This window comes from Hyperolius riggenbachi, chromosome 2, assembly GCF_040937935.1.
Source record: "Hyperolius riggenbachi isolate aHypRig1 chromosome 2, aHypRig1.pri, whole genome shotgun sequence".
Classification (NCBI taxonomy): Eukaryota; Metazoa; Chordata; class Amphibia; order Anura; family Hyperoliidae; genus Hyperolius; species Hyperolius riggenbachi.
Window position 1 is genome coordinate 36,137,263 of NC_090647.1, and position 288,358 is coordinate 36,425,620.

The 288,358-nt window shown below is 46.2% G+C and overlaps 4 protein-coding genes across 8 annotated transcripts in view; 1 reads left to right on the top strand and 3 right to left on the bottom strand.

Moving 5' to 3' along the window:
• Positions 1–240: 240 nt before the first annotated feature.
• Positions 241–106,002, bottom strand: LOC137545433 (piwi-like protein 1). 3 transcript variants are annotated; one of them, XM_068266646.1, is made up of 21 exons: positions 105,929–106,002; positions 86,635–86,697; positions 83,375–84,128; positions 80,649–80,768; positions 61,910–62,124; positions 61,707–61,828; positions 59,960–60,040; positions 56,827–57,027; positions 54,512–54,623; positions 52,802–52,922; positions 44,847–44,964; positions 42,770–42,887; positions 41,269–41,456; positions 33,591–33,660; positions 32,174–32,374; positions 28,606–28,709; positions 25,063–25,133; positions 22,226–22,394; positions 11,846–11,977; positions 7,445–7,592; positions 241–4,039 (listed from the first exon to the last, which is right to left on the bottom strand). In XM_068266646.1, the coding sequence occupies exons 2-21, from the start codon at positions 86,686–86,688 to the stop codon at positions 3,926–3,928; spliced, it is 3,213 nt and encodes a 1,070-aa protein (XP_068122747.1). In that variant the 5' UTR covers positions 86,689–86,697; positions 105,929–106,002; the 3' UTR covers positions 241–3,925. The 3 variants fall into 3 exon arrangements, with proteins under 3 accessions (XP_068122747.1, XP_068122749.1, XP_068122748.1); XM_068266648.1 differs by lacking the exon at positions 105,929–106,002 and adding an exon at positions 105,777–105,911; XM_068266647.1 differs by lacking the exon at positions 105,929–106,002 and adding an exon at positions 105,698–105,782.
• A 269-nt stretch (positions 106,003–106,271) lies between these two features.
• Positions 106,272–143,886, top strand: WDR73 (WD repeat domain 73). The gene is made up of 8 exons (XM_068266630.1): positions 106,272–106,358; positions 113,274–113,341; positions 118,231–118,319; positions 124,441–124,532; positions 129,251–129,318; positions 137,971–138,132; positions 139,372–139,737; positions 141,201–143,886. The coding sequence occupies exons 1-8, from the start codon at positions 106,297–106,299 to the stop codon at positions 141,437–141,439; spliced, it is 1,146 nt and encodes a 381-aa protein (XP_068122731.1). The 5' UTR covers positions 106,272–106,296; the 3' UTR covers positions 141,440–143,886.
• A 19,143-nt stretch (positions 143,887–163,029) lies between these two features.
• LOC137545429 (sialidase-3-like) lies at positions 163,030–183,893 on the bottom strand. The gene is made up of 3 exons (XM_068266631.1): positions 183,750–183,893; positions 165,927–166,134; positions 163,030–164,600 (listed from the first exon to the last, which is right to left on the bottom strand). Exons 2-3 carry the CDS (start codon positions 166,116–166,118, stop codon positions 163,644–163,646), a joined length of 1,149 nt encoding a protein of 382 aa, XP_068122732.1. The 5' UTR covers positions 166,119–166,134; positions 183,750–183,893; the 3' UTR covers positions 163,030–163,643.
• A 22,275-nt stretch (positions 183,894–206,168) lies between these two features.
• Positions 206,169–288,358, bottom strand: part of ARHGEF17 (Rho guanine nucleotide exchange factor 17) — a 371,957-nt gene continuing 289,767 nt past the window's right edge. For 2 of the 3 annotated variants that reach the window (XM_068266632.1, XM_068266633.1), the window contains 18 exons: positions 286,503–286,619; positions 280,360–280,452; positions 258,090–258,266; positions 256,102–256,152; positions 255,155–255,264; positions 252,373–252,458; positions 246,372–246,490; positions 240,992–241,205; positions 237,040–237,113; positions 235,629–235,822; positions 229,907–230,157; positions 217,623–217,869; positions 215,821–215,907; positions 215,624–215,691; positions 212,837–212,985; positions 208,811–208,985; positions 207,395–207,652; positions 206,169–206,703 (listed from right to left, as the gene is read on the bottom strand). In XM_068266632.1, coding sequence (XP_068122733.1) covers positions 206,528–206,703; positions 207,395–207,652; positions 208,811–208,985; positions 212,837–212,985; positions 215,624–215,691; positions 215,821–215,907; positions 217,623–217,869; positions 229,907–230,157; positions 235,629–235,822; positions 237,040–237,113; positions 240,992–241,205; positions 246,372–246,490; positions 252,373–252,458; positions 255,155–255,264; positions 256,102–256,152; positions 258,090–258,266; positions 280,360–280,452; positions 286,503–286,619 — 2,646 coding nt within the window. In that variant the 3' untranslated portion in view covers positions 206,169–206,527. The remainder of the gene's footprint in view (positions 206,704–207,394; positions 207,653–208,810; positions 208,986–212,836; positions 212,986–215,623; positions 215,692–215,820; positions 215,908–217,622; positions 217,870–229,906; positions 230,158–235,628; positions 235,823–237,039; positions 237,114–240,991; positions 241,206–246,371; positions 246,491–252,372; positions 252,459–255,154; positions 255,265–256,101; positions 256,153–258,089; positions 258,267–280,359; positions 280,453–286,502; positions 286,620–288,358) is intronic. The other variant, XM_068266634.1, reaches the window with a different exon arrangement.

Here is a 288,358-nt window from a genome sequence, read left to right on the forward strand (position 1 = left end):
TCCCGCTAGTGCAGGAACATTAACACATACATTTTTACGCGTTAGTGGTGAAACGCGTACATTTTTGTTCCTGCAGTAGCTGGAATGCGTAAAAATGTATGCAATGTGGCCCTGACCTCCGAGGTCAGAAAGCTGCCAGCGGGGGACTGGAGCAGCAGTGAGTGACTACAAGGGCACAGGATGGCTACATGGGGCTGGTAGAAGCCCCAGGTAAGTGAATCTCATTTTTTTTTTTTGCTTGAACCTTCCCTTTAAGGTGCTTGTAAGGCCACATAAAATGGTGTGAGGTGCCAGATTGGGATTGCGGGCCTTGTGTGTGACACCTGTGCTATAGAGATTCCCCACACTATGCTCCACTTCCCCATGACTGAGCACGAACCCCTCCTCATGGGGGCTTCTCAGCATCTCCTTTAAGGTGGCCACACACCATACAATTTTTTAAAATATCTGTTCAATTCAAGAATAGCAATCAATTTTTCTGATGGATTGTAACTTTTCAAAAATATGGCCGATGTACCACACGTTTAATTTTTCCTCAATTATGATAAAAATGATTGGAAACTCAGAAGATTGCTTGAGTGTGTATATATATATATTAATAAATTGACACTACCACACACACACACACACACACCTTTCAATTTTCATAAAAATTGATCAGAAAAATCCACCACTCGCTATCAACTTTTATAGAATAAAAATTGGAAATCTACCTTACCTTGCTGAAAAGTTCCCCCCTCGGCTTATATGCGAGTCAGTGGAGCAGAACAGATGATGGAGCAGGTTTGGTTACTGGCAGAGGAGCGTTAGGATTGTGCAATAGTGATCCTGCTCTTGTCAGCTGGCTTTCTGCTGTTTCTGTGCCCCCCATCCCCTCCACCATGGTGTGCAGAGTGCGCCGCTGAAGACTACCTGTGTCCCCGGCTTGTGGAGCGGAGCGTGCAAGCAATGCGTCAACGGTGCAATGATCGGGGATTCCTTCTGTATGGCAATTGCTGTGTCTCATATCTATGACGCCATCTAGTGGCGTCTTGAGACACAGTTGGCTATGGGGAGGGGGCTGACGTACTGGAGGCACATCTAGCTACTGTGGATGGGGGCTATACTGGGGAGAGGGGTTATTCTTGAGTCACTTTCCTGGTTTCTGAGGGAAAGGTGGGTACCTCAGCTTATACCCAGGACTGCTTATATGCGAGTATATACGGTAATCAGAGTTCTTGCTTGAATAAAGAAAAAAAGCTTTCAGTTTTGCAGGAAATCCAATTTTTATTGGATTGCTGTAAAATCGGATCATTTTATTGTATCGTGTGTGGCCACCTTTATGCTTTACAAAAGCATTACCTGGAAAGGATCTAGACTATGATTGAGGGCCTGTCTACTGGACTGATTCCAGTTGCTGTTCCAGTTGCTGTTCAATAATAGCTTTTGAAAATGAAGATAACCCTCTGAATCCCCCCATGAGGAGATGGACTTGTCCAAAACCTAGTGAGATCTGTCAGATTTCACCAGCCTACTGTAAGCGACAGCAACATAGGAGAAAAGTGATCTACAGTACATTTTACTCTGGTAGACACGTACTTGTACACACGTATTTTACATTTTTCCCAATAGGCGTCCTTTAAACCCCCTCCCCGGTGGTATGATTCTTTCCGGATTTTTTTCAGCCTTATTTCTTCTATCCTATAAGTTCCTATATCTGCTCTAATGTGGTCTGTCTTACTGCAGCCTTTCCTAGTTGCAAAGTGGCTGTGTTATCTCCGTTATATAATCTAATCTCCTTTCCTCTGACGGCTTTGTCGGGCTCAGGCAGGAATGTGCGGTCTGCTGTTATAGGCGGAAGCTATACACACCCTCTCCACACACCCTCCAGGCTCTTTGTGAGTCACAGACTGAGCTCCTCTCAGCCTATCACATTCTGGTTAGCAGCTACGTCTTGTTTGTAAACACTGCCTAAAACTGGCAATTACAAGCCAGGATTGCAGCAGAGAGTGGCAGAAACAGCACAGAGGGGCCCAGGAGAACATAATGAATAGAACGGTATGCTTTTTATTGAAAGAATTTTAGAGTCCAGATTCTCTTTAAAGTCTAAAAGCGGTGCAAATATTTTGCAGACTTTTAGACCCTAAAAACATCACGCTACTAGAGAGCCAGCAGTAGTCCCTGTACTGACTCACCTCCCTGGGATCAAGGGCTGCAGTTCTCTCTCCATTCTCCAGGTGGCGCTGTAACTCTGTAGTGAGATCGCCATCTGTCATGACAAACTAAGATCTCACCCGACGGGTGAAGAGACTCCAAGGACAAGAAGGAGAATGGCTGTCGGTGTCTGGATCTCAGGGGAGGTGAGTTACAAACGCCAGCTGCGCTCTGCACAAGGCTCACGGCGGCTACCACGAGTCACGCTCGGGGTTACCTCTCCTGACTTATTTTTTTCCACCCCGACTAGAGGAGGGTAATAACTATTGTAAAGGAAAGCTGGCTTGAGGATGAGGTCTTTGTAAAGCCTTATGGCATTGATAGACTTCTATAGATGTGCGACAGGCTGTTACCTATGGCCATTCAGCAGCTCTGGTCATCACAATGGGAATAGCTAGCAGAACCTAACTCCATTATACTTGCAACTTATAAAGCAGGTGGGGCTTATTAGCACAGATACAGTTTGGGCCTGTACACACTAAAAATCCCCAGTGCAATCGCAATGCAATTTTATAAATCGTATATATGGTGCGATGTTATGATCGCATGTTTGTTATTTCAATGTGTTTGCATTCTTCTTGTGATTAGTGATTGACTAAAAGTCCTTCAAGCAGAGTCTCCTGGGATTTGATCTCTAAAAAAACAAAACAAACAAAAAAAAAAGCAATGCAATCGCATCGCATTTTTCTATGCGATTTTTCAAATTCAGCACTCAAAAAGCTCTGCACTCACTGCGATTGCTATTTTTTCTAATATCGCATTGCATCATTGTGTACAGTTCATCACGATTGTCATAACAGGCTTTGCGATTGTAATGACATTCGAATTATAATCGCATCCCCAGAGACAGTCGTGATTGGCGGTCTCTGGGGAAGCAGGGGTGCCACGACGTGGCTGCCAGGCCGTCGCCCTATGCTGCTTGTGTTAGTTCGTGCTGGTGATGGTTGTTCGATGAATTACTCCTGAGCGTAGTGGAAGGTGCCTCAACTACTGTTCTTGTAACGGATTGGACTTTATACTTAAAACGAGTGCACCCCACGGGAGTTGGAACAGTCACACTTAGGTCCTACAGAGCGCTTGGTGCCGACTGTCTTCGATATCATATAATATTGCATTTGATTATAAAAATGCAGCGCAATCCAACCAGTGTTTTAAAGGCCCTGGTAGGGATAACCGGCCCCAAATAGGGCGTAGATTTCAATTTTTCTAACCTCCGAAAGCAGTTAAATTACATTGCGTTCAACAGCTTGTAGAAAGTGTACCTGTATTGGAAACAAAAGTTACCTAATGGCTAGTTACCTAGGAGGAGGAATCCCCCCAAAGGCTTCCACCATTCCTCTCCACCTGCCGGTCCAGTGCCAGGACCTTCCAAAGACTATCAACTGGCTTTTTTAGCTGAGCCAGAACGCCAGCTCCTTGCTACCACATAGGCACAAGCTGTCCTGCGCAGTGCGGCAGCGCTCATCCTCGCACAGGAGGATGTCTCAAGTGTCTCAGCGCTGGAACAACAAGGTGGAGGGAGACGGGAAAGCCTCTTGAGGACCAACAGATTTTCCTCTACCCAGGTAAGTATCTGATTTTCTCCATTTTTTTTCTCCAAAAATCTCACAGATTTGCTTTAAATGAAAGGTCTTGCTGTAATGGTATAAAAAAAAAAAAACCAATATATATCTATATTACTTCCTCAAGTACAAAGAAAAAAAACTGTTGAAAAAACCCCAAGCCTGCCCAGCTACAGGTAATAAAGGTAATTATTCAGTCTGTATGGTTCTTCATGGACGCTTTGCCCAATCAGGAAGGCCAGTTTGTGGGCATACTGACATGGAGCAGGCACTCTGATCACTCCCTGCAAAAAGAAAAACAGGAGGGTTTAAGAATGAAAGGCTTAAAGGGAACCTAAGATGGGAGACTTTAAAGAGACTCCGTAACAAAAATTGCATCCTGTTTTTTATTATCCTACAAGTTCCAAAAGCTATTCTAATGTGTTCTGGCTTACTGCAGCACGTTCTACTATCACCATTTCTGTAATAAATCAACTTATCTCTCTCTTGTCAGACTTGTCAGGCCTGTGTCTGGAAGGCTGCCAAGTTCTTCAGTGTTGTGGTTCTGCTATGAGCTCCCCCATCCAGGCCCCTCTCTGCACACTGCCTGTGTGATATTTAGATTAGTGCAGCTTCTCTCTGCTCTATTTTTTACAAGCTGGATAAATCCTCCTCTGAGCTGGCTGGGCTTTCACATACTGAAGAATTACATACAGGCACAGCTGTCTGCACTCTGCAGGAAGAAACAGCCTGACACTTCAGTGGAAGATAGCTGCAGGGGGAAAGAAACACACAAATGATCTCTTGAGATTCAAAAGGAAGGGTGTATACAGCCTGCTTGTGTATGGATGTATTTTCTATGTGTGGACATACTGTACATCAACCTACTTCCTGTTTTGGTGGCCATTTTGTTTGTTTATAAACAAACTTTTTAAAACTGTTTTTAACCACTTTTAATGCGGCGAGGAGCGGCGAAATTGTGACAGAGGGTAATAGGAGATGTCCCCTAACGCACTAGTATGTTTACTTTTGTGCGATTTTAACAATACAGATTCTCTTTAAACAAAATATACATATCTGGGGCTTCCTCCAGCCCACTTCGACCAGATCCCTCCTTCGCCGCCCTCTTCCGATTACCGGTTTGTCCGCAAATGGTCCAGGGGCAAACTGCCCAATGTGCTGCCTGGCCAGGTGCGCTCTCCCGCCGTGTTTGCATCACCTGGAGCATAATGCGCCTGTAGAATACTACTGCACAGGCACCGAGACGGGGGAGCATGCCTTGCCGGACTGCGCCGAATGGCCCGGACTGGAGGATTTCCCGGGGCCGGTTGCGGCCGAAGGAGAAGACGACAGAGGTTGGCGAGGGAATGACCAGGCCGGAGGGGGCTGGAAGAAGCTCCAGGTATGCATACATTTTTAAAGGGGCTCCCACTTCAGGTACAGTAAGCATAGCTCCCAACCGTCCTCTTGAGAGGGACAGTCCCCTCTTTGGGAACCAAATCCCACCCCTTCCCCCCCCCCCGTCTCTCCTTCATGGTGTCCCCCTTTCAGGAATGATGTACAGATTATGTAAATATATATTTTTCTACAAAAAAAAAATTTTTTTTCTTATGAAACCTTAATGGTATGGGTGACTAGGGGTGTGACGGGGAGGGGTGGGGGCATGGCTAGGGGTGTGGCAGAGGCATGGCTTAAGTGTCCCTTTTTCTCATCTCAAAAAGCTGGGAGGTTTGTGTAAGGCCTCGTTCACATCTGCTGCGCTGATAAACGTGTGAAAGGGCGTGGTAAAAAAACGCATGCGCTTGTGCGTGCTTTAGTGTGCGTTTCTGTGCGTTGCACTTTAACCATTTCAGCCCGAGGGGATTTTTCACCTTATGCATCAGAGCAATTTTCACCTCCCATTCATTCACTAATAACTTTATCACTACTTAACACAATTTATTGATCCATATCTTGTTTTTTCCAATACTAATTAGGCTTTCTTTGGGGGGTACATTTTGCTAAGAATTATTTTTTTATAAGTGCATTTTAACAGGATTAATAAGAAAAAAATTGAAAAAATTCATTATTTCTCAGTTTTCGTCCATGATGGCTTTAAAATAATCCACGCTACCATTATTAAAACCTATTTTATTTGCCCGTTTGTCTTGGTTATGACACCATTTAAATTTTGTCCCTATCACAATGTATGGCGCCAATATTTTATTTGGAAATAAAGGTGCATTTTTTTCGTTTTGCATCCATCACTATTTACAAGCTTATAATTTAAAAAATGTTCGCAGTATACCCCCTTCAAATGCATATTTAAAAAGTTCAGAGCCTTAGGTAACTACTTATGTCTTTTTTATTGTAATTTTTTTTTCCATAAATTTTTTTTATTTGGGCAATACTTTGGTGGGGGAAATAAACAGTTAATTTTTAATGTTATTATGTGTAAATTGTAATGTAAAAAATATGTAGATGTAGTTTTACCATTTGGCCACAAGATAGCCACCTTGAGTTTATTTTATTTCTCCTTGTGCTTCTTGATCACCGGAAGCACAAGGAGCACGGGGAAACTTTTTTTGCAGAAAGAATGAAGCCTCTAGTTAGAGTGCTCCGGTTTTTCTGCTGGGGACACGGATCGGTGATCGGGAACCATGTTCCCGTTCACTGATCCCAGGGCTACCGGGGGACAGCACGGGGGCAGGCCGAAGCGCGGCACCGCAGCAGAGCAGCCGCCTGACGGCAGAAATGGTTAAAGCACGTTTTGCTTAAAGCGGACCCAAACCAAACAGTTTTTTTTATTCAAAATATTTAGTTGCACCACTCTGACACAAAGATAAATAAACACTCCTTCAAGCCTATGAGCATTTCAGTGCATGCTTTTCACCCGTCTCTTTTCATAACTAGAGATATACAGGTGGCTGCCAATTCCTCCTTTGCCGGACACCTCCTACTCCACCAGTCTGCCAGATTCTGTCCAGGCAATATGAAAGGAAGGGAGGGGTTCCTCCAATAAATGTAAAATATTTTGGAGCTTTGTCATCCTGCAGCTGAAAAAAGGCTGCTATTTATTATTGTAATTTAGAAAACAGGATTTTATATCTGAAATCTTGTATTTTTAATTTGGGTCCACTTTAATGTAGCAGTAGCAGTTGTCAATAAAGCTTTGTTTTTATATGTAAATGTATTTTTGTCCCAATTGGGGTAAAAAACGCATGCGCTTCTATGCGCTAAAAAAGCGCACCCATTCACTTGCATTGATGTGCGCTTTACAGCTCAACGCACAGAAATGCATGCAACGCTTGCTTGTTTTGTAACGCTGCTCAGCGCAGCGCATAGATGTGAACCAGGCACATTTATTCACATGGAAGAATCAATACCTTGCTGACCGCACAAGGCAATGCGCTGTGAAAAGCGCACAGAAACGGCCCTGATGTGAACGAGGCCTAAGTCTTTATACATCTGCAGAATCAATTAACCTGTTTGTTACCAGGAACAACAGATGTGGACGCTGGACAGAAGCCAACAACCTTTTCTCAGGGGATGCAGGGCCGTTCAACCTTTTTGTCACTTCAGGCAAGAAGTCACCCTCTGCATCCACAGAATGGCCAAAATGATCAACAAATGCCCAGGCAGGTACAAATGATCGGCATGCACATTTTAGCTGCGTGTTCAGCCACGTGGCTCGAACGCAATCCCTTGTAATGATGTGGTGAAATACTTACAGGCCAGTTGTAGTACATGTGGCACAGCCTATACGTCAGCTGGTGCATGTGATTTGGCTTCAGGCCGATGCTGTCGTAAATGACATTGTAATGTGTTGGGGACACAGTGCCCTGCCTCACAGACTGGCTGATGATGAAGAAATCATACCTGAAAGAAGACAAATCAGCTTTGTTGGGGAGAGAAGGGGGGGGGGGAAAGAAAAAAAAAAAAGTTTTGCTCTCTGTAGACTCAAAAATCGGGATGCTCATTCGGATTCCGCGGAAATGCAATTTCCGAAATTCCGATCGGAAATTGCATTTCCGCATCGGAATGCGGAAATCGGTAATACAAATGCGTTATGCGGATTTTCGCCGGAAATCGTGGAAATTTCCCCCGACTGTAACATCGATTTTCTCAAAAACTATAAGGTCTTTTTCAAAACTTTTTTTGCATCTTGTTCACAAGATTCTGTTTAATGAACCCTGAAACGTTGGTGTTTCTATGACTTATGGTGGCTTTGCTATTAGCCGCTAAAGTCGGCAGATTTTTACTGTAATGTAAAATGCAGAGATTCTGCATTATCAGATATAAGGTAATTTTAAGCCAATCATAAGACTCGGAATGAATAAACCAATCAGAGAATGGGGATTTAGGCGGAAATTTCCGCATTCTCTGATTGGCTTATTCATTCTACATCTTCTGATTGGCTTAAAATGACCGCATATCGGATAATGAAGATTTTCTGCATTTTACATTACAGTAAAAATCTGCCGACTTTAGCGGTTAATAGCAAAGCCCCCGTAAGTCCTAGACACACCAAAGTTTCAGGGTTCATTAAACAGAATCTTGTGAACAAGATGCAAAAAAAGTTTTGAAAAAGACCTTATAGTTTTTGAGAAAATCAATGTTAAAGTCGGGGGAAATTCCTGCGATTTCCAGCAGAAATCCACATCGGAATGAGGAAATTGGTAGCGGAAAGCGGAATCGGTAGCAGTAGTGGTAATTGGCAATGGCGGATTGCGGATTTACCGCGGAATCGGAAATTAGCATTTCCGACCATCCCTACTCAAAAGTCCAAGGACTGCTTCCCTCTCCACCTTTTCCAACTTCCTGTGTAGTCGAGCGAACAAGCCCCTGCCTTTCCCAAAATAGCCAATTTAGTTGTAACCTCACTGGCCAGAATCCAACACTGGCCAGCCAATCTGCAAATTGGCTTTCTTGCCACTTCACTATGCCTGGTGTCATGCCACTTTCGTGGACATGACCGAATCTGGTGAGGTGGTAAGGTTAGATTTAGGCAAAGGAGAGGGGAGGGGAGGGTAGAGTTAGGCAGAAGAGGGGGAGAAGAGGTTAGGTAAAGGAGAGGTTAATTTTACAGGGGACTTGAACTCAGAACTCCGTTCTAAAAGATAAGCAACAGCATTTTAACCTTTAAAAAGGAAAATATTTTTGCAACAGCTTACAGAACTCGTGCAATAAATCTGCAGTGTCTACTTCCTACTTTCATGGAAGCAGACAAAGTGTTAACGTCTTGTGTTTGAGCTCTCATCTGTGTCAGGTCAGGAATTCAGCAGTTACAGCTAATAGGTAAATTACACTTGTGATTACTTGATGAGGGGGAATTATACAGCTTCTTCTCTCTAAAAACACACAGGATGCAGGGTGTTCCTTGTGCCCTGTGCAAGAGTTCAGGTCCACATAAGCAGAGGAGGGGGAGATTAGTGGTAAGGTGGACACACACACACACGAATAAAATGATCCGATTTTACGGCAAGTCGATAAATATGATCTGATCTCTCAGAAAAATCGAAAGCTTTTTTTTCATTCGACTGAAAAATCTGATTGATTTCCCTTTTTTTCCGAATTTTTATCAATCCGGAATGCTGGAAATTTTTCTTCAATTTTTCTAAAGAGATTGTATGATGTGTGATAGATTGTCAATGTATTAATATACACACCCTAGCAATTTTCTCAGCCTTTCCCATCATTTTTATCATAATTGGGGAAAAACTGAAGCCTCGCAAGCCTGTGAGGTTTGTCGTCATTGGTTGGGAGTGAAGCGCAAGCGGAGGATTGCTGAGATTGCAAGAGCTGCCGTTTTATACTAGGACCTTAAAATTTACGGAGACTTGAGTCGCTCGTTCCAAGCATTCAGCACATAACCACGCTGGAACGCATAGCAGGAGGAAACCGGAGTCACATGATCGGGGCACTGTGGAAGCTGAGCAGAGATCCGCTGCAGTTTCTGGATGTCGGGATTACATCGAGCACACAGCACATTTCATCACTACAGAATGCGGTTTGAGCATTTGGTCATCTATTAAAGTTGCTGGATAAAGTACTGTATTGCTGGATCTGCCATATCATCCATGGGCAGGAGTTGCCTGGGAGATAACTGATTGTCCGTCCTGCACTGAGGTAACTTGTGCATTTTTGTTTACCCTTTTGGCTTGGAGTCAGCCCCACCTTATAGCTGCATCTACCCTGTTGTGTTGTGCCACTCTAAAGGGGCCCATACACTCAGCCGATTTTCTGGCCGACCGATCGATCCAAATCAATCGATCGATTGCAAATCGGTTGGCCAATCGACCGATCGATGGCCGATTTCGATCGATTTCGATGGTTTTCCATCAAACTGGCAGGGTGGAAAATTTAGGTCGATCTGATGAGATTGCTTATCAGTTTGCATTGGCCTTAATGGAGATCTGATGGCAAAAAAATGCCATCAGATCGAATTTCAATAGATTTCAAACTGAAATCTATTGGAATTCTATCCTGGTAAAAAATGTTCTAAAAACGCATCAGATAGATCATCAGATGCATTTCTTATCTATCTGCTGCCAATCTGACGAGTGTATGGGCACCTTAACTTGATTCTCTATACGTGTGTGGTACATTGGTCATATTTTTGAAATGTTACAATCAGTCAGAACAATGTATTTCAATTCTTGAATTGAACAGCTATTTTAAAAATTGTATGGTGTGTGGCCACCTTTAGGCACTAGAGGTGAAGGGTGTTACTAATTGTTCTACTAATGCTGTAAAGTGCAACTTTTTTGTTGTTTGCAGCACTTGTATTTTTGTGTTTATATACAGTAGGATGCGAAAGTTTGGGCAACCTTGTTCATCTTCATGATTTTCCTGTATAAAACGTTGGTTGTTATGATAAAAAGTCAGTTAAATGTATCATATGAAGACAAAGATTGTTCACCATCATGGTTTAGGGGGAAGGATACAGAAAGTTGTCTCAGCGATTTCAGCTGTCTGTTTCCACAGTTAGGAACATATTGAGGAAATGGAAGACCACAGGCTCAGTTAAAGTTAAGGCTCGAAGTGGCAGACCAAGAAAAATATCGGATTGACTGAAGCGACGAATGGTGAGAACAGTCAGTCAACCCACAGCACCAAAGACCTACAACATCATCTTGCTGCAGTTTGAGTCACTGTGCATCGTTCAACCATTCAGCGCACTTTACACAAGGAGATGCTGTATGCGAGAGTGATGCAAAGGAAGCCTTTTCTCCACCCACAGGACAAACAGACGCTTTAGGTTTGCTAAAGCACATTTGCACAAGCCAGCTTCATTTTGGAATAAGCTGCTGTTCACTGATGAAACAAAGATTGAGTTATTTGGGCATAACAGGGGGCATTATGCATGGAGGGAAAACAACACAGCATTCCAAGAAAAACACCGGCTACCTACAATAAAATATGGTGGTGGTTCCATCATGCTGTGGGGCTGTGTGACCAGTGCAGGGAGTGGGAATCTTGTCAAAGTTGAGGGACGCATGGATTCCACTCAGTATCAGCAGATTCTGAAGACCAATGTCCAGGAATCCGTGACAAAGCTGAAGCTGCACTGGGGCTGGATCTTTCAACAAGACAACGACCCTAAACACTGCTCAAAATACACTAAGGCATTCATGCAGAGGAACAAGTACAACGTTCTGGAATGGCCATCTCAATCCCCAGACATGAATATAATTGAAAATCTGTGGTGTGAGTTAAAGAGAGCTGTCTGTGCTCGGAAGCCATCAAACCTGAATGAACTGAAGATGTTTTGTAAAGAGGAATGGTTCAAAATACCTGCAACCAGAATCCAGACTCATTGGAACCTACAGGAAGCGTTTAGAGGCTGTAATTTCTGCAAAAGGAGGATCTACAAAATATTGATTTCATTTCTTTTTTTGTGGTGACTAAATGAATGCACCTCCCTAATTTTGTTTAATAATTTATTGCACACTTTCTGTAAATCCAATAAACCTAATTTCACTTCTCATATATCACTGTGTGTCTCCTATATGATATATTTAACTGACATTTTTTATCGTCACAACCAACGATTTATACAGGAAATCATGACGATTAACAAGCTTGCCCAAACTTTCGCATCCCACTGTTTCACACATATACACGCTTACCATTCAGGTCGGGTGACTTCTTTATCAATCACTGTTCCGGGTGGAGGATTCTGGCACTGTCCGCCAGCCAGAGAGAAGAATCTGGCATTTATACGCTTTTTCACCACCACAACTGTCACCTTTATCTTTTTGCTGTGTAAAACAAAAAAAAATAAAAAAAAAGTTTAACTGACTCCTAATCCAGCTCATGAGTTCAGCTACTTTGACGCTGACACATTGGGCTCTATTCATAAAACATTTGCGGGGAAGAAAATCTTGGAGGGAAAACACTGCATCGGTATTTTAGACTTGTGTGCCAATTCATAAAAATGTTTAAACTTGCGATAATAGGTCGGGGAATTCCCGCACTAAACTGGCGGTACTGGCCAAGTTGTTACATTTGCTGGCTGAGTTGATACATTTTCTCCGTGCAGAGACAGTTACTATAAAGGTGGCCACTAACGGTATAATTTCTAGCGAAAAATCATTCGAGCGATCAGAAATTCTGATCGGACGAAAAATCGTTCACTACACCATCAACTAACCCAATCATGGCTTCCTATCTATCACGACCAGAAAGAAAATTCAATTGGACGATTGTTTTTATAATCGTTCATTATCGATTGTGCCCATCAACTGAGATTATTTACAACCAATCCGATCAGAATTTCTGATCGCTCAAACGATTTTTCGCTAGAAATTGGACCGTTAGTGGCCAGCTTAAAGGAATACTATTAGATATAGCAGAACACTTAGATCAATATTTTTCCTCCAATGATGTAAATAACATCTCCCCAGTATCCCTCTGGATGGCCCATAAAGCTGTCATTAAGGGGTTCATGATTAACTGCCTGTAAAATTAAGAAACGCGCGCATGAAGAACTTGATAACCTTCGTTACAAGCTTCTCCGCCTTCAAAATATCCACCAGCGGGACCCCTCCCTCTTCATACTTAAACAAATCAGAGACACCAGGGCCCAGTTAAATGTTCTTTTAGCTAAGTCAGCAGAGAAAGCTCTAAGATTCACTAAGGCAAGCTATTATAGATATATCAATAAGCCTGATTCCTGGCTTGCCAGGAAACTCCGAAATCAACAGAGGATCAATACTATATATAAGATTAGATCCCCCTCTGGCAAAATCACTAGCAATCCGGACGCAATCTACGAAGCTTTTCATAAATACTACACCAATCTCTATAGCAAAAAAACTGCAGCCCCGCTAGGTGACGTTCAGGACTTTCTATCCTCCTTAAATCTACCCACCCTCACCTCGGACGCCTCCAAATCCCTAAACAAAGCTTTCACTGAGGAGGAAACCGAGATTGTCATCAAAAAACTTAAACTCCACAAATCTCCAGGTCCAGATGGCCTTAGCGCTATATACTATAAAAAAATTTCAGCCATCTTAATCCCCTACTTAACAAAATGCCTTAATACCCTGAGAACTAAACCACTTAGCTTTCCTGAATTTCTTGATGCCCACATCTCCATAATCCCTAAGGAAGGCCGGGACCCCTTAAATACCAAAAACTACAGGCCCATAGCCCTTCTTAATCAAGACTATAAAATTCTGACAAGTCTCTTAGCTGCCCGACTTAACATACTCCTGCCAGCTCTGATTCAACGAGATCAGGTTGGCTTCATTCCATTCAGGCAAGCATCAGACAACATACGTAAAACCCTTAATATACTCCACCACGCATCTCAATCGGGTCAGCAAATGGTCACTCTTGCCTTGGATATTGAAAAGGCCTTCGACACAATATCATGGTCCTTTATGTCAAATGTTCTTGCCAAGGCAGGTATATCTGGGCCTTTTGCTCACTTGATCAGACAGCTATACTCCTCACCCCATGCCCGTCTCAAGCTCCCCAGCACCTCATCTACTCCAATATCTATCCAGAGAGGCACACGTCAAGGCTGCCCCTTGTCACCAGCCATATTCGCTATGGTAATGGAGCCTCTGGCAGCAGCAATACGCCAAAATCCTGATATACAGGGCTATAAAATTGGAAAAGCGGAATACAAATTAAGCTTATTTGCAGATGACGTGCTCCTAACCCTTACTAACCCAGCCATTTCCATACCAAATCTATTAAAACTCCTTAAGCAGTTTGAGACATTATCAGGCCTCAAACTAAATTATGATAAATCCGAGGCAATGTTTAGCAACTTCCCCCGGGGAATGGGTAGTTACATATGCAGCATTTTCAAATTTAAACACCAACCCCACTACATCAAATACCTAGGGGTAAATATCCCGCACGAAACATCGCAAATCTACAAGTGGAACTATACTCCTATACTTAAATCCCTTCATAATCTCCTACTTTCCTGGACCAACCATAACATCTCATGGGCAGGCAGGATTACCGCAGTGAAGATGACCCTTTTACCCAAATTATGTATTATTTCCGCACTCTCCCTATTAATGTATCCAAGAAATCCCTGGCCCCTATTCAGTCTCAGATTTTTAAATTTATTTGGGCCAACAAGAGGCCTAGAATTAAGCGAAACATGATGATGCTCCATAAAAAAGACGGTGGACTTTCTGTACCAAACCTATATAAGTATTACCTTGCAGCACAACTGGCAATACTTCCCTCACTCTATGCAGGAGTTCATGCACCTCGCTGGGTAGACTTAGAAAATTGGTTACTATATCCTCTGAGCTGGAGGGGAGTTCTGTGGTCATGCACTATGGGCCCCAATTTAGGCAGCTCGGTTTCCCCCTTCACTTACCATTCCCTGAGGGTCAGGTTCAAATATACCCTTCAGTCGAGCCCCTCCCGGCTGGTGGAGTTCCTGGGCAACCCAGACTTCCCAGCTGGGCAGGACCGAGTATCATTCGAATGGTGGGCCAAGAGAAATCTGACTTGTCTCCATAAAATACTTATGAAAGGCATATTTCCCGCAAAACGAGTGCTCTGTGAGAGACACAATGTACCTGTAGCTGAGTTCTTTAGGCTCCATCAGCTATACCACTTTGTTTCATCACTAGCTAAACCTGGGCAGGAAATTAAGGCAACCTCCTTTGAACTCATGTCTCACCGACCCACTACGTAAGGGCATCCTGTCTCTATTATACACTATCCTTAATGCTAATCCCCTCAATTCCAAATTTTGCTTCCAAGCTGATTGGGAAAAGGACTTTAATTTTGCTCTCTCAGAAGCTCAATGGGTCCAATGTTTCGACACTATCAAAAGGTAGCATGTGTGTTACAGATATGGAGGTTGCCTTAAGAGTACTGCACAGGTCATACCTTGTGCCTAAGAGAATGCATATGATCAATCCAGATCAATCAGACCTGTGCTTTAGAGGTTGTGCAAACACAGGCTCATATTATCATATATGGTGGTCCTGCCCCACAGTGGCTAAGCTATGGAGGAAAGTGATCTGCAAAATTAACTCAATTCTTACACTCCACCTAAGAGTGGATCCAGCTATTTGCCTTCTAGGTCTCAAACCTGAAAAGCTACCTCACTCTCAACACAAACTTATTCAGTTTATTATGAATGCTACTAAAACCTACATCGCTTCACAGTGGCTTAAGCAGAATCTCTCTTTTCACTGTGTACTCACTCGTATTCATACCACCATGTTAAACGAAAAGATCAAAGCCAACTTGTGGGACAGGACCCTCCATTTTGAAAAAATATGGTATCCATGGATCCAATTAGCCTCACTCCCTGGGGTCCAAAGAGCACTTCAAGCGTTCTAACCGCACTAACTATTGAGCAGTATTACTCCACCAAAAAACCATACGAGTCCCCACATGAGCAGTTTAATCTTTAATTTTTTATTTATTTTTAATTTTTCTTGGTTAAGTTTACCGGCTGTACTCCCTATTTGCTTATATATCCTATAGCCATAGTTATTGTCTCCAGACCTCCGAACTCTATGGACTAAGACTATGCTTGGCTAAGTCCAACACCAAGAGCCAACATTAGTCCTCAAGATTACACTTTCTGCTGAAATCAATAGCATGTCACTGTAATGTGCTAAACCTTGTATGTTCTCAGAATATTCTAGCCTGTATCTTTTTTATATAAACCTGATTTTTGGGTCTGGAACTGGATATCCTTGCTTTGGCAAACTTCACCTATGTATAACCTGTACTTATCAAAATTTTTTACATGTACTTATATGTTTTCACATGTTTTTGTTGCTACTCAATAAAAAAGTCTTTGAAACTAAAGGAATACTATTGATACCCAAGTGTTCTAAAATGACAGTGTGCAAATAATGTCTAAGTAGCTGTGTAAATATTTTCCTACTTTTCATGTTAAATATCAGAGGCAAAAGCTGTAATTTATTGAGGGTAGGATTTAGCTATATTGGGACAAATCAATTGCAGAAGGGGTGTCTGCTTCAATGCACAGCCAGAGTTGCATATCAGACTACAGAAAGCAAATATCGAACATATCAAACTCTGAAAGCAAAAACAGTATGAAAAAGCTGTGACAATTAGTTACATTTCCTCTGCTCTCTTCAGACAGTCAGTCAGAAACACAGGACACAGAAGCTGCAGCTGTTGGGAGCTCTCTCTCTGTGTCACACACAGAGCTACACTGATCAAGTGTGAGGGGAATTTCCCTCATGTCAGTTTTGGTGTCAGTAAAGATTGAATGTATTTTGCTAACAGTAAACAATGACGTTTCTACTAAAATGTATACACCAGTACTTAGCAGCACTTCCCAAACAATTCCTGTGTCAATTGAAAAAAATATGTGAATCAATAGTATTCCTTTAAAGCGGAATATAACCCTGCATTTCAACTTTGCTCTAAAACATTATTTACAGTATATTATATGCAACCAGCATTTTTTTTTTACTAGACCAGCATTGGAAGGGTTACACAGGGCTTTAAAGTCCCTGGAGATTTTTGCAGACGCATCCGAAGTTGAGTTAGATACATTTGTGTAAACAAAAAGTATCTAAGTGTTTATTGTGACTCATCTCTCTGACTGAGAAGGAGCTTGGAGGACAGCCAAAGAGTGTGTAACATTTCTAAATATATACATATAACTAAATAGAATGTAACTATCTGAACGTCTGCTCGGAACTTAAAACCTCTGTGTTTAACCCTTCCAATGCTGGTCTAGTTAAAAAAAATGCTTTTTGCATAGAATATGTTGTAAATAATGTTTTAGAGCAAAGTTGAAATGCAGGGTTATATTCCGCTTTAAGGAGGTAGCCCCAGCATCCCTTTTACATGTGCATTCTTTTTAAAACTGCCTCTGTTTGCCCTGAATCTTCTCTGAATCTGCCTATTAGTCTTTCTAAACAGTCTATTTAATTGCCACAGCTTAGAAGAACTTCAAAAAAGGTTACACATGCAGGCTTTCTGATGTGAAATGTATCTGAAAACAGGTACCCAAGGGGTTAAAAAAACACAGCCTTGGTATTCTGGGATGCCGTTTTTGTTCTCTCACTGCAGCTGCCTGGGAGGTCTGTCTCTCAATTAGCTTGCCTGTTATCCCTGGCTTATCGCCTTATCTAAACAGCCGGGTTTCTCTGCTCTCATTCTGCCTGCTCTAATCTTTATGAATTAACCTTCAGTGACATGTGTTGATAATCTCTACACAAGGTGGTAATTTCCCGGCACTGCACAGGAATGTCAGATTTTCATGCGGAAACAGCCTTTATGAATGCCTACTTTGCTAAATGGTCAGGAAAGTCAGCTGTTTTGAGCGGTAAAGCTTTATGAATAGAGGCCATTGGCCTCGATTCATAAAGCATTACCTCATGCGGTAATGCTGAAAACAGCAGACTTTACCGACCACTTAGCAAAATGTCAATTCATAAAGGCTGTTACCGCATGAAAAGCTGACATTACCGACCAGGGAGCTAAATTACCGACTTGGCTGCAGTTACCGACAACACATGTCAGTAAATTGTCAGCAAATGTCAATTCATAAAGCCTTCAACATGCGGTAAGCCTGGCGGTAGTTACCGACACCTCTGGTGAGGTCTTAACAAGTTACCGACAGCTCTGACCGCTCTGATTAATGCAAAGTGCAGAGATCCGAAAGTCTGTTTGATTCATCTGTGGAGAGAGCCAGAAAGCCCTCTGTGTGAATCATTTCAGCAGGCAGGGAAAGACTGTGTGACTCATCTGTCTGAGTCATCAGTGGTAAGAGCCGGCTGTGTGAGTAATTTCTGCAGGCAGGGAAAGACTGTGTGACTCATCTGTCTGAGTCATCAGTGGGAGAGCCAGAGAGAGCCGTCTCTGATTCATTTCTGCAGAGCAAAGAGGGAATCGGGACACTGCTCTACTCTACCGCTCAATGGGCTGCGGTAATTTACCGACCTCCAAGGGCAGCTGGGGAAATCTTTATGAATTAGCACACAGACCGGGAAAATACCGAGTGCGGTATTTTCCCGACAAGATTTTTGTTATCGCACTGCTGTTTATGAATCGAGGCCATTGTGTTGAAAAATATTGTCGCTTAGAAAACGCGATGCAATCATTGTGCAATAGTACAGTCACAGTGCAAGGGCTGCTGCGCACGACAGGTGAACATCAGCAGCGTCCCAGCCGAGTGTTTGCCTACCTGGTGTAAGAGATACACGAGGTGACATGTCACATGATGACAGGCACTCAATATGACTGGCTGTCTGTAAATTTAATTGGTCTGAGGAAGCGGGCTTGGACCCATGAAACGCGTTGCCCGTGCATAATAAACTCGTATTCTCTTTACTGACTGTCCTCATTGAGGTAAGCCACCTCACTCTTGTTTCATTGGATCCTGTTTTTAATTATTAACTCCTGGGCGCCTCTTTACCCTTCTAATGTGACATGATGAGATAGACATGTATACAGTGTCAAGCACACAAATAACCATGCTGTGTTTTGTTTTTTTTTTATTCCTCTGTCTCGTTTCTCTGCCTGAAAGTGTTATAAATCAGGTATTCAGTGACAGTTTCTATCTGGGTCAGAGATCAAAGGCCTCCGACGAAGCGGTTAATACCCACGAAACTGCTGTAAGACTGCTCCTCCCACCCTCGCTTTAATAGATGCATCTTAATTAAGGAATAAAAGTGCTGAAGCATTAACCCGTTGGTGCTGCTTCTACTTCTTATTTGTGGAAATTGCTATTGAGGAGAGCACACCAGAGCTTCTGCATTCCTTGTTGGTTTGTACCAGTCCACACAGAGCCAGCCACCCCTTCTACTCCTGGTTACATAATGAACTGTGGAGATTGTGTGGTGTAGCAAGAAAGATCCAATAACGTCTTAAAAGCACTAGAAGGATCCGATGAGTCCCACACCAATGTGTGGTGGTGGGATCTCACATACAAGTTGGATATATTTACTATTTGGGCTTGTGCATTGCCACGGGGGGACGGCTGGTGACACTGCGTTCACCTGGGTGCAGCATTTGCTCCTCTCCATGCATAATTTATGAAAACTTAATTCACTGCAATAGTACGGAAATGCAGTACCTTGAAGATCACTCAATACTATTGGCTACTACTACTTTTTATTGGCCTAAGGAAGCAGGTTTGCACCTGCGAAACGCACTTCCTGTGCATAATCTGGTTTATGGCATAGGACTGTTCTTGTGGTAAACCACCCAATTTATTTACATTTTATTGGTTTTAAACCTAATGTTGTTCTATCTGGGCACCTCTTCTTACCTGTGTGTTTGATAACCTCCCACCTCTGTTGAGTGGAGGGGCTACCTCTGATTACACATGGTTGACACCATTGACACCATTGCGATGCTCTCTTGATCCAAAAAAAAAAAAAAAAATCCAGTCCACTGGGACACCCTGAGTGGAGTCGGGTTTATTGTCTCCACCTGCCTCAAGTCGTTGGGTGCCCCCATTGCAACCCACATTCGTGAGTAATTTTTATTTATTCTCAATAACCTATTTGTTTAAATCTTCTTATTGTGGCACATATACAACACATCAGTCATACACATTAAAGCGGAATATAACCCTGCATTTCAACTTTGCTCTAAAACATTTAAAGCATATTATATGCAAAAAGCATTTTTTTTTACTAGACCAGCATTGGAAGGGTTAAACACAGAGGTTTAAAGTTCCGTGGAGAGATATGCAGAAGTTCAGATTGTTACATTCTATTTAGTTAAATGTTAGTTAAATGTATCAATTGAGAAATGTTACACACTCTTTGGCTGTCCTCCAGCTCCTTCTCAGTCAGAGAGAGTGAGTCACATGCCACACTTAGATACATTTATGTAAACAAAATGTATCTATGTCAGCTTCAGATGCGTCTGCAGAAATCTCCAGGAACTTTAAAGCTCTGTGTAACCCTTCCAATGCTGGTCTAGTAAAAAAAAATGCTGGTTGCATATAATATACTGTAATTAATGTTTTAGAGCAAAGTTGAAATGCAGGGTTATATTTCGCTTTAAGACCAATATATTACAGGCCACAATTTACAATTAAAAGAAAATAAATAGCACGTCATAGACAGATTTATGTTATCAGCGGATTTTACCAGTTTGTGACAATGTCAACATATATGTATCTCAATACTCAATATAGAAGTGTATAGTGCTACAGCAAATATAGATCTAAACTTGAGCATTAAACTGGTGAAAATAAAAAGATCTAGAAAAAAAATAATAAAAAAACTTGAGTAGTAAATAATAAAATGAAATATAAACAGAGAAAATATAGAACACCTCATTCCACCCGTGCCAAAATAATTACCCAACAAACTCATTGCGATTTCAAAATTGAGCTACAAACATGCTACACTATCTGGGCTCCCATTGTCTCTTTTCTCTCTCTCTAATAAGTTTGGATCTGCACCATCTAAAAAGGTAATTATAGTTCATTAAAATCCAGGAAAAGCATTAAAAAAGTGTTCCGGGTCACCATATCAGACCCGGCACACACTTTTTATGCTTTTCCTGGATTTTAATGAGCTATAATAAAATACCTTTTTAGACGGTGCGGATCCTGACAACTTATTTGCTACTATTCCCTGTGCGCTCCAGGGTTGATCACTGCACGTCTTAACCCATTGGTGCAATCACAATTGAAAATTGAACGGTCTTTTCTCTCTATGGGCTTGATTCACAGAGCGGTGCTAACTGTTTAGCACGGGTGTGCTAAACAGTTAGCATGTGAAGTGCCGCGATTCGCGCAATCGCGGACTTTTGCAGTGATTCGCGCGAATTGTGGCAAATTGCGCGCGCAAAAGTCCGCGAACGGCACTCCACATGCTAACTGTTTAGCACACCCGTGCTAAACAGTTAGCACCGCTTTGTGAATCAAGCCCTAAGGCAGCGTTCCCCAACCCCGTCCTCAAGGCCCACCAACAGTGCATGTTTTGTGGAAATCCGCACAGGTAGTTAATTAGCTCTGCTGAGACACTAATTACCTCACCTGTGAATGATTGTGGTTTTCTGCAAAGCATGCACTGTTGGTGGGCCTAAAGGACAGGGTTGGGGAACTGTGCTCTAAGGCATACATGTCCAACTCCAGCCCGTGGGCCAAATCTGGCCTCAGATTTGTCCCTCTGGTGGTTTTCCCTGCTTTGCATTAAGTTTGGTCCACTTAGGACCACCAGAGAGCCTATATTAGAGGGTAAGCCCAGAGCCGGGACAAGGTCCTCCAGCACCCAAGGCTGAGACACCAAAGTGCGCCCCTCCATCCCTCCCACCCCAGCCGTCACACACTGATTGCTATTAGACTAAGAGGCGCCACAGGGCCCCCAACACCTTAATCTCTAGGTATCTGGCTTGCAGTCACTGCCATGTTTCCCCTTTTTTATTTCTCTCTGCTTCAAACACAATAGGGGAATACTAGCTGAGTGAGTTGTGTGCCCCCTCCTACACTGCGCTCTGAAGCTGGAGCCTCTCTCGCCTCTGCCTCGGCCCTGGGTAAGCACTAGATCACCAGGGAAGCCATATGGGGAGGGGGAAAGCACTAGGTACCAGGAAATTGTGTAAGAGAGGGAGTGGGACCACAAGGGAACTGTATAGGGGAAGGAGGGGGGCTCTAGACACAAGGGACATTTAGAGGGGGAGGGGGCTATTCAACACCAGGAAACTTTATAAGGGAGAGAGGTGGCCACTAGACATTGAGGTTGGCCCATGACTTGGCCCCAGAGCTCAGTTTCAGCCCACTTTATATTTGAGTTTGACAACCCTGCTATAAGGTATTCGGACATCACACACACACACACACACACACACACACACACACACACACACACACACACACACACACACACACACACACACACACACACACACACACACACACACGATAGAACGTTTATTTTGGACTTGAGCTCAGAATCTTCTAACATTTATAACAGTTATAGGGTTGGGCTCCTTGTTTCAAAATGTTCTGCTTTGTAATACCCAACCATGCATATCTCCATTTTACCTACTTTGCTGTTACTTACGGTTCAGTACCACTACCAGCACTAGGACATTGGTTCTCAATGTATCTAGTCATTTGAGGCAGTTCATATTCTACAAGGGCCTTAAGTTGGCCATCGCCCACTCCATCACGGTAAATAATTATTTTAGCGGGAAAGAAGCCGGTGTTCTGTCTAAAGTTCTCCATAGCCGCTAAAGGAAAAAAAAAAAAAAAAGAAGTAGATCATTCTCACAAATGTTGTATTTGACACAGCCTTTAGGAGAAATTCCCTGTGAAGAAGTTAGTTACATAACCCATGGATCTGGGCGCTAGTCTACTTTAGGGGACCCGGCAGGAAACCTCATAGGGACATTTTGCTAACACAATTGGGTGGACAGCACCCTCATGAATGGCTAGGTTTCACATAGGTTTTAGTAAACTACGCCCACCGCACTATTCAGCCAATCACAACGCTTCGTGGGGTAGAGAGTGCTGTGATTGGAGAACTGTTCCCTATGAGGTTTCCTGCTGTCCCACTGCAACTTCTTTCCCAAAAGATACTTAGTTCCTCCATCAAGGACAAAGACTACAAGGAGATTATTATTTGCCATTTATATGGCACCAACATCTTCCGCAGCGATGTACAGAGTATATTTGTGACTTAGAGAGGCTCACAATCTAATCCCTACCAGAGTCATATGTCTATGTATGTATTGTGTAGTATGTAGTAACCTAGGGCCAATTTAGGGGGAACCCAAGTAACTTCTCTGTATGTTTTGGGGATGTAGAAGGAAACCGGAGTGCCCAGAGGAAACCCACACAGACATGAGGAGAATATACAAACTCCTTGCAGATAGTGCCCTGGCTGGGATGTGAACTTGGCACCCAGCGCTACAAGGCAAGTGTGCTGACCACTACGCCACCGTGCTGCCCAAAAGGAGATTTAGCAGCCACCTGATCCAGCTGCACATAGTACAAGTAAGGTGGACTCCAATCATCAGAATAATGGTAAACGGGAGGAAGATTTAAGGTGCGTACACACATCAAATTTGGATTGGACAATTTTACCACTTGTAGTATGAGAAGTCATTTACACAATGTATTTAGTATTCACAAATCTGTTGGCTTTCATACTACATGGAGGTGGTAAAATTGACCAATCATTGGCAAATTTTAAAATTGGAGGTGTGCATGCACCCAGTTTCATCATTCTCTTAAAGTCCCTCTTACTGTACAAACACTTTTTTTACATCATTTATTTTTCCAAAATAGTTTTTCATACAAAAGGATTCACATAATGACATAATTCAATAACAAACCTTTACATATTGCAACAGATACAATTCTACCTTCCTCAGAAAGAAGCAACTTGCGTATTCGCCTCATTGTCATGCCTGGGGTATAAGTTAGCCCCATTCCAATCTCCTCTCATAACTCAAGGGCAACCCAGGCATTGCCTCGGCTCTTCAATTTAGTTCTATTGAAGTCTAAATCTGCTGCAGTATTACTTCCTCTAAACTAGAGCTCCCTCTTCACCTCAGGGAACTCCAAGGTTCTAATCTCCAATACCACCACAGTCACTCATCACTATGTATATATACACACATGTATACATATACTGTATATACTCGCATATAATCCTAATTTTTCAGCACAAAACATGAGCTGGAAAGTTACCCCCTCGGCTTATATGCGAGTCAGTGGGGCAGAACAGATGGTGGAGCAGGTTTTGTTACTGGCAGAGAGGCGTAGGGATTGTGCATTCAAAATTCTGCTCTTGCCAACTGGCTCCCTGCTGTATCTGTGCCCCACATCCCCTGCAACATGGTGTGCAGAGTGCGCTGCTCAAGACTTCCTGTGTAGCAGAGTGTGCAAGCAATGTGTCAGCAGTGCAATAATTGAGAATTCTTCCTGTGTGGCATTCGCTGCCTCATATCTATGACCCCATCTAGTGGCATCTTGAGACACAACTATTGTCCTTGTGGCACATCTGGCTATGGGGAGGGGGGCTAACTTGTACTGGAGGCACATCTGGCTACCGTGGAGGGCTATATTGGGAAGGGGGCGTATATGCGAGTCAATCACTTTTTCCTGTTTTCTGGGAGGAAAGTGGGTACCTCAGCTTATACGCGAGTATATACAGTATACCAACTCCCAGCCAACCACCACCATCATTTATCTTCCTATCCCATACAAGCCCCCCCCCCCTCCCCCCCAAAAAAAAAGCCCCTCTCCCCACCCCCCTCCTGGAGGATCCTGAAACAAACCCAAGAGGACGACGGTTTTAAGTTCTGTGTCGACCAAAATATCCAGGGGGACTTATCCAGCAAGGGCTTATACATACTATTCCGTATTATTAAATACTATCCATTGGGCCCACGTTTTCCGAAACTTCTCTGACTGACCATGTACCATGAGGGAGAGATCCTCCATTATCAAGATTTCCTCTATTTTCCAGTCACCAGTAACCAGTCACCTATTTTCTTTTTTTTTTTTCGGGGGGGGGGGGGGGTCAACTGTCTTCCACCTCCTGGTAGTTAATATCTTGATTGCATTGAGCAAGTGCCTCTGAAGCATATTTTTATACTTCTTAATACTCCATGGGTTACTATTCATCAGATAGAAAGCAGGGTCATCAGGGAGGTGTTTTCTCACTATCCTACTCATGTAACCCATGAGTCTCCTCCAGAAGTCCCTTAACCCCTCGCACTCCCAGAATATATGGAGAATTGTCCGATTTGCCCGATTGCACCGCCAGCACATAGGTGAGACCTTTGGCGAGACTGTACAAATACTTTAATCGGGATTCTACTGTAGGAACCGATAAAACCAAATAGAAGCAATTAAGCTAATAATGTCGTAATCAGCTTGAGTACTTACACAGCATGCAGTGTTTAAGACTGTCAACAATCTCTTGCTTTTGGCTCTGAACAATGCACCGAGAATACCAGCTGGAATAAACAAAAGAAAGAAAAATTATAGTGGAGGAAGATGTAGAAGTAAAACTGCATAATATCAGCTGGCGCAGTCTAGTTTTTTTCCTTGTCTGCCAGTAGTAAAGATGACCTGCTACAGGCTCATTGTGGATCATGAACGAACTACATAGCCAATAGCAAGCCTCCCAGTTTACAATGTGTTGATTTATCTGCCCCCCTATTTTATTGCACGCCTGATCAACAAAGTTGGCCCGAGATTTCTCAGCATGCTCGATCAATACAGATTTCAGGCCGAAAACTGTTGAATCGTTGATCGGCATGCTTGTGGCACAGATTTAATCAAATTATGGTATCTGTTGACCTGGTCTCAAAAATAAAAAAATAAAAAAAATTGTCACACAGAGCTTAAAAAAATGACGGGTTGCAATCAATAAAAATTATTGAACAAAAAAAAAAAAAAAAAAAAAAAAAAGGCAATCTGATAAAACCCTTATCAGTTTTGCAAGGAATTACCCATCATAGCCGTGGATGCCCTTCAATGCAAGGAAAGCATCCGAACCTCTAAAAATGCAGATATAGTTTGCTATAACTACTTCCTGAGGTAAGAAATTCCAGATTGTACCACTTTTAACCACTTGAGGACCACAGTGGTAAACCCCCCTAAAGACCAGGCCCTTTTTTTCATAATTGGCCACTGCAGCTTTAAGGCCAAGCTGCAGGGCCGCACAACACAGCACACAAGTGATTTCCCCCCCCCCCCCCTTTTTTTCCCCCACCAACAGAGCTCTCTGTTGTGTTTATTTTTTTTAATAATTACATTTTTTAATAAATCTTTTTGTTCATATTTTCGTGAATTATTTTTTTTTACATTTATTTTTTTTTTCTTTTTAGAAATTCCCTCCCTCCCCCCCAGCAGGCCAATCACGCGATCGGCTGTCATAGGCTTCTGCCTATGAGAGCCGATCGATCTCTTGTCCCCCAGGGGGACAGCCGTGTCACACGGCTGTCCCCAGTACAGCACTGCTGCTGATCGCAGCGCTGCACTATGTAAATAGACGGCGATCACGCCGCCTAACGGCCCCCCAGGGAAGGCTTGGTGGTGTAAAGGTGGCTGGGGGGTGTAATGGTTAAGGGCTCTGCCTCTGACACAGGAGACCAGGGTTCGAATCTCGGCTCTGCCTGTTCAGTAAGCCAGCACCTATTCAGTAGGAGATCTTTGGACAGTCTCCCTAACACTGCTACTGCCTATAGAGCGCGCCCTAGTGGCTGCTGCTCTGGCGCTTTGAGTCCGCCAGGAGAAAAGCGCGATATAAATGTTATTTGTCTTGTCTGTCTTGTCAATAGCCGCTCGGAGATTGAAGAGGGAGCGGAGCTCCGCCCCCCCGAGAAGGAGATGCGTGCGCACCCTGTGCGCGATCTTCAGTAGCCGGCTCTAGGACCTGACACCAATTGGCGTTAGGCGGTCCTGGGGCTGCCATGGCCACGCCCATCGGTGTGGAGCGGTCATCAGGTAGTTAATATAAAGAACCCCTTTCTAAGTAGATGGCAAAAACGTTTTCCCCTCAATACGTAGATAGTCCCATTGTCCTTAGTACAAGCATGGGGAGAAAAAGTTCATCTGCCCAGCTTTTGTATTGCCCTCTGATGTACAGTATATATAGCCTTACGTTGGCTATACACCTATATACGGCCATCAGATCGACCATTAAATGGATCCCTTTCCGATCAAATCCGATCAGAGGGAGATCTATTACCTGTAAACACTAAACAGATTTTCTATTGAATTTAGCATGAAATAGATTGAAAATCTGCAGAGCCTGTCTTACCACCCAGGTCACCCCCCAGCCATCAGCAGAGCTCTCACCAGTACCCCTGACGTGTGTCCACCTGTGCCATGGGTTTCCTCCTCTCTGTGACCATTTCCTGGTCATGTGACACGAGCTGACGTTCAAACACTAGAGGTACAGCAGCATATACACCTTCGATCAAGTAAAATTTGATCCTGCACGATTCACTAAAATCGATCGATTTTGGATGGAAGTTTGCATTAGTGATTTCTAGCAGATTTGACCAGTAATTAAATCTGCCATATATGGACAGTTAAAAATTGTCTAACGTATGGCCAGCTTTAGCTATCTGCAGATTGTGAGCCCCTCCGATACATGTCAGTATCTCAGTCTATTTCCAAGCTAAATAAGCCCAGCTTGTCCATCTTTTCTTGTTGAGACCTTTCATCCCTCCGATTCATTTAGTAGCCCGTGTTTGCACCTGTTCTAGTATGTCAATGTCCTTCCTATACTGTAGTACCTAAAACTGTATCCTGTACTCCAGATGTGGCTTCACAAGTGATTTATACAGAGGGAATGATATACTAGCATTTCTCATTTTACGTATGACAGAATTTTATTTGCTTTAGCCGCTGCTGCTTGGCGTTGTATCCGGTTACTTGTTATCAACCAGTACTCCTAAATGCTTCTCCAACTTTGCAGGTCGTAGCAATAGGGGTTGCAGAGGTAGCGACCGCATCGGGGCCCCGAAGGCCCCTCTTTAACTGCAGTATTAGCTCTCCATTGGTCCTGTGCTCATAATAATCACTTCTATAGATACTTTGAATAGTGGTAATCATTAACAAACTGTTCCCCATCCCCTTCTTGCACCTCTGACACTGTAGTTGCCATTGGCAGATTTTGGTGCGCCGTATCAATTGCCATGTATAGAATGCTTGGGGCGCCTCATTGTAAAACTTGCATCGGGGCCCACAGCTCCTAAGCTACGCCACTGCAAGTCTGATGTTCCCAGCTATCTGCCATTCTGGCCCATCCAAGGTGCAGGACCTTACATTTAACCACGTGTCACCTGACTTGCATCAGTTCAGGTGACACTGACTTGCATGCATAGATGCAGGTAGCCACTAGGAGCCCGCTCAGTGCTGCAGAGAGGCCGCTAGATGTGGCTGGAGGTTCAATAAGTATTTTAAAAGCCTTAAAGTGAAGGAGAGACTAAGCACCCTTATGTATTTTACCATATATATCAGTGGGAACATTAGAGAAAACACCTACCCTGCTCTCTGTTTCATTCTGCACTGCTCAGCTTGCTTATCAACAGTCCTGATAAAATCCCAGACTGAGCATTGTCTGGCTTTGCTCAGGAATCCTTATAGCAGAGTGTCTTCTCTGATGTCTTTTCAAGCCCAAGCCTGTGGCTCTGCTGTAATGCTGTGGGGGATTTTATCAGAGCTGATTAGAAGCAGGCTGAGCAGTGAAGAATGAAACCGAGAGCAGGGTAGGTGATATACAGTATACGGTAATACATGAGGGTGCTTCGTCTCTGGTTCACTTTAAAGCCTGTCGAAAGCAAAGCCCCCATTATCCCTCAAACGTGCCATTAATTGAGACTTCCCATTGCCTGACGTCCCGATAACTGGCACTTTGCTGTATTTCTCCAAAATAAAGGGGGCAGGTGGGGGGGAGCAATGATGACAACTTACCGAGTGGCACCTACGTTTGCACTAGCGACAAAGCCGGCAACGGAACTTCCACGCGATACTGTATCATGGTAGATATCAATTCCAACCAGCATACAATCTGTAAACTATGGGGGAAAAAAAATTCAGTGCTTTAGTACAACATTTCATTTTTATACTTTGACCCTTAGATTAATAACTTTGGATAAGCATGGCTCTTAAAAAGGAAACCAGGAGTGAGATAATTGCTGCCATATTCATTTCCTTCAATACCTGCTGCCGGGCAGTCCTGCTAATATCTTTGGCTGTAACACACACCTAAAACAAGCATGACGCTAACAATATAAAGTGAACATGAGGTGTGAGCGATATGGAGGCGGCCATATTTATTTCCTTTCAAGCAATACCAGTTGCCTGGCTGTCCTGTTGATCCTCTGCCACTAATACTTTTAGCCATAGACCCTGAACAAGCATGCAGCAGATCACGTGTTTCTGACATTGTCAGATCTGACAAGATGAGCTGCATGCTTGTTTCTGGTGTTATTCAGGCACTACTGCAGCCAAACAGACCAAAAGGGCTGCCAGGCAACTAGTATTGTTAAATTACTTTTTTTAATTACTATTAAGTATTTATATAGCGCCGACATATTACACAGTGCTGTGGAATATGGAATATTGCAATGTGGGAGGAAACCAGAGTGCCCGGAGGAAACCCACGCAGACACGGAGAGAACATACAAACTCTTTGCAGATAGTGCCCTGGCCGGGATTCGAACCAGGGACCCAGCGCTGCAAGGCAAGAGAGCTAACAACTACGCCACTGTGCAATATGGCAGCCTTCATGTCACTCACCTCAGGTTCACTTTAAAGTAAATGTAAAACATGGTGGGCTACAGTATTATTGATTTCTATAGAGCTAGCATCTTCCGCAGCGCTGTACAATAGAACAGGCTATAACAATACAAAGCATACAATACAGTACCCACTACTGACCATCCTCCTGCTGCTAGTTGTCTTCAAGGTCCCTCTCACTCGAAAATCATTTCCCCCACAGCCTCCAGGATGTTTGCCAGATGGTGAACAAGAGATTCTGAACTGGGCGTGTGCAAGTTCCAAACTGCACATTTGTCTTTCATGCAGGAGAACTTTCTTCACGAGGCTTGCGCTGTTTGGAACTCATATGCCCAGTTCAAAAAAAAGAGTTCATGCATGACCTCTGGGCAGGGTCGGATTTACCATAAGGCACGTGCCTACAGGTGCCTGATGCCAGATAAAGGCAGCTCACTCCTCTCCCTGAGCCCCTCCCACCTTTCCTATGCAGAGCCCAGAGCAGAGTGCAAATGAGGGATTACTCAGCCTGCTTTAGGCATCCCACTGATGAGATCTCCCTTTAGTCAGGGGCACCTCTAGTTACTTAAAGTGCTGTTGCAGGTCTTTGCACGGAGATAGGCGAAAATAGCCGATCTCTGTCGGGTCCGCTCTACTGCAGTACAGCGGCCTGACAGCGATCGGCTATTTCCACCTAGAGCCGATACTGCGTCTGCGCTGGAGCCGAGAAGGTAAATATTTACATCCTCGCTGTTCGGGAGCTTTATCGCCACCGCCGTGGGACTGAACAAGCATGTAGATCAGATGTTTTTTGACTGAAGTCTGACTGCATGCTTGTTCAGGTATGTGATGCAGACAACGGATGCCAGAATGATCAGCAGGACAGCCAGGAAACTGGTATTGTTTAAAAGGAAACAAACATGTCAGCCTCCATATTCTCACTCACTGCATGTTCCCTTTAAGGGGCACTCCTACGCAAGAATGGAGAGGACCTTAAAGGGATACTGTAGGGGGGGGTCGGGTGGAAATGAGCTGAACTTACCCGGGGCTTCTAATGGTCCCCCGTAGACATCCTGTGCCCGTGCAGCCGCTCACCGATGCTCCGGCCCCGCCTCCGGTTCACTTCTGGAATTTCTGACTTTAAAGTCAGAAAACCACTGCGCCTGCACGCCCGTGTCCTCGATCCCGCTGAGGTCATCAAGAGCGCACAGCGCAGGCCCAGTATGGTCTGTGTCTGCGCAGTACACTCCTGGTGACATCAGCGGGAACGAGGACACAGCAACGCAGGCGCAGTGGTTTTCTGACTTTAAAGTCAGAAATTCCAGAAGTGAACCGGAGGCGGGGCCGGAGCATTGGGGAGTGGCTGCGCCAACACAGGATGTCTGCGGGGGACCATTAGAAGCCCCGGGTAAGTTCAGCTCATTTTCCCCCGACCCCCCTACAGTATCCCTTTAAGGCCTTGTGAGGTGCACCCATTTGAGACATATTGATGAGGAGAGGTGGTAGTAGTAGTAAATAAATAATCCTGAATAGAATAGGGCGTTACATTTTTGTTTAAAACCTAAGAATACATTGAGCTTAAAAATATATCTTACAGTTTTATATCCTTTCCACTGAGATTTCTTAAAAAAGTGCACTTTTAATGAATATTTTGAAAATATAGTTAAGCTTGTAAAATTAAATAAACTGTTCCCATAATGTAACAAATACATTCGACATGGAAAACAAAAAACAGCAAGTGTGTCAGACTGTCATAATAGCAGTGAGGCTATGACACTTGTCGCTTTTGTCTGTATAGCACTTTTGAGCACTCTAGCACTTTGTTATAATAACCCTGACGAAGACCTTATTTACCAGGTGAAACATGTTGGCTTGTATGGTGGGGTGAGGTGTTTAGTTAAGATGCAGTCTGGGAAAGAAGGGTTAACAGTCTGAGGATTTATATAGCCTCAATCGCAGGGCTCTGAATTTTTCCCCTCTCCCAGTTACGTTATGGAACAGTTTAATTTTACAGGCTTCATTTTAAAACAATTAATAGTTCAGTTTTAACACATCTCTGTGGAAAGGGTATAAAAAAGGGCCTGTTTCCACTACACGCAGATTGGATGCAGAATGGATGCAGAAAAACTGACTCCAATGAATGCCGATGGGAAATTCTGCATCAGAAAAATAGCTTTTAATGGAACCAGGCCCATAGACATTCACTGGAGTCAGTTTTTCTGTATCCAATCTGCGCGTAGTGGAAACAGGCCCATACTGAATCAGTAGTGTTTTTTTCTTTAAAGGGATACTGTAGGGGGGGGTCGGGGGAAAATGAGTTGAACTTACCTGGGGCTTCTAATGGTCCCCTGCAGACTTCCTTTGCCCATGCAGACATTCACCGATGCTCCGGCCCCGCCTCCGATTCACTTCTGGAATTTCAGACTTTAAAGTCTGAAAACCACTGCGCCTGCGTCGCCGTGTCCTCGCTCCCGCTGATGGCACTAGGAGGGTACTGCGCAGGCCCAGTATGGTCTGTGCCTGCGCAGTATGCTCCTGGTGACATCAGCGGGAGTGAAGACACGGCAACGCAGGCGCAGTGGTTTTCCCAACTTTAAAGTCTGAAATTCCAGAAGTGAACCGGAGGCGGGGCCCGAGCACAAATAAGTGGCTGCGCGGGCACAGGATGCCTGCGGGGGATAATTAGAAGCCCTAGGTAAGTTCAACTCATTTTCCCCCGACACCAATACAGTATTCCTTTAAAATCTCTTATACGTTGACTTACTGGCATATCAAAGCTCCAGAGCTCTCCTCCCATCTTGCAGTTCATTTGCAGGGCGATCTTGGTGCAGACAGACATGAGTGTCTGAGGCTTGCTCAGGGTCCTGGTAATCACACACTGACTGGGGACGGGCCTATCTATGCACAGGTGTTTCTTAAATACATCGTACTTTGCTTTGTTTTGTGCGGTCAGGATAAAAACCACCTGGGGAGAAAGGGTACAAGAGTGAAAAAAAAAATCATTGTGTTCTTAAAGGAATACTGCAGGGGGGTAGGGGGGAAAAGGGTTGAACTTACCTGGGGCTTCTAATGGTCCCCCGCAGACATCCTGTGCCTGCACAGCCACTCACCGATGCTCCGGCCCCGCCTCCAGTTCATGTCTGGAATTTCCGACTTTAAAGTCGGAAAACCACTGCGCCTGCGCAGCCATGTCCTCGCTCCCTCTGACGTCACCAGGAGGGTACTGCCCAGACGCAGACTGCACTGGGCCTGCACAATACATTCCTGGTGACGTCAGCTGGAGCGAGGGCGTGGCCAAGCAGGTGCGGTGGTTTTCAGACTTCGAGAATTCCGAAGTAGAAAATTCTAGAAGTGAACTGGAGGTGGGGACCGGAGCATCGATGAGTGGCTGGGCGGAGGCACAGGATGTCTGCGGGGGACGATTAGAAGCACCAGGTAAGTTCAACTTTTTTTTTCCCCCTACAGTACTCTAAGACCACTACATCTTCACCACATCTATAGACGGCAGCCCCAATCACCACATCTATAAATAGACAGCAGCCCCAATCACCACATCTATAAATAGACGGCAGCCCCAATCACCACATCTATAGACTTCAACTTCAATCGCCACATTTATAGATATTTGCCCTTTATTAATGGTTACAAGTATGAACCATTAGCCTTGGGCAGGTAGCAAAAGTACAAATCATTTTGTTGGCAATACAGCCAGTATCTGATACACCTGTGCTCTTCTACTAGGATTTTTTTTTTTTTCCATTTAGGTCCTGGACACTTGGCCTTTAAAACCAATGATATATTTCTCTCCAAGGTCTTTTGTTTCAATGTTACCTGCTAGGAGTCGCTTCCCCCTTTTTTGCATTAAGATATTTGATGGATTGCGCACTATCAATATTTTTTTAGGGGATCCCCTACATTTTTCCATCTGGCCTAGACATGGTGGCCCACCTGTGTGTTCTGGTCAATTTTAAATAGATTTACATATATGTGTGTTTGTATTTTGGTCATTAATAAAATGTGTACTTTTATATATAATTTATTTCCTCCTGCTTCCTTAGTCTTACATTGATCATATTGAGAAGTCTCAGACTTGTGGAGGATTATCTGTGATAGGAATTTTTAGGACCCATTTGTCTAAATCATTTTGTTGATCATTACAAAAAGTATTATAATACACATACCATCTTTGTATTTTCATCAATGCTCTTGAAGGCATTTAGATAGTCCGTTATTGAATCTTCTACTTCCACCCTTAAGAGAAACAAAATGATGTCTACAGTATCTCACAAAAGTGGGTACACCTCTCAGTTTTGTAAATCTATCTTTTCATGGGACAACATGGAAAATGACACTTTGATACAAAGTGAAATAGGCATTGCATAACAGCGTACATTAACTGCCAATCAAAATAACACAATACACAGCTGTTCATGTTGCTGGCAATACAGGTACAACTTGAAAATTAGAATATTGTGCAATATTCCATTTATTTCAGTGATTCAACTTCAAAGGGGATACGGATATAAGAAATAGACTCATCACATGCAAAGCGAGATTTGGCAAGCATTTGTTTGTTATAATTTTAAAGGATTATGACTTGACTTACAGCTTATGAGAACCCCAAAATCAAAATCTCAGCCCATTAGAATATTGTGGAAATGTTCAATATTGTCAGCTCAAAGTGTCAGACTCTAATCAGCTAATTACCCCAAAACACCTGCAAAGGGTTCCTATTTCATATATTAGTTTCACCTTTTAATTTCTTAATGACCGCGCCACGCCGATGGGCGTGAATGCGGCGGCAGCCCCAGGAACGCCTAATGCCAATTGGTGTCAAGTCCTGGGGCGGGGTTTTGCAGGAGATTGTCCACTGCATCTCCGCTTGAATCCCCCGCCATCTATTTACACTGTACAGCGCTGCGGTCTAAGACAGAGCTGTGTCACACGGCTGTCCCCTCTGAAGGCACAGAGAGCGATCGGCTCTCATAGGCTGATGTCTACGAGAGCCGATCGCTGTCATTGGCTGGCGGGGGGAGGGAGATGAAAGTAAAAAAAAAAAAGGGGGTACATTTAAAAAAAAAAAAGAGCCCACCAACAGAAAGCTGGAGGGAGGAATAACTTGTGTGCCGAGTTGTACGGCCCCGCAGCGAGCCCTTAAAGCTGCAGTGGCCTAAGTTGTAAAAAATAGCCTGGTCACTAGGGGAGTGTAAGTGTACGGTCCTCAAGTGGTTAAAGGGACTTAGCCCGCGAGGTCCCCCAGCGTCCCCCTGGCTCATCTTCTGATCCCACTGGCAGCTCCGTTAATCAGTGACTTCGTCCGGGGTGACCTCGTGGGCAAGGGGGGCTGGAGGAAGCCTCAGGCAAGTCCAAATTCCATTTTTAATCAGCACTCAGGGTCCCTTTAAATTGAATTACTGAAATAAATGGACATTTACAAGTGAAACTCGAAAAATTAGAATATGGTGCAAACATGAGAATACCCCTAAGTGAAGAATGCCTAAATTCTGCCCAATAAGACATTTCCCTCCCCAGGGGCAGGTTACTCGTTAGCTTTACAAGGTCTCAAGTGTGACGCAGGTGTGTACATGATTTCCATTTTCCCCTAGATATGTTTTAAAACGTACGCCCCTCATCCAGACATAATTTACTATTCTATACCCCATTTTGAAATGTTATTTCTACAATGTGTCATTCATGATTGTTCTCTAATTTGGTTATTGCTGTACAAATATTTTCTCTCAACCTCTATACTCGGGTAAAATTTGTTTTGTCTGTCTTGTTGAAAAAAACTTCAATAAACATAATTGAAATAAAAAAAAAAAAAAAAAAAAGACAAATTTGGGTGGATCCTATAGATAACCGTAGATCCTTCGATATGGCCAATTATCAGTTCATCTCCGTTACAAAAATGCGAGATGCTTGTGTGTAATGTGAAGTAGTAGTGTAGTAGTATAAAACGGTTAGCCAGCAATATACAGGAATAGAGACTGAAAGACTTATTTTTAAACGGAAGGTCCAAGGAAAAAAAAAGTTTAATAAATGTACTTACCCGGAGCTTTGTCCAACTCCTGGCAGCCGCCCTCGCCGCAGCTCCACTTCCAGACAGTACGGTCCGGGGTCACCTCCGTTGCAGATGCCGACCTGGCCAGGCCTTCTGCGCCTGCACAAGCGCCACTCGCGCTGATGTGGTCTGGAGTGTTCTGTGCAGGCGCAGTACTTCTGCGCAGAACATTCCAGACCACGGGATCATGAGTGGCGCTCACGCAGTAGTTGCCAGTTAGTATCTGTAACGGTGAGGACCCCGGGAAACCAACTGGAAGCGGAGCTGCGGTGAGGGCACAGGATGGCTGCCAGGGGCTGGAGGAAGCCCCGGGTAAGTAGATTTAAAAAAAAATAATAATAATAACAAACAACTCCTCACATCTGTCCTTTAACCACTTCCCATCTGAGGGGTTTTACCCCCTGACCACCAGAGCAATTTTCACCTTTCAGCGCTCCTTCCATTCATTCGCCTATAACTTTATCATTACTTATCGCAATGAAATGAACTATATCTTGTTTTTTTCGCCACCAATTAGGCTTTCTTTAGGTGGGACATTATGCCAAGAATAATTTTATTCTAAATGTGTTTTAATGGGAAAATAGGAAAAAATGTGGGAAATTTCTTTTATTATTTTTCAGTTTTCGGCCTTTATAGTTTTTAAATATTGCATGCTACTGTAATTAAAACCCATTAAATGTATATGCCTATTTATCCCGGTTATAAAACTGTTTAAATTATGTCCCTATCACAATGTTTGCCGCCAATATTTTAGTTGGAAATAAAGGTGCATTTTTTTCAGTTTTGCGTCTATCCCTAATTACAAGCCCATAGTTTATAAAGTAACAGTGTTATACCCTCTTGACATAAATATTTAAAAAGTTCAGTCCCTAAGGTAACTATTTATGTATTTTTTTTAAATTGTAAATTTTTTATTTTTTTTTAATTACAAAAAAAAAAAAATTGGGGAGTGTGGGAGGTAAGGAGTTAATTTTTTGTGTAAAACAAGTTTATTTGTGTGTAAAAAATGGTTAGGGTGTAGTTTTACTATTTGGCCACAAGATGGCAACATTACCAATTTGTTTCATGCAACCTGGACGCTTGCAGGAAGTAGAAAGAGGCTGGGACTTTGTTACTTTTTCACAATGATCGCGCTGCTCAGCCGAGCGGCAGCAGATCATTGCGGGGCTTAGATCAACGAACGGGAATGGATTTTCCCGTTCGTTGATCTCTGGGCGAGCGGGCGGCGGCGTGTTTACTAGCGGCGGGCGGCGTGTTTACGAGCGGGAGCGCGGGCAGCGGCGGGAGTGCGCAAAGTACGGATTTCTCCGTCCCTGGGGGTGAAAGGATGGAAAAAGGGGCGGAGAAATCCGTACGCGCGGGGGTAAAGTGGTTAAGCTAGCCACTAAATATCATCCTGATTCAAAACTTCTTGTGAAATGTGAATAGAACCTTAAAGCGGACCTGAACTTAGAACTTCCTCTCTGCAACAGCATAATAACCTTAACCACTTGAGGACCGCAGTGTTAAACCCCCCCCCCTTCCCCCTAAAGACCAGGGGCTTGATTCACTAAACCGTGAAAACTAATTTCGCGGACGTTTTTGTGTGCATTTTTGCGTTTGCCCACGATTGCAAATTTGCACGCGCAAACACGAAAATTCACGCGAAAACGGCCGTGATAGGAGTTATCCCGGTTTAGTGAATCAAGCCCTAGGCCAGTGATGGCTAACCCTGGCACTCCAGGTGTGGTGGAACTACAAGTCCCATGAGGCATTGCAATACTCTGACAGCTCTAAGCATAGCTCGGGGAGGCAGAAGCATGATGGGATTTGTAGTTTTGTCACAGCTGGAGTGCCAAGGTTAGCCATCACTGCCCTAGGCCATTTTTTGTTAAATTGGCCACTGCAGCTTTAAGGCCAAGCTGCAGGGCCGTACAACTTAGCACACTAGTGATTCCCCCGCCTTTTCTCCCCACAGAGCTTTCTGTTGGTAGGGTCTGATCCCTGCCAGGAGGTTTTATTCTTTTTTTATATAAATATTTATTCTATTTTTTTTTAAAATAAATTTCCTTATTTATTTTTCTGCAAAACCCTCCCTCCCCCGCCTGCCAATCCACGTGACCAGCTGTCAGTCGATCACTCCTGTGGGTCCAGAGGGGACAGCCGTGTCACGCAGATCGCATCGCTGTACCTTGTTAAAAGACGCCGTCTGTCTCCTAGCGGCCGCTGTGAGACTGAAGGCGGAGCAGAGCTCAGTCATTGAAGCGGGGATGCAGACGCATCAGCGTGCGACCCCCTGCAAACTCCGCCCCCAAGATTGCACGCCAATTGCCGTTAGGCGGTCCTGGTGCTGCCTCCACGTCCACGCCAATTGGCGTGCAGTGGTCTTCAAGTAGTTAAGGGCTCATTCACACCATGTGCTGCGCTGTCAGTTTTGATGCACCGCACAGTGTAGGATCCACGTTAACTTACAGGTCACGATTCTCACTACAGCTGTGCGCTCCCATGCGTTACGATGTAGCGCATCTGGGAAAACTTTATTGCACGACGCCCACATTTCCTGATGGGTACTGCCCACGTCTGTGCTTTAGCACACCACTACATGCATTTCGTGCAATAGCAATGCGCGTACCATATTGCGTTAGTGCATCATTCTGTAGTGTGAATGAGCCCTTAAAGGGGAACTGTAGTAAGAGGTATATGGAGGCTGCCATGTTTATTTCCTTTTAAGCAATACCAGTTGCCTGGCAGCCCTGCTGATCCTCTGCCTCTAATACTATTAGCCATAGCCCCTGAACAAGCATGCAGCAGATCAGGTGTTTCAGACTTCAAAGTCTAATCTGACAAGACTAGCTGCATGCTTGTTTCTGGTGTTATTCAGATACTACTGCAGAGAAATAGACCAGCAGGGCTGCCAGGCAACTGGTATTGATTACAAGGAAATAAATATGGCAGCCTCCGTATACCTCTTACTTCAGTTCCCCTTTAAAGAAAAACATTTCTTTGTTACAGCCGATACAAATCCTGCAATAAATCTGCAGTGTGTCTACATCTGGCTTTCATGGAAGCAGACATTGTTAGCATCCTATGTTTACCGATTAGCTCTCTGCCATGGCAGCCAGCTGATACAGCAGAGGGATCAAATTCCAACGTGCGATTAGTCACAGATGAAGGGGAATTAGACAGGCTTAACTCTAAATACATTCAGATTGTATTTCTCTCTCTTTTCCTTCTGTCCTGTACAAGAGTTCAAGTCCACTTTAATCAGTTTTATAGTTTGGCTTCTTTAGGTATGGCTGATTGGCGCCACCTACTGGCCATTCTTGTACATTGCTATCAGCTTTTATTCAGCTTGTTACTAGTGGCACTTCTTTTTGAGAGGTTCAGCTGACATGAAGTATGCATCTTTCTAACATTTTCAGAAGAATTAAAGGAGAACTGTAGTGAGAGGTATATGGAGGCTGCCATATTGATTTTTTAAGCAATACCAGTTGCCTGGCAGCCCTGCTGATCCTCCGCCTCTAATACTTCTAGCCATAGACCCTGAACAAGCATGCAGCAGATCAGGTGTTTCCAACATGAATGTTGGATCTGACAAGACTAACTGCATGCTCATTTCTGGTGTTATTCAGACACTACTGCACCCAAATAGATCAGCAGTGCAGCCAGGCAACTGGTATTGCTTAATGGGGAGTATATATGGCAGCCTCTATGTACCTCTACAGTTGTCCTTTAAACAATATCAGTTGCCTGGCAGTTCTGCTGATCAATTTGGCTGCAGTAGTGTCAGAATTACGCCAGAAACAAGCATGCAGCTACTCTTGTTAGATGTGACAGTAATGTCAGGAACATAATCTGCTGCAGGCTTGTTCAGGGGCTATGGCTAAAAGTATTATGCCTAATACGCACAATGAGCTTTCCCTGCATATTTCTTGCCAGATCAATTTTCAGCATGTCTGATCAAATTTCGATCGATTTTCTGATATATTGTCCGTTCAACTCTATGGAAAATCGATCTGAAATCAGATCAGACATGCTGGAAATAATCGATCTGGCAAAAAAATCTGCAGGAAAATCTCATTGTTTGTATTAGGCATAAGAGGCAGAGATCAGCAGGACAGCCAGGGAAGTAGTATTTCTTACAAGGAAATAAATATGGAGACTCTACAGTCCTCTCTTTACAGTTTTTTTTTTTTATTGTGGAACTAAAAACTCAGATTTCCTCTCTGCTCTAAACGATTAGCCACAGCATGATAACCTTCAGGGTCCGTTTCCACTAGAGCCAATCTCCATGCGTTTTCTGCATGCAGATTCACATAGCCAATAATAGTCAATGGGCCGGTTTCCACTTGTCAGGAAATCTGTGCGGTGGACTGTGCAGAAATCTGCACAGCAGAGCTATCAGAATTCGCACACCGCAAGGCTAGTGTGCGATTCACCTGTAATGTATTTGCGTTTTGGCTATGCGAATTTTCCATGCGAATTCAAATACGTTTTCATGTAAAATCAATGTACAGTGTACATGCACACAGGCAGTGACATGGTTAAAATCACATACTTACAAAAATACACGAAAACGCATGCGAATTCGCATGAAAATTTGCATACAAATTTCAATTCCACATGCGAATTCATTTATGAGTTTTCCACAAAGAAATCGCATTGCACTCGTGGAAACGGGCCCTAATGGACAAAAAAAAAAACCTTAACTACAATATATGCACATTGCCGGGCTGTCCTGCTGATCCTCTAAGGCAGTGATGGCTAACCTTGGCACTCCAGCTGTGACAAAACTACAAATCCCATCATGCCTCTGCCTCCCCGAGTTATGCTTAGAGTTGTCAAAGTATTGCAATGCCTCATGGAAGTTGTAGTTCTACCACAGCTGGAGTGCCAAGGTTATCCATCACTGCTCTAAGGGCTCGTTTCCACTGCGAGACGCTCTTCTGGGTCTGCGGGGAAAGCAGACGAATCCCATCAGCTGTTCAATGCACAGCTATGGGATCCGCAGCCTCCCGCGCCGATTCGGATGGAAAAGCCAGTCAAATCGCTAGCGGTAGCGATTCGGCCGGCGTTACCATTGCACCCTATGACAAAGTTTCCCCGCGCTATTCGCCTGCGGGGAAACTTTGCAGATTCGCGGCGGTTTCCGCTCAAGTGGAAACACGCCCTAACACGTAGAACCTGAACAAGCATGCAAATCAGATGTAGGACAGAATTTGCCACATGCTTGTTTCATGCCATGATTCACACACTACTGATATATGAAAGTCCAGCAGGACTGTCGGGCAACTGGTATTGTTTAAAAAGTAAAATGGCAGCCTCCATATCCCACTCATGGTTCTTAAAACAGACCTTTTGAGCTCAGAACTTCCTCTCTGCTCTAAGATAAAAGCATAATAACCTTTAAAGAAAAACATTTCTTTGCTACAGCTTATACAAATCCTGCAATAAATCTGGTTTGTCCACTTCCTGCTTTCATGGAAGCAAACATTGTTAACATCCTGTATTTACCAATCAGCTCTCTGCCGTGGCAGGCAGTTGACATAGCTGTGGGATCAATTTACAACTTGTGATTAGTCACAGATGAGGGGGAATTAGACAGGCTAAACTCTCTAAATACATACAGGGTGCATTTCTTTATGTATTCCTTTTGTCCTGTGAAACAATTCAGGTCCACTTTAACAGAAAAGAATGTCAATGTCACCTTTTATATAGCTCACACTAACTGATCTGATAAGGCAGGTTGAAATGTAGGCTGCTTCATTCAGTCATATTTCAGCACAAGATCATGTTAGCCCAAGTAGCTTTTTACTTACATCCTTGCTCTGTCCATTCTCATCCCGAACTGCTGGGTGACTTTGCACAGATTCTGGAAAAGGGCGTTGGCCGAATCGTAAGCCCTCCGGGGGTAAATGATCATCCAGTTATTCAGTTCTTTGGCGCTGATCAGGCATGGACCTCGCAGCTCTCTGGACCAGTCTGCAAACTGTGGATTGTATTCCATCTACAAGGAGCCAAAGAGAACACCCCTCATCAGTCACCGCAGCAGAGACACCTTCACCAACCCCACCGATCGTCACCCAGCTGAGGCCTACTTACAGGTCTCCCAACCCCACCCGAGCATCCACCAGCTGAGGCCTACTTACAGGTCTCCCAACCCCACCAGACCATCAATCCATCCACCGGCTGAGGCCTACTTGCAGGTCTCCCAACCCCACCCGACCATCCATCCACCCACCAGCTGAGGCCTACTTACAGGTCTCCCAACCCCACCCAACCATCCATCCACCAGCTGAGGCCTACTTGCAGGTCTTCCGACCCCACCTGACCATCCATCCATCCACCAGCTGAGGCCTACTTACAGGTCTCCCAACCCCACAGACCGTCCACCAGCTGAGGCCTACTTGCAGGTCTCCCAACCTCACCCGACCATCCACCAGCTGAGGCCCAATTACAGGTCTTCCAACCCCACCGACCATCCACCAGCTGAGGCATCATCCACCAGCTGAGGCCTACTTACAAGTCTCCCAACCCCACCCGACCATCCACCAGCTGAGGCCCAATTACAGGTCTCCCAACCCCACCGACCATCCACCAGCTGAGGCATCATCCACTAGCTGAGGCCTACTTACAAGTCTCCCAACCCCACCCGACCATCCACCAGCTGAGGCCCAATTACAGGTCTCCCAACCTCACTAACCATCCACCAGCTCATGCACCATCCACCAGCTGAGGCCTACTTACAAGTCTCCCAACCCCACCTGACCATCCACCAGCTCAGACCTACTTAACCCTCCTGGCGGTCTATTAAAAACTGCCAAGGGGCAGCAGAGAAGTTTTTTTTAATTTTAATTTTTTTTTTTAAATCATGTAGCGAGCCCAGGGCTCGCTACATGATAGCCGCTGTGCAGCGGCATCCCCCCACCCTCTTCGATCGCCTCTGGCGATCTCCGATCAGGAAATCCCGTTCAATGAATGGGATTTCCTGCAGGGCTTCCCCCGTCGCCATGGCGACGGGGGACATGACGTCACCGACGTCATTGGGAGTCCCGATCTACCCCTCAGCGCTGCCTGGCACTGATTGGCCAGGCAGCGCACGGGGTGGGGGGGGGGGGGGCCCTCGGCGAGCAGCGGGTGCACACGCAGCTAAGTGCTAGCTGCGTGTTGCAAAAAAAATAATAAAATTATGCAAATCGGCCCAGCAGGGCCTGAGAAATCCTCCTGCCCGGCATAGCCCGAGCTCAGCTCGGGCTTACCGCCAGGAAGGTTAAAGGTCTCCCAACCCCACCGGCCATCTAGCAGCTGAGGCCTACTTACAGGTCTTCCACCGGCCTGACGGATCCTCTCTGCAGGCAACACTCTGCCAGTGAAGCTCAGAAGTTTATCCTCAAAGTTCAGGCCCCAGTCCTTCAGCTCCTTCTGGACACCTTCATCACTGAGGATCAGAGAAACATTCAGGCAGCAAATTACTTTAAAGTGACATGTAACATGAGGAGATAAACATATTCACATAAGATACTACTAAGAAATTAGGTCAAGCCCCTTTTTTCCAGTATAGGAAGAGTTAAAATGGAGTTATCTATGCAAGAGTCTTTTTGAGCTAGTCAACTAGCTTGATCAAAGTCAGTGGAAGTCCGTCCCATTTTCTGAACAGCTTAAAGTGGAACTGAGCCAATGCAAAGACTTGAAGCAGGAAAAAAACAAAAAAAGCTAGTGCCCCTTGAGCAGTTTAATATCTACCTGCTCCAGTGCCGCTTCTAGTCTCCTCTGATCCTGACAGCCACACCGCTCTATGCAGCACAGCTCTGGCTCCTGAGGCATGTCACGTGATCAGGGGAGGTATGGAAGCACAGAGCATGCGACTGCCAGGAAGAACAGAAGAGACACCATCACCAGAGCAGACAAGCATTACACTGCTCCCCTGCGCTACTGTTATGTGGAGAGATGGGGGTGGGAGGGAAGGTGTGAAGTATAACTGTGTAGGATTTACCACTTAGGTTCTCAACGTGGGGTACGCATACCCCAGGGGGTACTTCTGATGGTTCCAGGGGGTACTCAGGCTTGATATACTTAACCAAGAACAGCAAATTTACTGTTTTAGAAAATGATAAATCTTAAACAGCCACATTCGTATTTTAGCTAATTAAAAGCAATAGTTAATGCTTGGAAATGGTTTAGAACCAATCATGTACTACGATTAAATATATATTTGTCAAGGGGTACTTGTGATAATGTTTACTATGCCAGGGGGGTACTTGGTGAGTACAGGGTTATACACGGGGTACATACCAATAAAATGTTGGGAACCACTGATTTACCATTTACCAAGGGGGGTGGCTTAGCTCCAACGAGGGAACCCCATGTTAATTTCCATGGCGGGGGGTCCTGTGAGTTCTTGCTGCACCCCGGCTCAAACTGAATGTTTTAGTCAGAAACACGGTTACCGATATGTTCCTCTGTTGGGGAAGGCAGTGTGCGGTCTTTATTTTGCTTCTTACAATGATGGACATTGGAAGCTCTCAAGGGGCACATAAAATGGCAAGGAGGGCCACATTTGGCCTCCAACCTTTGAGTTTGACACCTGTGCTCTACACAGTGCTCCCCAACCAGGTCTTCAAGGCCCACTAACAGTGCATGTTTTGTAGAAATCCACAGAGACGCTAATTGCCTCACCTGTGAAGGTTTGTGGTTTCCTGCAAAACATGTATTGTTGGTGGGCCTTGAGGACAGGGTTGCTGAACAGGGTCATTTTGAGACCTCCATTGCCAATTAGTTTCCATTTAGCAGATTGTGGTCTTAAAGTGGACCCAAACCAAACATTTTTTTTAATTCAAAATATTTAGTTGCACCACTCTGAGACATACAAAGATCAATAAACACTCCTTTCAGCCTATGAGCATTTCAGTGCATGCTTTTCACCCTTGTCTTTTCCTAGCTAGGGTTATACTGGGGGCAGCCATTAGCAATTCCTCCTTTGCTGGACACCACCTACTCCACCAGTCAGCCGGGTTCTGTCCCGGCAATATGAAAGAAAGGGAGGGGTTCCTCCAATACATGTAAAATATTTTATATTTGTCATCATGCAGCTGAAAATGGCTGCTATTTATTATTATAATTTAGAAAATAGGTTTTATTTCTGAAATCTTGTATTTTTAATTTTAGTCCACTTTAAAATTTCTCACCCCCTTTTTCTGTGAAGTACATGTCTGCATGATCATGGAGAACCTCATTCTAATAAGTATTATGCACTCACGCCAACAGCTTAAAGGGAGGCATAAAAGATCACATCTCCAAACATACAATAGAAATACATGGTGTGATGGCGCTAGTGTGTAAGAGGTGGTGCCAGTGCTGTATTCAGAACTTAAATTAAAAAAAAAAAATCACAGCTTACTGGTTAATGTAATCGAGGAATCGGGCGACTTGCTGCTTCCTCTGTTCTGGCGGTAAGCGCGTGTGGACGGCAAGGTCCTGCATGACACGAAAATCCTTCCTCATTTTGTCAGTTAAACCTTATAATAAAAAAAAAAAAAAGAAAAAGAAATAGGTTTTCTAGGTAGAGGCACTTTAGCTGACAAATTGGTAAGTATTAATCTTTTAAATAATGTACATGTACACAGTTTTGTACAAAACGAAGTTCTATTTTTCAATTGTGTAAAAAGCCTGGAATGGTTTGTGCGCAGTTCACGTGGCACCCCTTCCTCCATTTTAATGGCTAGTTGCTAGGATCCCTTCTGGCAGGATGACCTCATCACGGTGGAAGGATCTAGTACAAAAACCTATGCATGCACATTATTTTGGAAGCAAACATCCTCAATTAGGTATTTAGTATCTTTCTCGGCTGCAACGAGTGCAACTGCCTTTAAGGGCCTGTTTCCACTACACGCAGATTCTGCATGCAGAAAACTGACTCCAATGAATGCCTATGGGCCTGTTTCCACTGAACGCAATTTTTCTGATGCAGATTTCCCATAGGCATTCATTGTAGTCAGTTTTCTGCATGCAGAATCTGCGTGTAGTGGAAACAGGCCCTAAGAGGCCTTGCAACTCTATGCAGCTATTGTCAGTCAGGTGCAGCTTAGTTTAGATGTGCTGCCATTCTACTGTGTACAAATATTTTAAATAGTTAATGAAATGCAGCTCCTTTCAAGATTATGAAAATATATGCAGCTTTAAAAACAGGGGTGGGAAATGAGATACAGCAGCAATTGAATTTTTATTTAGTTTTTTTACAGGAAAATTGCAGTGTAGTCATGTGCGCAGGGGCCGCGCATGCACAGAAGAGCAGACTGGCACGACTGAGCCAAATTACCGGGACGGATTGTGGCTAAACGGAGGAGGATGGTGGGGGGACACATCAGTGATCATGGTGCTGGAGAAAGCCCTGGGCAAGTATCAAATCTTTTAGTAAGCCCATTAATGTGGTGCATCTGCAGCATGCCAGCGTTTGATGTCCGTGGCGACGGAAGCAATTCAAGACAATGGCGATGCAGATTTTTTTTTTTTCAAATCTTGGCAGTGTCTGTGTGGTGCCACTATGGGCTTGATTCACAAAGCGGTGCTAACTGTTAGCACGCCTGTGAAAACCCCCTTCGCATGTCTAAACGAGCTTTTCGCGCGCAAAACTTTACGCATGTAAAACTTTACGCGCGTACTGCACAGAGCGCTCCACGCAAAGTGCCCATTGAAGCCTATGGGACTTAGCGCGCGCATAGGACTTAGCGCACTCAAAACTTTGCGCACGGTACCTCGCGCGCGATCTGATTGAGAAAATTGGTGCTAACCTACTTCGCACCCTGGTTAGCACGCCTAAAGACTTTAGACATGCTAAGTAGGTTAGCACCGCTTTGTGAATCAAGCCCTATATGGCAACCAAGCCCTGCGACAGAACAACGTGCTCTCGCTATTAATTCCAACCACAGGGAGTGGGCAGAACAGAGCTGTTTTTAAAGGCTTGTTTGCCACCAATTTCCTTAATGATGTAGGCAGGGCTGGCATTAGGTTTCACAGCGCCCTGAGCGTAAGCAGATTTTGGTGCCCCCCCATTCATCCTCTTTGCGCCCGCGTGCATGCACACACACACACACACACACGTGCAAGATCCCCTTCAGTGTATATAGGCAGATCTCCTTTTAAGTGTATATAAGCTGATCCCCTCCCCCTTCAGTGTATATAAGCTGATCCCCCTCCCCCTTCAGTGTATATAAGCTGATCCCCCTCCCCCTTCAGTGTATATAAGATGATCCCCCTCCCCCTTCAGTGTATATAAGCTGATCCCCCTCCCCCTTCAGTTTATATAAGCTGATCCCCTCCCAGTTGGGGAATCTTCAGGGGCGTAGCAATAGGGGGTGCAGAGGTTGCGACCACATCGGGGCCCTTGAGCCAGAGGGGCTCTTCCTCAACTGCAGTATTAGCTCTCTATTGGTCCTGTCACTCCTGTGCTCATAATAATCACTTCTATAGAGATGCTTTGAATAGTGGTTATCATTAACAAACTGCTCCCCATCCCCTTCTTGCACCTCTGACCCTGGATTTGCCATTGGCAGGTTTTGGTGCACCGTATCAAATGTTATGTATAGAGTGCATGGGGGGCCCCATTGTAAAACTTGCATCAGGGCCCACAGCTCCTTAGCTACACCACTGGGAATCTTACTTTTCTGCTTGTAGCTGGGGACAGAAGCTGGCCAGGAGTCAGGAGTGACAAGCAGGTCTCTCTGATTATCACCTGTGAGCAAGGGGTGGGGTTACTGGCCCGCATGGCTCACACAGACTCAGAAAGAGTCAGCAGCAGGTTCCTGGAGTCTTCAACCCAATCGACCCCAGGGGACAGAGCTACCACCCGCAGCAGCTACAGATGGACCCGGAGCCCGCAGCCAGCAGGTAGAAATGTGGCCAGGTCCAGTTGAATGCACATCACGTGCGCCCCCTGGAAGCCGGCACCGTGAGCGACCGCTCCAGTCACTCAGGTCAAACGCCGGGCCATGAATGTAGGTTAACGCAGGTGCTTAGAAGTGACAAAATTTGCGGTGTGGCAGGAGCAGAAAACTTTTTAAAAAGTGCTTAAAGAGAACCAGAGATGAAGCACCCTCTTGTATTTTACCTTATAAATCAGTGGGAACATGACAGTAAACACCTAATCTGCCCTTTGTTTCATTGTTCTCTGTGTAATCTGACTGTTATCACGTCTGATAAGAATCCCCGACTGAGAAGTCAGGCTGCTCCGTCTAGCTTTGCTACAGAAAGATTATAGCTAAGTCTGTATTCTGTGGTGTTATTTCAAGCCCAAGCCTGCCCCCTTGTGGCTTTGCTATAATGACTCAGCTATAATCATTCCCAGCAAAGCCAGATTTAATTGCTCAGTCTGGGATTCTTGTGACTGCTGTTAACAGACACTTTTAGCAGTGAGGATGAAACAGAGAGCATGGTAAGTGTTTTCTCTAATGTTCTTACTGATATACATGGTAAAATACACAAGGGTGCTTCGTCTCTGGTTCCCTTTAAAGGAAACGCGAGGTGAAAATGTACTGATGAGATAAACTATTGTATCTAGCCTCCTAAAAAGGACTTTTAGATATCCCACAGTAAAAACTTTTCCTCGTCTCTGCTCAATGACATTCATTTACATACGCCAGAGCTAAAATCTATGAACTATGGGCCCTTTTTATCTCTTTCCTGCTCTCAAAACCCATTTTCTGCCAAGAAAGTGTTTTATGGCTGTGATTACTTATCAGTAAGGGTTATGCTATAGTCTGACCCGGTCCCAACCTGGACAGAAACTGTCACTTGCTTCCCTGAACTCTTTCAAGCAGTGAGGAAAAAAAAGGAACATAGCCAAGTTTTGTGTGCTTGGCACTGTAGATACTAGGGCTGTGGAGGTGGAGTCGAGGAGTCGGAGTCATAGCAATTTAGGGTACTCGAGTCGGAATCGGAGTAGGTGATTTTATAAACTGAGGAGTCTGGAGTCGGATTATTTTTGTACAAAATCCACAGCCCTGGTAAGTATTAGACTAAGGAATTGGAGTCGAGGAGTCGTAGTCATTTTGGGTACCCAGAGTCGGAGTTTTCATAAACTGAGGAGTCGGAAGATTTTTGTACTGACTCCACAGCATAACTTTCACTCCAGACCTCCTTATCTATATATATAAAATCGGATGTATGTGTGTGTGTGTGTGTGTGTGTGTGTGTGTGTGTGTATATGTGTGTATGTGTGTGTGTGTGTAGTGTATGTGTGTGTGTGTGTAGTGTATGTGTGTGTGTGTGTAGTGTATGTGTGTGTGTGTGTAGTGTATGTGTGTGTGTGTGTAGTGTATGTGTGTGTGTGTGTAGTGTGTGTGTGTAGTGTGTGTGGTGTGTGTGTGTAGTGTGTGTGTGTAGTGTGTGTGTGTGTGTAGTGTGTGTGTGTGTGTAGTGTGTGTAGTGTGTGTGTGTAGTGTGTAGTGTGTGTAGTGTGTGTGTGTGTGTAGTGTGTGTGTGTATAGTGTGTGTGTGTAGTGTGTAGTGTGTGTAGTGTGTGTGTGTGTGTGTGTGTGTGTGTGTAGTGTGTGTGTGTGTGTGTGTGTGTGTGTGTGTGTGTGTGTGTGTGTGTGTGTGTGTGTGTGTGTGTGTGTGTGTGTGTGTGTGTGTGTGTGTGTGTGTGTGTGTGTGTGTGTGTGTGTGTGTGTGTGTGTGTGTGTAGTGTGTGTAGTGTGTGTGTGTGTGTGTGTGTGTGTGTGTGTGTGTGTGTGTGTGTGTGTGTGTGTGTGTGTGTGTGTGTGTGTGTGTGTGTGTGTGTGTGTGTGTGTGTGTGTGTGTGTGTGTGTGTGTGTGTGTGTGTGTGTGTGTGTGTGTGTGTGTGTGTGTGTGTGTGTGTCGCGATCACGCGAAAACGGCTTGACCGATTTGAACGAAACTTGGTACACAGATCCCTTACTACCTGGGATGATATGTTCTGGGGGTCTCGCGGCCCCCCTGCACACCTGGGCGGAGCTACAAACAGCAAATCAGATTCCACCCATTCAAGTCAATGGAAAAAATGTAAAAGGCTGCCATTCTCACAGTAATCAAGCCAGAGTCCCCACACAGGGCACAGTTGGTCACTTGGTGACCGAGGTTACAAATCCAGGAAAAGTGGGTGGATCATAAAACAGCCAATCAAATTTCAGCCGTTCATTTTAAATGGGAAAATGTAAACTGCAGCCATTCTTAGACGGTTAATCACAGAGTTCTCAAACTTGCCACAGTTGGTCACTGGGTGAATGCGATTACGATTCAAGAAAGTGGGTGGAGCCTACAACAGCCAATCAAAATTCACCTATTGATTTTCAAGGGGAATATTTAAACTGCTGCTATTCTTACACTTTTAATTGCAGAGGCTTCAAACTTGCTACAGCCGGTCATTGGGTGACTGGGGTCCAAATTCACTAAAGGGGCGGGGCCACATACAGCCAATCAGATTTCCTTGGTGGATAAACTGCTTCCATTCACACATTTTTGATGCCAGGAACCTGACAGCTCACACACTGAGTCATTGAGTGACTGTGTGTCAAGGTTACAAAAAGTGGGCGGAGCCAAAACAACTTTTACTGGGAAAATATAAACTGCAGCCATTCTTACACCGTTAATGGCAGGGTTCTCAAACTTTGCACAGTTGGTCATTGGGTGACAGATTAAGATTTTGGAAGGTGGGTGGAGCCTACAACAGCCAATAAAAATTCCCCATTTGATTTTCAAAGGGAATATTTCATCTGCTACCATTCTCTTATACTGGTAAAAGCAGATGCCTCAAACCTGGTACAGTTGGTCACTGGGTGACTGGGGCCCAAATTCAGGAAGGGGGCAGAGCCACAAACAGCCAGATTTGTTTATTTTTCAATGGGAATATACAAAGTATTGATACCAAGGAACCCAAAGCTGATAAACTTGATAATTGAGTGACTGTATGTCAAGGTTAGAAAAAGTGGGCGGTGCCAACAACTTCATTTTTTACATTGCAGGGTTCTCATACTTTACACAATTGGCCACTGGGTGACTGGGATGAACATTCAGAAATGTGGGTGGAGCCTACAACAGCCAATCAAAATGTACCTATTGATTTTCAAGGGGAATATTCACATTGCTACCATTCTTACACTGTTAGTGGCAGAGGCCTCAAACCTGATACAGTCAGTCATTGGGTGACTGGGGTCCAAATGCACTAAAGGGGTGGAGCCACAAACAGCCAATCAGATTTGTTAGATTGATTTCAGCCATTCTGTTATTGGCAGGGTTCTCAAACGTGACACAGTTGGCCACTGGGTGGCTGGGACTAATGTTCAGAAAAGTGGGTGGAGCCTACAGCAGCCAATCAAAATTCACCTTTTGATTTTCAAGGGGAATATTTACATTGCTGCCATTCATACACTCTTAATAGCAGAGGCCTAACATTTGCTACAGTCAGTCACTGAGAGACTGGGATTTAAATTCTGAAGGGAGCGGGCCAAAAACAGCCAATCAGATTTGTTTAATTTCAAAGGTAAAATGCAACTTATTGATGCCAAAGACCCCAAAGCTCATAAACTTGGTCATTAAGTGACTGTATGTCAAGATTAGAAGTAGTGGGCGGAGCCAAAAACAATTAACTTTTTACATGGGAAAATGTAAACTGCAGCTTTTCTTACACTGTTAATGGCCGGGTCCTCAAACTTCACACACTTGGTCACTGTGTGACTTGGATTAATATTCGGAAAAGTAGGTGGAGCCTACAAGAGCCAATCAAAATTCACCTATTGATTTTCAAGGGGAATATTGAAACTGCAGCCATTCTCACACTGTTAATAGCAGAGGCCTCAAACCTGCTACAGTCGGTTGTTAAGTGTTTGGGGTTCAAATTCAGTAAAGGGGCGGAGCCAAAAAGAAACAGATTTCTTTGCTGGATAAACTGCTTCCATTAGCACAATTTTCATGCCAGGAACCCAAAAGCTCACAAACTTGGTCATTGAGTAGTGACTGTGTCAAGGTTATAAAAAGTGGGTGGAGTTAAAAACAGATTTTTCTGGGAAATTGTAAACTGCAGCCCTTCTTCACTGTTAATGGCAGGGTTCTCAAACTTAGCATAGCTGGTTACTGGGTGACTGGGATTAATATTCAGAAAAGTGGGTGGAGCCTAAAAATGCCAATCAAAAATCACATGTCACTTTTCAAGGAGAATATTAAAATTGCTGCAATTCTTGCACTGTTAATGGCACAAGCCTAAAACCTGGTACAGTTGGTCATTGGGTCACTGAGGTTCAAATTCAAAAAAGGGGACAGAGCCACAAACAGTGAATCAGATTTGTTTCATTTCATGGGAAAGTACAAATTATCGATGCCAAGGACCCCAAAGCTCACAAAATTGGTCATTGAGTGACTGTGTGTCTAGGTTACAAATAGTGGGCGGAACCAAAACCAAATTTCACTGGGAAAATATAAACTGCAGCCATTCTTACACTGTTAATGGCAGGGTTCTCAAACTTTGCCCAGATGGTCACTGGGTGACTGAGATTAATATTCAGGGAAGTGGGTGGAGCCTATAGTAGCCAATCAAAATTCACCTGTTGATTTTCAAGTGGAATATTTAAATTGCTGCCATTTTTACACTGTTAATAGCAGATGCCTCAAACCTGCTACAGTTGGTCATTGGGTGACTGGGGTTTGAATGCTGGAGAGGGGCGGAGCCACAAACAGCCTATCTGATTTGTTTCATTTCTATGGGAATATGCAACTTATTGATGACAAGGACCCCAAAGCTCACAAACTTGGTCATTGAGTGTTTGTGCATTAGGGTTAGAAAGTGGCCGGAGCCAACACCAGTCAAATACATTCCCGGGCAACGCCGGATCATCAGTGGGTGGAGACAAATACACATTTCACTGGGAAAATGTAAACTGCAGCCATTCTTACACTGTTAATGCCAGGGTTTTTAAACTTTGCACAGTTGGTTACTGGGATTAATATTCAGAAAAGTGGGTGGAGCCTACAAAAGTGAATCAAACTTCATCTGTTGCTTTTCAAGGGGAATATTTAATTGCTACCATTCTTGAACTGTTAATGGCACAGGCCTTAAACCTGGTACAGTTGGTTATTGTGTGACTGGGGTTCAAATTCAGAAAAGGGGTGGAGCCACACACAGCCAATCAGATTTGTTTCCTTTCAAAGCAGATTATTGATACCAAAGACCGCAACGCTCACAAAACTTGGTCAGTGAGTAATTATGTGTTAGGGTTAGAAAAAGTAGGCGGAGCCAACACCAGCCAAATACATACCCGGGCAACGCCGGGCAATCAGCTAGTTGAGACTATATTGTTAAAAAAAAGGAGCATAGCTGAAAAAAAAATTATGTATAGGAAGATTTACCTGTAAGATTACACAATTCTGGCACCAGCATGACGACTCCGGGGGCCACGCCCGGTGCAATCTTTTTCACGACGTTGATGATCATTGGCTGAGTCAGGTCTTTGATTTGTATATTGTATTGCTGTGGTATGAAAGACATAAGAGGACCAAAGATCATAAGCCAAAAAGTAAAGGTGTATTACAACTTTTGATTGTGCTCATCTATCTGGTCAGTAGTGTCTGAGAATCACACACCTGAACTGAAACAAGCATTCAGCTATTCTGATCAGACTGTAATCAAACATCTGGTCTGCATGCTTGTTCGGGGTCTATGGCTGAAAGTATTAGAGGCAGAGGATCAGCAGGACCACCAGGCAATCTACATGGTTTAGCAAGCCACGGAAGCGGAAAAAAATAATAATGATAATTAATTGGTTGTGTAGTACAGATAATTACTAGAACATTAGTAGCAAAGAAAAATCATTTTTATTTTCCGTTAGTTTTTTTTAGAACATTGCCTCATTCTCTAATATTTGCAGTTTACACAATAATCAGCATTCTAAATAATTTTACAGAGCAGGCTAGTGAACTTTTGAACTGTCCTCTACAGAGAAAATGAAAAATCAAACGATACAATGCCAGACACTTGAGATAATAAGCTTCAGAAGACAGAGCTCTATGCAACTTTGAAAGTCATGGAGCTCAATGGCTCTTTTGTATAGATAACTGGAGTTTAACTCTTCCTGTACTGGAAACAATTTTAGACTTATGTCTCTGCACCTAATGTTTTACTTCTTAGCTGTTCTACACATACAAATCATTTTTTTTCGCTTCAGTGTCTCTTTAAAAAGGAAATAGGCTTGCCTCCATATCCCTCTCACTTCAGGTGTGCTTTAAAGCGGAATGAAACCCAGCATTTCTTATTTGCTCTAATAGATTTACAGCATATTATATACAACCTGCATTTTTTTATTTACTAGAACAGCATTCAAAGGGTTACACACAGGACTTAGAAGTTCCCTGCCAGCAAAGCTGGATGCAACCAAACTTTAGATAATGTTATCTTGTATTTAATTGTATCAAGTGAGGAATGTAAACAAACCCTTCTGACGCTGCAGGCTCTCCTGAAAAAAGTCAGACAATCAGAAAGCATTTCTGCTTACGTTAGAGGATGAATAAAAGTTATAAATAAAATGCAAAGTCAGCTCTCAGAGTAAAAAAAGTGTACTTTTGGGAACGTATCGTTTCTAAATGAATAATACTTAAGCACAAAAGCAAATATGATAACCGTATGGCATATAAAAAGTAGGAAAACATGTTTTTTATTTATTATGTCAGGGTTTTATACCGCTTTAAGTTTGAACACTACTGATGTATGAAAGGTCAGGATGCCAGGTCCGGGTTGCTGCCAGTTCTGTGGGCACCAGTAACAGGTTTGTCCATTTTCTTCACATCTCTAAACAGTATGTAAAAGACTTCCTCGGTAGCAGAGAAAGGAGGCGGAGCCAAAGCTGTACCTTTTATTTATTTTTTTTCATTATAAAAGAAAATTTGTTAAGTTGTGTGCAAGTCATTGACTGTGCTCATAGGATATAAAGTAAATAAACGTATAGATCCACTTAACCTACTGCTACACTGGCTGACACGCTTAGGCCACGACTGCTGACCAGAGTAAGAGCCACACAGCCAAACATTAAACAGGAAGCGCAATAAATGCCGTTCGGCACTCACAGTCTTGTAGTAGTCCACGTAGGAGATGTCCGTTCCGTCACTTTTCTTAAACGTGGAACGTGGATTCACTTCGAAGTTAAGCTCATCAATGCGGTAGGTTTTATTGTTATACCTGTAAGAAAGCCGCCACATTAATGGAAGCAGTACTTTCCTAATGACGAGTACAGCTAAACAACAAAAGGATTGTATGTGGCTTGGAACTGAGCCAATCAGAGCTGCCAACTAGTGGATTTGAATGACATAATTTGAATTAGAATTTCGTGAACCATCTCTACTGAAAGGGCAGTGGTAAGGGCATTAATTTTCCCATGTTCTTGATGGGGTAGTCACAGGGACCGGGGTTGGAAACCAGTATTCTAATGGACATTTGTGACAGCCAGGGCATCCATGGGGCAAATGGGCAGTTACCCTGGGCCCAGAGCATGTAGGTAGGTTCCTCAGGTCAGCAGAAGGTGAATACCTGGGGGATAATGCAGAATGCACAGCACCATATCACACCTATCCAGCAGTCATGTTCTTTCTTCCTCAGCATAGGCGGGGGGGGGGGGGGATTACTGGTGCCCAAAATCCCTCAGACCAGGGCCAATGGAGTGTTTGGGGACAGGCACAAGGTAGGAGACATTAGAATGTCTGCAGGCATTCTGCTGCTAACCGCACCGTGCTGCTGCTTGCACTATTTGCCGCCCCCTTTCCTTCCTAGCTACAGTTGACTTTGGGTGGAGCGGGAGCGTGCACACAGCGCGTGGGGCAGCTCTGGGGAACTTGGCAGACCCAGCTATGAGCACAGCCCTGTGCCTCTGATGTGTACTAGTAAAGAAGGAAGTCGGGACCTTGCAGAAGGCTTCACTTCCCCATTCATTGGATGTCAGCTGTCCTCATCTGTATTCACTGAATATGCTGCAGAGGCCAGTGGATACAGATAATGTTATATAATCAGCAGACTTCTGTAGTGATAGGAGAAGCCACACAGAGGGAGCTCTGGACAAACAAGCCAGCTGAATACTGCCCGTCTCAGTCTGCCCATGTGATAGCCCTCTTATACCCAATTACATCTACAGTATGTCTCACTGAAGTGTGTATCTCGCCCTCCCCCAAGTCTCTCTCACCCTCGCTCCCTAGTACAGCCTCTCTCCCCTTTATCCCCTGTTACTCCTCCACAATACAATATGTCTATATATCATCTCAGTATGGCCCTAAAAAATAGAATATTGCAATCCTGGTCGGGTATCTCAACTTTTCTATCTTGCCTCCCTTTCCCTCTGTCCTGTGCCCCCCTCCCTCCCTTCTAACCTTCAAACACTCAAAACACACCTGTTTAGACAAGCCTATAATTTGATGTAAAAAAAAAAAAAAAAAAAAGAGAACACCAAGAGCCCAATATAGTGTAGTATGTACTGGTAATGTATAATTGGAGTAATATTTTAATACTCACAAACCAGGGGTACCAATTGGGCAACCACTGTCAAAGCAGGTGGGGAGATTGTCCTGACCCCACTCAGGATTAAAAAGTAGCTCTCTGTAGTAGAAGGAAGGGTACAGCCCTCCACCAAGGGTGGACTTGATGTAGATAATAGGATAACAGAGGCGCCAATAGGATTATTAAAAAAAAAAAAAAAAACCTAAAAACCCATCTTGGTAATAGAGGTGGTAGTGGTGGACTTACTTCCTCCAAGCAGAACATACGACTGTGGATTTTCAGTCAAAACAATTTTATTGGATACTCCAAGCGCAACGCGTTTCGTGGGGTACAAACCCGCTTCATCAGGCAGTAACAGATAGGAGTAAATAGCATCTGCCAGTATACTCAACGCAAGAGCAGAAGCACTCAGCGTTGATACTGGCAGATGCTATTTACTCCAATCTGTTATTGCCTGATGAAGCGGGTTTGTACCCCGCGAAGCGCATTGCACTTTATTTGGAATATCCCATAAAATTGTTTTGACTGAAAATCCACAGTCGTGTGTTCTGCTTGGAGGAGGTAAGTCCACCACTACCTCTATTACCAAGATGGGTTTTTTATAAGTTCGTTTAGTGTTTATCCTGTTGGTGATCCTATTATCTATAATTTGATGTAGGTTGCATTGGAGGCTCACTGCCTCAGCTAACCACTGTGTCTCTTTCCCTCCTATCTCCACCCCACTACATCCACAATACAAAGACCGTTTTGAACTTCTCATGTATCTATGCTCATTAATGTTTGTTTTGTACTATGTACAGTGCTACGGAAGATGTTGGCGCTATATGAATAAATCATTTGAGAGCAGCTTAGACAGTTTGATGGTTAGAGGCCTCGATCTCAGGCAAAACAAAGTTACCTGGTAAGGACAATCTGCCCCACAAGTTCCAATGAGCACAGGTCTCTGTATTCGCCAGCTGATCGCGCCGCCCTCGATTTCTCTCTCATGCAATCAAGGACGGTCTCGTTCCTCAGGACTTTATGGCTGACATCGATACTTAGCAGTATAGAGGTCTCATACTGGAGGATGGAGGTGGCAAAGCCCGGCCACACGGTTAGACTAAAAAACAAAGAGGGAGACTTTTAGGGAAGTCAAACAGGGGTCCGAGCTGCACAGACACCACCTTGAAAGCAACGATGTGACTAGGACACCATTTATTATTACATACAAATGTGCAAGTACGGTAGATAAAACCAAGGGACAGCTGACGGGGGATGAGTTGTATAAACAGTGAAAGATTTATTACTGGGGGGTGGATGTTTCGATCCTATCAATACCCCAAATTAGGCCTGGAACCCACTAGGAATCGCTACAGCGCAAAAAAATCCCCCCAAAAAACAAAAAACCGCTTTGTGCAGCGATTCCTAGGGAGTTTGCCGTCGCGTTTTCCCGAAGCTTGGAAATGCTGTACAGCTGTACAGTGCTTTCAATTAGCAATTTGCGTTTTTCTTAATAAAACTTTTATACTTACCAGGCGTCCTTCCATATGTAGCCCCGCCCCTTAAAGGAAGAGGTGCTTCTTTATGACCAGAGAAGAGCCTGTGACCTCTCGCTTTAGGGGGCGGGGCTACAGACAAAAGAAGGTAATACAGCAATCTTATTTAACCTGATTAAGGGCTGGAACCTACTAGAGGGAATTTTTGAGCGTTTAGGGAGAGTGATCAATCGCTAGCGATTTCCCTAAACGCTCTGCTAATGTAAATGGATGGTGCAAATTCCATAGAAGAGATTGCGATTAGCCAAATCGCAAACACAGGACATGCAGCATTTTGGGAGCATTAGCGCTTCAATATAAAGTATATAATCGCTGGCGTAATCGCTTATCAAAACCTGCAGGGAGCGATTTTGCTAGCGTTTTCAAGTTACTGCACACTTTAACAAAATGAAAATTGAAAGGACCAATCAGATTGCAAAATGATAAACTTTTTAAAATCGCTCCCTAAAACGCTCATGAAATAGCTTACAAACTGCTCATACAAAACGCTAGCGATTGAGATTAGGTTTTGCAGTGGGTTCCAGGCCTAAAAGCTAATCCCTCGCCCCCCCCCCCCCCCCCAAAGCACTGCATAATCGATTTGATAAGTGATTTATGCAGCGCTTACATACTTTGCATTGAGCACAAACAAGCTCAAATTGCTGCATGTCCTGCGAATGCGATTACCCCTCACTCAGTTTCATTGGCAAAACGTTTTTTGGGAATTGCTGGCGATTGTTGGCGATCCCAAAAACGCCCTAGTGGGTTCCTACCCTTAGAGTCCATGACACTGCACAATAACTGGCTGAAAAGCTCTAAGTGCACACAACCATTTTCATTTAACCACTTCATGACACAGGACGTATATATACGTCCAGCGTATTTGTGGCCAATGCACCACCAGTTTGTTACTAAATGTGGCACATGTGGTATTTTAACCGGGACGAGTCGTACAATACATTTTGGTGTGTCTTACAGCTTGGACCCACGTCACATAAAAAATAGGTAGGAACAAACTCAATCAAAACATAAAAAGTCATTTTCGAAATTATGATCAAACTTGGAAAAGTTGTAGAAAAACCAGACACATGTGGTAACATTTTAACCGTGATAAGTAGCAGAATAGAGTTTAGAGAGTTTTAGGGTTGAGGCCCATGGCTTATGTATTCTTTTTAGTCACAAACTGAATCAAAAGCAATTACATTTTCACATATTCTGTACCAAAATAAAAGATTTGTAAAATTATAACAAAGTTACAGAATTTATAAGGAAAAAAAAAACATTGTTACTTTAGGAAATTTGCTTTTTAAATATGTATGCCATGAGGGTATATTACTATTTTTGCAAATAAGGTCTTGTAATCATTGATAGTGTACAATGAGAAAGCAAAAACACAGAACTAAAACTTTATTTCCAAACACAATAATGCAATAATGTCACTATATATTGTACTAGGAACAAAATCTAAATCTAAGCTACCCCTCCCCCCCCCCCCCCCCATTACCTCCAGCGATGTATTGTAGCCTTCCGGTTGCTGCTAGCGGCTTGCTGGCGTCTGTGCATGGAAGCCGTTATGTCACCTGACCCGCATCAGGTCAGGTGATACACCAGGAGTTGCGCGTTGCGGCCCGCAATAGCGCTAATTACAGTCGGGAATGCTGAAAAAGCTACGCGTGGCCAGTCCTGACGGGCCTGTCGGCAAAAACGGAACTAGCTGGCAGCGGGGGACCAGAGGATTAGTGAGTGGCTGCGAGGTCACAGGACTGCTGCAGGGGGCTGGTAGAAGCCCCAGGTGAGTAAAACTTTTTTTCTGGCTTAAGTGTCTCTTTAACGGACAATCATCTGCAGATCAGATCTACCAGGATGGATCTTTGGATCTGCAGAGGGTTGTCTGATCTGCAGATGAATGTCTGTTAAACAAGGTGTGTATGAGATCTGCAGATAAACTATGAATGCATTTTGCAGAAACTGAGCTTTTGCAGGAACTAATCTTTTGCAGATACTGATCTTTTGCATGTGTACAGCATCTTGCAAAGATTTTTATCTGATGGAGAGTTCAGCACAATAGAATAGACTCTGTAGGTATGACTCTCATACTACATGGAAGGGGGTAAAATTGGTCTGTGATCTTTCATTTTCCAAAGACTTATCTGATGTGTGTACCCACCTTAAGGCCCGTGGGCCGAATACGGCCCCCTGATGCTTTTTTTTACTGCCCCCCCCCCCCCCCCCCCCCCTAAAATGTATTACTTGGAGATGGTGCTTTCTACAATACCCGAGTTCAATGTTATATTTTTCTACATTTATTTTATCTATACTGCGGCCCCCCAGCAGTCTGAAGTAGGTTGTCCCGGCCCTTGACTGAAAATGTTTGGGGAACCGTGGTGTAAAGTATGGCTCTCATACTACATGGAAGGAGGTAAAATTGTTCTGTGATCTTTCATTAATATTTCAAGTGTGTACACACCATTAGGATCATCTCAGTCTGTACTGGAAGAATCTAGAACAATACCGTACTTCTGACTGCGGACGTCTATTGCGTCACCGGGGTAGTAATAGTTCCGTCCAATCTGCTTCATATCCATTAATTTAAGAAGCCTGCAAAAGTCGAAATAAAATAAAGCACATCATCAGTCTCTGAAAAGTAATATTTTGTTCATGCCAAACAGAAATAAAATGGTTCATGTGAGGGCTGGCAGAACCTAAAGGAACCCTTAGGCTGCTATCACAGTGGGACGTTACAGGCGCACGTTAGAGCAGCCTGTAACGCAGCCCAACTCACAGCAATGAAAAATCAATGGGCTGTTCACAGTGCCCATGTTGTGTTACAGTGTATCGCTGCACGTTCAAAGCAAGTGCAGCATGCTGTGCGTTATAGGTGGTTTTAGCTGCGTTAGACTGTTTGCACATGCTCAGTAAGGGGAGAGTCCGCTATTGTTCCTAGCCACATGGCTAATTAATATTCACTGCACTGTAGTGTTGTCCAGATCATGAACGATCCAAATCTTTGATCCGGATCTTTTTTGTGAGTCGAATCATCTGGATCACCACAATGAAGGGTTCGGTTCACAGTGGATGACTGGAAGAAACAGGAACTGCAGCTTCTGTGCACAATCTTCCTGCTGCATCTCTCCCTTCCCCATTAGCACCCTCAATGTGCCCTCATTCTCCTGCACCTCTCACTCTGCTGCACCCCTGCTTCCTGCTTCCCTGGTAAAATGATTCAAAGATTCTGTTCAAAGATCCGGATCTTTCCAATGATCCGATTCGAATCATCCGAATCATTGAAAAGATTCAGACTTCCCAGGATAGAACATAAAAGGCGCACCAAGAGCCGCATAACGCAGCTCAATCTGACGTCCATCTTCAACACCACCATGCGTTGCGTTAGGGGCTTGTTATGCGACCTTAACGTCCTCTAAAACGCAACGTCTTGGTGTGACAGAGGCCTTAAAGGACACCTGGACCTATATGCAATTAACTTTTTCTCCTGAGTTTTCTCCTAGTATAAAATTTTTCATATTCAATTTAAAATAACTTTTCAGTACTTTGCAGTGGAAAAAGTACCACAAAGTAGGTGAAAAAAATACTATCAAAATTATTTTGATTTGTTTGCTTGCTGGTGGTTTTAGAGGATTTTGAAAATCATCACCTAGGAGAAAACGCAGGAGAAAAAAGTGAATTGCATATGGGCCCTGACGTGAGAGGGAGATGGAGGCTGCCATATTTATTCCCTTTTAAGCAATACCAGTTGCCTGGCTGTCCTGTTGATGCTCTGCCTCTAATACATTTATCCATAGAACCTGAACAAGCAAGCAGCAGATCAGGTGTTTGACATTGTCAGATCTGACAAAATTAGCTGCATGCTTGTTTCCGATGTGATTCAGACACTACTGCAGCTAAATAGACCAGCAGGTCTGCCAGGCAACTGGTATTGCTCAAAAGAAAATAAATATGGCAGCCTCCATAAACCTCTCACTTCAGGACCAGAGACTGTCAGGAAATGGGGGCGGCGGGGCTCACCAACCAGACTTTCGCCATTTGCACAGCTCTGCCATCACTGCAGCATGATAGTCAGGAGTGTGCGGCACGGTAATTGAAATCTAAGCCCTGGCAGGAATAACAGGTCCCAAACAGGAAGGAGATTTCAAATAGCAAAGTCTGGAAGCAGTTTACATTGAGTAGATGGGCATGTTGTCATAAAGAGAGGTCAAGAAAGGAACCAAGGAAAATGAGATTGAGCTAGCAATGGTGTAACACCAACCTGCGGAATATAATGTTGTAGAACTGGAAGCAGGTGGGGGATGTAGGCGGGAGCTCATTGGTCAGAGTAATGGTCACCTTCACTTTCTCTCCATTCCGGGTTTGGCTAAACACCTCTGTAACCTTCAATTAAAAAAAAAAGGGAGAAAATCAAAATGAAGGTAGTAGAATTTATTTGCGAACACGTCATCTGTCGTTCTATACCTTGTTAGGCAGTCTTCTTGGCAAAAACAAGATGGCCCCATCAAATGCACGGGCCTTCCCGATGGTTTCCTCATGATGGAAGAGCAGTGCTGTTCTCAACCGCCTGGACTCCATGGGAGGATTGAAGTCAATGTGATACTGGTACAATGTCCACTGAGGCCGGGAGGCTAGCTTGATGTGGTTGGTCACCAGCTGAACTGCCCTGCCCACGTCACCTGAAAGCAACAAAACATTTGCTAATGAACACAATGGCTATCATTCATAAAGCATTACTGCATGCAGTAATGCAGAAAACAGCTGACTTTACCGAGCAATAAGCAAAATGTAAATTCATAAAGGTTGTTACCGCATGAAAAGCTAAAATCACCGAGCAGTGAGGTAAATTACCGACTTGTGAAGTAATTACCTCCACACATGTCAGTAAATGTCAATTCATAAAGATTAGAGCAGGCGGTAATGGCACGAAGAATACCGCCTGCTTTGAAGAAGTGATAAGAGAGCGATAAGAGCAAAGTGAATGGAGACTCACAAGCAAAAGCAGTGAGATCTCTCCAGGCAGCAGCAGCGAGAGCGGAACAAACAAGGCTTGTCACAGACCGCAAGGCCAGTCTGCGGATGGGGTCAATCGATCAGAGTCAGAAATCCTCTCACACTGTCATTTTGCTCATCACGAAGGGTAACCCAACTTCACAATTTGATGAACTGACTCGCGGAGGGAGCGTTCAGACGCCAAAGGATTCACCACACACATACAATTCAAAGATCTGCCACCAAGCAGGTTACACAGCCCGCTACTGTATTTATACTAATACTTTGAGAACGCTCTATTACCCCTCTAGCAGTATGCAGGAACCTGGGTCAGATCTCAACAGCTGAACCGGATTCACGCATACGGGTTATAAATGTACACTTCTATTAAACACAGGGTAGCGGTTTCAGAATGGGTACGATTGTGTATGTTCAGCAACAGGTCATAACCGCTAAACGATTTTTAAAAACGTTTAATAGCAAAAATGCATTACATACAGTTATATACACCAATTAACATATACACAGCTTAAAAATAAAAACGGAATAAAATCGGAAAGTTCTTAGTTATGGCTGAGCAGTCCATTTTAAATGAGCTTTAAGAGTCCTTGGGAAACTGCATGCGTCGGTCCTTCTGTGGAATGCATGCTCAAAGCTCTTCTTTAGCAGATGAAATGAGGAAAGACAAGGGCGGGCTCTGCTGGCCCCATATTTATACAATCTGAGAATTGGGGCTGTGTTACCTCCAAACTAGGTGGAGGGAAGGCGGGGTTATCTCCTGGCAGCAAGGTTGCCACCCCCAGACTCAGAGCAAGAAAATGTACCAATTATTAATAATCTGTGTGACTCCGCCCCAGATTGGCGCATCGCAAATCCGAGGCTATATTCATAAGCGACCTGCGACCCTGTATCACTGAGGCTACACATGCCTATTCTATCGCATTCCCTCTACGCAGGCCGGATAAAGCAGTTTCCCTACTGATTCCTCACAGTTAGAAAATTGTAATTCAGGTGAATGATATAACTGCTTTATGGGTATCAGAAAATGTATTTTTTGTCTCTGTGGCAAGCCTATTTTAAATTACAAATACATTAAAGTTTCCTTTGTCTGAGTGTAAGGTTTTAGAGGGAGCTCTTATCTGGCCAGTTCGATCTGGCTTTTGGGAGAGAGGGCTGTGGCTGGAAGTAGTCCTCGGCAGGAGGTCAGCTACGTGTGAAATTCCTTGCTGACTTGACACAGGATATGAGGAAATGGGTGAGGGGTTTTTGCTTTCAGTGAGAAGAGAGCAAAAGGAAAGGTATTTGTTTTAATCTACACAGGACTGACAGTAATGGGCTGGACCATTACGCAAATCATTGGCGATTGCGAACGACTTTCCGTAATGTTCGTCACACCTCCCCCCATAAATTGGGTGCACGGAATAGGTCTGCCAGACCTGATCCACGCGCCTACTGAAAGTGTTCTCAAGTTCCTTACTTGACCTTCACCTGGGTGGCAAGGCTTGTTCCTCCCCCAGGAGGACCTCTGGGCAGTTTTGCACTGGGTTGCTCCTGCAAGGGGAAGACAGGGAAGAAACTGCCTGTCCCCACCAGCTGTTTGGTAACAGGCAATGGTGGAGCACTCTGGCTGTCATAGCAGGAGGGGAGGTCTAGGCCCCCAGCTGCCTGCTCTGACACCTGGCCTGCTTCCGCTGCCCTGCAAGGATATGACCCAGGCAAAACAAGACTGTGACCTCTTAGGTTAGAGGCAATCACACTTAAACATAAATCATTTTTAGCAATGTGAGATTCAGCATGAAAGCTATTAGCAACATCTGGTACAACATTAACATCACAGTTACGTTCACTTTTCACATCAGGTACACAGGTATCTGGAACAATGACATGTTTAGAATCAAACAGCGATTAGACAGCTGTCCGTTAGAAACAGGTACCTCTTCCTGGCCTCCTTCCCTAGGAGGGCTAGGTACCATTACCCCAACAGCCTCCCTCTGCCCCTCCCCAAGCTTGTACAGTACCTGAGTGGGTCCGGACGGGAGATCCGGGGTGGTTATCATAGGTTCATAAAAAGATCGTAGGGTGCCCAGATCGGTGCCCAACAGCACAGGCACTGAGATGTCATCGGTCACCCCCACAACTCTTGTCTGGCGCCCCCTTCCCCAAATCGAGAACAACACGAGCTTTAGCGATGCATGTGTGTGTGCCAGCAACTCCCACAAGTGTAACACGCTCATTAGGCAGGAAATTCTCCCTGGCCACAAGATGAGAGCGAACCAAGGTAAGCTCTGCGCCTGTATCGCGGAAATCGACAGCGATCTGGTCGTTTACTTCACGACTTGATGATTTCCGGAAAGTCGAGGATTTGCTGCTCCCATGACGAGGTAGGCGTGTGCAGTAGAGGATGCACTAGCCGATTCTGCGCTAGGCTCTGGAGACGGCGTCCTCACCTCGGGGCAGGCAGACTTTAGGTGTCCTCGCTGTCCACAGTGGTAACACTTCGGAACATATGTGGCATCAGGCGAATGAGTAGCAGGTGCAGCATCCGGCCTCTGTGGCTGTGTGACCCGATTCCTACGGTTTCGCAGGGGGAGGAGAGCTAGGTTGCCCAGGTCTCCCCCCTTTCCAGCTCTGGGCTGGAGGTTTGCGGCTGTCCGGTACACGGGTGGCCACAAAAGTGTCTGCAAGTTCTGCGGCAGTTTTGGCGGAGTCAGGCTTCCGCTCCAAGACAAACTGACGGACATCTAGAGTGCAGCAGTTCAGCAATTGCTCCTACACGATGAGGTCCTCCAGACCCTGGTGAGAGTCTTTGTTGAGGCCCCGCGACCACTGCCTGAACACGGTCAGCAGACGACTCTCCGGGTCGGTGTAAGAGTCGGTGTGGCCTTTCTGCAGGGAGCAAAACTTTTTGCGATAGACCTCTGGGGTCAACTGGTATTTGGCGATAATTGCAGCTTTTATCACCTTATAGTAATTGTCCTTGTCATCGGGTAAGTCCACAAACGCCTCTAGCACTTTGTCCCGCAAGTTGGGTGTCAGAAATCTCGCCCACTGCTCCTGGGGCAGATGATGCTGATGACAAGTCTTTTCAAAGGACTGCAAGTAAGTGTCCGGGTCAGTTCCCTTCTCCATTTCTGGGAATTTAAACTTGGGAGTCCCAAACAGGCCTGCTGTGGGCCGGAGTTCCGGAGCACTTTGCGAGGGATTTTTGCCTTGCCCTCGCAGTTTGGCCATTTCAAGGTCGTGTCGGCGGGCGAATTCTCTCTGTCGCCTCTTTCTTGGCAAGCCACCGGCGTTCTGAGGCTTCCCGTTCCACCTGCTCCTGGCGTTCTGAGGCTCCCCTTTCTGCCTGCTCCCGGCGTTCTGAGCGGTCAGCATTTTCTCTGACAATCTGCAGGTACAGCTCAGGATTTGTATCCACCAGTCTTTGTAAAGCAAGCTGCATCCCAGCCTCAGGAACACGGGAAAGGTTTGCATGGGCGGGCTCCTGCCGGCCACCACGCTCCTCAGCATTTACAGCGATCGGTTCAGACGTGGTTCCGTTTTCCTCTGGTCTGGAAGTGGGTTACTGTGCTCCAACCGCTCACTTCCCTCTGCCCCAGTCACAGCACCGTCTGAACCAGGAGTGTGCTCTCCCAGCATCTGCTCCGGCTGGGTATTCAGTCGCAATAAGTCCTCGACCAATTGCACTTTTTTTCTATAAGTCACAATGCCTTTTTCTTCACACAAGTTTACTAGGTCTGGCACTGACATTTTCTTGTATCTTGCTGTAGCCATTTTTGCCAAATAAAAGATAGGATGGCAAAAGAGATTGGGGGGGGGGGGGGGGGGGGAGACTCTATGCTATACGTTTAGTCTATATAAATGGTAATGCAATGGTTACAGACCACAGATTTTGATCTGTTCTGGCAGGTTAATCAAATAACGTTGCCGTTGATGTTCTGAACATACACAAATCCCAATAAGCTGTCAACCAATGTCACAGACCGCTAGGCCGGTCTGCGGATGGGGTCAATCGATCAGAGTCAGAAATCCTCTCACACTGTCATTTGTTCATCACGAAGGGTAACCCAACTTCACAATTTGATGAACTGACTCGCGGAGGGAGCGTTCAGACGCCAAAGGATTCACCACACACATACAATTCAAAGATCTGCCACCAAGCGGGTTACACAGCCCGCTACTGTAATTATACTAATACTTTGAGAACGCTCTATTACCCCTTAGCAGTATGCAGGAACCTGGGTCAGATCTGAACAGCTGAACCGGATTCATGCCTACGGGTTATAAATGTACACTTCTATTAAACACAGGGTAGCGGTTTCAGGAGAATGGGTACGATTGTGTATGTTCAGCAACAGGTCATAACCGCTAAACGATTTTTTAAAACGTTTAATAGTAAAAATGCATTACATACAGTTATATACACCAATTAACATACACACAGAGCTTAAAAATAAAAAGGAATAAAATCGGAAAGTTCTTACTTCGTTATGGCTGAGCAGTCCATTTTAAATGAGCTTTAAGAGTCCTTGGAAAACTGCATGCTCGTCACAAGGCTTCCCCTGAATACCTTAGGCTGTGTGTTTAACCTCTTGGGTTCCTGCTTTTAAGATGTGTTATTTCACATCAGAAAGCCTGACATGTGTAAAAATTCTTGAAGTTCCTCTACACTGTGGCAATTAAATAGATTGTTAAGAAAGACTAATAGACAGATACAGAGCAGATTCAGGGCAAGCAGAGGCAGTATAACAAAAGATGCACATCTAAACGTAAGATGACTGAACTGACCGAACTGCACCACAAGTGTGCTGGCTGTCCCAGCTGTCACTTCTGCCTTAAGCTGGCCACTAACGGTACAATCTTTTTCATCCAATCTTACCATTTCTATGTAATAGAAGGTAACTGTCTAAATTATCCATTCAATATATTCACTCAATTTTCTCCTTAACCTATATAGATTTGGTAAGATTGGATCATTAGTGGCCACTGGCCACCCTTACTTCCCTTTCCTGGCGTAGGTAGCTACAGTGCCATTTAGTATTAGGTAGCCAGAGGTTCTCAGTATTAAACTGGACCCAAATTAAAAATACATGATTTCAGAAATAAAAATCTATTTTCTAAATTATAATAATAAATAGCAGCCTTTTTTCAGCTGCATGATGACAAATATAAAATATTTTACATTTATTGGAGGAACCCCCTCCTTTCCTTTCAAATTGCCGGAATTTTTCCGGCAAACTGGTGGAGTAGATGGTGTCTGGCAATGGAGGAATTGCTAATGGCTGCCCCCAGTATAATCCTAGCTATGAAAAGAGAAGGGTGAAAAGCATGCACTGAAACCAGGAGTTAGCTCACCTGGTAACGACATTTTAAGTAACACTCCAGGACAGGTACACATTGAGACTTGGCTCCTCCCAGGAACAGGAAATATCCTTCAGCCTCTCTATAAATTAAAGATGGACCCAGGGTCAGGCAGTATAATATCAAGTAACAGGAACAATATACTAAACCTAACCTCCTTATATTACATTTTCAAACATATAACATAACATGTATATCATGCAATATTTGATATATATGGGGGTGGGTACCCCCACCTGTCCTGGAGTGTTACTTAAAATGTCGTTACCAGGTGAGCTAACTCCTGGTTTTTCCAATAACACTCCAGGACAGGTACACATTGAGATAAGCAAGAAATCAATCACCAACCTCAGGGTGGGCTAACTGCCCTTAGGACAGTTCTTCCGAAGTCCTGATCGGTCTCAGTTAGCCGATCCAATCGATAATGCCTCATGAAGGTTCCCAGGTTCTTCCAGGTTGCCGCCTTGCAGATGTTCAATGGTGACGTACCTGCCCTGTAAGCCCACGTAGTTGCGGCTGTCCTGGTGGAATGGGCCTTCAAGTTCACTGGAGGATCTTTACCACTAATCTTATATGACTCTATGATGCAATCTTTGATCCACTTGGCTATGGTTTTTGTGGATGCTTTCAATCCCTTGGATTTCCCTGCAAAATTAACGAATAATGATTCAGACTTCCTGAATTCTATGACTTTTTCCAGGTAGACTATTAGATTCTCTCGTACATCTAGCTTATGTTGTTTAGTCTCTTTTTCTGTTTTTGGATCCATACAGAAAGAAGGTAAAATTATCTCCTGTGTTCTATGGAACATGTCTCCTACTTTTGGTAGGAACTCCGGGCTTGTTCTGAGCACCACTCGATCATTAAAAAATGAACAGTACGGTTCTTTGTGTGAGAGAGCTTGTAGTTCACTTATGCGTCTAGCAGACGTGATTGCTACTAAAAACACAGTTTTTAGAGTACACATTCTAAGGGAATCTTCCTCAAATTCGCTAGATGTCAATGCTTGCAGGACCAAGGATAGATCCCATTTAGGAAATTGTCTAACTGTCACTGGTCTATTTCTTTCAATTGATTTTACAAATCTAATTACAAGTGGATCTAGTGCTAATTTTTTGTCTAGATAAACTGATAGTGCGGATATCTGGACCTTAATAGTGCTTAAGGCCAATCCTTTTTCAACTCCTTCCTGCAGAAATTCTAAAATTGTTGCCATTTCTGTCGAATGGAAGTTTGATTTTTCTAACCATAAAATAAAAGTCTTCCAGTATTTCTGGTAAATAAGGCGAGTATTTTCCTTCCTACTTTTTAATAGGGTATTTACTACTCTGGTTGACAGCCCCTTACTCTCAAGGACTGCCCTTTCAGAAACCACGCTGTAAGTTTCCATCTTTCTAGGTTTAATACAGCTTGGTCCTGCACCAGTATCATATCCTCTGATACCGGTATTTCCCATGGTTGTGTTGTAAGCATTGACAGGAGAAGTGGGTACCACGCTCTCCTGGGCCAGTTTGGAGCAATCAATATCATTTGACACTGATTTCATCAATTTCTGCAGTACCAAGGGAATCAGATTTAGTGGTGGGAAAGCATACAGTATGCTTTGATCCCAATTATGACGCCAGGGCGTCTATTGCCTTTGGTCTGTCCATCATATTTAGGGAATAGAATTGTTTGCATTTCCGGTTCGACCTGTTTGCAAACAGGTCTATTTGTGGTTGACCCCATTTGCTCACTATAATCTCGAACAACCTGTGGTTGAGTGACCATTCCGTGTTCGTAGTCTGAACTCTGCTCAGCTGATCTGCTAAAACATTCAACTCCCCTTTTAGATGTACTGCTGTTAACGAAAGGAAATTGTGTTCTGCTATCTCTAGAATTTCCAACGTCAGGAGTAATAACCTCTTGGACCTGGTTCCTCCCTGACGATTTATATATGAGACCACTGTTGCATTGTCCGATTGAATTTGTACATGACAGGATTTCAGATGATGCATTGTGCTTATTATTGCCATCTTCACGGCCATCAACTCTCTAATTTGATGAGTGTTCCGCCATTGAGTGATCCCATAGTCCCTGCACCTGGACTTTGTCCACATGGGCTCCCCAGCCTGATTGGCTGGCGTCTGTCGTCAAGATTCTCTGTATCGGTATGGACCACAGCTTGCCCTGTGTGAGATGTTGGGATATCTGCCACCACCCTAAACTGTCTTTTATGTGTGGTTCCACTGTCACTGTGTTGTCTAGAGTGTTCTGTTTGTTCCAATTGGATAACATCCACGACTGTAGAATTCTTGTGTGCATTAGTGCCCACTGGATTGCTGGTGCTACCGAGGATAGAAGACCCAGAAGTTGCATAATTCGTCTGATCTCTATTGTCTGATAAGTGTTGAATTTTTCCACCTCGGACATTATCTTTTGTACTTTCTCCTGTAGGAGTAGAATTTTTTGTTGTACTGAGTCTATAATGAATCCTAAGAACAGAATCTTTTGTGTTGCAGTGAGTTGTGACTTGTCTTTGCTCACAATCCAGCCTGACTGTTGCAGCTGATTCAGTACAGTCTGTTTGTGTTCCTCTAGACTTGATACATTTTTTGCTACTATCAACAGGTCGTCTAGGTAGGGGATGACTAGAATACCCTGTCTGTGTATGGCCCCTATCAGTTCTCCCATGACCTTGGTAAAGATTCTTGGGGCTGATGTTATGCCAAATGGGAGGCAGCGGAACTGCAGATGCTGAATTTTCCCCTCCATCTCCACTGCGAATCTTAGGAATTTTTGCGATTCCAGTTCTATTGGTATATGCCAATATGCATCTTGTAGATCTATGCTTGCCATGAAACCATCTGGTATCAGTAGATTTTTTATCGAGTAAATTGATTCCATCCGGAACCTTTCATATTTTATGTAAGGATTTATGGGTTTCAGGTTCAGAATTATTCTGTACTTTCCGGAAGGCTTTTGAACTAGAAAAATTTTTGAGTAGAAGCCTTCGCCTCTTTGTGTCACTGGCACTACTGATACCACATGTCTGTCCAGCATATCTGTAATGATTTCCTGCAATGCTGCCTGATGTTGAGGCAAAGTCAGCTGCTTGGTCACTACAAACTTTTTTGGAGGTCTTGCCTGAAAGGCAATGTGATAACCTTTCTTTATAAGATTTAGAATAAAAGGGCTCTTTGTTATAGTTTTCCAATGTGGAAGGAAATAGCCCAACCTTCCCCCCACTTTCAACCTGTCATTGTTTGCTTTGTGTGATAGGGGTTCTGAAACTCGGACCTGGTTTCCTTTGATCTTTATTAAAGGACCATGAACGTCTCTTATTTTGGTTTTCAGATCTGTCTGCTTGTCTGTTTTGACGAAAAAAACCTTTTCCCTGCTTTGAATTGTCTCTTTTTCGGAAAAGATTTTTTCTTGTTGGCAGTTCTTTCCAGAACCTCATCTAATTCTGGACCAAACAGAGTATCTCCTACCACAGGAATAGAGCATACTCTGTTTTTTGACTCCATACTCCCATGCCAGGTCTTGATCCACAGATTATGTCTGGCAACATTAGAGATACCCGCTGCCTTGGCTGTCAACCTAATAGACTCCGAGGCTGTGTCTATGATATAAGCTACCGCTTTATGCATGACCGTCATTGAGTTAATTAACTGATCTTTTGGCATACCCTTATTAATGTTATCTTCCAACTGCTGCATCCATAATGCTAGCATTCTCGCTACACAAGTTGTAGCAGTAGAGGGTCTGAAGTTTGCACAAATGGCAGGCCACAAACGTTTTAGGGCATATTCTATTTTTTTATCGGATTGATCCTTTAGATAGCCCAGATCTTCAAACGCCAGTTCATCATCCTTGCTTACTTGTGAGAAAGCAGAGTCTAACTTGGGACTCTTGTCCCATATTTTACAATCTTCCTCCGAGAACGGAAAGAGTCTTTTAAAACCTCTAGACAAAGCACCTGTTAGTCTTACCGGTAACGGTGTTTCTGTACAGCAGCTGGGATACCCTCTGAGTGATGGCTCCGCCCATCCTCTGGGGAAACACAAAAAAGAAAGTATAAAAAGCTCCCGCCCCCCTCCAACCTCAGTGTATAAAAAGTAAAAGACCGAAACACCGGGAGAAGAGGAGCGAAGCACCTCCTAGTGACCCACTCACGACAGAAGACAGGTATAAGGAAGTGCGACAGGCAAAGGGAGGGTAGTAGACGGTATCCCAGCTGCTGTACAGAAACACTGTTACCGGTAAGACTAACAGGTGCTTTCTCATGTCCATCAGCTGGGATACCCTCTGAGTGATAAACAAGTAACACACCCACCTAGGGAGGGACTACTGCCTGTAGCACCTTTCTGCCAAATGCCAAATCCTGTTGCGATAATACATCCACTCTGTAGTGCTTGATAAAAGTGGAAGGACTCGCCCAGGTAGCCGCTTGACATATCTGTTGAATCGAGGCCCCAGCTCTCTCTGCCCAAGATGTTGACAAGGATCGTGTAGAATGAGCCTTGATGCTTGATGGTGGAGTGGAGTCTGAGACCTTATATGCTAGAGAAATACTTTCACAAACCCATCTCGCTAAAGTCTGTCTAGATGCCTGCTGACCCTTATTTTTCCCCGAAAAAAGAATAAATAAATGAGAAGACTTCCTAAATTCTCTTGTCCTCTCTAAATATGCCAGGATTGCTCTCCTAACATCTAAGGAATGAAATTCAGCTTCTTTCGCACAGGAAGGATTGCTGCAAAAAGAAGGTAAAACAATATTCTGGGTACGATGAAAATCCGAAGACACCTTAGGTAAGTAATTGGGATCTAAACGTAAAACAACCTTGTCTGGAAAAATGGTAAGAAAAGGGTCTTTAATAGAGAGCCTGAAGATCCCCCAGGCGTCTGGCCGACGTAATCGCCACCAAGAAGGCGACTTTCAAGGTAAGAAATTTAAGTTCAATTTCTTCCATAGGTTCAAAAGGAGTCCTGGTTAAAACATTCAAAACTAAGGATAAATCCCACTGCGGCAAAACTTTTTGCCTTACAGGGGTGGATTTTTGGACTGCGCGAAAAAAATCTTTCAACAATCTTTCCTGTGCCAAAGGTCTGTCCAGTAATATTGACAAAGCTGAGCACTGAACTTTTAAAGTGTTTAAGGCCAACCCTTTTTCTAGACCCTCTTGTAAAAAATCTAGAATTACTCCAATCTCATTCTGATTTCTGTTATTGGAGGAACACCAAAACAGATAAACCTTCCAAGTCTTTCTATAAATCTTATGAGTAACTGGCTTCCTGCATTTGAGAAGTGTTTCAATCACTTTCTCCGATACACCCTTATTTTTTAACATCACCCTCTCAGGATCCAAGCTGAGAGCTTGAATAGCTCCGGTCTGGGATGCAACAATGGGCCCTGCTTCAATAGATCTGGCGTGACTGGTAGTCTCAGGGGTGGTTGAACCGAAAGACTGAGAAGAGTGGAGAACCATACTCGCTTGGGCCAGGCCGGGGCTATCAAAATTAGATTTGCCTTCTCTTTCTGCAATTTCTCCAACACTTGTGGAAGCAACCTGAGAAGAGGAAAAGCATAAGCTAGGCTGAATGTCCAAGGGATTGATAGGGCATCCAACCCCAGAGAATTTGGACAATCGTGGATCGAGAAGAATTGCGGAAGCTTTGCGTTTTTTGGGGAGGCGAAGAGGTCTACCTCCGGCTTCCCTAACCTTTCCGTGACCCAGAGAAACATTTCTGGATTCAATTCCCACTCTGCATGATCCACTTCGTGGCGGCTTAAATAGTCCGCCTCCAGGTTCAAAATGCCTTTGACATGGACCGCTTCTAATGACAAGAGATTTTCCTCTGCCCAACCCAGAATTTCTGCCGTCAGTTGCCCCAGTATCATCGATCTGGTTCCCCCTTGCTTGTTGATATACGCTATTACTGATACATTGTCCGAAAAAATGAGAACATGTCTGGATAGAATCATGTTCTGGAAGGCTAAAATCGCCTCCTTTACTGCCTGCAGTTCTCTGAAATTTGATGATTTCTTGGCTATTTGTCTGGACCATCTCCCTTGCGCATGATGTCCCATTGCTGTGGCCCCCCATCCCCAGGCACTGGCATCTGTATGAATTCTTACCGGATCTGATTGTCTCCAGATCCTCCCTTGCATTAAATGTGTGGTTTGCAACCACCAGTGAAGACCTTGCTTCACATATGCTGGAACTTGTACTGACCGATCTAACGTTAGTTGCGACTTGTCCCACGTCTTCAACAACCAATTTTGAATAGCACGACTGTGGGCCTGTGCCCAAGGAACCGCTGGAATGGAAGCCGTCAACAGACCCAACACCTTCATTATCTGTCTGATTTCCATCTCTTGAAGCAATAACAGCTCTCTTATTGCCTCCTGCAATTTCTCTATCTTCCCTGTAGTGAGACAAATCCTTTCTCCCACTGAGTCTATCACATACCCCAGAAAAACAATGGACTGGGTTGGATTTAGATTCGATTTTTGATCATTCAGAATCCATCCCAAACGTGATAGAATCTGAATCACCAAGTCTCTGTGTATTCTGACCCTCTCCTCTGAATTGGCAAAGATTAGAAGGTCGTCTAGGTAAGGAACAATCATTATCCCCTGTTGTCTTATCACCTTCATGACCTCCGATAACACTTTTGTGAATATTCGGGGGGCCGAGGCAATCCCGAATGGTAGGGCCTGGAATTGAAAGTGGTAGGTTTGCCTCTATTCGTACCGCAAATCTCAGGAATTTTTGGTGGGAATCTGCAATCGGAATGTGCAGATAAGCGTCCTGTAGGTCTATCGACACAAAGAATTCCCCTCCTTGTAGACGAGACCTTACAGAATATATGTTTTCCATCCTGAATCTTTTGTATACTAGAAACGGATTCAGGGACTTTAGATTCAGTATAAACCTGAATTCTCCGTTTGCTTTGGGAACTAGAAACACATGAGAGTAATATCCTTTTAGCTCCTGAATTCGAGGAACTGAAACAATTACTCTTTTTGCAATTAACTTGTCTATCTCCCTTATCAGACCTCTGGCTTTGGTCTGATCCTGAGGAAGTTTGTTTATGAACACCCTGGGAGGAGGTTGAACAGAAAATTGTGGACGATATCCCTCTCTTATAATTTTCAAAATGAACGGATCTGGTTCGATTGCTTCCCACTCTGACTGAAAATAATGAAGCCTTCCTCCCACGGGCAAAAAGTCATTTGTTGTCTTTAGGGGGATTTGGTTTTGCAAGCGCAAACCCTCCCCTACCTTTACCCCCAGGAAAGGACCATTTCCTTTGCTGAGGCTGATTTTTTGGCTGTTCCACTATCGGTTTTTTGAAAAGACCCTGAGGCCTATTTTTAAAACTCTTCCGCTTGGTCGGAAATTGTTTGCCTTTCTCTGCAGATCTAGAAAGGACCTCATCTAATTCTTTCCCAAATAAAAGTTCACCCGAAAAGGGAATGGCACATAACTTGTTTTTGGAGGTTAAATCACCCTCCCAAGTTTTTTGCCATAAGGCTCTTCTGGCTGCGTTAATAAGTGCCGTAGTTCGAGCTGAAATACGAACCATTTCCACTAATGCATCCGCCAGAAAAGCTACCGATTTAAGGACTACTGGCAGGGACTTCACATACTCATTTAAGTCTGAACCTGATTTAATATGGGTTAGTAAATTATCCATCCATACCCTTAAATTGCGAGAAATACAAGTAGCCGAAACACCTGGTAAAAAGGCGAAAGACGCCGATTCCCAAGCTTTTTTAAGTAAGAGATCTATCTTTTTATCCATGGCGTCCTTCAGGACCCCCGCATCTTCAAAAGATAGATCCGAACCCTTGGAGTACTTTGATAAGGCTGCATCCAATTTCGGACACTTAATAAATTGATTGATATCAGACTCCGAAAAGGGAAACTTCCTTTTTGCTGCTTTTGGAATAAAAAGTTTCCTCTCTGGTTCTTTCCATTGTGATTCAATAATTTCTTTGATTGACTGATGGAAAGGAAAAACCCGACCTGACTGTTGGGCAAGACCCGAATAAACTAGATCCTGAGCTGACAACTCCTTTGGTGTCTCAGGAATCTGCTCCGTGGCGTAAACCGCCTTTAATAATTCATTAATATCGTCTGTACTACACAAAAATCTAGACGCCCTTTTCGTGTCATCCTCAGAGTCTTCCCCTGAAAAAACATTCTCACCCTCCTCTATCTCCGAAACATATTCCCTGCCTTCCAACTCTTCCTCCTCCTCCGCCTCTTCCCCTAGCCCAGGAATTAATGGAAAAGGTACTGGCGGTAGGCCAGGAGCAGGCGCAACTGGAAATGGGGGGATTGTAGGAATGGGGGAAGGGGAAGCAGTCTCTGCCGCAGAAGAAGGCCCTTGAACAGCTACAGTGGCCGAAGTAGAGGGTAAAATAGACTCTTTAAATTTTTCTAAAGTATCATTCATATCTTTTTTAACTGATTTCATAATGTTCTTAAAAATAGAGGATGACTCAGAAGCAATCACTGCATCTATACATGCCTGACAAAGTTTTTGCATAGCTAGAAGACAGTTTAGTGAAACATTGGCAACATTTTTTAGACCTCTGTCGCCCTGCTGAACCTGTACTAGGTCCAGACTCCACTCTAGCCTGAAAAAAATAACACAGGATAGAGGACTGATTAGGATTAACATAATCATGCATCCCTCAGAAGAACTCAGGGATCAACGACCCCCCACTCACCCCACCCTCAGCGTGTGCGTGACTTGCGGCTCCGCTGGATGAGGAAGATGCCGTGGATGCATTCAGGGCTGTGGAAGCAGCAGCAGGGACAGAAGCTTCCTCCATAATGCTGCACCTACCCACGCCAGGCGTTTCTCTTAAAACCACGCCGTCCGCAATGCAACTTCCGGCCCGCCTCCTATGACGACTTCCGGAACTGCCGTCACCACCGGATGTCGTCATAACTCCGAAAACTGCCTTGCGCAGGAGGAAGGCGGCAGCCGGACAGCCCAATCCCACCCGTGGGCGTCCAGGCGTAATGGCGGTACCAGCGGCAGCTATCCGATGTCCCCTTCCTGCACCACCTCCAGCCACCAGGTACCCCGCTCCATGACCCTCTCACCCTCCGGCGAGGCCATAAAAAAATAATAAATGGGAGCTGCTTTCTTCCGTGTGTTTCTGGACGGAAACACAAATGAACTGAGGTTGGAGGGGGGCGGGAGCTTTTTATACTTTCTTTTTTGTGTTTCCCCAGAGGATGGGCGGAGCCATCACTCAGAGGGTATCCCAGCTGATGGACATGAGAAATATTTTTTTATCTGGGTTTTTCCACTGGCTAGTTATCAGATTCTTGGTAGATTGATGTACAGGAAAGTTCAGCTCTTGTGCGCTTTCCATGCCTTCGTACAATTTGTCATGCAGTGATACTGCTTCAGTAACTGTTTTATTCAGATTCAAATCTTCATATATGGCTAACAACAACATTTCCGTCTCCGCCACAGGGAATTTAAATTTTGAGGGTTTATTCTCTATTTCCTGTGCTTCCATAGAGATTGCAGAACCATCCTCATTCTCGCTAATTTCATCTTCATCTGAAACTATAACCGGTCTGTTAGTTTTGCTAGTAGCTTTTTTGGGGATTACTATCTCAGACTCTTTAGGTTGAGAGGGTTGATCAGCCTGTGATTCAACCGGAGTATCGGGCTTAAAAGGAACCGACGTAGCCTTAAATTCTTTTAATGTATCTTTTAAATCCTGTCTGAGAGCTTGAATATCTCTCTGAGATGCTGATTCATGTTTCATGACTTTATAAGTACAATCCTTGCATAATAACTTAGTTGATGCAGGATTCACTTTTACATTGCACACAGGGCACCGTTTTGAGGGCTTTGCAGGGTCAGGTACATTTGCCGTAGTGCCCTGTAACAACATAACAGAAAAAACTAATTTGTCTCACAGCCTATGTTTATCAGCTTCAACACATTTACATATTAGCTTGTGCATTGCATTATTACACCAACAATACATTTAGTAAAATATGCAAGTGTTTTGTTTTTCACCAGAATACTGAAAAAAACTACTTTGCATGCTATGGATTTTATCTGTATTAAGAATAAACAATAATCCAAGCCTGCAGTGCATAACAACCATAAGAGAGACTGTTTCCCAAACACAAACAGCTTTCACCTAAGCCACACTACAGGCTCAATGCAGCCCAAAAACCCTTCCTGCTGCGTGCGGTTTGCCGCCCCCACAAGGGTCACCACCGCTGCCCGGATCCCCGCAGAGCAGTCTTACCCGTCCTGGCTCCTGTTCTACCTCCGACATTCTCCTTGACGCGCGAGACGCCGTGTGCGGAGAACTCCGGGCGGCTGCCCCTCTTCATCCGGCGCACAGGAAGTGACGTCACGCGACCCGGAAGTTATCCCGTAGGTCGCGGCCGGAGGATTTCCGCACTCTGCCTCCGCTCTGCGCATCCTCCGGACGTCCTCCACCTGGCCGTTGCCTCCGCATGATGGGTCCTGGGGGCAGCCCTTCCTGAAGCAGAGCCTTACCATCCAACAGGCCGACCAACAGGGCTACAATCCACTGGGAGATGTCGCTGAAAAGCCCAAACCCACAGGTACTCCACAGGGGAAACGGACTTCCGTATATCTTCCAGCCCGCTTCAGTGCCAACATATCCCTAGCCACCCAGGCTCTCCGGGACAGCGAGCACACATAGAGAGACCTGGTTCCTGGACCAGGAAATATCCAATACTGCCTGACCCTGGGTCCATCTTTAATTTATAGAGAGGCTGAAGGATATTTCCTGTTCCTGGGAGGAGCCAAGTCTCAATGTGTACCTGTCCTGGAGTGTTATTGGAAAAATTATCATAGGTTTGAAGGAGTGTTTATTTATCTTTGTATGTGTCAGAGTGGTGCAACTAAATATTTTTAATTAAAAAAATGTTTGGTTTGGGTCCGCTTTAAAGGGACACTTAAGCCAGGAAAAAAAAAAAAAAAAAAAAAAGTTTTACTCACCTGGGGCTTCTACCAGCCCCCTGCAGCAGTCCTGTGCCCTCGCAGCCACTCACTAATCCTCTAGTCCCCTGCTGCCAGCCAGTTTTGTTTTTGCCGACAGGCCCGTCAGGACTGGCCACGCGTAGCTTTTTCCGCATTCCCGACTGCAATAGCGCTAATTGCAGTCGGGAATGCGGAAAAAGCTACGCGTGGCCAGTCCTGACAGGCCTGTCGGCAAAAACGAAACTAGCTGGCAGCGGGGGACCAGAGGATTAGTGAGTGGCTGCGAGGGCACAGGACTGCTGCAGGGGGCTGGTAGAAGCCCCAGGTGAGTAAAACGTTTTTTTTATTTCTGGCTTAAGGTTCACTTTAAGTAGCTAGAGGTGCCCCAAAGTATTAGGTAGCTAGAGGTTCCACCAGTTGAAGGCGGTTAATTTGCATATATTCAGCAGTGATGCATTGTGGGAAACATCTTGGAGCTCACTCCAACCTGAATTATCTCAAATACTTTCTGTTTTAAAGAAGAACTGTAGTGAGAGGTATATAGAGGCTGTCATATTTCCATTTAAGCAATACCAGTTGCCTGGCTATTCGGGTAATCATTTGTCTCTAATTCTTTTAGCCATAGCCCCTAAACAAGCATGCAGCAGATCAGATGCTTCTGACAAATTTGACAGATATGACAAGATTAGCTGCATGCTTGTTTCTGGTGTGATTCAGATACTTCTTCAGCCAAATAGACCAGCAGGGCTGCCAGGCAACTGGTATTGCATAAAGGGAAATAAATATGGCAGCCTCCATATCCCTCACTACAGTTCTCCTTTAAGAAAGCAAACTTGTTTTCCATGCATTTTAGTAAGGGGGCTTTTAGGACCATTGTAGTCCCTTACACACTCCAATGAGTTCTGGGTCACCATGAGCTTGCTGGTTAGTCTGTACCTCTCGGTGTTACAAGCCCTACTCCATAGAGCCAAATTAATCCATGCCATGCACTGATGAGGATCAAACAATCCGAAACAGTCTGTATGCATGTTGGATTATTGGCTCTGTACTAACTACAAGCTGACATCATTGCATTTCAGTGGTTCTGGAGGTGTGTTTAGCTTCTAAGGGTAACAATGGTTAATTTGCATATATTCAGCAGTGATGCATTGTGGGAGACATCTCGGAGCTCACTCCAACCTGAATGATCACAAATACTTTGTTTTAAGAAAGCAAACTTTTGTTTTCCAGTTGAAGGGAGATCTCATCAGTGGAATGCTGAGAGTCAGGTGAGTAGCTGCTTGTTTAAACTCGACTTGGGCCTCTGCACAGGGAAAGGAGAGAGGGAGGCACTCAGGGATGGGAGTGAGTCACCTTTCCATCATCAGGCGCCCATAGGCACATGCCTACAGTGCCTCATGGTGAATCCGGCCCTGTGTATCGTACTTGATTGTGCACTCTACCCAGAATATGTGAACTTGTATTATTGGGACTACCACTCCAGTGTATGATCTGGCATTGTATTGCTACCTGTATTGTGTTGTGTATCTTATTGCTTATCACCTGTATTGTATCTATTGCCTATTACCTGTATCATGCTATCGGTCACCCCTGTTATCTGTAATCCTGTGTATTGTACACTGCTGCATAATATATGTTGGCACTGTATAAATCCAATAAATAATAATTATATCTACTCAGGAGCCTAAAGTTGCCCTGGTGTGTAGCGTTTTTTTAAAATAGATGGCTACATAACTATGCAGTGGATGTTGTGGATGGAAGTCCCAGCATGCACCTGGCTCTGCAGTACATCACTGATCGTCTGTATCCCAGCAGCCAGGGCTCTTGTAGAGTAGAGTAAATCCTTACCAGCACTTACCCTGTTTGGACTTTTCAACATGCTTAATTGTGAGTCGCGTATGCACTCCTTGGTCGTGGAAATCCCGCCTCCGTCCTCCCCGTTCTCCGAGCGAGAGTTCCCTAAATCCGGCAGAAACCTCTAAACCGGAGGTGGGGGAAAAAAAAAAAAAAAGTAAGTCAACTTACGGACTTAAAGGGAATTTTCAGTTGCATGTGACATGGTGATAGTCGTATTTGTACAATAGCAATCACACAATTACATAGGCTGTGGTGCTTTTCTTTCTTTGCATGAAAGAGTTAATATTCAACTAAGTGACCGTTTTTCTCCAGTCGGGAGCCAGTCGGACTAAAGCATCCCTCACTGACAAGGAATAACAGACATAAAAGCCTTTGTTGGCAGAGAATTGTGCTGTGCTGGGAGCAGCAGATAGATAAAAAGGTCAACAGTTTATACATTTTAGCACTCAGAGACAGACTGCTTCATTAAAGAGAGTCTGAAGCGAGAATAAATCTCGCTTCAGACCTCATGTATAGCAGGGGCACGTGTGCCCCTGCTAAACCGCCGCTATCCCGCGGCTTTACGAGGGTCCCTGTCCCCCTAAATCCCCTCCGTAATGCAGGGAAGCGCTTCCTGGTTGGGGCAGGGCTAACCGCCGCAGCCCTGCCCCACACGCGTCTGTCAGCGCGTATCTCCGCCTCCCCCCCGCCCCTCTCAGTCTTCCTTCACTGAGAGGGGCGGGGGAGAGGCGGCGATGCGCGGCTGATAGACGCGAATGGAGGCAGGGACCCCTGTTTAGCGGCGCATATGCGGCGGTTTAGCAGGGGCACACGTGTCCCTGCTAACTATGAGCTCTGAAGCGAGATTTATTCTCGCTTCAGAGTCTCTTTAAGCAGCGATTAAAAAGAAAACCAAAAAAACCCTACTTTTTAAACATTACAAACGGCTTACTAAATTACAACTATAACCATCATCGTTGTCCAGTTTCAAAGTAAGGCATTCAAGAGCCCTCCATCCAGAACTGGAGCTCGCTGCAGAGAGCAGTGGAAGCTTCCTCATCTCTGGTCGTTGCAAAAACGAAGAATCTCTCTGCCTGTGTCTTCATTCCGCCCCACTCCTTTTCTGTTGAGGCGACTCAGCTGCTGCCAGGGTAATGTGTCTATGCAGCAGAGGGAGGGGGGTGGAATAAAGACACAGGCAGAGAGCTTCAGCTGGCGATTCTTAAATTTGCTGAAGATCAGCGATAAGCGAGCTTCTACTGCTCCCTGCAGTGAAAATAAAATCGGTTTCATACACTGAATACTTGGGAATGCTTTCAAATGATTTTTCTATAATTAAAAAAAATAGTAAGTGAAATTTTAGTTTTGGGAGTATAATCACACTTTAACCTTCCTGGCGTAAGCCGCGCAGGAGGTTTTCTCAGGCCCTGCTGGGCCGATTTGAGTAATTTTTTTTTTTGCTTTTTTTGCACTTTGCTAGCTGCGTCAGCACTTCGATCGCCACCGCCCCGCGCTCGATCGCCGCTATCCGCGTCTCAACACAGCCCCCCCCCCCCTAGACCCCTGCGCTGCCTGGCCTATCAGCGCCAGGCAGCGGCAAGGGGTGGATCGGGACTCCCTTAGACGTCACGACGTCCATGACGTCGGTGACGTCATCCCGCCCCGTCGCCATGGCTTCTTTGAACGGGATTTCCTGATCGCCTATCGCCTGAGGCGATCGGCGGGGCTGGGGGGATGCCGCTGAGCCCTAGGCTCGCTACAGGATTTAAAAAAAAAAAAAAAAAAAAAATCAAAAAACGGCTGCGCTGCCCCCTGGCGGTTTTTAATATACCGCCAGGAGGGTTAAAGAGAATCTGTACTCTAAAATTCTTACCATAAAAAAAAACATACCATTCTATTATGTTTTCCTGGGCCCCTCTGTGCTGTTTCTGCCACTCCCTGCTGCAATCCTGGCTTGTAATTGCCAGTTTTAGGCAGTGTTTAGAAACAAGACATAGCATGTGATAGGCTGAGAGTAGCTCAGTCTGACTCACGCAGAGCCTGCAGAGGGCCTGAAGAGGGTGTGTATAGCTTCTATCCTATCACAAGCAGAACAGCACATTCCAGCCTGAGTGCCTGAGCCCAACAAAGCCGTCAGAGGAAAGATGATTAGATTATATAACAGAGATAATACAGCCACTGTGCAACTAGGAAAGGCTGCAGTAAGACAGACCACATTAGAAAAGGTATAGGAACTTATAGGATAGAAGAAATAAGGCTGAAAATTTTGTTACAGAGTCTAAGGGCTCAAACCCACTAACAGCCTTTACTAGGCATTAGTGATTTGAAAAAGCTCTTGCTAAGGCAATGCTATCGGGGATTTTTATAAAATCACATCGCTCAAGTGGGATCACACTCATTTTCAAATCACAAAGCGCTCAGAAATGCGCTCCTAGTGTGTTCCAGGCCTAAATCAAGAAAAAAAACTCAAGAGTAAAACAGCAGCTGAAAATATTCTACATATTCTAAAACCGTTCCAAAACCTTGTCCTCAAGTACCACCAACAGTGCATCTTTTTCAGGAAAGCACAGACATACCGAGGTGGGGTAATTAGGGAATCAGCATGATTAGCTACCTCTGGATTTCCACAAAACATGTCCCATTGCTGGGACTCGAGGTCAGGGTTGGGGAACACTGCTCTACATCAAGATTCTCTTCCATTCTTTGAGCTATTTGAAAAGGCTTGTTCTCCGAGGAAGAGGTGCTTACCTTCAGCTTCTGGCTGTTGAGCTCCTGGAGGTCCTCTCCTCCTGACGACAAGCTCTGGTTGGGGCAAAACCGGCTGTGCTGGAGGTGCTGCAGCAGCTCCAACCTCAATTGGTTCTGCAGTGGCCACTGAAGGTGGTGGAGCTCGGGGTTGCTGCTGAGGTTGAGGTGCCCGTGCCATAGATGCAGGTGCTGGGGGTCTAGGCTGATCTGGCCGTGGGCCACGTGGCCATTGTGGAGATGCCGGACCTCGTGGCTGTGGCTCCGGTTGTGGGGCTCTGGGTTGCTGTTCAGGCTGCTGGGGTCGTGGCCCTCGTGGTTGTGCAGGCTGCTGGGGGCGGGGCCATGAAGGTTGAGGGCCTCTCGGTTGTTCAGGCTGCTGGGGCCGTGGCCATGAAGGTTGAGGGCCTCGTGGTTGTTCAGGCTGCTGGGGCCGTGGCCATGAAGGTTGAGGGCCTCGTGGTTGCTCAGGCTGCTGGGGCCGTGGCCATGAAGGTTGAGGGCCCCGTGGTTGTTCAGGCTGCTGGGGCCGTGGCCATGAAGGTTGAGGGCCTCTTGGTTCAGGCTGCTGGGGCTGCGGCCATGCAGGTTGAGGGCCTCTTGGTTCAGGCTGCTGGGGTCGTGGCCATGCAGGTTGGGGACCACGTGCTTGCTGTCCAGGCTGTTGGGCTCGTGGCCAAGCAGGTTGGGGACCTGGAGGCTGCTGTGCTGGCTGTGGAGCTTGTGGCTGCTGTTCAGGGGGTGGACCTCGTGGCTGCTGTTTAACAAATCAAGCAACGTGAACAATGTTTACTTAAAATTATTTCAATATCCTTTTAACATCTTCAAACAAGCCCTCAAAACGCACCTCTTCAAGATCGCCCGTTTTAGAGCTCAGACATGGTTGATCGGCAAAAACCATGGTGTCGCTCTGCACATGCTAAAATCCCAAAACGACCATCTCAGCCAAGGTTTTTCTAGCATGTGCACAAGGTTAAGGCCGGTTTTACACTGAAATTCTGAGTGTGTGGTGCAGTACATGGTAATCCCCATCTGGCAGCAGGCCAAGCAGGAAGTGACAGTCGGCAAGCTCCTCCTGTGCCTTCTCTCTATTACTGCTGGGCACCTGTACCCCGTGACTCTGACATGTACGTTACATGACCACATACATGCTGTCAGGTCACAGGGTGCTGGCACAGCAGTGGCGATTGTGAGTAGACAGAGGAGGAACCCACCAGTGGATAGGTGAGTGTTCTCCTGAAACACTTACCACAGGTCTGTGGGGAGCACATAGCACGAGTGGAGACTGGCCAGAGGTCCGTCCGTCATCCCAAAATCAAATGCTGCTACTGCCACGCACAAAAATGCCCCCTTTTAAGAGAGATCATTGCAGCCTGCATGATTAATGGTTTGGATTGTTTTTGGCCTGAAAATGATCAAAAGTATGACCGGGAGGCCACCTTGTGTCATCGATCTCTAGCAGATTCTATCATAATGATAATGAACCAATGGGGAGCCCTGGAAGGAGATTTAAAGGTAGCAGGAAAAAAGGGCACCGGCTGAGGATGGACGAAAAGGACGCCGCCAAAGACTTTAATGCAATTATCGTTAATATGGTGAAAAAAGCAGAAAAAAGGGCGCCACAATAAATATCGTTAACATTAGAACATTCGTTTTTGAAGTATGTTATCGTTTTAGAAGCTTGCAATGTTATAGTTTGTCATATTTAGTTTATATGCACATATTTTACATTATCAAAGATATTGTTACTATGTGCAAAAGGGTGTTTCTGCAGAGGGAGTGGTTAGGGTTAGGCACCACCCGGGTGGCAGTTCGTTTTAGGCAACACCAGGGAGTATGGTTAGGGTTAGGCACCGCCGGGGGGGGTTAGGCACCACCAGGGTGGTTAGGGTTAGGCACCACCGGGGAGGAGGTTAGGGTTAGGCACCACCGGGGAGGAGGTTAGGGTTAGGCGCCACCGTGGGAGTGGTTAGTTTTAGGCACCACCAGGGGAGGGATCTGTGTGAGGGTAGGGTTGGGTTAATCTGTATTGTTGAATTACGTAACGATATTTATCTTTAATATCTTTTCGTTATTTCTCGTCTGTTTTTACAATGGTATTTATCGTTAAAGCTTGTTTATCAGATTTCGCTAATAACCGGCGCCATTTCCTTTTAAGTCGGGCGTTCTTTTTTCATGCACGCAATTTAAAGATACTTTGCTTTCAGATAGATCAGTATAGTTCCGTCCTATGCAGATGCTCCACGGCCGGCTCACGCTGCCTATTCGCATCCACCCATGCTGGCACCTAGTGCACCCATGGGTGCCAGCATAGGTGGAGGTGACAGGTGTGAGGGAGCAGGGAGGACAGCAGGAGCCGGCGGTGCAGGGCTAGGGATGGGTATCTCAGCAATACTTAGTATAGCTGAGAACTGAAGCAGGGAGAGGTCAGGTGGTGGCAGCCGGCAGAGATCTTCAAAGTCGCAAGATAAGAGGATGTTGGCTTGGGACCATTTTTGAGGCTAGTGGTGTGGGAACTTTTTTTTAAAGGTAAGTAAGTATTTACTGTTAAATAAGAAGATTATTGGACATTTTTCATGGTTGTGTTTTTATTTTATTTAACCTTTTGTGAGAATGCAGTAGTTGAGGGTGAAGACTTCCACCCTAAAGGAAGAAGCACAGAGACAACAGGAGCCCAGATGGTGCAGTACGTCACAAAGGTTGTGGGTGTCTGAGAACAAAGGAAAAATACTCACAAAGGAGGGTTGCACAGGGGCAACCGACCGCTATGAACAGGTGGAGATGCACAACCCCGACTCCACTCGGGTTACCAGGGGACCTGGAGATGGTCACTTTCTTGCAAAGAACACATATACTTTGATAACCTATGTGGTGGCACAAACCACTAGGGGTCAGGTGTAGAATAGATGACACTCCTCTCAGAATGAGGTAAGATGCAGGATAAAGGTGAAGAGGCACCCAAGGAGGATAAAATACATTAAATGCAAATAAAAATAAGAAAAAAAAATTAGGTGGCTTACCTCAAAGACAAATTCATATAAGAATGAAATTTTTATAATACTAAAGCACAGGCAACGAGTTTCGTGGGGACTCGCCCACTTCCTCAGGCCAAATAAGCACTCAATACTGATAGCCGCATACAGGGTGCCTCAGGCCAGGGGCCAGTGTGCTGTAACTTAGCAGTGCTTGTTGGAGAGGTTTACCCATCTGAGGTTATAGGACGCCAGCTCATAGCACAATACACAAAGACGTATGATACAGACCTGTTCTTGGCCACGTCCTCGGCCACGCCCCTTTCCTTTGCCTTTTCCAGACATCTCTCAGCCCTGAAAGAGAAGAAGTGAAGGATTCAAACAAGCAAGTTATGTATTCCAGACCAGTTATTAAAGTAAACCTTAAAGCGGAAAATAAACTGAGAGAATATTCAATAAAAACATGTTTTCCTACTTTTTATAACCCATACAGTTATCAGATTTGCTTTTTTGCACAAGTATCATTATTCATTTAGAAATGTCAAGTTCCCAAAGTACATTTTTTCTCTGAGAGCTGACATTGAATTTTATTGATAACTGCCTAAGGGCTAGTTCACACTTGATTTAAAAACGTATCCGTAGCTACGTTTTTTGTCCCGGACGAAAAACGTAGCCACGGATACCAATGTTAAAAATAGGAACAGTACACACTCAAGTTAAAAACGTATCCGCGTGCGATCCGCGGAATACGTTTTTAAACCCGGAACGCTGAGTCCGGACTTGCAGCATTTTTCACGGACCCGTATACACGTACGGGTAGTGAAAATCAATGGGGAAACGGGCCTCCCTCTTCACTGACATTTTGGGACACTGGAAACGGATCAGTTTCCAGTGTCCCATGGTGAAGGAGGGGGCCGCCATGCTGGAGGGGGTAGCAGCCAGGACGGGGGGCTGCGGGCAAAGCGGCGGCCAGGGGGGGTCACATCCCCCCCCCTTGCTCACCTGGGTGCCCCCCGTCCCCGCTCCCCCTCCAGCTCGCATAGAATGTAATAATTTGTACCTAAGGAAGTTCGGCGAGCTGGGCACTTCCGCCCACACCGCTCGCCGTCACTTCCTGCGATGCCGCCCACTGAAATACAGAGGGCGACATTGCAGGAAGTGACGGCGAGCGGTGTGGGCGGAAGTGCCCGGCTCGCCGAACTTCATTAGGTACAAATTATTACATTATATGCGAGCTGGAGGGGGAGCGGGGACGGGGGGCACCCAGGTGAGCAAGGGGGGGGGGGATGTGACCCCCCTGGCCGCCGCTTTGCCCGCAGCCCCCCGTCCTGGCTGCTACCCCCTCTAGCAAAAAAAAAAAAAAAACACGCAAGCGGATCCAAAACGTGTGCTGCAAAAAAGGCAGCACAGATCCGTTTGCGTTCCGGGTTTTGAAAATCGGAGCCCGGACCGCGGATGCGTCCCGCACCCGGAGCTAGTGTGGCCCTAGCCTTACTGGTGTATTCATATTGTAATGTAAACAGAAATGCTTTCTGAGTATCCGGCTGTGTTCTGGAGTGTGAATTGCCAGAGAATGTTTACATTCCTCACTTGATACAATTAAGTAAACAAGATAATGTTATCTCCAGTTTGGATGAGTCCAGCTTTCCCTGCAGGGAGCTTGTAAGTCCTGTGTTTAACTAGCTGAATGCTGTTCTAGTAAAAAAACAATGGTGGTAGTATATAATATGCTGTAAATAATATTTTAGAGCAAAGAGGAAATGCTGGGTTTCATACCACTTTAAGCAAAAATAATGGTATGTGCAGTACAGCTAAGAAATAGAACATTAGTAGCAAAGAAATGGGTCTCATTGTTTTCCAGTACAGGAAGAGTTAAAAAAAAACTTCCGTTATCTATGCACAAGAGCTTCTCTGAGATCTTAGACCAAACTTGGGTCAAATACAGTGCTGTTATCTAAAGCACTTAAACAGCCAAGAAACAGTGAGAGACAGCTTGAGATAATGATTTACTGCAGGAACGTTCAAAAGGTCATTATTTCTGCTTTGTTTTGTAGCTTAAAAGAGAGTGTGACTTCTAAACTGCAATTATCACAAAGTGATGCAATGTTCTAGAAAAAAAAAGCTATATAACTGAAAAGAAGAATATGGGACTTTCTTTGCTACGAATGTCCTATTTGTTTTTCATACAATATCATAAAATATTTTTTGCATCTGGTTTGCTTTAAAGCTCAACATCCACATGTTGTTCATGTCAGAGGTCAGAAACAGATTGTTATAGCAGTCTGTGTCCCTGCTGAAGAGAAGTGCCCTCACTTCATATATACACGATAACAGGGGAGATTACCGCTAAGCAAAGGAGAGGGGGAGTTTCGTGCTGGCTGCGTTTTTTTGCATTTGCGATGCCAATATTTGCATTTCTTTTAGGCTCAGTCTTTTCCCCTACATTACGCTGAATTTAAAGTACAAGCAGTCCCCTCCCCTACTTACAAATGGCTCAAGCTACGGCGATACAAAGTTGTCTTCATGTACACAATATACAATTCTGTTTTTATTACATACTAGCTGGACGCCCGGCGTTGCCCGTGTAGGTATTTGGCTGGTGTTGGCTACGCCCACTTTTCCTAACCCTAACACACAATTACTCAATTACTTAATGACCAAGTTTGTGAGCTTTGCGGTCTTTGACATCAATAATTTGCATTGAAATAAAATAAATCTGATTGATGTGGCTCCACCCCTTTTCTAAATTTGAACCCCAATCACCCAATGGCCAACTGTATCAGGTACAGGTGATTAACAGTGCAAGAGGCTTGTGCCATTAACAGTGCAAGAATGGCAGCAATTAAATATTCCCCATAAAAATCAATAGGTGAATTTTGATTGGCTTTTGTAGGCTCCACCCACTTTTCTGAATATTAATCCCAGTCACCCAGTGACCAACTGTCCAAAGTTTGAGAACCCTACCATTAACAGTGTAAGAATGGCTGCAGTTTACATTTTCACAATGAAATTTGTACTTTTCTTCACCCACTGATTTCCTGACATTGTTCGGGTATGTATTTGGCTGGTGTTGGCACCGCCTACTATTTCTAACCCTAACACACAATTACTCAATGACCAAGTTTGTGAGCTTTGCAGTCTTTGGCATCAATAATTTGCATTGAGATTAAACACATCAGATTGGCTGTTTGTGGCTCCACCCCCTTTTATAAATTTAAACCCCAGTCACCCAATGATCAGCTGTACCAGGTTTGAGACTTGTGCCATTAACAGTGCAAGAATGGCAGCAATGAAACATTCCCCTGAAAAATCAATAGGTGATTTTTGATTGGCTTTTGTAGGCTCCACCCACTTTTCCTGATTATTAATCCCAGTCACCCAGTAACCAACTCTGCAAAGTTTGAGAACCCTACCATTAGTGTAAGAATGGCTGCGGTTTACATTTTCCCAGTAAAATTTTGTATTTGTTTCCGCCCACTTATGAACCCGCGTTGCCCAATTATGTATTTGGCTGGTGTTGGCTGTGCCCACTTTTCTAACTCTAACACCCAATTAATAAATTACTCAATTACCAAGTTTGTGAGTTTTGCAGTGTTTGGCATCAATAATTTGCATTGGAACGAAACAAATCTAATTGGCTGTTTGTGGCTCCACCCCTTTCTGAAATTGAACCCCAGTCACCCAATGATCAACTGTACCAGGTTTGAGGCTTGTGCCATTAACAGTCCAAGAATGGCAGCAATGTAAATATTACCCTTGAAAATCAATAGGTGAATTTTGATTGGCTTTTGTAGGCTCCACCCACTTTCCTGAATATTAATCCCAGTCACCCAACAACCAACTGTGCAAAGTTTGAGAACCCATTAACAGTGCAATAATGACTGCAGTTTACATTTTCCAGTGAAATGTGTATTTGTCTCCGCCCCCTTTTTGGTTATGGGAATAAAAAGTGTCCTATACTTTATTCCAGGTAATGTACTATGCGTGTGCCAAATTTCATTCAAATCCATTCAGCCATTTTTGCGTGATCGAGTAACAAACATCCAAACATCCGAACACTCCCATTTATTATATTAGTAGGATTTTAGTTGTTACAGGGTATAGTGTTGCATAAACTGTTATAAGTAGAGATTGCCCAAACCTCCGACTTTTGATTCGCGAACCGGGTTTGCCAACTTCCGCAAAAAGTTTGGTTTGCGCGAACTTCCGCGAACCGTAATAGACTTCAATGGGGAGGTGAACTTTGAAAACTAGAAACACTTATGCTGGCCACAAAAGTGATGGAAAAGCAAAGTTAGTACCTGCTAACGATGTTTTGAACAATCCTTCAGGGCAAGGTGAGACATCGCCCCTCCCAGACGCGGGAACAGACAGCACTTCCCCTATAAAACATTGTAACAGTTAGTCCACCCTCAGTGCGTTTAGACAAGTACCGACAGGTGAACAACCAACTAACCCACACAAAGTGCCATTATCCGACAAAGACAAAAACACCCGGGTGGGATCGTTGCCCTGAAGGATTGTTCAAAACATCGTTAGCAGGTACTAACTCTGCTTTTTTCCCACAATCCTTCAGGGCAAGGTGAGACGATTAACAAGTAATACAACCTCAGGGTGGGAGCACTGCTTGGAGAATCTTCCTTCCAAACGCTTGGTCGTGAGCCGATAATGCATCCACTCGATAATGGCGAATGAATGTAGAAAAGGTCGACCACGTCGCCGCCTTACAGATTTGCTCAGGAGAAGCTCCTGCCCTATTTGCCCATGAAGCTGCCATGGCCCTTGTAGAATGAGCCTTAAAAGAAGCTGGAGGATCTACTTTCATTACTCTATAAGACTCAATAATAGCTGACCTGATCCAATTTGCAATTGTAGATTTAGATGCAGCCTGCCCTGCATTCTTGCCTGCAAATAATAAAAATAATGAATCTGATTTCCTAAACCTAGCCGTCCTGGCTAAATATTCCAATATTGACCTTCTAACATCCAATGTGTGAAATACTCTTTCCTTCTCACAACTTGGATCTACACAAAATGTAGGTAAGACTATATCTTGTGATCTATGAAATTTAGACATCACCTTTGGACAGAATTTCGGGTCAGTCTGTAGCACCAACCTATCCTGAAAGTCCTGAAAATATGGATTTTTAACTGATAAAGCCTGCAATTCGCTTACCCTTCTTGCTGAAGTTATTGCAATTAAGAACACTACTTTAAGCGTGAGATTCTTAAAGAGACTCTGTAACAACAAAAACCTCCCCTGGGGGGTACTCACCTCGGGTGGGGGAAGCCTCCGGATCCTAATGAGGCTTCCCACGCCGTCCTCTGTCCCACGGGGGTCTCGCCGCAGCCCTCCGAACAGCCGGCGACTGTGCCGACTGTCAGTTCAATATTTACCTTTGCTGGCTCCAGCGGGGGCGCTGTGGCGACTTTCGGCACGGAAATAGACGGAAATACCCGATCTCCGTCGGGTCCGCTCTACTGCGCAGGCGCCGGAAACTTGCGCCTGCGCAGTAGAGCAGACCCGACGGCGATCGGGTATTTCCGCCTACTTCGGCGCCGAGAGGCATCAGAGCGCCTGCGCAGGAGCCAGGAAGGTAAATATTGCGTCACCGCTGCACGGAGGGCTACAGCGAGACCCCCGAGGGACGCAGGACGGCGTGGGAAGCCTCATTAGGATCCTGAGGCTTCCCCCACCCGAGGTGAGTACCCCCCAGGGGCCGTTTTGTCGTTACAGTTCCTCTTTAACCACCTGGGCGGTATGGACGAGCTCAGCTCGTCCATCACCGCCGGAGGCTGCCGCTCAGGCCCTGCTGGGCCGATTTGCGCCAAATAAAGAGCAGCACACGCAGCCGGCACTTTGCCAGCCGCGTGTGCTGCCCGATCGCCGCCGCTCTGTGGCGATTCGCCGCGAACAGCGGCGAAAGAGGGTCCCCCCAGCCGCCTGAGCCCTGCGCAGCCGGAACAAAAAGTTCCGGCCAGCGCTAAGGGCTGGATCGGAGGCGTCTGACGTCAGGACGTCGGCTGACGTCCATGACGTCACTCCGCTCGTCGCTATGGCGACGGTGTAAGCAAAACAAGGAAGGCCGCTCATTGCGGCCTTCCTTGTTTATTCTGGGCGCCGGAGGCGATCGGAAGAACGCCTCCGGAGCGCCCTCTAGTGGGCTTTCATGCAGCCAACTTTCAGTTGGCTGCATGAAATAGTTTTTTTTTAATTTAAAAAAAACCCTCCCGCAGCCTCCCTGGCGATCTTATCAGAACGCCAGGGTGGTTAAGGGAACATTCTGTCAATGGCTCAAACGGCCCTCTAGACAATCCCTGCAACACTATGGATAAATCCCATGGAGATACATACGGTCTAAAAACCGGAGATTTCCTTGATACAGCCTTCATGAATCTTAAAATTAGAGGAGATGAAGAAATCGGAAGACCCGACAGAGCCGAAAGGGCTGCCATCTGAACTTTTAATGTACTGACCGATAACTTCTTATCCCAACCATCCTGGAGAAAATCCAAGACTGCTGGGATAGATAGATTATCAAACTTTGACTTTCGCAACCAAAGGTGGAAAGTCTTCCAGTATTTTAAATAGATCTTTCTCGTAACATCTTTACGACTTCCGATCAATGTCAGAGCTGCTTTATTGGACATTTGTCCCAAAGAGCCGAATCCTCAACAGTGAAAGGAAATCTGCGTTTTACTGTTTTGGAAATAAGCAGCCTCTTCTCAGGATCTTTCCATTCTCTAAGAATAGACTGCTTAATAGCATTGTGGACAGGAAAAGTAAGACCTTCTTTCTCCTCCACCCCCTTATATAATTGATCATGTATGGACAGACCAGACACTGTATCCTTATTCAATTCCAGCGTATCATTAATAGCTGCAATCAAGGCTTCAGTATCCTCCACACGAAATTTGAATCTAGAAGATGTATCAATTTCAATCTCTCTAGAATCAGACTCTGCTGAACTAACCCCTGTCTCCCCCTGATCCTGATTCTCACTTTCTGAGATAGGATTCAAAACAGGAACAGACACAGTAGCAACCTGAGAAGTAGAAGCACATGCTACTGTTAAAGAGGATTTAAATGAAGCCAATGAAGAGTTAATCTCTTCCCTAAAAGCCTGCAAAGTCTCCTGTACAGAGGGACCTGACTGCTCTCCCAAAACTTTCTCCATACACTGTTGACACAAAGTTTTGGAGTATGGCAATGGCATCTTAACGCTACACATAGGGCATCGCTTATAGGTAGGAGGAGGCCTCGCCTTATCTCCTGCATCATTCTGTTTAGTCTGAAAAATATATAGAGAAAAAACAGCAGATATAAGCACCATTCAAATGCACCTTAGCGTATGGCTCAGAAAGAGATCCCATACTCTCACCTTCTGAGCGGCTGGGTTACTCTCTGCCTTATCCGGCGCCGACATCCTGGAGACATCCAGCCGCCAAGACAGCAGTCTCTCCTCTGCAGAGTAACTAATGCCTGCCAGCCACGCACAGCGTTCTCTTATGCTTCCGCCTAGAATTCACAGAGGCGGAACCGGAAGTGACGGAGAGAAGGCCCGACAGGCTAAAGCGCGTCTTCCGGCATACCCGCCGGAAGATACGCGCCACAGGGGAGCCAACTTGGACCAGCGTCCATCATGCGCCATGCACCTCCCCACGCTCAGCCCGCAACAGCACGCCAGCGGCTTACCTGCGCTCCGGAACCAACCTCATTCAGAGCGGGAAAAGAACGCCATGCCTTCCACACTTGCCCTCCTACAGTTAGGAGCAGAAAGGTAGGCAAACTTCACTCGGGTGTCCAGCGTGAAGCGAAGGCTAGATGGCCTCGGTACCACCATCTCAGCCGCCCATAGAATTAAAACCTGCAGCCCAGCACACAGGCTCAATCCTTAGGGAAGATGCCGACCTGCCTGGACGCAGGAACAAACAGCACTGAGGGTGGACTAACTGTTACAATGTTTTATAGGGGAAGTGCTGTCTGTTCCTGCGTCTGGGAGGGGCGACGTCTCACCTTGCCCTGAAGGATTGTGGGAAAAAAGATGTTTCAAGGAGTCTAACACCTGGAGGGGGGCATAGCGGAGTGGGATAGACGCCAAAAGTCCCGGGGAGAAATCTGGATTTGACGCAAAGCAGCGTTTTAAGGGCAGAAATCACATTGCATGCTAAATTGGAGGCCTAAAGTGCTTTAAAACATTTTGCATGTGTATACATCAATCAGGGAGTGTAATTATAGTACTGCTTCACACTCACACCAAAGTCACTGTGTAACACACCGCAAACAGCCGTTTGTGTAGTGACGGCCGTGCTGGATTAATGCGCACCATGGCGAGAGTGCAGGCCGTGGTGGTTTTCAAGCCCATATGGTCGCCGGGCTGAGTTAGCTGAATGACAGAACAGTGTCTGGACTGATCAAATTTGGTCTGTCCGCAATGAAGCAACGACCTTATCTTTGGTGTGCCACCCCCCGAGACACTCATATAGCCGGCAGTCATTGCTTCATTGTGATACGCAAGCTCCTTCACCACAGCAAGGTAATGATCATGAAGAGGAATTGGCACATGTACATGCCTTTTGTTTTGTTGTTGCAGGCTTGCAGCTGCAGTGCAGCGAGAAAAATCAGGCAGGTATGTACACGCACCAGAAAAGCAACAACAACAATAAATAACATTTGTAAAGCGTTTTTCTCCCATGGGACTCAAAGCGCATAAGCATGGCTCCGACCATCGTGGTACAGAGGAAGAATTAGACTGTAAATGCCAGGCTAAACAGGTGGCTTTTCAGTCTGGATTTGAATAGCTCCAGGGATGGTGCTGTCTTTACTGGGTGTGGCAGGGAGTTCCAAAGAGTAGGGGCAGCATGACAGAAGGCTCTATCTCCAGATTTTTTGAGGTGCACTCTGGGAGTGACCAAGTTTATAGAACTTGCTGATCTGAGGTTGTGAGAGGTGTGGTGCAGCTTCAGCAGGTCCTTCATGTATCCAGGGCCCAGATTGTGCAGGGATTTGAATGTCAGCAGAAAAAATTATTATAGCGGCCACTGCTAGAAGCGGCCTTAAAAATTTAAAAATTCAGGAATCCGCCTGGTGTCCTGGACCCTGTTGGTGGTGGCGGAGAAGGCAGTCAACACAACAGGTAGGTATATGCAGTGATGAAGTGGGTGCACTCAAAACAACAGGTAGGTATATGCAGTACTGGGTATTACAATGTGCACCTGTCACACACACAGGTAGTCACTGAATGTGCTGGGCCTGGCAGAGGCACACACACAGTATGAATCATCAAGGTTATCTATGCAACACAAGTGTCAGTGGGACACACAGAAAAGAAAAAAAAAATCACAAGAACAAGATTAGTTCTCAAAAGAGCTGTTGTGGGGTGCTATTTTAGCAATAAGAATCAGCAAGGAGCAAGCTAACAAGCCTACAAGAGCCTAACTAATCTTGCCCTATGAGAGAGTCTACAGCAGCTGTCCCTTCACTAATTACTGTAGGCACACGAGTGAGTGTAATGGCCGGCGGTGCCTGCCTTTTATAAGGGGGGGGGGGGGGGGGGGAGAGTGGCTCAAGGAGGGACTGTAGCCTGATTGGCTACAATGTGCCTCCTACTGTGATGTAGAGGGTCAAAGTTGACCCTAATGGTGCACTATGGGGGGCGAACCAACTTCAGGAAAAGTTCGCCTTAGATGGCGAACGCGAACCACCGGAAGTTCGCCGGCGAACCGTTCGGGTTATCTCTAGTTATAAGTAGTTTAAAACACCTTAAAAGAACATTGAACACCACCAACAGTTCATATTATATGGGCAGCACGGTGGTGTGGTGGTTAGCGCTCTAGCCCTGCAGCGCTGGGTCCCCAGTTCAATCCCAGCCAGGGATCTATCTGCATGAAGTTTGTACGTTTTTCTCGTGTCTGCGTGGGTTTCCTCTGGACCATCTAGTTTCCTCCCACATGCCAAAAACATACAAATAAGTTAATTGGCTCCCCCTTAAATTGGCCATAGACTACAATACATACACTACACAACACATAGTAAAGACATACAACTATGGTAGGGATTAGACTAAGCTCCTTTCAGTAACAAGACAATATATTCTGTACAACACTGCAGAATATGCCAAAGGTATATACATACTTAATACAGTAGAATCCCTTTATTGTAAACTCCAAGGGACAAGAAAGAATTTGTCATACATTGTACATTTATACAGACATTTGCTGGGACTGAGTTTACTAGAGTTTGCTATAACAGGATTCTACTGTAATAATAATAAGACTAATAATAAGTCCAAATCCAGAGCTCTTGAAAGTAAATCACTTATTCACGATTTACTGGGACTCAACTTACAAACAAATTTAACTTACCATCTCCCAGAACCAACCCAGTTAAAGTGAACCTCCAGACTAAAAATCTACTCAGCAGCACTGAAAAGTCTCATGCTGGGTACACACGTTGAGATTTCCCGCTCGATTAGCGGGATCGAACTGATCCAATCGAGCATGTTGGAAATAATCGAATCGATCAGTTCGATCCCGCTAATCGAGCGGGAAATCTCAACGTGTGTACCCAGCATCAGGTCCCGTTTACACTTAATCAGTTGGTATGTGTTAGTGTGCGTTACTACGTGTTTTTTCCATAGCAGTGCATTGGAAGAAGATTTCAGTTAAATGCGTTAAGTGTGAACTATGCTATAGGTAAACATGGGTATTACTTTGAAAATCAGTTTTCTTTCAGTTAGAACAGAGCAAAGGATTAAGTGTAAAAGGGGCCTTAGTGTTTCTTTAACAGTTTCACAGCATCTGAACTTTGTTTTTCTTACCCAAGCCTCATTTTTAGCTGCACAGAAGAAAACTGCCCAGGCATTTTTCCCCTGATGCTGTGCAAAGCATGATGGGATTTCTGATGTGGTTTTCGTTCTGTTTTGGTGCAGATTTTTTTTTTTTTTGAATTTGAGATTTGAAGCCTACCGCGCAGCTGGGAGGGGTGATCAGGACACAAGACAGTTGGAACTGTGTCTCATGCTTCCTGTCACCTCCTTTCAACCAAAAAGATGGCTGCCCTCATGAAATCAAACATTTGCCTGTTCTTTTAAAACAGGGTGGGTAAGAACATATTATCTATTTTAATTAATATAACTAATGTAACTTAATGACAGCATGTTTGTTTAGGCTGAAGTTCGCCTTTAAATAGGGGGCGGATGTAATAAGCGTCACGTCTGCATGCAAACGTGCACTTCTATTGACTTGCATGGTATGCAACACATGTCCGGGCCAAAAAAACTATAGATGTAGACTGCAGAAAATGTATACAACGCAAGTCAGACGCAATGCTATTGACTTGCATTAGAGATGTGGCAAACGTGAATTTGCAAAATTGCAAATCGCATGATTTCAGTTGTGTGTGTGAGGGCGCGATTTCACTTGAGCCGGCTCTTCTGGGTCTGCGGGGAAAGCAGAAGAATCCCATCAGCCGTGCCATGCACACCTATGGGATACGCAGCCTCCCGCGCTGATTCGGATGGAAAAGCTGGCCGAATCGCTAGCGGTGGCGATTCGGCCGGCGTTACCATTGCACCCTATGGCAGAGTTTCCCCGCACTATTCGCCTGCGGGGAAATTCTGCGGATTCGCGGCAGTTTCCGCTCAAGTGGAAACGCCCCCTGAAAGGGGCTTTAATAATCACATGTAAGAATTTAAAAACCTAATTAGGCCGTGGCAAAGTGACGAGATACCGATTTTCCAACTTTTTGTTGCCAACTTGTTGCAAATCCAAATCAGTATTTTCTGCGTTTTATTGGCTCACTTCCTCACTGCATGCATGTCTCAGAAAAGTTGGAAAATTAGCTGCTCATCGATCATCTCTGCTCTACACCAGTGTTACAAACGTATCCCTTTAAAGGGCACCTGAAGTGAGAGGGATATGGAGGCTGCCATATTTATACCAGTTAAACTTACCTGGCAGCTCTTTTGGTCTTTTTGGTCAGCAGAGAAAATAAAGATAGGGCCAATATAGCGTAGTATGTACTGGTGATATGGGATGAAGTTGATAGAGTAATACAAATATACTCACAAACCAGAGTTACCTCAAAGGCAACCAATTTAACAGCAGGTGGGGAGGTTAGACTTGACCCCACTCAGGATGATTCATACACACCTACCAACCATCTGTCCAACTATCTGCCAAACTTGTCTGTTAAGCCCCATGCACACACTCGACGGCGGTTTTTTAGAGTAGTTGTTTCCCAACAAAAGTGGTTTGGGGCTTAAGGTGCGTACACACGCCGGATTTCTTCAAACTACGGGTCGTCGGGCACACCTGGGTGGTGGCCGTTCTGACGAAAGTTTGCCCGTATGTACAGTCTGTCGGCAGGCTGATGAGGCTGGTTTTGACTGATCTGCTTGGTGGATCAGTCAAAACAAGTGCAAATACGACTCATGCTCAAATCCTGCAGCCATGGCCATGCTAATGCTCGTCAACGGGGACTCCGACACAATTTCATTTTTTTTCGCACACAAATCCAATACTTTTTTGTGTGGGGGCGATGGAGCTGAATTGGAATCTAAAGCAAACCAGAACTGAAAATTAACTCAAGAGATAATAGGAGTGGTAGCGATGACACATTAGGTTTCCACGTGGTCTCATTCTTTCATAGTAAAGAGTTAACTTGACAAATGTGCACACTGCACAGCAGCCATATCAGTGATGTGAAACCTGGTTCATTCAGCTCCCAAACCAAAAAAAAAAAATCAGCTTTCTGAAAGACTGAAAAATATAGTTTCAGCCAGAAAATCTTTGAAAGGAATCACAGTTGTGTCGGGGTGGGGGAGAAAATGATTCTACACATGTGCATTGGTCTGCATTTTAACACATGCGCTTTTTCCTACAGTAGCCATTGTTTTCAATGAGGAACCGCTTGCCTTGCACAGTAAAGTAGTTCAGGGTTTTTTTTTTTGTTTTTTTTTTAACATTATATGGAATCACACATAGCTCCCGAAAACCCAGCGGCCCCATTTACAGCTCAAAATCTACTACCACCAAAAAAAAATGTAGCAGAACAGCATTCAAACAGTTAAAGGGTACCTGAAGTGAGAGAGTTATATGGAGACTGCCATATTTATTTCAGTTTAAGCAATACCAGTTGCCTGGCTATCCTGCTGATCCCCTGCCTCTGATAGTTTTAGCTATAGACCCTGAACAAGCATGCAGATCAGGTGCTCTGACTGAAGTCTGACTGGATTAGCTGCATGCTTGTTTCAGGTGTGTGATTCAGACACGGCTGATGTCAGAGATCAGCAGGGCTGTCAGGCAACTAGTATTGTTTAAAAGGAAACCAATATGGCCAGGCACGTGCACAGGGGGGTGCTCTGGGTGCCCAGGCACCCCCCTTTTTAAAATCTTCAAAAAAGGCCCCTCTCGCCTCGAAAAATAAGCCCCGCCCCCGGCCGCGATAAGCCCCGCCCATCCGTGTGAAGCCCCGCCTGGGACACTTCCCTTTCCCATTCCCTACCCATACCCAGTACCCACAGTGACCTCTCCCTTCACCTAGCACCCACAGTGACCTCTCCCTCCACCTAGCACCCACAGTGACCTCTCCCTCCACCTAGCACCCACAGTGACCTCTCTCTCTTACCCAGCACCCACAGTGATCTCTCCCTCCACCTAGCACCCACAGTGACCTCTCCCTCCACCTGGGACCCATAGTGACCTCTCCCTCCCCAGCACCCATAGTGACCTCTCCCTCCACCTAGCACCCACAGTGACCTCTCTCTTACCCAGCACCCACAGTGACCTCTCCCTCCACCTGGGACCCATAGTGACCTCTCCCTCCCCAGCACCCACAGTGACCTCTCCCTCCACCTAGCACCCACAGTGACCTCTCTCTTACCCAGCACCCACAGTGACCTCTCCCTCCACCTAGCACCCACAGTAACCTCTCCCTCCACCTGGGACCCACAGTGACCTCTCTCTTAGCCAGCACCCACAGTGACCTCTCCCTCCCCAGCACCCATAGTGACCTCTCCCTCCCCCAGCACCCACAGTGACCTCTCTCTTACCCAGCACCCACAGTGACCTCTCCCTCCACCTAGCACCCACAGTGATCTCTACCTCCACCTAGGACCCATAGTGACATCTCCCTCCACAAGCACCCACAGTGACCTCTCCCTCTCCAGCTCTAGCAGTGATCCTGCCTACCCCAGCACCCACACTGACCTATCCCTCCCCCAGCACCCACAGTTATTTTCCCCTCCCCCAGTGGCTACCCTCCTGTCCCCTGCAGCACCCACAGGGACCTCCCATCCCAAAAGCAGCACCTACAGTGACCTCTCCCATTGCCAGCGCCCACAGTGGCTTCTCCCAACACCCAGCATCTACTCCCTCCTCCAGTAACCACACTGACTTCTCCCAGCACCCACAGTGGCCTACCCTTGCCCCAGAACCCACACTGACCTCTACCTCCCTTAGCAGCAACTATGCCATTCATAGCAGCACCCATTGTGACCTCCCACCCCCTGCACCCACAATGACCTCTACCTCCCGGGACCCACAGTGATCTCCCCCAAAGGACCCACAGTGACCTCCCTTTCCTCCAGCATCCATACTGACCTCTACCTTCCACAGCACCTACAGTTACTTCTCCCCCCAGCACCCACAGTGACCTACCCTTCCCCATCAACCAAACTGACCTCAAGCTCCCTTAGCAGCAAATATGCCATTCATAGCAGTACCCACAGTGACCTCCAACTCCCTGCACCCACAGCAATCCCACCAATATTCAGCACCCACATTACACTCAACCAGTAACCCCCACTATAGCAAGCACCCAGTACTTGCACCAAGCACCCTGCACCCAATACTCACATGCGGCCTCAATATGGCACTTAGTACTTGCATCAAACAGCCACATGACACCCAATACCTGCACCCCTTTACCCTATAGCTGGCACCCAGTACTCAAAACTACATGGCACAGTACTTGCACCCAGCTCTGACATGTCACTCACTACTCACACCTGCACACAGCCTCCACATGGCACCCACTCACATAACCAGTACTAGCACCCGAAGTACCTGCACTCAGAACCCACGTGGCACACAACACCCACCCAGAGCTAGCACTCAGTACAGGCATGGCACCAAATATTTGCACCTATGTGATACCCAGTACCTGCACCCAACACCCACATGCTTCATCTGCAGTAGTTCCAGTTGCACTAAGCCTCCACTTTGTGCCCAGCACCCACACCAAGCACTCACATATGACATCCAGTACTTGCACCCAGAACTCAAAAGGGACTGAGTACCTGCAATCAACACCTACATGATGGTTGATACACACCCATACAGCCAGAATCCACATGACACCCTGTGCCAGCACCCAGAACCCACATGGCACCCAGCATCTTCCTTTAGCACCCACATGACAACAAATACCCCAGTAGCCAGCACCTATCACCCATATGTCACCATGTACTCACTCCCAGTACCCACTTGGCACTCAGTAGTTGCACCTAAGACTCACATACCCCCATAATCAACACCCACATGGCACAGTACTCACACGTCACCAAGTTCCAAAGCCATTATATGCACCTAGTACCCATCCATGGCCAGCACCCAAATAGTACCCAGTACCCATCCTTGGTCCGAACCCATATGAGACTCAGTACTCTCCCATGGCACACATCCAGACCACACATGGCACTCCCTACTAACATGTCCAACACTCACATGTCTCCCTGTACCAATTGGCACTCACATGGCACCCACTATTGTTTATCACCATCTGCTACTCATTCAGCACCCAATACTGCATAGCACCCACTGCAAATAAACACCCAATACAAACTGGACCTTGGTAACCAAAGCAGCTTGACACAGACTTTACTTTGCCATTTGGCACCCACTGCAACTTACCACAAAGTAAATCTTTGTGTCTTACCATCTACTGCATCTTGGCACCCACTGCACCTTGGCACTTACTGTAGTTTTGCATCTACTAATGCTTAGCAACCACTGCATATTGGTAAACACTTGTTTGCCTGAAAAGAGGCTTGGGTGCTGATCAAGAGGGACAGAGGTCCCAATAATGAAAGGTGAGTCTGTGCCTCCACAGTGGGCTCCACTGTGCCCACTCTAACCCACAGTGGGCACCTTTCACTGCTGATTTGAGGGTGGTAGCACCAAAAGAGTTGGAAGGAGACACAAAGTCTGCCTGATACTGCTATAAAGGTGTGTGTGTGTGTGTGTGTGTGTGTGTGTGTGTGTGTGTGTGTGTGTGTGTGTGTGTGTGTGTGTGTGTGTGTGTGTGTGTGTGGGGGGGGGGGGGGGGGGGGGGTTAAGACTGCCTTATTGCTTTCTGGAGATTAGGTATTACATACACAATTTAACATGATTTATCGATTTCAAATTTGAGCACGACACCCTTGAGGATCTTCTGCATGGCCATGCCCCTTCCTGCAGCACCCACACTGACCTCTACTTTTCCCATCAGCCACCCCTTCTCCTCATAGCTGGCACCCAGTACTCACACTCATATGACACCAAGTATCTGCACCCAGGCCTAAAATTGCAACCAGTACTCACACCTGCACACGGCACCCACTATCTGCACCAAGTATCCACTTAACCTGTACCCGCACCCAAAGTACCTGCATTCAAAACCAATGTGATGCCCAAAGCCCACCCATAGCCAGCACCCAGTACAGGCATGGCGCCAAGTATTCGCACCCATGTCACACCCGGTACCTGCACCCAGCACCCACATGACATCCAGTACATGCACCCAGACCTTACATGGCACTAAGTTCTTGCAATCAACACCCGCATGACACTCGATATCCAACCATAGCCAGAACCCACATGACACTCAGTACTTACACACAGAACCCACATGGCATCCATCATCTGCATTCAGCAGCATGACAATCAATACCCCCCTAGCCAGAAACGAGGAAGGGGGGGGGCATGCGGGGGAAGGCATTGACAGGCCCCTTTTTTGAATTTGAGCACCCCCCACTTAAGGACCCTCTGCACGGCCCTGAATATGGCAGCCTTCATGATATAACGGTCACTTCAAGTGTCCTTTATATAAAAGTAGAGCAGCACAAGCAAAACCATAGCAAATTGGAAACAGAACAGGTGCAGGTGTGGAGCAGATGCTCAACGCAACCAATCAGGATCCTTGATTTGGGACTCTTGTCCATTTTTGCACAAGTTCTGCTGCGGTTTTCCATGCTCCGGTCTTGATAAATCTGCCTCCGTGTGTCAGCAACTTTATACTGCTGCAAAACACGGCCCTTCTTGAACTCCGTAATGGGAATAGCCAATGAGATGCAATAATTTCAGCTGGCATACAGATTTCATATAGCTTAGATATTAGGTCAACCAAAGTACAAACAGGATTTTCACATTAGATAGACTGATCATTAGTTAAAGCGGAATATAACCCTGCATTTCAACTTTGCTCTAAAACATTTACAGTATATTATATGCAACCAGCATTTTTTTTTTTACTAGACCAGCATTGGAAGGGTTACACAGGGCTTTAAAGAGAACCCGAGGTGTGTTTAAAGAATGTTATCTGCATACAGAGGCTGGATCTGCCTATACAGCCCAGCCTCTGTTGTTATCCCAAACCCCACTAAGGTCCCCCTGCACTCTGCAATCCCTCATAAATCACAGCCATGCTGTGAGGCTGTGTTTACATCTGTAGTGTCAGTCTCAGCTGCTCCCCCGCCTCCTGCATAGCTCCGGTCCCTGCCCCCGTCCCTTCCCTCCAATCAACAGGGAGAGAAGGGATGCAGGCGGGGACTGGAGTTCTGCAGGAGGCGGGGAGAGCAGCAGACTGACACTATAGAGATAAACACAGCCAGCTCTGACAAGCTGTTTGTCAGCAGCGTGGCTGTGATTTATGAGGGATTGCAGAGTGCAGGGGGACCTTAGGGGGGTTTGGGATAGCAACAGAGGCTGGGCTGTATAGGCAGATCCAGCCTCTGTATGCAGATAATATTCTTCAAACCCACCTTGGGTTCTCTTTAAAGTCCCTGGAGATTTTTGCCAACGCATCCGAACTTGAGTTAGATACTTTTTGTTTACACAAATGTATCGAAGTGTTTATTGTGACTCATCTCTCTCACTGAGAAGGAGTTGGAGGACAGCCAAAGAGTGTAACATTTCTAAATATATACATATAACTAAATAAAATGTAACTATCTGAACGTCTGCACGGAACTTAAAACCTCTGTGTTTAACCCTTCCAATGCTGGTCTAGTAAAAAAAAAATGCTTTTTGCATATAACATGCTGTAAATAATGTTTTACAGCAAAGTTGAAATGCAGGGTTATATTCCGCTTTAATTTCCAACATGTTGGATCTGCTCCCAATTGAGAAAAAGAGAGATCTTGAGATCGGTAATGCACAAAATCAATCGCTTTCTCAAATCAGATATGCGAGACATTATTGAATGGTCAGTCGATCGGACGTGAAAAAAAAAATCACATATAAATTGTGTATATCCAGCATTAGGGCCCATTCTCCACAGGCACGTATCCGCCACGATTTGCGCTTTACTGATCACCGGCAATCAGCAAAGCAATGCACACCTCCCAACTTTTTTAGATGAGAAAAAGGGACACTTAAGCCATGCCCCACCCCTGATCACACCCCACCACGCCCCTAGTCACACATACCACAAAAATTTAATAAGAAAAATGTTTTATAAGTCAATCCACACTGGTCCTTTCTATCCTGGTTCATTTTCCTTCATATTAACATTTTAAAATTAGTAATATATCAATTTAAAGGATGGGAATAAAGTTTAGAGTCAAGCAAACATTTTTAGTATAGAAATATATATATTTATATAGAAAGAGGGACAAAATCCCGAAAGAGGGACAAAAGAGGGGGAAAAGAGGGACAGGGCTCCCAAAGAGGGACTGTCCCTCCGAAAAAGGGGCAGTTGGAAGCTATGGCAATGGCACAAGTATTCCCATGGGATTGCTCTCACTGCAGCAATTAAAGCACATTCGCAATCATTATTGATCACTAATATGCTGTATGCAGCATTTTCCCAGAGATCATGTCACAACTGTCATTCTATAAATTGAGAATTGCATAACACAATCAACAAAAAATTGCCAGAAAAAGTCATGCAAAATCGCAATTGGTAGGTGGTGGCAATTTTCATTTAAGAGTGTGAATGGGACTTTACTTGCCCAATTCCAAGCTTCATAATTTGTTTGCAAACTTAATCATCATCTCAAGCTTTCTTTCCAACCAGCAGGTGGCACTGTATACAGGGCAACTTTGCATGTGGGCAGTTTAATATTTTTCAGATTTAGAAAAAAATACTAACCCTAACAAGTTAAAATGTTAGTCTTTTTGAAAGAAACATCATTTCATGCTACAGATAGAGGACTTCTCCTTGAGGTCACCTTAGTGGCTAACTACAAGTCTCAGCAAGCAAAACGCTATCAGAGCAGCTTGGACATCATTCAGGGAGGGAGGGGGTCATCAGCCTCCCAAGAAAGGGGACTCATTGGCTCTCCATACAAAACTAGCGCCAAAACACCCCCTCCAAACTCACTTATTATGACCTCCTCTCTCAGCAAGGCAGTTAGCCAACTACCTAGCGCGCATGCCCACTTTTATCACTTTTCCAAAACTGCCCCAGGCGCGCTGATCCCGCTGCCAGCTACTGCGCAGGCGCGCCCTGTTCCTCTAGCGCGCGGGTGCACAGCTTGTCGGCGCTTTCCCGTGGAACTCGGAGCTAAGCTGAGCATGCGCAGTAATGACTCACTCCGCGGCGAACATTTCAAGTGCCCCCGCCCCCCAACCTACGCGCGTCACTCACTACGCCTCTCTGCCTATCGGAGTGAGAAGGTAGGCTTGCGGGAGCGAGCACGTAGGAGGGTGAGCGTGCACGCAGATGGTTGCAGGAAGGAAGGCAGCAGGATGGATAGTGACAGTGACAGTGAGTTGGGAGCTGAGCGCTGGATGGTGGAGACTATTGGAATGTGAGTCTGTGTGGTGGCCGGGGGGAGTCTGATATGCCCCCATCAGAGGAGGGGAGAACTAGACACCCTTTCCCTTTTGTACAGAACATTTCCTTGCTCCTGTTACTATGTTCCTGGGTGACATAGAAGTACATGCAATCCACTTACTACAGAAAGCAAAATGAGAAAGAATTGAATTGAAGTGAACTTGTAACTTAATGGCTATCATTCATAAAGGACCAGTCGGTAGTGTGGGAAAACACTGTTCTTCTCCGCAACCGGTACTTAAGACTTCTGGGTGGTCATTCATAAAGAAGATCCCTGTTGCGATACAAGTGTGGAGGTTTTCTGGAGGAAGCTGGCGGTAGCGTGGCGGAAGACATGCGGAAACATAAAAGCTGCCTGATTCCCTCCGTGCGCTCCTCTGTTGCTGCTTGGGAGGTCCGTCCAATTCATTTACACGTAATCCGCCCGCCTATCGCTACTGTCGAGCAAGCGGTATTTTCCTTCCGCATACCGCTTGCTCTAATCTTTATGAATGGACGTGTTTGTAACTTTTTCTAGATAAATCTAGAAAAACTCCGCACAAGGCGGAAATGTATCGCTCTGCTCGGTTATGTCATTTTTTCATGCGGAAAGAGCCTTTATGAATGCTGACTTTGCCAAGTGTTCGGTAAAGTCAGCTGTTTTATGCATTTCCGCATGCGGAAATGCTTTATGAATGATAGCCAAAGTGTAACTGTAGGGCATAAAATCAAAAATCAATTCTTTATTTTTATCTGGAAAACCAGTAATAAGGATGCTACCCAGGCAATCCAAAAGTTACAATCTCTATTTTCCTGTTTATAAATGATCATTCCCCAGTTTACCTGACTCTTATTTGGTATGCTGCCGCAAAAGTGAAGTTGCAGGGCATGCTGGGTTGTCCTTTTTTGCTTCTGTACATTAGTTAAGTCTGAGGGGAAATAAAGAAGCAAAAAAAGACAACTCAGAATGCCCTGCAACTTTCTTTGTGCGTCAGCGTACCAAATAAGAGTCAGGTAAACTGGGGAATGATCATTTATAAACAAGGAAAGTAATAGAGATTTTAACTTTTGTATTGCCTGGTTAGCATCCTTATTACTTGTTTACCAGATAAAAATAAAGAATTGATTTTATGCCCGACAGTTACACTTTAAAGCGTACCAGAGACAAAGTATTATTCAAGATTTATACATACCTGGGGCTTCCTCCAGTCACATCCGCATCAATCGCTTCCACAGCATCTTCCTCCACCTTCTCCTGGTCCAGGTAGATATTTAATGCACTGCAGCAGGCGCAGAACGCTCCCAGCCACGGGAGTGAGATGGTGGGGGGGGGGGGGGGGGTGGTAAGTGCGCAGAGAGGCACTGCGCATGCACCGGCTGACCCCAACTCTCCAAACGTATGGGGCTTCTACAGGGATTAGGAGAAGGTGGAGGAAGATGCTGTGGGAGCGATTGATGCGAATGGGGCTGGAGGAAGCCCCAGGTATGTATAAATCTTGTATAATACATTGGCTATCATTCATAAAACTGCTGTCAGTAAAGTAAATTTCTGCGGGAAAACACCGCTGTCGGTATTTTAGACTTCTGGCTGCTCATTCATAAAAATGTATCCAGTTGCGATAGCAGTGCGGAGATTCCCCAAACTAGGCTGGCGGTAGGCAGGCGGTAGGCTTGCGGAAGCACAGGAAGCTGCCGAGTTCATACATTTCCCCGTGTTCCGCTCTGCTGCAGCTGCCTGGGAGGTCTGTGTCTCCATTCACTTAACATTGTTAGCGCCACATCAGAGGGAGCGGTACTTCCCGACCTCACACCGCTTGCGGAAATCTTTATGAATTTACATTTTGCTACATTTGTACCGATAATCACCGCACAAGGCGGTGATTTATCACTCTGCTCGGTAATATCAGCTTTTCATGCGGAAGGAGCCTTTATGAATGCAGCACTTGCTAAGTGTTCGGTAAAGTCAGCTGTTTTAAGCGTTTCCGCATGCAGAAATGCTTTATGAGTGATAGCCATTGTCTCTGGTACACTTTAAAAACAATAAAAAATGTACATACTTACATTAGTAGCTGGAAGCCTCTTGAGGCTCCCCGATAGCCACAACTCCTCTGCTGCTGCCTCCCCTTGGTGACCTTCACAAGCTGGGGGCCCATCTTACAAGGGTCATAAAACAAGTGTGGACATAGTAATCTGCACACCCATGACATAAAAACACCTGACTTGAGGGAGTGAAGCAGTAGTTGGGTCCACCTGCTAACCTGTAGTTACGCCCCTGGTTACTGAGCTTCCTACGCTTCTCCATTTCTTCGCTGGGAACCTTTTTAAAGGACAACTGAAGTGTGCGGTTTATGGAGGCTGCCATATTTAAATAATACCAGCTGCCTGGCACCCCTGCTGATCTCTGTTACAGTAGTTTCTGAATCACACCGGAAACAAGCATGCAACTAATCTTGTCAGTTCTGACAGTAATGTCAGAAACACCTGATCTGCTGCATGCTTGTTCAGGGTCTATGGCTGAAAGTATTAGAGGCAGAGGATCAGCAGGACAGCCAGGCAACTGGTATTGTTTAAATGGAAATAAATATGGCAGCCTGCATATCCCTCTCACTTCAGGTGTGCGTCAAGCTATTTACCATAGTAGTCGGTAATTTACATTTTCTATTGTTATTATTAGTATTTATATAGCGCTGAGATCTTCCCGCAGAGCTGTACAGAGTATATTGTCTTGTTGCTAAACTGTCCCTCACAGGGGCTCACAATCTAATCCCTGTATGTATCGTGTAGTGTATGTATCGTAGTTGTATGTATCGTAGTATAGGGCCAATTTAGGGGGAATCCAGTTAACTTATCTGTATGTTTTGGGGATGTGGGAGGAAACCGTAGTGCTCTGAGAAAACCCACGCAAACACAAGGAGAACATACAAACTCCATGCAGATCGTGCCCTGGCTGAGATTTGGACTGGGGGGGGCCCAGCGCTGCAGCGTATGAGAGATATCGCCGCAGGAGACTTTGGCGCAGGATACAGCCGGTATGCCTTGTCTTGCTGCTGCACAAGTTCCCGGCCTTGTTAAATACTATTCCCCCTCCAGGCCGCCATGGAGGGTGGGGAATAAAATAATTCGGCTTCCAGCAATTTTTGGAAGCCGAATTATTGTGTTTTAAAAGTCTTCTGACGGCGCCGAAGTTACTCTGTGTCTGCTATAGCTGTAATTCCTATTACGGCCTATGGTGGCGCCGACTGTGCCCAAGTCTCCTGCGTTGGAATAACAGTATTCGGCGCTGCAAGGCAGGAGTGACAACCACTACCCCACCATGATTATTTCCATGTAGTAAGCAGTGAAGCACTGTGGTGAATTGACACTTGATTGTTTGGTAAAATCAGCTGTTTTCTGCACTAACAATGCATTGTGAATGGCACCCATTGACTTAAAAAGAGAGCTGAAGAAAATCTCTACGATTACTGGCCATACAATAAGACCTGAGGACACCTGCAAATTCCTCCATAAATTGAGTACTTCTGTGATTCCTCTATGGCGGGGCAGGCTGCTTTCTTCTAGGCGTTAGGCTAGCATCTTTTACATAGGGATGTCCGCCTCCATGCTTCGTTTACAGATCACACCACACGGAGTTCTCCTTTATGAAAGGTGAGGCTACTGATTGCAATCCCTAACACAGACACTAGAGGGAGCACCTAGATCTCAATCATACAGCCTATACAGAGGGAACCTGGTCTTCCAGTGTATTGCATGAGAAATGTAAGGGCCTGTTTCCACAAGTGTGGAATACTCGGCATCCGCGTCGATGCTGGTGTGATTTAGACAGTTAACCGCAGCTCACGTCTGAATCCCTGTAGACGTACATGGCACAGCTATATTCGGCTGCAGCTTCATAACAGCACAGATTCGGAAAACAGATGCAGCACCGCAGTGGAATTGGGGGCTGTACTCTAAAATTCTTACAATAAAAAGCATACCATTCTATTCCTTATGTTCTCCTGGGCCACTCTGTGCTGTTTCTGCCACTCCCTACTCCAATCCTGACTTGTAATTGCCAGTTTTAGGCAGTGTTTACAAACAAAAAACATGGCTTCTAACCAGAGTGAGATAGGCTGAGAACAGGTCACTGTGTGACTCATGCAGAGCTTGGAGAGGGTGTGTAAAGCTTCTGCCAATGACAAGCAGTGCTGCACATTCCACACATTCCAGCCTCAGCCTGACAGAGACGACAGAGGAAAGGAGATAAGATTTATTACAGAGACAGTGCAACTAGGAAAGGCTGCAGTTAAGCTAAGTACTCACGGGGGGATAATTGTAGCTGTCGCTGCACACGGGAGCGTGTGCGCGACAGTTCGGCGACAGTTCGGCGACAGCTCGTCGCCAAGTCCCTCTGCATCCACACGGCAGTAGAGGGATTAGCGATGCGGCGGAAGCTGTCGCCGAGGTTCCTCCCCCCGCCAGAAGCTCCGTGTGCCGTGTGTGGGTAGCTGTCGCTAGCCCGCATACACATGCGGGACTAGCGACAGTTCCGGCGAGGTTGCGGCGACGGCTGTAGCCGACGATTGAACATGTCAATCGCCTGGCGACAGCTCCGACGTGCCACGTGGTTGCGGCGACGGCCGTACCCCGTGTGTATGAGCCTTAAGACAGACCACATTAGAACAGGCATAGAAACTTATAGGATAGAAGAAATAAGGCTGAACATTTTGTTACAGTGTCTTTTTAAAGCAAACCTGAACTGAAATTAAAAATCAAAATAAACATACACACGTCATACATACCTCCCATGTAGTCTTCTCCTCAATCTCTTTCTCCTCTCCTGCGTCCTGTTTGTTCACTGTAATCAATTGAATTCTCCATCTTCCATTTATGAATACGGCAATGACCCTGTATCAGCTTCCTGGTCAGCACACTAGTAAACTGTAATTTTGCCCACTTGAGCCATAGGGAAACATGGACATTACCTTGCACATCAGTTGTCCGTTCAGTTATAACTGACAGCAACTGATATATAACTGACAGCAACTGATATACTTTACTATACAAAATGCTGTCAGAACTGGAAGAAATTGTTAGAATAAAATGGTGAGCTTCAGGTAAGAAGAGGCAAGTATGTAATATTCATTTGCAGGTACATCATGTGTTTATTTTAAGTAATTTCACTTGGTTCAGGTTCACTTTTAACTACTTAAAGACCGCCCCATGCCAACGGGCGTGGTCGCGGCGGCAGCCCCAGGACCGCCTAACGCCAATTGGCGTCAAGTCCTGGGGCTGCATTTTGCAGGAGATCGCGCGCAGGCTGCGCGCGCATCTCCTGCTCGGGGCGGAGCTCCGCCCCCTCTTCAGTCTCTGAGCGGTCTCTGAGCGGCAATCGCCGCTCAAGAGACTTAGACGGCGTGATCACCGTCTATTTACATGTACAGCGCTGTGATCGGCAGCAGCTCTGTACTGGGGACAGCTGTGTGACACGGCTGTCCCCTCCTGAGACTGGGGAGTGATCGGCTGTCATAGGCTGAAGCCTATGACAGCTGACCACCCTGATTGGCTGGCGGGGGGAGGGAGGGAGCAGGGGAATATAAATACAAATTTTAAAAAAAGCAACATTTATAAAAAATAAATAAAATAAATATTTATAAAAAAAATAAATAAACAACTGTGGAGCGATCAGACCCCACCAACAGAGAGCTCTGTTGGTGGGCAGAAAAGGGGGTGAATCACTTGTGTGCTGTTGTGCGGCCCTGCAGCTTGGCCTTAAAGCTGCAGTGGCCAATTAACAATAAAAGGCCTGGTCTTTAGGGGGGTTTAACACTGCGGTCCTCAAGTGGTTAAAGAGTTTTAGAGACGAAATAAATAATAGTTTTATACATACCTGGGGCCCCCTCTAGCCCCATCTGCACGGATCGCCATCATTAGCCTTCTCAATTGCTCGTGCCGGGTCACGTAACTTCGACCAGTCAGGGCCAGTCGACGCAAAAGCAGTGCGCTCACTCCGTAAAACTGGCTGCGACTGGCGGAAGTAACGGGACCTGGTGTAGAAGACGGAGAAGGCTGAGGACGGCGGGGTGGGAGCGATACGTATGGCTGGAGGACGCCCCAAGTATGTATAAATCTTGTATTATTATTCATCTCTGAGTCCCTTTAAGCACAGTCTGAACAGCGAGCATACTATGGGTGACATCATCCCTGTGCTCCCACCTTGTGTGACATCATCCCTGTGTTCCCACCTTGTGTGACATCATCCCTGTGCTCCCACCTTGTGTGACATCATCCCTGTGCTCCCACCTTGTGTGACATCATCCCTGTGCTCCCACCTTGTGTGACATCATCCCTGTGCTCCCACCTTGTGTGACATCATCCCTGTGCTCCCACCTTGTGTGACATCATCCCTGTGCTCCCACCTTGTGTGACATCATCCCTGTGCTCCCACCTTGTGTGACATCATCCCTGTGCTCCCACCTTGTGGGACATCATCCCTGTGCTCCCACCTTGTGGGACATCATCCCTGTGCTCCCACCTTGTGGGACATCATCCCTGTGCTCCCACCTTGTGGGACATCATCCCTGTGCTCCCACCTTGTGGGACATCATCCCTGTGCTCCCACCTTGTGCGACATCATCCCTGTGCTCCCACCTTGTGCGACATCATCCCTGTGCTCCCACCTTGTGCGACATCATCCCTGTGCTCCCACCTTGTGCGACATCATCCCTGTGCTCCCACCTTGTGCGACATCATCCCTGTGCTCCCACCTTGTGCGACATCATCCCTGTGCTCCCACCTTGTGCGACATCATCCCTGTGCTCCCACCTTGTGTGACATCATCCCTGTGCTCCCACCTTGTGTGACATCATCCCTGTGCTCCCACCTTGTGTGACATCATCCCTCTAGTCCAACCATTGCTTTTTCTTTGTTTTAGGTATAAAGATTTACATGAATTTGATCTGCAATATCCCACCAGAGTGACTGAATGGATTGGTGAGAAAAGTAAGTGAAGCTCTCTGTATATTTTCCTGTGTTATAGCTGGGCTGGAGGGGCCTGTACATTTCCTGCATGGCTTTTTTTGTATGTTTATACAGTAGAGTGTTGGTTATCCAGCGCCAACAGGGGTCAACTGATGCCGGATGGGTGTGCTTACTGGTTGCTTGAGACTCAATATTAGAAACGTTATAAGGACAGAAGTCCTATGAAAAGGACCCTGCCAGTTCAGCTACTTTCATTATATTTGTTGTAAAATGTACAATCATCAACAAAAGCTTTGAAGGGTGCCTGAAGGCAGGATAAAAAGAAAAAAAAACAGATACGGTACTTACTTAATGAGAGGAAAGGCTCTGGGTCCTATAGAGCCTTCCTGTTCCTTTCCTGGTCCCCGCGTTCCAGCGCTGGATTCCCAGTTAGCAGTCCGACCGATGGGTGAGAGACTGCAGTCTCTTCCACTGCAGGAGACTTTGGCAGTCTTCGGGAGCCTAAGTGCTCCAGAAGGTGAGCTGCTTCGTACTGTGCGCAAGAGAGAACAAAGAGCCTTCCCTCTACTTAGGTGAGTATCTGTTTTTTTTCCTTTAACCAGTTCACCCCCAAGCAATTGTCACCTGTCAGTGCTCCTCCCTTTTATTCCATAATAACTTTATTACTACCTATCACAAGAAAATGATCTATACCTCGTTTTTTTCGCCACCAATTAGGCTTTCTGTGGGTAGTACATTTTGCTAAGAATTATTTTATCCTAAATGCGTTATAAGAAAATAATGGAAAAAAAATCATTATTTCTCAGTTTTTTCGGCCACTATAGTTTTAAAATTAAACGTTCTTCAGTGGATAAAACAGACACATTTTATTTGCCCAGTTGTCACGATTATTAAACCGTTTAAATTATGTCCCTATCACAATGTACAGTGACCAATATATTATTTTAAAAAATATAGGTGTTATTTTTCTGTTTTGTTTTTCTTTTGTCTGGTCCATAATTACAAGCCCCTATGTAGTAAAGTAAAAGTTTCCCATCTTAAAATATAGATTAAAAAAGCTGAGCCCCTAAGGCAACTATTTATGTATTTTTTTAACTGATGTTTGTATTAGTTTTTTTTTTTAATGGGGGGGGCTTTGGTATTGCAAGTTATTAGTTTTATTAGTATTGTGTAAGTATGTATGTGTCTGTAGGTGTAGTTTTACTTTTTGGACACAAGATGGCGCTCGTGAACATTTTCCAGATATAGGAAATGTTCACTTTTTTTTTTTTTTTTTTAAAGTGAATGTTTACCGTTTAAAAAAAGAAAAAGTCAGATACTCACCTAAGGAGAGGGAAGGCTCGGTCCTAATGAGCCTTCCCTCTCCTCTCCCGGTGCCCGGTCCCGCGCTGGATCCCCCGTGGCAGTATTCGACCAGTTCGGTTAAATACTGCCACTTCCGCATGCCGAAGGGAGCTTTCGGGAGCACTCGGGCTCCCGATGACGCGGCCGCTCCATACTACGCATGCGCGAGCGCCCTCTATGATGCGCTCACGCGTACGTAGTATAGAGCGGCCCGTCTTCGGAAGCCCGAGTGCTCCCGAAGACCTCCGAAGTCCCTGCGGCGGCGGACGCGAACGGGGAAGCCAGCGCAACACCGAGGGCACCGGGAGAGGAGAGGGAAGGCTCATTAGGACCGAGCCTTCCCTCTCCTTAGGCGAGTATCTGACTTTTTCTTTTTTAATCCGGTACCCATTGGCTTTAACATTTAAATAGAATGTGACGGCTTTCTGTTTTCTGAATGGACGCGGCAGCTGATCGCGGTCAGGTCGATTCATTCCAGGCATTGCAATTGGGTAGAGGACCGCTCGGCCCTCTTTCACAATCGCTCAACATGGAATCCCAACGGAAACGGCGGCGGGAGCGGCGCGCACACGTGCGGAGTGGCAGCGGGAACGCACAACGTATTAAAACGTCATGTTGCCGTTAACAGGCTAATGCATGACGTTTTAATACGTTAGAATGCCGTTAAATGGTTAAAGGGAACCTTAAGTGAAATAAAGGTGGCCAGTTTAACTTATCTGGGGCTTCTTCCAGCCATCTGCAGTCCTTCTGTGAGCTCGCCATAATTCTGCACTCCTCTGATAAGCAGCAGTGCCCTACTAACAGCTTCATCTGTACCCAGGAGCGTTTTGCACTTGCACAATTCTAAAAATTAGAACTGCCCATGTGCAGAACACACCCAGCCTCAGTAACGCAATCATAGAGCCCTCGACTGGCCCAGTCTGCCAGCTTTCAGAAGGGCGCTGAAATAACGGGGGAAGGGGGGCAAAGAGGATTTCCTCTTTGCTCTAAAGTATTATTTACAGCATAAAATCTACTACCATTTTCAGTGGGTGGCTTCTAGCCACATAGGAAGAGGTGATAACATTATCTTTTGTTTACATTCCTTTGTCAGATGCATTTAGTAAACATCAGCATGCTGCTGAAACTGAGCTGTGCTGAGAAGCAGAAAGAGCTGAGAAGTAATCATTATATAGTTTTCAATATATAAATACACCAGCTAGGTGATAAAATTCAATGGCAGCTTTCACAGCAGGTAAACTGTACTTTGGGAATGTGTAATTTGTAGACAGACAATATTGTGCACAAAAGCAAATATGATAACTGTATGGGTAATGCAAACTAGAAAAACACATTTTTATTGAATGTTATGTCAGAGTTTTCATCCCACTTTAGGTCCTATTTTTGTTTTAGCTGTAGTTCCTATGTTAAACCCCCATACATTGCCACGGTACAGGAACAGCTCTCTCCATAGCTCTAATCCGCTGTAAGAAAGAAATTGCTGTGCTGTATAATATCACAGGATGCAGACAAGACAGTATTTCCCCTTCCTCCCAAACTGAGTCAGCAGGGAGGTGATTATTTCATATCTTTGCCACTCCATGGATCACTTTAACGTCCAAGTCAGAGACGACAGAAGAAAGGAAAAATATTTGATGTAACCTAAACTTTTGCTACAAATTACAGTTGTAATAAAGCAGACGCTATAATGATGGATTATTGATCTGGTCACCCAGTCACAGTTCCCTCTTCATACAAACCATATGAACCATCTGAAAGAAGGGGCAGTGTGTGCAGGCAACAGACAGGCCCTGAATCTGCCTCAAGATGGACTTTTCTTTGTAACAAAGCTGAGGACGAGAACAACCGAAGCACATTTCTTACTGAACTCCCATTCCATCTTTGTAACTACCTGACTGAAAACAATAGACTTCGTTCTGGCTACAGTCTTCAGTAATGCTAAAAATGTTAAAGGATACCCAAACTGACATGTGACATGATGAGGTAGACATGTGTATATACAGTGCCTAGCACACAAATAACTATGCTGTGTTCCTTTTTTTCTTTCTCTGTCTGAAAGAGTTAAATATCAAGTATGTAAGTGGCTGACTCAGTCAGTCCTGACTCAGACAGGAAGTGACTACAGTGTGACCCTCACTGATAAGACATTTCCCTTTTTATCTCTTTCTTGCTCTCAGAAGCCATTTACTGCTAGGAAAGTGTTTTATAGTTGGAATTTATTGTCAGTAAGGGCCCTTTTCCACCTGCAGTCGCTAGCGTTCACGCTGAACGCTAGCGACTGCTGAATCGCAAAACCGGCGATTCCCCGACGTTTTGCGGCCGCGATTTTGCTATGCTATGCACTGCATAGCAAAATCGCGGCAAATATCGCTCCGCCGTGCGTTCGCGTAAAAAACGAATCGCGGTAGTGGAAATGACCTACCGCGATTCCTATGTTAAAAAGCAAACCGTACCAATTGTAAAATCGCTAGCGGTTTGCGACTTTGCGATTCAGCCAGTGCAAACGCGCTGGTGGAAAAGGGCCCTAAGGGTCACACTGTAGTCACTTCCTGTCTGAGTCAGGACTGAGTCAGCCACTTACATACCTGATATTTAACTCTTTCAGGCAGAGAAAGAAAAAAAGGAACACAGCATAGTTTTGTGTGCTAGGCACTGTTCATACTCATGTCTATCTCATCATGTCACATGTCACTTCGGGTTTCCTTTAAGGTGCTCATACATCTATCGACTTGGAGGCAAATTGACCATCTGATTTGATAATTATTGTCGAATCAAATGAAAATCGGTGCCACCAAGAGTATGCCAATTTACTAAGTGACCAATTTCGGGCCGAAATCGGCCGCATGTGTTAATCGGACATGCTATAAGATGTTGGGCTGCTGTGGTTGATCGGGTGTGTGGAGATAACAAGGAGTGATATCGGGACAAGCGACGAAACCCCTGGCACTGCCCCCAGTTTGTAAATTCCCCCCCCCCCCTCCCCCCGGGTGTATATCTATACACTACCTGTCCTGTGTCGCCCACCTTGCGGTGCCCATCTGTCTTCAGAATCCCCGCTCTTCCACTAGTGATATATGCACAGCTGGCACATGTGTGACCTCAACGGAAGAGCGGAGAATTTCAAAGACAGATTGGCACCGTATGATGGATGACACAGGACAGGTAGTGTATAAATGCCCCCACGGGGGTTACATTTATACACTAGGGGGCATCGGCAAGACGGTGGACCTAGCCGAATCCTGGGGGATTTAATGCTGAAATTGATGGGGAATCTGCCTGCTGTGTATGGCCTGCTGACAGATCTCTCTCTAATTCGATTGGATTAGAGAGAGATTTGTCTCTTGGTCGAATCTGTCCCTCATCGCCTGATGTATGGCTCTACAGTGCTCTGACCCTTACCAAGCTCTCTCCTTGGTGCCCAGGCACAGAGCAGAACCGGAAGCCACAACGTTTCAGTTCACGTCAAGAAACACAGATTTCATTACTGAAAAATAACAGTGAGATTTGGTAGCACTGAAGTGTACCCTATAGGAAGTGTGATATTTAGTGACTGGTCCTCTTTACAGGCGTCTGCGTCGCTGGATATGATGCCAGTAAAACGAATGAGATTGTGCAGCTCGTTGTTCCTCAGAAACTGCTGGTCAGTGAAAACCAGGTATGTTGTCTTTTACCTTTAATTATATTCCTAACAATAAAATGACAATCAACCAAGAGTTTCCCACTGTGGCAAATGGCTGAAGAGGAGAGGCCGACATTGGCGAGCTCGGGTACACATAGTAGACTTGTCACTCCAAATAGTCACTAATGCAAATACAAGAAGTTTTAAATCAGGATGATATCATTTATTGGCTAACTACAAATGAATAAGAATAAGCAAGCTTTCGGCCTTGCAGCCTTCCTCAGGTTTACATCCTGTTAGTGTGCAAGCTGGTGGTACAGACAGCTTATATACATGCAACATCAAAAGGGAAAACAGATATTTTTTTCAAGCATAAATACAGCATTAAGATGCCTTAATACAAACAGACCATCTAAATGGGGTAAGATAAGGATCCTTGTTTACTCCATTGCTCACAGACCTGGTATTAGGATTGACCCAGAGGTATCCTAAATTCTTAGTTCACAAGTTCAGCTAGGGTGGCTGAGACAGTTCATATATCATCAATCTCATACCAATATAGAAAGTTGTTGTCCTTATTCAGACCCTTCTGCACAGCTTTGAACCAATTTATAAATTTTGTTTCTGCTATTAATCGATCATTTGACGTTTTGAAGCCGCCCTTCAGGGCAGTGACACGAAGATCATCCATGCTGTGTCCGTTGGACCGAAAGTGTGTAGCAACTGGGAGTCCAGATTTGGTACCATTAATAGTGTGCCTGTGTCCATTCATACGTTTGCGCAGAGTTTGTCCAGTTTCTCCCACGTACAGAACATTGGGGCATTTAGCACACACGATCAGATATACCAGATTGGTGGAACCACAGGAAAATGTACCTTGTATTCTGTACTCCTGTTGTGAACCTGGTATCGTTACCCTGTCAGTGGAGTAAATGTGTCTGCAGGTCCCACATATTTTTTGTCGGCAGGGTGATGTTCCGTTTTGTTGAGGCCTATTCAAAGAGCTCCTGACAATCATCTGTTTTAGATTGTGTGGTTGCCGATATGACAAGAGGGGAGGTTTAGGGAATATCTTTCTCAGTCTGTGATCCTTGTGTAAAATGGGATGTAGTTCCTTAGCAATCCTCCTTAAGATTTCCAGGTGTGGGTTGTAGGTGACAACCAAAGGGACACGTTCCTCTTTCTGGTTTTGCTTATATTTCAGGAGTTCAGTCCTGGGAATGTTGCTGGCTTTCCTGATTTGGGCCTCAGCCATGGGAAGACTGTAACCTTGTTTAACCATTTCCGCCGCCCGGACGTGAAGCTCACGTCCGGGCGGCAGCTCTGCAGCGCTCCCGCGCTTGGGCGCGCTCCCGCCCGCGATCGCGGGCGCGCCCCCGCTGTGTCCCCCGGTAGCCCAGGGATCAGTGAAAGGGAACATGGTTCCCGATCACCGATCCCTTTCCCCCGCAGAAAAACCGAAGCGCTCACCTGTGAGGCTCCGGCTCTTCTGCCCGGCCAGATTTCCGCATCCCCCTTGTACTTCCGCTTAGAGAGAAGTACAAGGAGGGAAACCAAAAACGAAGGTGGCCATCTTGTGGCCAAATAGTAAAACTACATCTAAACATTTGTTACATTACAAAATACACATTTTACAACATTAAAAATTAACTGTTTTTGTCCCACACCAAAATATTACCCAAATAAAATTTTTAATGGTAAAAAAAAAAAAAATTACAATTAAAAAAAAAAAAAAAAAGACATAAATAGTTACCTAAGGGTCTGAACTTTTAAAAAATGCATTTGAAGGGGGTATACTACAAACATTTTTAAAATTATAAGCTTGTAAATAGTGATGGACGCAAAACGGAAACAATGCACCTTTATTTCCAAATAAAATATTGGCGCCAAACATTGTAATATGGACAAAATTTAAATGGTATAATAACCGAGACATACGGGCAAATAAAATACATAGGTTTTAATTATGGTAGCGTGGATTATTTTAAAGCTATAATGGCCGAAAACTGAGAAATAATGATTTTTTTTCCATTTTTTTCTTATTAATCCTGTTAAAATGCATTTACGGTAAAGTGGCTCTTAGCAAAAGGTACCACCCACAGAAAGCTTAATTAGTGGCGGAAAAAACAAGATGTAGATCAATACATTGTGATAAGTAGTGATAAAGTTATTAGCGAATGAATGGGAGGTGAAAATTGCTCCGATGCATAAGGTGAAAAATCCCCGCGGGCTGAAATGGTTAATGAAAGTGTTCTTAAGGCGATCCAGGTGCTTGTCTCTGTCCATCCTGTCAGAACAAATCCGGTTGTACCTTATAGCTTGGCTGTAAATTATAGAGTTCTTAATGTGCTTGGGATGAAAACTGTCATATCTTAGGTATGTGGGACGGTCGGTAGGTTTGCGATACACAGAGGTTTGTATGTTGTTACCCCTGATGTATATGGTGGTGTCCAGAAAGTTAATCTCTGTGTGAGAGTAGGTAAGTTTCAATTTGATTGTAGGATGGAAGGCATTGAAGTTCCTGTGGAACTGGAGAAGATCATCCTCACTTGCGGACCAGATGATTAAAATATCATCAATGAAGCGGAAGTAGGCCATGGGTTTTATGTCACATGCATTGAGGTATTCCTCTTCGATTTTGGCCATGAATAGATTTGCATACTGTGGAGCGAATCGCGAACCCACTGACAGGGTAACGATACCAGGTTCACAACAGGAGTACAGAGTACAAGGTACATTTTCCTGTGGTTCCCCCAATCTGGTGTATCTGATCATGTGTGCTAAATGCCCCAATGTTATGTACGTGGGAGAAACTGGACAAACTCTGCGCAAACGTATGAATGGACACAGGCACACTATTAATGGTACCAAATCTGGACTCCCAGTTGCTACACACTTTCGGTCCAACGGACACAGCATGGATGATCTTCATGTCACTGCCCTGAAGGGCGGCTTCAAAACGTCAAATGATCGATTAATAGCAGAAACAAAATGTATAAATTGGTTCAAAGCTGTGCAGAAGGGTCTGAATAAGGACAACAACTTTCTATATTGGTATGAGATTGATGATATATGAACTGTCTCAGCCACTCTAGCTGAACTTGTGAACTAAGAATTTACGATACCTCTGGGTCAATCCTAATACCAGGTCTGTGAGCAATAAAGTAAACAAGGATCCTTATCTTACCCCATTTAGATGGTCTGTTTGTATTAAGGCATCTTAATGCTGTATTTATGCTTGAAAAAATATCTGTTTTCCCTTTTGATGTTGCATGTATATAAGCTGTCTGTACCACCAGCTTGCAAACTAACAGGATGTAAACCTGAGGAAGGCTGCAAGGCCGAAAGCTTGTTTATTCTTATTCATTTGTAGTTAGCCAATAAATGGTATCATCCTGATTTAAAACTTCTTGCTTTTACTGATGGCTAACACGGTACAATACCCTACTGCTACTACTAATGCAAATACGCTTTGGGTTTTTCAAGCGGACTTGAGCTCCGAACTTCCTAATAACCTTTAAAGAAAAACATTTCTTTGTTACTGCTGATACAAATCCTGCAATAAATCTGCAGTGTGTCTACTTCCTGCTTTAATGGAAGCAGACATTGTTAACATCCTGTGTTTACAAATTAGCTGCTCTGTGTGGCAGAGGAGATTCCTGAGCTGACACAGCTGAGAGGTTAAATTGCACTGGTGATTAGTCACAGATGAGGAATTAGACAGGCTAAACTCTCTAAATACATACAGGGCGCATTGCTCTGTTTTCTTTCTATTCTGTCCTGTGCAAGAGTTCAGGTCCCCTTAAAGAGAACCCGAGCCAAAGCTCGGGATCAGAAACAGATAACTCAATAGAGGGATGCCTCTGGATTCTATTGCAGCTTCCGTCGCTGTCCTCCATTGCCCGCGGGGACCCCCTTGAACATTTGAGCCACGCTTCTTTTCTGTGCACAAGCGGCTCCAGCTTGCTGTGCAGACGTAGTACGACCGCGCTGGTGACAGAGGAGTGCAGCCCGATGTGATTGCCCACAAGCCCTTCTAGGGGTTCATGCTCGGCGACAGGGGACAGCTCATTAGGATGCAAAGGCTTTCCTATGTTTAGGCAAGAATCTGTCTTTGTACCTGAGCTCTTGTTCAGGCACACTTTAACCACTTGATGACCGCAGTGTTAAACTCCCCTAAAGACCAGGCTCTTTTTTGCAGCACTGGGCTGTGCAGGCTTTTCAGCTTCCTGCACAGACCAGCTAAGAAGTATGGCAATCTGACTCCTCCTATTTTTGTCCCTAAGAGGACATGCTGCCGGAGGGGTCCGATCGCTGCTGTCACTTTTTTTTTTCTTAGCCTCATAGAGGCTCTCTCTCCCTCTGTCCCCTCCCTCTCCTTCCTCCCTCCCCTCAGCCTAGAGAATTGAGCAGGCGATCCGTCCTGTTCTCCGCCTCTCATAGGCATCAGCCTATGAGAGGACGGCAATCCCTGGCCAATCAGAGGCCGGGGATCGCCGATCTCGTACAGCGCTGCCGGGGACCGCATCGCTGTACGGATGTAAACAAAGGGGATTTCTTTCCCCTTTCGTTTACAAACAGCCTGCTAGCCGCGATCGGTGGCTAGCAGACTAATCTCGGAGCTCCGCTCCGTGAACGGGCAGGGAACGATCGCACATGCGCGCAGCCGTACCCTGGGAAACTAAGCTCCAGGACTTGACGCTAATTGGTGTTAGACGGTCTTCAAGTAGTTAAAGAGACTCGGAGACGAACAAAAGTACAGCTCTGATACTTACCCGGGGCTTCCTCCCGCCCCATAAAAATGTCTGAGGGCTCGTTTCCACTCGAGCGAATCTGCATGCGTTTCCTGCATGCAGATTCGCTCAACCAATACAAGTGGATGGCGCCGTTTCCACTTGTCAGGAATTCTGTGCGGCTCGCTCTGCAGAAAAAATCTGCACAGCAGAGCCGTCAGAATTCGCACACCCGCACGCGAATCGTCGGTAATGTAACTAAATAGGAAAACCGCAAGCTCTTTAATCTTGCGGGGTACCCGGCGTTTCCGCGTGCGATTTCGTCTAAAAACCCATGTCAATGCTTGCCGGCATTGAGATGGTTAAAACCGCGGGCGATTCCGCATGAAAATCCGCATGGAAACGTCAACGAATCCGCAGCCGCATGCGGATTCGTTGACGCGGTTTCCGCGAACAAATCGCGCCGCTCAAGTGGAAACGTACCCCAAGTCCCACGCCGTCCTCCCGCGCATGCACAGTAGACTCAGACTGCCATCACTGAGCATGTTACTGGGGCTCACCGTGGGAGGACGGCGTGGGGCTTAGACGTGTCTATAGGGAGGGAGGAAGCCCCGGGTATCAGAGCTGTACTTTTTTTCATCTCGGAGTCTCTTTAAAGTCTACTTTGTGTACTTAGCTCCCTTGTAACATTCATTGCTATACCATCAGCAGGGAGTATGATGAGGGAGGAGTCAGCTTGCAGTCGTGACTGAGCAGTAGAAGTTAAAGGGAACCTGAGATGAGGGATACGGAGGCTGACATTTATTTCCTTTTAAACAATGCAGATTGCCCTACTGTCCTCTTGATCCTCTGCCTCTAATGCGGTAAACCATAGACCCTGAACAAGCATGCAGATCAGATGACCAATCTGACAAGATTAGCTGCATGCTTGTTTCAGGTGTGTGATTTAGACCCTACTTACCAGAATGATCAGCAGGGCTGCCAGGCAACTGGTATTATTTAAAAAGGAAATAAATATGGCAGCTTCCATAGGTCTCACACCTTCGGGTTCCTCTCATCGCGTAAATATCATGTGATTGGGGGAGGAGCAGTTGCTGCATGAGGCAGCATTAGCCCCTTCCTGTAGCCCTCTTGCTAGGATAGTGCAGTGCAGCCAGAATGATCTCACCAGGAGGTGTCTGTACGATGTATATGCTACCTCCTCACAGTAGGGTCAGGAATGTGTATGGGGCATTTTCTGGGAGCACAGCGTTTCTGGACAGCCAGTTCCTGTTTGCATCACGTTTTAGTCTGTCCTGCTCGTCTGTTGAACTTCCTGCCTACAATTGTTCTCGCTCTTTCCAGCTGACATCCTGTACATTTCCATATCAAAACAGTTCATAAATCGCACTTTCACTGACCCCCCCCCCCTTCTTGTCTTCCAGGGTTTGTGTGCGGAGAGAGACTTGAAGGTGGAATGCGGTGGATTTACCAAGCAGCCGGTGTACAGCCTCAAACATGTCTCCCAGCAAGTCGGGTACTCTATAAAGGGGGCACCTATTTAAAGGGAACCCAAAATGGGCAGATGGGACATGGGCATGTTCTCTGCCTCATGACATGCCTCTGTGTCCCCACACCGCAGCTCTCTGCCCCCCCCCCCCCCCCAACACACACACACACACACTGCCGCTATAGCCCCCCGAGATTAGCAACAATATTTGTCGCTATCCCAGAGGTAAACACAGGGGAGAGGGATTCCCTGCTCAAAATGGCCGCCAGGGATGTTCCTGCAGGGTCTCCAAAGCTGCCATTGGGCATCTCTCTCTCACTGGCCATGCCCCCTGCCACTCCCCCACCTCCCTGCACGCTGTGAGAGACAACACAGTCTCTCAGTGCAGCGTCGTGACCTAGAGGTCACCAAAGTGAAGGTGGGCCATTGCGGCACACAGAAGCAGCAGATTTTGTGCCTACCTGATTCACTCGTCCCCCCAGATCAGGTAGCCTACTTTTTTTTTTTTGAGCCCACCTTGGGCTCTCTTTAAAGGACACCCGATACCAAAAAAAACAGTGTAATAGAGTACATAGTTTTGTCACTAACTGCATCCTATGGCAGGCTGTGTCTTCCATTCCCCTCTGTTTGCCTCCTTTTATTCGTTTTAAATCTCGTTAGTAGGTCTTGACTAGTACTAGTCAGGACCTTCACACAGGAAGTAATGGCCCTTGTGCATGCGCAGTAGCCTTCCCATAGTTATGAGCAAGTGCAGAAGGAGAGCAGCAGTCAGTGCAGACAGCACCGTCACCGTGACTATGGGGAGGCTGCTGCGCATGTGCGAGTGTCATTATTTCCGGTTCAAAGGTCCTGACAAGGGATGATCACAGATATGCAAATTGCTCCAAGTTGATGCAATTTTTTATGCAAATGTATGCAACTTGAATCAATTTAAACCTGGATTTAAATTGATTGGTCCATTTTCCAACTGTATGCATTTGCATAAAAATTTGCATAATTGCAGAACAATTTGCATCTCATTGATTATCCTTCGTCCTGACTAGTACTAATGCTACTAATGGGTGGGGTGGGGGAGGGTGTGGGGGTGTCTGGCAGTGCAAGTACTGCAGAATTGCAGGAAGCGGAACCTATATTAAACATAGGACCCGCTTCCACTCGTGCAGAAACACGTATCGCACGCGGATCCGCGTTGCACGGAAAGAAAACGTCACGGAGAGTCCGGATTTGACATGAAGAGAATGTACCTGACTGAACGTCGTATCCACGCCACCGTGTAATACTTGCGCATCCCGCCGTCCATCACTGCCGTTCAGTCCGTTCTGAACAGCATGGAGGCTGACAGACGCATTCTGAAACAGACCAATGGGAATCCTCAGCAACAGGCAGAATTCTCATTAGTTCATGTTTAACCAATGAAAATTCTCCCTGTTGCTAGGCAGAATGGGCCAGTTGCAGCCTATGGAGAGCCACGCTTCTGCTTGCCTCTGGGCTGCTGAAGGGACCGAGCTGCGGGACGAGCTGTGGTGCCGAAAGGTGAAAAGCGACGCTTAAATACCAACGCGATTGTCGCGTCCACTGCCTGGAATGTGCCCCACCATCCAGATAAGATCCGAGTCAAACTGATTCATTTGACACAGATCCGACCTGGAACGGAAAAGGTGTGGGCCGACCCTTAAAGAGACTCTAAAGTCTCCTAAAAACTAGGTTTTTACTTTAAAAACCCCCTTTAACCTAATTGCCCCTCCTAAAACGCCGCATCCTGTGGCTGAAAATGCCATAAATTACCCCATATCCCCTGGGGGACATCGCGGGGCTAATTCCGCATAGAGGCAGAGCTTTCAGCTGCAGCTCTGCCTCTATACGCGTCTATCAGCGCGGATCGCTGCCTCTCCCCGCCCCTCTCAGTCTTTCTTCACTGAGAGGGGTGTGGCAGAGGCGGAGATATGCGTGGATTGACGAGCATGGAGGCAGAGCTACAGCTGAAAGCTCTGCCTCCCGGGGCAGCATAATCCATGACTCATGACTAAGAAAGTCGTGGATTTTGCCAGGGGTAATTGAAGGCGTTTTCAGCCACGGGGATGCAGCGTTTTAGGAGGGGCAATTAGGTTAAAGAGGTTTTTAAAGTATAAACCTCGTTTTTAGGAGACTTCAGAGTCTCTTTAAAGTAAATCTGTGAGTGGAAAAATGTTTTAGACACTTGCCTTATTCGAGGATCCATCCTGCAGCCCACCTCTTCTCGCCAGGTCTTTCTTCTTCCTTACTGCCGCTCTCCCGTGCGTGCACAAGTGTGGCTGCACTGCACAAGTACACAGACGGACCGCAGAGTAGCACGGAGTCGCTTGTGCACAGAGGAAAACTCCATGCATGATGGGCTCCGTCCTACTACATAAGCATTGGCTGTCTGTGCCGTAGGACCGCGCCCGTACACAGACAGGAGTGCGGCCTCGCAGACCTCTTCAGCAAGCCCTTGACAAATAGGTTCAGAGGGTCCCAGCACTGGAACAGCGAGCTCAAGGGGGATGCAGAAAGCCTCTGGATTATCCAACAGCTTCCCTCTACTGAGGTGTACATGTAATTAAGCTACTGGGGAATTTGGGCAAAGGGTGAAGCCGAAAAACAGCTCACCCGGCTCCTGCGAAAGTACCAGCTGCGTTAATTCCCCCTTCAGGCTGCTGTGGACTTGTGCTGTTTTCTGCCGGTGCCCAAATTACTGACTGAACGCCACTATAGCCATTAATTCACATTACGGCCTATGGTGGTGCCTGGTACGCCCAAATTCCTAGCACAGTTTTGCCTGACTCGCTACAGAGATACCGGTAAGTAGCTAACTTATGCACGTGTTTAAACTCACAGATACACTTTAATACATTGGTTATAGGTCAGCTTATAGCTTTAATGAAGTGATTGTTATGCACTGTGAATTCTACAAAGAGAGGTAAGCGAGGGATCGCGTTATTCTCAAATAACAGGAAATATCAGTTTTGGGTGGACTTGTCATTGCTGAATAACTGCAGGTTTATTGCTCCTGTCTTATAAAATCCCATAATCCTAAAGCATGTTGGCTGGCTGCACAGCATTGTGTGTTTAGGAATGTGTTCCTGATCTCAGCCCTTCCTGTTATGGTCACTCCCACTTCCTGTCTCCTGTCATACAGAGGGTTGCAGCCAATCACGGAGCTGATAACATGTCAGGGCAGTCCACTCTACAAGTGTGCGGAGTGTGAGGGTCTGTCCTGCTTGATACTGTCACTCTCTGTGGGATTTTAACCAGTTGTGTAGAAGCTGGAAAGGGTAATAAAGTGCACCTGTAATGTCTGAGAATGTGGCCAAATTATCAATTCTGTGAAAGCCACCCTGCAGGAGCTGAGGGGCTAATCAGGAGGAAAAACCATTTAGTGCCTTGCTTTATCCGATTCATATGTGGGTTTCCATTCAATATCTATCTAAAACTGAGCAGAGTAGGAGCTATTGTTGCTAATTTTAACACCTGCACTAATCCTGTGCCTGACAGTAATTCTGCCACACACCTCTGCTAGTTTCTGTTAAAGGAATACCGAGGTGACGTGATGAGATAGACGTGTGTATGTACAGTGCCTAGCACACAATTATGCTGAGTTCCTTTCTCCGCTAGCTCCACCACCAATGTGAACAAAAAGAAAAATCTCAGCCAACTTTCTATTGATTATTTGAGTCATTAAAGCATGAATGAGGCGAGGAAACTCTCTTCAGAATAAGATGCCTAAGGAGGAGGAAAGGCCTTGGATCGCACAGAGCCTTCCTGGTCCTCCCTCCATCTCCTCATTACAGCGCTGTCCCTGTGCAAAACTCGTGCCTTTTGGACTCCTTGGCAAGCTTCAGATGTGCTCAGGTTCCCGAGTGCTTCTAAAGACGTCACCCCTCCAGTCAGGTGATCGCTCCTCCCTCTTTCCTTTCGGGAAATGTGATCATGGCATTTTTTTTTTCAAACTCGCCGCTGAGGCTCTGGCCACCCCCATCTGCATTGCTGTGGCACGCCCACTAGCTCAGCAGCCTCTGCCTAGTTGGTGGCTGCCAAGCTGGGGGCGGACCATGGCGACGGAAACTGAGGTTTAGGAAGAGTTTTGTCAGTCTTCACAAACCGCACCACAAACAGCGAACTAAGTTCCTGAGGAGGGGGCAGCAGCGTCACCCGTAATGTGAATAGGTTGGATCAGGTAATTATTAAAGGGACACAAGTCAAACAAAAAAAAGAGTTTTACTCACCTGGGGCTTCCAATAGCCCCCTGCAGCTGTCCGGTACCCTCGCCGTCTCCCTCCGATCCTCCTGGCCCCGCCGGCAGCCACTTCCTGTTTCGGTGACAGGAGCTGACAGGCTGGGACGCGAGTGATTCTTCGCGTTCCTGACCACAATAGCGCCATCTATGCTGCTATAGCATATATCATATACCATATAGCAGCATAGAGGGTGCTAATGTGTCTGGGAACGCGAAGAATCACTCGCGTCCCCAGCCTGTCAGCTCCTGTCACCGAAACAGGAAGTGGCTGCCGGCGGGGCCAGGAGGATCGGAGGGAGACGGCGAGGGCACCGGACAGCTGCAGGGGGCTATTGGAAGCCCCAGGTGAGTAAAGCTCATTTTTTTTGTTTGACTTAAGTGTCCCTTTAAGCCTGAGACATGTCTGTCAGTTTTTTTTAAGCAGTCTTTAAAACGCTGTGTAGTTTATGGAGGCCTTCACATTCCTAACTTTTTCTTTTTCTTGCCTCCTCAGCCTGATCCTCACCAGCAGTCCCGGGTCGCCCGAGGTGCAGGTCTGGCAGATGGGAGCAGAAGATCACGGTACATAGCCAATGACCTGGAGATAGCCTGTGCCTCCAGATTCTCACTTCATTTATTTATTTATTGATTAAAAGATTCCACGACGCTGGCACCACCAAATGTAGTAAAATAGCTCTTTATTCAAACGTCATTAAAATGACATTCAGTCAATGATCAAAAATGTAGCAATGGCGACAGCCCGCTGTTTCGAACTTGACGTCCTTTGTCAAGCCATACTGCTACGGATAGCAGTATGGCTTGACAAAGGACGTCAAGTTCGAAACAGCGGGCTGTCGCCATTGCTACATTTTTGATCATTGACTGAATGTCATTTTAATGACGTTTGAATAAAGAGCTATTTTACTACATTTGGTGGTGCCAGCTTCGTGGAATCTTTTGTTACTGGGTCACCTGGTACTGTGACCATGAGCTAAGGCACACAGAGGTCTTCTTGCATGGGTGCTTCTCCATTTTTGTGAATTGTTTATTTATTGATTGTATTTATAAAACACCAACATGTTATGCTTCACTGGACATTAGTTAGGCCCCGTTCACATTACAAACGTGGATGGCCATGCGTGCGGAACGCAACGCATGCGAACGCACGCCATCCACGTTTGTGTGCGTTGCGTGGCTGATACCATCACTGAAAAGTAAATTGGACAGCCACGCGTTTTTGCAAAAAATGCATCCAGCATGCGTTCCCGGACCGCACAGGTCCGGAATGCATGCAGTGTGAACATCAGACATTGCACTCTATGCAATGTCTGATGTTGTGCGTGTCGGCCACCTGCACGCGTTTCCAAAACGGGGCTGGAAACGCGTGCAGTGTGAACGGGGCCTTAAGGTTACAGACAATATTTAGGGGTGACATACAGCAATTTGCCAGTCACTGGATGGGAGCATAGAAATTCTCAGTTCCTGAATAAAAAAGTTACTTGAAAGTATTCTATTTATTAAAGAGGAGCTGTCAGCCATACTATTTCAGGAGAAAAAAATAACATATATATATAAATACACACACACACACACACTCTCACTCTCTCTCTCTCTCTCTCTCTCTCTCTCTCTCTCTTTCTCTCTCTCCCCCTCTCTCTCTCCCCCCCCCCCCCCCCTTACATAACACATGTATTGTACTGTCCACGTTTAAATTTTAGTGATTTTTCTACAGTAAAAAAAAGAGAAAATCCTTCTTAGCATTTCCCATTATAACTGTGGCTATTTTGAAGCCAATCCTGATGTCATTTCCTCCCTTACTCTCCTCTGCCTGATTTGCCCGCCCTTCACTATAGTAAGGTAAACTGAGGAATGATCGTTTATCAACAAGAAAAGTAAAGGTGGCCATACACTGGCCCGATTCGCGGCCGTTTCGACAGCAGATTCGATCCTGGGATCGAATCTGCTGCCAATTGTTCGCGCTAAACGCACCCGCCGTTCCGATTTCCTCCCGAAATCGGATCGGTCCGTCGATCGCGCCGTGCGGGAAATTACCCTCGATCGCCCGCGGGTAGGGTGCGCGTTGCTAGCGGCGGCCGATCCGATCAGGTATACATTACCTGAAGCTGGCTCCCGGGCGTCCTCTCCGCGCTGCACCGCTCTGTTCCGGCTCCATCCCGGCGCTTCCTGCGTCACTGCAGTGACCAGGAAGCTCAAATAGAGGGCGCTCCATTTGAACTTCCTGGTCACGGAGTGACACAGGAAGCGCCGAGATGGAGCAAGAACAGAGCGGTGCGGTGCAGCGTGGAGAAGACGCCCGGGAGCCAGCTTCAGGTAATGTATACGGGAGGGGGCACAGGCGGCAGGAGCAGCTCAACAGATTGTGATCGGTTTCAGGCTGAAATCGTATCACAATCTGTTTGCAGTAAAGGCAGCCATACGATCCCTCTCTGATCAGATTCGATCAGATAGGGATCTGTCAGCTGGTCGATCTGATGGCAAATCGACCAGTGTATGGCTACCTTAATAGAGATTTTAACTTTTGGATTGCCTGGTTAGCATCCTTATTACTTGCTTGCCAAATAAAAATAAAGAATTGATGTTATGCCCAACAGTTAGTTACACTTTAATAGTGTTGAGCTTTTTATTTGCGGTCTCTGCCCCTGCTACAGAGATTTTCTCTGACTTCTGTGCCTGAGGTGCTTTTTGGATTTGCAGCTCCCTTCCATATTTTTTGGGGTAGGTTTGTATATCCTCCCACGTCCCCTCACCTCTGAGGGTCCTCCATGTCGGGGTGCATCATCCAGCTGACCAGCCATGGAGCTGTACTCCACCTAATACACTTTTGAACACTGTTTGCATGTCTGGAGCCACAGTGTTCCGGAGGCAGGTAAATTGGGCGCCGGACGACGCCCATGATTTTGGCAATGGCTGGAGCCCAAATGATGTGGGGAACTAAAAATGTAGGTAGTCAGTAGGGAAATAGTCAGGCCTGGATTTACCTCATTGGAGCCTATAGGCACAGATGTCCTAGACTCCGCCCTCCAGGAACCGACAAACCCCCACCAAACTGCGCTGCAAGTGTGCTGTCCCAGCTGTCACTTCTCCATTACCTTCCCTGCCAGGTGTAGGTAGCTACAGGTGCCCCTTAGTATTAGGCAGCCAGAGCTATCCTCAGCTAATTTTCTGTTCACAAACTTAAACTCTCATTTAAAGAGAACCGGAGACGAAGCACCCTCATGTATTTTACCTTATAAATCAGTGGGAACATGACAGTAAACCCCTAATCTGCTCTTTGTTTCATTGTTCTCTGTTTAATCTGACTGTTATCACCTCTGATAAGAATCCCCGACTGAACACTCAGTCTAGCTTTGCTACGGAATGATTATAGCTGAGTCTGTATTCTCTGGTGTCTTTTCAAGCCCAAGCCTGCCCCCTTGTGGCTCTGCTATAATGACTCAGTTATAATTATTCCCTGCAAAACGAGACAGAATTCTCAGTCCGGGATTCTTATCACAGCTGATAACAGACACTTTTAGCAGTGAGGATGAAACAGAGAGCAGGGTAAGTGTTTTCTCTAATGTTCTTACTGACAAATATGGTAAAATACATAAGGGTGCTTAGTCTCTGGTTCCCTTTAAACACTAATCAGGACTCTGCATAGGGAAGTAGGGAGGTTGATGCTCAGGGAGGGGAGTGAGCCGCCCTTCCATCATCAGGCACCAGTAGGCACATGCCTACAGTGCCTTAGGGTAAATCCAGATGTTATGGGGTTGAACAGAAAATTAGCTAGAGCAGGGCAGCTGTCTTTCGCCCGTGCTGTTTTTCCATTTATGTAGTGTGCCGGTTGGATTGTCTACCCTCCCTCCCTCCCCAGCATTTCAACGGCACATCAACCAAACCACACCACCGCTCAGCATACTGGCGGCATTGCCTCATGTGTCAGCAGTGAAATGGGAGGGTTGGTGGCATGATAGAAACTACAGGGTGAAGGGTTATGTGTCTGAAAAACTGAAGACAAGCTTGCTGTTATGACTCTGCATGGAGCCTGACTCCAGTCTTTTATCAGTGCCCCCTAATGGTGGTGAGAACTAACTGCGGTACTGGCAGCTCCAGGCCACAAGCTCTTAAACTAATTGTTCACCTGTGTACAGGCAAGGCTTCTAATTGCCATTTCCAAAGGTGGAAAATATAAGTTATGTATTTGGATTCTTTATATTGTCTCAGCCCCCACCTTAAAATTGTAAGTCTCTTTTTACACACACACTCACACACACTCACACACACACACACTCACACACTCACACACACTCACACACACTCACACACACTCACTCACACACACTCACACACACACACACACACACACACACACACACACACACACACACACACACACACACACACACACACACACACACACACACACACACACACACGACAGTCAGTGACATGACTATGTGCTGCAGAGAATGTCAGTGCTATATAAATACATCTATATATATAATAGAGTAAGTGCCTCAACCTTCGAGCAAGAAGAAGTACTTTGCATGAGAAAATTTATGCGTGCTCAAACACCAAGTTTAAGGCCTCTTTTCCACGGACTGTTGAGCTGTGTGCTCAGCAAGCAGTTACCAGGCAGCAGAAAGCAGTTACCAGGCAGCAGTAAGCAGTTACCAGGCAGCAGTAAGCAGTTACCAGGCAGCAGTAAGCAGTTACCAGGCAGCAGTAAGCAGTTACCAGGCAGCAGTAAGCAGTTGCCAGGCAGCAGTAAGCAGTTGCCAGGCAGCAGTAAGCAGTTGCCAGGCAGCAGCAAGCTGTTGCCAGGCAGCAGCAAGCTGTTGCCAGGCAGCAGCAAGCTGTTGCCAGGCAGCAGCAAGCTGTTGCCAGGCAGCAGCAAGCTGTTGCCAGGCAGCAGCAAGCTGTTGCCAGGCAGCAGCAAGCTGTTGCCAGGCAGCAGCAAGCTGTTGCCAGGCAGTAGTGAGCAGTTGTAAGAGTTTGAGAGGCATTTTACTGCCTATCAACTGTCCGTGGAAAAGAGGCCTACCCTAGCAAGTCTGGCTTTGCAAATCTGGCCTAATTGGCTATTCATGAGGCAATGCTCACGCAAATTTGCTTTTGCATGCCAAACTATGCAGGGTCAAAAAACCAATAAAGCGGTCGCCCTGCTGCATGCCAGTGATGAGCGAAAATTTTTACAGAATTTTCGCCTAATTTCGTTTTGACAGGCAAATTTTCCATCTAATTTTTTCGCGTTCATTTTCGCCTAATGCCAGTCATTTTCGCGTTACTTGCGTATTATTGCGGACATTTTCCGCATAAGGGCATTAGCGTCTTCATTCAGAGAAGGTTCCTGCGCATTATTGCGGACATTTTTCCGTATAAACGTCCGCATAGACTGAATTTCCATGCGGATTATTGTGGACATTTTTCTGCATAAGGGCATAAGCATCCGCATACAATGAATTTTCGAAAACGCAAATATTTCTGAAGATTTGCGTGAAAATTCGGCAAAAACGAAAACGGGATTTTCGATGCGAAAATGACTTAGGTGAAAATTCGCAAGCAACACTGCTACATGCTACATTAGCACTATCCAGGAGCGCCACAGGGAGGATTCCCAATGCCCCCTTTTTATACAACTGGGGGACCGCGGGGTCCCAGGCACTCTCACTGCCTGGGAACCACAGAAGCACCCCGGAGGGGGAGGCTGGGTGGCGCAGGCGACCCCCCCCCCCCCCCCCAAGCGTGGTCAGCGCCGGGGAGAGCCGTCCGCACCCACCTCCCAATATTAAAAACAGGTACTTACCTTAACGTCCATTGCGTTCTGCTTCATGCGCACTAACTTGGGGGCACCACATGAGAAAGGAGTGAAGCATGGGTCACCCCAAGCTTTAGCGCTCAGGGCTGACTCACATACAACACTCCGGGGGGGGGGGGGTGGAGGACAAGCGCAGACAACTAACTCCCGGGCTTACACCAGCGGAGCAAGCCATCCACCACCTGCCTCCAAAGGATACAAACTGCAAAAAATGCTTTCCATGAGAAAATTAATGCACATGTAGCAGAACGCAATGGACGTTAAGGTAAGTGCCTGTTTTTAATATTGGGAGGTGGGTGCGGACAGCTCTCCCTGGCACTGGCCACGCTTAGGGGGGTCGGCTGCGCCACCCAGCCTCCCCCTCTGGGGTGCCGCTGTGGTTCCCAGGCAGTGAGAGAGCCTGGGAACCCGCGGTCCCCCCTGGTTGTATAAAAAGAGTGGCATTGGGAATACTCCCCGTGGCGCTCCTGGATAGTGCTAATGTAGCATGAACTTATTCCCGCAGGGCGACCGCTTTGCAGTATTGGTTTTTTGACCCTGCATAGTTTGGCATGCAAAAGCAAATGCATATTTGCATGAGCATTGCCTCATGAATAACTAATTAGGCCAGATTTGGAAAGCCAGACTTGCTAGAGTTAAACTTGGTGTTTGAGCATGGAAAGCATTTTTTGCAGTTGTATCCTTCGGAGGCAGGTTGTGAATGGCTTGCTCCGGTGGTGTGAGCCCTGCAGTGAGTTGTCTGCGCCTGTCACCCCCCCCCCCTGGAGTGTTGTACGTGAGCCAGCCCTGAGCTCTAAAGCTCGGGGTGACCCATGCTTCACTCCTTTCTCATGTGGGGTGCCCAAGTTAGTGCGCATGAAGCAGAACGCAATGGACGTTAAAGTAAGTGCCTGCTTTTAATATTGGGAGGTGGGTGCGGACGGCTCTCCCCGGCACTGATCATGCTTGGGGGGGGGGGCGCCTGCGGCACCTAGCCTCCCCCTCCGGGGGATGCCGCTGTGGTTGTCAGGCAGTGAGAGAGCCTGGGACCCCGTGGTTTCCCCGGGTTGTATAAAAAGGGGGTATTGGAAAGCCTCCCAGTGGCGCTCCTGGATAGTGCTAATGTGGCATGAACTAATTCCCGCAGGGGGGCCGCTTTGTGGTATTAATTTTTTGACCCTGCATAGTTTGGCATGCGAAAGCAAATGCATATTTGCATGAGCATTGCCTCATGAATAGCCAATTAGGCCAGATTTGGAAAGCCAGACTTGCTAGGGTTAAACTTGGTGTTTGAGCACGCATACATTTTCTAATGGAAAGCCTAAAGGTGGGTACACACATCAGATAAAAGTCTTTGGAAAATGAAAGATCACAGACCAATGTTATCCCCTTCCATGTAGTATGAGAGCCATACCTACACAGTTTATTCTATTGAGCTGAACTCCCCATCAGATACAATTTTTTGCAAGATGCTGCACACAAAGATGCTGTACACATTCAACAGATCAGTATCTGCAAAAGATCTGTTCCTGCAAGAAAATCAGTTTCTGCAAAATGCATTTATAGTCTATGATATCTGCAGATCTCATGCTGGGCATACACGGTATGTTTTCTACCATGTAATCGAGCCGTATCCGATACCCTGCCGGATCGATTCTGCGCTTGATACCGGCAGGCAGGACAAAAGAAGAAACGAGTGTAAAATAAGAAAGCGCTCGCGGGGCCGAGCGGGAATCGATCCGGGCGCCCGCGGGGACAAGCGGGAATCGAGCCAGCGGCTCGATTACACGGTAGAAAACATACCATGTATGCCCAGCATAATGCACACCTTGTTTGACGGATATTCATCTGCAGATCAGACAATCATCTGCAGATCCAAAGATCCATCCTGGTGGATCTGATCTGCAGATGAAGTCCGTTTAAACAAGGTGTGTATGAGATCTGCAGATATAGACTATGAATGTATTTTGCAGGAACGGATCTTTTGTAGGAACAGATCTTTTGCAGATACTGATCTTTTGTGTCTGTACAGCATCTTTGTGTGCAGCATCTTGCAAAGATTTTTATCTGATGGGGAGTTCAGCTCCATAGAAAAGACTGTGTAGAGTATGGCTCTCATACTAAACGGAAGGGGGTAAAATTGGTCTGTGATCTTTGATTTTCCAAAGACTTTTATCTGATGTGTGTACCCACCTTTATTCTTCTTGCTTCAAGGTTGTGGCACGTACTCTATTAGATAGATCGAAGATGCGGCGTATGCTACGACGCGGGTCGGCTAGTACTGTGATAATATGGTAAGACATAAGACTATAGTAGGATTAGATTTTGAGCTCCTGAGTGATATAACTATGTACTCTGTAAAGTGCTATAAAAATAATAATATGGAAGGACATTAGGCTATGACTATGGTAGGATTAGACTGTGAGCTCCTCTGAGGACAGTCAGTGACATGACTATGTACTGTGTAATGTGCTGCAGGAGATGTCAGTGATGTGTAAATACATAATAATAATATGGTAGGGCATTAGCCTATGACTATGGTAGGGTTAGATTGTGAGCTCCTCTGAGGACAGCCAGTGACATGACTATGTACTCTGTAAAGTGCTGCAGGAGATTTTAGTGCTATATAAAATCATCACTTGTAATTGCTTGTTCAAAGACGCAGACAAGACACAGAACATTTATACTGAGCTTTTCTCTTGGCGGACTCAATGCGCCAGAGCTGCAGCCACTAGGACGCGCTCTATAGGCAGTAGCAGTGTTAGGGAGTCTTGCCCAAGGTCTCCTACTGAGTAGGTACTGGCTTACTGAACAGGCAGTGCCGAGATTCGAACCCGGGTCTCCTGTGTCAGATGCAGAGCCCTTAAAGGATACCCGAGGTGACATGTGACATGATGAGATAGACATGGGTATGTACAGTGCCTAGCACACAAATAACTATGCTTTGTTCCTTTTTTTTTCTTTCTCTGCCTGAAAGAGTTAAATATCAGGTATGTAAGTGGCTGACTCAGTCCTGACTCAGACAGGAAGTGACTACAGTGTGACCCTCACTGATGAGAAATTCCAACTGTAAAACACTTTCCTAGCAGAAAATGGCTTCAGAGAGCAGGAAAGAGATAAAGAGTCAATAGTTCATAGATTTTAGCTCTGGCATACTTCAATAAATGTGTCATTGAGCAAAAACAATAAAACAGTTAAAACTTAAAAAGTAGATTTAAACATAAAATAAAACTGTGTAAAAATATCTTTAAAAGTCATTTTCAGGAGGAGGAGGAAGATAGATACAATTGTTTATTTCATTTGTTTATTTTCGCTTCGGGTGTCCTTTAACCATTACACTTTCCAGCCACAGCTGAGGTATCATGCAGCTAGTTTAGCCTTCTTGTCTAATTGAATCCACTTTACAATAACTTCATATTCTCTTGATGATGTTCTAGGTGCCATTAAGCCCATAAGCTGTCTCCAGTCAGAGGCCAATAAGGACACGTGGATAAAAATAGCAGCAAGAGACACATCCTCTCCTCAGGCTCTCCACGGGTCTCAGATAAACAACGTCCATCTCACCGAGATTGAGAGCAAGAAAAGGATTTACACGCTGGGTAGGTAACTGTCATCTTCTCTCGGAAGGTGGACAGCACAGCACAGTAAATGTTGGATTTAGCAACATTATTTGCAGTATCATAGGGTTAGGGTAAGTACCGTAGTCAAATTGGGCACTTTTTTAACTACAGGTTTTCTTTGAGGTACCTATGGTCATCCTTCAGTGCAAAGGATGACGTCAACTCAAAAACATCCAGTAAAATGCGAGCCTTTATTTTCTGCCCGTTCCAAACAGCAGACGTGCGCAAAAGGGAACTCTGGTCAAGTTATAGAGCTCTTAATTTCACCACCATTTTATACTGCGCTTGAAATATGCCATGAGGTGCTGTATAGTGTTTTTTCCGATTTTATTACTGTTCTGCAATACGCCTCCCAGGACAAAGATAGACTTTCTAGTGTGTGGTGTTTTTTGTTCAGGGAGTATTTTTTAGCATAGCGTATATAGCAAAATATTCGTTTTTGTTTTGTAGCAAAAGAGGCTGCTGTCATATGATTATGCCTGCAGGATTTTACCAACCCCGATGGTAAATTCTTCTCCCAACATGCATCTGTAGTCATAATCCTGTGACCACAGCCCAGGGAAGAATGATAGCAAATCACTTTTGCAGTGCTGCATATGTTTGTGCTGCAGAGTGTGTGGGGAAGGCGCCCATTTCATACAGTGTCCCGTGATTGTATTTCCACTATAAAGCACTAAGGCCCGGTTCACACTTGCATTGAAAAAAAAAAAAAGGTCTTTTCGCAGATAGGAACGGATGCGAACGGATCCAATGTTAACCTATGGATCCGTTTACATTGGTCTGATAGAACGGATCCGTTTACATTGGTCTGATAGAACGGATCCGTTTTGCATGATCCGCTGAATGGACCGCTAGTTTCCTGCTGCAGCAATTTTTCCAGACCGCTGAGCCCAGTGGAACGGAAGCTAAAACGCTGCATTAGGGACAATGAGAAAACGGAACGTTTCTTCACACTAGTGAAGAAACGGACTGTTCTATCCAGCAAAATTCACTTGGGGGGGATTGGGGATGTGAGCAAACCGAAGCAGCTGAACGACAACAGATCAAAAACTGATCCGATCGACCGGTAATCAGATCCATTTTCACGGATACGTTTGCCACTTAATACAGGATTGAACCAGGCCTAAGGCGTCACCCAGAGCTTCAGTATTAGTCATTATCCAGGTTGTCTGGATTGGCTCACCAAAAGTGACTCTGCTGTGTGTGGTTTTTCCTCAGCTGTAGAGAGCAGTGAAGGTGTTGGCTCCCTCTCCTTCCTGGATGTGAACAGTTTCCTCCTGTGCAGTCTCCGCGGGAGGCTGGTCCTCGCTGACCTGAGGCAGCCCGGTGTCGCCAGTGAGGGAAGTCTGTCCCCTGCACTCCCATGTAGCGGCCATTGGGTGGCATCAGCGAGACCAGGACATGAAGACATGCGAGCCTCTATCGCCAGCCTTTCCTCTGAGGGCCACATTGCTGTCACCGACTCCCGGAACCTGGCCAATCCTCTGAAATGTGCAAAGCAGAACTTTCCCGAGACGTCTAAATCTGAGGACTTCCTGTGCATCTGCTGGGCGCCTAAACTGGAGGACTGCATCTCTGTCTCAGGTACCAGGAGTGATGAGAATTCTGTGGTGTGCAGATGAGTTTGGGGGTTTTAGCTGTTCAGCTTGGTTGCATCTTGGGAGCTGTTTGGGCAACAATACGATAGATGGTTTTGGTACCGGCTTCTGCTTTGTTTAGGAAATGCTAAGTACACTGCTATGATTAAGGTAAAGCTAAGTAATCACAGAGGTGTGTTCATGCCGGATCCACATACTTCTGCGCCTTGTTTGTTCCCTCAATCCCTAAAATCATTCCTTGAAAAATCTTCAGACAGGAAGAGGGGGACTTGTTGCGATGTTCCCGCCTATCACCCTCGCATCGCGCCCCCTTCACTTCCTTTCAGAGGAGGGAATGGGAGGGTGATAGGCGGGAACATCACAGCAAGCCTGCCTCTTCCTGTCTGAAAATTTCACTTTAGCCAAAAATCAAAGTTTTCAAGGAGTGAGTTTGGGCAATGGGAGGGTAGGTGGGAGACGGACAAAGACCGGAATGGACAGGGCACAGAGATATGTGGAGCTTGTTTCGGTGCAGAGCTATGCCGATGATTTGGGTGCCGCCATAGGGCTGTAATGGGAATTATGGCCGTATTGACACCCGGTGACTAATTTGGGCGATGTCGATTGCTGGAGCCCAAATGAGAAAAAAGTTGTTTTGGCCACCCGGCAATAGCCGATGCACAAATTACGTGTCCCCTTTCCCCCGAGTTGTGACAGCTCGGAGGGGGTATAGCATTAACGCCACTCCGGACTTTCAGCAGGCATAGGGTAGACCTTCTTTCGGCTTTACCCTGCGCCGAGAGTTGGCCACAGCCATTTTACATCTATGCTTGGGTATACCTGAAGTGGGATGGATATGGAGGCTGATATTTATTTATTACCTTTTAAACAATACCAGTTGCCTGGCTGTCCTGCTGATCTCTTTGGTTCTAGTAGTGTCTGAATCACACCTGAAACAAGCAGGCAGCTAATCCAGTCTGGCTTCAGTCAGAGCACCTGATCTGATGCATGCTTGTTCAGGGTCTATGGCTAACAGTATTAGAGACACAGGATCAGCAGGACTGCCAGGCAATCTGCATTTTTTAAAAGGAAATAATTATGTCAGCCTCCATATCCCTCTCACATCAGGTGGTTCAGCTTGCCAGATTTGTTTAGAATATCAGTGCTGTCAGCTTCCATCTCCGTTTCTTATGGAAGTTTTTATACCGTCACTGGAATACTCTTTTTAGATATCTGTGATTACTAAATATTAGAGATGGTCAATAAGATGCTAACATTCCATTTTGCAACCAATTTTCATGCAAATTGTATGCAGCTCGGGATTGGGACCAGTCGGGTGCGCTTCCTGCTAATTTTGGTTGGTCCAGTGCTAAGCTGTATGTAAATTTGCACGCGTCACCCGTAATTATCATCATCTCATATGGATTTATCGAGTGTGTGCCCTTCTGACTCCGCCTCTTCCTGTTGCAGGATTGGACGGAACTGTACAGATCTACAACACACAGTCCTGGGATCAGACGTTAGCAGAGAAAGAGGCGCTGTTCTCCCACACAGGCCACTCTGTTATGGGGGAGTGTGAGGACGGCAGTGAGCCCCGGGTCACCTGCCACTCCTGGCATCCATGGAAAGAGAGGACGCTGATCTCCGCAGCCAATGATGGCTCGCTACATATGTGGGACTGGCTGGACCGCGATAATCAACGGCCGTGAATCCATAATCCATACTGTATAGATGAAGATCAGAAGTGGATGGCAAGTCGGAAATACAGGAATTGCATTGTCGCAGATGAAAAACGAATCCCGTAAAAACGGATCTGTTTTCCATTTAAAGTGTACCCGAGGCGACATGAGATAAACGTGTATTTACCAGGGCTGTGGAGTCGGTACAAAAATCTTCCAACTCCGACTCCTCAGTTTATGAAACCACGACTCCGACTCCGGGTAACCAAAATGGCTCCGACTCCTCGACTCCGACTCCTTAGTCTAATATTTAACAGGGCTGTGGATTTTGTACAAAAATCATGTGACTCCGACTCCTCAGTTTATGAAACCACGACTCTGACTCCAACTGCTACTCCGGGTGCCCAAAATTGCTCCGACTCCGACTCCACAGCCCTGGTATTTACAGTGCAAAACATATTAATAACCAGGTTCTTTTAATTGTTTTGCTGCCTGCAAGAGTTAATTTTCAGGCATGCAAGTGACAGCTTCTGTTTCGTCAGGGAAAATAGTAAACCTCACTGATTAGTAAATTACAGCCTTAAAAGTTTCCCTGGCAGAATACAACTTCTGGGGGCAGGGGAGAGATAGAAAAAGGTCAGTAGTTTATTTATTTTAACTCTGGGACACTTAATAGACTGCTATTGAGGAGAGACAATAAAACATTTGATCTACCTTGTAAATGTTTAAGTATAGAATCAAACCATGGGAGATATATATATGTATGTATGTATGTATGTATGTATGTATGTATGTCAATTTTAGGAGTAGGAGGGTAAATACAACTGTTTATCCCATTAGTTTATTTTCACCTTCATTTTAAAGTGTACCCGAGACAACGTTCCTTGCCAGGAATATAGTACACATCACTGATAAGCTAATTACAGCCATAAAGTTTTCCTGGCAGAATACAACTTCTGAGGACAGGGAGAGATAAAATACATGAACTATTGACCTTTTTCTAACTCTGGGACACCTAATAGGCTGCCACTGATTAGAGACAGCAAAACATTCAACCTACTTTGTAAATGTTTAAATATAAAATGAAACCGTGTGAGATTTTAAAAAGTCATTTTTAGGAGCAGGTGCATAAATACAATTGTTTATCTGATCAGTTTCTTTTCACCTCCGGTTCACAAGTAGATTAGTTTATTACACTGAGCATCAGTTCTTCATCCTGTTCAGTCTCTTCCTTCACACACGCTCAATACCGGCCGCTGTCCATCTTGGTCATCCGCCATTTGGTCCTCAGCATGAGGGATGCCAGTATACCGATCCCAGAGCCATAGCTGAAGTGTCCGGGAGGATGTCATTGGTCCATATTAAAGTGAACCAATAAGAATCCTCCCTGAAAGAGATGATTCCCATTGATCTATTGCAAACCAATGGGCGCCTGATGCTTCTGTTGTGGCTCTGGGATCAGAATGACGGCGGCAGGTTAGTATTTTGCAACATGTATGCAGTGAGAATGGACACCCTCCGTTCTCATAGGCTAGCAGTGATTCTGTCGCCATCAACTTAGTCTGCTCAATCTGTAGAAATCGCGCACTGCACAATCTTGCAGTCTGTTTTGTCGAAATGGAGGGAACAGACTGATGTGTACAGAGCCTATTGCTTTTCATAGGATCTGTTCGCATCTGTTCACATAATTTCAGTTCACAGAACATTTTTAAAGCTAATGTAACCCCATGTCAAAAAAAAGTCAGATACTCACCTAAGGAGAGGGAAGGCTCTGAGTCCTAATGAGCCATCGCTCTCCTCTCCCGATGCCCAGTGGATCCTCCGGTCAAATCCGCCGCTGCAGGGACTTCGGAAGTCTTCGGGAGCACTCGGCTCCCGAAGGCCTGGCGGCTCCATACTGCACGCGCGAGTATGTTATAGACACGCGCGAGTGAGTCTATGACGGCGCTTGCGTAGTATGGAGCGGCCCGTCTTTGGGAGCCCGAGTGCTCCCGAAGTCTTCCGAACCTCCCTACGGCGCCGGAAGTGCCAGTATTTGACCGAAACGGTCGAATACTGCTACGGGGGAACCTGCGTGGGACCGGGCACCGGGAGAGGAGAGGGAAGGCTCATTAGGACCAAGCCTTCCCTCTCCTTAGGTGAGTATCTGACTTTTTTTTTTTTTATATCGGGTGCCCATTAGCTTTAAATACCAAGTCCTTAATGCTGTCTGTTGACCCTGACCAGGGGGGGGGGGGGGTGCTGGGAGGAGACTGACGTCTGTTTACGTGGCCGCAGCAGATGGCTTGCAGGCTTTACATTTGTATATTGCAAAGAGTGAAACCTTTTTGCAGTGTAATTTTAATTCCCTTTTTTTTTTTAATAATATTGTATTTCTATGAAATGCGACTATATTAGAAAATGTACGTGGAGGAATGTGTTAAAACTGCATTTTTAATTGCAGAAACCTCTTTTCATATAAAGGTAACCTTTCAGAATCAGAGTCCATTTTATTTGGTCAAATAAGTCTGCACTTACGTTATGGAGATTTGACTTGACAGTAGCTTAACGGACACGTGCAAAACGATACAAAGACAGACGGTATGTATTTTACAAGTCAAGGCCGTATGTAAGTTCTAGTTGCAGTGAACAGGGTGAGGAGAAGTGTTCATTTTCAGCTCTATGCTGTAATGCTTTCCAATCCTAGCAGCTCTAGTGCGGTTCTGCACTGAGTATGCCTACCGCCTGAGGGAAGAATCTGTTCCTGTGCCTGGAAGATTTTTTTGCGACTGACCAGTATCTTATCCCTGAAAGGGAACCTGAAGCGAGTAAAATTATTTACAATAAACACGTGATGTATCTGCAAATTAGTATTACATAGTTACCTCACCGTCAGTTCCTCTCAGAAGCTCACCATTTTCTTCTTACAATGATCCCTTCCAGTTCTGACAAGATTTTGTCAGAACTGAAATATACCAGTTGCTTTGTTATATATCAGCTGTTGTCAGTTACAACTGAATGTGCAAGGTAATGTCCAAGTTTTCCTATGGCTCGAGTGGGCGATATTACAGTTTAACAGTGTACTGACTGTGTCAGTGACATGTTCCCAGGCGTGCATGGTGATGGCTGCTGTGTGTGGCCCGTGTCAGTGATGTTCCCAGGCGTGTATGGTGAAGGCTGCTATGTGTGGCCCGTGTCAGTGACATGTTCCCAGGCGTGTATGGTGATGGCTGCTGTGTGTAGCCTGTGTCAGTGATGTTCCCAGGCGTGTATGGTGATGGCTGCTGTGTGTGGCCTGTGTCAGTGACATGTTCCCAGGCGTGTACGGTGATGGCTGCTGTGTGTAACCTGTGTCAGTGATCTGTTCCCAGGCATGTACGGTGATGGCTGCTGTGTGTAACCTGTGTCAGTGACATGTTCCCAGGCGTGTACGGTGATGGCTGCTGTGTGTAACCTGTGTCAGTGACATGTTCCCAGGCGTGTATGGTGAAGGCTGCTATGTGTGGCCCGTGTCAGTGACATGTTCCCAGGCGTGTACGGTGATGGCTGCTGTGTGTGGCCCGTGTCAGTGACATGTTCCCAGGCGTGTACGGTGATGGCTGCTGTGTGTAGCCTGTGTTAGTGACATGTTCCCAGGCGTGTATGGTGATGGCTGCTGTGTGTGGCCTGTGTCAGTGATGTTCCCAGGCGTGTACGGTGATGGCTGCTGTGTGTGTTCCGTGTCAGTGACATGTTCCCAGGCGTGTATGGTGAAGGCTGCTATGTGTGGCCCGTGTCAGTGGTGTTCCCAGGCGTGTACGGTGATGGCTGCTGTGTGCGGCCCGTGTCAGTGATGTTCCCAGGCGTGTACGGTGATGGCTGCTGTGTGCGGCCCGTGTCAGTGATGTTCCCAGGCATGTACGGTGATGGCTGCTGTGTGTGGCCTGTGTCAGTGATGTTCCCAGGTGTGTATGGTGAAGGCTGCTATGTGTGGCCCGTGTCAGTGACATGTTCCCAGGCATGTACTGTGATGGCTGCTGTGTGTGGCCCGTGTCAGTGACATGTTCCCAGGCGTGTATGGTGATGGCTGCTGTGTGTAGCCTGTGTCAGTGATGTTCCCAGGCATGTACTGTAATGGCTGCTGTGTGTGGCCCGTGTCAGTGACATGTTTCCAGGCGTGTATGGTGATGGCTGCTGTGTGTGGCCCACGTCAGTGATGTTCCCAGGCGTGTATGGTGATGGCTGCTGTGTGTGGCCCGTGTCAGTGACATGTTCCCAGGCGTGTATGGTGATGGCTGCTATGTGTGGCCCGTGTCAGTGATGTTCCCAGGCGTGTACGGTGATGGCTGCTGTGTGCGGCCCGTGTCAGTGATGTTCCCAGGCGTGTATGGTGATGGCTGCTGTGTGTAGCCTGTGTCAGTGACATGTTCCCAGGCGTGTATGGTGATGGCTGCTGTGTGTGGCCCGTGTCAGTGACATGTTCCCAGGCGTGTATGGTGATGGCTGCTATGTGTGGCCCGTGTCAGTGACATGTTCCCAGGCATGTACTGTGATGGCTGCTGTGTGTGGCCCGTGTCAGTGACATGTTCCCAGGCGTGTACGGTGATGGCTGCTGTGTGTAGCCTGTGTCAGTGATGTTCCCAGGCATGTACTGTAATGGCTGCTGTGTGTGGCCCGTGTCAGTGATGTTTCCAGGCGTGTATGGTGATGGCTGCTGTGTGTGGCCCACGTCAGTGATGTTCCCAGGCGTGTATGGTGATGGCTGCTGTGTGTGGCCCGTGTCAGTGACATGTTCCCAGGCGTGTATGGTGATGGCTGCTATGTGTGGCCCGTGTCAGTGATGTTCCCAGGCGTGTACGGTGATGGCTGCTGTGTGCGGCCCGTGTCAGTGATGTTCCCAGGCGTGTATGGTGATGGCTGCTGTGTGTAGCTTGTGTCAGTGACATGTTCCCAGGCATGTATGGTGATGGCTGCTGTGTGTGGCCCGTGTCAGTGACATGTTCCCAGGCGTGTATGGTGATGGCTGCTATGTGTGGCCCGTGTCAGTGACATGTTCCCAGGCGTGTATGGTGATGGCTGCTGTGTGCGGCCCGTGTCAGTGATGTTCCCAGGCGTGTATGGTGATGGCTGCTGTGTGTAACTTGTGTCAGTGACATGTTCCCAGGCATGTATGGTGATGGCTGCTGTGTGTGGCCCGTGTCAGTGACATGTTCCCAGGCGTGTATGGTGATGGCTGCTGTGTGTGGCCTGTGTCAGTGACATGTTCCCAGGCGTGTACGGTGATGGCTGCTGTGTGTAGCCTGTGTCAGTGATGTTCCCAGGCATGTACTGTAATGGCTGCTGTGTGTGGCCCACGTCAGTGATGTTCCCAGGCGTGTATGGTGATGGCTGCTGTGTGCGGCCCGTGTCAGTGATGTTCCCAGGCATGTACGGTGATGGCTGCTGTGTGTAGCCTGTGTCAGTGATATGTTCCCAGGCGTGTATGGTGATGGCTGCTGTGTGTGGCCCGTGTCAGTGACATGTTCCCAGGCGTGTATGGTGATGGCTGCTATGTGTGGCCCGTGTCAGTGATGTTCCCAGGCGTGTACGGTGATGGCTGCTGTGTGCGGCCCGTGTCAGTGATGTTCCCAGGCATGTACGGTGATGGCTGCTGTGTGTAGCCTGTGTCAGTGATATGTTCCCAGGCGTGTATGGTGATGGCTGCTGTGTGTGACCCGTGTCAGTGACATGTTCCCAGGCGTGTATGGTGATGGCTGCTATGTGTGGCCCGTGTCAGTGATGTTCCCAGGCGTGTACGGTGATGGCTGCTGTGTGCGGCCCGTGTCAGTGATGTTCCCAGGCATGTACGGTGATGGCTGCTGTGTGTAGCCTGTGTCAGTGATATGTTCCCAGGCGTGTACGGTGATGGCTGCTGTGTGTGGCCCGTGTCAGTGACATGTTCCCAGGCGTGTATGGTGATGGCTGCTATGTGTGGCCCGTGTCAGTGATGTTCCCAGGCGTGTACGGTGATGGCTGCTGTGTGCGGCCCGTGTCAGTGATGTTCCCAGGCATGTACGGTGATGGCTGCTGTGTGTAGCCTGTGTCAGTGATATGTTCCCAGGCGTGTACGGTGATGGCTGCTGTGTGTGGCCCGTGTCAGTGACATGTTCCCAGGCGTGTATGGTGATGGCTGCTATGTGTGGCCCGTGTCAGTGATGTTCCCAGGCGTGTACGGTGATGGCTGCTGTGTGCGGCCCGTGTCAGTGATGTTCCCAGGCATGTACGGTGATGGCTGCTGTGTGTGGCCCGTGTCAGGGCGGCGGGGTCACATCTCATAAAGAAAAATAAAGCAGACGTTTCCTTCGCACAACCAGCATATTTCGGGATTTGCTTCCTGTACCTGAGATGTCAGCTCTGTTTATATAGCTTTATGTTTGGCCAGTTTATGGATGGATGTGGGATTTCGGAAAAGTGTGACCTTCCTGATGGCGGCCAAGCTCCCCATCCCTGCATGACACAAGACCGAGTGTTTATACAATGCTTGGTGCATTGTTTTTCCGTGCTGGAAGATGGATGCTCAGCGTGGAAGAAAAGGCCCAACAAAATGGTTAAAGTGCAAGGGAATATATGTAGCTTGGCTAAAATATCGCTAATATCGCTTTCTTCCACAAAGAACTGGGCCATCACTGCTGAACCTTCGCCTCCCTCTGTCGTCCTTCCCATTCGATGTCTTCCTAGGGAAAACAGATGGTTGGCGATTGTGACTTTTGGCGCTGAAATATGGCATCCTCGGCTCTTGGCTTTCTTACATCCCCCCCCCCCCTCATCCAAGCCCCCCCTCACCCCCAGAACCTGTAGGAGCCAAAAGTGATTCAGGATACAACTCCTTTGTACTTGATGAAATAAATGATTCTGAAAAGGCAGAGAAAAGTTTAAGAGGCTGCACCAATCATGAGATCAGAGAAGGTGAACAGGAGCCTTTGGCAACATGGAAGCTGAAGACCCACGTGTATAGTATGCCAGGAGAGCCGGAGGAACGGTGGCCCGAGTGGTCAGATCAGGAGACTGTGCTGGGTAGGACCCGCTGGCAGAAAGACTCTGTGTCCTTACAAAAAGTTGAAAGTGCGAGTGCATTTTTAGAATAAGGGCCCATATGCAATTACCTTTTTCTACTGAGTTTTCTCCTGGGCGAAATGTTTCACACGTCAATAAAATGCCTTTTTAAAATACCAGCAAACCTATAGCCAAACCTATGTTTGGCTACCTTTACTGGGGCACCTATAGCTGGCTACCTATACTGGGGTAAACAATACTTGGCTACCTATACGGGGGCACCTATACTGGGGTACTAGTCACGGTATATGGGTTAACCTTATGGCTCTAGGCCCCGTGTACGCTAATGTTTCCTCTGCTCTGGGTAGGGCCTCCCCTTGACCTCAGAACAGACTCAGTTCCTTGTGGCACTGAATCATCCACAAGATGCTGGAAACATTCCTTTTAGATTCTTTTCCATGCTGACCTCACACAATTTCTGCAGATTTGTTAGCTGTTGTTCAAAATACAAATCTTCCAATCTAACCCCAGCTTTGAACTGGAGACACAACACATGCTGATTCCATATACTTGTTCTGTTATCACCAAGTTCTGACTACAAACTCTGGCTCAGCAGGAATCCAAGTGTATCTGACCAGGCTATTTATTTCCAGTACTAGTCTCGAGTCTCTTTTAATAGGGAACTGGCATGCACGCTCATGACAACCCCCCCTGCCACACATGCCCATCACAACTGCTGTCCGAAGCCCACCCATGGCCACATGCCACGTATGCACGCCAAGCAGCTGACAGTTTTCACACTAGTTTTCAGGCTTTCTTTGATAACAGACCTCAAATCTGCTTAATTCACCATCCATTCCCCCCTCAGGAAACCCATATCCCAAACAGAAGCTAAATCAGGTCGCAGCAGGCTGTGGAAGATTGGCTCCTTTCCAGGGGAGGAAGTCACCCGCGTCGGGTCAGGGGGTCCCCTAGAGTTTCCGTGGATTATATACAAGAAGTGAACATGCCCCCATTTCCACGCTGCTGCTGGTATGCAGGAAGTATCGCTAATACCTACACCTATTAATATAGGCTGTATTTATTTTATAGGGTTCCTGCTGAAACAAATGCAGGAACTATACGGAAACGATAAAGTCTCACGTTCTTATTTTTAAATGTGGACGTTCTGTTTCACGGGGGTCTCCAACCACAGAAGAGAGACTGCAGCTTCTATTGCACCAAACGGACTACCAGAAGCCCATTGTTGTTTGTAATTGGTTCTTAAAAACTTCAGCCAATGGGTTGTTTTCATCTTAATGGACTCCCGAGGTGAAGCAATAAATCTCTCTTTACTTACCTGGCACTTCTTTCAGCCCTTAGAAGTCCTTTGGGTCCCAGCCTGCAGCTCCGGTCCTCCCAGGGGTCCCGTCTATATTGCCAACCCATCGTCAGGTCGGTGCTTCTGCACATGCATGGTCACGTGCAGGGGCATAACTGGACATCACTGGGCCCCCCCTGCAAAACTTTGGATGGGCCCCCTCGCTTTCTGCACAGGAAAACTGAGGACCAATGTGTTTTCCCCATGCAGATAAAAACACTTAGGCAATCTATGCTACCCCCAGATCTACTTACCCGGGGCTTCCTCCAGCCCCTGCAGCTGACAAGTCCCTTGTTGCAGCTCTGCTCCCAGTACATACCTACACACGCAGCTGTATTATTTTACCAAATGAGAGCACATGCTATATGGAGGGACAACAATGACATGCTGAACATAAGATATAGTATTCACTGTAACTTTGGTAAAACATTCAGAATGTCACTGATTGATACTGTTAGGGATCTTGGACTCAGTATGAGACAACAAGCTCTCAATGAGGCAGCAACAGTCAGATATCAATCTCCACTCTGCTGTGTTGTAAAAGTAATTAGAGGCCATGAGGTCATTAGCCTGTGTGATAAGAATCTAGGAATCCTTTCAGAGTGAAAAAGGGAAAGTCTACAACGTCTGGGCCCCCCTGCGGAGGCATCCCTTGCAGGGTCTATTGTTACGCCCCTGGTCACGTGTGAGCGTCTCCACGTGAACATCGTCGGGAGCATACTGTGCAAGTGCATGGGCAGAAGCACCGACCCGCGGATGGTTCAGCAATACAGGTGGCTAGCGGGACACCTGGGAAGGACCAGAGCTGGGGAGAGGGATTCAAGGGACTTCTAGGGGCTGAATTATAGGGGGTTGACAGCTCTCTTCCATTCCAATGAATCTCTGGAGGAAAGAGGTAGGACAACAGCCGTTCCAGAAAAATATAGTCGGCATAATCCTGAAGATCGACGCAGCCGTCCTTGTTCGTATCTGGGCACTATCAACAGATGTGGAATCTGGAATAAAGAGCTGTATGTTCCCCTGGATTGGCAACTAGCCTGTGTTTAATGAGAAAAACGCTAGACCCACCCAGGTGGATGACATCTGGTGAGCTGATAAATTGAAGAGGGATAAAAGCATGGAAGGCACTGTGTGAACATGTGTGGAACACTTTTCACTGGTGGCGTGCTGTGACTGCGGCGTATAACAGCAGTGCATTGGTGGCGTGCTGTGACTGCAGTGTATAACAGCAATGCACTGGTGGCGTGCTGTGACTGCGGCGTATAACAGCAATGCACTGGTGGCGTGCTGTGACTGCGGCGTATAACAGCAATGCACTGGTGGCGTGCTGTGACTGCAGTGTATAACAGCGATGCACTGGTGGCGTGCTGTGACTGCAGTGTATAACAGCGATGCACTGGTGGCGTGCTGTGACTGCGGCGTATAACAGCAGTGCATTGGTGGCGTGCTGTGACTGCAGTGTATAACAGCAATGCACTGGTGGCGTGCTGTGACTGCGGCGTATAACAGCAGTGCATTGGTGGCGTGCTGTGACTGCAGTGTATAACAGCAATGCACTGGTGGCGTGCTGTGACTGCGGCGTATAACAGCAGTGCATTGGTGGCGTGCTGTGACTGCAGTGTATAACAGCAATGCACTGGTGGCGTGCTGTGACTGCAGTGTATAACAGCGATGCACTGGTGGCGTGCTGTGACTGCAGTGTATAACAGCGATGCACTGGTGGTGTGCTGTGACTGCAGTGTATAACAGCGATGCACTGGTGGTGTGCTGTGACTGCAGTGTATAACAGCGATGCACTGGTGGTGTGCTGTGACTGCAGTGTATAACAGCGATGCACTGGTGGCGTGCTGTGACTGCAGCGTATAACAGCGATGCACTGGTGGTGTGCTGTGACTGCAGTGTATAACAGCGATGCACTGGTGGCGTGCTGTGACTGCAGCGTATAACAGCGATGCACTGGTGGCGTGCTGTGACTGCAGCGTATAACAGCGATGCACTGGTGGCGTGCTGTGACTGCGGCGTATAACAGCAATGCACTGGTGGCGTGCTGTGACTGCGGCGTATAACAGCAATGCACTGGTGGCGTGCTGTGACTGCAGCGTATAACAGCGATGCACTGGTGGCGTGCTGTGACTGCGGCGTATAACAGCAATGCACTGGTGGCGTGCTGTGACTGCAGCGTATAACAGCGATGCACTGGTGGCGTGCTGTGACTGCGGTGTATAACAGCGATGCACTGGTGGCGTGCTGTGACTGCAGCGTATAACAGCGATGCACTGGTGGCGTGCTGTGACTGCGGCGTATAACAGCAGTGCATTGGTGGCGTGCTGTGACTGCAGTGTATAACAGCAATGCACTGGTGGCGTGCTGTGACTGCAGCGTATAACAGCGATGCACTGGTGGTGTGCTGTGACTGCAGTGTATAACAGCGATGCACTGGTGGCGTGCTGTGACTGCAGCGTATAACAGCGATGCACTGGTGGCGTGCTGTGACTGCAGCGTATAACAGCGATGCACTGGTGGCGTGCTGTGACTGCGGCGTATAACAGCAATGCACTGGTGGCGTGCTGTGACTGCAGTGTATAACAGCAATGCACTGGTGGCGTGCTGTGACTGCGGCGTATAACAGCAATGCACTGGTGGCGTGCTGTGACTGCAGCGTATAACAGCGATGCACTGGTGGCGTGCTGTGACTGCGGCGTATAACAGCAATGCACTGGTGGCGTGCTGTGACTGCAGCGTATAACAGCAATGCACTGGTGGCGTGCTGTGACTGCGGTGTATAACAGCGATGCACTGGTGGCGTGCTGTGACTGCAGTGTATAACAGCAATGCACTGGTGGCGTGCTGTGACTGCAGTGTATAACAGCAATGCACTGGTGGCGTGCTGTGACTGCAGTGTATAACAGCAATGCACTGGTGGCGTGCTGTGACTGCAGTGTATAACAGCGATGCACTGGTGGCGTGCTGTGACTGCGGTGTATAACAGCGATGCACTTGTGGCGTGCTGTGACTGCGGTGTAGAACAGCAATGCACTGGTGGTGTGCTGTGACTGCGGTGTATAACAGCAATGCACTGGTGGCGTGCTGTGACTGCAGCGTAAAACAGCAATGCACTGGTGGCGTGCTGTGACTGCAGCGTATAACAGCAGTGCACTGGTGGCGTGCTGTGACTGCAGCGTATAACAGCAGTGCACTGGTGGCGTGCTGTGACTGCAGTGTATAAAAGCAATGCACTGGTGGCGTGCTGTGACTGCAGTGTATAACAGCAATGCACTGGTGGCGTGCTGTGACTGCGGTGTATAACAGCGATGCACTGGTGGCGTGCTGTGACTGCAGTGTATAACAGCAATGCACTGGTGGCGTGCTGTGACTGCGGTGTATAACAGCAATGCACTGGTGGCGTGCTGTGACTGCGGTGTATAACAGCGATGCACTGGTGGCGTGCTGTGACTGCGGTGTATAACAGCGATGCACTGGTGGCGTGCTGTGACTGCGGTGTATAACAGCGATGCACTGGTGGCGTGCTGTGACTGCGGTGTATAACAGCGATGCACTGGTGGCGTGCTGTGACTGCAGCGTATAACAGCGATGCACTGGTGGCGTGCTGTGACTGCGGCGTATAACAGCAATGCACTGGTGGCGTGCTGTGACTGCGGCGTATAACAGCAATGCACTGGTGGCGTGCTGTGACTGCGGTGTATAACAGCAATGCACTGGTGGCGTGCTGTGACTGCGGTGTATAACAGCAATGCACTGGTGGCGTGCTGTGACTGCGGTGTATAACAGCGATGCACTGGTGGTGTGCTGTGACTGCAGTGTATAACAGCGATGCACTGGTGGCGTGCTGTGACTGCAGTGTATAACAGCGATGCACTGGTGGCGTGCTGTGACTGCAGTGTATAACAGCGATGCACAGGTGACGTGCTGTGACTGCGGTGTAGAACAGCGATGCACTGGTGGCGTGCTGTGACTGCGGTGTATAACAGAGATGCACTGGTGGCGTGCTGTGACTGCGGTGTATAACAGCAATGCACTGGTGGCGTGCTGTGACTGCGGTGTATAACAGCAATGCACTGGTGGCGTGCTGTGACTGCAGTGTATAACAGCAATGCACTGGTGGCGTGCTGTGACTGCAGTGTATAACAGCGATGCACTGGTGGCGTGCAGTGACCGCAGCGTATAATAGCGATGCACTGGTGGTGTGCTGTGACTGCAGTGTATAACAGCAATGCACTGGTGGCGTGCTGTGACTGCAGTGTATAACAGCAATGCACTGGTGGAGTGCACTGGCGGCGTGCTGTGACTGCAGCGTATAACAGCAATGCACTGGCGGCGTGCTGTGACTGCAGTGTATAACAGCAATGCACTGGTGGCGTGCTGTGACTGCAGTGTATAACAGCGATGCACTGGTGGCGTGCTGTGACTGCAGCGTATAACAGCAATGCACTGGTGGCGTGCTGTGACTGCAGTGTATAACAGCGATGCACTGGTGGCGTGCTGTGACTGCAGTGTATAACAGCGATGCACTGGTGGCGTGCTGTGACTGCAGTGTATAACAGCGATGCACTGGTGGCGTGCTGTGACTGCAGCGTATAACAGCGATGCACTGGTGGCGTGCTGTGACTGCAGTGTATAACAGCGATGCACCCGGTGGCGTGCTGTGACTGCAGTGTATAACAGCGATGCACTGGTGGCGTGCTGTGACTGCGGCGTATAACAGCAATGCACTGGTGGCGTGCTGTGGTGGCGTGCTGTGACTGCAGTGTATAACAGCAATGCACTGGTGGCGTGCTGTGACTGCGGCGTATAACAGCAATGCACTGGTGGCGTGCTGTGGTGGCGTGCTGTGACTGCAGTGTATAACAGCAATGCACTGGTGGCGTGCTGTGACTGCAGTGTATAACAGCAATGCACTGGTGGCGTGCTGTGACTGCAGTGTATAACAGCAATGCACTGGTGGCGTGCTGTGACTGCAGTGTATAACAGCAATGCACTGGTGGCGTGCTGTGACTGCGGTGTATAACAGCGATGCACTGGTGGCGTGCTGTGACTGCAGTGTATAACAGCGATGCACTGGTGGCGTGCTGTGACTGCAGCGTATAACAGCAATGCACTGGTGGCGTGCTGTGACTGCAGCGTATAATAGCGATGCACTGGTGGCGTGCTGTGACTGCAGCGTATAAAAGCGATGCACTGGTGGCGTGCTGTGACTGCAGCGTATAACAGCGATGCACTGGTGGCGTGCTGTGACTGCGGTGTATAACAGCAATGCACTGGTGGAGTGCTGTGACTGCAGTGTATAACAGCAATGCACTGGTGGCGTGCTGTGACTGCGGCGTATAACAGCAATGCACTGGTGGCGTGCTGTGACTGCAGTGTATAACAGCAATGCACTGGTGGCGTGCTGTGACTGCAGTGTATAACAGCAATGCACTGGTGGCGTGCTGTGACTGCAGTGTATAACAGCAATGCACTGGTGGCGTGCTGTGACTGCGGTGTATAACAGCGATGCACTGGTGGCGTGCTGTGACTGCAGTGTATAACAGCGATGCACTGGTGGCGTGCTGTGACTGCAGCGTATAATAGCGATGCACTGGTGGCGTGCTGTGACTGCAGCGTATAAAAGCGATGCACTGGTGGCGTGCTGTGACTGCAGCGTATAACAGCGATGCACTGGTGGCGTGCTGTGACTGCGGTGTATAACAGCAATGCACTGGTGGAGTGCTGTGACTGCAGTGTATAACAGCAATGCACTGGTGGTGTGCTGTGACTGCGGTGTATAACAGCGATGCACTGGTGGCGTGCTGGGACTGCAGTGTATAACAGCAATGCACTGGTGGCGTGCTGTGACTGCGGCGTATAACAGCAATGCGCTGGTGGCGTGCTGTGACTGCGGCATATAACAGCAATGCACTGGTGGCGTGCTGTGACTGCAGTGTATAACAGCAATGCACTGGTGGCGTGCTGTGACTGCAGTGTATAACAGCAATGCACTGGTGGCGTGCTGTGACTGCGGTGTATAACAGCGATGCACTGGTGGCGTGCTGTGACTGCGGTGTATAACAGCGATGCACTGGTGGCATGCTGTGACTGCAGCGTATAACAGCAATGCACTGGTGGCGTGCTGTGACTGCAGCGTATAATAGCGATGCACTGGTGGCGTGCTGTGACTGCAGCGTATAAAAGCGATGCACTGGTGGCGTGCTGTGACTGCAGCGTATAACAGCGATGCACTGGTGGCGTGCTGTGACTGCGGTGTATAACAGCAATGCACTGGTAGCGTGCTGTGACTGCAGTGTATAACAGCAATGCACTGGTGGCGTGCTGTGACTGCAGCGTATAACAGCGATGCACTGGTGGCGTGCTGTGACTGCAGTGTATAACAGCGATGCACCCGGTGGCGTGCTGTGACTGCAGTGTATAACAGCGATGCACTGGTGGCGTGCTGTGACTGCGGCGTATAACAGCAATGCACTGGTGGCGTGCTGTGGTGGCGTGCTGTGACTGCAGTGTATAACAGCAATGCACTGGTGGCGTGCTGTGACTGCGGCGCATAACAGCAATGCACTGGTGGCGTGCTGTGACTGCGGTGTATAACAGTGATGCACTGGTGGCGTGCTGTGACTGCAGTGTATAACAGTGATGCACTGGTGGCGTGCTGTGACTGCATTGTATAACAGCAATGCACTGGTGGCGTGCTGTGACTGCTGCGTATAACAGCAATGCGCTGGTGGCGTGCTGTGACTGCGGCATATAACAGCAATGCACTGGTGGCGTGCTGTGACTACAGTGTAAAACAGCAGTGCACTGGTGGCGTGCTGTGACTGCAGTGTATAACAGCAATGCACTGGTGGTGTGCTGTGACTGCGGTGTATAACAGTGATGCACTGGTGGCGTGCTGTGACTGCATTGTATAACAGCAATGCACTGGTGGCGTGCTGTGACTGCGGCGTATAACAGCAATGCGCTGGTGGCGTGCTGTGACTGCGGTGTATAACAGCAATGCACTGGTGGCGTGCTGTGACTGCAGCGTATAATAGCGATGCACTGGTGGCGTGCTGTGACTGCAGCGTATAAAAGCGATGCACTGGTGGCGTGCTGTGACTGCGGCGTATAACTGCGATGCACTGGTGGCGTGCTGTGACTGCAGCGTATAACAGCAATGCACTGGTGGCGTGCTGTGACTGCAGTGTATAACAGCAATGCACTGGTGGCGTGCTGTGACTGCAGTGTATAACAGCGATGCACTGGTGGTGTGCTGTGACTGCAGTGTATAACAGCGATGCACTGGTGGCGTGCTGTGACTGCAGCGTATAACAGCGATGCACTGGTGGCGTGCTGTGACTGCAGCGTATAACAGCGATGCACTGGTGGCGTGCTGTGACTGCGGCGTATAACAGCGATGCACTGGTGGCGTGCTGTGACTGCAGTGTATAACAGCGATGCACTGGTAGCGTGCTGTGACTGCAGTGTATAACAGCGATGCACTGGTGGCGTGCTGTGACTGCGGCGTATAACAGCAATGCACTGGTGGCGTGCTGTGACTGCGGTGTATAACAGCAATGCACTGGTGGCGTGCTGTGTCTGCAGTGTATAACAGCAATGCACTGGTGGCGTGCTGTGACTACAGCGTATAACAGCAATGCACTGGTGGCGTGCTGTGACTGCAGTGTATAACAGCAATGCACTATGTTTGGGAAATTTTCTTGCAGATAAATGATTCATTGGAGTGGAAAAGTGCTGTCAAACCCTATAATCCACCACTGTATGGCTGGAACCCCTTGATAGCGAACACACGGGACAATGATTATTGTAACCCCTGCTTAAACACCATCCTTACCCCCCCCCCCCCTTTTCCCCCAGCACATTCTTAGACAATTTTGCTTTTCATTACGCCGTACATACCTGATCCTGGTGCACTGGAGACATACTACCCAAGACTCTCCCATACAAGATTTGTTTTGCTGGTTTTGGGTCACAATTAATTTGTTTAAAGGACAACTGAAGATAGAGGTATATGGAGACTGCCATGTTTATTTCCTTTTAAGCAATACCAGTTGCCTGGCAGCCCTGCTGATCCTCTGCCTCTAATACTATTAGCCATAGCCCCTGAACAAGCATGCAGCAGATCAGGTGTTTCAGACTTTAAAGTCAGATCTGACAAGACTAGCTGCATTGCTTGTTTCTGGTGTTATTCAGATACTACTGCAGATAAATAGACCAGCAGGGCTGCCAGGCAACTGGTATTGATTAAAAGGAAATAAATATGGCAGCCTTCGTATACCTCATACTTCAGTTCCCTTTTAACCGTCCTGGCGGTCTATTAAAAACCGCCAGGGGCAAGCGCAGTCGTTTTTTGTAATTTTTTTTTTAAATCATGTAGCAAGCAACGCTACATGATAGCCGCTGTGCAGCGGCATCCCCCTACCCTCTTCGATCGGCTCCGGCGATCAGGAAATCCCGTTCAAAGAACGGGATTTCCTGGAGGGCTTCCCCCGTCGCCATGGTGACGGGGCGGGATGACGTCACGATCCACCCCTCAGCGCTGCCTGGCTCTGATAGGCCAGACAGCGCAAGGGGTCTGGGGGGGGGCGGCGGATAGCGGTGAACCGGCGCAGGGCGGCGGCGATCGGTGTGCTCACCCCGAGATGAGAATGATATGGAGGCTTCCATATTTATTTCCTTTTAAACAATACCAGTTGCCTGGCTGTCCTGCCGGTCCTCTGCCTCTAATACTTTCAACCATAGGCCCTGAACAAGCATGCAGCAGGTCGGGGGTTTCTGACAATATTGTCAGATCTGACAAGATTAGCTGCATGCTTGTTTCTGGTGTTATTCAGATACTACTGCAGCCAAATAGACCAGCAGGGCTGCCAGGCAACTAGTATTGTTTAAAAGGAAATAAATATGGCAGCCTCCAGATCACTCTCCCCTTGGGTTCACTTTACAATCACACATTTACCTAAAACAGTGGTCACATGACCGATGTCCAGCCTTTTCAGACCAATAAAATATGCCGTTGTTACTGGTCCAGAGTAGAGATTGTCTGAGATGCTAATAACTACAACAGTGGCTGAAGAAGGGCCCCTCCCTTCCAGGGGCCCTGGTGTAATCATAACCCCTGCACCCCCTATTATTGCTACGCCACAGCCTATAGCAGCAGCAGGAGGACGGATGCTGGGTTCTCCCGTAAAACACAAGAGTAGGAAAATCATTGAAAGTTTGTGTGTCTAAATAATAGGGCGGAGCTGCTCATTAATTTGCACTACAGTGTTTGTTTTACCCTTAATAATAGGCGTACAATTCTAATAAAGTCATTTAATATCAGATATTGGAGAGAATTCATACATGTATGTCTCAGCTCCTGTTCTCAGTACTTTCCATTCACAGCTGAGTAAAACAACATACTGTTGTCCATTACCATACTGATGATCATTAACATACTGTTGTCCATTACCATACTGGTAGTGGTTACCATACTATTGTCTACTACCATATTCTTGGCAGTTACCATACTGTTGGCCATTGCTATACTGATATCATTACCATACTGGTAGTGGTTACCATACTGTTGTCCATTGCCTTACTGACGGGCATTACCATGCCAGTACCGAATACCATACTGTTGGGCATTACCATACTGGTAGAGATTACCATACCATTAGTGATTACCATACCGGTAGCTATTACCATAATGTTGGGAATTACCATTCTGGTAGCAATTTCTACACTGTTGGCCATTGCTTTACTGATGTCATTACTATACTGTTGGGCATTACCACACTTTTATTAGTTACTATACTGTTTGGCATTACCATACTGTAAACCACTGCCAGCACTGATGTCATTACTATACCAATATCCATTACCATACTGGTAGATATTACCATACTGAAATCCATTACCATACTCATAGCCATTATCTTATGGTTGGTCATTAGCATACTAATGACGATTACCAGTGTGGCTATTACTGTGCTCCTGTCAGTTACCATAGCGTAGTCCATTAACATACTGATGTCCATTTATATACTGTTGACCATTAACTTACTGATGTCTCTTACTATTCTAATCTCAATTACCATACTGTTGGCCATTTCCATGCTCAAGTCTGTTCCCAAGGTGTAGGCCATTTCTGTTCTGATGGCCATTACCATACTGATGTCCATTACTTTATTGTTGTCCATTAGCGTTACCATACTAAAAATATAAACATGTTGGATGCATGTTTCTCATTGTATTTGCAAGTGCACATTTTTTTCAGTTACTTTTTAAAATTCATTCCCTCTGTTATAACTCTTGTTGGCGTTATTAGCGATCTGCTGCCCAGCATGAGTTGCTCTGGTTGCACTCGACAGAAGTTTGCGGGAGTCCACATCATCCATGAGACGTGGTTGAGCCCATCCCTGTTTTGTGTGATCTTCCAGCAGTTGGTATTAGAGGTCCAGGAGTGGTAAACTATTCTTTCAGGTGACCACAGCAAAAGTGAATCCTGAATTGACCTATTGGTAGACTTGTGTAGTTGTCCATATGATCTATTAAACAGCGGTCCACTCGTGTTCTATTAAACAGCGGTCCAATCGTGTTCTATCAAAAAGCGGTCCAATCAGAACCTGAGGGTTGAGATTTAACATTAAATTTTGGGTTTCCAAAATCATCAAATGTAGACTATTACTGCGAGTTCTAAAGCCAGAAGTAAAAAAAAAATCTCTGGTGTTCCAGAATGCTCTGGTACTGGAGAATTCCGCATAATAAATAGCCTAGGCTAGGCCTCAGTGGAAGGGCTGGGCTAAATATACATATATACATCAATATATAGCTATAGGAAGTGTTTCTGATGCTGAAACCAGGATATTTAACGTAAGAGTATCCTGAATAAGTTGCTGCTTTCTTTATATATGTCACTACAGGGCCTCTTTAAATAGGAGTTCTCACTGTTAGTATAATAATTTTGTGTATATGTTTCGGCCAGAACCTGAAGTGTGGTCACTCTTCGGGTTCTGACCGGTCAAAACTAGAAGTGGCCGTCTCGCTGTGGCCAGTGTGCGAAATTAATGAATTCCTGGCGGCTAGTCCACCTTTCCTGTCCCCTGGCTCCTCCCCCTCCTATTGGCTTCTGGCAGCCGAGGACACACGCAGTGCAGCCAGAGTCGTTTATCGCGGTTGGGGAAGCAGACCCCGTTCTACAGGAACGAACGGCAGGAATCCCTGCTTTCCTGCCTGCGACAAACGACTTTGGCTGCACTGCGTGTGGGACGAGCCAGAACCGGGGAGAAGAACTGAGCCATCAGGAATTCATTCATTTTGCACATTGTCCGCAGCGAGACGGCCACTGAAGTTTTGACCGGCCAGAACCCAAAGTGGCCAGACTTCAGGTTCTGGCCATAACATCTCCATATAGTGCCCACCTGTTGCCAAACACTCTACATAAAAGGTGACGGGAGAACATGATGACATTTATGGACACATCGGCCCGTATGCAATTAACTTTTTCTCCTGAGTTTTCTAATAAGTTATATTTGTAAACTTGTCAATAAAATGCCTTCTAAATCACCAAAAAGCAAGAAAATACTTGAAATAGTTTTGATAGTACTTTACACCTACTTTTGATACTTTTTCAATTGCAGAGTGATGAAAAGTTATTCTATATAGAGGATAAAAAAAATTATCTCCGAAGAGAGAAAGTTATTTACAAATGGGCCCATGGTCTGTAGAGTCTGTAGAGTACATCTCTGTTTCTTGCCAGCTACACAAGTGAACTGAGGGCACCTAAGGGCACCTAAGATTTGTTTTCTCTGGACACCACGTTACAGGGAACACATTTGGAAAGAGTAAAAAAGTAGGCTACTAAATTAATTGAAGGGGTGGAGGGTCCCACCTACAAAGAAATGAAAGAAAAACTGGGCTTACAGTATTTAGCACAGGAAACTTACAAATTATGTAGTTAACATGTTACACCCAAGGACAATATAAAATCTAGGCAAATGAGCCACATATCCCTAGGTCTGTGCAAAGGGCAAAACAAGTTAGATGAAAGGAGTTTTTACCACTTTTTGCAGTAAGGGTGGTTCTGAAGTGTAATATTTCACCATAGGACATTTAAAAGGTGAACGCATGTGTTCCTTGCATTGAAGGGCATTCACAGCTACCAATACTTGATGTAGGCAGGAGAAACAGCGATCCAGTCATGTAGATAATGTTTACCCCTATGGATTTCAGAACTGATAAATATACCTACCTTGGTCTGGAAATCAAGCCTTACGTCAGCCATAGAGGCTCTAAAAGCCAAAGCATGCTGAACATTCTATGCCATCAGGAAAGAACTGTACTACCTCAAACCACCAGTAAGGGTCTGACAAAAAGTATTTGAAGTGTCATCACCCCAATCCTACTGTATGTAAGTGAAGTATGGGACCCCACCACTTATCCAGATCAATCAAAGTGGGAATCCAGCCTAACAGAAATATTCCACCTGGAATTCTACAAACCCCTTCTCCATGTCCCTCGAAGTACCTCAAACAATATCTGCCGAGCTTAGCTGGCTAGATTACTGCGTGAGATACAGAAGAGTGTTGTCCTTTTGGGCCCACCTACAGAGAGCAGTCCTGACTAACCCCACTACAAAGCCATATTGCACAATGAAGACCAAGGAAAGCCATGCGCACTGAAAGTAGTGGTCAGCTCTATACTCCCACCAACCCCGGTCCACAGGTCATAACAAGAGTCCAGATAAAACACACCACAGCTAAGAGCAAAGAGGACTATGTGGAAAAATGGAGGAGTGAAATAAAACAGACACAAAAGCTAACCATATACCAGTCTCTACAAAGAGAATATAAAATGGCCCCATACCTGGAAAAGCTGCAAAATTCTCAAGAGAGGAAAATCCTGAGTGTCTACAGATTGAGTGCCCACAACCTCGAAATAGAGTCTGGGAGACACAGACAGACATACAAACCCAGGGAGGAGAGACTATGCCAACACTGTGAGCAGAAGACCCTTGAGGATGAAAGCCACTTCCTGCTGCACTGCCCCAAATATACTGCAACCAGGGACACCTACTTTAAGAAATTGATGGAACTATTCCCAGACTTTCTCACATTAGAAGATGAGAGAAAAACATATATCTTACTTGGAGAAGAGGAATCCACAGTGACAATCGCGGTCACAGCATGCCACAGACTGAGAGGAGCATTACGGAACTGTAAACCTAAAAATGTCCAGAGACTGCTTAGCCATTGTTCCCCTACCCCACCCCCTTCCATGTTCCCCTTTTCCCCTTGCTTTGGCAATACCTGTATGAATCTTGGTCATGCCAATAAAGCTTTCTTTGAATTGATTTGACTTTGATTTTCCTTCCTGTGGATTTAGGGTGCGTACACATAGCCAATTTTGTGTAGGTAAGCTTTCATACTTCATGGGAATGGTAAAATTGGCCAATGATTTACCAATCAAAATTGGATGTGTGTATGCACCCAAAAATCTAGTACAAGCTTTCAACTATGATTGGCCAATTTATCTACACAATCTGTTCATATCATACTGTTCAAAAGCATTGAGGTGGTAAAATTGATGGTCAGTGATTGGCCAATCAAACTTGAAGGTGTGTACCAGGGTTAAGATACTGTACATAGACGATTTAAATATTACATTTAATGAACACAACTCTTTTCAACCTGTGTAACTAAAGCCTTTCACACTTTCAAATTTAGTAAATCAGGCCCATTGACACTTGGGGCCATGACTTGAGAAAGAGAACTTTAACCTCTCACTCATTACTTTAGGGAAATCTTCAACGAACTAAGATGTCTTCCATCCAGTCCTGTTCAATCTGTTCAGTCATTAATAAGATTGAGTGGACTTTTTTCTTTGCTATTCTGGTTATTTCTTAAATCGAGCAAAGAAGCTTTTTTTCTTATTGATGTTCTCCAAAACGTCTTCCACGGTGAGGAGACAGAAGTTGATTTCCTCATAAGGACTCTGAGTGCCGCTCTCATACAAAACAGCAAAGGTGTGGTCCTCGTGGCAGTAAGCAAGGTCCGAATAACCAGCAGGGCCTTCGTGAATCACCCACGGCTTGGACCATGTCTCCGACATCAAAGGAGTTTTATTCAAGAAGATGCTGAGATCCTTGCGTTCTTTTTTAGCTGGATGAGAGAAGACAAGCCAGTCACTGCCTTCATCTGATTGGCCAATTCCTGGGACACTTAGGACACTCCCTCCGCAGCCTCCATTCGCGGTTTCCTTCAGCTTTCGACTTTTGTCAGCCATCTTAAATTCACCCCCAACACTCAACATTAGTGCCTCCACCCTGTAACTGGAGGTGGTTCGAGCATTGCAGTAGAGCATCCTGCGGTTGTCCTCGCAGATGATTTCGGCCACCTGACTTTCACCACATTCCAGTTTTTCGATCAGTTCAGAGAGTTTCCAGCTGGCCCCCTGGTTCTCGCTATAGAGATAGAGTGAGTGAGGTTTGGTGCAGCACCATTGTATGCACCAGCATTTGGCGGTGAAGACATAGGCAGGGATCACCAGGGCTCCAGAGTGTGTCTGGATTCCATGCCCAGGAGACAAGTAGAAGGTGGCCATGCAATGAACACTGTTCAGCACATCTGTGATATCGGTGACGGGGCTCCAGGTTTTTCCGCAATCTTTGCTGGTGGAGTAGCAGAGTTTGGAGGAGTTTCCCCATTTCCTCATGGACTTCTCCTCCATACCTTTAGGAATAGAGTTGAAGAACAAGAACACAGTTTTGGTGGACTCCTCGTAGACAGGACATGGGTTCATCATGCGTTGATCTGTGGGGCAGAGATCATGGAGACTCTGAACACCTTCCCACTGAGAGAAAAAAGAAAAAAAAAGAGGTTTATTAATTCTTTGATGGAATGGATTGTTGGCCAGAATTTTTATGCACGTGGCCAATGGTGTAGGGATCACCATAGCAGCTGCTATAGAACCCATAGCCAAGGGGGGCCCAGAAGTCTCAGCTGGCGATAGGGGAGTCCACTGGGGGCCTCATGGAGACCCGTGATGGGCCCCCTGAATTGCAGAATGAGCCGAGAGCTGGAGGGAAGTGACATACCTCCCTGGACTCCACCAATAATCTTTTTTACTCATAGCACCCTCGTATTCATGACTACAGCGTCCTCTCTTGTCATGTGGGTTACGTAGCGAGAGAGGACAATGTAATAGAAACTCAGGGAAGGTAGAACATCGGTGGAGCTGGAGAGATTTGTCTCTTCAAGCAAGCGTTCTGCTCTTATACTCTGCATATGGGGGCTAATCTGGCTACCAATAGTTTGGGGGGCTCCCTATACTTCGTGGGGCTACCTGTCATGGTGGCTTATCTGACTACCTATACTTGGAGGGGCTACCTGTCCTGGTGGCTTATCTGGCTACCTATAGTGGGGGCTAATCTGGCTACCTATACTTTGGGAGCTACATAAACTGGGGGGTAATCGTGCTACCTATACTTGGGGGCTAATCTGGCTACCTATGCTATACCCACAGATCCTAAAGCCTGATACACACTTTCAATCATGATTGGCCAATCACTGACCAATTTTACTACCTCCATAGAGTATGAGGGTCAACAAGTATTGGATGCAAAGAGCAGATTGTATAGGTAAATTGTCATAGTTCATGGAGGGGGGAAAAATGGTCAGTGATTTGCCAATCAAAATTAAAAGTATGTACCAGGCTTAAAGGTGGGCCACTATCTGCCAATCAAAATTGAAGATGCGTACCAGGTTAACATCCTAAACCATAAATAAAGTGTACCTGTAGCAAAAAAAACCCCAAAACCTGCCCCAGAGTTCTTTGCTCATAAGAGAGAAGACACTGGATAATCCTCCACTGGGCCGTCCCAGCACTGTGTTCTCCCAAAAACTGTTGAGAAGCCTTTGCACCAGCACAGTAGAAGGGACATGATTAGGCTTGTGTTTTTCCACTGAAGTCTGAGCGGGTCTGTGCCATGTGGCCGCACTCATTCTCGTACGGTAGCGCGCCCCTAAGCAATTGGGAGGACACAGTGCCTGAACAGTGAGGTGGAGGGAGAAGGGGGTTAACCTCAGGGGCATCCAGAGGCTTTCCTCTCCCGAGGTAAGTGCCTAACTTTTTCCTTTAAAACCCTTTCAAATTTGCTTTGATCTTGCAGGAACTGACCTCCACAAATCCAGTCTTAAAGATTCCTCTCCTCATGACCAGATATTCCGCATCAACGTCGTTCTCTCCTCTGCGCTTCTCAGCGAAGGCCAGAAACATGTGCTCTTGTTTGACGTAGATAAGACTGGGGATCCGGAAGGAGGAGCCATTGGACTCTTTCTTGAACAGGGTGGTCGGTTGTGTAGCTTTCATGGCGACTACTGTACTTCTGAGAAGGCAAATAACAGCACCGTCAGTCCAGCAAATAAAAAGAATGAGACCTTTAAGTGGTATTCTACTAAAATTTCATCTATGGTCTAAAGCAGGGGTCTAAAAAATGTTTTGGGTCGAGGGCCGGGTCAGCATACTTCAGACTGCTGGGGGGGCGGAGTATACATAAAATGATGTAGAAATCTTTGCAGGCCAGACAGTGAAGCATACCCAGGTGACAACCTGCAATCCAATTGGACAGCAGTGCCACCTGATGTAGAATTTGATTGAAAACCAGCGAATGACTGCTTTCTGGCTTCCATGTGGATGGGTGGTGCCAGCACTGCTAATCTATATGCGGGCTGACAATATTTAACGATGTAGCTGACCACATCTATAAGTAATACATTTTGTGTGTGTGTGTGTTGTGGGGCAGTAAAAAAGCCTCAGGGGGCCACACTCAGCCGGCGGGCCTTAATTTGAGGACCACTGGTCTAAAGCATTAAACACAGCATAAAAATAATAGCTAAAACCATCGGACTGTTTTTTAAGGGACGGGAAGGGTTAAAACCTAAAGGTACCCATACATTAGAAGATAATGGGCAGATTCGACCAAGAGACAAATTTATCTCTAATCAAATCTGTCCATACACTACAGGCCGATTCCCGTCCGATTTCAGCATGAAATCATCAGGGAATCGGCTGAGCCGCCGCGTCCGCCCCGCCGCTGCCGCAATGTATAAATGTATGCAGTTTGTATGCATTTATACATTACCTGTCTGGTGTCGGCCTCACTGCAGTGACCATCCATCTCGCCGGGTAACAGACACATACACGCCGGCGGCGCATAGCGTCTGACGTCAGATGCTATGCGCCGCCGGCGTGTATGCGGAACCCAGCGAGATGGACGAAAACCGCGTGGAGGCTGACACCAGACAGGTAATGTATAAATGCACTACATACATTTATACATTGCGGCAGCAGCGGTGGGGGTTTAGTCGTCTCGTTGCTCGTTCGCAATTCGGCCAGCGTACCGCCTCGCACCCGACCAACCAACTTCGGCCCGAAATTTTCCAGCATGCACGATAGACTGTGCGGCCAATTTCTGTCCCGAAATTGGTCGCTTTGTCGGTCGGGCATGCACTTGCCAGCACCAATTTTTATCCAATTCGATTATAATAACCGAATTGGATGGTCGATTAGTTGGTTGGTTGGCAAATGTATGGGCCCCTTAAGCTTTTTACCTAATCTAGCTGCTAATTGATAAGCTTTCCTTTGCCACCAGCATTGTAAGATTGTTTTGGAAGCGTAATGAATTGTGTAAACAATATAGAAAAGTTCCTGCTGTATGCAGGGAAAAAGTAGATAACTTTTTCTCCTTTATTTGCTCACTAATTGCATAATTAGGAGTCAATCTGTTAATTTGTTCTGCAACTGACGATGATATCAGTTAGCTTCAGTGAGGTGTAAATATGGATTCAAAAGACGGTCTTATGCTGGGTACACACTTTATGATTTCCCGCTCAATCAGCGGGTTCCATCATTTCCGACGTGTTCGATCGGGCTTCGATCGATACAGCCGTCGATTTTGCATACTTAACATGCAAAATCGACGCCTGTATCGATCGAAACCCGATCGAATATGTCGGAAATAATCTATCAATCCCGCTGATCGAGTGGGAAATCGCAACGTGTGTACCCAGCATTAGGCCACTTTCACAGGGGCAACTGACGCCTGCTGTCAGCAGCTGTCCTGCACTGGCTGGGCACTTGTTTGCACTCAGTACCAGTGCTGGACAGACAGCCTCCTATGGAGTCAGATTTGAGCGTGGCCGTAGCCGTGCCCAGACATGTTGCAGTTCTCGGGAGACTGAAATGCTTGGCAAGTGCACAGTTCAGTCTCCTTTAATGCATTAAACTGTGTTTAGTGCATCAAAGGATACCCGAGGTGACATGTGACATGATGAGATAGACATGGGTATGTACAGTGCCTAGCACGCAAATAACTATGCTTTGTTCCTTTTTTCCTTCTTCTGCCTGAAAGAGTTAAAAATCAGGTATGGAAGTGACAGTTTCTGTCTGGGTCGGACTATAATGTAACCGTCACTGATAAGTTCCTGGCAGTAAATGGCTTCTGAGAGTAGGAAAGAGATAAAAGGGGACAATAGTTCACAGATTTTAGCTCTGGCATACTTCAATGGTGTCATTGATAAGAGGCCATGAGCAAAAACTTAAAAAGTATATTTAAATATAAAATAAAACTGGGATAACTAAAAAAAGCCAATTTTAGAAGGAGGAGGATAAATGAAATTGTGTATCTCATTAGTTAATTTTCATCTTGGATGTCATTTAAAGGAATACTGTAAGAGCCTAAAAAAAAGAGTTTTACTTACCTGGGGCTTCTCCCGGTCCCCCGCAGGTGTCCTGTGCCCGCACTGGGACAAAACGATCCTCCGGTTCCCGACGCGGCTCACTTCCGTTTTTTGCGACTTTAATGCCTCTAGCAACTGTGCCTGTGCGGCCCTGGCCATGCTGGAGTTACAGTGGGATGCGAAAGTTTGGGCAACCTTGTTAATCGTCATGATTTTCCTGTATAAATCGTTGGTTGTTACAATAAAAAATGTCAGTTAAATATATCATATAGGAGACACATACAGTGATATTTGAGAAGTGAAATTAAGTTTATTGGATTTACAGTAAGTGTGCAATAATTGTTTAACTCCTAGCCGACCGCGTCACGCCAGTCAGCGGCAGCCCCAGGACCGCCTAACACCGATCGGCGTAAAGTCCTAGGGCTCTGTTTTGCAGGAGATCGTGTGCAACCTACATCTCCTGCTTGGTGGGCGGAGCAGAGCTCCGCCTTCAGTCTCCGAACCGTGATCGCCGCTCGGGGCACTGTTAGACGGCGAAACCGCCGTCTAAGTAACCGTACAGCGCTGCAATCTACAGCAGCACTGTACTGGGGACAGCCGTGTGACACGGCTGTCACCTCCTGAGGCAAAGAGGTGATCGGCTGTCAGCTGATCACGGTGATTGGCTGGCGGGTGGGAGTACATTAGTTTAAAAAAAACAAACACTTTTTTATAAAAAAAAAAAAACCCAAACACACAAATAAACATACATCTAGGGGGTGATCAGACCCCACAAGGGCTCTGTTGGTGGGGAGAAGAGGGGGGGATCACTTGTGTGCTGTGTCGTGTGGCCCTGCAGCCTGGCCTTAAAGAGACTCTGTAACAAATTTTTCAGCCTTAGTTCTTCTATCCTATAAGTTCCTATGCCTGTTCTAATCTGCTCTGGCTTACTGCAGTCTTTCCTAACTGCACTGTCTCTGTAATAAATCAATGTATATTTCCTCTGTCCTGTTTGTCGGGCTAAGGCTTGAATGTGTGGAATGTGCAGGGCTGCTTGTGATTGGTAGAAGCGATACACACCCTCTGCAGGCCCCCTGCATACTCTGAGTGACTCACACACTATGCTTAGCTGAGCCTATTAGAAGCTGGTTAGTTTGTTTGTAAACACTGCCTAAAACTGTTAATTACAAGCCAGGATTGTAGCAGGGAGTGGCAGAAACAGCACAGAGGGGCACAGGAGAAAATAATGAATAGAATGGTATGCTTTTTATTGTAAGAATATTAGAGTACAGATTCTCTTTAAAGCTGCAGTGGCCAATTTAATGAAAAATGTGACAGTCAGACAGCAGAGGAGAAGACACTAACTTTGACACTGGCACTGCTCAGCAGCACAGCAGTTCTGTAGTAAGCTAACACAGTAGTACTACTACTCTAACAACTACTAGCACTGACTGCAGTACTACAGTACTAACTACACAATAACACTGTAATCCTATTCCCTAACTTATACTGTAGCTAAGGCTAGCTGGCCTGGTCTGTGCACAGCATACACACAGACACATAGCAGCTGCAGCACACACTCTGACTGTCACACAATGAAATCAAGCTAATTAACAATACAACAATAGTGTAGTGACAGTGAAGGGGTTAATCACTGAACAGCTTTAGGTTTATCACTGTGTACAGCACTTGCTAGGCCAGCAGCACTGGAGCGTGTCTCTCAGTGAGCATTCACAAGCAAGGATGATATTTCTCATCATGGCAGCCCTCCTTATTATACAAGGGGGCTTGCCAGGGTTTCTTTCTGTGATTGGGTGCCAGGGCTTAGGCTGGGAGCCCTCTGAGTGGCTCAATGAGGTCAGGTGGGGCTGGCCAGGGTTTCCCTCTGGGAATGGTTGCTAGGGCTTAGGCTGGGAGCCCTTTCATTGGCTCAATGATGTCCTGGACATCATTTACTTAGTTACAGTATCTCAATAGTCAGATTTCTGCGGATATCTGCATTGCCAGCCAACTATCCGCAGATAGCATTTCCACAGAAATCCGATAGCTGAAAAAAGGTTGGATATCCAGGTTACCCGTATATCCGGAATCTGGATGAGCAGCACTGCCTGTGCCTAGCTATCTATATGGGGGGGCACCTATACCTGGCTATTTTAAATGTTGGTAGTTCTCTCGAGCTCGGGAATTTTAAAAGTAGCTCGCAAGTCAAAAAAGTGTGGGCACCACTGCTCTAAGCACTTCCTGTAGGTTCCAATGAGAGTATGGATTCTGGTTGAAGGTATTTTGGACCATTCCTCTTTACAAAACATCTCTAGCTCATTCAGGTTTGATGGCTTCCGAGCATGGACAGCGCTCTTTAACTCACACCACAGATTTTCAATTATATTCAGGTCTGGGGACTGAGATGGCCATTCCAGAACATTGCACTTGTTCCTCTGCATGAATGTCTTAGAGGATATTGGGCAGTTTTTAAAGTTGTCTTGTTGAGAGATCCAGCCCCAGTGCAGCTTCAGCTTTGTCACCGATACCTGGACATTGGTCTTCAGAATCTGCTGATACTGAGTGGAATCCATATATGATATATTTAACTGACATTTTTTCTCGTAACAACCAACGATTTATACAGGAAAATCCTGACGATTAGCAGGGTTGCCAAAACTCTTGCATCCCACTGTGTATGTGTATGTATGTATGTATGTATGTATGTATGTATATATATATATATATATATATATATATATATATATATATATATATATATATATATATATATATATATATACAGTGGTTTGCAAAAGTATTTGGCCCCCTTGAAGTTTTCCACATTTTGTCATATTACTGCCACAAACATGAATCAATTTTATTGGAATTCCACACGAAAGACCAATAAAAAGTGGTGTACACGTGAGAAGTGGAACAACAATACTACACGATTCCAAACATTTTTTACAAATCAATAACTGCAAAGTGGGGTGTGCATAATTATTCAGCCCTTTTTGGTCTGAATGCAGTCAGTTGCCCATAGACATTGCCTGATGAGTGCTAATAACTAAATAGAGTGCACCGATGTGTAATCTAATGTCAGTACAAATACAGCTGCTCTGTGATGGCCTCAGAGGTTGTCTAAGAGAATATTGAGAGCAACAACACCATCAAGTCCAAAGAACACACCAGACAGGCCAGGAATAAGGTTATTGAGAAATTTAAAGGAGAACTGTAGTGAGAGGTATATGGAGGCTGCCATATTTATTTCCTTTTAAGCAATACCAGTTGCCTGGCTATTCAGCTAATCCTCTGCCTCTAATACTTTCAGCCATAGGCCCTGAACAAGCATGCAGCAGATCAGGTGTTTGACAAATTTAGACAGATATGACAAGATTAGCTGCATGCTTGTTTCTGGTGTGATTCAGACACTTCTTTAGGCAAATAGACCATCAGGGCTGCCAGGCAACTGGTATTGCTTAAAAGGAAATAAATATGGCAGCCTCCATCTCCCTCTCACTACAGTTCTCCTTTAAAGCAGGCTTAGGCTACAAAAAGATTTCCAAAGCCTTGAACATCCCAAGGAGCACTGTTCAAGCGATCATTCAGAAATGGAAGGAGTATGGCACAACTGTACACCTACCAAGACGAGGTCGTCCACCTAAACTCACAGGGCGAACAAGGAGAGCGCTGATCAGAAATGCAGTCAAGAGGCCCATGGTGACTCTGGACGAGCTGCAGAGATCTACAGCTCAGGTGGGGGAATCTGTCCATAGGACAACTATTGGTCGTGCACTGTACAAAGTTGGCCTTTATGGAAGAGTGGCAAGAAGAAAGCCATTGTTAACAGAAAAGCATAAGAAGTCCTGTTTGCAGTTTGCCACAAGCCATGTGGGGGACACAGCAAACATGTGGAAGAAGGAGCTCTGGTCAGATGAGACCAAAATGGAACTTTGTGGCCAAAATGCCAAACGCTATGTGTGGCGGAAAACTAACACTGCACATCACTCAGAACACAACATCCCCACTGTCAAATATAGTGGTGGCAGCATCATGCTCTGGGGATGCTTCTCTTCAGCAGGGACAGGGAAGCTGGTCAGAGTTGATGGGAAGATGGATGGAGCCAAATACGGGGCAATCTTGGAAGAAAACCTCTTGGAGTCTGCAAAAGACTTGAGACTGGGGCGGAGGTACACCTTCCAGCAGGACAACGACACTAAACATAAAGCCAGGGCAACAATGGAATCGTTTAAAACAAAACATATCCATGTGTTAGAATGGCCCAGTCAAAGTCCAGATCTAAATCCAATCGAGAATCTGTGGCAAGATCTGAAAACTGCTGTTCACAAATGCTGTCCATCTAATCTGACTGAGCTGGAGCTGTTTTGCAAAGAAGAATGGGCAAGGATTTCAGTCTGTAGAAGTGCAAAGCTGGTAGAGACATACCCTAAAAGACTGGCAGCTGTAATTGCAGCAAAAGGTGGTTCTACAAAGTATTGACTCAGGGGGCTGAATAATTACGCACACCCCACTTTGCAGTTATTTATTTGTAAAAAATGTTTGGAATCATGTATGATTTTCATTCCACTTCTCATGTGTAAACCACTTTGTGTTGGTCTTTCACGTGTAATTCCAATAAAATTGATGCATGTTTGTGGCAGTAATGTGGCAAAATGTGGAAAACTTCAAGGGGGCCGAATACTTTTGCAAGCCACTGTATATATCTTTGCTACTAATGTTCTATTCATTATCCGAACTAAACATACAATTCATTATCTCATGATTTTTTTTTCCGCTTCTGATTTGCTTTGAGGAGGAGTCCAGCAGGCAGGATGCCAGGCTGGTTGGAAGGGGAACAGATGGGATTGTTTATCAGATGTGTTGGGCAGATTACGCTGTTTCCTTTCCTCAGTGCGTTCCTTGGCGGAGGAACATTATATGACTTCATATTTCTTTGCTGATAAAGTAAACAAGCGTGAGGGCGCGAGAACGGGTTCCGTGTGGTCTCGGTTACCTTTTATGGAATCCCCACATTCCATTCCGTGAGGATTATATCTGCAGAACGTATACTGAGCTCTGTGACTGTCACACAACAGCTCCAGCATTTCCCTGATCAGCAGAGCCATTATAAGCTGTCATTAATCCCTTATGGATGTGGTTTCCTTGAAAAGCTGCTGGCTTGCCCAATTTTTATGTTTTGCACATGTGTCCCGGGGCTATGTCTGCACTCTCATGCCTTTCAGTATTTCAGTGTGCAGATTTTTTTCCCTCAACCCCAGGCCAATCCCCAAATCACACCTCCAGTCTTTATCAGACATCCCTGACACCCCTTCAATCAAACCTCTACCTTACCCCAGATACATTCCCTCCATACCTCTAGTGACTCCTTCACCACACCTGCAGAGTTACACCTCCTATAGGAAGACTACAGAGTCCTGACCTGCAGAGTTACCCCCCCCCCCCTATAGGAAGCCCGCAGAGTCCTGACCTGCAGAGTTACCCCCCCCCCCCCTATAGGAAGCCCGCAGAGTCCTGACCTGCAGAGTTACCCCCCCCCCCCCCCCTACAGGAAGACTGCAGAGTCCTGACCTGCAGAGTTACCCCCCCCCCCCATAGGAAGACCGCAGACTCCTGACCTGCAGAGTTACCCCTCCTATAGGAAGACTACAGAGTCCTGACCTGCAGAGTTACCCCTCCTATAGGAAGACCGCAGAGGCCTGACCTAAAGAGTTACCCCTCCTGTAGGAAGACTACAGAGTCCTGACCTGCAGAGTTACCCCTCCTATAGGAAGACTACAGAGTCCTGACCTGCAGAGTTACCCCTCCTATAGGAAGACCGCAGAGGCCTGACCTGCAGAGTTACCCCTCCTATAGGAAGACCGCATAGTCCTGACCTGCAGAGTTACCCCCCCTATAGGAAGCCCGCAGAGTCCTGACCTGCAGAGTTACCCCCCCTATAGGAAGACCGCAGAGTCCTGACCTGCAGAGTTACCCCCCTATAGGAAGACCGCAGAGTTCTGACCTGAAGAGTTACCCCTCCTGTAGGAAGACTACAGACTCCTGACCTGCAGAGTTACCCCTCCTATAGGAAGACCGCAGAGTCCTGGCCTGCAGAGTTACCCCTTCTATAGGAAGACTACAGAGCCCTGACCTGCAGAGTTACCCCTCCTATAGGAAGACTACAGAGTCCTGACCTGTAGAGTTATCCCTCCTATAGGAAGACAGCAGAGTCCTGACCTGCAGTTACCCCTCCTATAGGAAGACCGCAGACTCCTGACCTGCAGAGTTACCACTCCTATAGGAAGACCACAGAGTCCTGACCTGCAGAGTTACCCCTCCTATAGGAAGACCGCAGATCCCTGACCTGCAGAGTTACCCCTCCTATAGGAAGCCCGCAGAGTCCTGACCTGCAGAGTTACCCCTCCTATAGGAAGACCGCAGAGTCCTGACCTGCAGAGTTACCCCTCCTATAGGAAGCCCGCAGAGTCCTGACCTGCAGAGTTACCCCTCCTATAGGAAGACAGCAGAGTCCTGACCTGCAGAGTTACCCCTCCTATAGGAAGACTACAGAGTCCTGACCTGCAGTTACCCCTCCTATAGGAAGACCGCAGACTCCTGACCTGCAGAGTTACCCCGCCTATAGGAAGACCGCAGAGTCCTGACTTGCAGAGTTACCCCTCCTATAGGAAGACTGCAGAGTCCTTACCTGCAGAGTTACCCCTCCTATATGAAGACCGCAGAGTCCTGACCTGCAGAGTTACCCCTCCTATAGGAAGACCGCAGAGTCCTGACCTGCAGAGTTACCGGCCAGAACCCAAAGTGGCCAGGCTTCGGGTTCTGGCTTCAACTTATACAGTTTCCACACAGTACAGTTTTGAGGCTGGGCAGTTACAGGTCATAAAACACTGAAATATTTTTTCGCATTCTTGTAACATCTCAGCAAACCTCTGGAGGGCCCCCTGACACCTCCACACACCCCCTCCGCACCTCTGCCTCTTATACGCTATATTCAGATTCCTTCCTGCTGAAATCATGCCTGTTTCAGACTGTGCCATTCTCCATGTCACACCTCTTATACTGCGAGATGTGGCAAGAATGTAATCACATACTACAGGTACAACCCTTGCAAAAATCCTGGGATGCCATGAAAAAATGTAAATAAAAGCAAAGAGTCAGGGGCCCTGTACAGATCGTTAATCACTGTCGCAATCGCTCACATCCTGTTTCCACAACATGCAAATTTTGGATGCAGAAAAACTGACTCCAATGAAAGCCTATGGGCCTGTTTCCAATAAACACAATTTTTCTGATGCAGATTTCCCATAGGCATTCATTGGAGTCATTTTTCTGCATCCAATCTGCGTGTAGTGAAAACAGGCCCTTAGTGTTTTTGTCAGCTTTTTGTAGAGCGTTTTCCAGAGGTTTTAGAAGCGATTGTATTTTAGTGCTAGTGATTTGTAGAGTGATTACCATTGCAATTTGCTTTTTTTCCCTGTGATTGGCATGGGGGGGGGGGGGGGGGGGGGGGCAAAGAGTTTTATCGTCTTGCTGCTGATTCCAAAGCTCAGCTGAAATCACCCTAGGGGCCCCTAGCCTAAAGGTGCCTATACATCAGATGATATATGGGCAGATTAACTAAGGGACAGATCTCTCTCTCTGGTCGAATCTGAGAGAGAGAGATCTGATTGGAGAGAGATTGGTTTCCTATCTATACACCAGCAGACCGATTCCCGAGAGACTTCAGCAAGAAATCTCTCGGGAATCGGCCTTGTAACACCACCCCGCATTTAATTCTTTACCTGTCTGCTGTCCCCGCCGTGGTACCCATGCATTTTCCGCATTGTGAGCAGGCTCTAGTAGGTTCCCCTTGTTCGCCTTTAACCTTTTGGGACCACCTCTATGATATCCTATGCCGCACTTGTGGCTGTTCTCGCCTGATGCAGCGTGGAATCTTTGCCGCTCGCCGTTTCCGCGTCCCGATGCGATCACGCACACTCGAGAGGGGAGATTAAGCTGTCATATGACAGGTGACATCTCCCCTCAGTGATCTGAAGCCATTGCGTATGGCTTCTGATCATGTGATCACTATGATCGCAGGCGGATCGTAGTGATCACTGTGACAGCTGCGCTGGTAGGGCGGGAAGAAGAGGATCCACTCACTTCCCTGGCATTCCCATGACGATTGCCGCTCCCCTCCGGCCGGCGTCCCTGCTTGTTCTGACGTCAGTGCTGGGTCCCGGCTTGATGACGTCATCAAGCCGGGACCCGGAACTTAGCGTCAGTATGAGTGGGGATGCAGGCCAGAGTGGAGGGGTCCACAGCTGCTTATCGCCGGAGCCTGGGAGGTGAGTAAAGGCTGCCAGCTACAGGGGGGACACCTGGCCACACAGCCCAGCAAGCCTTAAGAGGGATCCGGCTGCCTGACCCCCCCCCCCCCCCCCCCCCAAAAAAAAACGCCTGGTCCTTAAGGGGGGATAGGCGGATGGTCCTCAAAGGGTTAATTGTCAATGGGCTTTTTGAAAATGCTTTTGATCCCAAAAGGATGTCAAAATTGCTCAACTGGGTCTCAGGTCTCAGATCAGAGAGAGATTTTATCTTTTGAACACTTTGGGCAGCCAAATGCCTGTGTATGGCCTCCTTTACCCCAACATAGTAGTTTACAAATGTAAAATGCTGAAATCTATCAGAAATTGATGTTCAGTGTATGGCAGTGACAGATCCCTAGATGATCAGATGTTGACCAGAGAGGAATCTATCTGCTGGAGACATCGGGAAGGAAGCAGGAAATGTGGACGCCCGATAAATATGGTTTTGAAAATTAGAGACATTATAGTTTTTTAAATTGTTATTGTTTAAAAAAATTAGAAAGTTAAAGGTATTGACATTTTTGGCCTTTTGTGTTTAACCTCCCTGGCGTTCTGGATGAGCTGTGCTCGTCCAGAGACGCTAGAGGGCACCGCTCAGGCCCCACTGGACCGATTTTGATAATTTTTTTTTTCAAACACGCAGCTAGCACTTTGCTAGCTGCGTGTTTGCCCCGATCACCGCTGCTACCCAACGCGAAAGAGGCCCCCCCCCCCCCCGCAGACCCCATGCACAGCCTGGCCAATCGCCGCCAGGCTGCGCTAGGGGTGGATCGGGAGTCCCAGTGACGTCACGACGTCGATGACGTCACTCCGGTCGTCGCCATGGCGACGGGGGAAGCCCTAAAGGAAATCCCGTTCAGAAAGGGATTTCCTTATGGGCGTGATCGCCGGCGGCGATCAGAAGGGTGGGAGGGAGAGAGGAGGAAGGGGAGAATCATGTAGCTAGCGCTAGGCTAGCTACATGATGGGAAAAAGAAATCGGGCGAAAAGATCCATGCGGCCTCGGGAATTGAAACGCCCAGCAGGTTAACATTTTTTTTTTTTTTTTAGAAAATAATTTTCTAATTTAATTAGAAAGTTATAGATAAAGACATTTTTTGTCTTTTGTATTTAACATTTTTTTTTGTTGACACACACGGTTTTAGGGTTAGACGTAAGGGTTAGGCATTAGGAAGCGGAGTTTTAGAGTTAGGCGTCAGGAAGGGTGGTTTTAGGGTTAGTCATCAGAAAAGGGGGTTTAGACTTAAGCGCCAGGAAGGAGGGTGATAGGAAAAAAAAGGGGCCCATACACTGGTCGACAAACCCCCTAGCATCCTCCGTATCAATTGAGCAAATCGATCGAAATCGTCCGCAAATTGATCGATCGGTTGATCATGCTTCCTGCTGCATTGATTTCTAGCCAATTCAATCAGAGCAGTCGAATCGGCGGTCGATCGATGGCTGAAATCGACCAGTGTATGGGCCCCTTTAGATTTAATGATCTCTGGTACACTTTAAGACTATAAAGAGATTCCTGCCAGTCTGTCTTCCTGTGACTTGTATGTCCAAGTGCATTGGCCGGGATCTATGACAGACACGCACGTTATTCCTTCTCTGGCTAGATGAGCTCAGTGATGTCATCTGCCTCCTTCAGCAAAGTATTCCGCTGATCCCACCCCTGGGCCACGTCTGCCAAGTGAAGCTGTGTATGATCCCTGCGATGTCACACAGCTCCACAGCTCAGCAGACAGGCTGACGTTTCCTGCTGCTGCTGCTCAGTGCATGATATGAGCGTTATCTCTTCAGCCCAGCAGGAGAGGCCCAGCTCCACAGCTGATGCTATCTCAGAGGAAACGCTCCCCTGTCACATCACACATTGTGCTGCACACAATGCCGGCCCACAATAAGGGCCCGTTTCCACTTGTGCAGAATTCAGCATGAATCTGCAGGCAAGAGGGGCGGGGAAACGCTGCCTATCTTTTCAATGGCTTTGCCGTCCGGATCGCACTGCTGCAGCATGCAGCCGAATCGGCTATATTGGACTCATATTACTAGTTTTGAAGCATCAGTAAGTTTAACCACTTCACCTCATAGCGGTTTTTACCCTAACGCACAAGAGCAATTTTCACCTGTCAGTGCTTTGCCCTTTTATTCACCAATAACTTTATTACTATTTATTGCAACAAAATGATCTATACCTTGTTTTTTTTTTGCCACCAATTAGGCTTTCTGTGGGTAGTACATTTTGCTGCACTACCACAGCATAATGTGCGCTGAGCTCTCGCTCTTCTCATTAAGCTGCGCTGCTTTAGCACACCCCGTCCATGCTCTACCCTAGCTTAGTGTGTAAATGCAGAGTATAGTGCAGCAGAAGCTGTGCTCTCACCTCGAGAGGCGTTCTCACCTCTGAGAGGCGCTTAACACGGACCTGGACGGTATTAGCTGTATGCTACCCTCTACTGCCTGATGAAGCAGGGTCACTCCTGCGAAACGCGTTGCAAATTTATGTGGAATGTATAAATACATTTTCCTTCTTCAATTCAAACCTCACTACATTTATGGTATGTCCTTTGGAGTAGGTAAGTCCTCCACTACCTCTCCTATTTTTAAGAATTTTAGCTGATTTTATTCTGCTGGCGCCTCTGTTCCTTACCTTAATCCCTACCATAGTCACATGTCTATGTATGTATCGTGTAGTGTATGTATCATAGTCTAGGGCCAATTTAGGGGGAAGCCAATTAACTTATCTGTATGTTTTTGGGATGTGGTAGGAAACCGAAGCGCCAGGACGAAACCCATGCAGACACGGGGAGAACATACAAACTCTGTGCAGATAGTGCCCTGGCTGTAATCGTTAATAAGTACCTTTAGATATTCAAAATTGATGTGTGTACCAGGCTTTAGACCAGGGACGGATCTAGGAGGGAGGGGGAGGCGGGTCTCTTGCCCCAGGCGCAGTTTGTTGAATTCTTAAAAAGGCGGCAAACTGAATGGCAGTTTAGGCGCCAAAAGTGACCTTCAGGCGCCAAAACCTGACCTTGCCCCAGGCGCAACTTGGTCTAGATCCGTCCCTGCTTCAGACTGGCTTCACGCTGGGGCATTGCATTGAGTATCCTGCAAAACAGGATTGTGATGCAGTGGCAGGGAAAAGTGCGATTGCGCTGTATGCATGCGTTGTGAAGCACGCAGTATGTATAATGTATGCTTCACCACAGCTGTCAATGCACTCATTATCCAACAGCCCTCAGCATTCCTCGCAATATTATGACGGATTCCACTGCCCTGCTATCCCGCGATGTGAATGTACCATTACAATGTAAGTTCATCGCTTTAGTTATGCGATTATATCATCCGAAGCAACGCAACACTGCAGTGTAAAAGTAGCCTTAGGGCCTGTACAAACTGCTGCGCTTGCGTTGCGCTTTTAAAATCGCTTGTGATTTTTAAATCGCAAAGCCTTCATGAAAATAACAAAAAATTGCATCGCACCAGGGTGTCCAGGGCTTCACGATTTTCATGATTTTTCAAAAGACCTTGCGATTATAAAACGCATGCGATTTTAAAAGCACAGCGCAAGCGCAGCAGTGTGTACAGGCCCTTAGGCTAACTTTCAACTATTATGATTTCTAACCATTTCCTGCACACAAATTCTATGTGATGTTACAGCCCATTGCAATCAATCTGCTGCATTCACATTTGCAAGCAGGGAAAAAAATCTGCTGCATTTTTATCACATAATTCATGCTAATCCTCAGAGCCGTGCACGGCAGAGCTAGAGGGGACCGGACGCAAATTCACACCAGCATAGGGGCCATGTACGTCAGATATGGATGGAGCATCCAGTGGGAAAGAAGCCTAAGCCTGGTTCGGAATTGGACGAGGTCCCCCTGCTGCAACTGAATCACTATAGCTGTGCCCTGCAAGGCTATGGGGATTTGGATGTGTGCTACAAAAAACTGTTGCATGCTATTGACAGAATAGGCAGCATTTCCCCATCTGGCTCAGATGTGGGGAAATACTGTGTATGGCCCAGTGCACACCAAAAACCTCTAGCAGATCCGCAAAACGCTAGAGGTTTTTGAAGCAGATTTCAGAGCGATTCTAGGCATGTTTAGAGAGGTTTTTTGGAGCGTTTTTGAGTAGCAAAATATTGTACAAATATTGTTACAGTAAAGCGGTTACTGAACAGCTTCTGTAACAAAAACGCCTGGAAAACTGCTCTGATCTGGCGTTTTTCAGAGCAGTTTTCCACTTTCCTACACTTTAACATTGAGGCAGAAAAGCCTCAGAAATCTAAAAAATGCTGCAGCCCCCGAGTTTGCGTTTGTGGAAAAACCGACCCGCTCTGGTGTGCACCAGCCCATTCACTTCCATTAGCCAAGCGGTCTTCCCCCTGCAAGCGTTTTACAAAACGCTCCAGAAACGCTCCGGTGTGCACCAGCCTTATTACTACAGAGTGGAAACAGGCCCTAAAATGGGCTCTTTTCTATAACCTTCCCTTTTGCCACCTGATTCCAATTGCTTACAGATCACATACTTTGTATTGTAGCTCAATCATGGAAGTGGAAAATAGGAAGAAGCGTGATTTTGATCGCGTTTCCTAGTGGAAAAGTAGCTTTATTATTTGCATCAGTATTTTGTTTTAGTTTCAAAAGTTTTATTTATAGAATTCTTTACATGATAGGAGGGACAACACCTTACAGGGGGGAAGAAAGTGAGAATAATCTAAGAAGTCCATACAAAGAATCTCAGGCATTTTCAGGTTCATCATAATCACAAAATGACAGGCAAAACATTTAAAGGACAACTGAAGCGTGAGGGATAGGGAAGCTGCCATATTGATTTCCTTTAAAGCCAGTTGCCTGCCTTTCCTGCTGATCCTCTGCCTCTAATACGTTTACCCATAGCCCCTGAACAAGCATGCAGCAGATCAGGTGTTTCTGACATTATTGTCAGATCTGACAAGATTAGCTGTATGCTTGTTCCTGATGTTATTGAAACACTACTGCAGCCAAATAGATGAGCAGGGCTGCCAGGAAACTGGTATTGTTTAAAAGGAAATTAATATGGCAGCCTCCATATACTTCTCACTTCAGTTGTCTTTTAAAAGTAAACAGAAGAACCAAAAAGTTAGAAACAGAACAAAATAGATCTGTGGCTGGTAAAGGGGAAATAATTGCATCTGTATTTTTTAGCAGTATCACCTTTGCTTAAAGTGAACCTAAACCAAATAAAAAAAAAAAACGAGTTTCACTTACCTGTGGATACTACCAGGCCCTTGCAGCCGTCCTGTGCCATCACGTCCCTGGCTGGGCATCCTCGATCATGCTCACATCCCCGGGAGCTCTAAAACGTAGCCACGGCGGGGGACCGGAGAATTGGTGAGTGACAGTGCGGGCACAGGACGGCTGCAAGGGGCTGGTAGAAGACCCAGGTACACGGCCGGATTTACCATAATGCACTGTAGGCACATGCCTACAGGCACCTGATGATGGAAAGGCAGCTCACTTCCCTCCCTCCTTCTCTATGCAGAGTCCTGATGAGAGTGTAAATGAGAGGTTAGTGACCCTGTTCTCTGCATTCCACTGATGAGATCTCCTTTCAGTCAGGAGCACCTCTAGTTATTTAACACTGAGGTTCCTCTAGCTACCTAATACTTAGGGGCTTCTATGAAGGTACAGTGACCAGATTTTTCTTGGCTCAACCTGGGACGGGTGGGGTGGTGTGTATGTGTGTGTGTGTGTGGGGGGGGGGGGGGGCGTCTCCATGACATGGTGTAGACGAAGCAAACTGTAATGTCACTCTGAGGCAGTGGGCCAGAGTTTCCTCCCAAAACACAGATTGGCAAAGTGACCGTAAAGCTAATTAGGCAATGTTTCCCAAACACACAAGACAGCAGTGTTCCCACAATGATGTAGTGAAATGGAAGATTTGCATCATGGATGTCAGTCCATGACATGACTATGTACGCTGTAAAGTGCTGCAGAAGATGCAAGTGCTACATAAATACATAATAATGATATGGCGGGACATTAGACTTTGACTATGGCTGGGATTGGATTGTGAGCTCTGCCAAGGACATGACTACATTCTCTGTAACGTGCTGCCTTAGATGCCAGTGCTATATAAATACATAATAATATTGTAGGACATTAGACTTTGACTATGGCCGAGATTAGATTGTGAGCTCCGCCAAGGACATGACTACAGTCTCTCTAAAGTGCTGCTTTAGATGCCAGTGCTATATAAATACATAATAATATTGTAGGACATTAGACTATGACTTTGGAGGGATTAGATTGAGTGCAAAATCTGCAGAAGCTGCTGATGCTACAGTATTAGCATACCATTTAATATTTGAGCCCTCAAAATGCCAAATGCTGCAACATTAACTCCAATGTAGCAAATGCAGTCTCTATGACCATCAAGTAATAACTGCAGCAACTGTTACCTCTGACACAGGATCTGCAATAACCGTTACCTTTGACACATGAAATGCAACTACTGTTACCCCTGACACATGAAATGCAGCAGAAAATGATTACTCCAACTTTGCAAATGGTAAATGAGGCAAACATTACCTCAAGGGGCCACAGAGTCCCACAGCTGGGACACCCTGCGGCCAAAAGTGGGAAATAACCTGGGACACATTGCAGCCTGGGATAGGGGACCCTGAACCTGGGAAGTGTCCCAGGTAAAATGGGACGTCTGGTCAGGGTAATGAAGGGCAAGGGAAGTAAGGGAGAAGTGACAGCTGGGTTTGTAGGTTCATGGAGGACGAAGTCTAAGGTGCCCGGGACATCTGTGCCTATGGGCTCCTGTGAGGTAAATCCGGGCCTGCCCAGGTAAGTGAAACTTTTTTTTAAGTTTGGTTTAGGTTCCCTTTAAGCAAAGGTGTCCCTTTTTCCCAGTTCAGAAAAGTTAGGAGCTGTACAGATAAAGAGAAATAAGCTCACCGGCTGGAGTGCGGAGTTCTGCAGTGGTGCCTGTGTGTCCTCCGGCTGCTGCTGGCCTCAGTAATGGCCCTTCGGTAGCTCTGGATGCTGCAGATGAAGTATTGGGCGATGCACTTGACCCAGGGCTGTGGCTGAGTTCTCTGCTGCTCTATCTGTCTCTTTCTCTGTGTTTTCTGAGCCTAGGAACCTCCCAAAACTTCCCTGGCTTCCTATTGGCTGCAGCATCCTAAATGCTGAAGCCTTTCACTGCCTAGCACAGCTAAACACTGGGTCCCCCTCCCTCTGTGCTGCCTGTGTGTCTACAGTGCTGGCAACTTCTCTGTGCTATTGTCATGCATGACATCTCTGCCCTGGAAGCTGGATAAGCGGGCTCAGGGCCCTGATGTCTGCGTTTCCTTCTCTGCTGTAGACAAGTCCATCTGTGCCGTCCCTTCCTAGTTTCCTCTCTTAGATCTGATGTGAACTTCCCAAATAAATCATGGTTTTCCGCTCGGTCTTAACATGATGCCACGATAGCAAAAGGGAATGTCTTTAACCACTGAGCCAGTTGTGTGTGATCCGATATTAGTCATGGAGAGAATCCGAAGACATAACAACAAAAGTTGTTTAGGTGATACCTTTAATGACTAACTGTACAAGATTCCTTTGCAAGCTTTCCACTCTTTAAGTTTCTTCTTCAGGCATGTTTCAGAACTGCAAAGCTTCACTGTACTTTAAAAAAATGAGTAGACCATTGTATGGCTAGCTGCCCCAGGTTTACACTATGTTTAATTGTTAGTGGTTAGGTCTCTTCCGGGAGGACCCCTCAACGAGGTGAAAGAGTCTAATACTGAACAATCTGCCCGCAAACTGTTTGCTGGATGCTAATGTCCTCCATTTGTTGCATCTGTTTTGAATGCAAGTTGTGTAATCTGCCCGTGTATGGGCTCTGCACATCTATGCAGCTGGTCAATTCGGGTGCATTTGTAAGCGCTGCCATCTCCTCCTGTTGTATGTTTCAGAATTGGATCAGAACCATACCATAGTGGATCAGTATGGTTGTGATCCAGTTCTGAAACATGCCTGAAGAAGAAACGTAAAGTTTCGAAAGCTTGCAAAGAAATCTTGCTGTGCGCTTCTGTCTGCTTTTCAGGAACATGTATAAGGCCTCTTGCACACGGCAAGTGATTCCGATTCAGATTCCGCTTTTTAATCAGTTTTTACATCCGATTTAGATTCCGATTTGCAGTTTGCTCCCTGCACACTGCAAATCGGAATCTAAATCGGATGTAAACACTGATTAAAAAGCGGAATCTGAATCGGAATCACTTGCAGTGTGCAAGAGGCCTTAAAGAGACTCCGTAACAAAAATTGCATCCTGTTTTTCATCATCCTACAAGTTCCAAAAGCTATTCTAATGTGTTCTGGCTTACTGCAGCACGTTCTACTATCACCATCTCTGTAATAAATCAACTTATCTCTCTCTTGTCAGACTTGTCGGCCTGTGTCTGGAAGGCTGCCAAGTTCTTCAGTGTTGTGGTTCTGTGATGCATCTCCCCCATCCAGGCCCCTCTCTGCACACTGCCTGTGTATTATTTAGATTAGGGCAGCTTCTCTCTTCTCTCTTATCTTTTACAAGCTGGATAAATCCTCCTCTGAGCTGGCTGGGCTTTCACATACTGAGGAATTACATACAGGCAGAGCTGTCTGCACTCTGCAGGAAGAAACAGCCTGACACTTCAGTGGAAGATAGCTGCAGGGGGAAAGAAACACACAAATGATCTCTTGAGATTCAAAAGGAAGGGTGTATACAGCCTGCTTGTGTATGAATGTATTTTCTATGTGTGGACATACTGTACATCAACCTACTTCCTGTTTTGGTGGCCATTTTGTTTGTTTATAAACAAACTTTTTAAAACTGTTTTTAACCACTTTTAATGCGTCGAGGAGCGGCGAAATTGTGACAGAGGGTAATAGGAGATGTCCCCTAACGCACTGGTATGTTTACTTTTGTGAAATTTTAACAATACAGATTCTCTTTAATATGTAACATTGATGTGCTGAAAAAAAGTGGACAGAAGCACACTAAGGCCTCGTTCACATCTGAGGAGCGCAGATGGCCGTGAGATCCGAACGCAGCGCATACGATCGCACGCCATCTGCGCTGCTGCCCGCTGATCCCGATCCATTGACAGTGGTGGGATCAGCTCTGTGCTTTCGGGCAAAATGCAGGCAGCAGTACGCAAGCGCTTCCTAGCTCATCGTACTGCTGCGCAGAGCAGTAGATGTGAACGGTAGAAGGGCAGTCTATGCCCTTCTGCCATTCCTGCATTTCAGCACATCATACGCGCTTCCATATCTGCGCGGAAGCGCGTATGATGTGAACGAGGCCTAAGTGGAAATGAGGCAGTCAGTAAAGGTATCCCCTAAACAACTTTCGTTATGCCTTCGGATTTAATCATTGACTAACTGTAGTTACAGATTGCCCAGCAAGTGAACCAGAACTCCTAGTAGAGCCATATTAATTCATGCCATGCACTGATGAGGATCAACCAGTCCGAAACAGCCTGTATGCATGTTGGATTATTGTGGCTCTGTACATTAACCACTTCACCTCCAAGGGTTTTTCACCTTAAAGAGGAACTATTAGCTAAAAAATGCCCCCCCCACCCAAAACACATATATAAGTGGATAAATACATGCTCTACTTACATAACAGATGTATTGTGGTGTCCATGTTTTTATTCCTGTGTTTTTTGAATTGTAAAATTAAATGACTCCTGTTCCTGGCGGGGGCCATCTTGTTTCCTCCGGCTGGATCCTTCCCGCCCCCCGCATCCCCCTCCTCCCCGCACTGTTTCTGTGCACAGCGGGGACTAATAAATGCAGCAGCCAGACTCACCTGCTAATGGATCCATTCGCTGCCGTTCCCATCTATTCTCTGCACTACCACCGGAGGCAGTGCAGAGAGTATAAAAGGATACTGCAGTGCCTGGAACCATTATTCAGGTAATCTGTGTGCGCCCCCTTTATCCATCCCCGATGTTCAGTGCAGGGAAGAGAGAGAATCCCCTGCGGCAAAAGGGCTGAGGGGGGGCGCGGACATGCTACTGGACAAGGGGGGCAGAGGACAGTGACAGTAGATAGCCTCTGGCCCCCCTCCCTGTGCTTTTACAGCAGCTGGACCACGGAGAGAAGGGGAGACCAAGGCGGCCAATCAAAGAGCTGAGAAGTGAGTGACAGAGGCATCAGTCAATCAGGCTGATTCAGCATGCCTGTCACTTCTCTTCTGCGGCCGTGCGTACGCTCTTAGAGCCTGGGGGCATGGGGAGAGAAACTGCACATAAAAAAAAAAATTAAGAATGATTTTAAACTTTTCAATTGCCTGATTAACATCCTTTTTACTAATATATCAGCCTGCAATGTAGAACTAATTGTGTATTTTAATGCTAACAGTTACTCTTTAAAAACCAGAGCAATTTTCACCTGTAAGCGCTCCTTTCATTCATTTGCCTGTAACTTTGTTACTGCTTATCACAACAAAACAATCTATATCTTGTTTTTTTGCCACCAATTAGGCTTTCTTTGGGGGATACATTTTGCTAAGAATTATTTTGTTCTAACTGCATTTTAACTGGAAAAAGAAGAAAAAAAATTGAAAAAATCCATTATTTCTCAGTTTTCGGCCATTATAGTTTTAAAATAATACATGCTACCATAATTCAAATCCACACATTTTATTTGCCCCTTTGTCCCGTTTCTTGCAACATTTAACATATTTCCCTAGTACGATGTATGGCGCCAATATTTTATTTGGAAATAAAGGTGCATTTTTTTCATTTTTGTGTCCGTCACTATTTACAAGCCCATGGTTTAAAAATTAACAGTAATACACTGTATTTGTGGACTATAAGCCTCACTTTTTTCTCCCCCAAAAGTGGGGCAAAAAGTCACTGCGTCTTATAGTCCAAATGCAGGGAGTTCCTGACTTGTGAATACCAGCCAATACTAACCTCCAACCTGCCGCAATGTCCGGGGACTCCATGTACTGTGCCCATGCAGAGGAGGACACAGGGACACAAAGGGGCATAGAGGAGGAAACAAGGAGGACACAGAGAGACACAAGAGGTACGAGGGAACATGAGGTACAAATGGGGCATAATCCACAAGATGCCCCTTCACCATGGATGCACCAGGTTTAGTATATTTTTTTCCCCCCTGATTTTTGTCCTCTAAACCTAGGTGCGTCTTATAGGCCAAAAAATGGTAATCTCTTGACACACATAATAAAAAAGTTCAGTACCTAAGGTAACTATCTGCGTGTTGTTTTAAATTCGTAATTTTTTTTTTTTTTTTTTTTTTTTTATGGAAAGAAAAATTTGGATGATTATGGGATAGTGTGGGAGGTAAAGTGTTTAATTTTAAATGTATTTGTGGGTATTTAAAAAAAAAAATTATTGTGTGTAGGTGCAGAGACAAGCAACAAAATTGATACGTGGGATGGAAGGTCTCGCTTACCAAGAAAGGTGGGTTTATTTAGTCTAGAGAAAAGACGTCTTAGAGGAGATCTAATTAACATGTATAAATACATCAGAGGGCAATATAATAGCTTGGCAAATGAGCTTTTTGTCCCTAGGCCTTCTCAAAGGACTAGAGGACATGATCTGCGCATGGAGGAAAAACATTTTAGCCATTTATTTAGGAAAGGGTTCTTTACAGTAAGAGTAATTAAGATGTGGAATGCATTGCCACAGGAAGTCGTTATGGTAAATTCTATACCTGCATTTAAAGGGGGCTTAGATGCTTTCCTTGCATTGAAAGACATCCATGGCTACAATTACTAGGTAATGCCTAATGATGTTGATCCAGGGATTTTATCTGATTACCATCTGGAGTCGGGAAGGAATTTTTTTCCCTTTTGGGGCTAATTGGACCATGCCTTGTAAGGGTTTTTCACCTTCCTCTGGATCAACAGGGATATGTGAGGGGATAGGCTGGTGTTGTACTTTGTTCTCTGGTTGAACTCGATGGACGTAGGTCTTTTTTCAAGCCAAATAACTATGTAATTGCCTATGTCCTCGTGCATTACTTCCTATTGCATACCTACAGTACACGAAATAGGAAGTAATGCATGCATGGGTTCCATCAGTAAACAAACGATCGCAGTATCTCATCGATGCCTGCGATCATTCATACGGGGACAGAGATTAATAAATGGGAACTGTGTTCCCATTCATTCATTTCCCGTCTAACGATCGGCAGCATGGGAGCGCGCAGGGGAAAGAGCGGGACTGCGCGGTGGCAAGGGACGTGGTAGCTACGTCCCTGCGAGGGGAAGAGGGGTTTTGCAATGACGTAGTTACTTGTCCCTGGGGAGGGGTAGTGGCAAGCTGACACATCATTGCATTACAGTGGTTCATGAGGTGTGTTTAGCTATCAGGGACAACAGAGGGACAAATTGCATATTCAGCAGTGATGCATTATGGGACACCTCAGAGCTCACCCAACCTGAATAATCGCAAACACCTTATTTTAAAAAGGCAAATTTCTGTTTTGACTAACTAGTTAGTATCTTTGAAACCTGTGTTTCTTCTTGACGCATGATAGAGAACTGGATCAGAACCAAGAAGATACTAAGACTGCAAAAGCTACCAATAAAACTTCCAGAGTTGGTCATTAAAGCCATAGTCCCTCAATTAGCAATATTAGTCTGGGGATGAGTGGCACATTTGCTACTTATACTGGGAGTGAGGGGGCACATCTGTCCTGGGGGGGGACACATCTGTTCTGGAGGAGCACATCTGCCCACCTATACTGTTCCAGGGGGAACACATCTGCCTATCTATACGCCATAGCAGGAGGTGCTACCTAATACTGGGACACATCTACAACCTATACTGAGACGGCTACTTAATACTTCAGGGGGGGGGGGGGTACTTTATAGTGGGGTGCATCTGGCTACCTGTACTGAGGGGGCTACCTAATACTAGGACACTTCTGGCCACCTATTCTGTGGGACTGCTTATACTTGGGAGCTACCTCTGACCAATGGGCACCTCTAGCTACCTAATACTTGGGGGGACCTCTAGCTACCTAATGCTTGGGAAATCTCTACCTATTTAATACTGGAAGTATCTCTAGCTATCTAATACTGGGGGGGCACTTCTGGCTAATTCTATTGGAAGGCATATCTGGTTGCCAAAAACTATTTGGGACACATCTGACTATCTCATATTATTTCTGGACACATCTGGCTACCCAATACTAATAACTAGGGGCATTCCTGCTACCTAATAGCTGCCACTATGAAGAAGTGTTCTAGTTAGTGGCATTGCAATCCGTGGCAGCAGTTCTACCGAAAGGAGGGGGGTATCATAGGCCCCCTAGTGGCCGCACCGCTCAATGCCTTCCAATGTATTTCAACCCAAAGACTGTCCAACCTGGTGGACGCAACTGATGAGCTGAAACAGCTGGAATTTGGCAGCAGACAGGTTAGAAGGGAGCTTGCGAGTTGCAGTAATGCAAACTACACACTATTTCAACAAATCCGATTGGCTGTGTGTGGCTCCGGCCATTTTCTGAATTTGAACCCCAGTGACCCATTGACCAACTGTACCAGGTTTGAGGCTTGTGTCATTGACAGTGCAAGAATGGCAGCAATTTTAATATTCCACATGAAAATCAACAGGTGAATATTGATTGGTTTTTGTAGGCTCCACCCACTTTTCTGAATATTAATCCCAGTCACTCAGTAACCAACTGTGCAAATTTGAGAACCCTGTCATTAACAATGAAAAAGGGCTGCAGTTTACATTTTCCCAGGGAAATCTGTTTTTGACTCCACCCAGTTTTTGTAACCTTGAAAAACAGTCACTCAATGACTGTGAATAAAAGCAGTTTATCGAACAAAGAAATCTGATTAGCTGTTTGTGGCTCCGCCCTTTTAGTGAATTTGAACCCCAGTCACTTAATGACTGACTGTAGCAGGTTTGAGGCCTCTGCCATTAACAGCGTAAGAATGGCAGCAGTTTCAATATTCCCCTTGAAAATCAATAGGTGAATTTTGATTGGCTGTTGTAGGCTCCACCTACTTTCCTGCATATTAATGCCAGTCATCTAGTGACCAACTGTGTCAAGTTTGAGAACCCTGCCATTAACAGAATGGCTGAAATCAATCTAACAAATCTGATTGGCCGTTTTGTGGCTCCACCCCTTTAGAGAATTTGGACCCCAGTTGTCCAATGACTGACTGTATCAGGTTTGAGGCCTCTGCCATTAACAGTGTAACAATGGTAGCAATGTAAATATTCCCCTTAAAAAATCAATAGGTGAATTTTGATTGGCTGTTGTAGCCTCCACCCACTTTCTAAATATTAATCCCAGTCACCCAGTGGCCAATTGTGTCAAGTTTGGGAACCCTGCCATTAACAGTGTAAGAATGGTTGCAGGTTATATTTTCCCATGTTAAAAATGTAGTTGTTGGCTCCGCCCACTTTTTCTAACCTTGACAAACTGTCACTCAGTTACCACGTTTATGAGCTTTGGTGTCCTTGGTATAAATAATTTGTATATTCCCATTGAAATAAAGCAAATTTGATTGGCTGTTTGTGGCTCCGCCCCCTTTCTGAATTTGAACCCCAGTCACCCAGTGACCAACTGTACAAGGTTTGAGACATCTGCTATTAACAGTTTAAGAATGGCAGCAATTTAAATATTCCCCTTGAAAATCAACAGGTGAATTTTGATTGGCTGTTGTAGGCTCCACCCATTTTTCTCAATATTAATCCCAGTCACCCAGTGACCAACTGTGCAAAGTTTGTGAACTTTGTCATTAACAGTGTAAGAATGGCTGCAGTTTATATTTGACCAGTGAATTTTGTTTTTGGCTCTGCCCACTTTTTGTAACCTTGGCACACAGTCACTCAATGACCAAGTTTGTGAGCTTTCAGGTTCCTGGTATCAAAAATGTGTGAATGGAAGCAGTTTATCCAGCATGGAAATCTGATTGGCTGTTTGTGGCTCCACCCCCTTTCTGAATTTAAACCCGTCACCTAGTAACCATCTGTACCAGGTTTGAGGCCTCTGCTATTAACAGTTTAAGAATGGAAGCAATTTAAATATTCCCCTTGAAAATCAACAGGTGAATTTTGATTGGCTGTTGTATGCTCCACCCACTTTCCTGAATCTTAATCTCCTTCACGCAGTGACCAAGTGTGCAAAGTTTGAGGACCCTGCGATTAACAGTCTACGAATGGCTGCAGTTTACATTTTCCCATTAAAAATATATGGCTGAAATTTGATTGGCTGTTTTATGCTCCGCCCACTTGTCCTGGATTGTTAACCTCGGTCACCAAGTGACCAGCTGTGCCAAGTGTGGGGACTCTGGCTTGATTACTGTGAGAATGGCAGCCTTTTCCATTTTTTCCAGTGACGAGTATGAGTGAAAGCTGATTTGCTGTTTGTAGCTCCGCCCAGGTGTCCAAGGGGGACGCAAGACCCCCAGAACATATCATCCCAGGTAGTAAGGGATCTGTATACCAAGTTTCGTTCAAATCGGTCAAGGCGTTTTCGGGTGATCGCGGCACACACACACACACACACACACACACTCACACTCACACACACACACTCACACTCACACACACTCACACACACTTTTATATATAGAGATTGTGTGCATATGGTGATGGGGCAATAAAAAGTTCCTAAAGTGCTGTATGAACCTTCTTTGGATACTTGTCAGTCATAATCAGATCACACTAGTGGAAATAATGTAGCACAATTTCACGTTCCTACATTGGTGTTCTTCTGATTGGCTAACCACATGCATTCCATTGTAAGCACATGCTTTTAAAGCACTATTGAAGGCATGAGAAAAAAATAGGTGTCTTACCTTGTTAATGAGAAGCCTCTGGATGCTCCAGAGCAGTCGCTGTCCAGCTCCTGTGCTCAAGGGCTGAGGTCCTCCCACATCTTTGGCACAGCTCTAATTAACTGATGGGACACAATTAGTAAGGATGTGGTTCACCAAGTAGAAGACACTTCTCTTTTTCTCAGTCCACCCTAAACACCACCATGGCTGCCTAATTAGTAACGGTGTTGTTTACTCCCCCCGAGGATTGGAGTAGGACAGCCATGCTCCAGAGGCTTCTCCTATCCTCATACACCAGGCTGTTCTAATACTTGGTCCCTCAGCATCCTTAGAGTGCAAGTGTGGCTATGGACTTCGCATGTGCGAGTATGTCCACGCAGTTCCAGTAGAACCAAGGGGCTTATGTGAACAAATGCCCGGCCTGAGCGCCTTTCGTTATACTGGGCATACACACTCATGCATGTACAGTATGGACACGCTTGCGCACTGCTGCGCTCACACACTAAAAGGGCTTCCCACTACTGAGGTGAGTATCTATCTTTGTTACTGATGACTTCAGGATTATTTTACGTTGGGTGGACACATGGGTCAATCACAGTCCAATACAGTATGCCAAGCCAATTGATCCCTTCCCGCCTGGAAATCAATTACAGTCATTAATTCTTAAATTGTACCTGTAGCAAAAAAAGTGCTCTAAAAGGGTACTTACCTCAACAGAGGGAACACTCTGGATCCAGAAGATTCCCCCATCCTCCTCCACCAGTCCGTCCTTCAACGCTGGGACCTCCCAAACACCGTCACCACCCAATGTCAGAGGCTCGCGTCTGGGCAGTAGCACAGATCCGTTCGGGCTTTGCATTTTCAGACGAAGCCTCTGTGCAGGTGCAGTGTGCGTAGGGCTGTGGAGACGGTACAAAAAATCACCTGACTCGACTCCTCAGTTTATGAAACCACCGACTCCAGGTACCCAAAAATTGCTCCATCTACTCAACTTCACAGTCCTGGCAGTGCGGCCACAGCTTGTTCATGTACTGGACTGCAGCCGCAAAGTTATAGGGGGACCCAGTATCTAGGAGGGATCTGGAGAAGGACACAAGGAGCCTCTGGAGGATCCATGCAATGCTATCTAGCTGTCATTACCTCACAACTCCTACCCTGCCGACCGGCACATACATTTTCCAACATGCTGTATCTGATCACAGTTTTGATTGATAACTTACCCATAGCTGATCAAAAGTGAAACTATCAGACATGTAAGGTGCACAGTGACTGATTCATAAAGCTTTTCAGTTGAATTATCTCACCTAACTTATTAACTCCAATGTATCTCTCCTTAAATGACTTAACTCATGATTTCTCTCTCCTTATCTAACTTAACTCATGATTTTGACTCTTGACTTTGGGACATTATCCCTCCATCCTTTCAGATCCTTTATGAGCCAAAACCAATTCCCGGTACAAACCCCCATTTGTACTTGGTGAAATAATTGACTCTGATCCTCTTAGGCCTCTTTCCCACCAGGACATTGCGTTTTAGGGGACGTTATGGTCGCATAACGTGCCCCTAACGCAACGCCTAGTGGTGTTTGAGGACGCCAGAGTGAGCCGCGTTGTGTGGCTGTTGGAGCGCCTTTGTCTCATACCTTGCGGGGACCACGTGACGCGGTCCCGCCAGCAAATCAGTGGCTGCTCCAGGAAGAAAACACAGCAGGAGTGATTGGAAGTCTGGCTCTTTTCAATGAATCGATTCTGAACAGTAGAGATTGGAAGTCCAGCTCTTTTCAATGAATCCAGCCGAACTTCCCATCACAACAGGGCAGTGCAGTGAATATTAATTAGCCATGTGGCTAACAATAGCGGACTCTCCCCTCCTCAAAATAAAATAAAAAAACACAATACTGAGCATGTGCAAACAGTCTAACGAACGCACAGCATGCTGCACTTTTAAATAACGCGCAGCGTTAGGCCTCGTTCACATCAGGGCCGTTTCTGTGCGCTTTCCACAGCGCATTGCCCTGTGCGTTCAGCAAGGTATTGATTTTTCCATGTAACTAAATGTAGCTGGTTCACATCTATGCGCTGCGCTAAGCAGCGTTACAGAAACGTAGTGTTGCAGGCATTTCTGTGCGTTGAGCTGTAAAGCGCACAGCAATGCAAGTGAATGGGTCCGCTTTTTTAGCGCATAGAAGCGCGTACAAGCGCATAGAAGCGCATGCGTTTTTTCCCCTTAATTGGAGAAAAAAATACATTTACATACAAAAACAAAGTTTTATTGACAACTGCTGCTGCTACAGTAAACAAAACGTGCTTTAAAGAAGCGCAGCGCAACGCACAGAAACGCGGACTAAAGTGCGCACAAGCGCATGCGTTTTTTACCATGCGCTTTAACACGTTTTTCAGCGCAGCAGATGTGAACGAGGCCTTACAATGTAATGCAACGTGGGCACTGTGAACAGCCCATTGATTTTTCATTGCTGTGAGTTGGGCTGCGTTACAGGCTGCTCTAACGTGTGCCTGTAACGTCCCACTGTGAAAGCAGCTTTATTTATCTTCTCTTTAAACAACTTAACTCATGGTTTATCTCTCCCTACCAGTTTATCTCATGCCTTAGCTCTTCTTAAGGTCCGTATACACGCTGGACTGGAGGCAACGAGGGGTCCGTCATCACCTCCCGCTGGGCGGGTTTTCAGCAGACAGTCCGGCGCGTGTACAGTCTGTCGGCGGACTGATACGGCTGTTTCTGAGCGATCCGCCGTCTGCAGACAGACTGTACACACGCCGGACTGTCGCTGGAACGCCCACCCAGCGGGAGGTGACGACGGACCCGTCGTTGCCTCCAGTCCGGCGTGTGTACGGACCTTTACAGTTAAAGCAAACCTGATGCAAAAATAATTGTATGAGATAAAGAATTGTGTGTGTAGTACAGCTAAGAAATAAAACATTAGTAGCAAAGATAAGAGTCTCATACAGTTTTCCAGTACAGAAAGAGTTAAAAAAACCTTCAGTTGTTATCTATGCAAAAGAGCTTCTCTGAGCTTTTCAACCCACTGGATGGAATAGAGTCCTGTTTTCTGAAGCCAAAAAAACAGTGAGAGACAGCTTGGATAAGGTTTTACTGCAGGAACGTTCAAAGGGTCATTATTTCTGCTTTGTTCTATAGCTTAAAAGACAGAGTGTGGTTTCTAAACAGCAAATATGACAGAATGATGCAATGTAAAAAAAAACTTTATAACTGAAAATAAAAATATATGAGACTTTTCTTTACTACTAATGCTCTATTTCTTATCCATACTACACATACAATTGATTATAGCACGAGGGTTTATTTTCGCTTCACGTTTGCGGTGAAAAATAATTAAGCTTTGTGAATCACCCCCATACACACATCCAATTTTGATTTGTCAATCAATGACCAACTATACCACCTCCATGTAGCTCCAAGTTTGAATACTATGAACATATTGCGATGGTAACCTCTCCTACTACATGGAAGAGGTAAAATTAATCAATCATAATTGGATGTGAGTTCCAGGCTTAAAGCCCCACCTACACCATACAATTTTTTGTCCCATTCGATTCATTGATTTGATTCAATCCGACATGTCCGATCTGTATTCAATTCAATTTGCCATTGTTTTGCAATGGCAAACTGAATCAAATCGAATCCCGATTGGACATGTCGGATTGAATAAAATCGAATCAATGAATCGAATAAAAAATTGAATGGTGTAGATGGGGCTTTAGGGTCAATAGATGTTTGGAAGATGACATCAAAGCTATCAAATGGATCAGATAGACAATTTTAAAACCTGAAAAATCTCTCTGCCCTTTTCCACAATCCCCAACAAAGCGTTCATTTTTGGTCATAACAAAAACGAGATCTACTCACAACTTGTACGATTCAACACTGGTGAACTTTATTTACAAAGAATCCACAGTGACAAAATGAAAAAGACAAGTACAGGAGTAATATGGCAGTCATAGCAACTCAGACAGTACACCAAGAGGACATTAAGCCATCCCTCAGAGGTGCTGGAGAGGTTACAACTTCCACGTGGAGGGGGAGGGGAGGGACTTCCGAAAAGTTATATAAAAATATGCCATCAAAATTATTTAGACAATTAGACACGGAGAACACTATTTACAGGAAAAGGCAATATACTGTATGTTTCCTATTTACAATACATAAGGGATTCCTCCTATGTCAACTTTCCCACAGAAAAACAAAAAAGGAATAAAGGGAAAAAGTTTAATATCTTCTGTGACCCCTTAAGTGCTGGAGTGAGCTGGATACAGTGCAATACGTAGCAGCACTAGCAGGGTTTAGTGGGGAGTGGCCATTTGTCCCATAGAAGGAAGAGGGCGGGGTTAGCAGACAGTTCCGGTACCGTTCAGACAGACCTTGAGAAAGGCTGTTGTGTTCATGTGGTAAAATGCCCTCAGATCTCTGTCACTAGTGGCTTTACGACATAGTGGTATGTCTAGGAGATATGGATGGGACCTTGGACTGGTCATTATGAGCAATCCTGAAGACTCAGACAGGGGATCTTCAATTCTGCACAAAGTTACTGAAATAAATTAAAGCACACCTGTAGCCACCTTAAAAAGATAGTTACATACTTGCCTAAAAAGCAGGAAGATTCGGAATTCCTTAGAGCCTTCCGGGTCCTCTGTGTGTCCCCTCGTTCCACTAAGATCTGACTTTAATGTCAAAGAAGTCTTTGGGTCTCCTCTGAAGACTTCAGGAAAGCTCGGGTCACTGAGTACTTCCAAAGCTTTCCGAGGAGTTCTGAAGACATAGCCAATGGAAAATTTGAATGAGGGACAGGGGGGAATGAGGGGACACAGATAGGAATGAGGAGGCTCTATAGGATCCATAGCCGTCCCTTCTCTTAGGTGAGTATGCAACTTTTTTTATTAGGTGGCTACAGTTCTTCTGTTAGCCTGAGGGCTTAGAATGTTTTTTGAGAGGCCTTCAGCATTGTGTCCGGTTGGCATGGCCAATAAGATTTGTTCCTAAATCTATTTAAGATTGTATGTGGCTTGAAATTGCACCAATCAAATACACTTCCTGTCATTTTTGATTGGCCCAGTTCAATGCAAACCAAAATTATTTGCATCTCATTGACTATCTTTTGTGTCTGGACAAGGTGCTTTGCACCGGATAGGCTTCAGTTAGCATTTGCTGCAGCACAGTATCCACAGAGCCGAAAGCTGGCTTGCCAGCTCTTCATGTCTTGGTTGCCAATTAAGAGCTATAACAAACGTGTTTCCAGTATTTCTAAGCATAAAGCTAGGCGTAAACTGGGACACATTGTTGCATCTGTTAGACGTTTGTCTTGATAAACCCATTTTATCAAAGAAAATTCAATCAGAACACAAAAAGACCCTCGGGTCTTTAGCCCACAAAGGGAGCCAAAAAGTACAGGCATTTCACAAACATGGCCCAATATTGACTAAGAGCCTCCCCCAGAACTTGCTGCAATAGGGTTCCTCTAGCTCAGATACTTCCCTCACCATTCTTAGTAACAGGTGTACAGTGGCGTAGCTAAGGAGCTGTGGGCCCCGATGCAGGTTTTACAATGGGGCCCCCAAGCACTCTATACATAACAATTGATATGGGGCACCAAAACCTGCCATTGGCAATTACAGTGTCAGAGATGCAAGTAGGGGATGGGGAACAGTTTGTTAATGATTACCACTAATCAAAGTATCTACAGATGTGATTATTATGAGCACAGGACCAACAGAGAGCTAATACTGTAGTTGAGGGAGGGCCCCTTGGGGCCCCTATGGCCCAAGGGCCCCGATGCGGTCGCAACCTCTGCAACTCCTATTGCTACGCCCCTGCAGGTGTATTCTGAAGCAGTAACTTTTCGCAACCACCTTCTTCTGACACTTCATCTTGGCAAGGAATAGGCTTTACCTACATATCATAACGAATATAAGTCTGCTCCTACACCATTCCAAGCATACAGAAAACAGTGTCTGGGAGCTTCTCTTATCAAGGAGTCTCCACATGCAAATAACTGCTTGAGAGAAACCAGACTTCAGAGGTTGCTTTTCATTTACAGTCTACAATTGAATAGGAAATACCCATCCAAGAGCTTTAGATTTTCATTTATTCATGAAGTCAAAAACTACGGTATCAGCCTTCTTGTCAAAGACTCCAGTGGTGGCAATTTTATATAATGCTCCAGTCAGTGGAAGCCATTTTATCAAGGACTCCAGGAGCAGTCATGTCATAAAAGGCTGTAGTGGAACCCACCTTATCAAATAATTCAGTAGCAGTCATGTTATCAAAGACTCTAGTGGTGACCATATTATAAAAGGCTTAAACAGCAGCTATCAAGTGAAAGGCTTTAGTGGTAGCCACGTTGTTAAAGGCTCAACTGGTAGCCATGTTGTCAAAGGCTCCAGGTGGAAGCTGTCTTGTCATAGGCTCCAGTGGAAGCCATCTTGTTAACTTCCATGAACACAAAGACACACTCACCTGAAATATTTCTGCTCATAAACTGGCAATTTCCTAGTCTTTGCTAACCCTGTCTCCATGCTGTCCATCCTTGTCTACCTACTGACAATACCAACCAACCAACTGCTCATCTATACTTGCAGTAAGACTCCAGTGTTGTGTGTCTCCATTACTATTTCAAATCTTCTGTCAACCCTTTGGGGAAGGATTTGGAATGTCCCGCCTCTAGTTACATTAAGCCACACCCCTACAATGTAAGAGCCAGGCACCTGAGTCGCCGGTGCAGACACAAATGTTGGCCACACACTTAATGATCGATTTGCTTTGCAGAAACTCAAAATTTGATAATCTACAAAGCAATTAACAATTCTTGTACAAGATTCTGTTTTAGACACTTTCAATGTGACTAGGTAACAAAATAAATTAGTGAATTTCCTTTCAATAAAACCGGGGTGGATGAAATAAACGATGGAACCTCCTACTGTATTATCCCATGTCTGGCCAACATTACACACATCCAATGTTTCCATTAGTTATCCAATGGAAGGAAATTCTGAACTTTCCTTGTTTCACTTCTACCGATGATGCAATGTAATGCTGCAAATACACGGGTTGATCCGGCGGCCGAATAGCTGCCGGATGGACTCCCGCCGCGTCCCCGCTCGGATCGATTACTGCTCGTCCCCGCTGGCGCTCCTTATCAGCTGCTCGATTCCCCGCCATTGTCCGCCGGCGGGGATCGAGCGGGCGAGGGTCGAGCAGCGTGATCGGACCAGCTGAATATTATCAGCTGGTCGATACACGGTACAGAAACGTACCCTGTATCTCCAGCATAAGGCTTTAAACACAAGGGGGGTGTTCTTACAATCTCCTACATTTGTATTGTAGACTTGGTATTTTTTGATAAAAAAAAAAATACTTTCATTCTTAAAAATAACTGATCTATTAAAGGGAATGTCCAAGCAAAATAAAAAAATGAGTTTCACTTACCTGGGGCTTCTACCAGCCCCATGTAGCCATCCTGTGCCCTCGTAGTTCCTCACTGCTGCTCCGGTCCCCCGCTGGCAGCTTGCCGACCTCGGAGGTCGGCGGGACGCATTGCGTACATTTTTACGCATTCCCGCTAGTGTGGGAACATTAACACATACATTTTTACGCATTACTGGTTCAATGCGTAAAAATTTACACATTGAACCTGTAACGCGTAAAAATTTATGTGTTAATGTTCCCACACTAGCGGGAATGCGTAAAAATGTACGCAATGCGTCCCGCCGACCTCCGAAGTCGGCAAGCTGCCAGCGGGGGACCGGAGCAGCAGTGACTACGAGGGCACAGGATGGCTGCATGGGGCTGGTAGAAGCTACAGGTAAGTGAAACTCATTTTTTTATTTTGCTTGGACATTCCCTTTAAGCTAAAAATGTTAGGGTTGGATTTAGGGTCAGGGTTAAGTCTTAGAGGGTCAATATCTAGGTCAGGGATAAATGTTATTTATGGGATAAGGATCAGTGTCTAGGTCAAAGTTAACAGTTGGGATGAGTGTCAATATCTAGGTCAAGTTTAAGTGCTGGGATCAGGGTCAATATTTAGGTCAGGATCAAAATCTGGTTCAGGGTTAAGTGTTGGGTAAAAGGTCAATATCTGTGTCACAGCTGCATGTTTGGGTGAAGATCAATATCTGGATCAGGGTTGCTACACTGGGGTTCAATATTTGAGCTAGGGTGAAGGTCAATATCTGGGTCAACGTTAACTGTTGTGGGAGAGTCAATAACAGGGTTAAGTGTTAGGGCGATGGTCAGTATCAAGACTTAAAGGATACCCGAACTGAAATGTGACATAATGAGATAGACATGTATATCTACAGTGCCTAGCACACAAATAACTGTGCTGTGTTCCTTTTTTTTCTTTCTCTGTCTGAAAGAGTTAAATATCAAGTATGTAAGTGGCTGACTCAGTTCTGACTCAGACAGGAAGTGACTACAGTGTGACCCTCACTGATAAGAAATTCCAACTATAAAACACTTTCCTAGCAGAAAATGGTTTCCGAGAGCAAGAAAGAGATAAAAAGGGGAATTTCTTATCAGTGAGGGTCACACTATGGTCACTTCCTGTCTGAGTCAGAACTGAGTCAGCCACTTACATACCTGATATTTAACTCTTTCAGTCAGAGAAAGAAAAAAAGGAACACAGCACAGATATTTGTGTGCTGCTAGGCACTGTATATACAGATGTCTATCTCATTATGTCACATTTCAGTTCGGGTATCCTTTAAAGAGGAACTGTGACCAATGATTGAATTTAATTCCAAACAGTAGCTGATACCCCCTTTCCCATCTGTTTTTTTTTCATGTCTGCCAGTAGAAGATGACCTGTAGGCTCATTGTGGATCAAACAATATGAACAAATTTCATGGCGAATATCAATCATTTCTTCACCTCTTTTCTATTTTTTTTAACTTCTCACTTCACAATGTATTGAATCCCCCCCCCCCCCCCCCCCCTTCCACTAAAGTTCCTCTTTAAAGAGTTGTCCACAAGGCAATCAGTGCAAGAGGTCACCCCATCTCTGCAGCCAGGACAACACAGCAAGGCTACATTAATGAAGCCATCAGGATATTCCCTACTATTCTATGCCATATACAAATGCTTCAAGTGCTGCTAATCAGAGGAGGGGTAGGAATGTATAAGTGACAGTTTTTAGGTGACCTCCCTTGTGTGCTCGGTCTGAGGAAAAATTGGTAACACTATAGTATGGATAGGGAGGGGGCAAAGAATGATCCAAATCTCACATCACCTGCGCTATCTTCTCATACCTACCTAGACCAACACATAACATGCATACATACGTGGTCACCATGACGACACATGACAGTGTACACGGGGACAGTCTGAGATAGAACGGGTAGAGCGACAGAAACAGAGATGTATGTTGTCTAGCAACGAGACCCATCGCTTTACACAATGGGCCCATTTAGTGTTGCTACACACAGGCTTGGAACTTGATAAGATCCACTTCTGGCAGAAATAATTGACCACTGTTTGAGTCTCCACAATGACCGTGTTAAAGGACCACCATTACAAACATTTATAAAATTTAAATGTAATCTACTTTCTGAGAAAACTAAGGAGCGCTAACCGTCCACAGAAGCTGCTGGTTAATTTCTACAGATGCACTATAGAAAGCGTTCTGACCAATTGCATGACGGCCTGGTACAACAGCTGCCCTGCAGTGAGTTGTTAAAACAGCAGAAGTCATTATCGGCACTGAACTACCATCGCTGGAACGCTTGTATAAGACTCGCTGTATGAGAAGGGCCAAAAACATGATCAAGGACCACACTAACCATGGAAGCGCCTTGTTTTAGCTCCTTCCATCAGGTAGACATTTTAGATCAATTCAAATACACACAAACAGACTGAAAACCAGCTTTTTCCCATCTGCCATAAACTTGATAATCTGTGAATCCTCTCTGAAATAATGAACACTGTGTACAAAGTGTTTAATTATTTGAAATACCTGGCATACTTGTAGTTTGTTTATAGTATTTCTACCTTTGCTACTATCATTATGTTCCTTATATGCACCATGATGCTGCTGTCAAGTAATTTCGTTGTGTTACACAATGACAATAAAGTGCTTGAATTGAAAATACATGTTTATACGTAGATATCAAGTATTCATTTCTTCCAGAGTAAAACGAGCTATAAACTTCTTTCCTCCTATGTTGCTGTTACTTACAGTAGGTAGTAAAAATCAGACTAGTCCATCTCCTCCTTGGGGATGCTCAAAACTTTCTTTATTTTCTAAAGCACTTTCCAAACAGAACTTGCTCAGTTCAACTGCCAAAATAGTGTGCAAATGAGTAGAGTCTACTCAGCATTTTCGTATAGATCCTATGCAGGAAGTGCTTTTGTAAGAAATAAAGAAAATCCTAAGAATCCCCCATGGTGAGATGGACTAGTCCAAAACCTGTCAGATCTATTAGATATTTAGTACTTACAGTAAGTGAAAACAACATAGGAGAAAAGTCATTTATAGCTCATTTTAATCATGGGAGACATGTACTTTTCATACGTATGTGTTTACATTTCTTCATAATAGTGGTCCTTTAAAGGGATACTGTAGGGGGTCGGGGGAAAATGAGTTGAAGTTACCCGGAGCTTCTAATGGTCCCCCGCAGACATCCTGTGCCCGCGCAGCCACTCCCCAATGCTCCGGCCCCGCCTCTGGTTCACTTCTAAAATTTCAGACTTTAAAGTCTGAAAACCACTGTGCCTGCGTTGCCGTGTCCTCACTCCCGCTGATGTCACCAGGAGCATACGGCGCAGGCCCAGTATGGTCTGTGTCTGCGCCATACACTCCTGGTGACATCAGGGGGAGCGAGGACACGGCAATGCAAACACAGTGGTTTTCAGACTTTAAAGTCTGAAATTCCAGAAGTGAACCGGAGGCGGAGCCAGAGCATCGGGGAGTGGCTGCGTGGGCACAGGATGTCTGTGGGGGACCATTAGAAGCCCCGGGTAACTTCAACTCATTTTCCCCCGACCCCCTACAGTATCCCTTTAAGCAGAAGTACTGGACATAGTATGAAATGTGTTCTGTCACAGTGATATACTGTACTGTGCTGTACTGACATTATGATCCGCAGCATCTCAGCAAGAGACTCAGGGAGCACTGGCGCCATCTTGTGTAATCTGTCAGGAACAACAAGCTAACCGCTGCAACAGTTTTACTTTTCTGAACTATAATCCAATATTTTCATCACTTGCAATGGATATATATAGGGACACACTTTATGGACTATCGCCTGAATAGGTTCTTTTTTGTACTCATGATATACTAGACGGAATTTGTTCTTAACTACCGCATTTTGCAGATTTTTTAGCGGTCTATCCGGAAATGTTAGATTTATTTATGAATTGGTATTATGAGTTTCTATGTTTTCATTGGAAAAGGGTAATCGGTGGATGCAGGGCACCCGAAAGGGAAAAGTGCACTATAAACACATTAATCAGTCCTAGAATTACCCCCATTTCAAAACACATCTCCAAATCCCCACTATGCTGTGTACACTGTGAGCCAGCTGTAGTGTCCCTGCACTCTCCTTGCTTATCCAAACCTCCACCTGCTCCATGCTAACTTCCCACTGCTACCCATTCCTGTGAGTAAGAGGTACTCAAGCATCTGTGATCTATAGTCAGGGCTGATCCGTGCTCTCTGCGCATCACTTCCTGTCTATGTCCAGGAAGCAGTAGAGGCATTCACAAGGACAAAAGGGAGATCACAGAGCAATGGTCAGATCTGGTGTTGAAGTCAGGCGTTTAGCTGAAACACAGGTACGCGGAGACATTCGAGCTGGTGTACAGTGTATACAGAATACAGACTGCTGTGGAAGGGAAGAAATTGTGCACAACAGAACTTTTATGGAAGCTATACTGGTGATGTACTTAAACAGGGGCAGGAGATCGTGAAACCGCAATTATCGGATAATCGGAGAGGATGACTGGCTGCAAACTCTGATTAGTACAAAGATCAAACAAAATTGTTGCTGAGCCCTTCAACCTGCCCAATTCAGGGGTGAAGTACAGAGCTGTCAAATAAACAGCATTTAATCCCCACCCCGAAACAGCAGCTCTGCTTAATGATAAATTGAGCCATCTCTTTAATGCTAACAGTAATGCTGCAACCACTGACATACAGAGCCAGATAATGCATTCTCTGCCTACTGTTTGATTGTTTCACTGCCTGTTTCACAGCCATATTTTCAGTGTTCATTGAGCGACTGCAAGTTGGATTCTTCATACTGTAAGTGTGACGTTGCCTGACCGATAGATAAATAAATACGGTTATGAGTACACTTATTTAAAAGGACACTTGAACTAAGAGGAATATGTCAAGGTTTACTATTGAAAATGTGAACTTCCTGGCTGTTACGCTGATCCTCTGTCTCTGATACTATGTCACACACCCACAAGGAGTTTGCAGACCGGATGTTCTGACTCCACATGCTGCTGTTCACAAGTCATATGCTATGATCTCTGACCTTCACTACACCTTCCATAGCTACTTTACTACAGAAGTGTGCCAGTGGTTATCCATCATAGTCCTGTGTGTGAGACAACAACCAGTGTTGCTTTCTCATACCTGATGCACTCAGCAGCAACCACAAAAACGGACCTACAACAACTGGTGGATGGAATTATAACAAATAAAAAGGGGGAGGAGTTATCTTGCAGTCTGTTAGACAATCCTATGACAGTTCTACACACTGGTTTATAAAAGCTGGCTATGGGTCCTATGAACCATTTAACTGGGTAAAAGAACTGGTAGTTTAGCATGTATTACATTAGGCTAACATGTCCTATTTACCATGTCCATGCAGATATGAAATAATTTTGGAAATAGTCCGTACACTTTAAAACTGAATGAAGATGGTAGCCTCTCTGTATACCTCTCAGTTCAGGTGTCCTTCCCTAGCATGGGTCTTAAATAGTTGAAATGTGTCTTGAAGATATTGCACTTAAATATCAAACTCAGAATCTGGTGAAGGTCCGTTAACATTTACGTGAATTTCCTGTTTTGGCCGGGGTTCCGCTTTAAATCCATCGGATGGCAAAGAACCATTTTTTTTTTAACTATGACACAAAATTGAGTTCCCATAAAAATTCTACTAAAGTTCATAGGCTTTGCCTAAACCTCTACTACCCCAGTCACAGAGATCAGGGACCCCACTGATTCATTTCACCACACTAAAAAAAAAAAAAAATTAATAAAACTGTAGAACACAAGTTTTCACTTGACAATAAATAAGAACATCTTAAAAAAATAATGGCCGAGGCACCGGCAACACTTAAGTTTTTTTTTTCTTTGTTGAGCCACAGAACGGCACAAAGTGAGCGGTTGGACCCCTCGGGGGCGCTGTGCCTGTTGGTTTGATGCATTGTGAGCGTGATGCCGATTTTTGGCGCGTTCATGAAATGTGTGTGTGGAAAAAGCAGTGGCCGACAGCAGTTAGAGGCGATTTCGGAATCACAGCCCACTTGCCAGTGGTTAATACCTTTGTAGACACAAACAACAACAGAACCAGATGATTGGCCATTTTGTTATCCAAAAATAAAGGTCCGATTTTTTTCCCCCCCTGGAGGCACAATATTGTACTGAAATTCACACGCCATCCTCCTTGCTAAGAGCTTTGGCAATGTACTCGTAGTTTTGACTCCTTCCGTGTGTGTACGATGTACATCTGTCCCTTCCACACATTCAACTCTTTGGACAAGCAGCTTCTCTCGGTGATCCTCATTGGCGTTGGTTCTGAACCTGCGCGGTGGCCGTGGTTGATGGATGGTGCATGGAGGTGGCAGGTAAGATGTTCAGGACGATGGGCGAGCTGGAGCTGTTATGGTCAGCAGCAACAAAGACGAAGGTCCGCAACGGGGAATAGGCATGTGGTGGGTCCTTCAGACCCTCCAGAGGAGAAGGTGGTTGGTGCTGTCGTCTCTGCCCACCGTCTCGCTGCTGTTGGTGAGCCGGAAGTCCTCATAGCCATCCCCTCCGCTGATGACGAGGAGTTTGGATTTCGACCGATGTCTGGTGGAATCCCTCTTCTCGTTATCACAGGCTTGTTCGATACCTGCTGCAAAGTGAAGGAAAAGTACTTAGCAAGCTCTCATTTGACAGTTCACCTTCAATTCTTTACAGTTTTTAAAGGCATGCCCAAACGCCTCACCACCAATTAGGATGCTCATCTATAAGAACTTATGGGAACATATGATCATTCTGATCAGCTGACAGATATGTAAACTTCTGATTTTCTGGGACCACTTCCTGCTTTGGCACGATTGTGTCCAGCAAATCAGACTGGAAAATGTAGGACTTGGTTGTGCCAACTCATGGTTCTGCTACACACAAGCATCGTTGACACCCAAACACCTTTCTGCTCTCTCCTTTCGACAGCAGTCTAAACTCCACCTCCTACAAACCACATGATAATCCCAGTAATTTGGTCCGTGACACAGGGACATGGATCCAATACTGACCCTACTACAACCACACATGCCTCTCTAGTGACTTACAAGCCATTGGCCTGACGGAACTTCAGATTACTGGAAATGCAGTTTGTGGAACTCTTTAATGTGAAAGTTTTAGGCTAACTCACCAAGGGAGATGTGGTTAAAAATGTCTTAATCCAGTACTAACATTAATACTGTATTTATTTTGTATCGTATCTACCTGCAACTGGTTTCGTAACCCCCGCCCAGTCTTACAGTTGTAATGATTGGTGGTATAGTGGGAGGAGTCACTGAAATTCAATGGGAGGTACCCACCCTGCTCTCCAGGAATTGGGAAGTACACATCAAATCCATCCGGCAGCTCCACAGAGGTAAGGAACCGTACGTGTCCAGTGTGACCCTGCGACAATCCCACTGGACTAAGGGGGACCTTCAGGGAGGTGGAGGTGGAAGAGATGGTGAGGGTGAGGACCACACCAGCGCTAGTTCCAATCCACAGGAGGTCCTTGCAAGCGAGCAAAGCCGTGATCCGTAAACATGCAGACTTGTGCTGGCGGATGATGGCATCAGATCCTGCAGACACAAAACATAAGTAAGAATCAGAACAGACACTGAGTTCCAATATCCTGTCTATCCTCTGTATAGGTTGTGTTGCAGAGTACATTTTTTGTCGAGCTGTTACTTACAGAGAACCCAAGGTGAACCTCAATGCATACTTACCTAAGGAGAGGGATCCTACAGACACTTCCCACATCGTCCTCCACCACTGCACTGGATGGTCCTGCACATCACAACTGTGCTACACCCATGCAAGCATGCCTGTGCAGTAACACAGAGGCTTAGTACAGCTGCACTCGAGCTTGAAGAGGAGTGTGATGTTGAGTGTGGAATCCGATAAGAGCTTGTTGGAGTACTTTGGGGGGGATCCAGAGGCTTCCCTCTCTTTAGGTAAGTATTTCACTTTTGAACTGAGGTTCATCTCAGATACATTTTAAAGGAAAGTGGGGACAAAAAGTTGAGATTTACCAGTACTTATCTGGGGCATCTTCCAGCCCCCTGTAGTCCTTCAGGTCACTTGGTGTCCTCCCATTCCATTGTGCAGCTGTCAAACCATGTGATGTTCTGGCCGCCTCCTCGATAATGCTCCTGTAGCCGGCAGCATCCTGCACATCGTTTCGACAGACGAGCATGTGAGGCTACTACTCCGCAGGGAGGCGGGGTTTCAGCTGACAGTGCATGATAGGATACTGTTCTGCAGGGAGGCGGGGCTTTAGCTGACAGTGCATGATAGGCTACTATTCTGCAGGGAGGTGGGGCTTTAGCTGACAGTGCATGATAGGCTACTACTCTGCAGGGAGGTGGGGCTTCAGCTGACAGTGCTTGATAGGCTACTACTCTGCAGGGAGGTGGGGCTTCAGCTGACAGTGCTTGATTGGGCACTGCCCTGCAGGGAGGTGGGGCTTCAGCTGACAGTGCTTGATAGGCTACTACTCTGCAGGGAGGTGGGGCTTCAGCTGACAGTGCATTATAGGCTATTACTCCACAGGGAGGCGGGGCTTCAGCTGACAGTGCAGTTGAAAAGTCCTCCTTCCAACCAAAGAGGAAGTGTTAGAAACAAGAATGGAAGTAAGCAGGCATCTGGAGGTCACAGGGGAGGAGGTAGGAATCTGAAAATAGATGATGCAGGTATTTTACTTGCAGTGACACATTTTGATCTCTAGATGGCCTTACCTGCTAACATCTTGTGTACAGGCGGTGCAATATCCACCTCCGCCAGCTGCTCGAATGTAGTGGCGTGATAGAGGCGCACTTGAGCGCTGCCCTGCAGGGCGATCCACATCCCCTGGTTGGAGCTGACCATACACGTCACACAGCGGTTCTGATCCTGCCCAATCTGGAATGTGTGCTGTGAGAAGAATAGTGACAAATGTAAGTACACGGTACAGTTTTCCAAACTGATTTATGTTTACACAGATTTAGCATTTCTTTTTCCTGTTTGGGGCACATTGGTTGTAGCAGCAAGATGATGTCATCAGATGGTGACACAGAGGTGCCGATCAGCTCATTCACCCGTGGCAGACTAGGGATGGTCAATGATGCAAAGGATTTTGAGTTGAAGCAACATTATGCAGATTTTGTATGCACATTTTTGCAGCTTGAAAATGAACCAATCAAATCCTGCTGAGGTAAAATTTGATTGGTCCATGTTCAAGCTGCCTAATCCTGCATTAACTCAAAATCTCATTGACCATCCCTATGAGGGACACCAAATGTAAATGCCGTTTTTGTGCCGAAACTTTCTCCCTACAAGGATGAGGTAGGAATGGTGGTACTTTCCTACCTTCCTCGTGTCCCTCACGCTGTTACTGAATGTGTTCTTCCTAGGTACGCTGCTCTAGGTTCTCTGAGGCCCCCGGCACTTTAGCAGGCTCTTGTGTGGACACCTCTGTGTGGCCGTCCACCACTCAGGTGTACTGAGCATGTCCGTTATGCAGGAGATTGACATCACATGGCAATCTCCTGCACGCAGGAAGAGAAGACATAGGTCTCAATTCACTAAGATCATGCTGGAGATAATAAGGCACGAGTAAACTTGCCACTGAACAGGAAGAGAGTTATCTTATCTCTTCATTCCTTAAGTTACCTCCTCTGTAGTTATTTTCACACACAGTTAAATTTATAGCCTGTCTTTAACCTTAGAATTCTGGAGTTATTTTAAGGATTGAAGAGTTAACTTAAAGACAGAAGAGATAACTTTAAGTTTGCCTGAGGTAAAATGTTTCCTGAATACTACATGCCTTATCACCATGGTGAGAACACTAGAAATGTTATTAAAGACAGGAGATAAGCTTAGTGAATTGAGGCCATTGGCCTCAATTCACTAAGATCATGCTGGAGATAATAAGGCAAGAGAAAACTTACCTCACACAGTGAGAGTTATCTTATCTCTTCATTCCTTACGTTACCTCCTCTGTAGTTAATTTACCTCCTCTGTAGTTAATTTACCTCCTCTGTAGTTATTTTCACATGCAGTTAATTAACAGCCTGTCTTTAACTCTGGAGTTATTTTAAGGATTGGAGAGTTAACTTAAAGACAGAAGAGTTAACTTTAGGTTTGCCTGAGGTAAAATGTTTCCCGAATACTACATGCCTTATCACCATGGTAACAACTCTAGAAGAGTTATTAAAGACAGGAGATAAGCTTAGTGAATTGAGGCCATTGCCTTTAACTCTGGAGTTATTTTAAGGATTGAAGAGTTAACTTAAAGACAGAAGAGTTAACTTTAGGTTTGCCTGAGGTAAAATGTTTCCTGAATACTACATGCCTTGTCACCATGGTGATAACTCTAAAAACGTTAATAAAGACAGGAGATCAGCTTAGTGAATTGAGGCCAACTGCGTTGATATCCAGTAGTGATTTGTGATAAGCAAGATTGCAAGAAAATATCTGGTGAGCAGGGGGAAGAAAGGTCATCTCCCTCTATCTTTGGTGGAAATTTCCTCACCCAGTGTGTTATACACAAGGGTGTACTGTTGAGGTTATACTCACCATGATAGTGTCCCTCTTGCCGTTTTCTTGTCTTTAAAGGTGACACAGCGCGACTACCGAGGTTAAATAGCTTTAAGCAATGCCAGCAATGACACTGAGCCACAGGTTAACCCCTACCAGTGATGCTTAGCCTAGGCTGGTCAGCTATGTGGAATTGTCCTCCCAGAACATTCCAAGAGACCGGTAAGATTTTGCACTGACTTCAGAACTCTCAGAAACAAACATTCTGCAGAGATCACCTGCCAGCAGTGTTGCCACCAGTGATGTATTTGAGAATGCAAATCAGGGAGAGAAAAGATTTTACACAGGGCAAATACTGACTAAATCATTTGTAAATAAATATTGTAAGAAAAATAAGCAGTGTTATTCATTACATTATTTTCACTGCAGTTCCTTTCTTGGGTAGAGAGTTGGCGGTTCTCAGATTGACAAGTGTTGGGGGGAGGGATATTGTTGCTGCACACTGTGACTTTCAGGCTTGTTAGCATGTCGGTGGGCATTACGTCATCCAAGGAGTATAGGGGAAGAAGGGGAAAGCATTTGTGCTCTGTGGCCAAGCTAGAAAATACAGCTCAGTGATGCCACAAGGGCAGCCAGGCATGACAGTTATACAGAAAGCCCACTGCATGTGCGATGACAGTTAGTGTTGCTCAGTGACTTGCCATGCCGGACATGCGCACTGTGATTTGCCTTGATCATCACTTGCGCACTGATGTAGATTGCAATTTCAGAGGGGGAGGGGTTTAAAAGATAGGGTTTGGAGAGGGGGAAGTTAGACAGGGCTGGAGATTAGTATTAGGCATCAGAAAGGGGTATAGGTTAGCGTTAGCCATTGGAATCGAGGAGGCTAATGTTAGACAGAGGACGGAAATGGGTCCATACCTTAGTAGAGAAGTCCCCCTTCACCTTGCAGTTTCAGCACCAGGAGTCGGAACCCCCTGAACCTTTTTGACAAGAGCTTGACGAAGAGTGTGCGTAGCTGTGCTCCCATTCATGGATGAGAGCAGCCGCACTGCACAGGACACCTTGTGCTTGCACAGTAGTACGAAACCGGTCGGGCTTGGCTTTTTCCGCTGAGTGTCCCCCTGCTACTGCGCAAGTGCGAGCAGTCCTACGCCTGTGCAGTGCGGCCGCTCTCATTCACATAGAGGAGTGCGGCCACAAAGTTTCAGAGGGCCCCAGAAAGAAGCGGTTGTATGGAAGAGGATGTAGGGGGAACTGGTGAGATAAGTATCTGATTTTTCTCCAATTTAAACTCTCAGGATTGCTTTAAGCATCCGAAAGGAGCAGGTAAGTGTTAGGCATTCGAGTGGGGAAGGTGGGTGTTTGGTCAGAAGAGATTACATTTTGCTCGTTGGAAGGGCGGAGCATGTTGGCAACGTGGGGCAGAAAAACTTGTCATTGTACAGGAAGATTGCTGGTGTTGTGTCTGATTACGCTGCCTGTGGATTTGCGCTGCCCCGCATGCGCAGTAGGAGACTGTGCGGCCACATTTCCTATAGAATGATGCAGCTGGTGGTAAAATACTAAATATCTCCGCTCCCACACATCATACACTCCCCAAATTTTCAGGGTAGGGAGGGGACCCCCCGAACGACCTATATGCCAAATTGCAGCCCCTGAGACCTGCTGGTTCCCGAGATAGATTTCTGAACCAGCGGGGCGCGGGGGCTGCAATTTGGCATAGAGGTCATTCGGGGGGGTCCCCTCCCTACCCTGAAAATTTGGGGAGTGTATGATGTGTGGGAGCGGAGATATTTAGTATTTTACCACCAGCAGTATCATTAACTTCACACTGAGCATGCGCGCTACTCAGTGTGGAGGGGAGCTTCCGGGCAGTGCAATCAGACATTACACCGGCTGTGAGTTTTCTGACACTCTCAAAGGAAGCTCTAACAATCACCTCCCTCGGCCTGTGACATCACATCCTTTAGAGAGGCTACTGTCTGAGCTTTGAAAGAGAGTGGGCAGACTGGGGCACACTCCAGCACACTTCCTGTTGTGTGCTCTGCAGGGTGCAGTACAGTCTCCCAACACTTCAATAAAAATATCTTGCACTCACAAGGAAGGAGGACCATTGAAAGGCATCTTAAAAAAAATATGTAAAATTGAATTTATGTGGCGTTCCACTGAAGTTTGGCCCACTGCATGGCCCTCAAGTATAAAGCGGTAAATGTGGTCCCCGTAGGATTCAGAGATGACCTCACCTCCTGCAGCAGGGATGATGTGTTGAAGATGGTGACCTTGTTCTGACATCCACACCACAGCTTTCCAGACATGGACACCATTTTAGTGACCGGGCTGCCGGGAGACCCAAGAGAGATAGTTTTGGAGTTCTGAGGGTCCCAAAAACTTCCTAGAAGACAGAGATGGTAGCAGAGGTTACCGGAGACCCCGGTATAGCGTACAGAGGGATATAAGTATATAAGAATAGAATATTATATAAAATAATAGAATATATTCCACAGAAGTAAAATGCAAACTGAAGAACGAACCAAACAGGCAGCACAGAATAATGATGCGTATAAACATGAGAATCACTGCCCCAATGCAAAAAACATTTGTGTGTTTTTTGGGGATACTAACTAGTGTTTCCCATATTGGACTATGATAAGTGCAACACAGTAAAAATGGCTGCAGCTAGCTGGCGCTGTTGCCAGATAAAATCCGTCACAGCATTAAAGAGAACCCGAGGTGGTGTTTAAAGAATGTTATCTGCATACAGAGGCTGGATCTGCCTATACAGCCCAGCCTCTGTTGCTATTCCAAACCCCCCTAAGGTCCCCCTGCACTCTGCAATCCCTCATAAATTACAGCCGTGCTGTGAGGCTGTGTTTACATCTGTAGTGTCAGTCTCAGCTGCTCCCCCGCCTCCTGCATAGCTCCGGTCCCTGCCCCCATACCTTCCCTCCAATCAGCAGGGAGGGAAGGGATGCAGGCGGGGACTGGAGTTCTGCAGGAGGCGGGGAGAGCAGCAGACTGACACTATAGAGATAAACACAGCCAGCTCTGACAAGCTGTTTGTCAGCAGCGTGGCTGTGATTTATGAGGGATTGCAGGGGGACCTTAGGGGGGTTTGGGATAGCAACAGAGGCTGGGCTGTATAGGCAGATCCAGCCTCTGTATGCAGATAATATTCTTCAAACCCACCTCGGGTTCTCTTTAACATCTTCAGATCAAAGGTGGCCATATGTTTATAGATTTCCACCAGATTCGATCATCACAGATTCCTGTCAGATAAATCTGACAGGAATCTATGTGATGTGTATCACACACTAGGAACACATTTTCAATAGATTTCAGAATTAAATCTATTAAAAATCTATAGAAATTGCAGCGTTGTACTGTTCAATCCAGTGTGACACTATGGGCCATCAATCTGCGGCCACTCTTGACCCCCCGCCCATCGACCTAAGGTTTTCCATCCGGACCGATCAAACTGTTCTACCGGTTTTAGCAGGAAGCCGATCTATTAGTCATTGAATCAGGCTGCCTGATTTCTAAGCCGATTTGATTGAGCCGTATATTTAGGCTGTGTACACATGTTGAGATTTCCCGTTCGATTGTCGGGATCGAACGGATCGATTCGATTATTTCAAACATGCTCGATTGGATTTTGATTGGTTTCTTTATGTTAAGTATGCAAAATCGACGGCAAGAACGATCGAAATCCGATTGAGCATGTTTGAAATAATCGAATCGATCCGCGAATCGAGCGGGAAATCTCATCGTGTGTACCCAGCATAACTGGATAAATCAATGAGTATATGGCAACCCTAAGGCTGGGTGCACACTTGTCAGTGCGTGAAAGGTCGCGTTTTCTGCCTTGTGCTTTTTTGCATTTACGTGCGTTTTAATGCATTTGCATAAACAAAATGCATATTCGTTTTTCTGTTGCGTTTTATGCAAATCACTAGGAAGACAACAGGAAGCGGAAATACATCATTTTTTAAAAAAGAACACGCATGTAAAAACGCATTACATTGCATCACCATTGAATTTCATTATGTGCGTTTTTGAAAAATATGCAACAAAACCAGCGTTTTTAAAAACGCAAATTACAAAACGCATACCCATGCGGTTTTATATGTGGCCCATTGAGTAACATACGCATAAACGCTGCATTTTACGCAACGCTAGAGTTTAGGCCTAAGGATTAGAGTGTGAGCTCCTCTGTAGACAGTCAGTGACATGACTATGTATTCTGTAAAGCGCTGCAGAAGATGTCAGTGCTATATAAATACATAATAATAATATGGTAGGACATTAGACTAGGACTATGACAGGATTAGATTGTGAGCTCCTCTGTAGACAGTCAGTGACATGACTATGTATTCTGTAAAGCGCTGCAGAAGATGTCAGTGCTATATAAATACATAATAATAATATGGTAGGGCATTAGACTAGGACTATGGTAGGATTAGATTGTGAGCTCCTCTGGGGACAGCCAGTGACATGACTATGTACTCTATACAGTGCTGCAGAAGATGTCAGTGCTATATAAATACATAATAATAATATGGTAGGGCATTAGACTATCACTATGGCAGGATTAGAGTGTGAGCTCCTCTGAGGACAGTCAGTGACATGGATGGCTATGTACTCTGTAAAGTGCTGCAGAAGATGTCACTGCTATATAAATACATAATAATAATAATAATAATATGGCAGGACATTAGAGTATGACTGGTAGGGATTATATTGTGAGCCCCTCTGAGCATATTCAGTGACATGACTATGTACTCTGTAAAGTGTTGTGGAAAATGTCAGTGCTAAATAAATACATAATAATAATATGGTAGGGCATTGGACTATGACTATGGTAGGATTAGATTGCGAGCTCCTCTGAGGACAGTCAGAGACATGATTATGTACTCTGTAAAGTGCTGCAAAAGATGTCAGTGCTATATAAATACATAATTATATGGTAGGACATTAGACTATGACCATGGTAGGGATTAGATTGTGAGCTCTTTTGAGGACAGAATTCTCACCTGCTTCTCTCTGGTAAACAATGAGATCTCCATTTGCCAGCGACACAAACACCTGATTGTCCAGGTACCTGAGAGGGGAGAAGACACATAGAGGTAAGGAGAGTTCTGGTAATATTTCCTGTACAATAGAATGCGCTGTCTCAGGGGTAATGGGATTGGCTGGTGCTGACACACCGCCCAGTATTGGGTACACTTACAGTATACACATGACAGAGGCGTTGTGCTGCATCTTCATACTGTTCTTGCGGTTTCGGATGTTGTCAGACGACTGATAAACATGGATGCTGCAACACACAAAGAGGTATTCACGCTTAAAGCTCAGCTCTAAAGGTGGCCACTAACGATCCAATTTCTAGCGAAAAATAGCTTGAGCGATCAGATCATTCTGATCGGAAGTGAAATCGTTTGGTACACCATGAACGAACCAATCTTTGCTTCCTATCTATCAGAAGACAGGCGGCACCTTTAATGTCTTATTGATTTTGGATCAGCTTAAACGCACACATTTTATTAGGGGTTCCCAGTTCCTGGGCACCGTATGTAAGTCTTTGTTTTTATCTTGTTTTTTACGGTCTATACCGATTGTTTTTACAATAAACGGTTTACATTTAGGGCTTGTTTCACAAAAGAGTGCTAACTGTTAGCACGGCCATTTTCGCGTTTGCGCACAATCGCGAATTTTCACGCATGTTATCGTTTTCGTGCGCAAACGTGAATTTCCGTGCAAAAACAATAACGATTTTACGCAAAAAAAAATCGCAGTGGCGTGCGAAAACGTTTAATTGCGCGCGCAAATGCGAAAATTCGCCTGAAAATGCCCATGCTAACAGTTAGCACTCTTTTGTGAATCAAGCCCTTAGAGTTGCTGTTTTTTGTTGTATTTATATATTGGCCTTCCTGGATACCATACCATATATCGGAGTGAAGGAGTGGTGGAAGTTTGGATCCATATCTGCTCGAGGTTCGTTTCTCCTACTCTTTTTGAGTGATGGTTGGCCACGAGACCATGTGAGGTTGGAATATCACCGTGGGGAAGTTTTACTTGACTGTATTTATTCCTCTTCGATCTGTGCTGACTTCTTAACCACTTGAGGACCACAGTGTGAAACCCCCCTAAAGACCAGGCTGTGTTTTGCATAATTGGCCACTGCAGCTTTAAGGCCAAGCTGCAGGGTCGCACAGCACACTAGTGATCCCCCCTCCCCCCTTTTCTCCCCACCAACAGAGCTGTCTGTTGGTGGGGTTTGATCGCCCCCCCCCCCCCGTGTTTATTTTTTTAAATCAACATTTATATTAACTTTTTCTTAATAAAAATTACTTTTTTTTTGTAGCCCTGCTTCCTCCCCCCGCCAGCCAATCAGCGTGATCCGCTGTCATAGGCTTCAGCGTATCACAGCCGATCACTCTCCAGCCTCAGGACTGTCACACGGCTGTCCCCAGTACAGCGCTGTGCATGTAAATAGACGGCGGTTTTGCCGTCTTTACAGACTGAAGGCGGGGCGGAGCTCCGTCCCCCAAGCAGGAGATGCGCGCGCAGCCTGTGCGCGATCTCCTGCAAAACAGAGCCCCAGGACTTGACGCCAATCGGAGTTAGGCGGTCCTGTGGCTGCCGCCGCGGCCACGCCCATCGGCGTTAGCCGGTTGCCAAGAAGTTAATATCTATCAGAACCGACAAGAAAATCCAAATTTTGGCTTCACAAAAATCCAATCAGCGGACTATTTTTATAATCGTTGGTAATGATTATGCCCATCAAAGGAGACTATTTACAAGCAATCTGATCAGAATTTCTGCTGGCTCAAACGATTTTCTGCTAGAAATTGGACCATTAGTGGCCACCTTAACAGTCATTTTAGGAGGTATAACAGTCCTTTATAAACATAAGGTTTAGGGATTGATTAAACAAAAATATATATGACAACAAACTGCCTTTTAACCCTTTGCTCACAAGGTCCACCCTTGTGCACCTATGAAGAGTATCAATATTTTGGTATGTCTCACCAGCCATCCTCTGTCCCCAGCCACATAGAGCTCTGGTAAGCCTCGGGGTCGATGCTCAGGAGGTCCTCCAGGCTGCCCCGAGTGAAGGACCCTCTGCTGGACCTCCTCACTGCCGGCCCATCAGTGGGACTCTCTCTGTCCCGGTTCTGGTTGAAGTTGGCAGGAATCGGTAGGAAGCCGGACTCCTGCTCCTCCTCAGAGCTGGTGGTCTCTGCCGTGGTGTCTTTTGCGCTCGGCATTTCTTCATCTGATCATAAGTGGGAGATGCACCAATTCAGAGCAAAAAGAAAAAGAAAACCTATTTAACACCGCTGTCACTCTTTATCACAGAGCTCTTTAAAAACGGACCCTAACTCTAGCACAGCACACAATGAAAAGCCTTTATTCCACATATAAGTGCTGAAGAAATTCACTGCTCTGTGTACCGTGTTTGTTTAGCCAGATCACAGGAGAGCGGAAAACAGGTTTAGCGGGCACCCAAATTTCCCGCTATAGCCAAAATTAGTATGAATGTCTGTATTAAAGTGGTTAAATTGAATCTGTAAACCCCCCCAAACAGCCACTGGGGGGTAATTACCTCAGGAGGAGGAAGCCTCTGGATCCTAATGAGGCTTCCCCATCTTCTTCACCCCCCGGGAAATAAGCCGACAAGCTTGGCACAGTTGCGGGTACAATATTTACCTACCGTACTCCCGCGCAGGCGTAGTAGCTGCTTTCCGATGAGCTCCGGCAGAAAAAGCCGAGCTTGATCGGGTTCACTTTACTGCGCAGGTGTGAGCTGCCTGGCAGTAGAGCGGACCCGATGGGGCTGGGCTATTTCTGTTGGAAACCTGCTTCTGCACCTGCGCAGGAGCGCGGAAGGTCAACATGTCCATGGCTGCTGTTCGGGGCTGCCAGCGCTGGATCCCGGAGGGTGAAGAAAACGGGGGATCCAGAGGCGTCTCCCTCTTTTTTTCTAAGCACTGTGTTAGCAATGTCTATGGAACTTTGCCTACATCCATCATTTAACGATCTTATTAGCTGTAGGTTGTTTCAGTTGCAGTCATCTGGCGTCATTCACGTCAAATCCTTTAAGATCTTTTGGATTTGTTTGTGGAACAATTGTTTATTGGTTGCCTCACACAATTCTATCTTGTGGTGTGTAAAGCAGAGTCCACCACACTTACACCCACTAGGGCGCAGGTATCAAACTCCTGGTCCGCGGGCCGAATACATCCCTCCGTGCCATTTTATGTGGTTCTCGAGAGCTTCAAATGTGCATCATTGTAATCAGTAAAGGAACACTACACTGTTTTCCATCCAGAGGATGATAGCGTTTTTGGTTGAAACATTGTCAGTAGAGTTGGGCCGAACGGTTCGCCTGCGAACGGTTCCATGCGAACTTCAGTGGTTCGCGTTCGCGTCCCGCAGGGGAACCTTTGCGGAAGTTCGGTTCGCCCCATAATGCACATGGAGGGTCAACTTTGACCCTCTACATCACAGTCAGCAGGCCCAGTGTAGCCAATTAGGCTACACTAGCCCCTGGAGCCCCACCCCCCCTTATATAAAAGGCAGGCAGCGGCGGCCATTACGGTCACTCGTGTGCTGCCTGCGTTAGTGAGAGTAGGGCGAGCTGCTGCAGACTGTCTCTCAGGGAAAGATTAGTTAGGCTTAACTTGTTCCTGTCTGGCTGCATACCTGTTCTGTGAACCCACCACTGCATACCTGTGCTGTGAACCCACCACTGCATACCTGTGCTGTGAACCCACCACTGCATACCTGTGCTGTGAACCCACCACTGCATACCTGTGCTGTGAACCCACCACTGCATACCTGTGCTGTGAACCCACCACTGCATACCTGTTCAGTGAACCCACCACTGCATACCTGTGCTGTGAACCCACCACTGCATACCTGTTCAGTGAACCTGCCACTGCATACCTGTTCTGTTCAGTGGACCCGCCACTGTATACCTGTTCATTGAACCCACCACTGCATACCTGTGCTGTGAACCCACCACTGCATACCTGTTCTGTGAACCCACCACTGCATACCTGTGCTGTGAACCCACCACTGCATACCTGTTCAGTGAACCTGCCACTGCATACCTGTTCTGTTCAGTGGACCCGCCACTGTATACCTGTTCATTGAACCCACCACTGCATACCTGTGCTGTGAACCCACCACTGCATACCTGTTCTGTGAACCCACCACTGCATACCTGTGCTGTGAACCCACCACTGCATACCTGTTCAGTGAACATGCCACTGCATACCTGTTCTGTTCAGTGGACCCGCCACTGTATACCTGTTCATTGAACCCACCACTGCATACCTGTGCTGTGAACCCACCACTGCATACCTGTTCTGTGAACCCACCACTGCATACCTGTTCAGTGAACCCGCCACTGCATACCTGTTCTGTTCAGTGGACCCGCCACTGTATACCTGTTCAGTGAACCCGCCACTGCATACCTGTTCTGTTCAGTGGACCCGCCACTGTATACCTGTTCAGTGAACCCGCCACTGCATACCTGTTGTGTTCAGTGAATCTGCCACTGCATACCTGTTCTGTGAACCCGCCACTGTATACCTGTTCTGTTTAGTGAACCCGCCACTGCATACCTGTTCTGTTCAGTGGACCCGCCACTGTATACCTGTTCAGTGAACCCGCCACTGCATACCTGTTGTGTTCAGTGAACCTGCCACTGCATACCTGTTTTGTGAACCCGCCACTGTATACCTGTTCTGTTTAGTGAACCCGCCACTGCATACCTGTTCTGTTCAGTGGACCCGCCACTGTATACCTGTTCAGTGAACCTGCCACTGCATACCTGTTGTGTTCAGTGAACCTGCCACTGCATACCTGTTCTGTGAACCCGCCACTGTATACCTGTTCTGTTTAGTGAACCCGCCACTGTATACCTGTTCTGTTTAGTGAACCCGCCACTGCATACCTGTTCTGTTCAGTGGACCCGCCACTGTATACCTGTTCAGTGAACCCGCCACTGCATACCTGTTCTGTTCAGTGGACCCGCCACTGTATACCTGTTCAGTGAACCCGCCACTGCATACCTGTTGTGTTCAGTGAACCTGCCACTGCATACCTGTTCTGTGAACCCGCCACTGTATACCTGTTCTGTTTAGTGAACCCGCCACTGCATACCTGTTCTGTTCAGTGGACCCGCCACTGTATACCTGTTCAGTGAACCCGCCACTGCATACCTGTTGTGTTCAGTGAACCTGCCACTGCATACCTGTTCTGTGAACCCGCCACTGTATACCTGTTCTGTTTAGTGAACCCGCCACTGCATACCTGTTCTGTTCAGTGGACCTGCCACTGTATACCTGTTCAGTGAACCCGCCACTGCATACCTGTTGTGTTCAGTGAACCTGCCACTGCATACCTGTTCTGTGAACCCGCCACTGTATACCTGTTCTGTTTAGTGAACCCGCCACTGCATACCTGTTTTGTTCAGTGGACCCGCCACTGTATACCTGTTCAGTGAACCCGCCACTGCATACCTGTTGTGTTCAGTGAACCTGCCACTGCATACCTGTTCTGTGAACCCGCCACTGTATACCTGTTCTGTTTAGTGAACCCGCCACTGCATACCTGTTCTGTTCAGTGGACCCGCCATTGTATACCTGTTCAGTGAACCCGCCACTGCATACCTGTTGTGTTCAGTGAACCTGCCACTGCATACCTGTTCTGTGAACCCGCCACTGTATACCTGTTCTGTTTAGTGAACCCGCCACTGCATACCTGTTCTGTTCAGTGGACCCGCCACTGTATACCTGTTCAGTGAACCCGCCACTGCATACCTGTTGTGTTCAGTGAACCCGCCACTGCATACCTGTTCTGTGAACCCGCCACTGTATACCTGTTCTGTTTAGTGAACCCGCCACTGCATACCTGTTCTGTTCAGTGGACCCGCCACTGTATACCTGTTCAGTGAACCCGCCACTGCATACCTGTTGTGTTCAGTGAACCTGCCACTGCATACCTGTTCTGTGAACCCGCCACTGTATACCTGTTCTGTTTAGTGAACCCGCCACTGCATACCTGTTCTGTTCAGTGGACCCGCCACTGTATACCTGTTCAGTGAACCCGCCACTGCATACCTGTTGTGTTCAGTGAACCTGCCACTGCATACCTGTTCTGTGAACCCGCCACTGTATACCTGTTCTGTTTAGTGAACCCGCCACTGTATACCTGTTCTGTTTAGTGAACCCGCCACTGCATACCTGTTCTGTTCAGTGGACCCGCCACTGTATACCTGTTCAGTGAACCCGCCACTGCATACCTGTTGTGTTCAGTGAACCTGCCACTGCATACCTGTTCTGTGAACCCGCCACTGTATACCTGTTCTGTTCAGTGGACCCGCCACTGTATACCTGTTCTGTTCAGTGAACCCGCCACTGTATACCTGTTCTGTTTAGTGAACCCGCCACTATATACCTGTTCTGTTTAGTGAACCCGCCACTGTATACCTGTTGTGTTCAGTGAACCTGCCACTGCATACCTGTTCTGTGAACCCGCCACTGTATACCTGTTCTGTTCAGTGAACCCACCGCATCAGTGCGCATACCTGTGCAGTTAAGTGAACCCACCTACCTACGTGAGTGCACGCAGTGTGATATACCACTCCGTGCATACCCGATATGGACAAAACAGGTAGAGGAAGAGGTAGTGCCAGAGCCAGAGGAAGGCCACCCGGCAGGTCTGCGCGAGGTCGTGTAAATGTAATTTCGTGTGGACCTGGCCCACAGTACAGTGCTCGGAAGAAGGCACGTCCCATCACCTCCCAAGATTGTCAGGACGTGGTTGAGTATTTAGCGACACAGAACACCTCATCTTGCTCAGCCACCAGCGCTACTACTAGCACCACTTCCGCTGCATTTGACACTTCGCAAGAATTATTTAGTGGTGAAATCACTGATGCACAGCCATTGTTGTTACAGCCAGATGAATTTTCACCAGCTCATATGTCTGAGTTACGCGGCAACACTATGGATGTAACGTGTCAGGAGGATGAAGGACCTACTGATGGTGCAAGTTTGGATTTGTCTGAGGCAAGCGAAGCTGGGCAGGATGACTACAATGATGACGGTAATAGGGATCCTCTGTATGTTCCCAATAGAGGAGATGAAGAGGGGGACAGTTCAGATGGGGAGTCAGAGAGTAGTAGGAGGAGAGAAGTTGCTGAAAGAAGCTGGGGCAGCTCTTCGTCAGAAACAGCTGGTGGCAGAGTCCGGCACCATGTATCGCCACCTATGTACAGCCAGCCAACTTGCCCTTCAGCATCAGCTGCTGAGGTCCCCATAGTGCCCACATCCCAGGGTGGCTCAGCGGTGTGGAAATTTTTTAATGTGTGTGCCTCAGATCGGACCAAAGCCATCTGTTCGCTCTGCCAACAAAAATTGAGCCGTGGAAAGGCCAACACTCACGTAGGGACAAGTGCTTTACGAAGGCACCTGGAGAAAAGGCACAAACAGCAATGGGATGGCCACCTGAGCAAAAGCAGCAGCAGCACACAAAAGCAAAGCCACCCTCCTTCTCCTCTTCCTCCTCCATCAGGTGCATTATCTGCTTCTGCCGCTTTCTCCCTTCCACCTTCACAGGCACCCTCCTCCACTCCGCCTCTGCCCTTGAGCGGTTCCCGCTCCTCTGCCCACAGCAGCAGTCAGGTGTCCGTGAAGGAAATGTTTGAGAGGAAGAAGCCAATTTCGGCCAGTCACCCCCTTGCCCGGCGTCTGACAGCTGGCGTGGCGGAACTGTTAGCTCGGCAGCTGTTACCATACCGGCTGGTGGACTCTGAGGCCTTCCGTAAATTTGTGGCCATCGGAACACCGCAGTGGAAGATTCCAGGCCGCACTTATTTTTCGAGAAAGGCCATACCCCAACTGCACCGTGAAGTTGAGAGGCAAGTGGTGTCATCTCTTGCGAAGAGCGTTGGGTCAAGGGTACACCTGACCACGGATGCCTGGTCTGCCAAGCACGGGCAGGGCCGCTACATTACCTACACAGCCCATTGGGTGAACCTGGTGGTGAACGATGGCAAGCAGGGCGCAGCGGACCAAATTATGACACCTCCACGGCTTGCAGGCAGGCCTCCTGCCACCTCCTCTCCTCCTGCTACATGCTCTTCGCTGTCCTCCTCCTCCTTGGCTGAGTGGCAGTTCTCCTCTCCAGCTACACAGCCCCAGCTCCGCAGGGCCTATGCTGCATGCCAGGTAAGACGGTGTCACGCCATCTTAGACATGTCTTGTCTCAAAGCGGAGAGTCACACTGGAGCAGCTCTCCTGGCTGCTCTTAAGAAACAGGTGGATGAGTGGCTGACCCCGCACCACCTGGAGATAGGCAACGTGGTGTGCGACAACGGCAGCAATCTGCTTGCCGCTTTGCATATGGGGAAGCTGACACACATACCCTGCATGGCACATGTCATGAATCTAGTGGTTCAAAGATTTGTGGCAAAGTACCCTGGCTTAGCGAATGTCCTGAAGCAGGCCAGGAAGTTCTGTGGGCATTTGAGGCGGTCTTACACAGCCATGGCACGCTTTGCGGAAATTCAGCGCAAAAACAACATGCCGGTGAGACGCCTCATTTGCGAAAGCCCGACTCGCTGGAACTCGACCCTGCTCATGTTCTCCCGCCTGCTAGAACAGAAGAAAGCCGTGACCCACTACCTCTACAACTACAGTAGAATGAAACAGTCTAGGAAGATGGGGATGTTCTGGCCCGACAACTGGACACTGATGAAAAATGCATGCAGGCTCATGCGGCCGTTTGAGGAGGTGACCAACCTGGTGAGCCGCAGTGAGGGCACCATCAGCGACTTAATTCCCTACGCTTACTTCTTGGAGCGTGCTGTGCGTAGAGTGGCGGATGAAGCTGTGAATGAGCGTGACCAGGAACCGTTACGGCAGGAACAGGCATGGGACCAATTTTCATCAGACCCAGCTGTTTCCTCAACCCCTGCGGCAGCACAGAGGGGGGAGGAGGAGGAAGAAGAGAAGTCGTGTGCAGAAGACGAGTCAGACTAAGAGGATGATGAGCAAGGTGTTTCTTTGGGGGAGGAGGAGGAGGAGGAGGGGACAGCGGCAGGAGAACAACCTCAGCAGGCATCGCAAGGGGCTTGTGCTGCTCAACCTTCCCGTGGTATTGTTCGCGGCTGGGGGGAGGAGGTTGACTTACCTGACGTCACTGAGGAAGAGCAAGAGGAGATGGAGGGTACTGGATCCGACTTTGTGCAGATGTCGTCTTTTATGCTGTCCTGCCTGTTGAGGGACCCCCGTATAAAAAACCTCAAGGGGAATGACCTGTACTGGGTGGCCACACTACTAGACCCTCGGTACAGGCACAAAGTGGCGGACCTGTTACCAACTCACCGGAAGGTGGAAAGGATGCAGCACATGCAGAACCAGCTGTCAACTATGCTTTACAATGCCTTTAAGGGTGATGTGACGGCACAACGCCAGCAAGGTACCACTGCCACTAATCCTCCTCCCGTGTCCACGCAGTCAAAGACAGGACGCTCCAGCGATCTCATGGTGATGTCGGACATGCGGACGTTCTTTAGTCCAACGCCTCGCCGTAGCCCTTCCGGATCCACCCTCCACCAACGCCTGGAACGGCAGGTAGCCGACTACCTGGCCTTAAAGAGAATCTGTATTGTTAAAATCGCACAAAAGTAAACATACCAGTGCGTTAGGGGACATCTCCTATTACCCTCTGACACAATTTCGCCGCTCCTCGCCGCATTAAAAGTGGTTAAAAACAGTTTTTAAAAGTTTGTTTATAAACAAACAAAATGGCCACCAAAACAGGAAGTAGGTTGATGTACAGTATGTCCACACATAGAAAATACATCCATACACAAGCAGGCTGTATACAGCCTTCCTTTTGAATCTCAAGAGATCATTTGTGTGTTTCTTTCCCCCTGCAGCTATCTTCCACTGAAGTGTCAGGCTGTTTCTTCCTGCAAAGTGCCGACAGCTCTGCCTGTTTGTAATTCCTCAGTATGTGAAAGCCCAGCCAGCTCAGAGGAGGATTTATCCAGCTTGTAAAAGATAGGAGAGAAGAGAGAAGCTGCCCTAATCTAAATAATACACAGGCAGTGTGCAGAGAGGGGCCTGAAGGGGGGAAATGCATCACAGAACCACAACACTGAAGCACTTGGCAGCCTTCCAGACACAGGCTGACAAGTCTGACAAGAGAGAGATAAGTTGATTTATTACAGAGATGGTGATAGTAGAACGTGCTGCAGTAAGCCAGAACATATTAGAATAGCTTTTGGAACTTGTAGGATGATAAAAAACAGGATGCAATTTTTTTGTTCCGGAGTCTCTTTAAGTGTGGATGTAGACACTGCTGTGAACAGCGATGAGGAACCCTTGAACTACTGGGTGCGCAGGCTTGACCTGTGGCCAGAGCTGTCCCAATTTGCCATCCAACTTCTCTCCTGCCCTGCTGCAAGCGTCCTGTCAGAAAGGACCTTCAGCGCAGCTGGAGGCATTGTCACAGAGAAGAGAAGTCGCCTAAGTCACAAAAGTGTTAAGTACCTCACCTTTATCAAAATGAATGAGGCATGGATCCCGGAGGGCTGGTGCCCGCCCCAAGACTAAGTCAGTCCCCGCACACACAGCATCTCTGCCTGCACGCCGTGTGACTGGCTGCCTGGCCTGCCCCAAGAAGACTAAGTCGCTCCCAGTCCCTCCACACAGCATGTCTGCCTGCAGGCCGCTTGACTACCTTCTCCGCCACCACCAACAGGGTCCGGGACTCCAGGCGGATTGCTGAATTTTTTAGGCCGCTGCTAGCAGCGGCCGCTGTAATAATTTTTCTGGTGCATGTACATGACTGCCTAATTTTTCTGGCTGCACTGCGGGCAGCTGCAACAACAAAAGAAAAGGCATGTACATGCGCCCATTCCCCTGCGTGATCATTACCTTGCCGTGGTGAAGGGGCTTGCGTATCACAATGAAGCAATGACCGGCGCCTAGATGAGTGTCTCGGGGGGCACACCCACTATAATAAGGTCGTTGCCTCATTGTGGTCAGACCAAATTTGATCAGCTGGACAGTCACTGTTCTGTCATTCAGCTACATCAGCCAGGCGACCATATGGGCTGTAAAGCCACCAAAACCTGCACTCTCGCCATGGTGCGCACCAGTCCAGCACGGCCGTCACTACACAAACAGCTGTTTGCGGTGCGTTACACGGTGAGTTTGGTGTGTCAGTGTGAAGCAGTACCTTAATTACACTACCTGATTGATGTATACACATGCAAGATGTTTGAAAGCACTTTAGGCCTGTCATTTAGCATTCAATGTGATTTCTGCCCTTAAAACGCTGCTTTGCGTCAAATCCAGATTTTTCCCCGGGACTTTTGGCATGTATCCCACTCCGCCATGCCCCCCTCCAGGTGTTAGACCCCTTGAAACATCTTTTCCATCACTTTTGTGGCCAGCATAATTATTTTTTTTTTCCAAAGTTCGCATCCCCATTGAAGTCTATTGCGGTTCGCGAACTTTAACGCGAACCGAACCTTCCGCGGAAGTTCGCGAACCAGGTTCGCGAACCTAAAATCGGAGGTTCGGCCCAACTCTAATTGTCAGCTTGAGCCTGGGTGCAGCAGCAACTTACCGGATCCCTTGCAAAATTAGCATGAAGCTCCATCATTAGATCAAAACACCCACCGTGTGGCTGATACATCATACACACAAGCCTCTCCACACATAGCAGAGCAGTGTAATATTTCCCTGCTCCGGTGATGCATTGGTCTCTTCTGGTCTTCTCAGCAGCTGCACGCTCTGTATCTCCATACCTCCACCTCCTGATCGGGTGACATGCATTCAAAGGCACAGGTATGCAGCATAGAGCATGAGGCTGTCCGGATGATCAGAGGAGTCTTGAAGCAGCCTGGAGCAGGTAAATATTTAAAGAGGAACTGTCGCGAAAATCTTAAAATTTAAAAACACATACAAATAAGAAGTACATTTCTCCCAGAGTAAAATGACCCATAAATTACTTTTCTCCTGTGTTGCTGTCACTTACAATAAGTAGTAGAAATCTGACATTACCGACAGGTTTTGGCCTAGTCCATCTCTTCATGGGGGATTCTCAGCATGGCCTTTATTCTTTATAAAGACATTCCCTGAAAATGATTTATACAAAAATGCTGGCCGGCCTCCCTGCTCACTGTACACTATTTTGGCAGTTAGACGGAGAAACTGCCATTCACTAAGTGCTTTTAAAAATAAAGAAAACCCTGAGAACCCACCAAGAGAAGATGGGCTAGTCCAAAATCTGTCGGTAATGTCAGATTTCTACTACCTACATAAGTGACAGCAACATAGGAGAGAAGTAATTTATGGCTCATTTTACTCTGGGAGAAATGCACTTCTTATTTACATTTTAAGATTTTCACGACAGTTCCTCTTTAACTGTTCCGCTGCGCAACTCTGCAGAAGGGGGAGGAGCGGGGATCCAGCCCTCCCCCCCTGCCCTATATTTACACCACTTTATTTGCGACTGTACAATAAATGTTACATCTTAATACACAATTTGGCCCGTGACTTACACTATGTTTTAGATTTTGGCCCCTTATGTGATTGAGTTTGACACCCCTGCATTAGGTGATAGATCCTTCTCTGCAATTAACAGCTATTCATTTCATTTGACAACTGTTCAAATTGAACGCCTGAACGATTTTAGGAAAAAATTGAATTCAGCGATTTCTATCCGAAATCACATTTAGGGCCCTTTTCCACCAGCGCGTTTGCGCTGGCTGAATCGCAAAAACGCAAACCGCTAGCGATTTTACAATCGCTACGGTTTGCTTTTTAACATAGGAATCGCGGTAGGTCATTTCCACTACCGCGATTCGCTTTTGACGGGAACGCGAACGCGCGGCGGAGCGATATTTGCCGCGATTTTGCTATGCAGTGCATAGCATAGCAAAATCGCGGCCGCGAGCGTCGGGGAATCGCCGGTTTTGCGATTCAGCAATCGCTAGCGTTCAGCGTGAACGCTAGCGATTGCTAGTGGAAAAGGGCCCTTACGATACAATTCACGATTTCCTTCAAATCAAACTTTGTTCCCCCTCTGTGTCTCTCTGTCCCCGTCTCTCTTTGTGCACCATCTGTGTCTCTATCTGTGTACCCTTTGTGTCTCTCTCTGTACCCGCTCTGGGGTCTCTCTCTGTGGCTCCTCTGTCCCCCAAGCTGCGGCAGTGCTGGATATACCTTCCAGCATAAGTCCAGCGATGCCGTCTATCCACTTCTTCTCCTGCAGGATCTAATGCACGGCATACTTCCTGAATGTCATGTGACATACAGGAACCAGGAAGTATGCTGTGCACAAGAGCCGGCAGACAGCGATAGAGGCCGGACAGGGTTGGATTTGTGCGGAAGGTTTGCCCAACGCAGCCGATGCTGTGGGCCGCACTCGCCAGGACTTGGGGGAAGTATGAAGCAGCTTCTTCAAACTTCCCCTATGCCATACCTCCCAACTTTTTGAGATGAGAAACCGGGACACTTAAGCCACGCCCCCAACCACACCCCCTGACACACCCTAGTCAAATATATATATATAATCTGAATGGTGGGGAGAAAGGTGAGGGTGCCCATGGGTGTGGAGGTAAAAAGAAGGATCGAGGCGCCAGCCGCGGATGCGGTGTGTGGGTCTGGGATAAGCTTGTCCCCCCTCCCTCCGAATGTGCCCCCCAGTGTCCCCCTGTATGGCGAGATACGAGCGCAGCAGAGCGGCAGTCTTACCATTCCTCGTCGCATATGGGCATCTCGTCTTCTCCGCTTCCTGTGACGTCACAGGAAGTAGTTGGAAGATGGTAAGACTGCCGCTCTGCTGCGCTCGTATCTCGCCATACTGGGGGGCACATTCGGAGGGAGGGGGGACAAGCTTGACCCGCATCCCGCACACCACAGCCGCGGCTGGCGCCTCGATCCTTTTTTTTCCTCCGCCGCCTCCTCTGCTGCCTGCCGAGACACAAGGGGGGGCTATCCCGAGACAGCGGGACCCCTCCCCCAACCCGTGACGGTCCCGGCGAAAACGGGACGGTTGGGGCCCCTGCCTATGCAAAAATTACGTCATTTCGATACTCCCTGCGTTGAAGATTTCAAAATTGTGATCGTGGTGATCACAATTTCGGTTTAAATTCGATTTATTGTTCAGGCCTAGTTCAAATTCATGCCTGCACTGTGAAGCAGCTGTAAGATCTGAAGGAAGAATTGAATAATGACCACTCATAGCAGTGATGGGATACATGGGGCCACACTCACTGCCGAAGCTGGAAGAGATGGTGGAGCGGCTGGCCTGGCTCTGGAGGGTCCCCGAGGGGCTGGGAGAGGACTCGTCATCGGTGTCGTCACTTTCGAAAGGCACCAGATCCCGGCTGGCGCTGTCTGTGGCTTCGGAGAGCTCCAGGGAGGAGCCAGAGATGGAGATATGGAGGCACTGCTGGGAGGCGGATTCATCCAGGGAGTTCTGAGGCTGCTCTGAGGTCTGGCTAGCAAGAGCTGCCGGTCTGTCTCTGTGCGAGAGAAGAAATAGCAGGGGTTACTCTCATACTCTCTACATGTGATCACACAAGGTTCAGGTAGTGTTGGGTCTAAAGCTGAACACCCACCACAAAGGCCGCGGAAGATGGATCGGGGGATAGGCAGCGACAAACGACCCATTCTGCCGATCACCCTCCGCAATCACGTACCGTGGGAACAAACCATGGGCACGAACGCAACGTTAAACAATGTCAGCAATTAGCGCAGGTTAATGGCAATCCAAACCACTGTCCACGATTGGATTTGTCATGACGGTCATTCAAAGTGAATGATTATCGCATGTAATAGGCCGTCATTTAACAAACTTTCATATTGTTGCACAACATCGTGGAAAAAAATGGTTTGTTACACAAAAACGTTTTGGAAAATCGCTTACTGGGTATGGGCCTTTACACACCTGACTCTGCCACTGCAGATACAGGCAGTCTACCTAACGCCCTCCTCCTCATCACTAAACCCCACCCACAATCTGGTGATGTCAGAGCTGGTCCTGAAAGTTTGGTGACAGCTCCTACATATATTTGCATATAATTAAGCATAACATTTGCTGAATGAATAGCCTCTAAGTCACAAGGGGGGAAGGGGGTAGCTAAATAATGGTTTTAACATATTTCACAAACCTAGGCTTAAAAGGTGGTGTTTGAACCTATATGGTAATAAAATCATTTTTAGGTCACAACTGTGTTAGCATGTTCTTTTCTTCCTGTTTACCACAAGGTGGCGATAGCTGCACACAAGTTTCACAATTTATTTATATTTCTCATGTAGAGTCCATACCCATTGTAAACACAATGTTTTTTTGGTCAATGAGAAATACAAGCTGTATATTGGATTTCCTAAAGGTAAAAATGCATTTTTACATGTAAGCATTACTGATCTTTGTGTAAATAAACTGACTTCTTATCCACCTTCTTTAAAGGACCTCTATTGCGAAAATCATAAAATGTAAAACATGTAAACACATACAAATAAAAAGTATGTTTCTTCCAGAGTAAAAGGAGCCATGAATTACTTTTCTCCTATGTTGCTGTCACTTACAGTAGGTAGTAAAAAATCTGACAGAACTGACAGGTTTTGGACTAGCCCATCTCCTCTCTGGGTTTCTTTTTACCTTCAAAAGCACGGACTGAATGGCAGTTGCCCCGTCCAACTGCCAAAATAGTGCGCATTGCGCATGGAGGCTGGCCAGAATCTTTTTATAAATCTTTTTCAAGGAGTGTCTTTATAAAGAATAAAAACCTTGCTGAGAATCCCCCATGAAGAAATGGACTAGTCCAAAACTTGTCGGTTCTGTCAGATTTCTACTACCTACTGTAAGTGACAGCAACATAGGAGAAAAGTAATTTATGGCTCATTTTACTCTGGGAGAAACGTACTTCTTATTTGTATGTGTTTATATGTATTTTAATTTTTACAATTTTCGCGATAGTGGTCCTTTAAGAGAGATGGAGGCGGGGTCACAGCAGTAGTTTATTGATCAGTGGAGATCATGCCTGCATATTGTGACTGGTCCAATTGCAAGACAAAATAATTATCATCTCATTAACCATCTCTAGGGATCTATCTCCAGCTCGGACTCCAAAGCCTGAGATAGGGCCCGTTTTCACTAGCCACGGTGCGATGATCGCATTGCATGGCGCCCGAACGAAACCAATGCAAGTCAATGGAGCCGTTTCCATTGTTTGCAGATTTTGTGATGCGGGCCGGGAATAGAATAGGATGCATGCTGCAGATTCTCGCAGAACGCATCCTATTCCTGTAACAACTGACGAGTGCATCCGGACTTGCCTGCATGCAGAAGGTTGCCCAGTATGGGGCCCAAACATTTCTGATGGCAGCCCTGGGAAAACCTCTTCCTGTTTGAAAATGTGGCTTTGACCAAAAGTCACATTTTTCAAGGAGTGATCACGGGGCCTGAGGGGGGATAAGGAAAGGAATGGACAACCAACAGAGGTATGTGGATCCAACGTGAGAACCTTACTGTGCTTAGCTTAGGTAGCTTTGCCTCAGGTCACATGTGCTTTAAGTGAAAGAATGTCAAAGTGACAGTGAAGGCTCAAATAAATATACAATAAGTATACATTAAAAAGAGTCTATTAGAACACTATGCAATTCAGAAATCGCTTCTTTCCTTTCAATACCAACAACACATTGTAACGGAAGAACTTCTTTCATCTCCTTCATCATTGTGATTTATGTCCTCACTCTGTACTGACTTCTACACAGCTCTTAAACTTTAATGGTCAGCATCTGTATCGAGGTAGCCAGCTCTCCCCGGAGCCCCTATGTAACCAGTTACACATATGGATACATCTCCTCACAACGGCCAGGCAGACGGTTTCCATCAGTGAATCCCCTTACCCCATCGCTGGTCCATCATGTCCTTTCATCCAAGCTCCCCGGGGTAATCCCCTCATCCCATCGCTGGTCCATCCAGTCCTTTCATCCCAGCTCCCCGGGGTAATCTCCTCACCCAATTGCTGGTCCATCCCACCCTTTCATCCCAGCTCCCCGGGGTAATCTCCTCACCCAATTGCTGGTCCATCCCATCCTTTCATCCCAGCTCCAGGGTAATCTCCTCCCCCAATTGCTGGTCTATCCCGTTTTTTTCATCCCAGCTCCCCGGGGTAATCTCCTCACCCAATTGCTGGTCTATCCTGTCTTTTCATCCCAGCTCCCCGGGGTAATCTCTTCACCCCATCGCTGGTCTATCCCGTCCTTTCATCCCAGCTCCCCGGGGTAATCTCCTCACCCAATTGCTGGTCCATCCCATCCTTTCATCCCAGCTCCCCGGGGTAATCTCCTCACCCCATCGCTGGTCTATCCCGTCCTTTCATCCCAGCTCCCCGGGGTAATCTCCTCACCCAATTGCTGGTCCATCCCATCCTTTCATCCCACCTCCCCAGGGTAATCTCCTCACCCCATCGCTGGACCATCCCGTCCTTTCATCCCAGCTCCCCGGGGTAATCTCCTCACCCCATCCCTGGTCTATCATGTCCTTTCATTCCAGCTCCCCGGGGTAATCTCCTCACCCCATCCCTGGTCTATCCCGTCCTTTCATCCCAGCTCCGCGGGGTAATCTCCTCACCCAATTGCTGGTCCATCATATCCTTTCATTCCATCTCCCTGGGGTAATCTCTTCACCCCATCACTGGTCTATCATGTTCTTTCGTCCCAGCTCCCCAGGGTAATCTCCTCACCCCATCGCTTGACCATCCCATCCCTTCATCCCAGCTCCGTGGGGTAATCTCCTCACCCCATCGCTGGTCCATCCCATCCTTTCATCCCAGCTCCCCGGGGTAATCTCCTCACCCCATCGCTGGTCCATCCTGTCATTTCCTCCCAGCTCCCCGGGGTAATCTCCTCACCCCATCGCTGGTCTATCCCGTCCTTTCATCCCAGCTCTCTGGGGTAATCTCCTCACCCCATCGCTGAACCATCCCATCCTTTCATCCCAGTTTCCCGGGGTAATCTCCTCACCCCATCGCTGGACCATCCTATCCTTTCATCTCAGCTTCCCGGGGTAATCTCCTCACCCCATCGCTGGACCATCCCGTCTTTTCATCCCAGCTCCCCGGGGTAATCTCCTCACCCCATCCTGTCCTTTTATCCCATCTCCCCGTGGTAATCTCCTCACCCTATCCCTGGTCCATTCCGTCATTTCATCCCAGCCCCCTTAGGTAATCTCCTCACCCCATCGCTAGTCCATCCCGTCCTTTCACTAGAGCTCCTGGGGGTAATACCCTCACCCCATCGCTGGTCCCAGCTCCCCAGGGTAATCTCCTCACCGCATCGCTTGACCATCCCATCCCTTCATCCCAGCTCCCCGGGGTAATCTCCTCACCCCATCGCTGGTCCATCCTGTCATTTCCTCCCAGCTCCCCGGGGTAATCTCCTCACCCCATCGCTGGTCTATCCCGTCCTTTCATCCCAGCTCTCTGGGGTAATCTCCTCACCCCATCGCTGAACCATCCCATCCTTTCATCCCAGTTTCCCGGGGTAATCTCCTCACCCCATCGCTGGACCATCCTATCCTTTCATCTCAGCTTCCCGGGGTAATCTCCTCACCCCATCGCTGGACCATCCCGTCTTTTCATCCCAGCTCCCCGGGGTAATCTCCTCACCCCATCCTGTCCTTTTATCCCATCTCCCCGGGGTAATCTCCTCACCCCATCCCTGGTCCATTCCGTCATTTCATCCCAGCCCCCTTAGGTAATCTCCTCACCCCATCGCTAGTCCATCCCGTCCTTTCACTAGAGCTCCTGGGGGTAATACCCTCACCCCATCGCTGGTCCATCCCATCCTTTCATCCCAGTTCCCGGGGATAATCAGCTCGACCTATAACTATGAAAAGGCTTTTTAAATGTGACCTCCATGATTTTCTTTAAAGAACACAGTAACTTTAACTTTCTGGAACCTCGTTTCTTCTGGATTAATCCAATTTCTCAATCACTCATGTCCCCCATGCACCTAATTATTTCTAGTGTGCTAGAGACAGAACCGTGAGCAATGGGGCAGTGGCGATCCAGCATCAATGGCGGGGCCAGAGCCAACTCTGCCACCTTGCACTCGCCCCAGCGTAAAAGCGTTGGCTCTGACTTATTGCGCAGTCGCAGCCATACTCGCAGAGGGCTTGGCAGTAATTTGATTGGGCCGTGCTCTTCTTCAAGCACGATAATAGCCCCAGTCAAATTACCGACAAGCTCTTGTCAGAAATCTTTGGTGGGTCCACGCTTGGCAACAGAGGACCAGAGGATGGCGAGGGAAGCCTCATTAGGATCCCTCTTCAGCTTGTGTACACTTCAAAGAAGAGAATCGCCCTTACCAAGTCTTTATTTCTATTACACACTTAAAGAGACTCTGTAACGTCAAAAAGATCCCCTGGGGGGTACTCACCTCGGGTGGGGGAAGCCTCCGGATCCTAATGAGGCTTCCCACGCCGTCCTCTGTCTCACGGGGGTCTCACTGCAGCCCTCCGAACAGCCGGCGACAGAGCCGACTGTCAGTTCAATATTTACCTTTGCAGGCTCCAGCGGGGGCGCTGTGGCTGCTCTCGGCTCCGAACTACACGGAAATACCCGATCTCAGTCGGGTCCGCTCTACTGCGCAGGCGCCGGAAACTTGCGCCTGCGCAGTAGAGCAGACCCGACGGCGATCGGGTATTTCCGTGTAGTTCGGAGCCGACAGCGCAGTTCGTGTAGTTCCGTGTAGTTTGGAGCCGACAGCGCAGTTCGTGTAGTTCGGAGCGCCTGCGCAGGAGCCAGGAAGGTAAATATTGACGTCATTATTCTCGGAGGGCTGCAGCGAGACCCCTGAGGGACAGAGGACGGCGTGGGAAGCCTCATTAGGATCCGGAGGCTTCCCCCACCCGAGGTGAGTACCCCCCAGGGGATCTTTTGATGTTACAGATCCTCTTTAAGATAGAACAAGAAGGTTATCCTACCTGTAGTTCCTCTTCAGCCCCGGCACAGAGGCGATGCACAGGATGCGGGCAGAGCACACGGCAATGCAGGCTTCTACCGTTGGCTCGTTCTTGATGCTGAGGAGGCAGACCTGGCCCACGTAACCATCGCTGTTACACACCCAGACCTCATGGACATTGTCAGAACTGCTGTGACTGGGGGAGGCACACGAGAACTGCAGAAAGAAGAGGCAGAGGTCACGGACTGGTCAGGTGGCACATAGAGAGACACAGAGCATGACGACTATTATGACCATGATGTGCAAAAACTCCCTTAAAGAGTACCTGCCGTTGTTCAAACAGTGGTCTAAAAAAATATGAAGCTGCATAATTTTATTTCTCCTTTCTAAGGGTGTTTTCACACTAAGGCCGCTTTTGGCTTTTTTAAGCGCCAACGATTTTCAAAATCGCCCTAAAAGCGCTTGTGCAATGATTCCCTATGAGAGAGTTCACATCTGAGCGGTTCGATCCCAATCTGTTCACCAAAGCGGTGCCTGTACCATTTTCAGGGCAATTTGCCTCAATGGAAGGTATAGGGAAATCGCAAAGCGCTTGAAAAAGCGTTTAGTATAGCGATTTCTCCATGGCTTTCATGAATAAATACATTGTAGTTATTCATTTCCAGGTGAAAGAGTGGAAGTGAAAAAACATAATCGTTCTGCAAAAGCGTTTAGAAAAGCGCTTTATAAAAAATTGCAATGCGTCGGTAAAAAAAAAACCAAAAAAAAAAAACCACACAAAATCGCAAAAACCGCTGGCGATTACGATTTATGATGTGAACAAGGCCTAACACCTTACTAATCCACAGCAGACCCAGAGCTCTGAATGGGCACAGCCTTCCGGAAGCTGGGTCATCGGTACCTCTCCTGAGTTCAGGAATAAAAAAAAAAGGCACCCAGAATGCACAGTGAAGGAGAAACTTCCTCCTTGTCAGCCTCGGAACATAAGCAGCTGGAGGCTCAACCAGGTCAATAGTAACACTAATCAGATGATTTATTTGCTGAAAAAACTGCTGATACATATTTTTAAGTTCTCTGCTTTGATTGGATTATTATTTGCATGGGAGGTTTAAACCCACTTGAAGTGACATGACTACAGTATGTACTCTGTTTATATATTGTCCCCTCATCATGTGCATACATGAATAGTCCTTGTTGCCGTTTTTTATTTGCATGTGTCAGGACTGTAATACAAGTGACAAACTAGCAATGGTGCAGCAGTACGCGGTAGAATCTGGTTCTACCATCTTCCCGTTGCCAGGGGAAGCGACGTATGATACTGTGAGGCTTCCAATAGGACAGAAAACAGGTTCGCAGGTACGATAATAAGTCCAACAGGAGGGGTCTTTACACTACAATCCAGCAGAAGTTATTGGGGAAAGGGTATGTGTTACCTGCATGCCGCTGCGAGTCTTCATGATGGGAATGGCCTTCAGGAATTCAGGGTCCAGGCGGTTCTTGCTGGTAGCTGTGGAACAGAAGACACCAATCACAAAGTGTACAGCCAAAGATGTGCTAACCATTCTCTGTCTTTTTACCCAACGTGGACCTGTCCATATTTGCTACATTTGTAATCTTAAACTTCTGCTCAAAGAGACTTCCCAACTAAGTACAATTGTGAGGAGAAAATCTAGTAACCGCCTCTCTAGGAAGGTCCCCAGTCCGTGAACATTTAAAAAGGCCACAGAGAAAGCCGCTAGTGGAATATTGGTAATATTACCTATGTTTTATTACTTAATTCCAGTAAAATATTGGCAGTCTTTACCAATGTATTGCCTAACCTAACCTTACTCTCACACAAGCCCTCCCTCCGAAGCATAACCCTAAGGACTCCGCGGCAATGCCTAACCATGCGCCCACCTCAGTGATGCCTAACCCTAAGGACCCTTCCACCAATGCCCAACCCTGAAACCACCCGATGATGTCTAACTTTAAGGACCCCCCGGTCATTACAGGTAATTTGGGTGCAGGAGCCGCCAGATAAAATAGCGGCCAGGTGCCTTCAGCACCCAAATTGATTGCTTCCCCCCAAAGCCCTCCTCTTTGTGTAAAGCTTTGAAGATCTTGCAGTTCAATAATCTATGATGGCCAACAGTCTCGCCCCTTTTGATACTCAGCTGTATGCTCAGAAACAGAGGTAACTTTGATTGACAGTGCTGCTATCCACTTACAAGAAAGAAGAGTAGAATAAGAGGGATGAACCAACATTGCAACAAACACCCAACACAAATTTTACCGCTGCCCTGTGAACTATGGACTGTGACACTAAGTATAGAAAGACTAATGACCAAAGAAACCCTTCCTGAGGTAATTCAGGGCCACCCTTTCTCCCTAAAGATCTGTTAAAATTTTGCCTGGAAATGGGGTTTAAAGAGGAGCTTCAACCCAGAAGTGAACTTCATCCCAATCAGCAGCCGATACCCCCTTTCCCATGAGAAATCTTTTCCTTTTCTAAAATGGATCATCAGGGGGTTTGTATGGCTGATACTGTGGTAAAAACCCCTCCCACAGTGTGATGTCATGAGGTTCCTTTCTGTGAGCATTGTGGGAAATAAGATCTGTTTACAAATGCCAAGCAACCACTATCTCCTTTCTGTGCAAATGTATTTCTATAAAAAAAGAACCATTAAAGTGGATCCGAGATGAACTTTTACTCATTGCATAATTGTATTTCTTTCCTATTGTTTATAGGGCATTCCTCAAGCCAAATACTTTTTTTGTTTTTGTTTTAATACTCTAATTCCCTATAAACTAAATAAGCCCCACCCACAGTTTTCAGAAAGCCTTGGCAGTAGCAAGGGCTCATGGGAGCTCAGTCTGGGCAGGAGGAGGGGGAGGTATTACTAGCCAGAGATTTCAGAGGCAGGAGGGAGGAGGAGGGGGGATTAGGTTTTTTTCAGTCTGAGTGCTGATGGTGCAGATAAGCCTGCCTCTGTGTAATGTTTACAAACAACATGGCTGCTGTCATTGTATCACAGGAAGAAATAATCATGTTCTATTGAAGCAGTATGCAGACAGATTTGCTGTTTAAACCATCTAAACTGTACATAAGATATATAGACAAGTTACTTGTTATAGTTAGTTTTTCATCTCGGATCCGCTTTAAGCCTTGTTAGTGGGTGTGGTTATAGAAAACGCCAATTGGTGCCGTCTATTTTTTTCCCTAGCTTGTCAGTAGTAAAGATGCTGACCAGCAGGCTCATTGTGGCTCAAACAACATGAACAAATGAAATGATAAATATCACTTCTTGATCTCTCTTCTATTGTATAACTTCTCACGTTGTAATATATTGATTTGTCCCCCCCCCCCCCCCTTTTTAAGTTGAAGTACCACAAGGTGAATGAAAATCTATATATATAATAGAGTAAGTGCCTCAACCTTCAAACAAGAAGAAGAAGTAGTGCCCTGCCCCCAGGGCCGGTCCAAGCAAGAAGAAGGGGCTGGTCCAAGCAAGAAGAAGAAGTAGTGTCATATCAAACCAAGGGCAAAGAGGGATAATTTGCATATTCAGTAGTAGTGCATTGTGGGTAACCACAAATGTTCACTTATAGCGGAATTATTGCAGATTTGCTTCTGTTTTAAGAAGGAAAATTACACCAAGCTTTGCTTTTTTTTAGTAGGAGGGATTTTTGGTCTCTTTTATCTCCCTATACATTCTTAGTACTTTGGGTCACCCTGAAGTGCTTGGTCACTCTGTTGTACTGGTCCAAGCCCTATCTCATACAGCCATATCAATCTCTGTTATGGCTATCATTCATGAAAGTGCTATTGGTATGGAGAATCAGTGCAGGAAAACACCACTGATGGTGTTTTTGACTTCTGGCTGCTGATTCATAAAAAAATATTCAGGTGCGGTAGCAGTGCGGAGATTCCCTGAACTAGGCAGGCGGTAGGCTTGCAGAGATACAGAAGCTGCCGAGTTGATACATTTCTCCGTGTTCCGCTCTACTGCAGCTGCCTGGGAGGTCTCTGTGTCTCCATTCACTTAACATTGTTATCGCCACATCAGAGGGAGCGGTACTTCCCGACCTCGCACCGCTTGCGGGGATCTTTATGAATTAACATTGTGCTACATTTTTTACAACAATCACCGCACAAGGCGGCGATTTATTGCTCTGCTCGGTAATGTCAGCTTTTGATGCGAAAGGAGCCTTTATGAATGCAGATTTTGCTACGTGTGCGGGAAAGTCAGCTGTTTTAAGCATTTCCGCATGCGGAAATGCTTTATGAATGATAGCCTATGTAGTGATGAGAACAAAAGGTCTGAAATAGGCTGTCACATGTGGGTTTGATATGACTGTGTAAAACTTAAAGCTATAGGCTTGCTTGGCTTACTAAGGGTGAAAAGGAATAATTTGCATATTTAGTAGCAGTGCATTGTGGGTAATCACAAATGTTCACTTATAGTTGAGTAATTGCATATTTATTTCTGTTTTAGGAAGGCAAATTACACCAAGCTTTGCTTTTTTTTAGTAGGAGGTCTTTTTGGTCCTTTTTATCCCCCTATACATTACGAGTAGTTTGGGTCACCCTGAGCTGCTTGGTTATTCTGTTGTACTGGTCCATGTACTATCTCATACATCTGTATTGATCCCTGCCATGTACTGATGAGGAACAAAAGTCTGAAACAGGCTGTCACATGTGGGTTTGATATGACTGTGTAAAATTTAAAGCTATATGCTTGCTATACTCCAGCAGCTCTGGATGCTTGCTTGGCTTTCCAAGGGGGGAAAGGGGTAATTTTCATATTTAGTAGCAGTGCATTGTGGATAACCACAAATGTTCACTTATAGCTGAATTATTGCAGATTTCCTTCTGTTTTAAAAAGGCAAATTACACCAATACAGTGTGCGGCATTGCAGGAAGTGACGACAGTGGAACGCACGATGGAACACGGAAGAGGTGAGTCATCCCCGCCCGCTGCCTCTTACTAATAGTGGCGGCTGCTACTGTGCTTAAGCAGGAGGGGGAGTGCACATGGGGGACCAAGGTGAGGGGGGGGGGGGGGGGGTCCTGCTGAGCTTAAGCTGGAGGTAGAGCACACATTGGGGACCCAGTTGAGGGAGGGTCCAACCCCCCTCCCCACCGCTGTGCCCAATACCCCCTTCCTGCCCTCTACCCTCGTATGCGGCGTATGCTACGCCGCGGGTCGGCTAGTACCTTTATAATACTCTACTCCATATATTTTCCTGTGTACCGACAAACCAAGCACAGCTCTCTATTAGCAGGTGAACTGTTGCGGCTGGCTTGTGAGGGACAGAAAGGGGCAGGTGGACTTCAGTAGATTGACCTTTGAAGTAATTCTACCTCCTGCCCTTTGTGTTGTCTGCAGAGGCGGGAATTACCCAGCTTCTTCTTGCCGTCCTCGAAAGCTTGCTCGAAATGTAGCCTGGCGTCGGGGCTGCTGAACTCGAAGATGAAGGACTCTGTGCCGTCAGCCTTGGTGGTGGTCAGCTCCACTTTGTTTGGCGGGAAGGACATGGAGTAGCAGAGGGACTGCTTCTCAGCCAGCTCACGATGCACGGAGGCCATCATGTCTTTGATGACGTCATCAAGACTCTGCAAAAAACAGAAACGGTGTTAAAAAAGGTTGCCAAACAAGATTACCCGTGACTAAACTTGGAGCTATCAGAACTCGTAGAGGAGAAAAAAACACAGGGAGATCAGGAGCCCAATCTGGCGTAATATCATAAGGTCACCAGAAAAAGGAGTAATAATGAGAGTATACTCACACAGCTAGGTTGCTGAAGAGGCAAGCACTTGTACAAGCATGTGGGGAAGTACTGTCCCCACTCGGCCTTGTTCTTGGAAAGGTCTTTGTCGCAACTCCAAAAAAAACTTTGCTCTAGGAGATCTTTCTTGTGCATGCCCCCCTGAAGAACACTGGAGGCGCCCGTGAAAGCCAACGGTGCTTTTATATGTGATATTTCATGGGCGCCCTGGATCAACAACTTCTTCTGCGGAAGGTACAGTAATTGACTCAAGGAAGCGGCTTTGACAGTGAAACGCGTTGTTGAATGTGCATAATACAAGTTTGAAGTTTAATCAGGCCCGGATTTACCTCACAGGAGCCTATGGGCACAGATGTCCTGGCTTCCTAGACTTCACCCTCCATGTACCTACAAACCCCTTCAAACCGCACCACAAGTGTGCTGGCTGCCCTTCCTTACTTCCATTGCCCTTCATAAGTAGCTGCTAGTGCCCCTTAGTATTAGGTAGCTAGAGGCTGAGCATGGGGCAGCATGGTGGCGTAGTGGTTAGCTCTCTCGCCTTGCAGCGCTGGGCAGCACGGTGGCGTAGTGGTTAGCTCTCTCGCCTTGCAGCGCTGGGTCCCTGGCTCGAATCCCAGCCAGGGCACTATCTGCAAAGAGTTTGTATGTTCTCTCCGTGTCTGCGTGGGTTTCTTCCGGGCACTCCGGTTTCCTCCCACATTCCAAAAACATACAGATAAGTTAATTGGCTCCCTCTAAAATTGGCCCTAGACTACAGTACTTACACTACATAATATAGACATATGGCAATGGTAGGGATTAGATTGTGAGCTCCTTTGAGGGACAGTTAATGACAAGATATATATATATACACTGTACAGCGCTGCGTAATATGTCGGCGCTATATAAATAATAATAATAATAATAGAGGAACCTCAGTATTAAGTAGCTAGAGGTGCCCCTGACTGATGGGAGATCTCATCAGTGGAATGCGAAGCGCTGGGTGAGTAACCTTACATTCTCATCAAGACTCTGCATAGGGAAGGAGGTAGGGGAGTGAGACGTTTTTCCATCATCAAGGTGCCTGTGGCACGTGCCTACGTTGCCTTATGTTAAATCTGGCCCTGAGTTTATTCGTATTTCCTACCTCCTGACTGTTACTTCTTCAAGGTAGGAAAGATCATTTATTTGTATTTCTCTGTCTACCTTGGCTGAGGGAAATATCACATATACACACACACCATTGGTGTTCACAGGCACCTCCAGCGTTCTTCAGTTTAAACTTGGTGCTAACACCCCCCTTCCAAGGAGAAATTCAGGAGATCTGCAGCCGAGTCCAGACACTGATGAGCACCAAAATGTAGGAAGCGTCTAATCATGTTTCTGGGCTCTTGACTGCTGCACGCTCTGCCGCGGCTGCAATTGTGCAAAACAAAATCATCTGCTTTTCCCTCCAGCGGGATGATAATGGCGGAAAGTGTTTACAGGTTACCAGAAAACCCATCAGTGTGTCTGTTTCCTGGAGAGCGTCTGTACCGACCCCATTCCTGTCAGTGAGCGGCCCTCAGAGGGTGACTCATGCCGAGGTGTGGTTGTTTAACCTCGAAATAACCGCCTCACACCAATTGGCGTTAAGTCCTGGGGGAGGAGATTGTGATCGCCGCTAACAGACTGTCAGATGGCAAAACCGCCATCTATTTACATTGTACAGCGCTGTACTGGGGACAGCCGTGACACTCTTCTGTCCCCCTGGGAGGCTCAGAGAGCGATCGGCTCTCATAGGCTGTCTATGAGAACAGATAGAGGTTATTGGCTGGCGGGGGAAGGGAGGGAGGGTAGCATTAAAAATAAATTAAAAAAATAGCAAAATGTATTTAACCACTTGCCGACCGCACACTCATACCGTGCGGCGGCAAAGTGGTAGCTGGAGGACCATGCCTCCCTAATTAATCAGGAAAGGCCGCTCGCGCGGGCGGCCGTTTCCTGTTAGATCACGGAGCGGGTCTCCGTGAATAGCCTGCGAGCCGCTGATCGCAGACTAAATGTAAATGTAGGAGACATATGTCTCCTTTGTTTACATTGAACGGCGCTGCTGCGCAGCAGTGCCGTAAGGCAGATCGGCGATCCCCGGCCAATCAGCGGCCGGGGATCGCCTCCATGTGACAGTGGACAGCCTGTCACTGGCTGCACAGGACGGATAGCGTCCTGTGCAGCCCCGATCACTGGGGGGGAGCAGGTAGGAGAGGGAGGGGGGAATTTCGCCGCGGAGGGGGGCTTTGAGGTGTCCCCCCCCCGCAACATGCCTGTAGACCGGAGCGATCAGACCCCCCCCTGCACATCATCCCCATAGGGGGGAAAAAAGGGGGGCGATCTGATCGCTCTGCATGTAACATGATCTGTGCTGTGGGCGGCAGAGCTCACCCAGCACAGATCATACAAAACAGCGCTGGTCCTTAAGGGGGGGAAGGCTGGGTCCTCAAGTGGTTAAAAAAAAAAACAACAAACATTACAGCAGTGATCAGAGCCCACCAACAGAAATCTATGTTGGTGGGCAGAAAGGGGGGGTGGAATCATTTGTGTGCTGCTTTCTACAGCTCTGCAACAAGCTCTTAAAGCTGCAGAGCACTGAAGTGTAAACAAATAGCCTGGCCACTAGGGGGGTGTAAGCCTACGGTCCTCAAGAGGTGAAAGAGTACCTACATTATAAATTACAGTTTTCTTTAAACCAAATAAGTTACCAAGATATATAAAATCGCACATAATAAAGTGTGATTTTCCCTCCTCCAGGGTCCATATATCAGCATGAGGAGAAAGAAGGAGGTGCTACTACAGATATAAATGTGAGTCTGTTCTATCCACTAGGATGTACCACATGTCAATTGTATATGTTCCGCTAACTGTACACAGAGCATAGACTACATATATGCATTGCCATTCAGACCTTTATTTGGCCGGAGGTGCTCTTTAACATATTTACTAAAGAAGCCTTGTAGTGACATATAGTTGAATGCAGTAAATTATTCAGGATACCCACTTTTACCCCATTGCGGTGAACAAGCGCTGTTAGCGCGAAACGGACGTCTGCAGGGGGACACAGACCTGGCGCCCACTATATCCGCTTTGCATCTAAGGACTGTATGCTGACTGTAAGTGATTTTATCCATTTTTTCAATAAACAATCCCTTTTGCAGTGCTGGCTTAGCCCCACCTCTCCCTTCATTATCAGACTTCCTGTATGTCAGTTTCACCCAGGGCTGTAGAGTTGGAGTCGGGCAATTTTGGGCACCCAGAGTCGGAGTCGTTGATTTCATAAACTGAGTCGGAGTTGGGAGTCGGATGATTTGTGTACAAAATCCACAGCACTGTGAAGTATTAGACTAAGGAGTCGGAGCCATTTTGGGCACCTGGAGTTGGAGTCGTGGTTTCATAAACTGAGGAGTTGGAGTTGGAAGATTTTTGGACCGACTCCACAGCCCTGGTTTCACTTGGCCACTTGCTCTTGCGGGGGGTGTGGGGTGCGTCATGTCCGTGGGGCCACAGCTTCCTATAGCCGCTCGGGTCCTGTGCTGATGGTGAGGCCGGATGATGCGGTGCGCGCGCGTCACTCGTCCTGGGATATCTCCTGGGGTGGGGGAGGGCGTGTGCATGCATGCACGACGTGACGTCAGGTAACGCGTATGCTTGCGCAGGACTTGGTGCTTGCGCGTGCGCAAGCATACAAATTTCCGCACCAAACAACTCAGCCTTAGCCTATTTAAGGCTTCTGACACTAAGGCTCCCCGCTGATACCTCTGTCAGTTTGCTGTGTGTTAGCATTGCCTGCCTCCTTGTTGTTCTGCTGTCTGTTCCGTTACTGACCCGGCTTGTTCGACCATCCCTGCTCCACGCACCTTAGTTCTGATCTCGTTCTGTTGTCTACTTCCTGCCTCGTCCCGATTGCCTTCCGACTACGCCTGTCTGCCGCCTGCTCAGACACGGATTGCCTTCTGACTACGCCTGTCTGCTGCCTGCTCCGACCCGGATTGCCTTCTGACTATGTCCTGTCTGCTGCCTGCCCCGACCCGGATTGCCTTCTGACTACGCTTGTTTGCCACCTGCCCTCAAACCCAGACTGCCTTCTGATTACGCCTGTCTGCCATCTGCCTCCACCCGGATTGCCCTTTGACTTTGCCTACTTGCCGCATGCCTACTGACCTGGATCTGTCTGACTACGAGTATTCTCCTAAGTGTGGTGTCGCTAGTTCTCTCAACCACTGTCAGAGCCTCGCCTGAGTGCGACCTGGTGTGCACTAGGCAGCTTAAGTCCATCGTCCCTTGCGGGGCGCTCTGGTGAGAACCCGTGGTCACTTAGACCCCATGCTCCTGGGAACTCAGTGGAAGGGTCAGCTGGCTGCTCACCAGCATAACACTGTATCTATACAGTGCTGCATATTGGTATGTAGCCCCCCTCCCCCCGAGGCTCAGCCTAGGCTGATTAGCTTCATGGAATTATTCTCCCAGAGCATTCTGGGAGACCAGGTATATTTTGTACTGGCTTCGGACCTCTCAGTAAACAAACATTCCACAGAGCTGCACCTGCCAGCAGTAAAGATGTCTCCACCTGTGATTAATTTCTGAATTAAAATCAGGGTGAGGAAAGATTTTACAACGGAACAACACTGACTAAATAATTTATAAATGAATATTGTAAAAAAAAAAGGCCAGCGTTTTACAATCTGAAATTTTTCACAGGTGATGACATCTTTAACCTGTGATCTCTGCGGAATGTTCATATTTACTGAGGGTTCCAAAGCCAGTAGAAATTATACCTTGTCTCCCAGAATGCTCTTGGATAATTCCACATAGCTAAAAAGCATTACTGGGAGGGTGGAGCTACATATTAATATACAGATATAAGAAGTGTTTCTGATGCTGAATCCAGTATAATTACCATAGAAGTGGCTACCCTGAATAATGTGTTGCATTCTGCTATGTGTCACTACAGGGCCTCTTTCAAGGTAAAGCGTACCCTCACCTGGTGGGGGAAGCTGAGGGTTTCTGACAGTTTGCTGATTTGGCCCATGGTGCTCAGATCCTCATCCAGTCTGCCGATAATCTTCTGGACGCTGTCTCGGTTTGAGGCCTGGGATGTCCCTGTGTGACAAAGTTATTAGTATTAGTTTAAGTTTGCATTGAGTAAAAAAATGAGACATTCCCCCTCTGCAAGTGGCTCGCTCAGGCAGGTTATTTAATTTAATGAGGCAGCCCCTCTCTGCCAATCCCTCCATTGGTTACCAGTTGCCCAAAGGATCCAGTTTAAACTTCTCACACTTGCATACAAAGCTCTACACAAGCTATCGCCTCCATACATTTCCTCTTTAATCTCCAGATACCTCCCCGCCCGGACCCTCCGTTCCTCACAGGAGACCCTTTTGTCCTCCAGCCTAGTCACCTCCTCTCACTCTCGCATCCAAGACTTCTCACAGGCTGTCCCTCTCCTTTGGAACTCTCTCCCTCAGCCAGTTCGTCATGCCACGAGTCTGGAAACCTTCAAACGTACTCTGAAAACACACCTATTCAGACAAGCCTATAATTTGCTATAGGCTGCACTGAAGGCACACTGGCTCACCCACTAATCCTTGTGTTTCCTTCCCTTTTGTTTCCTCCCCACTACCCTCTAGATTGTAAGCCTGCAAGGGCAGGGACCTCCTCCTAGTGTTTCTCATACTGCTGTTATTTTAACATATGCGCATGTACGCAGAGGCGGGACAAGGTCCTCCAGCACCCAAGGCTGAGACACTAAAGTGCGCCCCTCCATCCCTGCCACCCCAGCCGTCACACACTGATTGCTATTAGACTAAGAGGGCCACAGGGCCCACAACCTCCCCAACACCTTAATCTCTAGTTATCTGGCTTGCAGTCACTGCCATGTATCCCCTTTTCTTATTTCTGTCTGCTTCAAACACAATTAGGAATGACAGCTGAATGAATTCTGCGCCCCCTCCTACACTGCGCCCTGAGGCTGGAGCCTCTCTCGCCTATGCGTCGGCCCGGCCCTGCATGTACCAACTACATATCAACTATGTATGTATCTGTATTTATTCTATTCAATGTCATCACTGTACAGTGTCTTGTATTTCTTATGTATATTTGTTCCCCATTATTTGTTTGTACTATGTACAGCGCTACGGAAGATGCTGGCGCTATATAAATAAAAAATAATAATAATAGCCAATCCCCAGCACCAAAATGGCTCAATAGGTGCCACTAGAGCCATGATTAACACTGATGGTCAGCAATAAGGGGTGCAGAGGTTGTGACCGCACCGGGCGGCCCCGAGCGGCTCTCCCTTAACCGCAATATTAGCTCTTTATTGGTCCTGTGCTGGTAATAATCACTTCTATAGATGCTGTAAATAGTAATCAACAGACTGTTCCCCATCCCCTTCTTGCACCTCTCTAGTTGTCCTTGGCAGGTGTTGGTGCGCTGTATCAATTAATATGTATAGAGTGCTTGGGGGGCCCCCATGTTAAACTTGCCCCAGGGCCCATAGCTTCTTAGCTATGCCACTGGCCGCGCATCCATTCTTCCGTATAGGCCACTGAACCATAATTACCTGCTTTGTGTGTGAGGGAAATGAGTCAGAGCAGCGCTAATCAGAAGCCAAAGTGGCTCAGGTCCCACGGCTGCACAGAATTGCTGAGGTCACGTGACCCTGAAATAAAGCTCTTCAGAGTGTGTGTTGGTATGGGGGGGTGGGGGGGAGTAGAAGGACATACACTAAGGGGGGAGGACTTAGAAGAACATTTGGCAGCAGACTGCAAAGTGGAGAACTTGCTGGTTGCTGTAGCTCTAGGGAGGGTCACATGATCAGCAGTGCAACATCTGTAAACATTGAAGAGGATGGGGCAGGACCAAGAAGAAGCAGATTACATAGTCATTTTCAGAAATGACAAGCTTGGTAGATTAGAGCATAAACATTTGCCCAGCTTCCTTTGATACAGTTTCAGGAAGTGTACTGCAATATTGTATACTTTTTATTGCGTGCACCTTAAGGCTGCTTTCACAGTGGGACATTAAAGTCCCATGTTACAGCAGCCAGTAACGCAGCCTAACTCACAGCACTGTAAAATCAATTGTGCTGTTCACAGTGCCCACGTTGCGTTACATTGTAACGCAGCACGTTTAAACAAAGTGCTGCATGCTGTACGTTATACTGGGCTAAGCCACGTTAGACTGTTTACACATGCTCAGTAATGTTGGAGGAGGAGGTCTCCCCTCCTCCTCCGCAGCCAGCCACATGGATAATTAATATTCACTGCACTGTGGTGACTGGTAGGACTGTAGAGTTGTCCGGATCATGAACGGATCGTTCATTTGATCCGGATCTTTTTTGTGAGTCGAATCATCCGGATCATCACAATGAATGATTTGGTTCACAGTGTATGTCTGTCTGGAAGAAACAGGAACATACAGAATGTACAGTGCAGGGAAAGTCCTGTCCTGCTAGTCATTTCACCCAGTCTGCTTCCCTAGTAAAATGATTCAAATGATTCGGTTCAAAGATCCAAATATTTTCAATGATCCGATTCAAATGATCCAAATCCTTAAAAAGATCCGGACTTCCTATCACTAACCTGGAGCGGCTGCTTTGAGGGCTGCATAAAGCAGCTCAATCTGACGTCCAACTTCAACACCACCATATGTTGCGTTAGGGGCACGTTATGCGACCATAACGTCCCCTAAAATGCAACATCTTGGTGGGAAAGTAGCCGTATGGCCAGCCTTAGAATACTGTTCCCCAGTTGTTTTCCTCATCCGCCTGTGTGTTGTCACATTCTGTATTATCGCTGTAATATTATACTATACATATTTCTGTGCATGATGTGTTATTCACTGACATTTACCACTCCCACGCTTCTGTTTCTTCATTCATCGCCTACCACTGAATATAGCAAAACAGTACCAGTCATTGCTTCTCATAATGCTCGCTTCCATGTAACGAGCCTGGCATGCCTTTTCACTAAGAATATATATATATACTAACAGGTTATTTTTGTTCTTGCAACCATCTAATCAGAAAATCACACAGCAGCAAAGCAATACATAACATTCATACAGATGCCGGCAAAGATCTTCTGTTAATATTCACTACTCCAAAAATGGGGAACATAAATGTGATTTCAGAGTCCTATAATTTCCACCCAAAACGACTGATTTCTTTCTAAAAAGAATTGATTCAGAATGATTCGATTCCTACCATACACTGCACAATTTCCAATAGATTCCAGCAGGAAATCTATTGAAAATCGATCGAACTGCAGATTTACACTGTTAAGGTAGCCATACACTGGTCGATTTGCCATCAGATTCGACCAACAGATAGATCCCTCTCTGATCGAATCTGATCAGAGAGGGATCGTATGGCTGCCTTTACTGCAAACAGATGGTGAATCGATTTCAGCATGAAATCGATTCACCATCTGTGAAGCTGCCGCCCCCCCGCCCCCCGCATACAATACCTGATCCGGCAAGCGCATGTCCCCCGGTCTCAGCTGTCTTCTGCTCCGCGCTGGGCTCCGAGTCCGGCTGGCTTCACTGAATTTCCTGTCCGGGAAACAGTAGAGGGCGCTCTACTGTTTAAACTTCCTGCCGGGACAGGAAGTTCAGTGAAGCCAGCCGAACTTGGAGCCCAGCGCAGTGAAGAAGACAGCGAAGAGAGCGTGGACACGTGCCGGCGGAATAGGTAATGTATTGCAGCTAGCGTCGGTCATCGGGCAATCGAACACCGCTATCAACGCACTCCCAACCCGCTGACGATCTAACAAAATCTTCCGCACGGACGGATCGACGGGAACGATTGATTTCAGACGGAAATCAATCGTTCTGTCGGCGTTTGCACAACGATTTCACAGCAGATTCAATCACAGTGATCAAATCTGCTGTATATCGGCGGGAAATTCGTTAGGTGTATGGGCCCCTTTAGACGTGGTGCAAAGCTATAGGCCATTGATCTGCCAATAATCTTGCCTCGCCCCCGATTGTTAATTTTCCATCCTGTCTGATCGATAGTTTCGATTGATTTTTAGTTAAAATCGATCTGACATGTTGCGGAAGAGATTTCCAGCAGATGTATTGAATCTGCAAGGAACTGAATGAGAAAACTGATGAGTGTATGGCCACCTTAACTCAGATAATCACTCTTTTCTACAGTGGTGAGCAGAAAAGCAATCCCTTAAAGGATAGGTACAGAGCGTAGAAGCCGACCTGGCGAGGTTAGCTTCTCCACTGGAGAGGACCGGGAGCTGCGGTGAGGGCACAGGACGGATGCAGGGGGCTGGAGGAAGCCCCAGGTAAGTGATTTTTTTTTTTATTTGCCTGTACCTATCCTTTAAGGGATTGCTTTTCTGAGTTAAGGTGGCTATACACTCATCGATTTTCTCATTCAGTTCCTTGCAGATTCAATACATCTGCTGGGAATCTCTTCCGCAATATGTCAGAAGAGACATGCCTTTTTTGTTTGCCTGTACCTATCCTCTAAAAACGCAAGGCATTGCACACAAAAAATGGAGTGCAAGTGAATCATTGATTACCGTAAGGGCTCGTTTCCACTATCGCAAATCTGCATGCGTCCAACGCATGTGGATTCGCACATGTAATGCAAGTGGATGGGCCTGTTTCCACTGTAGCGTTGTTGAGGTGCGTTTTTTTCAGCGGTGAAAAAACGCACAAAAGAGCCGCAGAATTCGCCTGCGAGTGGAATGCAGGCGAATCGTCGCTAATGTATTTAATAGGGAATTCGCATGCTGTTTTGGTATGCGAATTTTCATGCGAATTCGCATGAAATCAATGGAAAAGCACACCGGCATTGCCATGGTTAAATTCGCATACATCGTCATCCATGCGAATTTTCATGCGAATTCTGCCGCAGCGATTTCGCAACGCAATAGTGGAAACGAGCACTAAGTCACTAAGGTCCAAAACACATGAGATAAAAATTGGTGTAAAATGACTACAGGAAGTCATCATCACTGAGGTTCAGGGGATAATGAATCCCTGCTAACATGATTTGCTAATTTGCTGCTGTGATTATTCAGGTTGGAGCGAGCTCTGAGGTGTCCCACAATGCTTCACTGCTGAATATGCAAATCCCCCATTGTTGTCCCTGGAAGCTAGCCACACCTCCAGATCCGCTGGAATGCAATGATGTGCCATCTTGTTTCAGATTCCTTGATCCTCATCAGTGCATGGTTAGTATGGCTCTGTGGTTTGGATATTCAGCAGTGTTGCATTGTGGGAGACATATGCTCACTCTAACCTGAATAACCGCAAATACCTTCTGTTTTAAGAAGGCAAAATTCTGCACTACCCTGCATATCAGTAAAGTCCTTTTACACACTCCTAGGAGTTCTGCTTCACCATGAGCTTGCTGGACAATCTGTAAATCTAGGTGTTTTAAGGTCTACCTCATACATGCCAAATGAATCCATGCCATGCACTGATGAGGATTAACCAATCAGAAACAGTCTGTATGCACGTTGGATAAGTGTGATTCTGTACAAATAACAAGCTGACACATTGTTGCATTCCCGCGGATCTGGAGGTGTGGTTAGCTTACAAGAACAACAAAGTATAATTTGCATATTCAGCAGTGATGCATTGTGGGAAACATCTCAGAACTCACTCCAACCTGAATCATCACAAATACCTTCTGTTTTAAAAAGGCAAAATTAGGTTTTACATGGCTACTAGAACGCGCCATTCTATTATAACCGTCACCGCTAGGGATTGTGGGAAGTGTAGTTTCCAACAGTTGATGGAGGAGGCAGTCTCAGGGCTAAAATAATGATGTCATTGGGATATTCAAAACTACTATAAGGTACATGTAAGCTTATTGATTATTTCTGAAAAGTGTTTAAATGAGCCTAACCAGCAGAGGGTCAGGCACGTGTGTGAAGGGTTTTAGGTTTTTCTCCTGTATTTACTTTTCTTACAAAGAGATGAGTAATGGGTTTTATCACAGCAAGGCGACCAACCTTTGACAATATCCACGTCTTCCAGAGGCAGCTTCCACAGCAGCTTGTACTTGCTGGAGATGTCAATCACGCTGGCCGCCGTGTATCTGAAACACAAGGAAGAGTTACTGCTGCAGTACCTACACAGACCAGCAGATGGCAGAAGAGACATGTCCTGTGATCACCTTTATCTGCAAGCTATTCTCACTTCTGACTTGTACTATAATGCAGTGTTATTGCTGCAGTACCTACACAGACCAGCAGATGGCCGAGGAGACTTGTCCTGTGATCACCTTTATCTGCAATCTATTGTCACTTCCTACTTCCACTATAATGCAGTGTTATTGCTGCAGTACCTACACAGGCCAACAGATGGCAGAAGATACTTGTCCTGTGATCACCCTTATCTGCAAGCTATTCTCACTCCTGACTTGTACTAATGCAGTGTTATTGCTGCAGTACCGACATAAACCTGCAGATGGCAGAAGAGACTTGTCCTGTGATCACCTTTATCTGCAAGCTATTCTCACTTCTGACTTGTACTAATGCAGTGTAATTACTGCAGTACCTACACCGACCAGCAGATGGTAGAAGAGACATGTCCTGTGATCACCTTTATCTGCAAGCTATTCTCACTCCTGACTTGTACTAATGCAGTGTTATTGCTGCAGTACCGACATAAACCTGCAGATGGCAGAAGAGACATGTCCTGTGATCACCTTTATCTGCAAGCTATTCTCACTTCTGACTTGTACTAATGCAGTGTAATTACTGCAGTACCTACATAAACCTGCAGATGGCAGTAGAGACTTGTCCTGTAATCATCACTTTATCTGCAATCTAGTGTCACTTCTGACTTGTACCTGCCCTCTGGCCAGCAGGTAAAGCTGCCTATTGACTATAAAGCTACATACACATTTTCTATAAATAAAGGTGCCCACTAAATATACAATCTTGATTGTACAATCTTACCACTTCTATGTAATATGAGTATTAATATTATTTTTTAGTATTTATATAGCACCAACATATATCACAGTGATGTACAGTGAGTATATAGCCTTGTCATCCATTCAAACTATATTCACTCAATTAACCTTTCTACTACATAGATTTGGTAGGACCGTACAATCAAAAGTGTATCAATAATGGTCACCTCGGCAGATCGTTCAGTCTGGGAACAATATTTGTACAAACACATAGCTTGGCAGCCTATTCAGTTCTATAGAGAGGCTTCTGGCCTAACATCTTGTTCTGTTCTATGGAGGACCTACCCAATCTGAGCCCCACCATCCTAGCAGGCCCTCTCCTCTCCCTTTCCACCCTGACATGCCCCAATCAAGCAGGACCACCAGTTAATCTGACCCTTTCATCCGCCTTACATAAACAAACAAACACAGAACATTTATATTGCGATTTTCTCCTGGCGGACTCAAAGCGCCAGAGCTGCAGCCACTAGGACGCGCTCTATAGGCAGCAGCAGTGTTAGGGAGACTTGCCCAAGATCTCCTACTGAATAGGTGCTGGCTTACTGAACAGGCAGAGCCGAGATAAAGCTGATCCCCCCCCAATCCTGGCAACCGTCCCCAACCACACACGCAACTTCAAGAAGGTGACACGAGCCACTGAACGTTATGGAGGCAATGACGTCTCAATCCTGGTTTCCTGGATTATGAGGCCAAGCTGCTACTTTTCTACTCTGTCCTTCTTTACACACTGTCCTGTGAAAATCAGGCCTCTAACCCTCAACATCCCTTCACCTCCTTCAACTCCCTACTCAACCCCACCCCCTTTCCCCTTCTAGTTCCACCCTCTCAGCCAACGACTTCACCACCCACTTCATTGGTAAAAATGCAGCCATTCAAAGTGAAATCTCCCTACATCCCTCGCTTCCCTACCCCCAGGCTGCTGCCATGCTCCACCCCCTACCACACATCAATCTCCTTCACCCCTCTATTTTCCTCCCCTCTACCACACCTTAAAGAATATCCTAGCCCTAATTTGAAAATTACACCCTGTGTGTGTTTGGGGAGGTGTACATAGGCTTACCGCACCTGCCTGTGGCCAGGCATCGTCTACAGTTCGCCCGCATTGCCTCCCGTTACTCATTTCCTGGTCAGTGTAGTTGGCGCCCTTTGACCAGGATATACTGCGCTGCACAGTATGTCCTATTGGGCTTCCTGTGACAGCACTCGCTGGTGGAGCGTGCACACACCAGCGTGAGGACGCACCCAGCGTGCTTGTGCTTCACCGGCCAGTGCCGTCACTGGAAGCCCAATAGGACATACTGCCCATGTGCAGCGCAGTATGTCCGGGTCAAAGGGCGCCGACCAGGACGACAGCCGGCGACCTCACCAGGAGGATGCAGAGCCCCGGAGAAGGGGAAGAAGAATGTCAGCCGACATCGGGACCCCCGGGAGGTATGTAGAAACGCCCGCTGCGCGCTATACTCTGCACACAGCCTTCGGCGGCAACCCCGAGCAGAGGTCGGGATTACCACTCTTAGCTGCGGTTTTCCACCCCGACCCTAGCTCGGGACTACCGCCAAGGAGGTTAACTCTCAGTGGAGCACCTATTCCACTGCCTTACCTGGTATGTCCATTCCCCCTCCCCTTTATATTGTAAGCCTCTGGCAGGGTCAGAAGTTGCTCGGTGGGAGACGTGACACATCTTGTAGGAGCGATCAAAGTGTCTAGTTGAAGCTACTTTATTTCCCTTTGGACATAACATAACCCGGATAAGAGAGCCCCGTCACAGGAATAGAGGGCAGTGATGAAAGGAAGGCAGGTGTCGCCCAACGTACAGGTTCATGGAGCTGCGCCGCAGGGAGCCGGACTTCCTCTTCAGCGTGGTGCAGAGGAGCAGGTCTGTGAAGAGGAACAGCGACCGGTCCTTCTTACCGCCAACCGCTTTCTACAGACAAAGAGAACTCAGTTAATACGGGAATCTGAAAATGTCCACATCTGCTGGGGGAAAAACTACAAGACTTGTAAAAAAGGTGCCACAAAAAAAGCACACAAGAACCAACAGGTAACCGGATGCACTGTGCCAACCACCTCTAGGTTTGGGTACATTTAACATTTAGCCACCCCCCCAAAAAAGTTAGATACTCACCTATGCAGAGGGAAGGCTCTGGATCCCATAGAGCCTCCCCGTTCTTCTCTCCATGTCCTCGTTCCTCCACTGTCCCCCGCTGGCTGCGTCTTCAGGTCTCCTCAGAAGGCTTTGGAAGTACTCGGAAACCCAAGTATATCTAAAGCCCTCTGAGGAGATCTGAAGGCTTCTTTGACACTAAAGCCAGATCGTTGTAATGGGGGCCCGGCAGAGGAGTGAGGGGATGCAGAAAGGATCGGGAAGGCTTTAATGTTGCAGAACCTTTCCCCTTCTTAGGTAAATATGTATTTTTTTAGGTGGCTACATGTGTCCTTTAAAGGGAACCCAAGCCCATTGACAGTTTGCAATATTTTGGGATGTGCTGGGAAAATTATTCTGTCCTGTGCGGGCCCCAACTCACACCTTCCAGGACTTAAAGGATCTTCTGTCTTGGATACTACCGAACAAGTTCAGAGGTGAAGGCCATGACTCAACAGGTCAGATGGTTGTAGTGACAGTGGGACCCACACAATACTTGGCATATGCTTTTAAGGCTTTGGTTGATTGTTGTATAACCATACCAGTGACCATAATTAGTCTTGTTCCTCACATTATCCTGACAACTATTTATGGAGAAATGACCACACGGGGACTCACCACTTCCACCACCATCTCTTGTCTCACAAACCTCCGGAAGGGAACTGGCAACTGCAAAGAGAAGAAGAAGTAACATTACTGTCCATACCTGACCCAAACTATACTTTTTAAATTAACCACTTAAGGACCAGGGGTGATTTCGCTGATCTGTGCAGCGTGGGCTCTACAGCCCACAGCACAGATCAGCAAGGAGGCTGGGCAATCAGAATTACCCCCTTTTTCCCCATTAGGGGGATGTCCTGCTGGGGGGTCTGATCGCCGCCGGCTCTGTTCGTTCGGCGGGGGGGGCTCCTCAAAGCCCCCCTTTGCAGCGAATTTCCTCCTCTGTCCCCTTCCGTCCCTCCCCTTCCTCCTATGGGCAGCGCAGGATGGAGATCCGTCCTGCGTCGCCTAGAGTCAATGCCGGCGAATCAGAATGCGGCGATCCCCGGCCAATCAGAGGCCGGGGATCGCCGATCTACGTCACGGCGCTGCTGCGCAGCAGCGCCGTGTGATGTAAACAGCGGGGAATACTTCCCCGCATGTTTACATTATGCGTGCAAGCCGCGATCGGCGGCTCGCACACTGTTCACGGAGGCAGTCTCCGTGAACTAGCATTGAAAGGCCGCTTCCATGCTATACCACTAACGACCCGCCGACGCCTATGGGCGTTAGGCGGTCGTTAAGTGTGCTCTTCGCTGTCTGGTCCGCTCCCCCTAATACCCGTCAGAAAAGTTTGACTTTCAGAAAAAGTCAAAACTTCAAACAGGAAGAGGCGGGCTCCTGGCATCCATCCGGCCCACTCACGCCCCTTTTCTGCTCCATTCACAGCCCCACTAAGCTTGCTCTCAAGTGGAACTTTCGAGATCGGCACCATTTTCTGTATAGAGGTTCCAGATTTCAGAAAGGAGTGGCAGGGGGTGAGTATAGTATTAATGGGCATATGTTTATTTTAGAGGGTGCTTTTCAGTTCAGTTGCCCTTTAAGGTTAGCTATTTTCCTAGCTGCCACAGCGATAGCAATAGCGTTTCCCTCCCTCTCATGCATTTTCCATCACTTAGAAACCCAAATTTATTATGCAACAGATTTCTACAGGGAAATGTATTCACTGGGACATCAGAAAAGTATGATAAGTTGTCAAATGATCATTTGCTGGGCACCAACTAAAACATCAGTACCGGGTGGCGTGTGCCTCCAGCTGAAGCTCAGACAGGGAAAGCCACAGCTTCATGTAGATTAGCCAGTTTCTAGTATAGAGGTTACAAACTATCACGTAAGGGGACAAAAATCTACAACATAGTCTAAGTCCCGGGCCAAATTGTTTACTAAGATTTAACATTTATTGAACAATCTCAAACAAAGTGATTTAACTATAGTGACTGTTGCTGGCCTGCCTCGCTTCTGCAGAGAAACACATTGGAGCAGTTTAAAATTTACCTGCTGCAGTGCTGCTTCTAGTCTCCTCTGATCTTCCTGATAGCCACACCGCTCTATGCTACATATTTCTGGCTCCTGAGGCATGTCACGTGATCAGGAAGAGGAAGTATGGAAGAACAGAGCGTGCGACTGCCAAGAAGAACAGAAGAGATCACTGGAGCAGGCAAACATTACACTGCTCCACTGCTACGTGGGGAGATGGTGTCAAGGAGGGAAGGTGTATAGATGTGTATATTTGACCTCCCAGTTACCAAGGGCTGGGGGAAGTTTGGATCCAAGTAGGGGGCACCATGCTAATTTCACTGAGGAAGGGGGGGATAGGCTTTGGGCGGATGGTGTGGATTATTGCTATACCCAGTTTAAAACTGACAATGTTTCAGCCAGAAACATTCACCGGTGTGCTCTTCTGGACTGGAAGGCAGTGTGCTGTATTTCTTTTTGCTGGTTACAATGGTGGACATTGGAAGCTCTTGAGGGCCACATAAAATGGCAAGGAGGGCCTCATTCGGCCCATGGGCTTTGTGTTTGACACCAGTGGGTTACAGGGTAGTGGTATTGTAGATACTACGTACATCCTCCATGCCCTCGATGTGGGACTCGATCTCCTGCAGGATTCGGGTGTCTCGCTCCGCCTCCTCAGCGCTCCTCATCCCCTTGTTGATCCTCTCCGCCAGCTGCTTGATCTTCCGTTGGGCACCCAGGAGGCATCCGTGGTCTGGGTGGTCCTCGGGGGTGTGTTTCAGCAGATCCTGCAACGTGAGTGGAGAGTGGAGTCAGCACAGAAAAAGGTAAACCTGTCACCTGACAAAGTGGAGCTGGAAACCATATATCGTCTGCTATAAGTGTGCAATACACAACCTGCGTCATATCAGAACAGCAAGAGCTGCTAGAAGCCTGGTAAACTGGCAGTGATGTATGAAAGATGGGAGTCCCACAGTGAGGCATTTTATTTTATGACGCTGTGCTGGATTTTATCCACTTCCCTAGCGTAAGCCGTGTTTTCTTTTGTCAGACTATGTCCAATGTTTGGCCTATACTGGAAAATGACGATGTCAGATATTATCTTGCAGGATTGGAAAGGGTTTCTTATATGGATGTTTGAAGCCACTGGTATCACACTTTGTCATTGGTGACAAAATGTGTCACACTTTGTCCACTTAATGTGGACAAAGTGTGGACAAAGCGTTGATCCCCGTTGGTACCACGCTGTGCAATCGTTATTATAATGGCGTGGGGGCAGGGCTACAGCACGCGAGCTGGCAACGCCCATCCCCCTACTAATGCTATGTCGCCTCCTTGCTCTAGAGCAGGGGTCAGGAACCTTTTTGGCTGAGAGAGCCATAAACGCCACATATTTTAAAATGTAGTTCCCTGAGAGCCATACAATATGTTTCAAACTGGGACTGTGTGCATGCGCAGCAGAGGGCTGTCCCTGTTGCCATGGTGATGTGTATACAGTTGATCCGCCAGGCAGCGGAAGTGTCGGACACGTCTTCAGCTTCTCTTGGGTTTCAGCAACATCAGCAATTTACCCCGAGAGCCAGACAGGAGAAATACCGACTAACAGCTTGTACAATTATCTAGCTGACTTGGAGGTTGATTCACTTTGTAAGATGGGATCCCCGCACTTTGGCCCAATAGGCTGCCTGTCAAGTGACAGGCAGCCTGTTGGGCCAATCAAAGTGCGGGGATCTCGTCCTACAAAGTCACTGGACCTGACAGGGTCCAGCGTGGGGCAATTGAAGCAGCTGTTCGTTTTGGGGTAGCGCAAGTAAAATAGTAAGGGCCTATTTCCACTACACGCAGATTGGATGCAGAAAAACTGACTTCAATGAATGTCTATGGGCCTGTTTCCACTAAACACGATTTTTCTGTTGCAGATTTTCCCATAGGCATTCATTGGAGACAGTTTTTCTGCATCCATTCTGCATCCAATCTGCGTGTAGTGGAAACAGGCACTTATGCATGCTACAGCATTAGCGTGCCTACTTTGAAAATGTTACTTGCGCTGCCACACTAAACTGTGCTGCTTGAGCAGTGTAGCTTAGTGAATCAACCCCTTCTGATTTGTATGTGAGCCAGATGTAGCCATCAAAAGAGCCACATCTGGCTCCCGAGCCATAGGTTCCCTACCCCTGGTGTAGAGCAAGAAAGTAGAGCCCCGTCTGCATACACCTGCAGCAGCACTCCTGCCACCACCCACCTTCCCCTAGCATCTGCTGGGAAGCACAAGGGTGATCACAAAAAAGGATTGACAAGCATTACACTAGTTGTTATTGACCCCTCATCAGGTGTTCCGCTCCTTCTCTCCTTAGCATGCTGGAATTGTGGTTTTATTGCACCCGTGAGAGGTATACTTTTTATGAGTAATCTAGTATGTGCAATCATTTTGTCTTAAAGCAAACCTGAACTCAGAACTTCCTCCCTGCTCTAAAAGATAAGCAACAGCATAATAACCTTTACAGAAAAAAACATGTGTTTGTTACAGCTGACACAAATCCTAAAATAAATATGCAGTGTGTCTACTTCCTGCTTTCATGGAAGCAGATATAGGGTAAACATTCTGTGTTTACAAATTAGCTGCTCTGTTGAGGCAGCCTGCTGTCACAGCTGAGAGATCAAATTACACTTGTGATTAATCACAGATGAGGGGGAATTGCAGTCTAAACTCTCTAAATCCATACAGGGTGCATTTCTCTCTATGTTTCCTTCTGTCCCGTGCAAGAGTTCAGCTCCACGTTAACTAATAAAATGCTCAGTGTGTAGGCGATAAATATATTTAATCAAGCTTGCTTGCTTGCATTTTCAGTTCTGCCCAGTAGGTGTCTCTCTCTATCTCTCTTTCCCACAGGGGAGAACAACCTTTCCTTTTATTATAAGATGACTATTATTATTATGGATGGCATTATTATTATTATTATAATTATTCCAGGCTGCATTTGTGCTTTGAGTTTGTGATTACTTTAGTGTAATATATAAATAATAATAATAAAAAAGGAAAATTACAACATGTTTCATTCAACAGCTTATTAAGTCACAGAAACGTAGACAATTTCTTTTTACAGCTAAATTCTGGTATTTACCGGTAGATGATTTAGTATAATATTACACTATTACTAGTTTAGCAATGGGGAGGAGGAGGCTGTGGGTGCAGTGAAGGTTTTGGCTGGAAAGGGGATTCAAAGAGGAACTGTAATGATAATAACGTAATTAATACAATTACTGTTTTTACAATATTCATTTATAAATGATTTAGTCAGTGTTTGCACATTGTAAAATCTTCCCTCTCCCTGATTTACATTCTGAAATTGATCACTGGTGTTGATATCTTTAATTCTGCCAGGTGATCTGTACGGAATGTTCATTACTGAGAGTTCTATTCACAGAGGGAGATGCTGGTTGCTTGACAGTTGGATACTGCCGTTATTTCCAGGGCTGTGGAGTCGGAGTTGGAGTCGAGGAGTCGGGGCAATTTTGGGCACCCGGAGTCAGAGTTGGAGTCGTTGATTTCATAAACTGAGGAGTCGGATGATTTTTGTACAAAATCCACAGCCCTGTTAAGTATTAGACTAAGGAGTCGAGGAGTCGGAGTCGAGGCGTCGGAGTCTGAGCCATTTGGGTACCCGGAGTTGGAGTCGGAGTCGTGGTTTCTTAAACTGAGGAGTCGGAGTCGAAGTTGGAAGATTTTTGTACCGACTCCACAGCCCTGGTTATTTCCCAAAATGCAATGAGATTCACAGATAGCAAACTGTCAGGGCCATGACATCACACTGTGGGAGGAGTTCCGCCACTATATCAGCCACACAGACTCCCCCTGATGATCTATTCGAGTAAACGTAAAGATTTCTTGGGGGGAAAAGAAGTATCCGCTACTGATTGGAATGAAGTTCAATACTGGATTTTAAGTTCCTCTTTAAAGCAAACTTAAAATATTTGCTTCTTAAAAAGTTGCAGCTAAAGCAAATCAAACTGTCCATAAAATAACAGGTGATGAGGCCTGTAGACAGCAAAATATACAGATGCCTCTTGTGATGCCCCTTTGATTGGGGTCGCCGTAGGGACACTGATTATGATCTTTGCCCAGGTGATGTGCACCATGCATGTGGCTCTGATCTCTCCCCTGGGCTGCCATCAGAAATTTTGGGGCCCCTCACACCATCAGGCCGGGGCTTCCCCCCCTCCCTGGGCCCACCCACTGGTTGCTGTGCCCGCCCACTAGCCACCCCTCCCCCGTGTCTGTGCGCAAAGTGCGCTGTGACAGAAAATGTGCATGGCTCCGCCACTGAAGAAAGCATCATGCACAGTGTGATGTGGCAAAAAGTGGGCGTGACCATGGCATGTTGTGGGTGGAGCCAAATACTAGCAAAATACAGGTAGTCCCCGGTTAACAAATGAGATAGGGACTTGTAGGTCCGTTCTTATCCTTTATCTGTTCTCTTTTGTCCCCTCTTTTCTTCCTGTGCCTCTTTTGTCCCCCTCTGTCTCACCTCAGTTTGTGCCTCTTTTGTGTCCCTCTGTGTGACCTCATGTTCCCATCTCATCTCTTTTCTCCCTGTGCCTCTTTTGTCTGCCTGTGTTCCCCCTGTGCCTCTTTTATCCCCCTGTTTTACCTCTTGTCCCCTTCTGTCTCAGCTTGTGCACCGGTATAGGTAGCCTGGTATAGTTGACCTCAGTATAGGTAGCCAGGTATAGGTGGTTCCAGCCTTAGTATAGGTAGCCAGGTATAGGTGGTTCCAGCCTTAGTATAGGTAGCCAGGTATAGGTGGTTCCAGCCTTAGTATAGGTAGCCAGGTATAGGTGGTGGCCCAGTATAGGTAGCCTGTAGCCAGATATAGGTGGTGGCCCAGTATAGGTAGCCTGTAGCCAGATATAGGTGGTGGCCCAGTATAGGTAGCCTGTAGCCAGATATAGGTGGTGCCCCAGTATGTGTAGCCTGTAGCCAGATATAGGTGGTGCCCCAGTATAGAAAGTCAGCTGTAGCGGGCTCATTAATCTGCTCCCTACGTTCAAGCACTGATGTCACTCTTCTCTCAGTGCTGGAACGCGGTGTGCTGGTGAGCGAGCCGCAGGCCCACAGCCAGCACATGCGGCCCTTCCAGTACTTTGGGGGGCCCAGGGCCCCCAGAAGCCCTGGGCCCCTCACTGCAGTGTCAGTTGTCCCCCCCTGATGGCTGCCCTGTCTCTCCCTCTACATACACAGAGTACACATTACAGATCACATCCCTCCCCCGCAGGGCTGCTGTGAGTCAGACCTTCTGGGAAGCTGTTTTCCCTGCTAAAACATTCTGGCAAACTAACATTGTCAGCATACAGACAGATAGAGAAGCTATTTATGCAGGCAAGCTTGTTACGTAAGTGACAGGTCCCCTTAAAATTGTTCTTCATTGAAAATGCAGGCTTATTATATTCATGAACTTGTATAAAAACAGCAGAACCTCACAAGACCCCTCTATCAGCCACAGCCACTTTCCCTAACCCTCTCCTTCTATAATGCTACGGTAAGTACACACCATACAATTTTGTGTTAGATGGTTCGATAGTTAATTTCCGATATGTCCAATCTTATTTTCAATCGTTTTTCTGATCGATTTCTCATAGAAGTGAACGGGAAAAGATAAGAAAAGATAACAGAATCGAATATTGATCGGAAAATCGAATCGGAAAGCTATCGGCCGGAAAATCTTCCGAAAAAATGCATTGCGTGTACCAAACATAACAGACTAAACTCAAGTGGGTAATGGCTGTTCACAGAGTCAAGCCTAAAGGCCCGTTCACACTTGCAATCGCAGAATGGCAGCGATTACCGCCGGCGTGTTGCGGGAGTGATTTTCCAGCGATTAGCGCGGAAAAATCACTGGACACTGCGGCGGTTTTGGAGCGATCGCGATTAGCGTGCTGTGCACGCTAATCACGATCGCTAATCGCGGAACGCTCGTCACGGGCAAACCGCTGCATGTAGCGCGGTTGCGGTTATCGCTAACCGCAACCGCAGCAGTGGGAAAACTGCCACTCGCTACATTGTGTAGCGGTTCTTGCAGAACCGCTAGCGGTTTGCCGTGAGCGGGAATCGCGCGATTCCCGCTCAGGTGAGAACGGGCCCTAAGAGCTCTGCTGCTGCTGCTTCCTTATCCTAGCACAGAACTAGGAACTCACTCTAGGCTGGGGAAGAAATCTGAGGGCAGAAGTCATGTGGAAACAGGTCAGTTAATCAATAATAAGATTATTTTAAAGCCTAAATCTAGACAGGAAAAAAAGCAGACTGACGCATGTAATGTGCATTAAGTACCTTTTTGGTTTATTAAGTTCTAAATAATTATTTCTTCAAGGTTTTTCCAATATCTGAGCTGTTAGCAGATCTCTAAACTTCTGACACCAGTAATTGTCTGCTGAAGTTACTACAGTGTAGTCAGATTTGCTGTCACGTGGAACTGAGTATCTAGTAATGTAACGTAACCAGTGATCAGTGGTGCGACTAACAATATGAAGAACCTAGAAAACTCCATACTGTCCCCAGCCTGAAGCAGATGCAGGGCTGCCTGTTGGCTGCACACGCCATCCCTCCTCCTAGATGGCATCATTTGAATTATGAGCTGGGGACCAATGATCTTGTGACCAGAACGATTATCTATTCATACAGGTATATGGTTGCAATATTACGGAATTTGTTGGAATAAGGTAGGGACTTGCAAAGGTACATAAATGTATTTTTTCTTATGTCACATACTAGGTAGTTCTCAGTCAAGGCAGACAGATGGGGCCATTTCTGTGTGTGTACAGCGTCCCCTAGAGATCCAGAGTGCCAGATAATCTCGGTTGAGCACCTTATTACCCTGCTTACTACGACTGCCAGAGACCACTCCATTGTGTGCCACACCCCCTTCATAGCAACAGAATGCATCACTAGTCTGTACCTTAACAACATGTCTGTACAGCACTTGGACCTAAACTGCTGCCTTGATGGATCGAGTCCCTGTGGGTGACCGTTATTGTGCATGTGATAGCAGGACTGGAGGTAACAGTCTGTATGTATAAAGGGCTGCTGACATCCGCTTATAGAATTAGGGCCAGTAAGGTATTACGTTTATGTTGCTCATATCGGGGCAGAGCCAGTAAGGACAAACATTTATACTGCCCATATCGGGGAATACATTATACATGTCTCTGTGATATCCTTTATCTGCTCCCAGCTGTGTTTGCAGTGAAATCACCCCAGTGCCAGCCATGCACAGACAACAAGAAGCGATCTGGAAAGGCTTACAAGAGCGCTGAGAATAACTGACTAATCCACATTATCTCACAGTGCTTATTGCTCATTAATGGCCCTGTGGGGAAATAAACCGCAGAGTATTTAAGAAATAACATCACACTTAAAGATGCCGCAGAGACAGCTGAGGTTACAAGAGGAAGTACCGGGAAACAATATCCTGTCCTGCAAGATACTGAGCGTTCCCAATCCACAGACCACACGTGTGACCAATCACAGGACTGTCTAATCACAGCACTGTCCAATCACAGGACTGACCAATCACAGGACTGGCCAATCACAGGACTGTCTAATCACTGCACTGTCCAATCACAGGACTGACCAATCACAGGACTGGCCAATCACAGGACTGACCAGTCACAGGACTGACCAGTCACAGGACTGGACAATCACAGGAGTGGCCAATCACAGGACTGACCAATCACAGGACTGACCAATCACAGGACTGTCTAATCACTGCACTGTCCAGTCACAAGACTGACCAATCACAGGACTGGCCAATCACAGGACTGTCTAATCACTGCACTGTCCAGTCACAAGACTGACCAATCACAGGACTGGCCAATCACAGGACTGTCTAATCACTGCACTGGCCAGTCACAAGACTGGCCAATCACGGGACTGTCTAATCAGAGGACTGCCCAATCACAGGACTTTCCCATCACAGTATTTTCCAATCAATGACCTGGCCCATCACAGGACTGTCCAATCACAGGACTGTCCAATCACAGGACTGTCGAATCACCAGCCTGTCCAATCACAGGACTGTCCAGTCACAGAATTGTCCAATCACTGGCCTGGCCCATCACAGGACTGTCCAATCACAGGCCGGGCCAAACTCAGGCCTGGCCAATCACAGGCCCGTCCAATCACTGGCCAGTCCAATCACAGAACTGTCCAATCTCAGGACTGCCCCATCACAGGCCTGTCTAATCACAAAACAGTCCAATCACAGGACTGTCCAATGAATGACCGGTCTGTGCAATCATTAGTCTGGCACATCACAGGACTGTCCAACCACAGGATTGTCCAATCACTGGGCAATGATAATTTTGCATAGCTAAACAGCCTAGGCTAAGCATCACTGGGAGGGTGGGGCTAAATACCAGCATACAGCAATATATAGATATAAGAAGTATTTCTGCAGCTGAAACCAGGAATACTATATTAGATTTTGCATTCTATGGCAAGTAATAGCAGTGCTGTTTTCCAGTGTGGAGTTCTGGCTACTGCTTGGGGAATTATTATTAACACCTGCTGGCTAACAAGGGAACTGCGGTATAAGGCAAGCTAAACACCATGCAGTTTTAAAGGGAAGGTCCAAGCAAAAAAAAAAAAAGAGTTTCACTTACCTGGGGCTTCTACCAGCCCCATGCAGCCATCCTGTGCCCTCGTAGTCACCCACTGCTGCTCCAGTCCCCCTCTGGCAGCTTTCTGACCTCGGAGGTCAGGGCCGAATTGCGTACATTTTTACACATTCCCGCTGGTGCAGGAACATTACCACATACATTTTTACGCGTTAGTGGTGCAACGCGTACATTTTTGTTCCTGCACTAGCTGGAATGCGTAAAAATGTATGCAATGTGGCCCTGACCTCCGAGGTCAGAAAGCTGCCAGCGGGGGACTGGAGCAGCAGTGAGTGACTACGAGGGCACAGGATGGCTACATGGGGCTGGTAGAAGCCCCAGGTAAGTGAAACTCATTTTTTTTTTTTGCTTGGACCTTCCCTTTAACTACAAATCATTTTCCCATTGAGAAAATGATCGGATCTGGTAAAGAATATACAGCTTACTGATTGCCAGCAACCAATGCCTAGTAAAAAATCCATCTGCTTCTCCATTACACATGCTGAAAAATGTTGATCAAAATACTGGCTATTGTTCTGTGTGTCTTTTAGGTTTATTTTCCACTGATATCCAGTCAGAAAAAAGATGGGAAATCTGGTCGGAAATTAAAAAAAAAAAAAAATCCCACGTGTATACATAAGCGTTCTACTATATCCAATTGATGTCAGATCTGAATATCAATCTGATCACTTACTCAAATAGCATGAGGAGGGAGGGGGTCCCAAATACTAACATTCCCTTTCTCCGATACTCCAGATCAGATGGTTTTATGGCTACACTTGCATAGCTCCCAACTGTCCATCTTTCCTCATCATTTGTCCCTCTTTCAGGACTTTGTCCCTCTCTCTATGTAAATATATATATAGTTCTCTACTACAAAATGTGTTTAAATAACTTTATTCCCATCCTTTAAATTGATATTTTACTAATTGTAAAATGTTACTCTGAAGGAAAATGAACCAGGATAGAAAGGACCAGTGTGGTATGAATTATAAAACTACATATATTTCTTATGAAATCTTTATGGTATGCGTGACTAGGGGTGTGACGGGGGCACGATCGGGGGCGTGGCTTAAGTGTCCCTCTTTCTCATCTCAAAAAGTTGGGAGTTATGCATTTGTTATGGGTGTGAAGATCCTGATTTGAGGAGAAACGAGCCCAGGCGCCCTTCTAAGTTACTTGAACTGCCCAGCTGCATGCAGATAGACCATATGCCAGGAGTAGTCTTTCCACACCAATAATGCAAGTGCTGCTGTGCTGGAGTTCCACCAAATCAAACACACACTGCTGCCGGGAGGTCCCTCTTCACTTCCCACTGTGATCCTGAGTCAGCTCACATCCAGGGGGACATAAACAGAGAGACAGGGACTCCCTCAGTGTCAAATAATTCAACTCAGCTTTTAATATAAAATCCAAGTAATAACACAGAAAAATCACACTCACTTCTGTGGGTCCTAAACCCTTTAGGACCCACTGGCTATCACCACCGCAGTGGTACTCATACACTTCACCAAATCGTTATGCAAGGATCTTGCCCGCTCTCTTCCCGACCAGTATCAGAGACCTGCCGTCGTCAGGGGCGGGGCAACACTCCTTTCAGACAAGAAAAGACAAATAACATTTATATCACGCTTTTCTCCTGGTAGACTCAAAGCGCCAGAGCTGCAGCCCCTAGGACACGCTCTATAGGCAGTAGCAGTGTTAGGGAGACTTGCCTAAGGTCTCCTACTGAATAGGTGCTGGCTTACTGATCAGGCAGAGCCGAGATTCGAACCCGGGTCTCCTGTGTCAGAGGCAGAACCCTTAACACCATCCAGTCGCCATTTTTTATAATGTAAATAATGATAGTTCATTACCTGCCATACAAATCCTGTCTGTGCGCGGATGGCCGCCATTGTGCCCAATTCCTGGCTGCCGCACGATTTGGTGAAATGTATGAGTAGCTACGCCGATTCTTCTGTGCATGTCTCTCTCCTGCCTGCCACGTGATGTCACGCTCGCGCCGCTCTGTCGCTGCTCCGCACAGCAACAGTACACGTCGTAAGCTACACAGCTGATGCCCAAGGGAGTTGAGTCCCGATCCCCGACATCCATCAAAGGTGTGTAGTCATCGTAAGTCTTTTTTTTACAGGTCACTTCACGTTTACTTTATGTAGCAGCCAAAAAGGACACGGGACATGTTACAGCAGGCAGTCTTCCCAATTACTTGTTAAAGTGGACCTGAACTCTTGCGCAGAGTAGAAGGAAAACATAGAGACATACACCCTGTATGTATTTAGAGAGTTTAGCCTGCCCAAGTCTCCCTTATCTGATTACAAGTTGTAATTTGATCCAGGGTCGGACTGGGCCACAGTAGTACTGTTTTTCCTCGGTGGGCCCTGCCTCCAGGTCTCTGGTGGGCCCCCCCTCCTTGTCTGACAGAGCTCCAATTGCTGCCTGCAGCACAAAAATTCTCTTCTCAGTGCTGTAATCACTCATGCTGAGAGCAGTGGCGTAGCTAAGGAGCTGTGGACCCCGATGCAAGTTTTACAATGGGGCCCCCCAACCACTCTATACATAACAATTGATATGACGCACCAAAACCTGACAATGGCAACTACAGTGTCAGAGGTGCAAGAAGGGGATGGGAAATAGCTTGTTAATGATTATCACTGTTCAAAGTATCTATAGAAGTGATTATTATGAGCACAGGACCAACAGAGAGGTAATACTGTAGTTGAGGGAGGGCCCTTCGGGGCCCCTTTGGCCCAAGGGCCCCGATGCGGTTGCAACCTCTGCGGTCGCAACCTCTGCAAAGTAGGACATTACTTTATATTGAAGGAGGGGACTCTATGCAAGTTTTGCTGGGCAGCAGTGTCTCTGAATTACAATGCTGCTAAGATCATGTACATTTGGCCCTGTCCATAATACATCATGACCACGCCCACCTTCCGGTGCATGGTCACGCCCTTTTTTCACCGCAATCATGGGATGTGTGGGCCCCAGGTTGAAATTTCTATGGTGGGCCCCCAGTGTCCCAGTCCGACCCTGATTTGATCTGTCACATGACTCAATGGCAGAGAAGCTCATTTTAAAGCACAGGAAGTTACCAATATGTCTGCTTCCATGAATCAGGAAGTAGAAGCAATGCAGGTTAATTTTAGGATTTGTATTAGCTGTAACAAAGAAATGTTTTTGTTTAAAGGTTTATTATGCTGTTGTGTATCTTTTAGAGCAGAGAGGATGTTCTGATTTCAGGTCTGCTTTAACACCTGAATCAGCGCCATAATTAGCATAACAAAGATCTGATTACCATAACAGTGCAGTGCCAGGTGTCAATAATGTGCTACACTTAGGGCTCATACACACATCAGACCATAGTCTTTGGAAAATGAAAGATCACAGACCAAGCTTACCACCCTTCATGTAGTATGAGAGCCATACTCTACACAGTCTGTTCTATGGAGCTGAACTCCCCATCAGACAGAAATCTTTGCAAGATGCTGCACACAAAGATGCTGTACAGACACAAAAGATCAGTATCTGCAAAAGATCTGTTCCTGCCAAAGATCCGTTCCTGCAAATTGCAATGATAGTCTATGAGATCTGCAGATCATCATACACACATGATTTAACGGACATTCATCTGCAGATCAGACAATCATCTGCAGATCTGAAAATCCATCCTGGTGGATCTGATCTGCAGATGAATGTCAGTTAAACAAGGTGTGTGTATGATGATCTGCAGATCTCATAGACTATGAATGCATTGTGCAGGAACGGATCTTTGGCAGGAACAGATCTTTTGCAGATACTGATCTGTTGAATGTGTACAGCATCTGTGTGTGCAGCATCCTGCAAAGATTTTATCTGATGGGGAGTTCAGCTCCATAGAAAAGACTGTGTAGGTATGGCTCTCATACTACATGGAAAGGGGTAAAATTGGTCTGTGATCTTTCATCTTCCAAAGACTATGGTCTGATGTGTGTATGAGTCTTTAGTGTTGCTATGATGCATCTCTCTCTCTCTCTCTCTCTCTATGTATATATATATATATATATATATATATATATATATACAGGATCTTCTCAAAAAATTATCATATTGTGATAAAGTTCATTATTTTCTATAATGTACTGATAAATATTAGACTTTCATATATTTTAGATTCATTACACACAACTGAAGTAGTTCAAGCCTTTTATTGTTTTAATATTGATGATTTTGGCATACAGCTCATGAAAACCCAAATTTCCTATCTCAAAAAATTAGCATATTTCATCCGACCAATAAAAGAAAAGTGTTTTTAAAACAAAAAAAGTCAACCTTCAAATAATTATGTTCAGTTATGCACTCAATACTTGGTCGGGAATCCTTTTGCAGAAATGACTGCTTCAATGCGGCGTGGCATGGAGGCAATCAGCCTTTGGGACTGCTCAGGTGTTATGGAGGCCCAGGATGCTTCGATAGCAGCCTCAAGCTCATCCAGTGTTGGGTCTTGGGTCTCTCAACTTTCTCTTCACAATATCCCACAGATTCTCTATGGGGTTCAGGTCAGGAGAGTTGGCAGGCCAATTGAGCACAGTAATACCATGGTCAGTAAACCATTTACCAGTGGTTTTGGCACTGTGAGCAGGTGCCAGGTCGTGCTGAAAAATGAAATCTTCATCTCCATAAAGCTTTTCAGCAGATGGAAGCATGAAGTGCTCCAAAATCTCCTGATAGCTAGCTGCATTGACCCTGCCCTTGATAAAACACAGTGGACCAACACCAGCAGCTGACATGGCACCCCAGACCATCACTGACTGTGGGTACTTGACACTGGACTTCAGGCATTTTGGCATTTCCCTCTCCCCAGTCTTCCTCCAGACTCTGGCACCTTGATTTCCGAATGACATGTAAAAGTTGCTTTCATCTGAAAAAAGTACTTTGGACCACTGAGCAACAGTCCAGTGCTGCTTCTCTGTAGCCCAGGTCAGGCGCTTCTGCCGCTGTTTCTGGTTCAAAAGTGGGTTCATGCTTCCATTTGCTGAAAGGCTTTATGGAGATGAAGATTTAATTTTTCAGCACGACCTGGCACCTGCTCACAGTGCCAAAACCACCAGTAAATGGTTTACTGACCATCGTATTACTGTGCTCAATTGGCCTGCCAACTCTCCTGACCTGAACCCCATAGAGAACCAGTGGGATATTGTGAAGAGAAAGTTGAGAGACGCAAGACCCAACACTCTGGATGAGCTTAAGGCCGCTATCGAAGCATCCTGGGCCTCCATAACACCTGAGCAGTGCCACAGGCTGATTGCCTCCATGCCACGCCGCATTGAAGCAGTCATTTCTGCAAAAGGATTCCCAACCAAGTATTGAGTGCATAACTGAACATAATTATTTGAAGGTTGACTTTTTTTGTTTTAAAAACACTTTTCTTTTATTGGTCGGATGAAATATGCTAATTTTTTTGAGATAGGAAATTTGGGTTTTCATGAGCTGTATGCTAAAATCATCAATATTGTAACAATAAAAGGCTTGAACTACTTCAGTTGTGTGTATTTGAATCTAAAATATATGAAAGTCTAATGTTTATCAGTACATTACAGAAAATAATGAACTTTATCATAATATGCTAATTTTTTGAGAAGATCGTGTATATATATATATATATATATATATATATATATATATATATATATATATATATATATATATAGCGCTGGCATCTTCTACAGAGTGTGCTAAAATAAATGACACCACTGTCACTCAGAGGAGCCCACAATGCATCTATACCGCAATCACAGTGCGGGGCACAGAACGTGTTACAATGTTTTATTCTTGGTTATCGGCCATCCTGATCAGCTGAATAGCGATATCTCCCTCTCGGATGGGTTGTCCTGTGCTCAGGTCTCGCAGGCCTCTCGCATTACCTGATTAGCGGTACCTAGAGGTCACCCTGACCCTGCAGAGGCAGCTTACAGCTGGTGGGAGCACTCCACAGCCTGGCACTGACAGCAGCCAATGAGAAGCCAGGATATCTCCAGATTACAGGAACACTTGCCTCTTATCAGCTGTGCAGAGTGCTCAATACCTGGAAGAGAACCTGTCACTGCGGAGGCTGTCAGCACAAATTACATAAACATTGTGCTGGCTATAATATGGAGGCAGCATCGCTCTCCCCCCTCCTGAGAGCAGTGGGAGCAGAGAGGAGCTACACAATGACTAATCAGAGTCTGGCTGTGATGTGAAGGGTGTCGTGCCCTCCTCAGCACCAGAGACTGATCACACAAACGTCAGGACAGACCCATCGATAGGAAGAGGCCGATCTGGGAAGCAGCTGACAATTTCACAGGAAAGCCCTGCATTATATACCATATACTGCTGCTGACTTGTAAGGCTATGTTCACATTATAAATCGCCAGAGCTACTGCAAGCACTAAGCGATTTATTGTGATTTTTTTTAATCGCCTTTCCCAGCACTTTCTAAGCACTATTGCAGAGCGATTCTTTGTTTCACTTCATGACGTCAGTCAGGAAGTGAACTCTTCCACCCGGAAATCGCTATACAAAGCACTTTTTCAAGCGCTTTGCGATTTCCCTATACCTGCCATTATAGGCAAATTGCCCCAAAAATAGTACAGGCAGCGCTTTGGTGAGCGGATCTGAATCAAACCGCTCATATGTGAACTCTCTCATAGGGAACCATTGCACAATCGCTTTTAGGGCGATTTCTTAAATCGGCAGCGATTAAAAAAAAATATGGAGGCGTTCATAGTGTGAACAAGCCCTGACTGATTTTTTTTTTAATTACCTTTTTTATTTCAGCCTCAATGTTTTTAAAGAGAACCCGAGGTGTGTTTAAAGAATGTTATCTGCATACAGAGGCTGGATCTGCCTATACAGCCCAGCCTCTGTTGCTATCCCAAACCCCCCTAAGGTCCCCCTGCACTCTACAATCCCTCATAAATCACAGCCGTGTTGTGAGGCTGTGTTTACATCTGTAGTGTCAGTCTCAGCTGCTCCCTCGCCTCCTGCATAGCTCCGGTCCCTGCCCCCGTCCCTTCCCTCCAATCAGCAGGGAGGGAAGGGATGCAGGCGGGGACTGGAGTTCTGCAGGAGGCGGGGAGAGCAGCAGACTGACACTATAGAGATAAACACAGCCAGCTCTGACAAGCTGTTTGTCAGCAGCGTGGCTGTGATTTATGAGGGATTGCAGAGTGCAGGGGGACCTTAGGGGGGTTTGGGATAGCAACAGAGGCTGGGCTGTATAGGCAGATCCAGCCTCTGTATGCAGATAATATTCTTCAAACCCACCTCGGGTTCTCTTTAAAGAGGCCCTGTAGTGACAAATAGCAGAATGCAGTGAATGGTTCAGGGTACCCATCTTTACGGTAATTTTTCTGAATTCAGCATCACACCCTATATCTACAGTGGCTTGCAAAAGTATTCGACCCCCTTGCAGTTTTCCACATTTTGTCATATTACTGCCACAAACATGCATCAATTTTATTGGAATTTCACGTGAAAGACCAACACAAAGTGGTGTACACGTGAGAAGTGGAACGAAAATCATTTGTAATTTGACAAAATGTGGAAAACTTCAAGGGCGCCGAATACTTTTGCAAGCCACTGTATATTAACTACAACTCCAATGTAAAGAAAAACATTTTGACTTGTTCCCATGGAAACACAGAATCCATGTTGATCGTATCGGCGGGTCGTTCGTAAGTCGGGCGTTTGAAAGTCGGGGACTACCTGTATTTCAAAAATGTTTTTTAAACTATGCAGCCTTGCAGCAGCCCTTTCTGTCACTAATAGGGTTTCTACTCAACCCAGAGGCTGACATGTAAGATAATCAGCCCCACTGTTAGGGGTGGATGGGGCGCAGCAGCAGGGGAGGGGGCGCAGGGAGCAGTAACTCAACTCTCTGAGATCCACACACTGCGTATCTACTTTCTCCTTCCGTCAGTTCCATTGGCAGCAGCATCCCCTGTAGTGACATGCTCTTATGTCACTACCAGGGGGCGCTGTTACCAATGCAGACTGAAAGTGGAAGAAAATATTCAGTGAGAATCATGGAGAGGTAAGTTACTACCACAGAGTAGTGGAGGAGGAGGGAGAGGCCTTACTGGCTACCTATACTGTGGGAGGGGGGGGGGGGGGGGGTGAATCACTGGCTACCTATCCAGAGGGGGTGGGGAGGAAAAGCAACTACAGCTATTGTAACATCCACACAGCAGGACCAGAAGGAGCGTCAGCCAATCACAACCACAGTAATGGTGGCGTCCAGACAGGCAGAACTAGCAGGAGAGTTACAATAATAACTGCAGCTACTCTAAAGGCTCATACACACATCAGACCATAGTCTTTGGAAAATGAAAGGTCACAGACCAATTTTACCCCCTTCCATGTAGTATGAGAGCCATACTCTACACAGTCTTTTCTATGGAGCTGAACTCCACATCAGACAGAAATCTTTGCAAGATGCTGCACACACAGATGCTGTACAGACACAAAAGATCAGTATCTGCAAAAGATCTGTTCCTGCCAAAAATCCATTCCTGCAAAATGCATCCATAGTCTATGAGCTCTGCAGATCATCATACACACATAATTTAACTGACATTCATCTGCAGATCAGATCCACCAGGATGGATTTTCAGATCTGCAGATGAATGTCAGTTAAATCATGTGTGTATGATGATCTGCAGATCTCATAGACTATGAATGCAATTTGCAGGAATGGATCTTTGGCAGGAATAGATCTTTTGCAGATACTGATCTTTTGTGTCTGTACAGCATCTGTGTGTGCAGCATCTTGCAAAGATTTCTATCTGATGTGGAGTTCAGCTCCATAGAATAGACTGTGTAGAGTATGGCTCTCATACTGCATGAAGGGTGGTAAGATTGGTCTGTGATCTTTCATTTTCAAAAGACCATGGTCTGATGTGTGTATGTGGCCTAACATCCACACGGCAGGACCAAAAGGAGCATCTGCCAATCCCAACTGCAGTGATGGGGACAGAGAGGCAGGAAGAAAAGCTGCTATTCACCACCGCAGGAGCAGCACAAATTCACAAAGGTACAAGGCAAAGCAAACAACAACTGTAACATGAGACCCAGTAATGCAGCTATGGCATCAGCTGATCACTATCACAGGAAGGGCTTGATTTACTAAGACAAATAGCATGCCTTATCAAAGTTGACACGCCTTGTCAGAGTAGCACAGCAAGCGCTACAAACGTATTCCTGCTAATTGGCAATGACGAGAGCTCCTCTCGTCCTGCCCTGAGCCCCTGCGGGTTCGTATGCTACTCTGATAAGCCATGCTAACTTTGATAAGGCGTGCTATTTGTCTTAGTGAATCAAGCCCAAAGTGTCAAGACAGGAAGAGGCTTTTATGTGGACATCCACCAATGAGAGCAGACATGCAAATTCCAACACAGGTGAATGGCAATCACTCCTGTGTTAGGCCTGGAACGCACTACAAAACTCTATCGCTAATCGCAAGCGTTTTGTATGAGCGGTTTGTAAGCGATTTCATGAGCGTTTTCAGTAGTGATTTTAAAAAGTGTTATCAATTTGCCGGCGATTGTGTAGCGATTAGCGTTTTAAATTCTGATTGGCCCTTTCAATTAATTTTGTTACAGTGTGCAGTAACTTCAAAACGCTTGCAAAATCGCTCTGTGCAGGTTTTGATGAGCGATTACGCCAGCGTTTATATATTTTACATTGCAGAAACGCTAACGCTAAAAATGCTGCAGGTCCTGAGTTTTGCGATTTGGTAATCGCAATCGCTCCAGTGGAATTTGGCCCATCCATTAACATCAGCGGAGCATTTAGGGAAATCGCTAGCGGTTTGAATCGCTCCCTAAACGCTCATAAAATCGCTCTAGTGGGTTTGAGCCCTTACTCTGACTGAAGACTGCAGGCTGATTGCAGATGGATAGGACTCTCATTACAAATGCATGCAGCACTCTGCAGCAGGGAAGTCAGAACTGCCTGGCTGCAGCTCAGCTACAACCAACAGAACATGCCACAGGTGAGTCCCTCCTCCACATATAGCATCCCTTCCTGGGAGTCAGTCTCCTGCATGCACAGTGTCTTTGGGCTTTAGCTCCCGTCTACTTTGTGAGGCTTCTCATTAGTAGCCTTTACTTCTCTATGCAGGAAGAGTCTTCCATGTCCAGCCACCCCCCTGGGTGACAAAACACCGTAACCTCAAGCCTGTATGGCCTGTCCGAGTCCTTCTATCGCTGCTGCAAGTCCACGCTGGGCTCTGCAGTCCCCCCTGAAGATATCGCCAGGCTAGCGACAATCTGCTTGTCTCTAGACTTCTGTATACCTGAAGCTTGTCAATCATCCTCCTCCGCACTGCCGCCTCCATTACAGGCTCCCCCCACGGCCTCTGCTAGCTTCCTCCAATCGGAAGCCAAGCCGCGACCCAGGAAGTACTTCCTGGGTCGCGGCTTGGCTTCCGATTGGAGGAAGTTAGAAGGACACGGAGGCATGTCACTGTGCACAGGACATGACTCTGTGTCCTATTGAGATTGAAAGAGAACCCGAGGTGGGGTTCTGACAATGCTAGCTGCACACAGAGGCTGGATCTGCCTATACTGCCCAGCTTCTGTTGCTATCCCAATCCCCCCTAAGCCCCCCTCCCCACCCCCGCGCTCTGCTATCCCCCATAAATCACAGCCGCGCTGTCAACACGCAGCGTGTCACAGCGGGCTGTGTATACAATCATATGCAAGAGGGTGCTGGGTACAATAAAGTATCTCTATAGGGCACAGAGATACAACCTCCAGCAAGCTGGAACAGCAGACAACAGTAATAATATACAGCGTAAATTCAAGTCTGTGGAAATATCCACCACACCGTAATTCCTCAGAGGTGTGGTTACCTCTGAATGGGAACCCTGTGTGTGAGATCCTCCAAAGGACGGAGTGGAGGAGTCTCGGCCTCTAGCAGCAAGGGTTTGCTAGTGGCGGTCGTCTCAAAGAGGCAAGCCTCTGATAGAACCCTACAGTGGGAGATGTTCCACTGAAGGGAGAAAGGTCAGACAAAATGAGGTTCAGCAACAGATCAGGCGGCAGCAGTACAGAAACGTGAGACAAGAGAATAGTCGGAAACCAAGCCAATAGTCGATAACGGTACGGGCTGGCGAAGTACAGAATCAGGAAGCAGAGGAGTAGTCAAGGCACAGAATCATACACGATAAATCAAACAGTAATAATATGTGTATATATTGGCGATAAACCAATATATAACACAATATCAGAGACAAAGCTGACTAGGTCTGAGTGCTGACACAGGGTATCGCAAACACAGACGAAGTGTGACTGAAAAGCACTTCCTTATATACTGCCTGGGAGAGAAGTCTCCACCCCAGGCAGCAACTAATCAGAGCAGGCTAAAATGTCAGCTGACCTCCATGCAGTAGGGCTTGTAACACCGAGAGGGACAGACTAACCAGCAAGCTCATGGTGACCCAGAACTCATTGGAGTGTGTAAGGGACTACAATGGTCCTAAAAGCCCCCTTACTAAGATGTTAAGAAAAACAAAAGTTTGCTTTCTTAAAACAGAAAGAATTTGCGATAATTCAGGTTGGAGTGAGCTTAAGATGTCTCCCAGTGCATCACTGCTGAATATATGCAAAATAACCATTGTACCCTTAGAAGCTAAACACACCTCCAGAACCGCTGGAATGCAATGATGTGTCAGCTTGTTAATTTGTACAGAGCCATAATAATCCAACATGCATACAGACGGTTTCGGATTGTTTGATCCTCATCAGTGCATGGCATGTATTAATTTGGCTCTATGCAGTAGGGCTTGTAACACCGAGAGGGACAGACTAAGTAGGTAAATACTTGTTCTACTTACATAACATGTTATTATAGTTTCCACATTTTTATTTCAGTTAAATTTTATATAGTAAATAAAGAGAAACATGTTCCGGGCATTTTCCATCTTTACTGCCTCTGAATGAAGCCAATCTTGATGCAATTTTCTCCCTTATTCTTTTCCCACCTAGAAACTGCACTGCCATATCTAGCTTACTTTGTAAACATATGTGAGCACAGCCTAGATCGTATTTCAGCAGCTTCTGCAGAGGGGTGAAGTGTATTTCCCTTCTCAGCTTTAGCCTGTCACACTGAACTGCCCTCAGCCCATCAGTGAGGAGCATTAAGGAATTTGAGAGGGGACATAACAAGCGCTCCTCTCCACGGCAATGCACCAAAATAGAGCCATGCTGACTGAGATAAGATTCATTACATCAGAAACATTTATGATTATATTCAATGCAGACTACATGTAGACTGCATAATAAACACAGAGCAGTGGGTAAATGGAATTTCATTTTGTGGCTGGCAATCCCACTATAACAAAATCCAGCCAAAGTAAATCTAACTGTCCATAAAATGACATTCCTGAATCCCTCATGATAAGGGCAGCCCTACTATTATCTTCTTCCTGATATGCCCCATGTTTTGTCGACTCTGAATGCACAGTGTACATGTTACTAATCACAGCACCTTCCCACAATGCTCCAGGGAAGAAGACTTGAACTCTTTTGCCTAGGCAAATGTCCCCTTATGGAAGTTTCCTGAAAGCTTTTTATGAATGTGAAATACTGTTTCTCGTCAAAGAGGAATATTGCTGATATACAGCGCGATAGGAGAGCCATTAATACTAACACTCCAAATGAGCCAACTACATTCTTGGCTCCGCTTGGCGGACGTGACAGGTACTCGGGAATAAAACATGGCTTTTAATATATCTTTCTTCAAGCTATATTTAGTCTGTAAAAATTCCAAGTCCCTGAAGCAAGTCACAGCCTTATTAGCAGCCCCCCCCCCCCCCCAATCAGAGGACTCTGGCAAACATCGCGACATCCCAGGCACGTCTTTCAGGGCGAAAAACTTGTGAATTGTTGGCTCAGAGCGGTGCTGGAGAAGCAGAGGTTTCTGACAGGGCTCGGCGGAGGGTGCCAAGCGCTCTTCTGTGTTCAGTAACCGCATAGCGCCGTCTGACGCTAACATTACCTAACCACCCTACATAAACCAGACTTCCTAACCCTGACCAGACAATATAACACAGTAACGGCTCAAAAGACATAGACCACAGGAGAGACTAATAATGAAGAGAGGCTAGAGAGAGAGAGAGCCAGAACTGTCTGCTCAGCTCGCTACAGACGCCAGGCATCGTCACCAACCGCCGGCACACCAAGGAGAGGCAAGATGGGGTCTTAGGCACAAAGGAAGGTGGGATCTCTTAGATTTTAGTTCTGTGCGGACCGTGCACTCTACGTGACCTCTACAGTCTCTGACTTTCAGGGCAGGCGATACCGTATGGGGAGCCTGGGCAATTGTCCCAGAGCTGGCTGCTAGCCCTCTCTACAACTGTTGCTCCCCAAGACCCCTGCAGAGTCATTTGCAGAGTAGCGTCTCACCTGTCCCGGCAGGCGCACTCCTCCGTTAGTCAGTGGATCCACACACTTCCCAACTTCATCCACACGGGGGCGCCTCTCCTCCGTGACACGGTGCATGTTGCTACATAGCCAGCCACTGGTGGATGAAGAAGGGAATCACAGTGCCACGGACTGACAAAGGAGTACAAAGGGGAGAGGTGAGACCAAAGGCCATGGAGATCATGGGGGGGAAGGTAAGGGTCCCAGCAGCCGGTTTCAGGAGGGAAATTGGCATAAGAAAGGGGCCTTTAACACCACTTTAGGGAAGGGGGCTAGATTGTAGCTAGAACTGGCCCTGCTGACTTTGGCAGAAATATTGCATTATTCATCTATATTTCTTTTGCTTTATGGTTTTTCTTTTTCAAGGTGCCATAATAACCTTACTGAAATGCTACATCATTTATTTGTGCAATGGCGGGAAAACAGACAATCTGCTATTAGCAATTTAAAATGACTGTGGTAGTGGGTGTGGCTTACTACGTAAGTGTGCAACAAAAGAGGAGCAAAGCTTTATAGTATAAAGATAACATGTTAGAATGCGGGGGGGGGGGCACACTGATAGAGAGAAAGGAGCAGAGGGGCTGGTAATGTGCGAATATGTAGGATTCAGAGGCTTCTCTCTCCCGGCGTAAGTATCTATTTCTTTCCTTTTATAAAGTCACGGGTTAACTTTAGGTTGCTTAATCCGAGCATTGACTGTAAGCCGGTTCATCTTCAATGAAAACTCTAGAACCATTAAAATACAGCCATTTTCATGGTACAAGAGTTGCAAGCAGACAGGTCCTCTTACCTTCACGATGAGCTCATAGCGTGGGATCCTCTGGACCGGTTTGATCATCAGGTCGGACAGAGCCTGTTTTTCTTTGTTCTCGCGGGTGCATTGCTGTGAACAGAGATTGAGGGGTGAAATAAACTGACCTCAGAGGACAATTAAAGCACAGAAATGTCACATGTCACAAAGAGTGTTATCAGCATCACTACATCCGAATGTACACTGCAAATTCTAAAAGGGTTTTTCTTTAATTTTTAAGCAGCCAATTTATTTGAAGGCTTGCAATTTCTCCAGGTCAATTTATTTTAGCACTTTTTTTTATTATTTCTTAATTGTTACATTTCCTTTGCTTCTAATTAGTACTGCTGTGATGTGTATTTATGACCACTTGTCGCTAGGGGGCAGTGTGAGATAATAACAGAGGACTTCTGCTTTCAGTTTCTATATTTTCTGCTAGAAAGAGATCAAAGCATTCAAAGTCCTTAAAGTGAACCAGAGACGAAGCATCCTCATGTATTTTACCTTATAAATCAGTGGGAACATGACAGTAAACACCTAATCTGCTCTTTGTTACATTGTTCTCTGTTTAATTTGCCTGTTATCACCTCTAAGATAAGAATCCCGACTAAGCAGTCGGTCTGGCTTTGCTACAGAATAATTATAGCTGAGACTGTGTTCTTTGCTGTCTTCAAGTCCAAGCCTGCCCCCTGCTGGCTTTGCTCAGGAATCATTATAGCTGAGTCATTATAGCAAAGCCAGACTCAATGCTCAGTCCAGGATTCTTATCTCAGCTAGATAACAGACACTTTTAGCAGTGAGGATGGAACAGAGAGCATGGTAAGTGTTTTCTCTAATGTTACCACTGATTTCCATGGTAAAATACATGAGGGTGCTTCGTCTCTGGTTCACTTTAAGGTGCCTTCCGGTTCCGGTTCCACCTGGAACAGAACTGGTTAAGGGACCACTATCGTGAAAAAAAATGTAAAAACCAAAATACACGTAAACACATATAAATAAGAAGCATGTTTCTTTCAGAGTAAAACGAGCCATAAATGACTTTTCTCCTGTGTTGCTGTCACTTATAGACAGTAGAAATATGCCAGAGCCGACAGGTATGTTGGATTATTAGTATTTTGTTTATTTTTTACAAAAGCAATCCTTGGAAGAGTTCTATACAAAGATGCTGGCTGCAAACCCATCCTCAAGTTCGCAAACTATTTCAAAGTTGGTCTGAGTAGTAAAAATGTATCTGTACCGTGAAGAAGAAGAAGGTGAGAGAAGGTGAGGTGAATAACAAAAGGTGTAAGACCTGCCCTTATATCTTGTGCACAAGCCAAATACAAATACCAAACTCACAGAAATATCATCAAATATCAGACCAATTTTCCTATGAATCATACAATGTTGTATACATGATACGCTGCAGGAAATGCCCCTCAAGAGGAATCTATATAGGAGAAACAGGACAAAAACTGCGCACAAGAATGAACCATCACCAGGGCAACAAGAGGTTGCGACCGCATCAGGGCCCTTGGGCCCTCGAAGGGCCCTCCCTCAACTGCAGTATTAGCTCTCTATTGGTCCTGTGCTCATAATAATCACTTCTATAGATACTTTGAATATTGGTAATCATTAACAAACTGTTCCCCATCCCCTTCTTGCACATCTGACACTGTAGTTGCCATTGGCAGGTTTTGGTGCTCCATATCAATTGTTATGTATAGAGTGCTTAGGGGGCCCCATGTAAAACATGCATCGGAGACCACAGCTCCTTAGCTACGCCACTGACCATCAGCGCTTTAAAATTAATGAGGGTAAAATGGACACACCAGTGGCCCAACACTTCTGTGAACCAGGTCACAGCCTGCAAGATCTCAAAGTACTTATTCTTAAGAGTGACTTCAAAAATGAACAAGCAAGAAAGTATGAAAATGTTTAAGACATTAACAGAAGGTTTAAATTGTGGAATGGGATTCATGACTCCTTATGTAACATGATTAACTTGGCTTCATGATCTTCAGAAACCTGCTAGATATTATGTGTGCTTGCATGAACTCACTGGCTCCAGCCTGCTGATCACCTGACATCTAACTGCTAAACAGTAACCAGCACAACTGCCATCTACGTGTTTACTATTTACCTGCATCAGTGTTTTACTTCAGCTAACATCTGGAAATATGCCTGAAGAAGGGGACTAGATCCCAGAAAGCTTGTGCTAACATCTGGAAATATGCCTGAAGAAGGGGACTAGATCCCAGAAAGCTTGTGCTAACATCTGGAAATATGCCTGAAGAAGGGGACTAGATCCCAGAAAGCTTGTGCTAACATCTGGAAATATGCCTGAAGAAGGGGACTAGATCCCAGAAAGCTTGTGCTAACATCTGGAAATATGCCTGAAGAAGGGGACTAGATCCCAGAAAGCTTGTGCTAACATCTGGAAATATGCCTGAAGAAGGGGACTAGATCCCAGAAAGCTTGCAATATTTTACTTTATCAGTTAGCCATTAAAAGGTATTACTTTTACAAGACTTTGGCCTCGATTCATCATTGTCTTTGAGATAACTTTTTCCAGTTTGTTAAATTACCGAATTCGAAGTTTATCGATTTCTAGTTTTATTCATCAAGGTTTTTTCGCATTCGTTGTGAATTCGATAACAATTCGGTAACCATTCGGTAACGTGTCGATATTTCCATTTTACAGCGGTAATTTAACACAAGGCCATAAGATTCCCATGGAATTGTGGGTAAAACGGCAGTCCTTTGAACACCACCTAGCAAAATTCCGAATAGGGCTTAACACCTGGACCAGGATTCTGGAAGTGGCTTGGGACAATCCCACAATTTGATAGGAGCCTTTTCTAAAAAAAATATAGTGCAGCTAGCTGATTAGTTAACCCTGGCACTGAAGATGTCCTGGTATAGCAAATAAATCTATTTTCTTGCAAATTGATGTAGTTCTATTCCGTTTTAACGCATCACTACCGAATGATTACCGAATTATTACCGAATGCTCGCTAACAGCTGTAGATAAATTTGATGAATCCTGAAATCAACTTAACGAATTCGGTATTTTACCAAAGTGTCGTTAACCAATTCGATAAGTCTTGATGAATCAAGGCCTTTGTTTTTTTTCTACATATATGAAGTTGGTCCGAGCAACTGCCAATCGCTAAGTGCTTTTGAAATAAAACCCTGAGAATCCCTGTGCAGTGATGGGCTAGCCCAAAACCTGTTGGTTCTGTCAGATTTCTACTACCTACTGTAAGTGACAGCAACATGGGAGAAAAGTAATTTATGGCTCATTTTCCTCTGCAAGAAATGTACTTCTTACGGTAGTTGTATGTGTTTACATATAATTTGAATTTTAAAATGTTGGTGATAGAGGTCCTTTAAGCCCTTATGCTAGGTACACACCATACAATTTTCTGGCAGATTTACCTGCCAGATCGATTATTTCCAACAGGTCCGATCTGAATTTTGATCGATTTTCCATAGAAGTGAACGGAAATCGGTCGGAAAATCAAAATAATCGATCGGGGAGGTAAATCTGCCAGAAAATTGTATGGTGTGTGCCTAGCATAAATTGTATGCTGCCAATAAGATTATACATCTAAAGGGATGCCGGGGAGGTAATCGTTCTCGTTTTCAGCCCAGAGACTAATCACTCCTCCCTACAGATTCCTGTCAGTAGCTCCTTCCAGAAAGCCTGTGTCGCCACCTCCACAGCAGAAACAGGCAAGATACAGCTATGGATCTGGATAGAATCCTTTGGCCATATCCAGCCCAATCATGAATATTGCTTTATCTTCTCTCAGCCTAAGGCCCGGTTCACATTTGCGTAACCGGAACCTATACTGTACAAACGGAACGGATGTGAAAGGATCCAATGTTAACCTATGGATCCATTCACATGCCTCCGTTGGTACGGATACGTTCCATACGTTCCGGTCCCCAGATCTAAAAAATGCTGCAGGCCCTAATTTTCCGGACCGTTTTGCCCAGCGGAATGGATCCAGACAAAAATACTGCAACATTGGGGCAATGAGAAACAGAACGTTTCTTCACACTAGTGAAGAAACGCACCGTTCCACGGGGGAATGTGCCGACGCAAATCTAGCGACGGGAGGGTGAGGGAGGGTGCAGCAGCCGGGTGGGAGGGCTAGGGAGGGTTTATACATACCTAATCTTCTGTAGCAGCCGGCGCCAGAGGCTTCCGTCTTCTTCCGTGTCATGTGACTACATGACGTGCTGTGTAGTCACAGCGGAAGAAGAGGAAGCCTCTACTGCCAGCTGCCTATGAAGATAAGGTATGTATTGACGAGTGAAAACGGATCCGATCAATCATTGATCAGATCCGTTTTCACTCATGTGAACCGGGCCACGGACTGAGCCATCCAGATCCGTTTGGCTGAAAACGCAAATGTGAACCGGGCCTAAGTGAAGGAGTGAAGTAAGTATATTCAGTACATCTCTTCTGCGCTGCCTATTTCCACCGCTCCTGATATATCCCTCCACCGGGCTATAAACACTCATTTCTGCTCTTCAGTCTTTTCACCAATCAATTTTCTCCGCTCCCCGGCCATCTCTCCAGCATCTCTCCGCTAGATGAAATGCTGGGGCAGAGGAACGACCTTCACCAGTGATTGGATCAGGCCAGAGCGAATCTAATCCAGACACAGAGCAATAATCATGCTGCCAACAATACAATTAGGCCTAATGAAACTATCCAGACACGGTAAATATGTGTTACGATGCACGGCCCATTCACTGAGAGCGGCATTCTGGGAAATCTATTTACTGGTGCCAGCAGGGGGGGAAATGAATTCACTACAGAGGTCTGGACTAGCAACCAGCCCCTGCTGCAGCATAAACAACATATATTATTGGTGGAGATACTATATATATATATATATATATATATATATATATATATATATATATATACACATACACACACATATGTGTACTTAGGGGGCCCATACACCTAACGATTTTCCCGCCGATATACGGCTGATTCGATCACAGTGATCGAATTGGCTGTGAAATTGCCGCGCACACCGCTGACAGAACGATCGATTTCCGTCCGAAATCGAACGTTCCCATCGATCCGTCTGTGCGGAACATTTCTCTCGGTCGCCGGCGGGTCGGGAGTGCGTCGATAGCGATATTTGAATGCCCGACGACCGACGCAATACAGCGGGTATACATTACCTGTTCCGGCCGGCGCGAGTCCCCGCTGTCACCTTTCCGCGCTGGGTTCCAGACCGGCCGCTGCTACACAGAACTTCCTGTCCCGGCAGGAAGTTTAAACAGTAGAGCGCCCTCTACTGTTTAAACTTCCCCTGGACAGGAAGTTCAGTAGCTGCAGGAACGGTCTGAAGCCCGGAGCGGGGAAGAAGACAGCGGTAACAGCGGGGACTCGCGTCGATCAAGTAATGTATGCAAAGGGGGGGGGGGGGTGATTTAGACCCTACTGACCAAAAAGATCAGCAGGGCTGCCAGGCAACTGGTATTGTTTAAAAGGAAATAAATATGGCAGCTTCCATTGGTCCCACATCTCGGGTTCCTTTTAACCCTGACACTGTTCCTTGGAAGGAGCAATGCTGAAGCTGAAATACTGTGGACACATGCAGGTTGATTCACTTATGGTATTGCGCTCGTCAGTGGGAGTTACTTGTAGTGCATGCCCGCTACACGCAGTCCTGGCAGCATAGTGTGCGCTCCTCAGTGCCAGCATGGCCGCTACTACGCTAACTAAAGTCGGCTGTGTACAGAGGGGCCCGGTCCCTGACTGACATCGTGCTCGCCGCTCCCCCATATGACATCACACACGTGTCACTCCGTCATGACTCCGCCCCTTTGTTGTCAGCTACACAGCTGACCCGTGTCTGTCCAGCCCGGCCTAGCCATGTTGTATCATAGATGTGTATGCACCTTTACACTAGATACACACCATACTATTTTTCTGGCAGATCATTTAGCTGCAGATCGATTTTTTCCAACATGTCTGTGGAAAATCGTTTGAAATTCAGATTAGACATGTTGGAAAAAATCGATCTGGCTGCTAATCTGCCAGAAACTTGTATAGTGTGTACCTACCATAACTTCTCCTTACAGTTTGTTAAGATAACATACAGATAATAAAGCCACTGTGATATTACCTCCAGGAATTTTATAAAGGCGGGCCGGGCTTCCTTGGCCACTCTGACGGCATCCTTGGCATTCAGGAAGTTATCGATGTACGCCGAGTAGATGCTGACCAGGATGTCCTTGGAAAACTGTGCAGAGGAGAACAGATCATTTATTACATGAGAGATAAATGTGAGTTAAAGAGACACTGAAGCGAAAAAAAATATATGATATAGTGAATTGGTTGTGTACTATGAATAAATACTAGAAGATTAGCAGCAAAGAAAATATTCTCATATTTTTATTTTCAGGTATATAGTGTGTTTTCTAACATTGCATCATTCTATAATATGTGCAGATTGCACAACACTCAGCATTCAAAATGAGTCTTTCAGAGCAGTCTGTGAAGTAATGACCTCTCCTCTAGCAGAGAATAAGTAAATAGTTCAGGAACAGTTGAGATAATAAAAGTCAGATAACAGCCCTCTCCACGACTTTGAAAGTCATAGAGCTTAATGGCTTTTTTGTATAGAGATAACAACTGGAGTTTCTTAAATCTTCCTGTACTGGAAACAATTAGACTGATGTATCTGATCTTAATGTTTTATTTCTTAGCTGTACTATACATACAAATCATAATATCATGATTTTTTTTTCGCTTCAGTGTCTCTTTAAAGCATAACTAAACCAAAAAACTAAAAAAAATACTTACCTTAGTAATGGGGAGTCCTCTGGACAATGCAGAGGCCTCCCTGATTCTCCCACAGCCCATCGGAGGGTCCCTCTAAACCAAGGGTCTCAAACTCGCGGCCCGTGGGCCATTTGCGGCCCTCGATACAATATTTTGTGGCCCTCGCCGGCAAAAGCTTCCTTAAGCTTCAGTGCTCCCAAGTAATCCGCCGCATCCCCGCCGCTAAACGAGGACTGCAGAGCCCCCAAATCACCCGGGGGGCAATCCGCCGGCATTTCCTGGATTCAATCGCCGCACGGATCGCCACCTCTCCCCGCCCCTCTCTGTGAAGGAAGAGTGAGAGGGGCGGGCAGAGGCGGCGATGCGCCGCGATTGTGAAATTCCTTATGCGGCCCAGCCTCATCCTGACTTTGCCTCCTGCGGCCCCCAGGTAAATTGAGTTTGAGACCCCTGCTCTAAACACATTCTATATGTTTCTCTTGGCTTCACTTCAGCCAGGATGGAGCTTATTCATTATGGGCAAGTGTGAGTAAGGTCCGCACATGCCCAGTGCAATGAAGTCGCTCGTGCATAGCTTCTTTCTAACGTGCACAAGCCCTTCGTTCTACTGGGCATGTGCGGCCCCATTCGTGCATGTCCAGTGGAGATATGCTCGTACACGGTCAAGAAAAAGGTGCTGGGCAGTAACGCATGGCTAGAGGAGGATCTGGGAAGCCTCTGGACCCCTCAGTGGCTTCCTGCTACTGAGGAAAGTATCTAGATTTTAACCCCTTCTTCATCACAGGTTTATTTTAAGGCCACTTTTACAAATAACCGCTGCGTCGCCCTGCAAGGGTCATGCAAGTCTATGGAGACATGCATACCTGACGAGAAGCGGCGCACTGTGTCGGAAGTATCCAAATCGCCACAGCTTTTGTGCACAAGTAATATGTCTGTTTCCAGATTACACATTTCTAAAGTGCAGTTCATCTGCTTTGAAAGCTGCCATTGCATTTTACTGCATAGCTGCTGTATTTATATAATAAAATCTATCTTGTGATCATTTCTCTGCCCTTTCTGCTTCTCAGCTCAGTACAGATCAGTTTCAGCAGTTTGTTAATGTTCACTAAATGTATCTGACAAAGGAATGTAAACAAAAGAAAATGTTATCACCTCTTCGGATGTGGCTAGAAGCTGCGCACTGAAGCAAGGCGCTTT

Excerpts from the sequence above, each read along its gene's own strand:
- LOC137545429 (XM_068266631.1), bottom strand. The coding sequence starts at position 166,118 with ATGAAAGCTACACAACCGACCACCCTGTTCAAGAAAGAGTCCAATGGC. Across the intron at positions 164,601-165,926 it reads TTAAGACTGGATTTGTGGAG|TGGGAAGGTGTTCAGAGTCT; the intron begins GTCAGTTCCTGC and ends TTTTTCTCTCAG.
- LOC137545433 (XM_068266646.1), bottom strand. The coding sequence starts at position 86,688 with ATGTCTGGAAAAGGCAAAGGAAAGGGGCGTGGCCGAGGACGTGGCCAA. Across the intron at positions 62,125-80,648 it reads TGTTGAAAAGTCCAAACAGG|GTGACGTGGGCAGGGCAGTT; the intron begins GTAAGTGCTGGT and ends TGTTGCTTTCAG. Across the intron at positions 28,710-32,173 it reads TCTGGAGCTTTGATATGCCA|TTTACAGATTGTATGCTGGT; the intron begins GTAAGTCAACGT and ends TTTCCCCCATAG.
- WDR73 (XM_068266630.1), top strand. The coding sequence starts at position 106,297 with ATGGATAGTGACAGTGACAGTGAGTTGGGAGCTGAGCGCTGGATGGTG. Across the intron at positions 118,320-124,440 it reads TGCTGGTCAGTGAAAACCAG|GGTTTGTGTGCGGAGAGAGA; the intron begins GTATGTTGTCTT and ends CTTGTCTTCCAG. Across the intron at positions 139,738-141,200 it reads GGACTGCATCTCTGTCTCAG|GATTGGACGGAACTGTACAG; the intron begins GTACCAGGAGTG and ends TTCCTGTTGCAG.